This window comes from Netta rufina, assembly GCF_964035555.1.
Source record: "Netta rufina genome assembly, chromosome: 3".
In the NCBI taxonomy this organism is placed as follows: Eukaryota; Metazoa; Chordata; class Aves; order Anseriformes; family Anatidae; genus Netta; species Netta rufina.
In genome coordinates, this window is record NC_140125.1 from 72194652 (window position 1) to 72479519 (window position 284868).

Genomic DNA, 284868 nt, shown 5'->3' on the forward strand with positions numbered 1-284868 from the left:
AATCCTTAATCTGTATCAAGATGGAAGATCTTCAGCGAGTTACACAAAGCCCAAAGCACACCTGGAGTAGTGTTTCCATGGTTTTGGTGCTTGCCTGTGTTTTAAATCCCTGAACACAGTCAGAGTCAAGTTCCTAACTGCTAGAGGCATAGTCTATACATAGGGGAACTCCGAGAAGAGTCATCAAACTGAGGATTTTCTGGTTTTGAATATTTCCTGGCTGTCTGCTTCAAGCTGGTTATTGGGGAAGTTGGGTTTTTGTGACTGTAGAGAGATAATAGGAAAAAAAAAAAAAAAAAAAAAAAAAAAAAGGAACTGTGATCAACTTAAATTAAAAGAAGGATGACAATGCTGAGAACATCTTGTTACCACTTTTCCTTGCGAACAGGTTGCTTTAGTTGTCACAGTTAACATGAAACCACAAATGGGAGAGAGAAAGTCACCTTTTCACCCTGCGGACATGGATACCACCACAAAAGGTGAAATTCCCTGTGGGAGAAGTCACGTGAACCACAGCAATAAGTGAGGGCTTAGACTATTCTATCACCAGATCCCTGTTCTGCCACTGGAGGAGCTGCCAAAGGAAAGCAACCCTGCCAGGGCTCTCCGATATTCTTCTCCACAATGAAGAATATTCTTGTGTAAAGTGGACTGAGACAGTTTCCATTATAACCTCTCCCACCTGGTATGGGATGAAAGGCAGTGTTGCATGATCCCCTTGGGACCATAGCTGGCTGTTCAGGTTACAGCAGCAGCTGAGACACCTTAAAATCAAAGCTGGGACGGCTGGGAATGATGGAATAACACCCAGACGCCTTTCCCATTCTCTCTACCCAGCGCACCTTGCCTGAGGTCTGGAACTATGTCTGCAAAAAGTGAGGCTGGTGCAAGGTTCTTGTAAGGTAACGTGAATCTATACAACATTATATTACTGCTAATTATTATACAGTATATCACACTTCTGCCATTTTAACAAATTACACTAAAAATGGGGGTGTCTTCTTGCTAAAAAAAATATTATAAAGTCTGTTCCTTTCTTTTAAATAAAGAAAAATGCAGATACTTTAAAATATTTGGAAGAAGTGATAAGTTACTAAAATAATGTAACTACATAAAGGTTACATTCTGAGGCCAAAAACCATACCTTTCTGAATTATTCCTGAAATACTAATGCAAATAAGGAAATTTATTAGCAGCAAGGAAGAAGCACTACAATATTTAAGTGCAAGATTTTTTATTTAAGTGCAATGATAAAAGTCCAAACTTTTGTTATTGGGAATGATAATGTCTACATCCCATTATATTTCTACAACCAACTCCTCCTATTCAGTAAAGCTGCAATATCCATGATTTCTCCTGAACCCACAAATCCTAAAATGATCTAGCATTCACCTAATCACACCTATGTCCAGAATCTTTACTTTTTTCATCTGAAGTCTCAAATGAATTCTGTTAGAGATATATCTGATAAAGACACTAGGACCCAACATATGGATATTTCTACAGAGGCAAGAAATACTGTAATTGAGATTAGAACTGCAAAAGTGAAGCACTGCTATCTGGTGGCCAATAGGCACTTCTGATTTTTATTTATTTTTTTTCCCTCAGAAAAGAAAATACACTCTCTCAGAACAATCACACATCCTTTGATAGCTGTGTATTTTCATGATGCTGACATATGTTGTTCAATACCATTGTTAAATCTCTCATTGTTCTGCTTCCTTTGTTTTTCTAGGTTGGAACAGCACTCAGCATCTCTACCAGTTAAATACATAACATACGATGAGAAAGCTTAACAAAGAGAAGGGCTAAAGCTACTTCAATCCTTTGGATTAAATATAAGTTAATTTGTATATCCCAATGGTGAGTTTTAAGTAGATTTAACTTTGCAAAAGACAATTCACAATCTAGTGAACAGAAGTAAAACTCATGCTGTTTTGTATAATACATTAGCAAACAGGATTGGCTGAAATGACAGGCAGGAAAAAAAAAAAAAGTCATCTATAAAAGCGAGCACAGAAGTAGTCTCTGAGACTAGTAATGTAAAAATACTTAAAGGTGATGTAAAAGTACTAGAAAGCAATGTAGTTAAATTTGGACAAGCTTTAGTTAAATAGGTGCAGTCAGAGCACTGAGTGGAAATCATGAGAACTGATTTTGACTTAACCATTAATTTGCTCTTGCCTTTATCTACCAGTCTCAATTCGTTTAAGCTTAAATATTTTAGGAGCATCAATTGCCAATGAGAATTGCTGGATCTTGAGCTGCCAACCAGCTCTTCACTTTCCTTGGCTGTGTATAGACTGAAACTTTCTACACACTGTGGCACATCCCAGGGTCTTCAACCATTTTAAGCTCATTCCAGGGTGCACTGCAGCTCTCAGTACTCACTCAGCTATATTATGAGCTATTTTAGTTAATCCCCGACTGTGAGCATGTTATGCATTTATGTTTTAGGTTCTGATCTTTTTACAAAGGAGATCTTTGAAGAGGGAAATCCAGCCTGTACTGTCTAGCCTACATATGCTGATCTATGCTGACATCCTCTGGCGATAAGTTTCTTTGATGTCCATTTTTGCCATAAGGGTTGTGCCTTGAGAAACTCACAGGTCCATATTCTCTAATCTATAGAAACACTGTCTTTTCATAAGCTAGGCTGGCTCTTCTTTTGCTACTTGTTAGTGGGAAGGACTCACCTTGAGGGAGCATCAAGGCTCCAGCCACAAAATCAAAACTCACCAGCTTTTTTGAAGCATCCTTCATTACAGCTGGACCTTTCTTACAATTGCACCTTCACTGGCATTGCAGAACAAGACTGAAACGCTGATGGGAGGTGGCTGGCTGAAACTCATTTTAGACATCTGGACAATATAGTTTGGCACAAATCTTGGTTAAGCACTCGGAAAATATTTTGAGGATTATGTTCCTTCTTCTAGTGGAGACTTTATATTCATTTTTTGGTTAGTAGAGCTTTTAATGGAAGGCAAGGTTGGTGGAATTGTAAATCTCCACTTGGTATTAAATGATGATTGGACTCCGCTACACACGTCTTCAGACGTGAGCCTTGTTGCCATGATTCAGACCATCACTATACCAGGATTCCAGCATGGTTTCTGTTGTATGGCAATCTGAGGCAAAAAAAAACATCAGGCTGCTTAATTAGAGATAAGTAGTTGTGGAGGTAAGCTAAACAATGATTTCCAGACCCAGAATCGTAAGACTGAAAGTTTGACCAGAATTGACATTGTGATTCTGGGAATACTCTCAACGAGAAATGCTGAGGATAAGAATTGCTGTCTGTCCTGGTTTTGGCTGGGATATTCCTGTGAATATAGCAATGGGTTGTTTGATTTCCCAGTCAACTTCAAGGGACGGTGTCGGCTTGTATGGCACAGTGTGGCTTCAGATCTGTCCAAAAGCACACCTTTCTCTCGAAGTCAAATAAGCTCTTGGTTGACATCAATACAAACAGATTAGAAGTAACAGAGCCTGTTCTTTGGCCTTCAGGCCAACTCGCATGTCTAGCCACAACCATACTCTTAAACTCTCCTAGCCTCCAGAAAAGGGTGGCTGAATCTAAATTGCCTGTTGGAAGGCAGCTGTCCCCAGCCTGGGCCAACCCCTAAATCATGCTCAGGAATTATTTGGTCTCACGTTACTAGGTAATGGGACAAAACCAAACCAGGGCTTTCCTTTAGCTCATGAGGCTTAATGTCAGATTAGAAATCTATAGACATGAAGACGTAAAAAGGATCAAAAGTCAATTTCTCCATCTTCTGATCTGAGGCAAGTTTAAACATTATTCTCAGACAACTTCAGTGAAAGGTATTCCACAGTCCATAGGTCCCCTGTTTCTTCGTTAAACTGTCTGTACAGAAAGTGTCTCGTCATAGATGTCTTTGTTGAAAATTTAAAGTAGCAATCTGTTATGTCACCGTAGTAAAGCTCACAGATAGTAATGACAGTCAAATTTATAACAAACTGTTTTAGCAATTGAAAACCTATCAACCACCTCGCATTGGAAGGAAGGAAGGCTCACCTTAGAGCAACCATCTACATCAAGTGGATCTCCCTGGAAACTTTTGATGGTGAAGAGAAGCGATGTAATTTATCTCATTCCGACATAGACATCTGAAACAGATGAATCACATCCTGGAGGCGCCTACATCACTCTCAAAACTGACTGGATGGTTAGTTCAGACATTTGTCATGGAGTTTTTTCCTTATTTTGAGGAACAGGTCCAGTTCCTTCAACCTTTTTTTAACAGAATTTCTAAACCTCATGCATTTTTGTTGCTTTCCTTTGCACTCTCAGGTCCATCAGGTGCAGAGAAAGTTGGAGCCCTTTGTTTATTTATTTATTTATTATTATTTATTTTATTTATTAATGCACACGCACAAATATGACTCAAAAATGCATAGATGAACAAGATCTAGAAGCTACTCCTCCCATTTCATCTTAGAAAAAGGGACCAGTTGGGGATTCAAAAGTTCCTACTGTGTGATTTACACAATCTTTTATACCTCTGGACCTGGACACTGTGAAAGGACAAGATGTCCTTGACTCCAAATGATATGATTATCCATCCCTATTGCACCTTTATTGATATTATTTGCTTTTTTATATATCAAAAGTGTATTGCAGCCTACAGATACATTTCTATTTCCTGATGCAATAATGTTTACAAATGCTAATCAAAATAATGTTGTCTCTGAGTCACAATGGAAGCTGAAGTACTTTGAACATCCTTTTTTCTGCTTTTAAAAGGAAACCCAACACAAAAGATAATGAAAGAAAGAAAGAAAGAAAGAAAGAAAGAAAGAAAGAAAGAAAGAAAGAAAGAAAGAAAGAAAGAAAGAAAGAAAGAAAGAAAGAAAGAAAGAAAGAGAAAAAGTAATAGAGAATAACAAATCTTCAATTGTACACAGATGGAGGAACAATCTAAAATCCCTCATTGGAAATTAATTATGTTAGACTCATACATGCATATATCTCAAATTAGTTGCTATTAATTAGAGAAGAGAACATTATATTCTAAGTAGTAAAGCCATTATTCTGGGGAGAATACAGGGGAAACAGAGGTAAACAAATAATTCAAACTAATTAACATTTGCTCATGGAATATGTAGTTGTTAAGGCTAATAAGTAAGTTTCGAATAACAAATGCTTAATTGATTACTTTTTCTTTTTATTACATTTGCCACCTGCTGTTAGTGGGAGCTAGGCAAATCCTAGAGCAGCAACAAAAGCCAGCAGGACCCGAACATGTTCGCTGCAGAATGAATGAAAGTCTGAAAGCTGGTGTTAAAAAATAGAACATTAACTTGTACTTCAAAACCAAAGACATTGTTTTTTATATAATTAGCAAACAAGGAAGTGAAAGAAAAAAAAAAAAAAAAAAAGGAAAAAACAAAACAAAACAACCCACAATTTTTATTGCAAAACTCTCACCAAACTGGGGAGATTTAATTAGCAGTGGAATTATGGAGCCTTTAACCTCTGGGTAGCTGAATTGAATACCAGGCTGGCTGATGGAAGTTTTCCTCTCATATACTTAACCACTGGTGTAACACTGATTTTCACTGTCAAGGAGACTATTAATTTCTGGTTTAGGTGTGTCACTATGGTCAGATTTATTAGGGTGGCCTCTATCAGCTTCTTTAGTCTGCGCTGCCCACCTCTATTTTCTTTCTGATTATAGCTCAGTGTGGTGTTATATTGTAAGAGAGACAATTGGTTGGCTGAAAAAAGCCAAATTAGTGAAAAGGACGAATAAAAAAAGGAATGCTACTTTAGCAAGTGGCTATATCTCCACCACTTAAAGAAATGTAAAATCCATCTATGATGTATAAGTTGAGTTTTCAATGAACAGGTAAACTGCAAGGAAAAAAGGTCTGTGAGACCTTGTTCACCTCCAGAAAGGGATTCTGTGTGCAGGATGCCAAAGTGGCTGCAGGAAAAAGTGACAGAAATTTGTAATACCATTGTTATTGGAAGAGCTTAAGTGGTAACACAAAGGGTCAGTAAGAATTTCTGCTGCATGCCAGATTAGTTTTCAGAGATGTACTTTAGAGAAAGAAATGGTAGGATTATATGGACATGGATTGGATGCAAGCAACAAGCTAGAGAAATTGTCTCCAGACTATGGACTAAGAAAAGAAAGCATCTAAGCAGTTACAGAAGGTATGTAGTACAGGAAGAGGTGAGTTAGTGGTCAGGGCGATTATTATTATTAGTTCATTATTTAAATGAATATGGGCAAAGTTAAAGGCAGTGCTCAAACGGGGACACTGTTTTTCTAGGCCATGCACAGAACTGTCCAGTCACCTTCTCGCTGCACCTTGAGATAAGCAGCGTCCTTTAAAGGTTGAGTGTGGTTCCAGAAAAGTATTGCTGAAGATAAATCCGCAGTGACAAGTAATCTGGTGAGATGGGCACTGTGTGGAGAGTTATAGCAGTGGAGTTCATGGCTGCTAACAGGGCTGGAACAACTATACAGTGATCTTGATGTTATTTCAAGATGCAATGAGTATCAGCAGATCTACTGCTGTCACTTGCCTGACCTTGCAGAAAAATAAAGGTAACAAAAATCCCTAGGCAGTGGAGTAGGAGTTCTTGGCTACTGATTCCAATACACAGGTCAAATGTTACTAAGAATTTTCTCTCTGAGCTATCAAAACAAGATGACCAGACTCCTTATGACTGAATGTCATAGAGTGTATATTGCAGTGTACAAAACAAAAACGATAAAGAAGAGAGGAACTCCATCGAAAAAATGAAGCAATTGTATGAGAAAACCATGGAAAGGTAATACATCTTGGTCTGGCCAATTTCTCACTTGATCTTCAAAAGGTTACATAGATTACTATTAATCTGCCTGAGCTGAACGATCAGTTTCTTACCAAAGCCGAAATTTTTAATTGTATGTTGCTGAGGTGTCATGTGATATTTAAAATAAAAAACTTAGAATCACTTGAAGGCAGTTTAAATGACATATATGTCTGATGTGTTTATGACTAGCATGTTTTTGAGAAAAAACTTTTGAGCTCGTGAGCCTTTTACAGGGAGCTATTCACTGCCATCTAATGGTAAACTGGAAAATGACATAAATTACACTACGGGCTTTACCCTGTGAGAACATTTTGGTTACAATTACGGTTTGATATAATGAAAGTAGGAATAGTGAATATTACCTTCATTTTTGTCTTCGTGGTCATTAAAAATTCACTTTTTAAAAAAAAACACACCAAGCTGGGTGTTGCCAAGATGGCACGTGGCTGGAGTACAAATCTTGAATGAGGGCTTTGATGTCTCCTCATACTCTGTGGCATGGAGAGAAGCAGATGGCAAGGAGACCCGTGTGACATGTTCCTCTGCGAACCAGGGCTGAATAAATCCTGACAAACCCCCTGGTAAGGCCAGAGAGAAAATATGAACGTGGTGTACCTTCTAACTAGAACAGCTAGAGCTGGACCATGTAGCAGGCCTGGGAAATGAAGCAAGTGTGACAGAGGTGATGTCTGTGTTTGGAGTTGTGCAATGAGGAGATAAATCAGAGGCATGATGCCTGCTCATGACAACCAAGTTACATTTTCTGTCTGACTGCAGAGGGACCTGTCTGAGGGCAATGCAATTAACCTTCTGCAAACTCGAAGGCCTGCAGGAGAGGCTACTGAACAGGGAATTGATTGCTTTCTGTTTGTTAAAGGGACCATTATATCACGGCGTCTGAGAAATACAAAAGAGAGAAACACTTGAAGCAAGTTCTTTACATTGCCTTTCGGTACGAGGATGCAATAAAAATGTGCAATGCCAGATTAGCCTAGAAAGGTTAATTTTAATTAACAAAGATATCTTCACTCTTAGCAAAGTTAGAGCGTGACTTTAATCCTATGGGAGGTAAATCACATTCTAAGAGCTCTGAAAAGAGTGGGTTGTATGGAAAAGTAGTTTTTCTGTTTGTTTTGTTTGTCTTGTTTTTGGTTTTTCCCTGATAAGGATGTGTATATATTTTAAGACGTATCAATGGAAAGTATGAAAAAGCAAGCAGCTATGTTCCCAACTGAGATTGGTCAGAATCTCACAGAACTGGGCACATTTAAAGAACCGGGATATTTATGCTTATTCCAAAAAAAAAATGGGATATTTAAAATACAAAAGGACATAAAGATGTTTGCAGTGTCCTCTCCAGCGAGGTTTCCAAGGAGGGGAGACAGCTTTGCAGAGGGATTGCTCCACGACAACACATCCCTGACATAAAAAAATCCTCCTTCGAGTGTTTTATGACAGAACATGCTGGTGTAAAACTAAGCGATCAATTACAACCCCCGTGTTAATTGCACGGCCCCACAGCCTCGCCAAGGCGGTGCGCCAGGGGGCGCCGGCCATGGGCTGAGCCTGGGCCTGCGGCCTGCCGGCGGCGGCGAGGGGACGGCGGCGGGCCCGGGCCTGAGGCTCGGCGGGGACCCAGGTAACCGAGCCCGGGGCCTCCCGGGGAGGGCTCCGGGAGGGAGCCGGGGCCCCGGGGCCGGGGATGGGGCCGCAGGGGGGCCGCGGGCTGGAGGGAGCCGGCAGCGGGGCCGCGGCCCTTGGCGCCCGCGGGGGCCCCTTGGAGCCGGCCGGGGAGGCGGGGGGAGGCGGCCGCCGTGTTGTGGGGCGGCTCGGCAGCCCCTGGGAGCGGCTGGGAGGGGATTTGGATAAAATAAAGTAAAAATAAAAATAAAACAAATGTAAATAAGGACTAATAAGTGTTGGAGTGGTCACACAGCCCCGCCGGGCAGCTGGCCCCGCGCTGAGGAGAGGGGTGGGTCTTCCGCGAGCGCTGCGCCCGCCTAAATTTCCAGCTTCATCCCAGATACTTCATAATAACATATATAAAAAAATAAATAAGTAAAAGGCGTGGGGTTGTGGTCCTGGAGGCCGATACTCGAGGCCTTTTCCCTCCCATAGCTGAAGGCACACGGCAAGGAACTCCTTCAGGATTCACTTGTGGAGAGGGAAGGGAGACTCGTGAAGTCTTGTGAAGCAAACAGGTGTCAGGCTGCACACACACACACATAAAAGTCATTAAAAACCATCTCACAGCCCAGCTGCTGGGAACATGGGGTGCTGTGGGTGTTCCTGCCTGCTATACCCCTCAGAGAGGCTCCCTCTAGGGCTCCTCTCCCCAGGCACTGCTTGTTTTTGCTAAGGGTGTTTGTTTTATTTCAGGGTATGCTATGACTGGCTTCAGGCTCCCCATCACTGCTCTCAGAAAGCTGAACGTCTGGTTTGGACTGTGGGAGAGATTCCCCTCTAACAAACTGTTTCCCTCGTGGAGAAGAAGCATATTCTGCAGCTGCCAAGCAAGCACAGCAGCCTACAGAAGGTATTTCAGCTTTTCCCCAGTAAAACGATGTGCGTTAAGACTTTCCCCGGAGTATATCTCAGTACTGTCTCTGCGTAACAAAAGCAGCAAAAGCTCCAAAAGGAATAGACAAACTGTACAAAAAGAGGAAGAGGAGGAAGAGGAAGGTGAAGAAGAAAGCGATTTGGAGGATGCATTTGAAAATGACCCCAATGTAGTAAAAGATTATAAAGACCTTGAAAAAGTAGTGCAGTCCCTTCGATATGATGTGATCATGAAAGCTGGCCTAGACATTGCAAGAAAGTAAGTATGGAAGAAGACCTGCTAATGAGAAAGATGTCATGTATCTAAACGCTGAGTTTTGATACCCTTTTTTGCTGGGATAACTCAGCATTTTGTCAGCTTAGCTGTTTTGACTACCTAAAAACAGTTTTTGGATGTATGAGGTGTTCTTGTTTGTTTCAGGCATTTTCTATCACTTATCACTTATAATGAAGAAAACACAAAATGGTATGCTAAGTAATACAAAAAGATCTGGTTTGAGAGAGAGGGAACAAAATGATATGCTTTTTAACGGGTGCCAGAATAGATGAGGGTAAGTATAAACCTAGTGCACCAAGTCAGCCAGGTATATGTACACTCTAAAAATAATATCACAAAATATGATCTGATGCAACCTACTTACATTAGCCTTATAAGGCTTATATAGCCTTATATTGCAGTGTTGTTAGTAGCTGAATATTATTATAATTTGATCACTTAAAATGATGACACTGGCTGGTGTAGGACAGGGGACGTTATTTGTTGGATATTCAGCAGGCAGGTCTTTGTAAACAGCTTTTGGTTGCTTGCACATGTGGCACAGAGCACCTATAGTCTACTATTGCGTTTAATATCTGTGAGAGACTTCTTTACCTCCAGCTCAAGTCTGTTCTGTCCCAAAATAAATCTGTCCTTTATGCGCATATTAGAGTTGTGGAAATTAGCCTTGCATGTGAATGGTTTTCTTGTGTATCTGCAAAGAAATAATTGCATTTGTTCTGCTGCGTTACTGTAAATGCAATAAAACCTTGTTTTTCTTCAGTAAAGTAGAAGATGCATTCTACAATAATGAACTCAGGCTGAATGGAGAAAAACTATGGAAGAAAAGTAGAACTGTAAGACTTTTTCAAATTTAATTATTTTAATGCAGTACAAGCAAATAACTAAGGCCTGACCTCTTCTTCTCCCTCCTTTTGCTTGGGTCAGAAGAGGTAACCACTAAATTGCTCTGGGAATGTGAATGGCATTGCTAACAGCACTTCCAGCTTCGTGTGTGTGTGTGTGACTGTGATTCCAGGGGTAAAACACTGTTCCCTGAGGCAGACAGGAGAGTCGTGGTATTAAAAAGTAAAAATTAGGGCTGAAAGTAAGGAGAAAGCCGGTGGCAGCAATGACAGAACTTTGCAAGCTGCTGAAGGAAGCAATGATGCTTATGAGGTTGATGGAGTAGGAATGAGTAATGTGATATATTGGTGGAGCAGGCATAGGATTAAAGAAAAAGTTTGATGATAGAAAGGAATTGAAACTGGGGTAGCTGAGGAAAGGTTATTTTACCTGTAACAGAGCACGCAACACGTATAGAAGAGGTGAAAGGGTTGCAGGCCCAGCTGGTCATGCTCTTTCACACCAGAGCTCACTCAAATGGTGACAAAGATGCCTCTGTACACCTTTTATGTGAGGGTGACCTAGGTGGCAGTTATTGTGGTCGAAAGGCAACAAGAAGTTTTTAATTCCTGATCCCCTAAAGTTAGGGCTAGTTTTTGAGAGGCATGCTACTTTTGTGGAATTTGAAAAGACCACAGTGAAAAGACCACCAGCACTCTGTTCTTTATATCAGTTTAAGATGTTTTGAAGGAGGGAGAATTCTGCATTTTGCTGTTTTGAGTCTATGTCGATAGAAAAAGATTGGCAGGGAACATCATCCAGTAAAAATTAATAAAAAAATGCTACCTTACACCTTTTTCACAGTTGGGTGTCAGCTGTAAAACAGGAAAGGCAAAGCTTTTGGCAGAGAACCTCATGAGGAGACGCTTAATTGCTAATTGCTAGGGCTTTCCTAGAAGGAGCTACAGTGGGTCTAGATAGCCTGCCTTCCTCCTCACCTATAAGAATAAGACTGTTACGTGGAAAGAAAGGAACACAATTAAAATTGCACGCAAAGGGAGTGTTTTATGATCACTCATGTTCTCTTTCTGTTTCCAGGTGAAAATTGGTGACACGCTGGATCTCTTAGTAGGGGAAGATAAGGAAACAGGAACCGCTGTAGTTATGCGAGTAGTCTTAAAAAAAGTATCTGACAAGACTGAAAGTGAAAAATACAAAGTAATTTTGAGGCGTTGGAAAAACTTAAAGGTGCCCAAACAGGATGTACTTAAGTAACAGGGAGTTGCATGTGGCAGCGTGGGCTTTTTTTGCAGAAAACCATATCATTTGTTGTTAAATACGAATTTTGGTTAAACAAAATGACAGTGCCCTTTTTTAAGGGCTTGCTTTAGAATGTTATCTCCTTACGCTGTGTGCATCAATATTGCTGCAATAAAAACCTGTCACTTTTCACTGTTAGTCGTGTTTCATTATATTGGGGAATAAAACACCCAGCCCTTTTATTTCCAGGCAGTTTCCTTGCAGATATTATAAATAATGAATCAATAAAGGCTAATTTGATCACTGTTTAATTGCTGTCTAGTTTTATTAATCAGGTTATATTAAAGCTGGTACCACAACAAGCAGAGCTGCTCTCTTAGCCATGTCTCTAGAGCCATTAAATATTTTGGATTAAAAAAAATATGTAAAATTACTTCCTTTCTTAATTATTGGTTTGATCCTGGTTAACAATACCAACTCCCCTTGCTTCTGTACCAAGAATACAAAAATTATTTATTGCAGCTGCATGTTTTTAAGCAGGAAACGTGACAGTGCCAGCATTAATCAAGGCAGATACTCTCTTATGGAGAAGGCAGCTCAGTGAGGAGACATGCGGGGTGCTCGTTTTCACCATTCAAGTAACCATGCAGAGGAAAAGGGAATCTCAGGTTCTGTCACATACTTATTTCAGCCATGGACCTAAAGTATTTATTATTCAGGTGGCTGCAGAGATCCAAGCAAAAAAAAGGTAATACTGTGATTAAAAGCTTCCGTCTGTATTACTACAGGAAAATACTGTCTCTTATGGCAGGCATCTCGAGTAATCGCCCACACTTGTAAGGCTGAACATATGCTTCTTCCAACAGAAACAGTTTATTTGACGAGTGGTGGTGCAGAATTTTACTCTGTTTATATGTGCTTAACTTCCACACGCAGGCGTGTGTGTAGAGGGAGCTGGCCTGTGGGAGCAGGCAGCCACTTCTCCAGTCCACAATCTGCTCCCAGCGTCACCTGAAGAACCCAGAGGGAGGGAGATAGCTTGGAACAGGAGGAGCAGCATACACCGGGCCACTTTTTGGTGGATATTCCTGAAATTTGTGTGCAGACAGAAAAAATCAAACATAGTGCACTGGAATATCAGGTACACGAGTAAACAACTGGATTGCTGCTGCATAAAACATCAGTGACATGGAGAGGCAGCAACGGTGCTCACCTTGCCAGGAGCACACGGGACCTGTCGGGTTCAACCACCAGCTGCAGGGCTGGGACCGTGCGCGAGCAGGTTGTGCCTGCCCATAGCCTCAGATGTGGTGGCTGCGGATTGCATTATTAAAACACATTTCTAGTTTCCTTCAGACGGAACTACAAACCCGTGCTGTTGTGGTGAGCTTTTTATGCGTGTGTAGGTGTTTAAAGAGGCAGCCAGATGCCTGGTTAACGTTTCAAAGCCACAGCGACCTTTTAAAAGCTTGGTTCTTAGGAGGACACGATCCTGGAAAGCTTTCCTTGAGGGTTTTGGTGATCCTCAAGCTGCAGAAGTGAAAGGAAGCAGTCACAGTCAGCATTACAAGCACCCAGAGGTGAGCAGGGCATAATGAAAACATTAGGGCAAAACCTTAAATCTGAACTTCTGGCCAAGCCTAGTAGGAATTAAAGATGTGTCCTAGTGATGACTGCCACCAAAACTGGGTCTTCAGTGACAAAGGTGGGGCTTTCCTCATTTTGAGTGCTGAGCCACTTGTAGTATCAGCAAGGCAGAAAGAAAGGAAGGCTTCCTAACGGGTCTTGTGATGGTAGGAGTGCCCTCTTCGGCTTCGGGACCGAGATAGCTGAAGGGAGAACTGTAGCAGCTTGCTTCAGGAAAGAAAGCTTCGCTCACAGGCAGGGTGATCTCAGCACAGAGCTATGAGAGCAGGAAGGTGAGTTGTTGTTCCGCTCGGCTACACTGACCTGTCCTGGATAAGGGTCCCCATTGATCAGATTGTTTCTGGGGGCTGGTACTGCTGAGCAGGTTGCCCTCGTTCCTACAACCTTCAGGCATTTAGCCTGTGAGTTAAAGGAAGGCAAGGCTTGGTTAATGACCGACCTGAGCACCAGGGGGGCAGATCCAGCGTGAGTTCTGGGAGAGGAAGGAGGAGGCACACCACAGCCACCCTGCTGGCCCTTCGGGGTGTTTTTAAACAAGGGAGGCTCAGAGGTAAATCACACATTCGGCTCCTGTGAAAAAATTCATGTTCAGCGTGACGATCACTCTACAATGCAACACACGCCTGAGCACTGCTGAAGCTAAAAAAAGAGAATCATTTCCAATGCTAGAGCATTCAATGCACACATGGCCAAGTCCTTCCAGGAGACCTTGGAATTTTAAATTCCTGGAACAAGGAAGAAGGAGGAAAAACAAGGAACAGCATTGCATGATATCAGACAGACTCCTAGATTTTATACAAGGGATCAAATCTCAAGGGTAGGATGTGATCCCATGGAGTGTCTCAGTCCTGCTGCTGATGCGCCTTGGGATCATCATCCCACAAGAAACATTTGCAGACCTTACCAACACGCCTCCTTCCGTCGTACACTTTCAGGGGTGTATCGCTGCAGCTAACTCCTAAGGCAGGGTTTGCCTTGCAGGGAAGCGAGCTTCGTCTCCAAAGCACTAACACATGATGCTACAAAATGCCTCTGGAAACAAAGACAAACTATTGTTTCACCATAATGAAATTTGGGAAGGAAATTGGGAATGATTAGCTGACATTTGTGTGTGGGGGGAGAAATATTAATTAGCTGATCTTCCTCCAGTCTTTGGCAATCACCATTCGTTCTGTTTACGTCTATTAACACAAATATCAGTGTGACTGGACACATGATGAGTTTGCCTGTTTCTTAACCGAGGGGTTATGCTGGTTTGTTTTTAAGGAAAACCTGGTTATAAAAACAATCAATCAAAATCAACCACCACAACCCCACGTTTGTTTATCTTTCTGGGTGAGGAGGTGGGAGGGAGACAGAACACATCATTCTCCAAAGCAGCTTTATCTCACTTCTGTTACAGCTCTTCCCGTCCCAGAAGAATTAAAGTCCTTTCAGATTGCCGTTAATGAAAGCAAAGTGCTCAGTGGGGACCACGGCCACATCATGAAACAGAGCAGGAAATGGAGTAAGCGGTGGCCTGTCCACGTCCCAGGTACAAGGACAATGTTCAGACTATGATGGGATGTTGATTTTGGTAGGTGGGACAGCCTGCTGCTGCAGGAGACCACCCCTGACAGCTGTGACAAAGATAACCACGAGAATTGTGCAGCCTGTAAGAAATGTCTGTAAGAAATTAAGACTGGTGGGAAGTTTATGCGAGTGACTTCTATAATGGAGAAGATAAGGATGAAAGTTTGAAAAGTGCTGTAAACATTAAGAGTGTATCTTGACATTTACTGGGACAAGCAATTAGGTAAGATATACAGATGGGGGGTTCTTCTCAGCCCTTCTTGCCAAAGACCATCCTGAGACAGAATTAAGAGAGGGCACTAAAGCTATTCATTTAAACAACTTCAAGCACATTTAATTTATTTTTTTTCAGAATGTTAATGAGGTAGAAAACATACCTGCATTCCTGCGTTAGTGCCAATGGCTAAAAACATCCACCATCACCACCCCCAAAACAAAGTCAAACAGAAGAAATGAAGAAATTCTGGCAATGACAGCAATTGATGCATTAAGCGTAACGAAGTGGCTGACTTCAAGTAGAGCTCTTCCTCATCTGAAAGCTCGTTAACAGCTGAACACAATTAATGGGCAATAAATTACCGTGTACCTGATCTCCCTTTCGACGTTTTGTTTTACATCTTCTACAGAGCTTCCAAACAAGGTTTAAATTCGTGTGGGATGGGAAAGACAAAAATAGACAACTGGGAGGTATTTCACTTTTTCTTTCAGAAGGCTGTTAGAGGCGAGACGGAGACAATATTCACCTTAGCAGCATCTTCTGACCCAAGAGGCAAAAAATAACGTCCATCTAGAGGGAGTTTAGTGCGTGTTCTTCCAGACATTCAAATATCTAGCAATATTCCTACTATTCCCAAATGACAACTTTGCTCTTTTAAACAAAACAACTCCAAAAGACAGAAAAAAATGGCTGCAGCAAAGCAGGGTGTTTTCATGTACGCAGTCAGTCTGACTAGCCAAGTTTATCTCAGATCTTAATAACAGACTTTACAGAGAAAAAATCCTGCTCGTGTCAATCACCAGACAACATTCCTCTTGTATGAAAATAATATAACTTTAATTTATTTACAGGACAGACCAACTGGATGAAGTGGCTGTACTTCAAGAGTGAACTGCAAGGGTGCGCTTTAGTGAGCTGCGTCACTACCCATATGTCTGTATTTTCTTGATATCAGTCATAAAGCATACAATCAAACAAACCATGGAAGGTGGTGAACAGCGAGACGGGAGGAATGTACACAGCAATGAGACAGAAGTTAAGAGAATAAACAGTGAGGATCTTTCCGTACCCACTTTTGAAAACGCCATTTCAAAAGGTGAAAATCGCTTTTTTTTCACTAATTAGTCTATAAGATAAATGGACTGATTGTGCCTTATCAGGAGGGGGTGATTCCAATTATTCTAAAATAGCCACACCTAGAGTAAAAGCCAGTATGTCTCAAATTTGCATGCTAGCTAGTGACATCTGTCAGTTGTACAAAAGTTTAACATCTACCGACTTCTTTTGGGAGCTTCAGCATCACTTAGTGGTAAAACATGCATGACATTAAGATAAGAAAGTTACAAAGGAAACCTGCACGTCATATTTCTTACCTTCTGGTCAGGCATTAACAACGCAAAATTAAGAGGCTGTTGATTATTTTCTGTCAGTTTATGTCTCCCATAAAAGTGCATGTAAAAAAAATTCACAGAGGTGCTAGGTAGCATACAAGTACAGGAGAAAGTCTTGGTTTCTGATACATTCAATTTGCTAAATTTATGCACTAAAATGAAAGATGCAGACGTTGTGGTATCAGTTCTTTATCTTTGGTAAAATGTTTTCATTTTATTATAGCCATATTTGCTCTGATATCCATTTTGTGCATGGTCTGCTATTATTTAAACCAACAGGAAACATTTAAATGGATATAAACAGTATCAGTGTATTATTTAGTACATTCATGACTTTCTTCATACATTCTTTGAGAATGTTGCTAGCACATGGGGAAAACGAGCAAATGCTACTATCTATCATGATTTATTCCTGGTTTAACATGATATATTTTTACTAATATTTGCCATTAGGAAAAAATGTTTTGTCTTGCTTTTTAAAGGGAAGGATCAATATGACTCTAAGAACGATAAATTCTAAAAATCCGAAGTAAAAATATCAATTATTTTGTACTTTCTTACAAATGCTAAAATAGAAAATTACACTGGAACAGACTTAAAATTTGATACTATGACCCACCTAAGTAAACAACAAAAAAGGACCACAGAGAACGTCAACAATTGCTCCAAGGTGTTCCAGTGATGGTCAGTAAGCAATCACCGTCCCTACTGACTTAAAAATGCACGTCTATTTCATTTATTTCAGTTTTTAGGGAAAAAGAAAAAAAAAAAAAAAGGAAAACTGGTTTTGAAGCAGTGCTCTCCAGTGACAAATCATACAGCAGAGTCACACTGGGTTCTGGGTGGTCTCTGTTACACTTGAGCTTATTAATGATGCAAACTTGACTGTATGAACCTAAGTTATACATACACAATTATGTCTCCAAATAGCTACTAATTACACCAAATCAATTTGGTGAAGTGAGGGAGCTCAGTATCCCCACACCTGAAAAATCCAGATGGTGCTGCACTGATGCAAACAATGAGTTACGTTACCACAGCTCACACGTGGGGACCCTGTAGCATTCAATTCCATCACAGAACCAATCTTTGCATGTGATCTTAGCAATTTTTATATATTCGATTCATTATTAACACTGGAAGCCTTTGGAATCATGATTTTGACAGAGAGTAAGGTCTAAAATTTTTCTAAGTTCTTGTTGCTTATTATGTTGTTGTTGTCGTTGGCATTTTGCAAAGAGTGGCAAGCAGGCAATGGCAATACATTCCGTGGGGACAGGTTGGGTCTGTGCTGCTGGCTCTGCTCACACAAGCCATCCTTAGGCATGCCAGCACTGACACTGAGCAAAAAATCAAACTCACAGGGGCAGGGTCAAGCTTGTGGTGTCAACATAAAGAAACGTAAAGAAACATTCACATTGTGTCCATGCTCACATCTTAATTCTTCACTAGTTCAACTCTCAGAATGTTTAGAAGCAAAACATGGGTAACAGGCAAAAATGGGAATCACATCACTCCGATCCATTCTTTGACACAGTGTTACTACTTTCAGCATCTCAGTATCGTCAAGAACAAAACAAACGTAAAGCTGCAATTGCTGCAGAAGCCAAGTCAGACATTCCAATGATTTTCAATGAATATGGCACTTTCAGAAACAATTAGACTTGTCAATTTAAATTAAAGTTCAAACTCCAAAAGAACTAGCATGACTGTTTATAAGGGTAAAATGAAAAACTGCCCCTGAAGAGCACAGTGATTTTTTTTTAAAAAAAATCTTTATTATTCGAAAGTGATAAAAAAGGAAGATGCAGAAATGGGGAGTGGAATAATACAGTTTCAATACATGTACTAGCACCAGTGAAAGCTCTTAACGAGTCATTAAGAGCTGTGTCACCGATGACTGGTGATCTTTGCCCATGTACAAGTGTAGTAAGCCACTTCCCACTGCTGCAGTGCCCACACGGATGCAACACGCATGTCAAAATGCAACAGACTTAGTGCCTAACTGTCCTAGACGCTGAGCAACCCCAGCCCCTGACAGGCCCCCTCAGGCTAAAACAAAGCATCCTCCTGACAATAATTTAGTGGTCACAGTCTTAGGAATTTCAAGAGCCTGTCACTTCTTTGCTTTCTTTGCTTTTTTCAGTATATCACACTTTTTTCTGTTAGGACGCCGGCATCGCTCATCAATGCTCGGTATACATTCATAATGCCACACTTCCTCCATTTTCTCCACGGGGTAAACCGCTTCCACGTAATGACGGATCAGTCTCAGTCTGATAGGATCCAGCTGTTTTTTGTTACAAGCACCTGAATGGTTGTATTGCAGTCTGAGATTCTCGGGAGTAAAGAGTTCGGGAAAGAGTCTTACAAGGAGCCTGGCAGCGAAGTTTCCAACGGAAAGGCTCTGCTGCACTATCTCTCTCACCTCCTTATCAGACAGCAAATACAGAGAAGGCACAGGGAAGTCTGGGTTAGGAATAACAAGTTCATCGAGTGGTATCTTGCAAAAATCCTTGCTGCTTCTCTCGGGTGGCAGCGGCGGCCCTTCGAACTCTTCTCGAAACCTTTCGGGGTTTATTGCATAGCTGAGAAATTCCCTCCTCTCGGGCCCCGGCACGTGGACCTTCCGCTGCTGCTGGTACGAGCGCCTTTGCTCCGTGTCTCGTCGCCGACACCTCTCGTCAAGCTTCCCAACAAATTCCAACGTCCACACTCTGTCATTCTTCGCCCTCGGGTACAGTATCTGCACGTAATGTCGAATTAATTTAATTCGAGTGGGATCGAGCTGTTTCTTGCCTAAAGACCCACTACAGTTGTATTGCTTCCGTAAGTTTTCGTGAGTAAACAGTTCGGGAAATAAGAGAACAAGCAATCGAGAGGCAAAATTGCCTATGGAAAGACTACTTTCATATATGTTTTTAATCTGTTCTTTGTTCAACAGATAATCTGGGACAGGGACATCGAAATCAGGAGGGGGAAAGTCAAGTTTCTCAAAGTCAATGGGCACAAGCCAAATTTTTTTTGAGCGTCTACCAGGCTTTTCGTATTCAAAACTATCTTCCACTTTTATGATTGAAACATCGTCTGGTAAACTAGAAGAATCGTAACAGTCATCTCTCAACTGATCACATTCACTTCCATCCATATACGTATTTTCCAGCTCCTCGTTTATTCGCTGAACGCACTGCTGCAACCAGGCTTCTTCTTCTTGCACGTCTGGAAAGTAAATTTCAGTGTACCTACGGATTATTTGAAGCCGATGAGGATCCAGCAGTTGCTTCCCAGAGTCTCCATAGCAGCTGTACCTTTCGGCTAATTTTCTGTGGTCAAAGAGTTCTGGGAACAACCTATGTAACAAAAAAACAGAAAATTCCCCCGGAGAGGAAGCTTCATCTAAAAATTCATTGAGATCCTGAGCATCCAGAATGTAATCTGAGGCAATGATGCTACTCCTGTCCAAGGACAAAGCTTCTTCCTGCTCTTTATCGTCAATAAAATGGGAGGATTCTACCTGCTCAGTATCATAAAAACTAGACGATTGCACACTCTGCTGACTGTTTTCCATTTCCCTTTGAGCCCAAAACCTATTGAAAAAGTCATTGACTTGAGGCAAACACTCCACCTGCCACACAGCTGTATTCTTCACAGAAGGATAACAAACTTCCACATAGTTACGGATAAGCTGCAGATGAAGAGATTCAAGTTTCCTTTTGTTAAGAAAGCCACACGCGCTGCAGTTTCTGTTGAACTCGTCGTCGCTGAAGAGCTCTGGGAAGAGCTGCACTAGTAACCGGCAAGCCAGGTCTCCCCCTGACGTGCTTTGATCCATGATCTGTTTGAGCTCTGCAGAAGTCAGCGTGTACTCGGGGGGAGGCTTGAAATCTGCAACGGACTCCACCGGACTGACTTGCTTTTTAATTCTGCTCACCTCCAGAGACAGCAGGTCAACTTTACTGTGAAGCTGAGTCATGTTGGAATTGAGGGTGTTCAGCGTGTAGAACATTTTCTGGATCAAAGAATATATATTTGGGTCAGACTCTACAGCGGCGATGGCTGCAGCAGAGTCCCTCTTGCGCTGGTCATTCAGAGTCCGAAGATGCGAGGGACTGCTGGGATTGAGTTTCTCATACAGGTCGTAGGAGGCAAACTGCTCCGCTCCTGCTGGGTTCTTCTTCTCTGTAATTTTGTGTGAGATGCCATAGAGAGGTTTCTTGTAAGACAAAGTGGTTATGTCGCTGAAGGGTTCTTCTTCACAGAGCCACGTTATGTTAGGATTCTTGTTCTTGCTTGGCTGCTCTGTATTTACCTGAGTGGGCGAGCCAGTGTCTCTGTTCTTCATGTTTGAATTGCAGCCCTTTGAACAGATAAATATTGTATTAGTAAGACTGCCTTAAAAATATTACCTATAGACATGTGCCCCTTAAGCAGGCATTGTTACATAAAAATTATTTGTGTGTTACACACATCAAATTAATAAACTCACTAGAAAAATACATCAACAAAAATAAGGTGAAGTCTTATTTGTTTGTCTTTCTCATCTTCTCTTGTCTCATGGTTTTCACCATAAGATATAAATTAAATTATAATCCTTAGCTCTTTACCCACAGAGCTCTAAATACTCTCCCAAATTAAGTATCATTATGCTCCACCTTGAGCTGTAGAGGACTTGGGCGGCAACAAGTCAGCAGGAGAGCCAAGAATAGAATCTAGATTTTCTGACTCCTCGTCCTGTGACCTTGCCACTGCCTCCACCACCTACATTTAATGTTTCTAGCACTCTCTTTAGGTTAGCTTTTGAAAACAACATGAAGGCTACACCACAAAGACACCAAAATTATTATTATTCTCTTCTTTCTGATGTGAAAAGTTTATACTGTGTTTGTTTTTTTTTTGTTGTTTGTCTTTATATTTATAATGGTGTACAACTCTAAGAATGTAATTTTTAAAAATATTTTATCGAAATAATATATTTTTTTTAAAAAGTTAGGATTATCTTGATACTGACTTTTTAAAAAGGGAAGCTTAATTAAGATTTCTTTACTTCTGAAAGGCAGAGAAGTTTAGATTCATGGCTTCACAATTTTCAAAATAGTTTATATAAAAACAGGAGTCAGCTCTTAAGAAGTTCATGTTCTCGATCATTTCTAACTCTACTTCATTGTTTGAAATCTGAAGCAAGCATTTTCATCAACTCGCAGTAAATATGCAGGGCTCAGGGATTATTATTTTTTTTCAAACACATGGATATTGCAAATAATTCTTATGAAGTTAAGTAGATACAACATAATCAAAATTCACCATACAGAATCCAAACATGAGAAAACATTCACAGATTTTAGAAAAGACTGTACTAAAACATTTTGGCTTGGCTTGTTCCACAGAGCACTAATTAGATTTTAAAAATACAGAATTTGCATTCAAGTATTAAAACAAATGGAACGCAGACTCGAGGTCTGAGCTGAGAGCCATGAACAATTTGAAATGCTAGCAAAGACCCCCTACATCCTACAATGAGGAACTCGAATTAATGTTCCCTTCTGAAAAACAGAGCCGTGACACCCACAAAATTAGCCCGGTCCCTATGTGTCCTCATACTTGGCATCTGCTTACTCCAGTGACAAACTGAATCTAATTACTTTTCAATTCCTAAAGCAGTGCATGCTCAAACAGAACAAGCTGTTTTTCACTCCAAGATTAGGAACCAGCAAACCCAATGAAACTGGAGTTGCGTTTCCCAAATTCTGCTCTCGTTCACATCGTACAGCCCTGCACATGAAAATTTGTGTGTGCACTCAGAGCTGTGTGGATGGGCAGATGGCGAATGAAAGCGTAACATAAAGGCAATGTACTTCTCGGTGCACACAGCCCTTAGCAGCGATGGTGCTTAGGACACCTGACTTTCAGGTCTCATTTAGAAGGCTGTAGATCACATTTGTTATGGGGACAGCAAGAAGCCAAAGCTGGGGTACACCACCGCCAGCACCTGAAGTGTGGCTTTTACCCCAGCAAGAGGTATGATAAACCTCGCTGAAATCAGCTCGCTGCGGCTTATACCAAAACACAAGAGGCTGACTGCGATCCTAATTGCTCCCAGCTAATTGTCGGCTCCTGCTCTGGCCCTGCAGTCGGCACAGATGCCCTGTGCTTGTCAGTGGAGAAACAGAGGCATTTCCAGATGGTAAGTCAGCTCCCCCAAGCAGGCATCACCTGAAAGCAGGTCATGACAATCTCCTCGGACAACAGGGACCCGTGGGCTGTTCTGCTGCCTAGTCAGACATGCAGGCTGAGCTAACAAACTTCTTTCACCATTTTGGATGAAAAGAACAAAACAGCATTCCAATTCTGGAGAATATACTTCTTTGATACCAAGTGAACTCTGTTACCCAAGCAGCTAGCTTTTTCTGCTAGCATTCCTGTTTACAGAGAATATTCCAAATATTCACTCACAGACAGAGCATGATTCATTCAGATCCTTCTTTACTAAATAGCTCGCCAAGGTCACCAACGGCCTGTTAGCTCTCTTCAGAACTCTTGCTGCCTTTTTTTTTTTTTTTTTCTTATTTAATTATACAATAAATCTAGGCAATGTGAGGGTACCTTCGATTACTGCACACCCCACACACAGAGCCAGGATATAGTGGTATCAGAATGTGTATTAACCAGCACACATTTGTTGACTGCAGTATCTTATGGCACTTTGACAGTGAATATTCTGAAAAAGGCTGCGTTCTCGGATCTGGATGTGGTGCTCTGGGGCAAAAGCAGCATTCGTGCCAAGAACCACGGCCAACCTCTGCTGCGACGGCTGCAGAACTCCTGCCCTTGCACTACGGCAGCTCACAATGTTTGGATCTGGCTGAGGGAAGGATTTGGGTATCTGCATTTCAGAAGCACGCAGCCAACGTTCGGCTAACCGATGACAACACATTTGGGCCTACGTGTAAGCATTCTCTATTTCAGAAGCAGTCTCATCGTCTTTCCCTTTTGCTTTCAATTACTGTGTCTTTATACAGTTTCTATCTGGGAACAGCACTATTTGCAGCATATATATGGGGCTTTTCTTCAGCTCTCCAACTACCCTAGTATTTAGTATTTTAAATTTACTGCCTGTAATTTTTGAAGACACCAATCTTTAGTGCCTGCACTGTCATTACTGCATTTCAGATAATACTACTTCCATTTAAGATGATCAGTTTTAATGTACTGTCAAAAAACACAGAGATTTTTTTATAAGATTCAATATAGATAATATAGTGCTGTTTTATATATTACATTTGCATAGCAAATTTTTGTTTTAAATACTTTCTTTGAAAATGTCCACAATGCAGCATTTTGGTAAACACTGACCAATATAATTCATTATGAAATAATCTCTCACATTATCTCTTGGAGTCCTAAGCCAAGTTTTAAAAGTTGTTTAGCTATTGCTCTCCTCACTGTTAAAGTCCAGGTAATTTATGAGCTTTATCACACTTTATACACAAAGTCCCAGTATCTGTAAAAACAGAGAACATAATACTCTAGCATACAAATAAAGAAGAATAAATATATCTAAGCAAGAAAAATATTTTTAAGATCTATCAAATACATAAGAACTTGGAAATGTCTTCTGCATTTTTTTTTAAATTTATATTCTCCCACATGGGATTTTTAAAAATTATTTTTAACGAATTTGGGGAAAAATATTTTCTGATTTTGAAATGACAATCAGAATAATTAAAAAAAAAAAAAAGTTTAATGTCTTCTCATAGGAAGTCATTTGATATTATAATCACCAACCCAAAAGAATAATTATGTAATATAAAAAGTACAGCTCTAATTATATCCTACACAGATGCCTATGTGATATGTAGTAAGAATACACTACAAGCACAATATTCTCCAGAATATCTTGTTATCTGTTTAAACAGAAATAGTTAATGAAGTCATCAACTGAAACAAAATATTGGTACTAGAAAAGCAGTGCACTTTAAAAACGTTGTTAGGACTATTTCTGGTTGGTAGTTTAACTAAATAAACATGCTGATTCACTGAGGTCACTCAAGAATGATTTTTCATCATTGTTACTGGGTCACTTTGTGATATAATAAATCCAAGGTTATAATTCATTTCAAACAATTTTTTTTAAATGTATGAAAGGCAAACAATGAAATACAAAGAAAGCAGAGTTCAGAGACCATTATGCAGCTCTTTAAAGATTTCTATCGTAAGTAAAATAATTGCAAAAAGTAAAAGAGAAAGGAAAAAAGAAAGAAACAATGTTATAAGATTAAAACCTACCTACCACAGGCACTCAGGAATAAAAACAGAGCCCCAAGAAGTTACAGAGATGACAGTCAAGAAAAACAAATATGAAGAGCTATGGCTATAAAGGAGAAATGAAATGCACAAACACAACACAGAGTAACTGGCTAAGTGGCAGAACAGCAGAAAAGGATATGTGCATTAGAGTAGGTCATAAACTAAATATAACCCGGGGCTTGAAGTTATTCAAAAGAGGATGAATTTGAATCTAGGTTATTTTAATAAAGTGCTGAGTGTGAAAAACAGGAGGTCATTATACTGTTCCAGAGGGTGTTAGGAGAGATTTGACTATCCAACACTGACCACTACCCTTCTGGGAATCTCAAAGAGAACAACAACAATATAAGGTGACTCCTGAAGAAGAGCTGAAGAGACAGAAATTTAGTCTAGAAAAGGAAGGGCCAAGGGTGGACGGCATCACACCAGTTTTCCCACGTACAGAAGACTTTTTTTTAGGAACAGATGGTCACTGCTCTCCCTACCGGAAAGAACAAGGACAAAGAGAAACCTGCTCAGTTTCAACAAAGATTAATGAAAACATCCCCAATCGCTAGGGAGGTGAAACACTAGAAGGGGATAACTGAAGAGATTTGGAATCTCCTTCACCGGCTGGACAAACGTCTGGATTGTCACAACTGGGATGCTGAAGAAGTTGTAATACATTCCATTCTCGGTGTGCTGAAGTCTTCTGCATCCCTGCACTTTATTGTTCAAGTAATATGTAAATTTATGCTTGTCTCACTGACATCTGTGTCACGGAAGGAAGAGAGTTACAGCCCTGATGCTACCACTGAGGATCCAGCTGAAGGACTGTGTGACATGAGAGGGACTGTACTCAGTCATACTCAGTTAATCCAAATCCCTAGCTGCTCCTACGTTCTCTGAAAAACAACAAAAATATACTTCAAATGAATGAATTAACCTGTAAATGTGTTTCATAGATACGATTGCTCCCACGTTAAAGAAATGCCCAGACAAGTATTGTTTGTGAACTGGGTCAAGATCAGCCATATTTGACTCAAACTCATTGTTAATGCAAATCTAGTTAAATGACTTGCATTTTGCTAATAACAGCAATGAATTTAGCCTACAAAATATGAACAGAAAAATCACACAGTCATGTATAGAGAAGTCACCTCTTGTGTAAAGCGTCTTTTCTTCACACTGGGTAAGACATCTTGCTGGCTCCCTGAACCATCACAACCAAGTGAGGTCTGTTTCCGTTTGTTGGAATCCTGTAGGCAAGTAACTGCGCCATCCAGTGAGTGTTTCTCAGAAGATCTGGATGTTACCGAGCAGTCTAGAGCTTCATCTTCATTTTCTGTTTCTACTTTCACAATATTTTTTTTAGGAATTTTTACTGGAAAAAGAGAAGGTTTAGAAAGATAAAGCACTCTCTCCAGAAAACCATGACAGCCTTAATACAATCTTTTGTGTTTTGTTTCTTTTTATGAAAATGTGTTTTGAAGAACATCATTATTTTTTTTTATGACTTGCACAATAAGTGTATGCTGAGGCCACCCCAAAGTCAAGCTTTCATTATGCTAGGAACCAAACAGTCATCCAGTAAATGACAGTTTCTTCCCCGAAGAAGAGTCTAAAGTATAAACAAATAAAGTTACAGTAGGAAGATATTTTGGAGGGGGAGGAAGGATGTAGAGCAGAAAATATAATGAGTAAAAAAGATAATGGTGTATTTTAAATAGCTTTTCAAAAACCATTAAATTAACTCGTCCTGATCCAAGTGCATTCGTTATCAGGTTACAAGGTTTCCATTCAACAATTATTTTTGCCTGATCATAAGTTACACGGTGGTATAGTATTTTACCTTCGTCATCATCAGTGACTTCAGCTGAATTCATCTTCTATCTCACTAAAAAACAAAACAAAAATACAAAACGAGATATCAGCATCCTTGGCATCGGGACACACCTACAGCTATTTCGGTAATTACTTTTATTCCACAGCCACTGGGTGTTACCAGCCCATGGACACGGCCTTTTGCAGTCACTAGCGATGTTCAATACATTTCATGGCCAGCCATAGACCTGTCAACGTGTGCACTCTGCTGCACACAATATACGACAGCCAGGAAGTCATTTAAAACAATGTGTGATTTTCTGGTATTGAGAAAGTTGTTTTAACCGTCTTTACAAAGTATCTTGGCAGTATACAAATGAAAGTTCTCTGTTTTTTAATTCTCCATCCTGTACTAAGCTACCACTTCTTATTACAGTCACATGTTTTCACAAGGCCATTGTGGGTGACCCAATGTCATTGCAAAAGTAAAACTCATCATAAAGTGGAATATGCATATGCCGGAATAAATTTTCACTTTAAAGTCTTTGATCTTTTGATACAGATTGCATTAATTGGAACTGAGCAATCTGTAGATCTGCAGTAACTACCTTTTTTCTTACTGCAAGCCAAGAGCCTCTAAATAACGTAAGAATGTCTTTTTTTTTGTAAGGAAAAGCAAATCATCTGCATTATCCTAGCACGATTTCAGCATTACTTTTCCTATGCAAGACTCAGTTGTATTTCTGTTTCCTTGAAAACTAATTTGGATAATTACTCGGGATAAACATCAGTCTGTGGACATGTTCCCAAACGATATTCTAAGTCTTCTGGAGATCTGCAAAGCAAACAACCTCATGAGAGCTCCCTGGCCCTCGGGAGGTACGCACACCGCTGCAACCTGACACTCCCAACTGGGACACTGGTGACTGGAAAACTGTCACACACCACTCACGCTCTTCTGCGCCCAGCCTTATGTTTACTTGGCCGGATTATTATTACTTTACAATTTCCACAGTCAGATTCCTTCTTCGTACAGTTTTATTTCAACTGGTTGTGTCTGTCCTTTAACCAAGGCCTGAAATTTGTCAATATTGCTAGGAAGAGAGGCTTGTTTCTACTTGAAGCCAGTGAATAAAAGCAAACAACCCATCAAAAGTGTACAAAGAGCCTATGAGTGGGAATTACAATGAAATCTAAAACAGAGATTGGAGAGAGGAGGGGGAAGAGGGTGTGTTTTAGGAAAACAAATCTTTACCTTATTTTCAAGTAGTGTCAAATACTTTTTTTTTTTTTTTAATAACCTCACAATATTGTTAAAAAATGCAAACATTTGAATATTGAGTAGTTGTGAATTTATTTTTACTTTGTCACCCACTGATGGCTGTTAATGATAAGCATGAGGTCACATTCAGGGTAAAGTTTTGTACAATTGCACCACAACAAGTAGCACACATCCAAACAAAAGATGGAGTTACAGTCTGCTCATCCTGGGCCACTCCGGAAGCCCAAATATCCTCTGACACACTCATTTTCAACATGGCCCTTACATACAGCCTTGTAAAGAGCATCCTCAGGATAACCTGAGATTGTTTTCATCTCATCACCAGAAAAAGTATCCCTCAGCTGTACATGGAGCTACCACAAACCCCTCAGATACCTCCTCCTCCCCACCATAATCCCCTCTTTTGGGACTTGCATTCACGGACTGAGCCACACCTGAATTACACCAGCTTAACAGTACCAAAATCGCCTTGCTTAAATTTCTACAAGCTCTGTAGAGGCGTAACAGCGTGACACAGAAATGGCCCACACCAACTGCTGAACCACCTGCTAAGAACGGGTGAGGACTACTACCCAGTCTTACTAGCTCAGTAGTATTTATGGAACTAGATGCAGCCACTGCAGTCCTGTGTGAAAAATCCATTGTATTTTGTACAGCACCATCAAAAAGCTATGTCAGACTTCAAGAAAAGCACATTACACTAACAGTACTAATATTTTGCCCTGATCTCCGAGACACACTGACATCCAATTTCCAGACCTTCCTTCCACGGCACCAGGCTTAGCTCCCAGCGCCGCGGTACAGACCCGCAATGCGGGAGCGCTCCAGAACTGTGACACGCAATCTTTTGATGAGGGCCTAAGGTAAAAGCAAGCAAAGCGGCTGCTGCTACTGCCGAGTGCTCTGCGAGAGAAATCCAAATGCTCAGGTTTTCCAGGCAAGTCCTGGACAGCTCTATCAGAGCTGATCACTGGTGTACTGGTAAACACAGAGCCAGAGGAACAGAACAGAAAAGTGGGGGTGGGGGGAACAACACCAGATATTTAGGAGAGGATAGATGGAATTACCTTTTTCTTGTAACTATTACTACTGCTGCTATCCAAAAAGGAAGGATGCTTTAGGAGAACACTTCTAAGAAAAAAAGAAGCAAATTGGAGCAAGAAGATAAATGAGGCTCTGGACAATCACTGTTTAAAACTGCAAAAAAAAAGTGAAAACTGAAGCAAAGCGCGTACCCTGGTTAACTGTTAACTTTCTAAAGGACACAACGCCGGGCAGGCCGGGCTATCCCCAACTCAGGTCAAATAATATGAAGTCAGAACGTTTTGTTCCATGTACTGGAAACGTGGTGCTATCACTTGAAGCTATTTTTTTTTTTAATTTGAAAACTGCCAGAATGAAATTAAAAGCAGATAGTAAAAAAAGTGTCAGATTGGATGAATCCTGGTAATTCTGCACTTCATATTTCAGCTCTTGGGTGTCAAACAAAGCATGAACTCCAACCTCTTCCTTTTTGGGATCCCTAGTATCCTCTCTCCTATCTGTTTTCCCGTCTTCTGGGGTATTTGTAAGAACTTAGGTGTTAAGGGAAAATGAAGCACACATGCAGCAACTTGTGTTGAGAGTCAGGAGTCAGCTGCCCCCGTAGTTTCCTGCCACGCGGTCCCATCTGCTCCCCCTGCCAGGCATGGCTGCTCACCCCACCTCCACCGAGCTGTTTCAGCTCGATAAACTGACAGCAAATAATTCACTTCTTTTTCTGACGGGTCACTTGTCTCCTAATTCAGAGAAGAAACAGGGCAGGCGAGCAGTCAGGGCCAGCTCCGAGCAGCACGCTCTTGCTGGGACACCGCCGGCGCGGCAGCACAGTTTCATGTCTTGTGAAACGGGGGCCTAACAGAAGTGAATACTGTATAAACAGTGCCATTCTTCTTAACCTAACGTATGATGAGCTTATTTGCAGGGGACTGATCTGATAGATGAACCTGAAGGTGTTTACAGCTTCTAGATACCAAGTTTCTGCCGAGACTGCTGCCCGAGGAGCTACTCTGCGCCGGGCCTACTGACTGAGACCCAGCAGCCACCTTCAGAATGCGCTTGGTACTTCAGGACTCTCGCAGAGGGCGGTCATACAACACACAGCTCCATGCTGCATGTTCCAGAGCTTGGCATAATGCCTTATAAAAAAGAGGCTTGGGAATGTTTAGGCTCCCCCATGCATTTAGTGCTAACTACTACCTTGCTGCTGCTGTTGCAAGTAGAGCAAAAAATGCGATCCGTGTGTCAAAAATGTGCCTCCTGAAATATGCATAGAAGCCTTAAGGATTTAAAACACTTACGTAGAAAAGATTTATGAATAAGGGAGCAAACTGCAACTCAGGCTCCAAATGTATTTCAGACTCGGGTCACCTAGCATGCTACAATGCACAATGTATAACACTACTTAAAAAGTAGCAAAAAAGCTTACTTAGTTACTGATAGTGACTTAGTTCACTTAGATATTGATAATTGATATAAAAGCAAATTGAATCCTAAACCTATAATCCCATGACGGACATTCTCCTCCTCCTATTTATACTTAACAATTACTAATTAGTTGGCCATGGAATATGTTTTTCCTACTTGTCTTGTGAACAAAATGCAAAGGGAAAAGATCTCGCTGATAGTACAAGATCAAGGCAGTTCTCTGCCCTTGCAGTCATTCCTGCAGAAAGCCTAATTGATCACTTTTAAGCTCTGACTTAAAAAACAAAACCAGAATGAAACAAGTACAGGAAAAATCTTGTTCTTCTACTGTTTGCAACTAAAAGGCAACTCGTTACTTTACAAACACCCACATCTAATGTAGTAATTTTTGACAACTGGGGAAAAAAACGTAGTGTAAAAAACGTAGGAAAGGATAAAAGTGCACAGATGCAGTATGCAATTTTGATTTCATAACAAAATTAAAATGAATCTTAATTATCTTAGCTAATATGTACTCTAATGTAATAAGAATTTCTGTTATCGGTTTTATAGAAGTTTTCTATTTCTAATTTTAAATGCTTGCAAAACACTGTTTGGTTCATAAGTGCATGGTAAATACGTAGATGCTGCTTCTTGATCCCACTGACTATTTTAGTATCCTGTGTGGGTTGGAAGGAACGTCTCTCTTTCTTCATTATATGTTATTATTAATGACAATTAACAACATAACAGGTTTTTTTAGACATTCTGTATTGTGGGCCGTTCATTCCTTTTATTGCCTCACGGTGGTACATTGCTTCACACATAAAACTCACAGGCGTTCGTGAGAAGTGTTCTACTTGAGTTTTGTTTGCATCTGAAGATGTGAATTGTTGTTTACACTTTGGCCAAAAGATCTGACACAGTGTTTGCTGGCAACATTAGGAATGTGTTTAAAGCCCAAGTGGAATACCCTGCTCAATTTCTTTGCTTTCGGCATGCAGTGAAAGGCAGAGCACGCCTCTTAACAGGCAGGTAGCCTGGTAAAGTTAAATAAAGGATGTGAATGCCAAAAAGGCTGATAGTCTAAGGAGATAACACAGGCTACATTTACAAGATCAGTACGCTGAAATGCTGGTAATTTGCTTTGTTATTTAACAGAAAAGAAAGAAAATAAAAGTAGCTCCTTCTCTTGCACATGCCTCCCTCTAACACAACTTTATCACCAGATAACAACGCTCCGTAATTACGTTGTGGTTTACCTAAAGCCACCCAGCACTGCTGTGTGCATGCTCATCTTCTGCAAGGGACAGCGATTACTCATGAGACAGCAAAGAGCCTGAGGTCCCGCTCCCTGTCTCTGGGTTTCTGCCCGCACTTCACGTGAAGCACGTGTAGGGGAAAACAGTTCAAAACCTCACAACCCCAAAACAAAGACGCAGACAGACTGGAGAGCAGCCAAAGGCAGGCCACAAAGCTGATCAAAGGGCTGAACACCCTGCCCCACGAGGAGGGGCTGAGGGAGTTTTAGTTTTATCCACCCTGCAGGAGGCTCGAGGGGGACTCATCACAGCTTTCTAGTAAAGGGTGGCTACAAAGAGGCTGGAGCACTGTCCCTCACAACGTCTCAGAAGAACGACCCCAGCCCACCTCTCTGAAATAACAAGACCAAGCACCTCCAGCCCTTCCAGTCCCAGCCGTCCAAACTGCTTTTTCCTTCTGCTGCATCGTGGGACCAAACCTGAACAACCAAAAATTCTGGGGCTGGCCTGGGAGCCCAGTCAGTCAGAGCTCCTACTTCCTACCTGCAGCACTGGGTTCGGTAACGTCAGCATTACGATTATTCTTTGGGTACGTTTGATTCCTTCAATTTCTAGAAAAACAATGCCATCCAAATTCAATCTAACAGAATCACACATGAATGCAACTCCAAAAACTGAGCCCTCAAGTGTACTTATTAGAGGCAATGTCTGCTTCCTGCTCAGAGGGTCACTGACTTGACTGGAAATCTTGCAGAATATTGACAAGGCCTTCTCAAACACAACAAAACTTTTCATTTTTTTTTCTGGGCTTTCTGGTATTTTCATTAATGTTTTTATTTCCTTTCTGAATATCCTCCTGTTGCTGAAAACCTCACCAGCACCCTCATTTTCCTGAAGAAGTTTGGAATAAGTAACTACAAAAAGGTCCCTGTCAGCACACTACTACCTGAAACACTTGCTGATGTTCACTTACTGATGTTAGGTTACACCTAAAGCTACTGCAACAAACAGATTAGAAAAAAAAAAAAAAGAAAGAAATCTGTATTGTTCACTCTGAACGTCTGACTGTGCTTTGGATGCATTCAGTCAGGTCTCCTTATAAATTATGACTTTTTTCTGAAAAGGAATTTTGAAAAAGCATGGGAAGTCACTTGAACATACAGCAGGTTGAAGATGCAACTCTGACACCTGAAACTGAGTCAACTAAAAAACAACATATACCATTTGATTTCAAGTAGTCCACTCATCTTAAAGAAAGTATGAAATAATAATGCTGCTTCAGTTACCTGATCAAAGGGCAAAATGCACACAGAGAATATAAAGAATACTTAGAGCAGATGGTTTCTGTTCTGTCAATTTTGCGATAGTAAGGGTGCTGATAGTGATCCCAAAATGAGTATTTTCAGTAAAATTTGTTCTTGATATCCTATGCTTACAGGAGAAACACTAAGTACCTTAGAAAACAATATTCCAGCATTACAATCATATTCCAACTAAAAATGCACCCACAACAAGTTTTAAAACCATTTTAAAATATCTGTACAAGAAGCAGCAGCTGCTGCTGGAAGCTTTACCCTTACAGACAATAAAATCCCTATACTTAACATAGTTTGAGAACCTCCTTTGCTGCCCAGTGGAGGAGGACGGGAAGCCTCAGGTCTCCACTGAAGCCCATCTGCAACGACAGCACTTTGCCAACAGGGCAACGTTGCGCTGTTACAGGGCATGCTCGCAGATTGGGGAATTTTTTGTGTTTCATTTTAAACTGTGTGTTCAGACGCAGTTTAAAATGATAACAACAGAAGCAGCGCACAGTTTTCCTATGTGGTGCCTGAAGATGGTATTTTCTCCTTGTCTCCCCTATACTTTTTGTAATGCCAACCTCAGTGGTCGGCATGGCACTAACCCAGGTTATTTCCAGCATTAACACACAGTTTGGTTAAAGATTCTCTTTTAGATCTGCGCGAAGCAGCCCGTTTTCCTCAGCACCTCTTATCCTCATGTTTTACTTCAGAATACCGCTCTATCCAACCCCCAGATGCTTCAACCCCCCTCTTAAGACGATAATAAAGTTAGTAAGCCGTTTTTATGCACTGGCTTGACCCAAGCCATGAAAACACCTGGTAAAATAAATAGATAGATAGATAGACAGATAGACAGATAGATAGATAGATAGATAGATAGATAGATAGATAAAATAAATAATCACACTGCGTGGCTGTCTGATGCCAGAGAGGTGTTTAAAGGAGGAGGGGGGGGTTAATGAGGGGATGTTTAATGAGGGGGGAGCGTTGTTTTGTGAGGGGGTGATTGATTTATAAGGGGGTTGTTTTGTGAGGGGGCGATTTGTGAGAGGGTGATTGGTGAGGGGATGATTTGTGAGGGGGCGATTTGTGAAGGGGTGATTTGTGAGGGGACGTTTGGTGAGGGGGTGCTTAATGACGGGGTATTTGAGGGGGGAGACGTTTAACGAGGGGATATTTAATGAGGGATCTCTAATGAGGGGATATTTGAGGAGGGGGTGCTTAACGGCGGGGCGTTGCTTTGTGAGGGGGGTGCTTAATGACGGGGGGGGGGAGGCTCCCTGAGGGGGGCCGTTTGCCGGGGGCCGTTTAACGGCCGAGCCGCGGCTGCCACGTGGTCGCGCGCGAGGCGCGGTGAGGCGCGGCCCCGCCCCGAGGCGGGGGCTGCGGCCGGGGCCGCCCCGCACGCGGCGGCCGGGGCCGCTTCCGCGGTCGGAGCCGCGCTCCGCGGGTGGCGGCGCTTCCGGTCCGAGCGCCCCGCGCGGGGCGGGCGCGTCCATGCGGCCGGTGCGGTGGGGGGGGGGCGGGGGGGGGGCGCCGCCGCGGCCGCCCCGCGCTGTCTCTTTGTATCTCCCCCCCACCCCCCCCCCCCGCAGATGGAGGCGCCCCGCGGCCTCGCGGCGCTATGGCAACGGTGCGGGCGGCGAACAAAGGGCCCGCACCGGGAGGGGGGGGGGGGGGGGGGTGGAAGGGGAGGGGGTGCGCGCGCGCGGCCGTGCGGTGCGGTGAGGTGCGGGGTGTGGGGGGGCTGTGCGCGCTCCCGCTGCCTCCCGCTCATCCTCCCCCCGGGGCCGTGCGGGACTTACCTCAGCGCGGCGCGGCGTGGCGTGGGGGCGGCTGGAGCAGGTCCCGCTGCTGGAGCGCCCGCCTCGCTCCCCGGCTCCCCCCCCCCCACGCCCCCCTCACACACTCGCCCCCCCCCCCCTCACCCGCTCACCCTCACTCACCCCCACACACACCCCCACGCCCACCCCCACACACGCACCCCAGCCCCCCGCCCGGCTCCCCCTTTGTGTGTGCGAGGGTCCGCGCGCTGCGCTCTCGCGTGACGTGACGGGACCGTGTGTCATTTCCGCACAAGGACACCGGGCCCCGAGCCGCCGCGGCCAGCGCCACCCGCCGCCCCGGGGCAGGGGCCGAGGGGGAGGGGCGCGACGATATCACCCCCCCCCCCCCCCCCCCGCACACCTTCCCCAGCACCCCCCCCACACCCCCCCACGGCTCCCCTCAGGCGGGGACGCGCAGGGAGACCCCGCGTGCGCGCCCCCGCCGCCGTGGAGGGGGGGGGGGGGCTCGCCCACGCGCGAGCACGTGGCCCCCGCGCGGCCGTTGGGCGGCCGTTGGGCGGCCGTTAGCCCGCGCTGCCGCCGCCGCCGCCTCACGGCGTGACGGGACCGCCCCAACCGTGTGTTTTCCACGCGCTCCCGGTTTAAAAAGATAAAATAATAAAAATGCACGGTTCAGAATAAGTAGATAAATGAAAACCCGCGCGTTTCTGTGAAGCCCTGTTGTGCGCTTCGCGTGTAAGGACGTGGGTCAGCGACGTGTCAGCGCTGACAGCTCCTTGTGACAGAGCTCCCCGCACAACCATTAAAATACCTCATTTTTTTGTGTTTTTTGGTAAAATCACGCAGCTTGCCTTGTAATCGCCTCACCTTCTCCACAGCCCAGGCTAAAGGTGGTACTTTACTAACAATAAATAGCCGAGGGTGGGTCCTGCCGTGAAGGGCGAAGGATTCCAGCATAAAAACCACTCAATGGGTTCACAAGGCAAGCAAACGTGTAGGCAAAACACCTTTGCTATAAACTTCACAGATAAAGCTTTTGTTACTTGTGACACCACATTTCACTCTAACAAACCAACTTTTTATTTTTTTTATTCTTCTAGTAAGGGCACATATAAAACACGCAAGTCAAGCAGCTGAGAAATAACTTTCCAGGAAAAAAAAAAATAAAATCTCAGATAAATCTGCTGCCACCGTTCAGCACTAGGTATTTCCAATTTCCTTCAGACTGAGCAATACAAGGAGTGGCTCTTTAAAAAACGTTTCAGGTTTTAGGTGTTCCCGTCAGAAACGGCTCTCTAAAACTTCATTCTCCCATTTATGCAGTTCTTCTTCTAAATTTGGAATTTCGGGCTCTTGGCATATTCGCAGTGTCATACTCCGTGAATAATCCCACCAGACAATAGTTTGTTGATCTTAACTTTGGCTGCTCTTTTTATTATTGTTATTAATAGACAACTGCTTTGAAGGAGCCCTTACAAGCGGGAACTACCAGCTTTAAAACTACTCTGATGGATCGCTTGGACGAAGGATACATTTTGGTACCAGGATGAGCAATTCTTTAGAGATACAGAGCACTTCCCAGGAACTTTTCCGAGTCTGTTAGCACTACGAAGTTTACGGTACGATTTGCCCTCTGCCTTTATTGTAAAGCTAACCGAAGGTTTACTTAAAGGGTATAATGTTCTAACACCTGGCCCAGCTGCTAAGTAGCGCTGCATCCCAGTTGGATTTTACTCAAATCCTTTACTTAGTGGGATTAAGCAAAGGCAACCATAAGGCCAGAGCATGCCGACCGAATCCCAAACTCAATTTCAGAGCCCTTGAGAAAATACGTGCCAGTTTGAACTCTGCCTCATTTCTGCTCTATAGTGCTGGCCCCAGGCATTGCAGCTACTAGGGACCCAAGCCCAGGAGGAGACCTGAAGGGCCTCAGCTAAGCATAAAGAAACACGAGCATATTGTTGCGATAACAGCATTCACTGAAAAGGGAGCGAGCCAAGTTGTCTCCAGGCAATGCAGGTAGCGAGCTTAGATTGTCTTCCCAGCCAGACAACTCCCATTTTCTTCGCCATTTGAACTCGTGCTGCACAGCTCGTTCACTCAAATGTTCATTTTCCTCCCTTCGTGCCTTTGGCTCAAAAGCCACTCCGTGACACTGCGGCAATCTCTGGAAAATTCCAGGTCACCGAGGCGAGCAGCTCCAACAGGAGGACTTGCTGGGAGGAAATCACCACTGCTCTGAGTGCAAACAATGGGACAGTTCTCGCCCCACCAAACTGCAACCATCAACACCACCACCAATGTGAAAGCAGTGCCTGCAGCACTGAGTAGGCAGGGATGCAGCATGCGATGTTGAAAGCACTTCCAACCCCGGTTTTGGCAGTCTGTACGTAATGCTACGGCACCAGGATGCCGTCTGTCACTTTTCTCTGCCACACACCTTGAAACCAAGCCAGCCTGCAGCCAGACCCCAGAGCCGTGGAGTCGGCGAGGAGAGAGGAAGAGAAGCAGCCCTCCTGTGTGCAGAGCCAGCGCTCCGCAAGCCATCGTACGCATCTCACACCAAGCCCCTCATGGGAAAACAAGTCCCTTGCGCAGCGGGACGAGCCCCCACCGGCAACCAGGCATCTCTCTGCCTGACTCGTGGTGCTCCCTGCGTTGCCAGCCCCCCTGCTGCGTGCAGCAGGTGCAGGGGGAGCCCCCTCCCGCAAGGTTTGCAACTCGAAGTTATAAAAACATTAAATATTTAATGGCAAATGTGCCAACAGTGCGTATCACTGGATCAATGTCACATACCTCAGTCCTTTTCACTACCTGTCAGGCCGAAAGGACGTGTCTGGGCGCATTGCGCAGTCAAATTCAGAGCCTTCGCTGGCCCACGGGCAGCAACAGCGAGCAGGTAATGCGCTGCGGGCAGCACCCACACGCTGCTGGAACCCGGGCAGAGGAGAGCAGCACCGGGCACCTGAGCTTCGTTTTGTGGTTTCAACCTTCCCGAAGCAGCGCTGGAGGGCCGTGCCAGCAACACGCTGCACTGCTTGGGAAACGCTGGTTTGGAGTGCCAGGTAATCACATTGCAGGGGATTTCTTCTCAGAAACAAAGTTGTGACATGAGATTTTTTATCTATTTATTTATTTATTTAATAACGACACTGCGCCTTGTTCTTAGGCACAATGGTAACTGCTGTGGGAAACTTTTCAAAACTGCTGTTTAGTAAAGACTTTAAAAAGACAGGCAAGGAACATCGTAATTGCATCGCTTGCTGAACCAAAGGTATCAAAAATAGAGGATCCACGCGGCATCTCTGGATTTGAAAAATAAGCCAGTTCGTTTCAAAGCACATGTGGGCTGGAAACCTTACGCATGGAGATTAGCTGACAGAAAAAAAAAAAAAAGTTTTGATGGAATGAACACTCATTATAAGGGAAAAAAAAAAAAAAGACTTTCTAGCCTGAAGAGCACACTGGCAAGATGGTAAACATGTAACAGTTGAGCACCAGAGGAAAGAGAATTTGAGATAAAAGCTTAAAATAAAAATCATATCAAAGCTGCAATGGAAGATGGAGTAGGACAGGAATGTAACGGAGCTACAAGAATGGAGTAGCTGACCCAGTGAGCAATCTAAAATCTCCTCCTGCGCTGCAGCAGTTTACTTATACATCAGCTGCATCCATAGCTGTTAAAAAACTGACAAGTCTGAGCAATTTCACTCTTGGAAACATAAGCCTCTTTTAATCTCTTGGCAATGAAATCGGAGTTCTCTTTAGGTTAGTTCAGCCAAGAGCTGTGTGCCATTGCATGCTATCTCACAGCTCTGCGTTTAAAAAGAAGTAACGCTGACTTTCAGTCAAAAAATTGCACAGTCATTGTGTTACCTACGCCATGACCAACCCCGAAGGATCAAACATTTATCCCACGAAGGTCTGCTCTTCTAAACTCTGTGTTAATTACAAAACAGCTCAGTGCAGCCTGAGAAAACCTTTCTCTCAAAGATGTTCGCATCAAGTAAGTTCTCTCAGAGATGGCCACATCTCCCAAGCAAGTGTGAACCATACGTTCTTGTGAACTTAGCCCTCAGATCCACATCCTGCCCATTGCTTAGAGAAACGTGTTAGCCCTGTTGCATAGTCTCCTGCTTCACTGAGATAGCTAAATTCAAATATTTGCGACAATATTTAAAAAAATAATTATAACTTGCTAAGCAGTGCAGAAAACTGGGTTTCTTTAGGAATCAGCTGGCTGATTTGCTATTTTTTCCCCCCGTTATTAAAGACTTCTCTTTTTAAATGGAAGTAGCAGTGGTCAGGTTGTAGAAATCTCTGTGGAAGGAATCCTCTTTGTCTCTTTTCTCTTTTCCTTCTTTACCCTCACTACTACCGGAGAGCTACTCCTGAACCTCGCTCTTCAGGTGGACAGGAATGTTTTCTTCTGAATTTGCATTAATGTGCATTTCTGGTTCCTGGCTACTAGATGTGTTAACCCAAATTACCGTACTGCCTTGGAGAACAGTCGTGTATTTACGAAGTGAGTGCATTTTATACAACAATAAAGACATTTGCCTTTTAAATTGGAAAATTTAATCTGAACTGCTTTTTTTTTTTTTTTTTTTTTTTCTAAAAATTGTAGGTGTGGGGACCTGCATTTACAAGAACTGAAAAACATGCCACGTGCTTAATGGCTATTACTACAATGAAACGAGATCAAAAGCGATTGCTTTTCATTAAAAAATTATGTAAGAAATATTTCCAGCCATTGCTAACGTGACTTTTAGCAGCACCAGCCTTTAAGAAACACTAGACATTTAGACCTCATTTATTTTCCTGCAAAGAGAGCTTATCTTAGCATAAGTACATCTAAAAGCCATTTCCAGCACCTGAGCAGAGAGAGGGATATTCATAGTTACTGCAAATTGGGATGAAATTTTAACAAATTAACTTCCATGGGTTGACAAAAGCAAGAAAATTGTTTTATTAAGAATAAGTCTTACTAACGCAGACATTTTTCCTTTACTGTTCTCCTGCTAAACCCGTGGGTTTTTTGCTTTTTTATTTTTATTTTATTATTATGTTGGTGCCGAAAATAATGATGCAAGCAACTAAGTGTAATTGTACAAAATTATTGCCAGTGATTTGCATATGAAACACACACCTTTTACTGCCTCTAGTTAGCATTGTTCAACGAGGTTATAAATAGTACAGCTCCAATGCTGCGAACAGAAAACAGTTTTCAGTGGGCGCATGCTATGAATGAAGAAGTGTTCAGACACAATGTGCGAGTTGGAGAGCTTTCATCCAAAGTAGCCAAGAGGGAAAAATGCTTTATTTCCTCATCATGCCCTGCTTCGGAGAAGCCGGTCACATCGCACTCATATGCAGAGAGTGAAGCTTTTTAAAACGAGGGTTTACGTTCTCGGGAAGGGGGAAAAAAATTAATCTGTTGGCAGTTGCTTCAGATTTTACTGGTTGCTTCCAGATAACACTTCCTTTTTATAATCTGACCTTTAATAACTGCTAAAATATGACCACTGCAGTTGATGCGAGTCATTTGGTGTAAAGGTCAAAAGCATTAAAAAAAAAAATACTGGTTTTGGTGCAAGTAAAATACTCATTTTTGTGTACAATTTTAAAGCTAACCAATTTGCCCAATGTTTCAACATAAAGCAGAGAATTTCCAGCCCTTGCTGTTTGGGGGAAGGGTGAAGGGAGGGAGACGAAGCGAGACAGGCTACAGGAGAACGTTTTGAAGCAAGATTTTTATTTTTATTTTTTGCTGCAGCATTGTGCTTGTCCTGTATAATCACAGATAGGACAACATAGCTCCCGAGTGGGTTCTACAGAAACGCTGCAGAGGGGCAGGCTCCCACACACGGGGGAGCCAGAGCACGCCTCTGGCTGGCCGTGCGCTGCGCACGGAGGGGTGGGCAGGGGGCGCGGGCTGCAGGAAAGCGGGCTTACCCTAAAAGAGAAGCGTGCGAATGCTAATTGCGTACTTAATTAATGCGTTTCTAGAGATTGGTTTTTGAAAGGAAGGAAAACGAGGATTTAATGCAGCGGCCACCAAAATGCATGGCTTTGGGAAGTGGAAATATTCTTTCCTTTGAACTGCTTTGAGACTGTAAAGCTTTAGTACTTCATCATTAAGACAATATCCAGGTAAAAGGACTTTGAAGACTATGAAGAATAAAAAAAAAGCTAGGACAGGCTGCGTGGGGGACCTGTGGGAGCAAAATCCCTGAAAGTTTCCAAGGCTGGACTTGGTGTTGGCAGCAAACTCGCTCTGAATAGATTTGACTAGCTGACCTTTTGCAGCCCGTTGCAGCCAAAATTTCTATGCTCCCGTGGAGCTGGAAAAACTAGGCTGGCAGCTGAGCAGCTTTCCCCGAGACACCTATGAGCCAGCCTTCCCAGCCTGCAGCTGTGCTCTGCGCAGATGAATTCAGCTTGGTTTCATGGCCTGGGACCTCGCATGCCCGTGACGGTCCAGCAACACAATACCTCGGATGAAGTTCAGAGGAGCAGCTGACGGGTACTTCTGGGTGAGCTGCCTGCGTTTTGGCTTGGCCTACTGGTGGCAGTGAGGAAAAGCAGACATGAAAATTCGGTGCAATTTCCCGTGCCAAAGGCCTTCTGAAATGCAGGGGCATGGAAAAGAAATGGCTTACGTCCGTAACTCTGCTAAAAAACAACCACCCCGCTCCCCAAAGCCCTTAATCAACGTACACTCTGACAGCTCCTGGTGATTAGAGAACAAAAAAGGCGTAAGACATTCAAATAGGTATGGATTTTTGGCAATTCAAGCATGTGGATGATAATTTTATCATATATTACACAGTGTCTGTATTAAAATGGGTGTGCTTCAGATGAGGTGCTCTGGCAGGTCAGCATTTGGAACAGAAAAGCCAGGTCTTAAACAAGGAGCCTGGGTTTCCTAAGAAAGGGCATCTTCATTGGTGCTGGTACAGAGCACCTGAGACAGGCTCCTGCTCTCCATCCTCTTCTACTTTCCCAGGACAGCTGACAAGAACACAGCTTCTGCCACTGAGATGACTGAAACAAGCAACTTCTTTCTTCAACCAGACCCCAGACCCCGGTTTGACAATACCACGCTTGTATTTTACCTGGAGGTAACAACGCAACTAAAATTTCTCAGTGATTACAGATAAATTTCTTGACTATACAATCACTTAATAGTATTGGTATGGTACAACTCAGTTTGGTTTCTTTTTAAGTTAATGTTAAGGAATAGTTTAAGTGCAATCAGAACTTTCTGATGATATAAATACAAAACAAGCTGTCATTATTTTTGCTCATTCGTCTTTATTAGTAAAAAGTACAAATAAAAAAAGTGTACTTTCATGAAAAAATAAACCAGGTGTACAGAGTTTTTTGCATATGTTTGATATTCCTGTCACATAACTGAGGAGAGATGGCTCAGAATATCTCCAGCCAGACCCGAGCCCCTTGCAGCCGTAAATCATGATGAAGCATTTAGTGTAGGTATGAGATAAAGATAACGTATGGCTCATTCTATCCGTAATGAGTGAAAATCAGATCCAAAAAAGCTGCCTGAAATACGACTGGGGTTGGATTTAAATATTTCCTTGCAAGCCCACGGACGATGTAAGCTAACCACTTACATTTTCACCTGTGAAGTTCCCTGAAGTTTTGCTCAGGCAGATGCCCGCGACTACCATCGCCTGGGTGCTTCTCTGCCGCCTCCACCTTCCTGCTGCGGCACCAGGCAGAGGTGAGAGGAGAGGCAAGAAGAAGAAAATGCAAGCAAGAAGGGGTCTGGTGCTGAAGACATTCTCCAAAATAAAGCAAGTCCTGAGTTTTGGACACTGCTGCCATACAATGACTGCCTCGAGTGCCCTTATTATACATGTAATGCTACAGTATAATATAGACATCATTTACACAGAACATTATGTACATCATGCAGGAGGGGTGCTCAGTACATCTTTAGAGGCTACAGTTTGTATTTCTATTGTGCATTCGGTGGAATGCAACGCGCCGGCCTGTGATAAATAAGCTGTGTGACAGAGGGGGGAGGAGTGCAGGGGGAGAAGGAGGGAGGAGAGAATTCAACAGAAATAACTCCACTTAGTGTTTGAGTGAGCGATGTAATGAAATCTGTTTGCTGTGCTAGCTGTCTCCAGATCGGGCTGTAATTACACCACAGAAGGAAGAAAGGTAGCTGAGTCTCAATCTAGATCATTTATGTAAACTCAGCCTTCTTGTCAACGCCGTTCTCGGATTGCATGCATGCAAACCACAAAAATCATCTCCGATGAACAAAACAGAGACAGTCTCGCGTTGCAGGCTCCTGATACACCTTATAAGCTTTCTGCAGCTGGACTCGAGAATTGAACACACCGAGGTTCAGAGCTTCTCCAGCGTTTTCTCCATTTTATTCAGAGTGGTGAAAGACTGAACATCCCTCGCCCCTTTCTGCCAAAAGCTGACACTTAGCCCAAGGAATTAGCATTTATTTGGCTTAAATCAACGAAAGTGTGGCAAATCCAGGAAACTGCTTTGTGTAAGATTGTGCTGCAACAAACTCCTTGATGCCAGGGAAGGATATCCCTTCCCCTAGAAGGGTGGGAAGACCTCAGCTCTTTGACCCAGCGCAGCGCATTTTGTATGCACGGTCTAAAAACCAGGCGGTCGCTTCCCTTGACAGAGCCAAATTAATATTTGATTAAATATTTTAAAGCTCCTACTTACCATGCTGGACACATTTTCTCAGCCAGTTTCTCCAACGGGGACAGCGTTAAGCACGGGGTCATTTTACACACGAATACATAAAAAACAGCGTGGGGAGACACGGCCGGCCGCACGCAGGCAGATAAAGGATCTTCCCCCCGATAATTCCCCTTCCTGGTGACAAACCGGGGGCACGCCGGCTCCCGGCGGCACCTGCCTCCTCCCTCCCCGCCTCCACCCCGGCCTCCCCGGGCAGGAAAACCGCCGGCCTCCGCCCTGGCGCCGTCCCCGCCGGTGCCCAATCAATAGGCACTGATTTCCTGTCCATTTGCCGAGGTCACGCGAACGGGCCTCATTAATTATTGCTGCCTCCAGTGCGCTTCTGGCACGACGAGCGAAAAAAAAAAAAAAAAAAAAAGTTGACTTTTTTTTTTTTTTTCTTTCTTTCACTTCCATCCCTTTTTTTTTTTTTTCTTTTTTCTTTCTCTCTCCAATCCCGCACCCCCCAAATGTTGTTCGGTGCGGAGGCTGGGGCTGGGTGCCCCCAGCAGCGGCGGCAGCGGCATCAGGAGAACCTGGTGACGGCGTAGACGATGTTGGCCAAGGCCGCCCGGGCCTCCGAGGGAGGGAAGCTCTCGAGGGCCGCCAGCGCTCGGTTTCCGTGGCGACGGCACAGGTCGATGGCAGAAGTCACACCTTTGCCAGCCTTGATGGCTTCTTGCAGCTGTGGGGAGACACAGGCAGGGCGGGGTGGGATTTGGCAGCACCGGCGCTGCTCCTGCCACCCTTCCAAGGGGTTGGGGCTGTTGGGAGGGCTCCCAAACCCCTCTGGGGTGTGCGGCTGCTCTGCTTTGGCTCCCAGCTCCGGCAGAGCCGCAGGTGATTTAAAACACATCACGCCTGCACGGCGCTAGCTCTCCAACCGGCACACAGCACAACAAAGCCAAAAAATAAAAATAAATGTGGCTATCTGGGCATTTCGAGAGCTCCCGTGCAGTACCGGCACCCCAGCCACTCACTCTCTCGTTTTCTGCAGTCAAAAGCTGGATTTTTTTTCCCGACACCCTGCTTTTGGAAACATGCACTGAGCTCCTGCCTTTTGTGCTACGGATTTCTATTTATACACCACGCGGCTGCACTGGTGACAGTGGACAAAAGCGAATTCTGTCGGTAAAATGGGATCTGTTAAAGTTCATTGTGCGCAGCTACAGCCACGCGAACCCAATCTTCCCACTAAGGGCAGGGGATTGGAGAAAGGTGCGGTGATAACGCCAGCTGAGAAAGTAAACGCTTCCCTGGAGGAACACGTTCACCGCAAGCTGCTGGAAGGGTTTGGCACCTAAAAAGCTGGGGTAAATGACAGGTTAAATTTCCTACGAAATACTACGAATGCTTCTCCCTAAAGCACGAGACCGTTTCACAAGCTGCGTCCCAGGTGGCTTTTGTAGTTCAGTTTCATCATGGCATCAGCTTTTTTATAAAAATTAAAAAAAAAAAAAGGGGGGGTTCTTGAACACAGGTACCTACAGTAACTAATTATACGGGGTTTTATAAATTATGTTTTCCTCCAATGTCCAGCACAGTGCTCCAATTCACTTGCAAATACATCAGGATAACCTTAACACTCTAGTTTAAGTCATGTCAAAAATACCTAAGACTCACCCAAACCGTAAAAGCCATTCATTGTACAGATACTTGCTCTTCTATGCAATGAATGATGTTTCCTATCTCAGCACAGAGGTGGACTCATTATCTGTATTTAGGGATGAAATGAGTTGAAAGCATATTACAGCACTTAAGCGTTCAGGTCCCAGACCATCAAATTTTTATTCCCCCTTTCAGTCAGGATCTTCCCGTGCCGTGCTTCGGAGAAGAACAAACCCAGAGGCACGACTCTGTTAATTCAACACGATCCCAGTGAATGGGAATCTGCCGCACACCACGGCTCTGCAGCAACAGGGAGTGGGGAAGAGGAGGTATGTGAATGGCAAGAAAAGGTGTTTCTCCCCCTTCCTTCAGTCACAGTTTTTGAGATGGGAGAAGCCACACATCGTGATGTAAACTCTGCTGTAAACTCATTAAAAATGTTTGGTGTGGCTGCTAACACTCGTATGAAGACATATTGTTGATGATGACCTACGATCATCTTCCCTTCTCTGGAAGCTGGTTCCTTCCCTGCCTACCTCATAGTCCCCAAAAACTTCCCATTTCACACTCTGCTTGCAGAATCAGCTGCTCAACCCAAGCAAGCACGCGCTGAGGCAAACCCGTGCGGATTGAGCTGACTGCACGTTACCTCTATCTCAGCCGGGGTTGTAAAAAGGAAGACAAAAAAAATTAGAGGAGTACAAACTCGGCTGCTTGTAGCGAGGCGGTCATTAAGGAAATTCAGGATGTAACTCCACGGGAAGCCAGGTTTCAGTGGCCCTTCTGTATGCAAAACAACCAATTTAAGCCTTCAGCTGCACCACCAGTTGTGTTGCAGCTACGCTTCCACTCTCTCTGGCTTTGGGCTTCAGTGATTTCATGTAATGAACTTCACAAATTAAGTATTTCCAAAAAAAAAAAATAAATAAATAAATCCACGTACCCAGTTTAGATGTATTATTTCTTAATTTCACTCAGATAGAAGCAGCTGATTTTTGAGGGAAACAGACAGAAAAGGAAACAAACTCCTTCAATTTGTTACTTTATAAACTTCAATTACGCTCCCTCACTGTTTTCTTCTAAATAGAGGAATCTGATCTTCTGGTCTCCACCTACACGGCATCATTTTGTGCAAGCAGATTTCCACTTGTAGGAACAGCTTCATCCATCACCAAAACACAACCTCCTTCAGAGCAGCAAGCAATAATTAAAACAGAATGCAAGTCAAAATACAGGTCACTTAGACATTTTTCTCCAGTTGAACTGCTAGATATGCTAGAACAGCGCATCTTAGCTTTTTAGCTTTTGTTCAGACCATGGCAATGAAGCCTGACTTCCTTCTGAAGGTGCCCAGAACCTGAAAGCTCACAGAAGGGATCTCGTTGCTTAAATTCAGCTTTAAGAGTGGCCTTATAGTAGTGCAGCCAAGTTAAGACTCAGGAGAGAAGCAATGCTCCCTCCCAAGGCACCATTTTTCCTCAGTCTATTCAGATGTTGACCAGGCTTAACACACTGAAGCTGAAAACCCTAAAGCTTTATGTCTGAAGGTTGTTCTATGAATTTAAGGAAAAGCAACACGACAACAAAATTGCCACAGGCTGGGAAGAAAGATACCTGGCTGGGCACTGGAAGCAGCAGGTTAAGAGCCACGCAGCCTGCTCTGCTGTCTGCACTCGCCCAGCCTCATCCACTTGGCCTGCCGTGAATTTATTTTCATTTCTTCCGTTCCCGAGTCTGTGGCTGGAAGGAGGGATGGCTCTAATCGCGAGTTAGAGAAAGAGCAAAGGAGAACAGGAGGGGAGCACCGAGGGTCCCTCGTTCTGAATGCTCTGAGCACGCACAGGAAGACAAAGTGCTGAGAGGCTGGGCTCCACTTCTCCAGCTTCCTCCTTCCCTTCCCTTCCCTTCTGTATCAGCTCCTACTTCAGCCATTCTATATCAGCAGATTAAGAGGAGGGGAAAAGGATGATTTCTGACCCCTTCCACCTTTAAGGTTGCTTCCCATTATCTCCCTCTGCACACATCTCTAGGCACGTCCTGCAAATAAAAGGTAAGATGACACCGACTGTTCCTTGAAGATTGCCTCTTGCCATCCCCTGACCCACTGGAAAGGGGAGTTTAACACCAGCACCTTGGTCTCAGCCCCCATTTCGTATCCTGCCAGTGACAACCATGAGCACCGACCAGCTGGAGCAGGGGAATTTCCACTCAGCCCTGTGAGGTTTGCTGGGCCAGGACTGACCCGGAGAAGCAGACCAGCAGTTGGGTGGTCCTGCTGCCCCAACCACCTCACGGGCACGTGCAGGGGACTCAGAACAGGGCACACAGAAGGGATGGGAGGCAATGGGCACGGGTAGCAGCATGGGAAATGCTGATTAGACCCAAAGAATTTCTTTTCCACCAGGAAGGAAATCACCACAACAGGTCTGCCCTTGCAGGTACCCAAAACTCAAGCGGAGAAGGCCCTGAGCTGATCCATCCACATTGGCTGTGATTTGAGCAGGAGGTGGGAGCAGACATGCCCCAGAGGCCCCTGCCAACCTCAGTTACTGCATCATTCTGTGAATAAAGCAGAGTTCAACGTACTATGTCTTGCAGTCCTCTTGTTTCAAGAAGAGAAAGAGAAATTTAGCACAGAAATTGAGCATTTGCCTTCCAGACCAACTCTTCTGGGCTCTCCTGTTGGAGAAGATGGCAAGAGGACTAAGGGGCAGCCTAGGGACTTCTGGATTTTGGAGACTGAAGAATCAATGAAGACAAAAAACCAGCAGGTATTCAAGCACAAAGGAACAACTTTAAATCTCCTCTGTTGATATATTTTTACCTTATTTCCCAGCAAAAGGAACAATAAGATTCCTTTTAGACAGTTCTATGTACAGGGAACATCGAATTCGGGGGTGGGTGGGGAGTTGAAGGAAGACTCTGTGAATACATGGTAAATATTTTGGCTGTACTAGATTTTCTGTGCAAAGGGAGAATAAGAACATTCTCTTTTTTTTTTTTTTTAATGATCAAACTTTGCATTAATTATTTCAGTGACAAGGTATCAGCAGGCAACTTCAGAAAAATGTATTTTTTGCCTCACAAGAATGACCCTAAACAGCTTAATTTCCTGTATATCTTCAAACATCACGTGTTCCCTCTGATCTTGAAGTGAGCTAAACTATTCTAAATTTCTGAAATGTACAGTACCCACCAAAATAAAGAAAACCCCTATAATACAGAATTTAAATTGGTCTGTCTCTGAGTGATTGACTTGTGTTAAGTGTTTACAGTCCTCTGCACTAGTTTTTCTAATTTTTTCTCCTTTGTGGGAACACCGTGCTCAAAAAAAAACCCTGGAATAGACTGCTGAAATGTTACCTTGAAGCAGCACCGGCGCATTTTATAGTTGGCAGATGAACCTTTTCAGGTTTTTCCTTTGTTTCTGCAGTACCTTGGAATGTCTCAGCATTCACTTGCAGTTCTTGTGGCTGGACACGGGTTTATGCTCTTCCTTCTCAGTGTGGGCTTGGCAATCATTTAAGTGCATCACTTCAGAATGTCATATAATACTTTCTTTTTTTAATCTTGGTTATATGCAGAATAATATGCCACTTGAAATTGGGGCAGTAAATGCATTTATCCAATATTTTCTTAGATTTTTTTTTTTGAACATAAAAGGTAAAGAAATGCATCTTTTATGGGCACACCAGCCTACAGAAACTTCTATTAATAGAATATGATTTATTTTCCTCACTCAACTGACAAACAGCTGAATTACCTTTTTACTTCAAACTAAAAAAATCCCCTTCTAGAAAAAGAGACCAAATCTGGAACAAGCCACCCCCAACAGTACAGGAGAGATGGCCTACTTACAGGGAGCGCTGCCACCCCAGCTGTTACGCAGTCCTGGTAATGCATTTTGCCAAAAAATTACAAGGCATCCTGAGCTGCACAGACCTTTCAACTTTTTAGAAAGGACTCCTCCTCCTTATGCCTTTCCAGGCCTTTCACAATGAACTTGACGAGGCCTATTAGCTTCCAAATCTAAACGCTAGGTATATGATGAGCCAAAAAGCATGACTTTCTCCCATCTCAGTAACACAAGTAGCCACTATTAATTGTCATCTTAGCACACACAAGCAATTGATTTGTTATTTATGCTAAAAAACATAATAGTTGTTTGCTTTAATGAAACAAAAGTTGGGTTGTGTTCTTACCCCAAAGAAGCCCTAGAAAATTCCCACTGATTAAAAACAACAATGCAAATGATTTTTGGTAGCGGCTGTACACCTCAGGGATTTGGCTAACTCTTACCTTTCTCTACAGTTTAGCCAAGGCCTATTTTTTTTCCCATTTTTCTTCTCTAGCTCTTTCCTGCCGTATGTGAAGCCAAGGCCTTCGTGCCATGCAGCGTACGGATGGCTGGATCTACTGCTCCTTGACTCATCTACTGCCAGTACAGCACAAAACCTGCTCCGTGTTAGCATCGTGCCTGGTGCTCCATGGACAAACCAACAAAGCATGCTACAGCACTGCTGATGTACCCTACTTCCCATGCCAGTCTGGATGAAAGGACTTCACAGCAAAGCAAGTGAGCAGGGATACATTAAAAAATAGTTTTGCTATGTCCCCTTTCACTTGACTTCATTTATCTTTTATGACTCCTGCATTAAGAAAAACAAGAAATTCTTCCTGCAGTGAAGCTAACTGGCTGCAAAATAGAGGACTTCGCATACCTCATCCTTACCTTGTAATTATTCTAGAGCCTTGGCCAGAAAATAAGAATTATTCATTCCTGGCACTGGTTGTGCTTGTGTTACTGTCACTTAACAAGTCTGTACAATGCCTTCAGGCCACCATTAAGGCCTTGATTTCAGTGGAGGGCTTTTAATCAATATTATAAAATAGTAAGTAATTCATTCAGGATCTCCATTTGTTGTTGCAGGGTTACACAGCTTATCTGGCATGGCAAAGAAATTGTAAAATGTATAAAAGCTTTTTGTTTTTAAGTCTGAGATTTTTGCTAAAATATGACATACAAATTTGGATGACAGGCAAGTCGCTGCTGCTTTCAGTGACATTCATGAGCTCTGTCTCTGCCATATGTTGGTACTTTCCCTTTTGTTATCTGAGAAACACCACTAAAACAGATCTGCACCTACTTCTTCATCTCTGTAAGAGACTTTCAAACAACACAATGATGGATCAATAATTTGTCTGGATGTGCTGTGATGGGGTAGCAAAAAAATCAGAGTGCAACATTCAGATACTGACGTGAGAAAATAAGTGCCTTTGTGATATCAAAGTCCTTCTGATAAAAAGATTGATATGCTGGGGAAAAAAAAGTACTAGCAATTTTGCAGAATATACTGACCTTATTGACATGACAGTCTCGGGTCCAATTAAATTAATGAAAAGTATTTCACATCTATATTTATCTCAGAGCCCTCACTAAATTTACTAGCACCATCTAGATTTTATTTTTGCCTCTGGAAAAACTCAGGGATGCCATTTTAATATAACAGGCATCAAACACACATTTCCAAAGTTCCTGAGCAGTCTCAAAATGGAAATAAAATAAGACCTTTGCCTTTCAAGCAGTCACTTTGGGTAAATCTCCATTTCTAATTTTTACCTTCATTCATTATTTTAATTGAAAGCTGCGGTGAATAAGGTGAAATATTCTTAAGCAGACAAACCAGCTGGCAGTTTTTATATACATATATTTATGAATTCTAATAAAGGAACAGCATTTTGCTCTTATGCAAGCGGCATGCTGAATAATAAGTTCATAATAAAAATAAAGAGAACAGAAATAATATAGTTTTTCAGAAGCTTTGCAACTAGTTTGGTTGGCCTTTGGTTTCACACAATTAAAGAGATGTTTCGAAGACTCAAAGAGAAGCAAGCCCCCAGATTTGATTAGGTATGTTCAAGTAGTTCTAGCAACTAAATAGGAAGATGAGAGCGGTCCTCGGTGCTTGAAAAGACAGAGCAAATGTGCAAAACACTGACACTGGTGGTATAAAGACATCACAGCAAAGGGCAGAAAAGAAATACTCATTTGTCCTGCACAGTACGCCTTCTAATTGGCCGTGTGCATGCACTGGCCGAGCTGCTATGCTGGGGTGAGCCACAGGTTACTGGGCTCATTGAGCATGGATGCAACTAATGACCACTTTGACTTTAAATGAAGAAACCCAGAAGAGAGGGATGTGACACCACAGTTTTGAAACAGACTTCTACCAAAAAAAAACAAAGTTGATTACTGATTGAGCTCAAAAAAGGATGGAGAATTTTTCACTATCATTACTAAACTCCTAATATCTGTGGCTTATGTAAAAGATCATCACCCTGAGTACTGAAATCATGTGCTTCCTGGCTGAAGTCATTTACATGAAATAAAAAACTTGAGGAAGGTTTTTTTTTTTTCCCTCCCTTTCCTTTTATTGAAGTGTCCAAGTAGCCTAGTCACACTGTAGGTTTTTCAATTTCATCTGAACAATCCAAAATACGAAATCGTTCAAGTCAAAATGCAGAATACAATGACATAAATAATTCAGTACAGCAATTTTAGAAGCAGTTCCACCCCCCTCCCTCCCCTTTTTTTTAAGCTACGGAAATGACATTGAGCATGTCACAACTGTAACAATTAAAAGGCACAAATCCATTCTAGATTTACAAAAGCAAGGAGCCTAGCCTGAACATTCACAGAAGTATCTCATATACTCAGACAAATTTGAGGAAAAAGAAATTTGGGGCTCTCAATGGTCATTTAGAAAGTGACAGTTTTATAAGTTTTTCTGTTGTCAAAAAAGAAAAAAAAAATACCAAACCAAAAGGACAATGTTTTTAAATAGCAAACTAATGCTGAGATCCTTTTCATGTTCAAACAGGAACGAAAGATGATAATCCAAATTTTCAAAATACAGAATAATTACAATAGAATTCTGACTTGTGTGTGTGTTAGCTTTCTACTTCAGCAGCACAGTTTGTAATGTTCTTTCGGCTCCACTTCAAGAAGCAATTCTCAATCCTCTGTGCACAATAGTTTGTCTATTATTTCTCATTGATGCTGGAGATAAATAACTGGACCCTCACAATCTACTTAAGACTTCAAACAACTCAGCCTCATGCTCAGCGAGTGACTTGGGGACACAACCTCATCTTCTGCTTCTACCACAGGTAAGTTGTTCTCTAGCACTGAACCAGGGGAACCTTCTCAGCCACCTCCTGCACTTCTCTAATAGGGGCTTTATGGTGCCCCTAGTACTTTTTTCAGCTGACAAGCTAGTTAGTTCAGGCCTGCCTTTACTATAGGGCTGTCCCAGGAGCAAATACAGTGGTGACCGAGCTAAAAGCTGCAATGGGCACTGACAGAAACACAAATTACTATAAAATGCATGTAGGCGTGTGTATTTTTTAATATATAGCATAATTTTAGGGTGAGATAAAGTAACACACACTATCAATAAGTAGAAATCACTGATGGAAACTAACTTGCAAATGACTGCAGAAAAAGACAGCAAAAGCCACGACAAACCTCATTTCAAAACTAAATTTGGGGAATGGAATAAATATTATTAAATGACTGTGTTTGATACTTACAGGGTAGCTGACTATTACTTGCTTCTTAAATCAAGAAATAGCAGAAGCCATTCTCACTCCCTCCACATACACAAATTGTAACTTGACTTGAAAAAGGAAGTTTCTCTTGACTGTCAAAAATAATCTTGAAATTTTTACAGAAAACATTAAAAATAAAAAAGTAGAATTAAATGCAATTCACTGACCTTTTTGTAGTCCATTATATTTCCTTTTCCTTGTGCCTTAAAGAGAAAGAGAATACATGTATATGTTATTACCTATTGCAAACTAGAGCTATGAGAATAAAGGATGCTATCAAAAACCTACTACTTAAAACATAACTGACTTTCTCTAGGAATCTGATGCAGAAAAAAAAAAAACCAAAATTCAAGCAAAGGTGTTATCAGCTTGTCCAACATAGTTCTGTTTCAGATGAGAGCTGCAAACGCTCACTGTAATTTTTTATGACATGTTGTTGTTAAACATTTTTTGAATCCAAAATGTTACAGTCTTAAGAAATCTTGCTGCTTGCACTAATTAATCTCTCCCATGAATTTCTGAAATAAACTATAATTTATATCACCAATAACAAGATTGAACTTCTTAAAAGAGAACACTTCTATATTCATAGCAATTTGCACGCAGTTAATAACAAGTCTAAAGTTGATCCTCTCAGAGGATGTCAGGACCGTGTCAGCACTATTAGACTGATGTTAGATATACTAATTCTGCTTTTGGTTTACAATTGTATTTATCTCCTAATACATTCAGAAAGGAGCATGAACACATTTCAAGTCCTTCTTGCCCAGATGCAGAAAGGCACCTAGTCCAAATTCCTTAGTTTTGTCACTGAGTGACATGGAAAAAAGGATGTCTCTGCCTTTCTCACTTAGTGATTCTTAATGTTGGAGCCAGAGTGTTCCTGCTTGGCCAAACTGAAGCCCTTCCCTTTGGTCAAATCCAGCTGTACCATTATCACCTTGTTCAACTCCAGTTCTTCTCTTCTCAGGCGCATTGAGAAATAAATCATGACTTTCTTTCCCTCTAGCCCCCATGAAAGAAGCCCACAAACCTCACTTCTCTTGGAAGGATGCAGATGAGGACCTGGAGAGGTAGCGGTCCTTTCTGAGGACCTAGGAGAACAGCCAAGAAGAGCTGGCCAACTGGCCGAAGGAGAAGAGCTAAGGCCTGCTGGAGAGGAACACTGTGTGGCAAGCACAGCTTTGAGGAGATGTTGCCAAGATGGCACAGATTTGGAAAATGAATTAATTTTTGTAGGGAGGAAAAACAAAATAGAGAAGAAGAACTGATAAGAAACCAAGCAACCAGAACAGGAAGGAAAACAGTGGGAAACAGAAGGGATTTCACTGGAGGAGAAAGGCGACTGGCCCACAAAAACTCTTTACTGCTCTTCTTATGGTTCTCCTTATTAAGAATTCAGCTTTTCTGGAGCGTGCATTAAGAGAACAGCCTGATACCATTCAGGACTAGTAAAACCACTGCCAATAACCACTTCCTTGTTTGTGTATTCCCATCCCCCCATGACTCAAAATGCATCAAATAAGCAGATGGTTTAAGACAATGCTTTTGGAGCAGGTTTTTAGGACTAATGCTTTCCAGGATTTTTTCTTTCTCAGATGAGATGGCCCCTGTAACACATGTTCTTACAACCTGTCCTTCAGGAATGCTTGACAAACCACTTCATAAATGTTTTTTCTTCCAGTCCTGCTTCTTCTGAAAAGGCTCAGAAAAATATGTGGAAAGGTTCAAGGATTATAGAGGCCTGGATGAGACAGTTCTAGCTTCTGACTTATTCCCTTTTTCAGATTCAAATGCTGTGGGCTAAGGCAATCCCTATATCTGAGGGGTTTTGCTGAATTTCTTCACTCAAACTTTGATCTTTTATACCTCATTGCTTAGATGTTGGGTGCCTATTGAAGGTGGAGAATTTTTGTACCTGTCTAGTGAGAGATATCCATACGTGGCTATAAGTGGCCAACTCTTCTGTCTTCTGACCTCTAGGATATCTTCCTTCACGTAGCCCTGGGTTATCCACTAAATTTTAAGATTACAAGGCTATCCAAAAGTTCAGTGGGAGTGCATTCAGTGACTATTTTATTAGTTTATCTGAAGATGAGCATTTCTTTGTCTACAGCAGTATTTCCTAGGAACCATTTAAGATTGGATTATTACTTTTTTTTTTTTTTTTAATATTCATTTCAGGACATTACTCCAACCTACATTCCTTTTAAAATAGATACCTGACCAAACAGTTCATTAGGCTTTTGAGTTTAAATGCAAAAAGGGGAAGGATTTTGGTGGTGAGCTCAGTGAGAACAGGAGAGATTCTGGCCTTTATGGATGATCATTCATTCATGCAGGTATCTTTGTGCATGTGCACACATACATGCATGCCCACACTTTTCTTTCCCCTCCTATGACAAGGCTTCCCTCTGCATACATCCTAGATCCCTTTTAAGGCAGTCTCTGAATTCCACCCAAATCAGAAGCTAATCTTCTCAAAACACAAATATTCCGTGTTGATGCAGCCTTCCACACCTGGATATCTGGCGTGTTCTGCTCTTTCCAAATCAAGTGACAAGGGGGCTTCTTAAAGGTCTCCAGCTCAGCAGCAGGAAGGTGCATACAGCTGCCTGTGTTCAAAAGCTACCGTGGCAGCAGCGCCTGTGTCTGGACCTCGGGTAAGGGAACTGTGGTGAAACAACCACACAAGTCCTGGGCACTCCACAGCAGTTCAGGCATCCTTGATGAAGACGTTTATGAAGGCACTGAGTCCTGGAGACAAGCTTTCTGAGCAGTATAGACTGCAGAGGCTACCAGGTACAATACAGCTCTCTGTCCTCTTTCCTGAACTCTAAGACCTTCCTGCTGGAGGAGGAAGCTGCCATGAGAAGGTGCTACCTCGAACCCATCACATGAATGCTCATACGGACAAGCAGTTCAAAGGAGAAAGCCAGATTACTTAACAGGTTCATAACGTGATTTCCATATGCCTAGTCACAACTCAGCTACTAGAAAAAACTGACAAGGACAGAGTATATTGTGCACGCTTCGCCTATTTATACCACACAAATGACACTGCAGAAGAGGGTGGCTTATGAGCACGGCGTTATCTGCCAACGCGACAAAGCCTCTGGTTTGAGTGCTTGGCCTGCCTTGAATGTCACATAGTGAATGTGACTGCGGATGATATCTCAAAGAGCTTGTAGTTAATGAAAAGTAATTTTCCCTTCTAAATCATTAAAGCCAAGAAAGGCTCCTGGACTAGACGTTCCACTTTGTATTTAGCTAAAGTAGCAGTTAGCAGATACTTCTGTGTAGAGCATGTCATTTCTTTTATTTTTTTTTTTTTTCCTTCAGCAAGAACTGCTTCATTGTTTCTACAATGCCCATTTTTGGTATGAGAATTAGCGAGCAGACAGACGGCACTCCTGGAATCCGGCAACCTCCTCTAGATCCTGCAGATGGGAAATGGTTTCAAAGCTTTTATGAAGTGTGCTGTGGTAATACCATTATTCTCCAACTGCAATCATCCAAATCCATTTACATTCAACTCACACATGAGCCTTGTGTTGAGACGGTAGAATTCCAAAATTTCTCTTCATATGCTATAAACTATCAACCCTTAATTCCCCTAATTTCAAAATGACAAAAAGTTCATTTTGGTTCGTGACTCATACACACTCACACTGCACCCCTGCAAGGCTGTGGATGCTGCACGTAAGTCCCAAAATTTCACTGCACCTCTTGCTTGTGGTATGTGAAGGCAGGCTGCAACCTGGCCATCATAAAGGCAGAACTAGCAGAAGCTCAAACTTCACACCCTGTGATGCAGAGCTCTGCTTTCAAACCAGGAAGGGAAGGAGCCATCATCAGCAAGCACATCTTGAAAGAATATGTTTGATAATAAGCTAGTTCTGTGCAAAGACAGCAAACTTTCTACTGAAGAATCTGTATAACAACAGCAGGAATTTCCACAGTATGCATCACAGATGTTTAGACAGGCAAAACATGTTTCATTGATGCAGGAACACGACAGCATGCTTAATTTTGGCCATTTTTTGGCATTCCCCCCCCCTTTCTCTCCCTGCCATCTTGTAGAGTTATCAAGTTGTATTTCAACACCCAGGAAGCTATTCATAGATCTGAACCCACAGTGCTACATGGTTATGTAAAACAGATACACGCCTATGCCCTTCCTCTTTTAAGTATTAGAGGAAAAAAATACGGCAGAAGGAAATGTGTACCTACCTTATGGCCACCGTAGGACAAAGTTCTTTGCATCACACTGACAGTGAAAGTAGCTTTAAGCTAAGACATGGGACTTTGCAGAAGTAGTGAGCAACAGACATATGCTCTATGCAAATGAACGTGCTTGTTACGCTGACACACAGAAGTTTAACGGAGCTCATTTATCAGCTCCTTTGATTTTACCCTCACAAAAGCATGAGAGAGTGGTGTTAGAGAGCAGAATTAACCTTTGTGTCTTGTCTGTTGTCAGTTTCTAGGTTTCTCTGCAGATTGAGGCAAGGAAGAGAGATACAAATGGCAGAACTATGAAATGCTAAACAATGCTTTAATTTACCTCTCTGATTTGTTTAATCCACGCATCCCTTCCAAGGAATTCCTGATGAAAGACTGCAGGAGCACAATTCAAACTGAAGGCCATGATGTCACTAGAACTTTCTTTAACAAATGGCTGAAGGTCCGAGTGTAGCTGAAAGAGAAGAACATCTTTCTTGTGTTTCCAGAAACAGCCTGCACATTTACCTCCCGCCAGCACCGATTCAAAGTCCATATCCTGATTCTATACCTCCTTGCCATTTTCTGCTTTGACACTTGTATTTTAGTTGCACTTCAAGTCTGGGGGAGGGAGAGGAAGAGAGAGAAGCACTGCAGTGGCAGAAAGCTGTGGGGAAGATAAGTATGTAGAGTACCTCCAAAGAAATATGTGAAGGAGAGCTTGCAGAGCTGGGCAAGCGGTGGGACAGCCAGGTAGGGAACTGTTGAGTAGGAGGAAGTGGAAAAAACATAAAGGGAAGAATGATCTAGTCTTTGCTGGAAGGAAGATCGATTTTTCATCTGTGAAGGTAACACACTCTACTTTTCAGTACCTGAGGAAGTTGATGCAGTATGATCTGCTTTCTGACAAAGGAAATGTTGCATAGCTAGTAGCTTTCTATGAAAATCATATAATCCTTTATATACAACTATATTAGTCAATAGTGAAAGTATTAATATTAAAGCATACGCAAAATATTACAGCTACAGTCTGCACTACAAGCAGTTTATTCATAGAGTTGTACCTCGTAATAGCACATAGTGGTATTTCTGCGGCAGCAAAGTTATGCTTTAGAAAACCACTTCCTTTTCCTGGAGGAACTAGAAACTGTCTAAATCAACTGAGCAGAAGTGGATGGGAGGTCTGCTTGCCCATCTCAGCCTACATCTGTATTTGCAAGTAGTGCAATACGGGAGGAGTGGATCTGTAGGGCAAAACACGAGTGCTGAGGACCTGAGTTTCCACACTGCGTTTTGCTTTAGACTAGCTCCAGCTGTGGACTGAAAGACTTCCAACTGCTGGAGAACAACTTTCAGTCCAGTCTCCAGTGAAGAAAACCCAGCTTACGGACACTGAGATACTCTAACAGAAGTGCACTAAGTGGGGCACTCCCGACCTGAGCTGAAATGCCAACACAGATACACCTCTGTGCAAGGCCTGTGCATGGCCACTGCCCTGGGCAGCCTGTCCCAGTGCCCGAGCACCCTCTGGGTGCAGACCCTTTCCCTAACCCCCAGCCTGACCCTCCCCTGTCCCAGCTCCATGCCGTCCCCTCGGGTCCTGTCGCTGTCCCCAGAGAGCAGAGCTCAGCGCCTGCCCCTCCGCTCCCCTCGTGAGGGAGCTGCAGGCCGCCATGAGGCCTCCCCTCAGCCTCCTCCTCTCTAGGTTTTGGCTGCTGCTGTCCTCATCTGATTGCCTCCCTCCTTGTCCACCATCTACCCCCTCTCGAAGTTGCCTCCACAGCAGTTTAGTCAGAAGGGAACACATGCAGATACTTCAGCCACAGGTACAAACCCCTGCATGGTGGCAGCTGAAACCCAACACCTGCATCCTTCTGCGGCTCCTGCTGGGACTTTCCCCCAGACTTTAACAGGGGGATTTTCACAGAGTCTTGAATGAAACAAGCCACATGGCTAGAAGTATAACTGTGCCAGTTCATAAGCACTGTTCCTACCAGCAGTTTCTGCAATCATTTTCATACCAGGCAGCAGCCACAACTTTCCACACCTCTGACCTACTGGCAAAGGTCTCCAGCATAGTGCTATTACAGAACAGAGCTCAGGAGCAACACATCTTCCCAGTCTTTCCATTTTTAAGATCCCAGAATGAAAGAGAAAGGTGTACCTTATGACTCATAGACATGTGCTTTCCGTACTGAAACGCCATGTCCTGAATCTCAGCGCTGTGCTTTGCTAGCTCCATTGCAGCCTGGCAGCTCTTTGCCAGCAAGGCACTATGTGACAGGAAAACCTGCTCCTTCCACGTAGATATCCCGATGTCATCTGTAAGACAGTTCTCCTGCAAATGAAAAGAAGGTGAAAATCAAAACACCAAAACTGCAACTGTGTCAGCTTGTGGAAGTCAACAGCGTGGCACAGGGTAACGCCACGCACGGGGAGTAACAAAACTCTGGGTGTCAAGGTGCCAACGAGAAGGACACTCGTTTGGGGGATGGGGAGAGAAAAAAAAATATAAAATGAAAGAATAAACGTGCCAGCAAACAAATTCTTAATTTTCTGCTCAAAAAGAACAACCCACAGAATATGTGGGGCTGTCAATATATTCCACATAAATCCTTTTCTTAATGACTGTATCAATACCTCGAACATTAACAATCAATTAGATTGCTCTGGAGGTAATGGGTGGAAAAAAAAGAAGGAAAAAAAAAGAAAAAAAAGAAAAGAAAAAAGCAAAGTAGATCTGCATTTCAGCCCCTTGCCAGTAAACAAGAACCAGCAACCCCAAACAAACAGAGGATGCCATTTGAGAAGTCACTGTAATTTCCTCCTTGCAGTTAAGAAAAAAGATGAATTGCAAAAGGAATAAAAAATGTTTAAATAATTTAATTGGAAAGATGAATGGCAGTGACGGAGGATTCATATCTCTTCCCTCCCATATTAAGGATGAGGAAAGACTGAAAGTATTAAAAATAAATAAATATAGCCCTGCTTTAGCAATGTCAGGTATTAATTTTCCCAAGGGACTGACAGAGATCTCAGTGATGCCTCCAGTGAACTTTATCACCTTGACTGTCATGTCAAAGATGTTTAACACTTCTTAAAACCCTCCGTATCCAAAAAAATAATTTGAATTGCTTTCCACAAAATGGAAGCATGTGTTAGTTAACATGAACCCAGGTTTCTTCCCCCAAATCCTAATCCGATTGTACCAACATTTTACTATTTTACTAAAGGGTCTTTAAAGCTAGACATGACTTGAAATCTTTCCCACATACCCACGTTACTGTCACACCTGTAGGTATTCTCTAAAGAAAGGAGGTGGAAAAAAAAGAGAGAAAAAAAATTCCAGACTGGTTTGTTTAGAAAAAACTAAAATCCGTAATGAGAAACTACAGAAAAAATTTCAAGCATATATATCTTAAAAAAATTGTAATTTCTCAGTACAGTCAGATTTATAGCATACACTTAGCCAAAACATTTTCTTAAAGAGTGATTTAAAATCTTCCAATATAACAAGTCTGTTCGTTCAACGTGATGTCAATTAAATTACTTCGAAATGAGTAAGTAGTAATTCTGTGTGACCCTATAATTTTCTCACAAGGTATTATCTGTCGTGAAATTGGTAACCAATGAAAGAGAATCCATTCGCACAGGTCTAATTTTCCTCCCTTATGGCTATCACCCAGAAGTGCTGCGTTACGCGGGAGAGGATAATCTGAGACTAATGGAAAAAAGTAGGAGGATTCTGCAGTGCCAAGTAACACAGGGCTGTATCAAAACCCCGTTGCTTTCAGACACACTATTCACTTCTACAAGGAACGGGAAGAGCAGAGAAACCACATGTTTGCTATTATGCATGTGATAACTTACAAAGTCGAGCCCGAACTTTCCTCGTGTTTCGTTTTACTGTAGTATTTTTGTTTTAATATCTTAACTCAGCCCAGAGCATGTGCAAATTCCCATGACTGGCAAAATGTCAAAATGAGCATTTAATTCAAGTAGTTTCCTATGTATTGAGCTGCTTTTTTTTTTTTTTTTTTTTTTTTTTCCACTCAGATATAGATCAATTTATTTTAAATTTAAAATCAGGAGCTCTTGGAAGACGCAACATAATCTTTTCCTTAACAACCAATCTGCTCTTAAAAAAAAAACAGAATTTACTAAAATTTGCTGGATGATACTAGAAATTGGCAGTGATTTTTATAATTACTTGCTTTAAATCCAACCAAGACAAAAATGCTCTAGAAAGGTATCCTGACATAATGTATTAAGTTGAAAGATACAGTATTAGTCTTAAAAACATAGGTATTGTGAATCCGTGGGTACAGAAAGAAACGAGGTCTAAAAATGAATTGTGTCCATATGGATCTGCTTTAACATATGAGCTTGCACACCAAAATATAGCTGATTTTAATCACAGAAAGTCTTATGACCACATAACTCTAAAGCTTCTGCTTGTTGAGAGGGCAGGAACAGACACAACCTGTCTTTAGCAAAAATTTCCAACAAACCAAATGCCATTTTTTCCCAAAGATAACTCTCCTGTTATACCACTGTTCAAAAAAGGACACTGTATTCTTACAAGTTAGGTAAAGAAATAGCTAAACATTATTTTAAAACTTTAAGGGAAAAAAGAAACTAGTTCTGGATTCTGAGAAAACTGACGTACTGGTGATGCTTATTATTTTTACACAATTTTTTACTCATTATTATTATTATTATTATTATTATTATTATTATTATTATTATTATTATTATTATTATTATTATTATTATTATTATTATTATTATTATAGTCAGCAGGGGATATTTCCAAGGATAAAGATGACATTAGATATCAGCTAGCCCAAAAGATTCCTAGTGAGTCTTTCACTCCAAGTAAAAACCTTTTAAACATTTAAACTCACCAAAATCAATTCTGGCTGTAGCTGACAGTGCTCAGATATTTGATTAACTAATGCCTACAGACTGACCCCATTAAAAAGTTCTGCCCCCAAGAAATGGGTCTAGATCCCAACCAACTCTCCTGCTGGGGTAGCAGAAGCTGGGTGAAGAGACAAATTCCTCAGCATCTCCCAAAGAGAGCAACCAATTCCAGGTCCAGATACAGTTTGGGGAATGCTGGCATGGGAGCATGGTGAAAATACTTGAACCCACCTTGGTCAATCACTGCTTCCGTGTGAGTTATGCTCAGCTGAAATGGTCCTCAAGGGTCTAATAGCAGCTTTGCTTTTCTTGCGTACACGTTTTGACAAATCACTCACAATTTGAAAACTTCAAGAATCAGTGTTTTAAAAATGAATTTTCCAAAGCAGTAACTGCGAATGGGAAATTAGGAACAGCTGAGGGTGCTCCCACTTTTATTAATGTCAAGGTCAGTTACTGCTTTGTGAGAAAGAAATTGGCTAGTTGAGGTTTTTCTGTTAAGCTATTACTATAATTTAAATCCGGTCTGAAACAATCATCCCAAGCAACAGGAAACAGCAAGAACTCTCAGAAAATGAAATCACGGGGCAAAATACGTGATCATAACCATCAGGAAGGGCAGCTTTTAGTAGTTACAGCAGTAGTTAAAGCATCCCCAGTGCAGGAGTGGCACTTACAATAACTCAGTTTGATTTGTTACACCAGAGAAGATGCTTACACACAGTTCAGCTGAAAACTTAATTCAGGAAAACATGAATGAAAACTCTATCTAAGAAGCACACAAAATCATTTGCAAAAACAGGAAGGAGTAGAAGTCAAAGGACTTTTCACTTCAGATATAGTTTGTATGAAGGGAAGCTTTATTTTAATATGATGGCAGCTCTGTCTTAGCCATCTGCTGTTGCACGAAATGATGAAAATGTCTGAACCACTTACATATCAAACTTCAGTTCAATTTTCCGTGGGCAAAGAATCTACATAAATACAGAGAAATACTCTGGAATAGTTCTAGCATTTAAAGGTTTTAAATTAGATAGTTCAAGAATTGTCATTTTACAGAAATAAACCCAATACAGATACGAGTCTCTCTACAGCAAGGCTCTGCAAAACATCTTGCACGTGTTTCTTGTAAGCTTTAAACAGATGTATTCCTGCTTGCTGAACATCACAGGACGTGTTTTATTGGTCTGTTAATACATCTTTTCAGTGGTTTTGGAGGAAGAAGGGAGACTGCAAATTGGTCAATAAAGCACGCCACTGACTACCTAATCCTTTTACTGTCAAGTAAAAAGAAAAAAATGAAAAATCATAATAAATTAAAATATCCACATCTGTTAGTTTTAAATCACTCTGGAAAAGCTTAGCACTTAAAGAACAAAAGCAGCAAACAAATAGCATTGGCCTTGTTTCTAGCTATGATTTCTACCCACCCTCTTCCCCAACACATTTACCTACTCTTTGCAGGTACTCTTTACTCAGATTCTGTATTTTATCATTCCCTTTTGTCTTGCAAAAGAGATCTTTTTTAAAGAAGAGCTCTGACTGCTGCCCTGCTACCAGGTCATTTACATTACTCAAAATTAAATTGATTAACCTTCTATGGTAAAATTTATAACAAGTAATGAATTTGTTAAGCCAGACTCCTAGCAGCCCAGCTGATGAACATATGCAGTATCCCAAAACATTATTCCTCAGAGCAGGACTGGTGACCAAACATCGAAGAATGGCTTTTCAGGAAAGTAAATTTATTTTCAATTTAAAATTCTATTAGTTGAAAACAAATACCTGTTAATTCTCTATTTGGTACAATGAGTACTTGCCACTAATATGTCTTTTCCTTAATTGATCTACATATGAATTGTACCCAATTTTCAAACAATTACACTGAAAATTTCCAAAATACCTAGCAGCTCCTCCAGCCATCCGAAGAACACGTTAGAAATAGCATTACATAACAGTCTCATTCTGATACTAAAAATGAGTTTTGGTAACGCACATCTAGCATCAGCCAGAATGCTCTGGAGGTGAGAAAAAAAGGAACGCTGCCGATTGCCGTGAAAACCCGTAATGCTTCGAGACGGCGAGAATGGTCTGCCAGGTGACAACCAAGAGCCAACACACAAGTTCTGCTCTCCATCCTGCTGCTTTGAGCTTCCACATACTGCTCTTCCCCTTTATGTGAAGGGATAGAGACTTCAAAGTGCTCTTCATTGGTATTTGTTAAGTGATCTGGGATATTAAGAGAGAAGGTGAGCTAGCAAACATTTTAGAAGCCTACAGTCTTCTAAAAGTAGGAAACAGAGACACAGTGGCAATGTTTTTTTTCTGTTAAAATAGATATTGTGATCACAACTGAGGGCCAGATAAGACAGCTTTGCACTCACTAAAGGCATATATTTTTATTTCCAAATCAGACCTAGACGTAGGAGAGGCAGATGGGAACCAGAATTGTCCTTTACTCACAGAATTTTGGGTTCTGAGGTGGGACTTGGCTCACAAAGCTGCAAAGATTTATCACGTCGCCCCTTTCTGCTCCAGGTTACATGCCAGAATATTAGCTTAAGCCACTAATGCAGTGTCTTAAACCACAACAGCTCTTTGCTACTTTGAACACGAGTGGTGGCCCTAACCTTCAGGCTCTCTTCGCAACCCAAGCCGACACTTTATAGCTTGGATTCTCACGGCAAATACAGACGAAAAGCTAAATATTTCATCTTCATTCTCCCCCACTTTCCACAGATCTAATGACTCATTATGCAGACACGATGAAGAATGACCGAACTGAACACACTACAAGGAGATGGCTGTAGGACTGCGTGTAGTTTTATGGGGAGAGAAGTGGTAATGAGAGCTGTCAAATGATTATACCCGTCACACATCTTCAGGAGTAAATAAGGTCAGGCCTGTCAGGTCAAAGGATCCTTTCAGTTTTCTTACAGAGTCATCAAAATGAATCAAACTGAAAATAAGCTATCAGGTAAACATGAACTTAGGGTCTCGTAAAAGAAATGTGAAATAAAAGAAATAAAATAATAAAAGAAAATAGAAGAAAGAATAAAAGAAAAGAAAGGTGAATTTTGCTGAGTTATTTTTGTCTAATGTAAAAGATAAAATCATCTAGGTACACATCCAGCAAACCTCAAACAACCCAGTGCTAAACAAGAAATTAAGAAATTATACTATTTTATGCTACTCAGAACCTTGATAACAACTGTATTAATGGCATATTTAACATATGAAGCACAACTTTCCTGCCTAAAAAAAGGGGGAAAAAAAAAAGGTGAGAAGATATCCTTCTGCTTTTCTAAATTTAAGAATTCCCAGCAAAGAAAATGCCATTATAACATCCCTATGCCCTGCTGCTAAAAGGAAAGCAAGCTTGACATTTGAGACTTAGTTGCAGAGTAAATTAAAGCATTTGTCTTACCTCCAGGAAACGTAGTTCAGATTTTGGTTTTGGTCAAATTGCAGTTAGTGATGGAAGGAAGAGGCACAGAAGATACAAATAAGACTAATAGCTGACTTAGTCCATTTTGCAATCTTTGCTAAAGAGATATTCAGCACATGAAAGGGACGCTGCCTCAGCAAAACAGTGTGGGGAAAGCAGCAGGGATACGTCTAATATGCAACATGGAACTACATTTCTCAAAGGACAAGATCAAAATAAAATGAAATAGACACCACAGTTGTTTGTTCTGGGTCTCATCAGGCCACACATAACCTATTATAAAGACTAAACTTCAGACACTGTCAATGTAATTTTCAGTACCTACTATGCCATCACACTAATTGTGTTTTGAATTAACTGGGCTCCTCTTAGGAAGGGTGTACTGTACTTTCATCTTTTGTTAGACGGAAAAAGTCACTGAAACAAAATAAGCCTTTTGTATTTGTAAGCGGGCCAGGGTAGGGCAAACATCACGCAGCTGTGCTTAACGTATCTCACACTTTCCCTACAATCTACGCACGGAGTGGTTCAGTAATGCAATAGAAAATAATTATTTTCTAGCTACTCTAAGATGATATAATTATTCCCTGTCAGGACCGTCAGCTCAGCACTTTGCCAAATGAAGAAAAAGAAGACTAAAACCTTCAGCAATGGCAAGAGCCCAAAAGAGTCTCCACCATTTCTCATTTATACAGGGCCTGTTGTTAAAATAAAATACAGTCTCATTGCTGAGGTGAACTACTAGAGTTTTACTTCTACCCAGAGACAAGCAGTTGCTATTTCCTAAATCAGATGTATCTGGAGTTCAGCTGCATTTAGAAGCCTGTTTGAATACAGAAAATACAATTTTAAACATCCTTTGCAAAAATTTCAAAGATATTTTACCATTTAGCCACAAGCACAGTCCTGTGAGCACCACCAAAGACTGAAGTTCTGCTTATATTCTTGGATTAAACACGGGAGGTGCAGGAGCACTGCAAAGTGCTCAAGAGCATCCCCTGCCTGTAGCCCACTTGCCTGGCCAGCCCACGGCCCCATCTATCTCCCAAAAGTGCCATCGCTGCTCTCCTGCTACAAGTCTTCACCTCATCAGAGAAAACAGCTCAGCTGACCAACGTGACTGCTCCCTACCTAACTGATTCCAACCAAAAAAAGATGGATACGCTGAAGCAAGGTTGGCTGAAGTAATATGCCTTTGTTTTCAATAACACTCTTCATGGCCCAGACGTGGCTAAGCTGGTGGTACATCCACGGCCTGATGCTCTTCTTGCCCACTGTGGTTCTGGCAGGTGTACAGCCATCAATGCAGGTATCTACTGTGGCTCTAACGCGTGTGATGAGAGCTTCGACTTAGTTCTTAATTTATCTTGCTGCATATGTGTAAGACATATGCATGTAAGACGTATGAGGAGCGGCTGAGATCACTTGGCCTGTCCAGCCTGGAGAAGAGGAGGCTGAGGGGAGACCTCATCATGGTCTACAGCTCCCTCACGAGGGGGAGTGGAGGGGCAGGCACTGATCTCTTCTCTTTAGTGACCAGTGACAGGACCTGAGGGAATGGTGTCAAACTGTGGCAGGGGAGGTTCAGGCTGGACATCAGGAAGAGGTTCTTCGCTGAGAAGGTTGTCGCACACTGGAGCAGTCCCCAGGGACGTAGACATGGCACCAAGCCTGCTGTAGTTTAAGAAGCGTTTGGACTGTGCTCTTAGTCACATGGCCTGAATTTTTGGACATGTTTTTGAATTTTTAGACCTGTTGGTCTAGCCAGGAGTTGGACTTGATGATCCTTGTGAGTCCCTTCCAACTCAGGATATTCTATGATTCTGATTCATACTGCAACACGGCAATAGTAAAACAGAGCTGCAAGCTACATACACAGCAAATACAAGTGTATTCATAACTTTTGCACTCTTCAAGCCATCTCACACACTGAACATTAAGATACACGTCTCTGAGGCAAAGTAGGCACATGAGGAAGCATCTCTAGAAATAAAACCCACCTCAGTGTATTTTAAGATACATATTCACATACACTGCTGATCATTGCTACACTGTGAAAACTTGCTATTTTAAGACCTGCAGAGGTTATGAGAACTCTAAACTGTCAATTTTTTGGACACATTAAGATACAGTCATAAAAAATGAAACTCAGTTTTGCTTCAACATCCTGCCCAAGCAATATTACTTCAAAAAGTAACTCTAAAGATTTCCTTAAACATTCTACTAAAAAATACCTGCATACAATTTGATCAATATCTATTACAGCTTTTGCCACACCAAAAATTAAATCAATAACACAGTACATCCATTAATTGCTCTTGAAGAAATACATAATTCTTCATTGTGAAACACTGACAGCCACTGTCTTTGCCCACCCTGACTCTGTAGTACATGCACATGATTTTCAGTGGAGTACGTTCCTACATCCTCAGAGCAAAACTGATGTTTAAGCTATCAAAAGGTAAAGACTAAAGAAGAAGGGACCTCATGTAAACATGGGATGAAGCATTTTGTACAAATCTTTGGGCAATTATAGCTTGGAAATGAGAGATTTAACGTTCACATATTAATGATGTTGACATCATAATACATTCCTCTAACTGAACCCTGACTAGAAGTCTCTGCAAGTGTTTAGAAAACCCACAGTAAGACATATTTACAGCTTCTGGTAATGACACCTGACACTAATTTATTAAGCACTCATGGAAACAAACTAGTCCCTCTTTGAGCATTTCTAGAAATGTCCAGAGTTCACAGGTGTCGTAATAGCATTACTGCTACAACTCACTAGGACTACAATTAATTCTCTTCCTCTAAAAAGGGATGAGAAAATCACCACATTTTCTACAGTCACACATTAATATAACCAAACTTGCTGGGTATGTAAAACTACTGAAATTCTTACCTCAGATGATTTTGAGTTTTCATAGTATATACCTTGAACTAAGTCACCAATAGCACTTGATATGAGTTCCACAACCTGTAAAAGGAAACAAAGAAGAAAAGACAATTTACATCTTTATTAGTAAATTTGATGATTATTAAAGAAAGCTACTGCCAGATTTCCAGAGAGGCAAATAGTTCACAACTTGCCTTGCAGAAAGCTAGATATGAAGGACTGTAGGATTTATGAGGATATATTCTGCACAAGTGTGATCCTGTCCCCCTACTAAAATCTCTGCTACAGTAATTCTTCTATCAAACTTTTAAGGTTAAAAACAAAATTTTAATTTATATTACGTGTGAACTATGGAGTGTATTCTCACAAGGACATTCACAGAACTAATAAATCCCAGCTCATGAATAAGAGACAGTACCTCATCTGGGCTTTCTTTTGTTTTGTTTTTTTCCCCTGCCAAGTAAATACTTCACAATACCTCTCATTGGGAGCTGTTAAAATTCTAATCTTCATGGCTAATACAGAAAAGTCAGAATCCATAGAAAGGTAACCTTTCAAATGTGATCATTTGGTATTCGGGTGTCCTGGGAATGCTCTGTGGATGTATTTAGTACATGGCCCGAGGCTCAGCTGTACCACATACACTGGAAGCCTGCAACACGGGAATGTTTAAATCAGATTTATCAATCTGTATTATCTTCAGGGTTCAGACTTTTTATTTTATTCAAGTGAAGCCTAAAAATCTGAACTTGATCCAGAATGTAAAACAAGCATTCCCTGGTCTCCCTGGAACTACTGTACAATTTAGAGTCATGCACATGAACTGTCTTAATTGGAACAAAATACACAGATTTACTGTAAAATTAAATGCAGGCATTTCAAATAAGCACACCTTAAGGCTACCCCCGTAGTTGCTCGCAAAGTTTTAATTTCTTGAATGCTTGATTTCCCATGCATATGATTCTATATCTGATTCCCCTTTTTGTTTCCTAAATTCAGCCCAGTTCTTATTGAATTAAAAGATTTAATTTCAATTTTTATCATTCTTGTAACTGAAGACAAGAAGCCAAATGATAAAACCCCTAACAGAAAGATGTTTTAACATTTAGGCAGACTTTATTTGATAATAAAAGCACATTTGTATGCTAGTTTTGAGTACTACCAGAAAGACTGTGTTGTGTTGTGTTTTTTTTCGAACACTAGTTCATATACATATTCATACACACAGAGCAAGCGCTAACTTTAGAAATGCTGCTGATTAAAAGTCATGTTTTTTCTTGCAATGCATATGGGTTAATTTGCAAGACCTATAAAAACAGCCTAAAAAAAATCACATTGCCCTTTAGGAAACTAGATACCTAAGAAATATTGTAGCAATATGATCTGCAGAGGAACTGAAAGGACAATGATCCTACAGTGTTACCAGATGTGTTGAGTTATTTAAGTGGGTAACAGAGAAAATTAGGTTTGTTTTTTTCTTTTCCTTTCTTTCTTTCTTTTTTTTTTTAAAGGTATCAGATAAGCCCTATTCCCAAATCCAGGAGGATTGAGTATCGCCAATAGGTCTATGAAAGTCTGTAACTAAATGCCCAGGATCAGATTGTATTACAGTTTATACAAGCAACATCCCAAGATTCTTCTGATGGCTAGGACACATAATACAGATCAATCACTCACTAAAAAATGTTATGGTTTGTGAAACAGTCTGAGCTCAGAGACCTACACTGGTAATACGAAGAGGAATTTACAAAGACACTGAGTCCTACTCTAAATGTCAAAGTGATAGTATGAACTTTTAACAATGCATCTGGCTCTGGATAACTAGACCTTTTCCTCTCTCTCCTGAAACTCTAGACTGAGCAGGACCCTGTTTTGGGGTTTCTTTTTTCCATCTCTCCTCTCTCTTTTTAGTGCAACCCTACTCTCAAAGGCAATCTTAACTGACTTTAAAACAATCTCAGTGAAAACATTTGTGAACAATTGTACCTTTTCCTCTCATAGTTTATAAAACATCTTCAGAGAATTACACATCCACTACTTTGAAGAATCCATATAATAAACACCATTAGGCCTTCAGCAACGTATTGAGCACTAAATGTTAGCGTAAATTTAATATTAGCATTACCTCTCTTCTTTCCAAATCTTTCTTTCTCTCTCTCTCTCCAAAATTATTTTTCTAAGGTAAATGCAAGGCCATACAGATCATTAACAGGACTGAAATTCCAGTTTCACGAGCACTGTGGGATGCTTGCATGAGGCTCTGGTACTTCATCACCCCTTAATTTGATGTATTATCTGATCTAGCATCTGCTACATGACATCAGTGGCCTGGGGTCCTGGGTGCTGAGGACAGCTATGAAAAATGAGGAAACCAGGTATTTTTCCTCTGTGTCCCAAACTGACACAGAGGAAGAAAGAATATTACCATTTCAGCAGTAACCATGCAGTCAATGATACACTGACTAGCTCTTCTGCAACACTTTTCATCACAAAATTTGAAAGCAATCAACATCCACTGTAAAATTTATTTCCTCCTGTTTTCTGTAAGGGAAAACAAGCAACAGGGAATTGATTTTTCCCAAATCCAAGCAGCATGACAACGGAAGAGAAGAAAACAGACATGTCCAGGACATTTCTCTTCTCATCATGCCTTTGTCTGACCAGTGCTCTGCTCCACTCACTGACATTTCTGAGAAGCAAGTCTGAAGATCAGTAAAGACAGATGAAAATTACATGCTCCAAACTGCTTTCCCTCTGATCTCATTTGAAGGTTGAGCTCCATTTTGAACAAGTTCAAAGACTGGGAAAGAGAAGAAGGAACTGCCAAAGCTAGTGCTTCAAAGCAGCAGGATCTCAGGAGACCAGAGGCAGCCTACTCAATCTCTCACCCCACAATTTTTCACTCCTCTACACATTTTTGATTTTGGTCCCTTTTAGGTACTAGGGACGACCAGGAGTAGCTTTGTATTGATAGAAAACAGATTTCCACTCTATTTTTTTGTTTTCCACTCTGCATCAGCATCTTCCCCTGGCACCAGAAGTGCCAGGAGGCCTAGGAGCAGCCCAGGGGTTGGCCTGGGCCTTGCTGGCGGCAAGGTGAAGCCCATGCAGATCATTCCACACCCTTTAAACACATCTTCTGTCAGGGCTTTTTTCTTCTAAGCGGGTATTACTTCAACACATTTTGCAGAGATGTGATCTCCCTTGTTTTCAAAAGGTCAACAGGAAGGCCACCAATTCACCATGAACACAGGGAAAAGAGACGTACTGCTAAAGTTGATATATTCCCTACTATCTAGACAGATGAAGTATATGACATTAGGTAAATTCTGGACACAAGCATGTGATGCCTGATTACACAGCAAGGTAGAGCTCATGTTTTAACCTCTTTGGCTGATGCAAATACGAAATAGGCTCAAAATCTGCACTATGTTTCCATGACAGAAGAGCTCTGCAGGTTTGATGAGCATAGGTTCAGTGAAACTTATTTTGCCCTTTTCTGGCATGGTGATTTACTTATCAAAAATGGGCAGCTGTAGCCTTTCAAAGTTCTTTAAACCTACCTTGAGTCCAGTTTCTCAATCTCGGAATTTTGAAATGTTAATTGAAAAAATATAAAGTGGTTGTTATTTTCTTAGTGGTTCAGAAAAATACTTGGGACAGTCGAACAGCTACACATTGAATTTTCTCCCTCCCTTTCCTGAACTAAGAATAAACCTTTTAGATTGGTCACTCAAGTTCAAACCTATAAAGTAGTTCAGGATTCACAATTCTCAAATTATTCTGTATACAAAATAGGCTAGAAAAGCGCAAAGCATTCATTGCCACATGTGAAGCAGCCTGGCTCTTGCTTGCAGTTTACCAACCAGGGAAATCCAGCTCCGTCTATAAAAAACAGCCATGTATTGTAATTCAAGTGAAATTAAAAAAACTAGTATGACTGCAGGGAAATCAAAGAATATAAGACATTTTGGTAGGACAAGAACACTTTCTTCAGAAGTTAGAAGATGAGACTCAAAATCCTTCAAGCATAATAAAAAAAAAAAAAAAAAGGCATCCTGGGCCACAATCATCCTTCACTGGAGTTCTGAACACACTGGATATAGGAAAGGCATCACTGAGAAATTCAGGCAGTTCTCTTCGCAATTTTTTAATTATAATTATTTTTAAGTTCGCTGCAACATAACACTGAAAATATATTTTTCATTCTAGTTTAGAAAAGGAATTAGAGTTCCATTCAATGCGTGCTTTGTTTTTGTTTTTATTCTTTTTAAAATTCAGCAGCTGAACTGGAATCGATTACACAGACCACTCTACTTAGGAGAAGTAGTATGGTGTCTCTTGAGACTCAAGTGGATATTTTCAAGGGGAATGTCAGGGAAAGGATTAAGCTTTTGTGGGGAGACAGGAAACGCAATAGGAAGAGCACAACAATAGATGTGTCTTTGCTCCTCATTATTCCTGCTTTCTATTTAACAAACTTCCTTGGCTTTGCTAAATTCCTTTCAAGATGAGCCACAAGTAATTCTCTTCTTTCTTAGTCTGTCTCTGCACTGCTGATCTTGAAATGATTTCTTGCCTCAGACATCTGCTGTGACAGACCCTATCCCTTGCTGCTGGTGCACAGACCTGAAAACGTAGCAAGATTTCATCATACTAGTAAATAAGAAAATTAGACAGTTAAGAAACATTAAATATAAACATAAAAGTTCCTTCACCTTACATTTGACAGTGTTTTTTCCTCTCCAAACTGTTAGTTTTTAGAAATATTCCACACAGGAAAATTCAATTAAAAGTTCTTAAAATCAAATCCTGAACTTGTCATAGACACATTGTAACTCTAAGAAGCTACAAATGAAACTCAGTAAACAGCTGAAATTGGATTTTGATTGTTTAATAGTATCTATAAAAGAGAACAAAAACTAAGGAATGCCAAGAATACTGGAATTTAATTTTCTTTCCTGGTAATCTCCTGAAATATTGTTAGTCATACACATAAATAAGTGTGCCAGCTAACAGAATCTTTATTTCACGTTATTGTAGCCTATTGGATTTAATATTTAAAACAACCCTGAGGTGGTTTTGTGTGGTTTTTGTTTGTTTTTGTTTTTTTGTTATTTGCTTTTTTTTTTGGGGGGGGGGGGGGGGGGACCGATTTTTGTTTTCTAAATCTGTCCCTCTCTTAGTTGATGTACACAAAAAACCTCCTCACGGTGATTAACTTTCTAGCAAGTTTTAAATGCTCTTGGAAAACAAATTTGTAGTTTTTTTCACTCTATGAAATGATGAAGGCTGCCAAACACAAGTAATGTAAACAACGTAAACATTCCCCGAGCCCACAACTTGATAAAAAGGTACTTCCCTGGCCATAACAAAAAAACAGCAAACCAACCAACCAACCAAAAAAAAACCTCATTAATTTCATGATTTTGAATATCAATTTGAACAGTGTTAGTATTTTTATATGTACTGGCTTAAGGCTAGCCTTTCTCAAGGATTTAGAGTCCTTGGAAGAGGTTCACACTACTACAAAGACTTTTAGTGCATAATTCAGTCATTTTCCTTAATGATAACAAATCCAACAGAAGAAATATTGTTATTCCTTCCCTACCTCCACATGGTTTCTTAGACAGTATATTAATATCTTTGCAAATCCAACGCAGCAGGTCTTTGCACTGAAACACTCAGCCAGCTATTGATGAGTGATGCATGTTAGAGAGCGTGTGATTTCTTCAACTTGACCTTTTTGGAGGGGGTAACTATTTCATTGCATGTCTTATGTATGAAACAGTGAACAAAGAAGGTACTGTGACTACAGGGCGCTGTAGCTATAAAACCCTCCTCATCAATAAGTGATGCAAGAGAGCATGGCTGTAAAATGCTTTCCAGTCATGCTGGTGCAGACAACCATTAAACTGGGCTGTGTTCACAAATGAATTGTGGATTAAACTGAGTAAAGAAAAAAAAAATCTGATCGGCTTTGAGTTGACAGAAATGATTAGCTGCAAGTGGCATCAACTATTTTGCATAGACTGTGTCTGAATAAACGTGAATCAGAAGTAATATCGTTTAGCATCTGACAGATGGGATCAACTAAAGCAAGCTGCAGATGTTTGTTAAACTAGCAAATCAACAGCCTGTTCTGATGTAGCAGGAGCAGCAATCTAGACCCAAAATGAAATGGTGCTGAATTTCAAAATGCTATTATTAACCAGCAGTCCCAGTCAATCCATATTGCTAGCCAACAGAGGCATTTCATGTAAAAATACAATTCATCTACAAAATTGCAATCATATTATGTACATTACTACGTTATTGCAATGAAGCCACTACAGATGTAAAGACACTATAACTGAAAATTTGACCCTGGAAAAATTTGTTTTACACTAACTTTATTGCAGAGCAAAAAGAGGGGAGGATACATAATCTATCACACTATTTAAAGGACACAAATTTTAATCTTTCCTAGTAGCATGCTGTATAAAAACACCTGCTGGAAGGGAACTACGAAGAGGGAGCCAAATTCTTCTCAGCAGTGCCCACTGACAGGATGAGGCAATGGGCACAACCTAAAACACGTGAAATTCCATCTGGACACGTGGAAACACTTTACTGTGAGGGCAGTCAAACGCTGGAAGAGATTGCCCAAAGGGGCTGTGAAGTCTCCATCTGGAGACATCCAAAACCCACCTGGACGTGGTTCTGGGCAGCATGCTCTAGGTAACTCTGCCTGAACAGGGGGTTTGGTCTGGATGACCTCCAGAGGGTCCCTTCCAACCTCAACCACCCTGTGGTGGCAGCAGCTGTCTGAGGAGGACCACAGTGGCTTTTGCATACATACAACAATGGTAACAGTAAGACTTTTCTCCTTAAAAACAGAAAATCAACTCTACAAAGCAGATGCCAAATACTCTCTTAGGGAAGGGTTAATTTTAGTGTATGCCACAGGAAGAGATTTTTCTTCTATGGGTAGCTAAGTTCTTGGGAGACTAAGAAAGGGCATCCAAATTTTAGATTATTATCTGCATGGCAAACAGTTTTTAACTGCAACTGAATCATCACAAAAAAATATTTTCACTTCATAAGAGCGTATTATTTACAGAAGTTGCACTTCAGGTGGAAAGACTACTCCATACCGTCACTTTCAGTTCTGCAAAAGCATTTACTAACTATCTTGTCAAAAAAAACCATGAAAGTTCACCGCTAGAACCAAAGATGCCCTAAGATCCCATCCAACCAAGGACGAGTGTCAGTAAGTATTAAGTCCTCACTCAAAAAAGGCCATTTGAGGTAAGATTGGCAAGACAGTTTTCACTACAAACAGATTTGATTGCTTTGTATCCTACCACGTACTCTCCTATTATGTTTAAGAAACAGTCTTTAAATAAAGCCAAGAAAACAGAAGTTGTGATCTTCCTCTGCTGGAGGTACAAAACGAATGAAGTTGGTATGCAAATATCACTCACTGAGGATACCACCTTCCGCAATGTTATGAAAATCTACTTTCATTTCTTTATTTGTACAAGAGCTGAAGCTTTTTAGCAATGAACTCCCCCACGATGATCATTCATTGCTGAGGAAAAAAAAGAGCTGTAGTGAACACCCATGCTTTGAGAAACCTGAACAGTGATAATACTATTTTGGTGCCAGTTCTCTTCAACATTTTTATAAACGATTTGGATACAAGACTTGAATGCATACTAAGTAAGTTTGCAGATGATACTAAATTAGGGGGAGCTGTTGAATCCCTTGAGGGCAGAGAGGCCTTGCAGAGAGATTTTGACAAACTAGAAGGCTGGGCAATCACCAACCACATGAAGTTTAACAAGAGCAAGTGCCAGATTCTGCACCTGGGAGGAGGGAACCCTTGCAGTGTATTTTTAGGAAAGAGCTTCAATCTTAGACTTGATGATTCACAGTGGTATCTACTGACTACGTACTTTGATACTGGTCTCAATCTCAGCCATACGGCGGTCATTCTGCTGTAAGACACTGGTTATAAGTCATACCTGACAATAAGGAAAACAGTAGAAATCTCTCTCTCTCTCTCTTTTTTTTTTTAAATATACATTTTCACGCAGAAGTGGGAGGACAGAAAACAGACTGAAGTCCAAACATAACGTTTTCCAGCAGTGCTGTGGCCAAAAACTACAGAAAAATAAACTTCCAATTCAGGTGTATTTTATTGGACCAATACTAACTCCAACGGAGTCTAGCTCCGGGAAAGTTTAACGTATATATTAGTTTTAAAAATCAGTTCAGGTACAAAACATTACTAAGGTTAAAAAAATAAAAATTAAAGAACAAACAGACCAATGTGTGGAATGCACTGATTAGGAACCAAAACCAAGCCATGCAGTTGTAATCCCCAAGCCAGCGTTCGCTGCAACACAACAGAACTCTTTTACAGATCATTAAAAAGGAGACGGTTTCTAACCTATTACTGCAATTACAGATTAATTCTCATTTAAATGAAATTCTAAAAATTAATAAATTAATAAGCTGTGTCACGTAATCCTCTAACTTCTCCAAAAGATTACTTTTCAAACATATAAATACAGCCATTAAGGTAATGAAATTCTACAAGTATTTAGTTATATTACCAGCTCCAGATAGCAAAAATGAAACAAAAAGGAATGTAAAAGATTCAGAAAATGGTATGCTTCATTTACTCACAGGTTATTTTAGGAGCTATAAATTTACTTCTTGAAAACAAAGGCAAATGATGCACTTGCTAAGGAACTGTTCCACTGAAACGGGCACACAACGGGGCCACGGGGACTGCACAAAGAACTAATCAGGAGATTCACTAGCATCACTCTACAATTTTATCATCATCATCATGAGAGCTGTTACATCTAATGATAGTAGAAATCCTAGACAAAAGTTTTGAGGCAGTAGCATGGGATAAAGTAGACTACCGAGTACCAATTCTAATCAATATTGATCTTTTGTCTGTTAACATACTTTTTTTTTTCCGTAAGTGCTGAAATACTTTCATCAGCTACTATAAGAGTGCCTTTTCACTACCAAAAGAACTTCACACCACTGTCAACAAAACTTTCCTATGGAAATATTATTAAAAAACTAGTCTTCGGGTATATTGGGCAGAAAGAAAGAATATATGCCCAGTGAATGGACACAAAGTTTGTATGACAATCTATTTTTGTTTTACTTCAACTTAAACTCCAAATTTGCCTCTCAGAAATGGAGGAAAATTGGTAGATTTTGGTGCACTCTAAGAATGTTAAAACAACTAACAGTTTCGTAGTTGACTTACAATAACAATGCATTTCTTGGTACTGAAAACGTCTTTGCATTCTCCAATGAAACACATGCTAAGCTGGATGCTAATATTGAGATGTTTTAAGACACGGAACTGCTTTCTTAGGGTTGTAAATCTGTAATTTTGTAATTTTCTGTAGTGTCTGCCTTTGAGACAAGCCTCTTTGGATCTCCAAAATACTACATTGAATAAAAACACTCAGCAATAGAGAAGCTGGCTTACTCCCTATCCAACCAAGTATGTTGCCATCAAACAGTGCCTCAGAAGAAGGTACAATAAGACAGACACAATACCTTACTTCAGGAAAGCTCTTTACCCTATTCTCAAATTTTGAAGCTTGTTTTCCTTTTTCTTCCTCTCAAGAACTCATCTTTTTTATCAGACTTTACAACCTGGGTCTCTTAATGCAATCTGATCTACATTTCTTACCAAATCCCTGCTTTGGTGTCACCTAGCTGCTTTGTGAGCTGGTAATTCTGAAGGTACCCATCTCCAGTGGCATGTTGTATTGGGAAGAAAAAGGAGTAGATCAAGTGAGCAGACAAGGAGAGTTTAAAAAAAAAAATATATATATATATGTATATATATATATATATATGTATATATGTGACGTTTTATCACAAACTTCAGTCTTCTGTATTAACGCTAACTGGGGGCAAATGCACTACTTTTGGTTCTCACCCCTTCTCCTCGATTTTCTCCATTCTGCTCTGATCAATACAGCTGCTGAATTTCAGAAGGGAAATTCAGATTATGGATGCTTGTGGGCTTTATTATTTTAAAATATCACATAAACATACTCAGCAAAAATTTACGGACAACACTTTCCAGTAGAGAAATTCATGAAGAATGAAACGTTGAAACTTTCATTGCTCTGGGAATAACTCCACAGGACCACAACTGATGCTACATAAGCAGAAGCCACAGTTCAAGACAAGCAGATCTCTTCTGAGGCAAAGAGTACGTTCAGACTGCTGCAATAGGAAGATTTCCATGAATAACTTGCTAACATTTATGCTAACACGAGGCCTATTTTGTAAACAACACATTTATGCCTTTAGGAACACAAAAACTTAACATAAGGAAATGCATCCACTCTATAAGTACTACATCTGTGCTACTGTTTATTTATAAACAAATAATGCTTAATAAAACAATGCTTTATAATGCGGTCTTCTGGCGGAGCTCTGCACTGACAGACAAGATTCTTGAATTCAATTCCAAGCTTTCAGGCTGCAGACTTGAAGTGCCTCAGTGCAGTTCAATCATTCCAACAAGAGCTCATTGAATTATGGCAGGAAGAAGAGCAGCATTCCAAAAATTTCAGGAGGAACTACGGAGAACACTACTGGCAGTATTCCGATGTGTTTTGAGATAGGCTTGTTTTTACCCAACTCCTCTTTGGGGTTTACTTTCTCTTTTGGACAAATTGTTTTTAATTTCATTGCATTTTATTTTTACTACTAAGAGACACACCTCGCTATCGGTTTATGGAGTTGAAAGCAAGCAATGCATTTAACAGGGTCTGTGGTCAACACATTGCACTAAAATGCATCATTTTATCCTTCTCAAGTTTTATGTACCATTGCCTTCAGACAGTAGGAGCACCAAAACTGGTCACAATTACACCGTTAATACTCTTTAGTTTCATATGATACAGATGAAACCAATGATACAGATGGTCTAGGAAGCTCCAGCTTTAACACTGCAACAAGTTTCTTCCAACTCATCTGTAATATACACTGAAAAAGCACATTATTTGATAATATCCTGGTCAGTAATCACACATCACTTGTGTTAAAATGTCCATATCACATATCTGGTTGACAGATGACGAAAATGACAAATTAATGCTTGCTACTTTTGCTGCATTCACATTTGAACGCCACAAAATTGTTACAAGAAGTGAAGGTAACATAAGCAGAAATCAGAGACAGAACTAATACTTCTTGCTATCAGAGTCCAAGAAGCACCTTCGTGCAACAAAATCTTGCTAGCAGTTTCAACCCCACATCCTTGGCTCCAACTCAGGTCCTCGTTGGGCTCAGTTCTGTCCTAAAATCCATGTATTAGCAACATCCTATCTACTACAGGATGAAGCCTTGAAATCAGGTTATATCCGTCTTATCTTCAAGTAATAATGTAATTTACCATCGTAATTAGCAGGCCAAGAAAAGCCAACATCAAAAATACAAAGTAGAGAAGAAAAGAGAAAGTTTAAATAAGGTGATTGAGAAGTTAACACAAACGTACAAAAGAATTGGAGATACATGTGAACTGATTAATGTAAGACTTTCCAGTTGTAAAAGTTTCTGAAGGAATTACTGTTAATTTAAAACAGATTTTATCATCTGAATTAAACGGGAGAACTTAGCCATACTCACAAAAATACAGTATTGTCGTGGTTTAACCCGACCGGCAGCTAAACACCACGCAGCCGTTCGCTCACCCTCCCCCCTCCCTCTCTGGGACGGGGGAGAGAAATGGAAAGTGAAGCCCGTGAGTTGAGATAAAGACAGTTTAATAAGACAGGAAAAAAAAATAACAAAAATAATAATAACAATAATAATAATGATGATACAATGGGGATAATACGAAAGTAATAATAGTATGTACAAACAAGTGATGCACAATGCAATTGCTCACCACCCGTTGACCGATGCCCAGCCTAACCCCGAGCAGTCCGGCCCCCTCCCCCCGGCTAGCCACCCCTATATATTGTTTAGCATGACGTCAGATGGTATGGAATACCCCTTTGGCTAGTTTGGGTCACCTGTCCTGGGTCTGTCCCCTCCCAGCTCTTACTGCACCCCCCAGCCTGCCCGTTGGCAGGACAGAGCAAAGGCTGAGATGTCCTTGGCTTAGTATAAGCACTGCTCTGCAACAATTAAAGCATCGGGGTGTTATCAGCACTCTTCTCATTCTAAGCCAAAACACAGCATTCCACCAGCTACTAGGAAGAAAATTAATTCTGTGCTAACTGAAACCAGGACATCTATCCACCCCTTATTCCATACCATTTATGTCATGCTCAGGTTACACTCTTTTCCATACATTCTAATTAGTCACCTATAGTAATCATGGTAGTGATAACATACAGTATAATATACTATTTAACATGGTGCAATTCAGTTCATGGGCTATTCTCACCCAGTATTAAATCTCCTTGAGGTACACACCGGACCTCTCCGTTCTTTTGCATCACCCACCAAGTATATCCAGGTCCCTGAGCGAAAACAATTCCACGAATAGGTTTGCCTTTTCCTGAGGCAGGAGTAGCCCAGACTGTTTTACCCAGCATATTTTTTACATGCACTACAGGAACTTTATCCCCATCTACAGTACGTAACAGGTTTGATTGGGCAGGTCCAGCTCGGTTGGTAGATCCCCTAGTATTGACTAACCAGGTGGCCTTTGCCAAATGCGTATCCCAGTTTTTGAACGTCCCAGCGCCCATTGCTTTCAAGGTAGTCTTTAACAGGCCATTGTATCGTTCAACTTTCCCGGAGGCTGGTGCATGATAGGGGATGTGATACACCCATTCAATACCATGTCCTTTGGCCCAAGTGTCTATAAGGTTGTTTCGGAAGTGAGTCCCATTGTCTGATTCTATTCTTTCTGGGGTGCCATGTCGCCATAGGACTTGCTTTTCAAGGCCCAGGATGGTGTTCCGGGCGGTAGCATGAGGCACAGGATATGTTTCCAGCCATCCGGTGGTTGCTTCCACCATTGTAAGTACGTGGCGCTTGCCATTGCGAGTTTGAGGGAGTGTGATGTAATCAATCTGCCAGGCCTCTCCATATTTATATTTCAGCCATCGTCCTCCATACCAAAGAGGCTTTGACCGTTTGGCTTGCTTGATTGCAGCACATGTTTCACAGTCATGAATAACCTGTGCTATAGCGTCCATGGTCAAGTCCACCCCTCGATCACGAGCCCATCTGTATGTTGCATCTCTACCTTGATGGCCTGAGGTGTCATGGGCCCATCGGGCTATAAATAATTCACCTTTATGCTGCCAATCCAGGTCCACCTGAGCTACTTCAATCTTAGCAGCCTGATCCACCTGCTGGTTGTTTTGATGTTCTTCAGTAGCCCGATTCTTGGGCACATGAGCATCTACGTGGCGTACTTTCACAGCCAGGTTCTCTACCCGAGCAGCAATATCTTGCCACAATGCAGCAGCCCAGATAGGTTTGCCCCTACGCTGCCAGTTGTTTTGCTTCCATTGCTGTAACCATCCCCACAGGGCATTTGCTACCATCCATGAATCGGTGTAGAGATAGAGAACTGGCCATTTTTCTCGTTCAGCAATGTCTAAAGCCAGCTGAATGGCTTTCACTTCTGCAAACTGACTCGATTCACCTTCTCCCTCAGCAGCTTCTGCAACTCGTCGCGTAGGACTCCATACAGCAGCCTTCCATCTCCGATGCTTCCCCACAATACGACAGGACCCATCAGTGAACAGGGCATATTTCTTTTCATTCTCTGGCAACTGGTTGTACAGTGGGGCTTCTTCAGCACGACCCACCTCCTCCTCTGATGATATCCCAAAGTATTTGCCTTCTGGCCAGTCCATGATCACTTCCAATATTCCTGGGCGACTGGGGTTTCCTATTCGAGCCCGCTGAGTAATCAGTGCAACCCACTTGCTCCATGTAGCATCAGTTGCATGATGCGTAGAGGGGACCCTTCCCTTGAACATCCAGCCTAGTACCGGTAATCGGGGTGCTAGGAGGAGCTGCGCTTCAGTACCGACCACCTCCGAAGCAGATCGAACTCCTTCATATGCTGCCAATATCTCCTTTTCAGTTGGAGTATAGCGGGCCTCAGATCCTCTGTATCCCCGACTCCAAAACCCCAGAGGCCGACCTCGAGTTTCCCCAGGTTCTTTCTGCCAGAGGCTCCAGGTGGGGCCGTTCTCCCCGGCTGCAGTGTAGAGCACATTCTTTACATCTGGTCCTGTTCGAACTGGCCCAAGGGCTACTGCATGGACTATTTCCTGCTTGATTTGTTCAAAGGCTTGTCGTTGTTCAGGGCCCCATTCAAACTCATTCTTCTTGCGAGTTACTTGGTAGAGTGGGTTTACAATCAGACTGTAATTTGGGATGTGCATTCTCCAAAACCCCACAACACCTAGGAAAGTCTGTGTTTCTTTTTTGTTAGTTGGTGGAGACATAGCTGTTATTTTGTTGATCACATCCATTGGGATTTGACGACGTCCATCTTGCCATTTTATTCCTAAAAACTGGATCTCCCGTGCAGGTCCTTTGACTTTATTTTGTTTTATGGCAAAACCGGCTTTCAGAAGGATTTGGACTATTTTCTTCCCTTTCTCGAAAACTTCCTCTGCTGTGTCACCCCACACAATAATGTCATCGATGTACTGCAGGTGTTCAGGAGCTTCCCCCTGCTCTAGTGCAGACTGGATCAGCCCATGGCAAATGGTAGGGCTGTGTTTCCACCCCTGGGGCAGCCTATTCCAAGTATATTGGACTCCCCTCCAAGTGAAGGCAAATTGTGGCCTGCACTCTGCTGCTAGAGGGATGGAGAAAAATGCATTAGCGATATCAATTGTGGCGTACCACTTGGCTGCCTTCGATTCAAGTTCATACTGAAGTTCCAGCATGTTCGGCACTGCAGCACTCAGTGGTGGCGTGACTTCGTTCAAGCCGCGATAGTCCACTGTTAGTCTCCACTCGCCATTAGACTTTCGCACTGGCCATATGGGACTATTGAAAGGTGAATGAGTCTTGCTGATCACTCCTTGGCTCTCCAATTGACGAATTAGCTTATGGATGGGAATCAGGGAGTCTCGGTTGGTGCGATATTGCCGCCGGTGCACAGTTGTGGTAGCAATTGGCACTTGCTGTTCTTCGACCCTCAGCAACCCCACAACAGAGGGGTCCTCTGAGAGACCAGGCAAGGTAGATAATTGTTTAATGCCCTCTGTCTCTAAGGCAGCAATACCAAAAGCCCACCGGAACCCTTTTGGGTCCTTGCAGTATCCTCTTCTAAGATAGTCTATGCCAAGGATACATGGAGCATCCGGACCAGTCACAATGCGGTGCTTTTCCCACTCATTCCCAGTCAGACTCACTTCAGCCTCCAATACAGTCAACTGCTGAGATCCCCCTGTCACTCCACAAATATAGATGGGCTCTGGTCCTTTATAGCTCGATGGCATTATAGTACATTGTGCACCGGTGTCTACTAAAGCCTTATACTTCTGTGCGCGTGATGTGCCAGGCCATCGAATCCACACAGTCCAATAAACTCGATTGTCCCTTTCCTCCCCCTGGCTGGAGGCAGGGCCCCCCTAATCCTGGTCAGAATCTTCCTCGTTTCTGGCTGCATCTGCCCTTCAGTAGTTCGTTTTAAGCCTCAGTCAATACCAACTTTGTAATCATAATTAAAGTCTCATAATTTCACAAAGTAGAAAATGAGAAGGCTTTCTTCCAAATTATCATGTGTGTTCAAACAACAAATTTTATATGACTTAACGAGAGCACAACAACAGCATTCATCTCACAGGAGGCTGTCCTGTTTCTGGCTTCCTCATTGACATTTCAAGAAATCCTGAGTCCTTACGCCACACACATTCAAAACAAACTAACCAAAAAAAAAACAACCTCCCAAAAAATCAACCCTCCCCCCCAAAAAAATTTCTTTTGCTTCGCATGAATGAGAACTAAGAGCATCATTTAAACAACAACAACAAAAACCAACACAAACCCTGAGCCTTGGATGTTGCTAACATCATTACAGTTATACTCTACAGCACTAGCAAGAAGAGGAAAATTACTACGAATTAACAACAACAATTCCTATATTTAATGTTATTTAAAAATCAAAGTGTTACCTAAGGCAATTACCTTGCAGCCTTTTAATATCTACAGGGAAAAGCCTAAGGGAAAATAATTGACTTTGCTAATTTTACCCTTGGCAATTATAAAATAGCTCTGCATTTCATTACGACTACAGAATTTCACATCTAATTGTCAGCCCCGAGAGAAGCACAGAGATAAATGCATCATACACAAGTTAGACAAGAGTTTAGCAGCACAATAAAATTATCTTGCTAGCAATGGTTTCAGTTAATGTTAAAAAAAAAAAAAAGCAACTTTAAATTCTAATCTATACAACGCATGCCTATCTAGAGGTTATCGTCTGCCGTGGTCAGTACCATGCACAGTGCAACACTGCTCATTTCATTAGCCGATTTGTTGAGCTACCAAATAAGCGCCAGCAAAAAAGCAGTACTGTGATTTTTACTTTTTTACATCAAAGAAAACAAAACATTATGAAGGAAAAAAGTCACAGTTATTTCACACTGCTGAAAAACAGATGCCAGATTTGAAAATTCATCATTTACAAAAGAATAAATACAGTATGTTTAAATCATTGCACCTGTCAAGAGATTTCTATAGCTTGTACTTCAATTTTTCTAACTTTGCTAGTAGGGTTAGACATCTGAAAAAGAATAATTCACCAAGTCAATCAGTTCCCATAATGGCATCCCACTTATCGTATGTAGAAGCTATGAAAGTATTTAGATGTCAGAAAAATGAAAAAAAAGTGCTAAAATGTTTTGGCAGAATTTCCCAACATGCAGTATAACGATTGCTTAAAAAAAAAAAAAATGTTTCTTTGCACTTGTGTTTCATTTCACTGTGGGCTTGTTTCCTGGCAAAGGGATTTTACATTGCTGCTGCAATACTTAATGATGTACTAAATGCAAAGTAATAAGTGCTACATTTTATACAAACTTTTCTCTTCAGTGGAGACAAAACAAAACAAAATATATGTAGGGTTAAATCCTTTGCCTTGTCTTGAGTCTTTCTTATGTACCAAAAAAAAAAAGGATACAAATCAATAATTATTAAAATCAATTACAACCCATTCTGACTATGGCACAACTCAAATTTTGCACTCCTTAAAACTTTTTTTTTTCTTTTTTAATACCTACTACCAGTTCTCCTGTCTTAACCAAATATTCCAGCAGATTGACACCTAATTTTCCATTTCTTCTGAATCTCAGCTCTGTGCTACAAAAAATGACACCACTTTTGAGAGCAACTGTCACACTGATGACAGAAAGCAGCATAGAAATACTCAGCTACCATCATGAGGGGCTTTAGCAGGAGAATCTAAAAACTCATTAAGCTCAGGATTAAAAAACTATGTTGATTATTGACAATAATGCACATGAATAATGTTTATTTTACATTAAGATATGGCCATCAATTTCCAAATGTGTGAAGGCACCCCTGCAAAGAACTGTTCTTGGTGCACAAAGCTCTCCAGCCCTACACAGGTATGCTGTGCTACACTAGCCTGCACTGGGATGCCCAGGAATCTCTCGCCACTACGGCAGGTTTTAAGAACAAATCAGGCAAACACACATCAAGAATTTGATGTCTCACTTTCTAAGATCATACACAAACACGTTTTGTTCATCATGGAAAACGTTGCCTGTTAAGTTTTGCAGAGCAGCTGGGTTATAGTTGCCCTTTGGAAGCTGGTACATCCGTGTTAATTGGGCAATCCCACACTCACAGATGCCCAAACGCCTAGCAAAATTATTTTATTACAGGTAAAAAGTCACCAGAGTGATGTACAGACAAAGAAAAGAAACCTTTTCCCTCAGAAATTCTCTACGATATAGCCAAGCCTTTCACAAAACACAAGGTAGAACAAAATAAACCAAATGTGTTTTCAGCTGGCAGTCTGCCAGAGGGGTTGTACTCCAACCTGTCGTAAGGACGCCACAGCACGTAGCTTAAATTCACCCAGCTAAGCACTCAGCCAGCACTGTCTATGGCTACACTGCTTCAGGACATGCACTGAAGTCCCCGGCACAGTAATCCTCCAGGACAGTGGTCAACGTTCACAACAGCAGCATCCCATCAATCCATCTACAGCTGTAACACAGGCACGCTGATTTTTGAAGGATGCTCCATATACACATACACACCATAACTAAGCTGATGTTTAAAGGACCTCTGTTTTGGAAGATTTACTAATAGTTACTTGCTTTGGCAGTAAAAGATGTTATTTTATTTTTTTTACCTTGGTATTCTGCAACTGAGCAAGGCTTGTGCAAGCATTTGCTAGAAGAAAATCTCCACTCAAAACAGCCATTTTATTCCCAAACTGCATATCCTTCAGCGGGCCATCGCAGGACTTGAGCTCGCCGATATTTACTATGCCACGATGCACCAGGAAGGCAGTGTGGATCAGCTCCGTAATCTCTGCCAGACTTCTTTGACTGAAAGCAAAGAAAACGTACAATTATTTTTGAAGTTACGAATAGAATACAGACTCTTAGGTTAATAATAATAATAATAACAATAATAATAAACAAAGGCACAGGACATGCTATATGCTAAGCGGATAATTTATGAATTATTGTGTAGCTCTTCTATTTACTTCCAGAAGCTGCAATTTGGATGCGTTAAGCACTGGGAAGAAGCTCATCATGCCACTAAGCATTTCCAGGTAAGCTGCTGGCACCCCTGGTTCCCTTTGGAAGAAAGCTGCCTTTTGTTTGAATTCTTTGGCAAAATAAAGCTAAGCAATCAATGTGTTTGATTCACACAGTGTTTTCCTTTTTGTTTTGTCTTTTAGAAGCTTGAGGGACACTGACACGAAGAAAATGCCAGGCAGAAAACACCGATGGGAACGAACAAAGGACGTATCAGCAGGGGATTCACCAGCAAGCTGATGCGAACACCGTAAGAATGCTGCAGTAAATGACTGCTCAAATTAGAGCTAAACTAATAACAGGACACCTTGCAGTTCAATAATATCAAGGGGGGAGGGTGCAGGGACAGAGGAGAAACAGCTGAGCATTTTAAAACAGTGTGGTAGTGGCATTTCACTAGTTGTTTCAGCCAGAAGACACAATGGTGATCGTCCAGCACAAGGGTAGATTTAATTTGTTGTGGGTAGCTTTGCAGATCATTTGGAAAAGGGTGAGTTCAGCCCTGTACCCCAGACAGGGACCGTCCTGGGCGGCCCAGCCATCGCTGCTCCTCTCCCACCCGTTGCAGGGTGAGGGCCTGACAGAGCACCCGAGCGGACAGCGAGGGAGCAGAGCACCACAGCGCCCTGCTCGATGCCCGCAGGCCCTGCTCTCACGAAGCCTTCAGCACACTCACGATTCCTCTGATCCCAGCAGATCCCTTCGTGTCCCGGAGGCCTCACGTACGAGCAAGGCCTCAAAGTTCGAGTTGAGTGGCAACCCAGTAGCGCACAGGCACGCTGTGCTCGCTGTGCTTATTCCAAAATGGCCCAGTACCGATGTACCGAGTAATGACTGAAAACCCAACGTTGCTTTAGAAGCTGCCCTTGCAGCTCACCAGTTTTGGTTCACCATAGCCATCCCTGGCACAGATCTACCAAAGGGTTAACACAATCTCGAGCTGGGGAAGAAAACACTAACAAGACATCCCCATGCTCCTGCTGTCGCCGTCAGGGCAGCCCTGGGAGGAAATGTCCCTATCAATTGGGTTTATCAGATGGACGGCTGATCAACATGAAACAGGCTTGCTCCGGGCGGGCTGAGCCCAGCTACCTGCTCTGAATAGCAATGAGCGCCCCGCTGCCGCGGCTCCCAGGACATCTGGGGATCCCTGGTGACGAGCACGTAAAGCTGCAGCCAGCTCCGGCGACGGCTCATTTCCCCCAGCCGAAAGCAGACATTAATATCCATCCCGAGGAGATCGGGCCCGCCTCTGTGACCCCCGAGGACGGGAGCAGAACAGCCACTGTCCCCTTTCTTCATGTAATAAGCTTTTAATGAAGGAAATCTAAATCCTCTCTTTGACTTCAGCACTACTTCTAGTGAAAAGGTTACACGAATGCAGCGGTGCCATGCGTTGCGAATGCTCGGGATCTGCATGTTTTCGTTTCATTTTTTATAATCCATTTGTTCTCCAAACGATACTCACATTATTTCTGCTAACGAGAGCAAATAACCTGTGTCTAATTCCGATCCTGCACACTGCTCTTCCACCCTCTCTCTAGAGCTAACTGGAAACAGAGGAACCAAAGCCACCGCAGAGATCCCAGGCAGGGTATTTCCTCAGTCTCCTCTTTTTCCCCTTCCAAAAATCAACCCACGTGCAGCAGTGTCATCCCAAAAGGGTTGGTATAGAGGCCTGGATAGACACTCAGATCTGTTCTTGGCTCTTTTTTCACTCTTTATTTCATGAAAATCTCTAATCACAGACTTTTTTTCGCCTATGGTGTGTAAAAGGGAGCAGCACCAACATTGCCTCATTTTTCAGCTCGACTCCTTGTTCATGCAAGCTTAGTACACACCTAACTAACAAAAATTTCTGTAAAACACTCGCTAGAAAGTACCCATTAGCTTATAAGCACCTCCAAATTGGAAATGTAAGCCTGGAAAATACAAAGGAAACACTGATGTTAAGAGTAAATTATTTATTTATTTTTATTTATGTTAAACAAACACCCCTTTAGTGAGGTCATTTGGAACTAGGCTGACTCCGGGACTGTGAAACACCAGTTTGCAGGAAAATATGAGGAAAATACAAATTTTAATTCCATAGATTATTGCCTCTCACCAGAAAAAAATGCAGAAATTTCATAAATATGCTTCTATTTCAAAAACTGCATTTAATGATTTTGGTTTGCATTAAAATTTCCTATCTGTACTCCTGAGAGTCTGCCTCATCGCAGGATTATTGCTGCAGTCGCTATTATTACAAAGATGAGTATCTCTTGCAAACTTCAACACAAAATTTGGAGCCTACATAAAACTAAACGAAGTGGCGAGGGGGACTGGCAAAATATTGAAAGAAAATTTTGTAGAAACAAAATAGATTTTTACAGCAAATTTCCTATGCAACTTGTAATAATTCATTCTGCAAAGTTCCTTCCTCCCATCCTGAATATTGTTTTTGTTGTCTGCGTTATCTTTAAACACTTGCAGCTAGGAAACATTAGCCAGTACAGTCTCTTTAGCAGTTCTCATGAGTGACTTCCATCCATCATTTCACAGAATCACAGAATTTCTAGGTTGGAAGAGACCTCAAGATCATCGAGTCCAACCTCTGACCTAATGCTAACAGTCCCCACTAAACCATATCCCTAAGCTCTACATCTAAACGTCTTTTAAAGACTTCCAGGGATGGTGACTCCACCACTTCCCTGGGCAGCCTGTTCCAATGCCTCACAACCCTTTCGGTAAAGAAGTTCTTCCTAATATCCAACCTAAAACTTCCCTGGTGCAACTTTAGCCCATTCCCCCTCGTCCTGTCACCAGGCACGTGGGAGAACAGACCAACCCCCACCTCACTACAGCCTCCTTTAAGGTACCTAAATTTCATCTCCTACTCTGAAAAGAAAATAGCGTTTTGCAAAACCTGTGATAAAACAGAACCATCAGGCAGCTCAATTGTACTGCTGGGAGCAGAAGAGTATTTCAGCTTAAATACTCTGCAATATTTGTGCTGAAGTTCTCAGCAATGAAAACAACTGCTTTGAATGAAGTCAATTCAATGGATAGATTAAAAATTCTTTAAGAACTCTTCCAACTGAAACTTTTAATGAAAGTGACTAACACTATACACCCAAGATTTGAATATTTTGCCTGCAATGGTCTACCCAACAGCTTCCCTTCAATACATGTAAGATGCATGTGGATGAACAGCCTTTAATTATGATTTTTTAAAATAAATATAATAAACTGGGATAGATAATAGTACATTTTAATGACAACTATAATGGTCTATATATAAACCTACGAATCTGGAAACTAAAATAGTTCTTTTGGGGAAAATTACATACTAAAAAGCATTAAAGGAAGAATTAAAATTATGATCTTAACATTGACAATGTACTTTGGAAATGGTAGTTGACTTAATTTTTTGTGACCAATGAACAGAAAGAACAAGGTTTGTACAGGCAAAAAAATGTGCACACAAAATTTAAATTGATTCTGTATGCCTTGGTCTTTAGGCTGCACCAACATAACACACCTACTTACGTAGGAAAACAAAGGGTAGGAATTTTTACAGTTCTTTTTTTCCATTCACCTGTCAAAGTCAACACCACGGTTAAAATCCATGATTAAATGAGCAATGTATAATGAGTAATGAGCAGCATCACGGTGATGTAAAGTGTCATTCTCATCTTCTGTGTGCAGTCTCCTTAAAAGCAGTTTAAAAGGCATGGGGAAAGGCGTTTGAATTAGTCGACACGTACGGCAGGTGCTGTGGTTTCCCTAGCAGGAAAAAAGTTCAGGATGAAATACAAGACTCAAGCACAGCACCAAATATTCTTTGCGCGACCATGACTCACGTATCTATCATCCAGCAGAAAATATCTACCTACTTTTATCCTTCAACAAGGTCAGATACTAAGACTTCTGTGATTCCTCCTATCTCGGTCACTAAGCTACTGGAGGAGTCAACTTCCACCTGAGGGATAAATGAAGGTGAAAGCCATCAGTTCTACAAAGTTTATTGAGTATGCTGTTCAATTGCACTCCTGTGATTGATTCGTTTTCCAACTTGCTGCCTATTTTACCTCTTTCGTCTCCTTCTTGAATTCAGCACGCCAGTTTCCCTAGGCATTGTGTGTGGGGAGCAGGGGAGGAGAGGGACACCTGAGTCAGGCTCCTGTTCCTTTTTTTGGTGCAAGAATTAGGAAGATATGTGGCAGTCTGTTAATTCGCTGATGATTAACTTGGGTCCACTGTAGGACAACCAAATCTTCTTTTGTACTATGAAAAGCAATGGGAAACTTGACCATTTTGCATCAGTTTCCAACCTACTGCCAGCAATGGGCCCCGGCCACCACTGCTTTCACAGCAACATAGCTCGGAGCCACCCAGCCTTGGAGCTAGCTGCCTGTGATGAATTACAAGCAGCCTGCATTATCACCTGCCAGCAAAATGAAGCCCAAAACTGGTGGATTTGAGAGTCTGAAGGCTCCTTCTGTCTTACTTCTATACTTGGTGTCGGTGTCCAGCAAAGCACATTCAGTTTCAAAAATTAAAATAAAATAATTAAAAGCCAGAGAAGAATCCCACCAGAATCAATATGACAACCTGATGTCTTCTAGGACTTGGAGGCTGGGATGCACGAGGGCATCCAGCAAGGACCAGCAAGGAAGAGAACATCGGGAGGAAGCCAGCACAGGAGGAAACACCTAAGCACCGTGAGATCTAGAAACTAGAGAAAATCAATGACAGTGCAACTGGCTGAACAGATCAGGAGCAGGCAGGTGGGGCTGACAAGGTGAGAGTCCCAACACCCACCACGATGACAATTTTTGTCATGCACAGACTTTTAGATTGAGAAGGATGCAAAGGACACTCTGCAAGGGACAGGTATTAAAAGAACATGAGCACTGCTCAAACCAGATGTGAGGTGTGGTGGTGAGTCTAGCTATGTTTTCAAAGCCCCATAGCCAAAGATATGAGAAATCTAAATAACTTCTCATCCTATTCCAGTTATTAGAGATTTGACATGTACTAGAAAACAGTAAGAAGGGAGATATCAATTAATTTTCTTAGCAACCCTTTCTGCACAGCTAGTCAAGAAAAAGTAGGCTCTAGATCTGGAGAAAAGAATTTCTTGGATTACTCAAGCAACGACGCTAAGAAGTCGGGTAATAAAAATCAGAACTACTCATTTATAAGCAAATTGTCAAATTTATTACAATTTGGCAGTGTTAAAATCACATCCTATAATTCCCAGTTTAAAATCAATGTGGGAAGATTCATGCTTCCAAAATGAATTAAAGCTGTCAAATGCACTATTGTCTTTTTACAAGGCAATTATCAGGACTTAAACTTCTAATAAATAAAAGACAAGTTCAAATTCTCATTGGTGTCTACTGTACATCCAAGAGTTATGGAGATCATAACAAGTGCAATTATTAAGTCATATCAAGAGCTAAGATGTTTACTTCCTTGAACAGCTACTTCTCTCCCATGGTAAATAATGATGCAGATATTGCATGAGAATTTACTGATAATCATTCGTTTATACCAGCAATATAGTGTAATGTTAATATCTTGAATTTTTTTAATGCAAATTTCCTAGCACAAGAAACATTGCATTCAACTTGAATTCTTTATTAAAACTTTAATTTGCTACAAAGAGTTCATATCAGAACTAAAAATTTAGATACGAGTGAACACGATCTCAATTCATTTCTTATATGAAAATAATAAAATCAACGCCTTAGCAGTATAAAAACATTCTTTATAAATAGGATCTATACTATTCAGACATCTAATATAAGTAAGTGATATTTTCAAAGATAAAACAAGCTGAATCTGTTAGACAAATTAAACAGAAAAACACAAAGAGCTTTTGGAAACAATTCAAGAATATTTTGCTATATAACGAAAAGGCCACAATTCCCCAGTCTATGAAAAGCTAAGCTGATTAAAAACAAAATAAAAAGCCAAAAAATCATGGCTTAGACACAGCCAAACCAGCCATAATTCCCTTCCCTCTCTAGCTCAAACAAACTGAAAAATGGATGCAACAAATGCAAATCAGGGAAACGAGGCAAGGAAGGAAATTGATAGAGGAATGAGAAGATGTAAAGATGTACAGGAAGCTAAGCAAAGGCAATTTAAAAAGGATATACTAAAACCCCCCTCAAAGATAAAAGTAATTTTAAGAACTGCATTGCTCCATTAAGTAGGGTTGGGCAGAAACATAACACAAAGGCACGGGAGTTTAGGAAGTCTACTATATTCCTAGTCAATATATTTACACAGCCAGATATAAATATCGCCTAGAGCAGCAGTGAATAATAACGCTCATAAACAGCAGTGGTTACGATTTTATAGTCAGTAGGTCCAGAGAAATTGCACTCCGGAGGGAAGGCAAAAAGGAAACGAATGACATCGCTGATAAACAGCAAGGAGAATGAATCACCCTCAACACAGAGACAGCTGAGCCGGTTCAATATGCTTTTCTCAAGTGAAAATATGCATTGGAAAAATAAAAAGAATGACAGAAAGCAGACTATACACTTGTAGGACTCAGGGATTGTTTTGGAATAACACACTCAAGGTTTGGAAAGTGTGGGAAGGGGCTGGAAAATAAAATCATCCTAGATAGTCAGCTGGATCTAACCAGATCCCAGGACACCACTCTAGTCAGAAAAGGCTAATATTAATAAATTAATAGAAAAATACTAGCAAAAGTAGTGTTTCTGTCAACCCTTGGTTTCCAATGCCAGTCAAATCACTACTGGGAAACTGCACTTCATTCAGGTGGAATTTGGGAAAGCCAAGAAAGGTGTTAGGCACACTAACAATCAGAGTTCTTGTAAGAAGACTCACATTCAGAGTAAGAAACTTGATCGTTTGACATAAAGAGAAGGCTGATATTGAATCTGTAGATTGACCTGGTCGCAGCTATTTAAAGAAGGTTCAAGTACCCAGACTACAGAAACAAATTAAAGAGAAGAAAATAGCCAGATTACCAGGCAAAAATAAAACATGATCCAGTAGCTTAAACCTGAGTAAAGTCAGGGAAGAATAAGGTGAAGGCACTTTCCAAAAATCTGTTGAAAGGAGTAACGATGGGCTCTCCAGTGTTGGCAAAATTGAAGACAACACCTCATGCAATGTCACTTAACGGCAAGTATTGGAGCTGATTAAAGTTGGGGAAATCCTATGGTCTTTTTTTGTATCGCAAGATAAACTATCAAAATGATGTCTCAGTTATTCACGTGTTTATGAACTGTAAAGCCAAGGGAAGGAAACTTCCGAAAATAAAAGACAACTTTGGTTTGGCACCGCTTAGTGTTGGTCCTGGTATCTGAAAACACACTGTTGGCAAGCAGCCCGCTTTCTCTTAAGAAGGTGTAGATATTTTCAGCATTGGGATTTCTGAATGCATGTATTTCAGCCCCCTTATTCAGTCCAGACAGCAAAACCAGCACTACTTTGCCTGTTGGAGCTTCCTCGCATTCACAGCGTGAGGGCATCCAAAGCCACCCGCGGGCTGGGAGCCTGTGCTGCTACCACAGTTTAATTCTATCCTACCACACGCAGAGCATAAGCATTTCAAAAGTCCTTTTAAAGCATGCTCTGCGAAAGGAAACCACCTTCATCCAGAATTCATGTCCATCTTACACGTTGAGACATCCACACTGGTAACGAGATGTGGTTGGTATCGTACTAACCTAGGAATGCACGCAAGTATTCCCACAAAGACGAGAGATAAAGAAAAACAAAGCCCATCCACGACATCGTTTTATGTATATCAGGGTGTGTGTTTTACCTAAGTATACATGTTTTCTTTAATTACAGTTTTCCATATAACCATTAGGGGGTTCTAGCCATGCAAGTCACATTTATTAAAGGCAGCATGTCAAATAAGAGTTGACAATTACAGGCTATATCAATACACATTATGCCAGATGGTAATGAGCCATACACAAAGGGCCAGCCATCCAAAATAATCACACCATTTTCCTCAGAAATGTTGAAGAGGTTATGGTTTATTACACAGTGCTCATTAGATATACAGTGGCAACATTAGCAATTTTTCCTTCATTTGTGTCTCATTTAAGACTCTACCCCCACAAGCCCATTCAAATTAATACACAAGGTTAAAATCATTATGGTCAGAGGGAAAAAAAAAAAGTTTTATTTTTATTTTACAGTAATGGTAGATCAAAGGTCCCTGGAATCTATTATTCTCTTGGCTATTCTCTAACAAGATCCTAAAAAAGAGTGAAATTCACTGTAAATGGAGATTTGACACGAAGACGGACTATTTTTAAATGAGCAAGCTCTGTATTACTTAATAAAACTAAGCGAAAACAACGGTTACGTCGTGACACAAAGTGACAAAAGCCATAAAGCTAAAAGCTGAAACTGAACTTTCGGCCTTGGCTTTGAACTTTCTCACCTGTGTTTCAATTTGCTGCTTTAACAGCACGGAAATATTTAAGTGCCCAAAAGGCAACCCATCTCTCACAGTAGGTTAAAAGCACAGTTGCCTGAAATAACTTCAGTGCCTTTTCTGGGATTAAACTTCCAAGGCACGATTTAAAGCACCTTTCCACCCAGCTGCATATGTTGATTTGCAGCTAAGAATGACTGCTGGAGAAATGTTCCTACCTTTCCGTGTTTAGAGGAAGTATGTGGGTGAAAAGATGTATTGGGGCAAACGTGAGTATCTGCCAGCACAAAAAAGGAGGAGTCTTATTGATAAAAAAACACGCGGATGTTTCCCAAACTCTGAGTGACGTCCAACATCCAGAAATAAAAAAATAATAATAATAAAAAGAAAGCAGCCATGAGACATGGAGGATGCACTGCACACATACCAAATGACAAAGAGACCCTGAAGAGAATGGGATTTTCTGTCCAGGCTCCTCTTCTGAAGCACACAGAGCATCACCATCTCCAGGAGATGCCAGGAGAGCAAGGTGGGACACCAGTTCCTGTTCTGGGAGGTTACTGGGAGTGAAGCATTGCTTCCTTGGCCATTCCCCACCACGGCACTGTCTGTCCCTCTGCGTAGAGGATGCTACCAAAAACTCAGGAGGACTGAGGATTTGGATCCTTTCAAATTCAAGGAAGCCACACCTGGACTTGCTGCATCTTGAGTGAATGCTCTGGTCCCTGGCGAGAGAACCCAGAGAACCAGTAACAGAATTATTTCCAGTTTGGGAATCCCACCGAAGTAATTTCTTAGTAATTTTACCCAACAAATACCATCTGTGTTTTGCAATTTTTTGAAAGATTTTAAATATCTAATAGGGTTTTCCAAATAAATAAATAAATAAATAAATATTTTTTTAAAAAGAGAAAAATCCATCTAAAACTGTTTTAAAACTTTCCTCTCCTTCTTGCCCACGTCTGCCTTCCAATCCTGCCTGCCTGCCTGCCAGCCAGTCCCCGTGCCAGCAGGCAGATTACCTCTTCAGACAGCCAGGGCACCCGAGCACAAAAGCCAGCCAGCTCTGACATTCTCTGGGCTCAGGGAACCGATGCCCTATTTCGTATTCCAACCCTCAACTTTTACAGCGAGGACTTCTCCTCTGCTGCCAATTAATCCAATTCTTCATTGCCAAGGGGAAGCTAGCTTCTGCTGCCGAGATCGCTCTAGACCATGACTTTAGTGAAGCCAACAACTAAATTTCACCACCAGAAGGACAACTTGCCCACTGACTGCAGAGGGAACGTCCCTGTCTGTTCACAAGTCCCAGCCTATGCATGCTGTGCGAATGCACTAGATATCACTGCACATTCCCCAGTGCTCCCAGCGATCTTTTATTTTTTTTATATTTTATTATTATTTTTCACTCATTTGACAGAAACACACCTCTAATACGAAGCAGTTATTTTACAAAACCCACCAGGCACAGAAGAGGTGATGATGTTTCTGAAGCAGAAGGTAGCACATCACGAGACCTCTGCACAGCTCTGGCTAGTCTTGAAGCAGCTCCCACTGTGCCCTTAAAACAGGCATACAAAATGCTGAAAAACTCTGCAGGTAAAAATACGATGTCTGAACTTGATAGGGTGGAAGAAGATCAAGCCAAAAGAATTTAAAGGGGAGCTAAAGGTTTTCCTTCTGACATACTGATGTGAGTCGCAGGTATTGTAAACAGGAGGCCAAAAAAATGTAAGACAGGAGGTGAGCAAAAAGCTTCAGGAACAGTTGCAGTAGGGTGACCTTGGAAAAAATCAGATGTTAGGATATGTGATGCAAGAAAGACAGTAAGACGTCGACCTGAAACAAATTTGTTGATGAAAAAAACTCAAAAAGTGAGGCACAAAGTAAAGAATTCATTCGTGCGTTGTATGATGGTGCTAACACCAAAGCAGAAGTCAAAAGGAACATGGCGATGAAGAAAATCGGGAATTTTGTTTTGGAAATTTTATTATAAAGACTTCTTCCCTTAAAACAGCAGTGTGTGTCGGCCAGACTGCCTGTGGAACGACTGCGCACCACCCAGCCAGGAATAACTCAGATTTGCTCTACAGTCCCTCCACGAGGATCATCCAGGTACGCCTCACACAACATCTACTCTGTAACAAATTTCACGTCTTTGTTTAAAAGTCATTTTTGTCTGTTCTGTATTCTATTTAACTGAAGCATATAAATACACTAAATCAATCGCAAGGATACAAACAAAGGGAAATAGCTCTTAGTGGCAGGTAAGTGGAAGAAATAGGTTACTAACAACAGGAGCCAGCAGTGTGCCCTGACACACCCTGATGTATTATAATTTTATGACCATATTTTCTCTTACCATATATTAGTTGTTTCTCAGCCCCCAAGACTTCGAAGCACAGCTATCGTTTTATTCTCAGTGAGTACAGCAGGCAGTTTGAAGCAACCTAACAGAAACACCCCGAATTACCACGTACTGTCAGCTGTGCAGGTACCCCAGCAGAAGCCAGCGTGACTTATCACTTCGAGTGTTCCTCTGAAATCTCGCTGAAGAGTTTGTCTGTAATTGCATTCAATGTAGCTGAAAGTTAAGGTGCACTAACCTTGACATGAAAGCTCTGCTACTAATGACACTTGAAGTACACTGAACCTTTTTATGCAAGGGAAAAGAAGCGAACCTTTTTTATGCAGTGAAGAAAACCTGATAAATGAGCGGTCCTGTTAAGAGAATAGATGGTTTGTATGTCTAACTGCACAAGAAAAAGGCATTCAGGAAAAAAAAAAAATATATATATATGTGGCTTACCGGAATGGAGTATACCAGGTAGTTACAATTTTTATGATGCTTATATAAAAACATAATGTATATTCTGAAATACCAACAAATATCCAACTCCCACGGGGGAGAAAAAATGAAAACATACACACAGATACCTGGAACAATCAAGGAAACCTGTCCTATTCCGAGCATTTGTATTTCTCAGCAATTAAAAGCTGTGCTTCCCGCACCTGCTCTCCTCTCCCTCCCTGAACTTTCAATATGCAGAACTGGATAGGGACAGCAATCCCATAGATTTAAGCGGTTTACTAGAGGAATGTTTTTGCTTTTCACAGGACAGAAGTACGCAGCAGATGGGTATTGCCTGCGACGTGCAAGGAATGAGACGGAGAGCTGAAGGGAGGCAGCAGACTTCTCGGAGGCTTTGCCTCTTGCACCAGGTGCGCTGACAGAATCACCAGCAGGGAAACGATGACAAACCTTTTGGAGCAAAGCAACGACTGCTGCTGCTGCTGGGACCGTATCAGCACGGTAACAAGCATTTGGGGCTACTGATGTCTGCGAAGTTTTGTCAGTAGTAGTACTATGTGTTTTATGCAAATGAAGCAGCATGTAAAATTATGAATTTGTGTCTTTTCAACAAACAAAACTACTTAGTATGATACCATTGGTATGTCTTCCATCTCTTTTTTACCTTATTTACGTCACTTCTGTATTATATTTGAAAATCTCATGCATTCATCCTTTGGTCCTTTCATCCCCAAATGATTCAATCTATACATTTTCATAAAGGGTAAAATGACAGCAGCCAATTCAAGAAACATTAAGCCCTAAGTCATGGTGGGGAGACACAGAAGAGACAAAACCAAACTTGATTTCCTACCTTTGTCCACTAAACAGGGCCAGTTATTGGTTGCAACCACTACTACGTTTCTGATAAAATTCAATTTGCTGACTAGAACTGCACATGAATTTAGTTGAACTTTTTGAATTGGTTTTGGTGCACAGATATCAAAAGCCAGAATGAAATTTCAGCTATAAAAGTCTGAAGTAAGCTTTCCACGGAACACTGTTTTGGTGAAACACAGTAATTATGAGAAAGAAATCAGAAATACTGTACAATATCTGAAACTTTACTATGTTTCCTCCCTTTCTGGAAATACTAGAAGCATAATTTCTTTGGCTACATCTTCTATTTCCACAAAAATTTACCAAAGTTTGGCCAAGTCTTCGGAAAAAATTAAATCAAAAAACTCCAATTGCAGATACTTTAATAAGACTTCAAGAGTTTGGCAATCACACTCCCCCAGAATCTCATGTGCACCGAATCCGCTCCGTAATCATGCTGTCAGTGCTGATCAGAACTTCTCAAGTGCTGCAAGCCTTAGGAAAAAACATCATCCATCTTTCTGATTTCTCTTTTGACTGCCTAACCGCCTTCTCAAATACAACACGGTTAAAATGCAGTCTTGAAATCTTTATCCCTGATTTTCTAACTCCTTATTTCTGTTCTCAAATCACTAATCACTGTCATCCCTTATATTTCTAGTAACTTAAACTCAGAATGCAACCATTATCTTCAAATCTGGATTTGCTAGCCTTGCAATCCACCCATTCCCAAAACCCTTTATTAAGTAACAATTTAACTTTCCTCTTATTCTAATAAAGAAGGTGCAACGTAACAAGGGCTTTTTTCCATTCCAATCTACTGAAATATCACCTCGTATCCGTTTGAAATGTTTCTGCAACGATGACTCGTTTTTATTAATTAGTCATTTTAATCAAGTTAATCCTTGTTATTGTTCCTTGGTAATTTCTCTTATACTACTGCATCAAATATAAACCACTTGGCTTGTGAAGATGAAGATCTACCAAATGAAGATGTCAGGATGCTTGAAATAATGCACTGAAATAAGCATGACTTATTTCACAGTCAACATCTACTTAAAAGAGAGTCAATCTGATGAGTTTTATCTCCCTACTCATTGTCACCCCTTGAGGATAATTCAGTTTCTGAATTAAGGAACATCTGATCTGACATTCTACCAGGATTCAGCTGAAAATTCTTCCTCTCCATCTTCAAAAAGTAAAAAAAAAAAAAAAAAACTCCACCAAAACGTAGTTTGGCACTTTGCTCTTGCCCCCTTTTTGTCATGCCAAAGAAAATCTCTCACAACCCTAAACAACCTGGGCTATAGCCCTACAACGACTGGGAACTTCTTTTTCTTTCCTTGTGTTTTTCCTTATGTTCCTACTACCTGTATATACTCACACACCTGCTTTTATGTTGGAACACAGTACAAACAGCCAAGCTTCTCTGTCAAGCAACGCAATATCCCGTCAACACCGGTCTTAGCAGTTGTTCGATAAAGTAACATACAGTGCACATAACCCTCTATTTTAAAAGTCCTCAGAAAATGAAAAAATATTTTAAAGGGTTTGTGAATTTCTAGTCAAAAGGTAGAACATTCAGACATATTTTCCCCTACAAAAGAAAAAAAATCCACATTAATATGCTTTTATTTAGAAGCATCTCAGAGCTGACAAATCCTACATGAAAATCTACTACAAGCTGAAGACCAGATGCCAGTGAAGGGATCAAAAAGATTCATCCACTTAACACATAACATGATCAGGCTCTAACACATCCCTTTATTTCAAGTGGAAGGGAACAGATACTGTACTGTCTTTACACAATCTTATGAGGTAGCAAAAGATACCTTCAGGGGTGGGAAGAGTATCATTCAGTAGTAGTCAGGCTCACTCATATTTAAACGGAGAACTCCATATTTAAACTCCAGAACAGAGTTGTGTTGCAAGGGAAGGCTGTGTTAGCTCTTCTTTCCAACAGACCACCAGGGCTTTCTTTGAAAAGTTTCATTTAGGGTGAGGGGCAGGACTCATTGCTCCCTTAGGTGCTACTGACCTGTTGCAAAATTTCACCAGCGCTGCTCTAGTGCTGTGCTGCAAACCCTTGCAGTCCAGTACTCGCTTCACAAGCAGTAGGAGGAGTCCTCCAGATAAAGGATGGGCTGGACAGATAGCAGGTAGCAGGATGGTTTCTCCAAAGCAAGCTTTCTCTACTGTGAATTCTAAGATACTGAAAACTACTTCTTTTATTAAAAAGCAAAAAACATTTGTAATATACACACTGAGTTTATCTTGCTCCCTTACCCGGTGACTTATTTTGAAGAAGATTGGAGTCCACATCTTCCAAAATCTTTGATGAATAGCTTTACTCCAGTGCCTTCTGATTTATTCTACACTGTGCAGAGAGGACCCTTTCTTATTCACCACTTAATTGCTGTATTTGCACATGCTGTGTACGCTGACAACAATAAAAAGTTAATGAAGAAAAGAACTGATTGTAATGAATTAGTAATATTGTTAAATTTGTATCTGGAGTTGATTCTTATTGTTGTGGGTGGAAGATGATCAATAGGAATATGTAATCAAGCTGTATGTGCTTTTCATCTCCTGAGACTCGTCTTGTAAACGAGATGAAGAATCTCACAGGGTTTATCCTGCAAAGCTTAAAACTAAGCAGAATAATTTAAAATAATCGCTTAGATTTCCTCTTACTAAAAGCTAAGGGAAAGCCACCAAGGCTCGGGAACAAAATTGTACATTTCCTAGATTATAAAAGACAGCACAGAACGGAATCATAAAACAGCTTGGGTTGGAAGGGACCTCACAGATCATCTACTTCTAACCGCCCTGCCATGGGTAGGGATGAATCAGTGCTTATATTTTCAGATACTTTTCCCCTTTATCTTTCAAACAAGCCATTTTGTCAAGAGCATCATACTGCTTATTATACTTAGATATTGAATATTTTAGGACCCTGCATTTTCTCTACCGTTTAATTAGCTAAGCTCCAAAAGCACATGGTAGCTCAGATAGTGCATCTCCACTGAAAGCCAGCCCTCCAGAAGATAGGAATAAGACCAGGAAGTCCCCAAGGAAATCATTTTTATGATGAAGAGACCTAATGTGCCCCAGTAAAGGTGAGGATTGATTGTTATGGCCTATTGTTACTATAATTAGAAGTCAAACACCAATTAGCAATTCCATTAATAAGATTAATCTCTGCAATATCTGCAGCTGAGACCCAGGGCTTGCGTGCAATAAGGCAGTGTGAATTTAAAGCGCAACAGCTCTTCTGCACTAAAACTCCCAGGTTGCACACTTACACCATACAAAAGACAAAAAGCCCTGCTCTTGTAGGATTTTGAGTTCCTACTTGGGCTATTGCTCTTACTGCATCTTTCTCATTTCTCGCTTTTTGTTTTGTTTGAACTCGTTCTATCGTGATTTACACCGCTGATCGGGACAGGTGTAACGCAGCCTGACGTCTCCCAAACTCTGGTTCCCAGCCACTCCCTCTGGACTGCACCAGGGTAAATCTAATCTTGTTTTCCATTACTGATAGACTCAGACAAATAGCAATGAAAAAAAAAAAAAAGCAAACAAACTTGAAATTCTGGATGCACTCTTCTTGTGACAGAAATCCACAGTTCGGCATCATTTATTACTTCCAAAGACGGAGGTAAGAAACACTCAAATCCAATCTTCCAAGTTAATATACCTGAGTTCAGAGTACAGAAAAACTGAGAGAAGGGCAAGGGATGAAGATGAGGTGAGAAGTCACACTCTTACGCGCTTTGTATTTTTGTAGGTACCAAACTCATCATTTGTATGGAGGTTCTTTGATTTTATTTCATCCAAGTTTTGTCTTTGACAATAAAACTTAAACAGAATTTGTTCACAGATAAATTGGTTCTAATAGGAAACTAAAAGCTCATCTGTGCAAGGTAAAAAGAAGGCTTCTTAACAATTTATTAGTGAACAGGTCAAGCAAACCTCTCAGTATCACTTATATTGTAACAATACAACTCATCTCACCTTCACCAAATTTGCTAATGCTGGCCACAGCTTATTAACCAAGAGGCTTTGTAATGGACTTGCATTCCCTTTCCCTCCTTTGAAAGGAAGGCCATCTGGTTTCTTTGTATAGGGCTATTGCTTAATAGGATATTGATTTATGTTATCCTCCTTTTGCCAGAGTAACTGTTACCTCTTCCTAAAGCAGCAGGTATCCTTCACTCTCGTAGTCATCTACTTCAACTGGAGCCTAACAGCCCGAGTTAAGAGCAGCAGCAGCAGCCCTCAGCTGCTCATCTGCACTCACAAGGGCAGGACAGAGGCTGCCTGCCAGTAACTGGGGCTCTCAGGGAAGGCAGGGCCCAGGGAGCACATCCACATGAAGCATTTGTTCTGTTTATCACTCTAAGTGGAACACTCTTTATATTCTCCTCAATCTTCATAGAAGGTGTGCTCATACCTCATGTGCTGTTACACTCATTATTCAAACCAGGTTATTGTCATTTTGGTTTCCCCTCAGCCATAAAAATCCCAGTTCAGCAGCCCAGGACAGATTGAGAAGTCAAGAACCCAATGTCCATCTGGGTAAATCTGTGCAGAACATGGATCTCAAACACATACTGTAATAAGCACATAACCTCTACGCCTTGGGCTGCACTAGTCCTTATTTACCTTTATAGTCTGCAAGAGCCCAAGCAGCACCATTCGCACAGCTTCAGTTCCCCGGAGGCAGCCTGATTGCCTTTCATGCAGGCAGCAATTAAAGACTGCTCTAACAAGCACAGCATCACCTCTTATGCGTGCCCTGGCACAGGTTTTGGAGAAAGGACAGAGCTGCAGATGGTGAGCTGTCATCTATGAGAAACAGAAGAGATTCCCAGTGTCCCTGTGAATACACAGGGATAGCCCACCCGAAGTTACTAAGTTTTTGTTTCCATATCTAGCAAATAAAAGCTGGGAGTAAGCTACATGGAACTGCAAAGGGACAAAGCAGTAGATCTCCTGACCTTCCTGCAACCAGAGAAACTTCCAGGGGAAAAGCAACCACTGGATGAATGAACACTCTGGACAAGACCTGGTCATTCTCAGAGACCTGTAAGTTTCAAATCAATGTTCCTTTAGAGGAGGTGACAACAAGACTTGGATATATCCACAACAACAAAGGTGTATGTGCATGAGCACACGTGTCCATAAAAAGGTACCTAGGGCACATTGTAAGGATTGTTACTGGAACCTGATGAGCAAAGGACCCAGTCACCATAAAAAGGATTAGTATCTGCTGCTGACTCCCACTTCAAATGGGCTCTTTTGTTGGAAGCATCAGTGCTGGTTCCAAAATCATTGTTGTGTCCCAAGGAATCAGCAGAGCTGAAGCCATGAGGCAATGGGTGTCAGTGCTGGAGGGTGCTTCTGAAACTGGCACTCATGGAAGAAGAAAAGAAAAAGCTGAAAAACAGAGAAGAAAAGAGAAGAAAATAACTTGCTGTATTAGAGCCAAGGAAATTGAGGCCTGAAGAAATGGCATAAGTTCGTTCCTTGGCATCACTTGCACTTCTAGCTGCAATACAGAGGCTACGTGAGGAATCTGCTACTCAATATAAAGCCAAGGAGATTCCTCAGTCCCCAGCCAATCGTGTCTGGCAGTGCCAGACGTGAGCAGCATAAGATACCCCTTTGGGTATTTAGTGAGAGAGAACAAGCCCATCTTGGTATCTTCAGTTGTAAGAATCTAGCTCAGCTATGAAGCGTAAAGCTGTTAAGTGTTCAGAAACCGTACGATCCTGGTTAATTAAAAACCTCCAGCAGCACAGCAGAAGCCCAGCAAGCTGCATCCTTGACCATCCAAGTAAGATTTGCTCTGAAAGAAGGCAACAGAGAGCAGTGTTCAGCTCTAGCAGAATCACAAGTTCGGAAATGGGTCTCAAAGCTCCTTCACAGCTCTAGGCTCCAACATTACATCTGAGGTGTTCTCTGATACTATTAGCATGATAAACTACATGTTGAGTTCAGGCAATGACCCCGACCCTTACATGACACTGCTTGCATGCCCTGCAGCGAGCACAGCTTCACTGCATTTGCCATGGCTCTGTAGCCAAGGAAATACTCACCTAAACGGTAAGAGACCAGCAGAAAGTTTGGATTTCAGGAAATCTGTCCAGCAGCTGAAATAAGGCTGTTTATCATGATGCTACTTCCCTTTCGCATCCTCTTTTGGGAGCACTGGTGCAGAGCTGGAGGTAATGTCGTGTTCCTTTCCCCGCCAATAGGAATAAAATCAGGCTGCTGGCATCCTGACAGCGAGGTGGCAGTACCGAGGAAAGCAAGCCAAGCAGACATCTATAACGCTTCCCTCCTTATCTTCAGCGTGATTCATAAGGTAACCAGCAGTTACTATGATGTCCTTCTGCAAAATGAACCGCAATTCCCACCCAGCTTAATGTGAGCAGACCACATCTGCAAACTGGGAAGTGCCAAGCAAACCTGGAGGCAGTGCTGGCCATGGGCAGCATCACATCACTATAGTAGCTCTGCTCCTGTGACTACCCAAATTGCAATCCTCGTTGTTCTAGAAAAAGCTCGCTCTCTGGTCGCAGGCATCAGTTTTGTTCCATTGTGTACCAGTAAGAAAAAACAGGTGCCAGCTACGCAGCCAGCTAATCTATTTTTATAGATTTAGGTCAACAGTCCTGTAAAGTGACATATTTAGAGTTTTGGAGAATAAGATAAAGAAAATTTTATTTATTCCCAAGTCAATTCCTTATGTTTTAATTATGGTTATGGTATTGCTCATTTATATTGTGATTCAAGATATCAAATAGGGAAAAAAGGTTATGCAGAATGTCTCATCCCAAGATAAAAAGTCCTTTTGTGTGTGTGGTTTTCTGTGTTAAATAACTGTGGTACTACTGCATCTTGCTGTTCACAGGCTGTACATTTAGTGTAGTACCACATATAAAGGACTGATGTAACCTGGCTGTCCACCATGGGATGGAAGATTTCAGGAGAGCACAAGAGCCCATTCCAACACAAACAGAGGGAAAAGAAAGACTGGGCTGGTGCAATCACTGGAACAACTTAGTTCATGCTCAGGTTTCAGGAATGCAATTAATTAATCACTACTAAGTACTTTAAAATCAAGTGAGCCATATCCCAGCTAATAGTCCACAATATAACGTTCACAGCACATAAGTATCAGGCAATGAAGATGCTCGTTACAGCGCCAGAAATAATATTTCCAGCAAAATATTATATTTAAAGATGAAGTAATTATATGGCACGGCAACAAAAAAAAAAGAGCTGTATAGTTTACAGCTGCTGAAAATCTGTAAGAGTATATTTCCAAAAACTACTCCCGATGCTGGAGAAGTGCATAAACAATAAAGGATTAAGCACATTTCTTCACTGGGTATCACTGAGGGGTAGACTTTGCTATACAGGTTTAATACATGCATCATGTGTAATTAGACTGGAACCACGATAGGAAATAAGAACATACTAAGGGAAAAGAAACTCCTTTGGTTCTTACTCAGGAGCAAGCAGTTTGTAAAACGTTATTTGTAATATATAAAACAACTGCAAAGGCCCTTTAAGATCATTGTTTTACAAGCTGTCGGTTCTCTTAGCTAAAGCTAGGAAAAAAAAAAAAAAAGAAAAACTAAAACCAGAGAGAAATCATAATCAGAAACAAGACAGATATTTAAGAGTGCATTTGGAGAAGTACCCAGTCACAAGCTCATTATAAAAAGAGAAGAGTTCCAAGTCAAATGCAAGGCCCACGGTGACTTCAGCAGAAGGCAAGACCTGGCTCACCACGGCACGAAATGAAACAAAGCGCTGGCACTTTGCTAGCATGCATCAGTTTGCCCGTATTTACATCACACTACAGATCTAAAGTGCCATTGAAAATTCATTTAAATTAATGACTCCACAGTCATCACTTTCACAGGCAGTAATGAACCTTAAGTGAACCTGTGTGGGCATATTCAGAACCGCTTCGTTTCTGGAGTACCTTGGTAACTCTAAACTAGATATTATAATGGCTATTGACTTGCTCAAACTTAGATTATTAGGCTAGATTTTCAGCTGGTTGGACTGGCACAGCTCCAGTGATGTCCATTTACACCAACTGGCTCATTATTAATTCAAGGTCTTATTTGCTCCTTAATGAACGCTTCCACCAGTCACCTTCCCAGTGGCAGCTTTAACCGCTCACAAGTTACCTCCACGGTGAGAATCATCATACTCAGAAACTTGGTTATCAAAACATAATGCTTTTTCTCTCCTTTTATGAGACATGCTTAAGGTAAACTTTTTTAATCATTTACAAAATCAACTACAATACCTCCTGTACCATAATTAACTAACTAGAATTACTCTCTCTTACAGCATCATTTGCATATAAATACGAAAATGTTACAACCCTGAGGGGACATTAAGGACAAAACCAAACAAGAATGGAATTAAATGGCTAAGGGGACAACACAGCCCCTCCTTAACGAGCCTCTTATATCTTTGTCTTTTTTTTTCTCGCTTATTGTCATTTCTGTCCTTTATATTCATATATATTTTCCTCTCTATTCTGTTGCTTTACGATACTACATACATATTTTTAAGGCCTTTATTTGTTTTGGTCTTGTCAATTTTAAGACGCTATCCCTGCATTTCTAAAACAAATCAGGCTACAAACGTGTCACTAAGTTTGTGCATCCTCATTTAACACACTACAGTGGTCAGAAACACGGTTAACTGCAAGTGTGACAGCCTGTTCCCTCAACCTAGCAGCATGCACAATTTGTCACAAGGCCTTCACAAATTGAAATTATGCAATTTTTCAACCAGAACTCATTAAATTCACTTATTTTTCAGTGGAGGAGACAACTGTCAAACACACAAATGAGAGCAACCACTATTTCTGATTACTGTTGTTACTAGCATTAAGTAACTGACTTCAAATACATAAAAAATATTTAGGAACTTGATGAAACTAGATTATCTCAGCAAGAGCCTGAGGAACCTTAATGGCAGGCTCAGTAATTCAGCTGTGACATGTGGTAGGTAAAAAAATTTTATTCTACACTGCCCTTTTGGGGGAAAATATCCTTCAAAGTGGTGACAGCGAAAATTATTTTCTCAGGGAAACAAACTGGTAGTCCACAAGACTGGCAATCTGACTCTGGAAATTCCAGTATGTAGGTATACATAAATAACTCCTGAGTAACTCAAAACAGAAACACTCAAGTTTATGATAACCCAGAGGAACAAAGATTTGTAATCAGCTAAGTACTGATTTTCCTTAACAACTGAGCAGGCCACTGAGATGCTCTGGTGTCACCATGATGTTGCCTATCGAATGCATCTTTGTGTATCTTGCTAAGGAAATTTACTGCTTACCTGGAATAAATCCCACTGACCATGTTGTGCTGGAAAGAGAGTTCTGCTGTGCTGGGTCCAGCAGCTTTGGAAATGAGCAATACGACCAAACCTCGCATCTGTAAGTTGTTTCGGCTGTCGTACACAAAACCCCTGCATAAAAGGGAAAGAAAAAAAAGCACATTTTTTACAACCTATTTTCACTGGTTATACAGAAGTGGAAAAGAAAGACTCAGACCTCCGGCTGCTATCAATTTCATCAAGTCTATAAGATTCACATTTGCATGAAAATACGCTGCAATTATTAATCATGATCTTTTGTCATCCTTCACCTATAACTTACAATGGAATACTAATATTGAAGAGCAATGTAAGCAATCAGGATTAAATCTTGTTTATTTCCAAGCAGCAGCGTATGTCCTGCATTTCATGTCCTGTCATGAAAGGAGCATTTCAAAATAATTCAATGATATATTGTATCAGAAACATAAGAGCCTTCAGTTTGTTTTTTGAAGTACAGGAAAACCAAAAGAAGTCTCACACTTCAAGAGAAGAAAGGGAAAATTGGAAAAGTACAACCAAAGTCTATAACCTGTTGAAATAAAAGTGTTTAGATCAGAGTGGTTATGACCAGACGACACAATACATACAACATGTCTAAGTACTTCAGGAATAGACTTTGCAGAAACTGATGAAAACAGTGAAATAAAAGCTAAAATTGCAAAAGATAAATGAACCAGAGAGAGGCTGTTTTAAACAAAGGAGCTGTTTCAAATGATGCACCTTCAGATTTGGGGTCAGAAGGAAGCCTGTTCTCTCTGCCCGCAAAAACATCTGCTGAAAGCGATTCTAAGTGACCACTTAGATGCACCAGCTCAGAAGTTAGTTTATTTTAAAGTAAGCTTTGCTTTCCTTTTGACAGCAGCGTCTCAAATTGTATTCTTCCTGTCCTTGTCGAAGTTGCTTTCTACTTCCTACGATCATCAATAAGGCTAAATAGCTACAAGAGAGGATAATATATTCCAGATGCTATTAAATCTGCAAACTCATTTCTAATAAGAGCTCTTACCTCCAATATTTAAACATTTGCTAAGCAAATGAGAACTACATCGCAGATTACGAAGCACTTCAACCCATTTTGTTCCAGTATATAATTTTAACCCTAATCACCGAAGGAGATCAAAACAAACCTGTCTTTAAGTCAACTACCTGAAAGGATCGGTGATCTACCTTGGAAGTACATTTGAGTAACATGGAAAAACAGTGGATGCAACCTACAGTTTCATTTGGATGTTTTTTTCCATTATGTTTATACCACTTTGCAATGCAAGAATATCTTCTATTTCATTTATGCAGACATAAAAACATTTTTTAAAGTCATAATTTAAATACTATTTAAATACTACTACAAATAACCGGTCGAGTTCTTCTGTTGAGCCTTCACAACTACTCCCACAGCCCTGGGGAAAGGACCAAAGCAACCCAGGTGCCTGCAGAAGCTCTCAGAGGAGAACAAGAGGGTCCACCCGTGCTGGGCAGTGCTGCACAGCTTGGCATTGTCTTAGCTCCAGACCAGCACCGCTCCCTTGGAGAAGCGTCGGGCTCACGAAGGCATTCTCCATGCAGCCACATCCTACAAAGGATGATCAATGAAATGATCAATGAAAGAGGAGGACAGTATGCCTTCCTACCACAACCCACAACATTTCTAGCCCTGGTTGGGTCTAGCTAGCCAAGCCAGGGCATGGCTTTTCGTTCTGTGTCCTTCTAACCTGCCCACACCTTACAGCTGGCTGAAGGAGCCCGGCCAGCTCCATGCCACCATGCTCACTGCAACACGCACCAGGATGGTGTGAGGGAAGGCGTCGACTTCAGCCACATTTCCAACAGAGAAAGCAGGTGTTTATGGCTTAAGGTGGCCAGAGTTTGGTTCAGCTAAGTCTTAGGAACCAACCGGACAGCAAACATTTATGGGCAAAGCTGAAACTTAGCCAGAAGCACGCGCTAGCCACCGGTCTTAATCTGCAATAAATTACATATTAGCCTCTTAACAGAGCAGTGAAATGAAAATAGCAATTAACCCACTGCCTTGCTTGCTATCATGAAATAAACTAATCATAATGTTTCAGAAAACTGGGAGAACATGGGTAATCAATAGTTCAGTGCCAGACAAAATTCAGCAGGGGCTTTAGTGTTTAGCATGAGAGACTCCACAACACCTCCCGAGGAGCAGCCACGTTGCAAAGTCATCGGCTCCGGTCCTTCCCTCCCCAAAGATCATTAAAAAAAAAAAAAAAAAAAAAAAATGTGACTGCAGCAGCAGAACAGCTGGTGAAAGGCAGATGCTGTACAACTTCCCGGAGCAGACAATGATTTCGTTTTTGTACACCACTCACGCAGAGCTTCCCAACCATTCAAAGCCAGGAGAGCTCACGCGGCTCAGCGCGGCTCCCGAGAACAGGCAGCACGGTGCTGCAGTGTGCAGCTCTGCCCTGCTCACCGGGTCCGTGCAGCGAGGGGTTTAGCATCCTGGATGCCTTTAGCATCCTGGGAATTCACACCTTACGTACCTTAACTCTTGCCAAGCACATGGACAAATTGCTTTTCTTACCATATTCCAATAGATAGTTAACAGAACACACCCAAGACAGTCAAACATCTAAAATTCTGCACATTTCCAAAACTGGAGCCACAACAAACATTAAACTATGCAAGAAAAGAAAAAAACAGAAAATACACATAATGTAATGTATACACATGTATATCCTGTAGTTAGAATTCGGGATAGTTTGTGGTGGTGTAAGTACTTCTCCAGTCTGAACTCCAGCTGACCACATTACTCACAGGCAAACAAGTTACACGGATGATGCAACTGAATACAAATAGAGTCCTCATATTTCCTCAATTTTTTTTTTTATTTTTTTTTATTATTTTTTTTTTTTTACAATTCTATCATTTTTCAAAGAAAAATGGCTTTAGGAAAAAGAAAAAGTCTACATACATCCCCTGGTAAAACTGGAGTGCCTTACTTACTAAGTGCAGGATTGCATGAGAAGTGAGTGGCACTTTTAAAATATATACGTGTATATATATAAAACAAATTATGCTGATACTTTTATAAAGCTGGAATGCTTCATTTATTCATGCTCAGTGCTCTACAGCTTTCCAACAGACGTGTTATTACAGAAAGCAGGGAAGAAAGCTGTCCCCTGCAAGATTTTTAAGTGCTGACCTTTAAATAAGCCGCTGCCCAAATAGCTACTGGTGGAAACGAAGCACTGCAGTGCTTTCACCTGAACCAAGCCTCGGTAAGGAAGAGCAGAAAGTGACCTGTGCTGAAAACACGTGAAGAGATTCATAGCAATAAGGAACCCGGTTGTTTCAGAGCTGCAGCCCCGTTTGTCAGGACACCTCGCATTATTAGCGGGACATCACTAACGAGAAGTGCAGATGTGGTGGGGAAGAACAGAACAGAAAAAGTAAATGGTATAATAATAAGGTGCAATGCGTCTATCATTTATACACCTAGTCACATAGCTTATATCCAAACCATATAGGTTTGGATATATATCCAAACCCATATTCAAAGTCTAATTCCCTTCAAAACGGGACTGAAGTTGTGTTCCTGCCATGTAACGTACCCATACTAAAGCAAACCGCGTTAGACTTGAAACAAATAAAGCCTACGGTGATCATCCTTTAGAGGCTGGAAACTACTGCAGCTACTTGACATGGCTCCAGGGGTCACATTCACATTCAGAATTAAGCTCCCAAGAGATGTTCTGCACAAGTAGCAGCTACGCAAAAGTCTTCCAGATGGTGCAATTAGTCTTGATGGGTATGTGGCAGGAGACAGGTGCCTCTAGGGAAAAAAAGTGAACTAAAAGCAACTCGAGTGAAATTGTGCACACAAAAAAAAAGATGCATCAAGCTGAGACTCTCCTGGAAAACCTCTGCTGATCACCGCAAGTACATGCACAGGGTACCCTCGAAGAAACATGAGGGTAATTTTCTTACAGGCTGGGTACCTTGCAAATACCATACTTCATCCTCAGGAGACCGGATGCCAAAAAAAGGCAGGTAAGTCCAACACTGTGACTACCTGGTTTTGCTAAACATGAAGCATTTCAGGGGGAGGAGAGGGGAAAGCATTTACTCTAGATGGTACCCGTGTGACAGAATAACCCATCTGAAAACTGACAGATTCACAGTTTTAAATACAGAACACCGCTCCCAAAAAATTAATCTCACAGCACAGGGGAGAAGAGCCCAGCCCCGAAACATGCGCAGTGTGCCACTGTGCAGACACAAGAGGCTCACACCACCCACTCAAGCAATGACACTGGCTAATAGCTAATGTGCTGCAAATTACACCTCCTACTACCAGGGTCCGTCTGCCGCAGAGAATAAATCAAGCAAACATGAGCATTTCACTTAATGCTTTGTGTATTTTTCCACATGTGCAGCCATTTCAGTAGACTTTGCCATTAAAATATCAGCCTCAAATAATTGTCAGGTTTAACTCTAGTAGTAATTCACACTTCCATCAATAAATAAACAAATAGAGCATTTATTGCATGCACCGTTCCTATTTTTGAGCAATCAAATACTGTGAGGATTTAAAATTTTTTGCACTAATAGCAGTTCTAGTAAGAACAGCTAATGTTCTTATTTTTTCATTAAACTCAGGATTCAAGCAATAGAGAAGAAACATGGCAAATACAACAATTACTGTAAAGAAGAGATGGACACAGGTGAAAGATGGGAAGCGAAAAACCCAACAACACAGCAACTAGAAAGTCAACTGACTGTGAAGGTGGGTGTAGCAGAAGAAAGCATATCTATGTGGAGTAGAGCTAGCTCCAATTTAACCACTAGGGCTATTAAAAAAAAAAAAATCAATCAAAACAGACATAAGGAATTTTATGGGGGTCAAAAGGAAGGTTGTTAAATGCTTAGTCATGTGTTTTTGCTGTTTCCCAAATTTCTGCCCGTTACCAACAAAGGCACGGGATGCTCGGTTTGTAGCCCTACTGTCAGCTGTCCCAGCAGGCCACCAGGATGTCCCTCTCCCATTGCATAGGTACTCCAACCACTGGCCAGCTTGGCTTGAGGCTGAAGTGAGCAAAGTGCTGTGCTCTCACCTTGCCCTTCCTCTCCAGACATTTTCTTGGTAGTGCCCCACGGACAGAATCAATCAGTTTGGTTTGGGTCACACGCGAGCTCTGCGTAGTGAAAAACAGGGAAAGATACCAGGTGCTGAGCCTCCCCCACTTCCAACGTTGAACAAAAGCAAAATTCTTCTGTTGAAGAAAGCATCACCTGTTCACGCGGTCCTAATAAAAAGCACCTGGGAAAAGTCTGTAACGCAACCAAAATAAACGATGCTGCTGATTCATAAGCCTAGGATAATGCTTTTGAAAACACAGGGTAGTTTTAGGCTGAAATAAATACTGCTCTGAAAAAGAAACATCTGAATCCTACCTGACAATCCCAGGTGTGACACTATAAACACAGTTTTAAATCTGTAGCATCTAAGGAAAGTAACACCTATTTTGTTCAACGTGGAGAGGTTATGGGGATGTACTCATGGTTACAGGTGCAAGTAGATTTGAAAAAAACATTTTTTCAAAATTAATTATAACTGCTGATGCTGTATCTAGTGCTAGAGGTAAGCCACAGAGCTGTTTGGTGAGACTGCTGGCTGCTTTATTAGAAATGCACGAGTTCTACCGGCCTCGGGGCTTTTATCCGATTTGCTTTATTAATGACTTGTCAGAAGTAAATAAGAGAAAACTCTCTTGACATACTCATTTTTTAAACAGATGTTAAACCGCTGTGTTATAGATGCACTTATCTGAGTCATATGATTCACTATGACCATAAGATCACACACAAACACGCATACATTATTCAGAACATTATATACTCCGTGTATGTTAACAGCAGCCTATCGTGACTTATTGTCACCAGCTACTGAAGTTTCACGTATGGATTAAACACCCCTCTGCACAACGATCTTCAGACATTAAAAATACTCATTTATTGCAACATCTAAGGCTAGAAGGGGATCAGCCTTGTCATGCTACTTGCTTTGAGCACAGCTGACCCACTGGAGGCTGCAGATGAAGACACACGAGCTTCAGAAGCTTGCTCCTGGGCTTGGACAACTGAACATCTCTTCAGGTATCAGCCATGGAAAGAGACTAAAGATCACTCAATATATATATTTAAGGTATGACTTTTATTAAATTTAGGCATTTAAGTGTCTCAGATGTCAGGATCTACCCCAAAATCCAGACACGTTGTGTTTTAAAAATATTAATGACGTTCTTCGCAAAGCAAATACAGAAGGGAGAAGGTTGCAGAAGTATACATGAACGTGAATTCAAAATCTAGATGTTAAGAACCTTAGAGACCTAAGTACCCTTCTTAAATTTAACAAGGATGAATGCAGTCCTGCAGCTGGGACGGACTCCAGCCCCGTGCATTGCTGACTGAACGTGAGGCAGCTCTGCTGAGAAGGTCCCAGCAGATCATCATGAGCCAGCAGCGTGCTCAGGGCTGCACCAACAGAAACGTAGCCACCAGGTGAAGGGAGGCAATTATTCGCCTTTGTTCAGCCCTCATTAGGCCGTGCCTGTAATTCTGCAGCCAGTACAGGAGAAACAGTGACAAGCTGGAAGGAATTCAGCACAGGGCAAGCCAGGCAGGGGCTAGGGCCCTTGCCCTGTGAGGAATGGCGCAGCCCTGGGCCTGCGCGGCCTGGAGAAAAGCTCCCAAAGTCCCTCCTGACCTGAGAGACTCCCTGAGAGTAGGAAACAGCTAGTAGGAAAAAGCACGGAACTTGGGGTGAACCGCATCTTTCCTGAACTAATTCATCTCGAGAGAAAATCTGGAGACATTAATTATGAAGGACTTCTAGAAAAAAATCAGAGTACCCTTCAAGATCAGGAGACCAATCCCTTTCCGGATTTGCTTCATATAGCTCTTTCTCCTAGCTTCGATACATATCCCAAATACCACAGTTCTCTCAAAAAGAAAATTCCAACAACCTTTTAAACATAGCAATGATCACAGAAGATAGATCCTTCTAAAAAGAACTAAGAGAATCAGAAAGACTAAATACATTTGTGGAGATTCAGATTGCGTAAGACCTCACAAAAATAAACTACCATCATAAAGATCAAGTTTTAAAAACAACAGGTTTGGGGGCAAGTGCAAAGCAAATACTTGGCCCTGGCCACTTGGCAGCGTACTGCACTTCACCATTTATGGCTCCTAGAACCTAACACTGCCTTTGAAATCTTAAAAGAAATTTTCTCCCTGGAGCCTGAAGAACCTCACTTAGACATCAGGATCAGCCTACCATCCCCTGCAACTACACTAACCAGGCTTCCCAAAGGCGGTGGTTATATGAATCATATATACTTGCATACTTTTTTTAATTTTCGAGGTATTTTTACAATAGATTATCCCCTAAGATCAATGGGAGGAGTTGTTAATTAACTTTTTAAAAAGGGGCAAAAACAAAAAAGCTGCTCTGGACTCCCAGTTTTCTGCAAAATTTATGAGCAGCTGAGAAACAGGAGGAAAGAGGTTCACTGGGTAAGAAGAGGACAACCAGCTTGTTATTTATTTATTTTACATGAGTGAAAACACTCGACAACAAATTAACTGAAGTTTCAACAGAGCTGGCTTTAGGTTGCATGGTCATTTAAGGTCTGTAAACAGCCTCCTATAGAACAAGTCTTATGAGGAACAGCTGAGGGAGCTGGGGTTGTTTAGCCTGGGGAAGAGGAGGTTCAGGGGAGACCTTACTGTACTTTACAATCATCTTAGAGGTGGACTTTAATACTGCGTTAAAGGTTGGACTGGATGATCTTAGAGGGACCTTAGAGGTCTTTTCTAGCTGGAACAGTTCCATGAAAGACACTGGGAAAAAAAAATAACCACTATAAAATGAATAGGCAGCTATAATCATACTTTATCTCAAAGACATGGTTTATTCAGAGAAGAGTTTTATTCAGCTTTTTGATAATACTATCCTTACCCCATCAGATATTAGTTAGAGGCAGGGCAGAAGGACTACCTTAAGGATGACACTGAAGACGCCACAGAAGAATGCATATTTTTAAACCTACTGCCAATCTCTGCTGCTTTTCCTAGTCGGTGTTTGACTTGATCTTGGAATGTGACGTGGATAACAGGCAAGCTAATACCTACAAATGCAGTCAGTGTCTGAGTGCAATTACTCTGACCAGCAGTAGCTTGCAGATCTGGCGCCCTTATTTTTCTAACCACAAATACTTAGACAGAAGCCTAATTTTTGTGTGTCTGATTTCTCCATCAATATTTACTTTATTTAAACTTTGTGGGAGGTCTAGCACACCGCCGTCAACCAATATCAACAGGTCTACACAAGCACAAGGTTACCTCTTTGAAAAGAGGCTCGCAGATGCAAGAATATTCTGCTCAGTGAAAGGAATGACAAATATTTTGGAAGAGTGCTGTGAGTGACAGAGATGTGATTAGCTTCACAAGGCTAATGAATTCAGACACCTCTACAGGTCCAGTGTCATTTCAGCAATATTGCAATTGTAAAGCCTGTCAGAAAAGTGTATTTTGCATTAAATAAACTCTACTAGGAAAATGCGACAATGAAATAGGTCAACTCCTGGCCATTACCTCATGATGAAAATGCTTACAGTATGTTTTACAAATGTATTGAAATATAAAAAGGCAAAAATGTTAGGATATGCCTTGTCATTATAGAATGATTCAAAAAGCTCTATTAACCTTTTGTGCTCAACAGTATTTCTAAATAACAGCTTAACTCATCTTCAGCATATTCAGGTGGTTGCAAATAGGTATTCCCTACAAACACTGACAGCTCTTTACGTGAGGCTCAAGTTCTCTGCTTCAATGCGTTTTTTTCACCTAATCCAAGTAGCTTAATCCAAACACAGCAAGAATCCTGTAAATTCAGATCTTCCTTTTAAATAAAAAGAGAAAAAAAAAAAGTTGTTTTAAGTGGTTGAAAACCAACCAGCACCAATAACCCAACTGCAGTACGAATTCTAAGGAGTTCACATTTGTCACAACCTACTGAAGTTAAATGGTCACACACAGCAGAAGCCCTTCATGAACTGGGTGGGTGGGTGTATGACAAAAACAGCAGCACAAATGACTTAAAACACTGTGGATAATTATGACAGAATGCAGGGCAGCAATATGCACACACAGTTACAAGTAAGAGTAAATATAAACACTATTTTTATAAATATAAGTAAATATAAATACTTTTGTCCATAAACACAGATACTATAACAAATGTGTATTATTTCCAAATAACACACATCAAGGGCTTCTCAATGGCTTATTTTAACTAAAAATCAATTTTAAGCCAACAGTGAAGAATACAGACAAGTCTAGACCATACCTCTTACCAGTATTATCTTAATTTTATGTTTTTCTCTAGGTTCCTGATACCAGAGAGTCACTTGTCAGTGAGACTGAGGTGGATGATTGCGATAACTGATTAATATGTTTTTGTTGTTGCTGTTGTCTTTAACCTAGTCAAGATTTTTTTTCAAATTTGACTCAACCCAAATGCCATAGGTTTCACTCCAGTATGTCAACATCACCATCAGGCTAGTTTGCCTGAATAGGAAAACCTCCCTTTACAAAGATAAGCACAACAAATATCTGCCTCCTTTTCCTGGATCATAGCAAAGCATCAAATAAGCTCATTAAGTTACAAACGCATGCTTTACATTTATGAAGTAATGAAACAAGATACAGTGCAAAAATGCTGAAAGCATTTTACAGTGAAGGAAATGTTAGGAAAAAAAAACACACTGGAAAACTTTAGAGAGATTTTCTATTCTTTCTCCTTCAGAAAAAGACAAGACTTTAGAAGGCTTGAGAATTTAAGCAAACACTTGTGGTTTTGGAAATGCTGGTTTCCGTGGCAACCAGTAAGGTCTTCTTTATATAGCATTATAAACAGATGGTAAAGACCGGTCATGTTTGCTTCTTTGCCAGCATATCAATAGAAGTGCTGTACTGCTCTATCTAATGCATTAGAGTTATTAAGTAGCTTGGGTATTTGAGCAACAAAATCTACAAGTCAGACATGCTTAACTAGTGCTCTTTTTTCCATAAACACAGGAAGATCCACAACAGTAAAGTCACTGTAGTCTATACAGTCAGACTTCTTTGGCAATGCTTTTTATAAATGTTTTCTCAGCACTTGCCATGCAGGGTACATTACTACCACAAATATGAATCTGACAGGGATTAAAATAATGAATTTGAACAGGAAATAACAGCGTGACGGTATTTACACCCACTGGTATTAAAGTGTGCTTTAGAATTATGTTCTTGTTTTTATTACACTTGGAATTGTTCAGAGAAAACACAGCAAACTGTAAACTCACCTTCATTATGTCACAATAGGAGGTTGCTCTTGCAGATGATTTTGTATTTGTGAAATAAAAAAAAAAAAAAACAACTTTACACTTTAATCTTTCAGTTGTAGCTCTGGTATGCAACATACAAGTGTTCTTGTTTTATAGATGGCTGCAACTATCGAGAGAATTCAATTTGGCATTGCATTTGATTTGGTACCTCTCTGGAGAAGCCTGAAGCAGGAGCTACCAGCACTGCATGCTCACAGATCCTCGCCATTGCATTCCTCCTGTGTTTTAGCTGGGTAGTATGGCTCATGCCATAACTCAAAAAATATATAAATAAATAAAAGGAAAAAAGGAAGAAAGGCAGATGCAGAACCCCATTAGGTTTACTGACCATTTCAGGAGCCCAACTTATTTTGATCTGAAATGGATAAGAATGGATATTACCTGTATTGTAACCAGATTACAAATTACTTTATCAACACATTACTAAAAAAAAAAAAAAAAAACAACTTTGATCCAACTCCCACTGAAATTAATCAGAAATTTCAATCAGCATTTGCATGGGAAATTCCCGTAAAACAGTTAAGTAAATAAATAGAATTTGTGAAGTCTAATGGTTTTTGTTTTGTTTTATTAAGCAGTAGCATCTCAAGGACCTCAATGCAGTACCTGAAGAGTTGTCTCGTCTTTACTCTGATTTAAAATTTCTAGATCCACTCTCGTCTAATCTGCTACCAGCAGTTATCACTAATAAGCTTGAGAGTCAACAAAAATCCCTATAGAACTCCAACCCCTTGAATTCATAGAACAACCAATAACACAATTTTAAAAAGTATAGAACTACTGAAGGTGTGAATACATTTGGCACAGAGAGCTGGGGTTGCTTAGCTTCAAGAAGGCTTAGGGGAAAATCAATGTGCCTAAGTGGTGGGAAGGAATAAAAAAAGACAAGCTCGTAGCTGTGAGAAGTGAAAGGACACGAAGCAATGGGCACAGATTAAAAAAGAGGACCATGCCATTTAGTTAAAAGAATTTATTTGTTAATTGTAGAGGCCTACAGGAAAGCTGGGGAGGGACTCTTCCTCATGGAGTGCGGCGATAGGACAAGGGGGAATGGCTTTAAACTAAGAGCTGAGATTTAGATTAGATATTTGGAAGAAATTCTTCACTCAGAGGGCGGTGAGGCCCTGGCACAGGCTGCCCAGAGAAGCTGTGGATGCTCCATCCCTGGAGGTGCTCAAGGCCAGGCTGGATGGGGCTTTGGGCAACCTGGGCTGGTGGGGTGGGACTGGGTGGGCTTTAAGGCCCCTTCCAACCCTAACTGTTCTGCAATTCCAAGCGTGGCCTCGTCTTGCAGAAGAAAAAAATGTATTTAAGTAGAATATGAAAATGCAACTAAAGCTACAGAGCACTCCAAATTAATAAGATTTCAATTTCACAAACAATTTCACAAAGCCCTTTTAAATGGGGTAGCAAACCAGAACAATCATTTTGTGAAGGGCTTAAACCTTCACTTTGCTGAGTGTACAAAAACATCAAATTGGAAGCAGCAAAGGGAGTGAAGGGCAAAAATGTGTTTTGTGTCATTCAAAAGGATTCTAGGCTTCTCGTGGAAGAGACAAGACAACCTAGCCTTCACACTGGTTGTTTTATTTACGTAAGACATGACACGAGAAGATGGACCACAATTTCAAAGCAGTATACCAACACAAATAAAGAAGAGATGGAGCTTCTGCACTGAAGTTCTGTAGTTATTCAGGAAAGGCATCAGTGGGACTGAGCACCTCAAATTTTCCTGGACTGCCTGGTGCCAGAGTCTGGAGGAATTACTGGAGTCCATGAGAGAAAAGCTGGCAAGAAGGAACAAGACAGGAATGCAAAGCAGGAACCTCATTTCTCTCTGCTGGAGTGACCTCGACTGCATGGCAAACATGCAGAAAGCAGCACTGCTAACAGAGTGGAAAAAGAGCCACTCCACAACTGCCAAAAAGGAGGGCACCTCACTAAATAATTATTCTTGGAGTAGAATCAAGAATGAAAAGAAAAATGAAAAAATGAATGACATGCCAGACTTGTCACTTCGCTTTAAAGAAGCCTATTTACCACTTCAGGTGCCTGCAGTACAAGGAAAACCTATTCACCACAGAGTCAGGCAGCCTTGGAAAAACTTTCAAGACAAATATCCTAAGAGGAACGGTGAAATAGAAGAATCTTCTTCAGGCAACCTGAAAAATCAAGATTTTTCCAAGGTCCATCACCTAGGGAAAACTTTAGCTCTACAGAGCTAAAGGTGAAGCTGCCAGAAGCAAAATTACCCTATAATTACAAGTCACAGAGAACGAAATTTGAAGTCGCTGATTTGATCCTGCCTCCAAGGGATACAGAAGCAAATAAAAAAGAAAGGCTCGGCTCTGACAATGGGACACGGCCCTGATCTTAAACCTTCGCTGAGGCAAAAGGTGGAGTGAGAACGAAGACAAATTTCTGGCTGTGATTTGCAGGAAGATAACTGACATTTTTACATGATTTATAAAAAAAAATATGTAGTTTACCTAATCATACCCGGAATTTTCTTAAAACCTGACACACATTTTGCTATGTAGCTCTAAACAACACAAAGTTCCCATTGACATCAATGCAGAACAGAATTGGGATTTTCAGCAGGAGCTTATCTTCAGCAAGTGATAGAATTTGTCTTGCATAAAAAGCGTGGACTCAAATTGCTATAAGAAAGAGCTGCTTATTTTGAAGAATATCCTCTTCTTCTTTAAAGATCTGAAAGAATGTTTCTGCTTAATACTACAACCCAACTGTGATAAAAATATCTGAATTCTTATCTTAGGAAAAAAAATCTAATTGGCTCGGAAGGAAGAGCCACAAGATGTATCTTTCATACACGCCATGTGATATTATCCAAACCAACAACACCTTACCAACAAAAGATACTAAATGCTTCTGAAAGTTATTCTAAATTTACTTCCAATATTCTTTAGTTATATTAAAAGTAAGCTACTACTACAATGGTGAAAGAGATCCATGTAAAGATACAACTCACGGAAAAAAGTTGACTACTCCCAGGCTTCTTGTCCACACAAGTGTACTGACATTGCAAAAGAATAAAAATCAAACACAATTATGACAAGACTACATTTATTTCCAGTATTCCATTATTTTATCTTAAAGGGGTTACAAATGCTCCAGAAAACCTGCCACAACTCTTGCACGGAACTGGCAGCGCTACATCTCATCTGTAGAAAGAGTTACATGAAAATCAAATCCCAGATTTCAGGATCTTTGTTAAACTTTCAGCCCATGTATAGCAGTTTCTATGGAAGTTTTTCACAAATTATGCTTTGTTAACATTATTAGAGTGCTGACTTGCAGAAAATAAGGCCCTACCTACCTGTTAACACTGGTTTGCACCACACTAGTTGTTTTCCAGCTGTTACTTTAGCTCAACACCAACTAAGCCTGACCTCACTTAGTTGACATGAGACAGTGGGGGGGGGGGGGGAGAGGTGACAAACAAACAAAAAAAACAAAAACCATGTATATATACATTTCTTGATGTGGCATAACATAACATTGATTAACCACCACAATTATGCTAAACTACATTCTGCTTATGACCTGCAACTACAAATTTTTCTGTAAGTAAATATGAGTAAGTATCAGGAGAAAGCAGATCCTCAGTATAGTTAAACAACCAGCTTGAGTTTGGTATCATGAATGAAAAGCTCTCTGAACAATTTCAGTCCAGGGAGGAAAAAAAAACCTTACGATTGCATGCTCAAGGTTTTAAATTCAAAATCAGCACTAGCCTGATTTATTCTTCTATTCTGCTGCCTTTGGTTCAAACAAAACCACACATTCAAATTATGTTTCCTTACCACTACACTGCATGTAGCAGTGCTTTTATTACTTCTAACGTATAGCTATGTAAGCATTGGTCTTCTAAAATAAAACTTTAAGACAAACGTTTCAGCAGAAAATGCCTTCAAGATACCTCACGAAAATAAAACTAGATATTTAATAAAAATTAACAGAGAGAGCATGACAGAGACACAGCATAAGGAACTACTTTTCCTCCTCCTATACTATCCTACATTTGAAGGATGGAGCTTAAGTTTGGATCATAACTTTGGATCACAGCCAAAGGACTTTGGCAAACTTGCTAAACTTTCACCAAAAAACCAATAGTCCAGTTATATTTTTACAGTAGCGTGCTGGCAAGTTCTCGAGTATAACAAAACGCGTTCCCTACCATGCCAAAAGCGGGATACATTTTAATACTTGGAGGAACCATATGCACTTTCCTTGGGATTTGTTAGCACAAGAAAAAAAGGAAAAGGTCGTTCTCATAAGTGAGCCTAATTTGCACATACAAGTTTGCAGCCAAGGAATATGTTTGTATGCTACATTTTTTTCCCTATCCCACTAAACATTTTTCCTTCCTTACTCGAGTTAAGTGCACTTCATCTGTGATTTCCATTTGCCATTGAAAAAAAGCCTCTGTAAGATGAGCTGTAAAATTACAGGATCATGAAATGATGTAAATTTAAATGTCAAAATGTAAATGAAAAATGTACAGATATCTTAAAAGCATGTCATTGGAATTATATATTAGAGCTGCTTTTAAAAAAAAAAAACGGTACCACTACGATTATAATGCAGTGTTTTCAACAATTTTTCTTTACCTATCAACTTTGCTCTTGCCAGTTGGCAAATACTGTTTTAGCATTGTTAGATGCCATTCCAAACAAATTTCAGAGATTTCGTTTTCTCTCTTCACCAGACTACGAAGCAGTCGGGTAGAATGCTAGAACTTTTTGGTGCCTCTGTGTTTGTGCTCAAATGTCTCCGTTCTGCCCACGAGGTCAGCCACAGCGGATCTTGAGGTTTCTAAAATGAAACACGATTAGTGTTTTGTGGTGAAATGTCAGCAATCTGAAATAAAGAAAAGGCAGAAAATAAAGAAATTGGGTTCTCCCTGAAAAAGAAAAAAAAAAAAAAAGCAGTATCTGTTTCTTTTTTTTTTTTCCATCCCCCTCTATTCTGGCTACTCGCTCCCCAATAATAATAATAAATAATCACAAAAGTCTTCCTTCTCATCACAACTTTGAGCAGAGGCATGCAACCCTGCTTGCGATCAGGAAACTGAAAACACTTGCTCTATTGGAAAAAATAAAGTAGAAATCATACAAAAATCTCCAGACGTAACACAGTCTAACCCAGAGGCAAGACATAATGCTGAAAAATGGTCTGTATACGCATTCCTGCCCATCTAAGCTTCTCCTTAATAGCCAAACCTCAGAAGAGGTCTCTACGTAGAGATGAAAGTATGGATCCACTACAAATATTACTCAATCTCTCCAAAGAAAAATAAAACAAAATGAACAAACAAACAAAACACCAAGTGCACACATACTGTAGTTTATAACCTGGATAATCTTTAATGTGGATAGCCTTTCAGATAAACCTGCAATAGCCAGGGATGAAAAAAGGCCATTAATATTTAGTGAGGCTTAGCCCAACTCTTCTGTCCAATCTGAGAGGTAAGCTTTCAGTTCAGCCAGCACAATATTAAAAAGTATTGAAGTACAACTTTAATTACAGGCCACTAACACTATAAAACCAGCAACCTGCTAACAGGACTCTCGGCTGCGTTAGGCAAAGGCCTCCAGAGGTCCCTGCCCACCTCAGCCACACTGTGATGCTGTGAAACTTCCTTCCAGATTTTATGCTTACTATCACAACTTCTCAAAATTTTAGCAAAATATGTTCTTCACACACGTGCTCACTTCAAACGGGCTCCACTTCAAAAGCAAACGTAGAGGAGCTTCACTGTGTCAGCAGGCCAGGCACTGTCCTGCCGCGCACCCTCAGCAGGCAACCCAACACACTTTCTTTGACAGAAACTCCAAATTTCGGACAGCCTGTATAGGCAAGACCATAAGGTTTCAACAAGTTACACAGAGCAAAAATACAACGCATGATGTCCGTAAGCAAAAGTATTCCACATCCTCAACCACTGTAAATACGTACAGTAGGATCCATTCATGAGAACTCCTCCATCTTCACGTACTGAAACGACTGCTTGGAAAAGCAAATCCTGCAGGCAATCTTACTCCTTCCCTATGGCAAGGTCTGGAAGGACGCAATGCTGAGTTGAAAGACACCAGTAACTACTAGTTCTGTTCACGAAGCAGAACTTGAGATCAAACCGAAGTCTGTAGTCAAGTAATCAGATCCTCGTCCTCTAGATTTAATGATTGAAAATGATAATTCAACTGTCAAGGGTGCACCTGAAAGTTATAGATAAGTCAGAAATCTAAAAATAAGAACTTGTAAATGTTAATAGACTGTATATAGAAAATGTCAACCCTGGTGCAAATTCTCCACAAGTGAAGTTTAATTAGCTCCCCTTATTGACCTTTTTAGAATTGACTCCGCAGAGCCTATTCCGATAAAAGAACAAAAACAGTGTACTCAGTCTTCTGACTGGTGACTGTTTATCTGAGAACACTGTTAATGCCATCTAGAGACTTGACTGACAATGTCATGATTTAATGGAAATGCGTCTTCCAGGCTATAAAAGTGAGGACAGACGTTTTAATTCTTGGCTTGTTTCATCTACTGACTTTACTACTAAAATGTAGTAGAATATACTGTCCTTGATAAGGGTTCCAGTGTGCAGTCATCTATTAGGATAAACCCTCTTTCTTTTAAATGCTATGTATGAAGATAATCCCAATATCCTAGTGTTTTTAACTTAAATTCGCCATTTCTTAATAAGATGTGACAGTGATTTTGTAGCACTGGTGTTCTCATCCAACCAACCTATTATGCTGGTGTTCTCATCTCATCCAACCTATTATGCTTACAGGAGGAGTAAGATACAAAACGTCAATGAATACTTCCTATAAAATAATACCAAAATGGTATAGCAGCATTTACATAAGGTAACACCTAACCACACAACACTGAATTATTTTTTTGTTAGTCAACAGTGCCACTTCAAATTCACCAAACATCTTCAAAATCTACAAAAAAAAAAAAAAACACAAAACCTAGGACTTAGGAATTCTCCTTCAGAGCTAAATTGAAGTGTGGTGAAGAGCATTTTAGACAGTGAGTCAAGCAGAGGAATTCAAGTTAGCTGTATAAATGACAACTAAGATACATAACTTATAATTCCAAGTATATCCAAAGTTATTAAAATGTCAGATTCTGATGACTTAAATTACTTCAAGCCAACAATCCATAACCCAGCACAAAGCCTTTCATTTTTTCATCATATAGTAACTGGAGTACTTCTATGCCTACAGGATTATGTTCATTATATTCCAATATAATACCAGCTATGAACATATACAGAAGAGTTTGACCCCTGCACTATATTGTGTTATTAAAACCACTGTAGTAAACATACAATGTACTAATGCAAGAAGAACTTGTCTTGAGACAATTTTCCCTTTTAATCATGATCTTCCATCCATTTCATGTAAAGAAAAAAAAAAAAAAAAGGTTTGTGTAACTGAAGTTCTTCTGTCAATCTCCCAGAATTATCTTCTCTTTTTAGGGAAGCTTTCAATGTAACTGATAAGATGAACAAACAGAAACAAATATTCCCTTGTTAACCTTGTATTTTCTTCCATTTTTGCAGAAGGAATATCTGCATCCTGTGCTTCTTTGCAGGACTGATTCAACTAAACGAAAAGTATCATTTACCAAAAATAAGCTCTCATCTCGAATAGTGTGGACATGGTGCTTCTGCTGTACTATCATCCTACTAGTAGGTTGCAAGCTAAAAGGAAAGGAACAAACGTCTTTTGCTTTTTATTCTTTTACCTAATAGCATGCCATGGCTTCTCAAAGCAATCTACAATCTACATCTAATAAAAATCTTTTTTTTTTTTTTTAAAAAAGAAGCATATCCAATGCAACAGCACATACATAATACGGCATGACTGAAAAGTGGTTATGAGATGTGTATGGCTGCTGTGTAATCCAGAGTAGTATTGCCATCACCACCACGGAGATCCTGTTCTCAGGAATGCAAATCAGCGTTTAACCGAGGTGTGGCTTTTCCCCACACACTCTTCTAGAAGTTATAACTGTTTTCCATCACCACTGTCCTCCAAAAGCCCACGAGGTTGGCTGCTGGAGCAGCACTGAAGAAGCCATCTCTTCCCTCATGTAGGAGAAGGTGGCACCAGGTTGCACCAACCTGCATTAATCCAGTGAAATTTTATGGTCCGTGTGCTTCTTTCAAGCATATATGGAAGGGAAAAGCATTGCATGTGGCAAAAAGTGAAGGAAAAATGTTAATTAACTCTTAAAATCACACCCTTCTCTTTTAATAACACTGGGCGTAAGTGACCGAGGTCCGTCACTACTTCTTTTCTGTCACACGAAACCAACAAAATTTCACATGGGAGCATTCAGTCTGTCATGTGTTACACTTCAGGGTAAAACCCAGCTAGAGAAAAACTTTTCCTTTTTCAGTTATTGTAACTTCAGCTGATTTAGAGGCAAAATTTCCTCACAGGCTGTTAAGGTTAATGAAAGATGGTTACTAATATTCTTTTAGTTGAAGCATCTATCTTAGATTTTCAGTGTTGTCTAGGACCAACAAAAATTTGCCTAAATCTCTTCTGGACTTGAAGTCCCAGAAGAGTCTCAGCAAGAGCACTTGGGCTAACAATCCTTGGTTTCTATTTTCACAGTTCTCTCCAAGACCTACATCATCACTCCACTGGAGTGCCCAACGCAGGGGAGTAACAGCGATTATTTTGTTGTGCTAAAGGAGGAGAATTGGAGCCATGACAGTCCTGGGTTCACTCACTCCTGTCATACCCCACAAACAAGCTGAATAATCACTTATAAAGTTATAGAGAGATATAAGCACTATCAGCACTGAGCTCTTGCACGATTTCATAGCCATTTAATCCTTCTGAATGCCTCTAGACGTGCGTCCTCATCTAAACTGAGGGTGTTGAAGTATCCAACAAGGTTGGCTCATGTTGCCTGGTACTGCAGGTCAGTAATCAGCAATCCCATTTTTGTGCAAAATAATTAAAATTTTAGGGACTGGGCTGCAGTTAAACATGTCCTTAAGCTCCAGGAGTGACACGTGGGAGGAGGTGATCTATTGAATTGCTCGAGTCGGGTAAATGGATTTCTTTCTGGGGGAGACTGAAACATCCATTACCAGAGGGTGCAGCCGATGCTCAATAGCTTGCGGTGCTTCCTTCCTCGAGAAGAAGCCAGAACACATTTCACAGACTCCACCATTCATCTTCCTATACGTGAGCATATGCAGTGAGGATAAACTCAGTTAAGGGTAGAGATCTGTTCACCGTCAGAGCATCATCAGGCATCAGCTGAAAAGATGACAACTGTTTTCTCCCATACAAGAAAACAAAGCACATTTAAGAGTGAAGCATATCAGCAATAGCTAGGGCAGAGTGATACAAACCATTTGCTAACGCAGGGAAAATGCTCAGCAAGCTGGCCTGCAGTGTTATCACAGGGACTTGCTCTCCATGTCGACACAGCAGTGCCAGCACCAGTTCTGACTCCTTCTTTCCTAGAGCCACGCAGAGTCACACACACAAGATGTTCATGAGATACCGCTTGGGGACCACTGTTATGGGTCTTTAAGTTGTTCCTGTCAGTGTAACTATGGGCAAACATCATTTCGTAAAGCAATTTTAAGCAATTACACCGTTCAGAAAAGGCCAGCATTGTTCTGCAGTCAAGTCACTTCTACTCTCTGAGGCTCTACGTGGGGAGCTGTTCCAGAAGAGCTTCTTGCTCTATAGCTGTGCCAGCCAACGTAGGTTCCTATCAAAAACAAAACCAAAATCCACCATCATCAAAACCTGCGCATCGTCTAGCATTAACTTTTTGGCCTAAGAAGAATATTTACTCTGTTATTCAACCTAAAGATACAAGTTTTTCACAGAAGTGTTGGGGTGGGGGTTGTGGATAGGTTACTTTGTAATTTATGAGACCAACAGGCTGATACTTCTTTTCCCTGGATCAACAGCAAAATATTGTGTATTTGTAGACCTACAGTTCATTGGTACACCAGTTGCAAAGTACGAGATACATTTCTCCCAATATCAAAAGCAGAAGAATTCGGCTCACAAATGAAGTTTTTTCTTCAAATATTGACCCGATACAAGTCCAAAGAAACTCTGAAAACAGTTTCAAGTAAACTGCTTCAGATGAAAACCAAAACTGGTTTTTGAGTTAAAAGGAAAAAAATGCAACAAAACTGCAAGCGTACCGTAATTCAGACTTCATCCTTCTTACTAGTTTTACAGAAATATTTTTCTACAGGGTAAAACTGGTCATTTTCCAGACCAAAACTATTTTTTCAAAGCAAAGTCAAGAAACAGGATAACATGGATGAAAGCCATGATCTTAACCAGAAAAAAAAAAAAAAAAAGACCACTGTTTCTTCAAAATAAAGCTAGAATGTTTTTCTGAATTTTCGCAACGATTCACCAGGGGACGGCGTAGCTGCTGCATGGATGGCAAGCGTAGCAAGAAATTGTCCACATCATGCCATGAAATGTCTCCTATGGCCAGAAAAACACGAGACTTTCAAATAGTTCGTGGGAAGCCTGCTAATGTAGTTCTGAAGCCCAGTTCATCAGTCAAGACTTCCCTACCTCGCTTTCCATTTTGCTATGGCTATGGTAAGAGCTATGGCATAAATCCATCCCCATTTGGAAGCTGCTTCTTTGGTGTGTTTATCCCTAGCTACAAAAACTAGACTGAAGTGTTTGAGATTCTCAGCTACACTCAAAATAAAGGCATAAACACACTGAGAATACCTGGCACACACCATCACACACTCCGCTTATTTCTAAGCGTGGGTTTTTAAAGCTTAACACAGTGATTTATTATTTTTTTTTTTATCTTGTGAAATACAATTTCAGGCTGAGCTCTATGATGGCACCTCACAAATTTAGAATGTAGCTGTACACTTCTCAGCTTCATGAACTTACACATTAATTGCAACGAGGTAGTAAAATTTCTGTGGTTTTGTTTGCTTTTTCTTTTTTGTTATACTGGCACAAACCTGAACTTCACAAATTTGTACAAACTTCAGGAGTGACTTGATGGTAAAAGCTATAAGTTTTTCAACTGTTATTTCAAGCTGCAATGACCAAGGTCTTTCTGTAGAGCACGCAGCAATGGAAGCACTTGCCATTCAAGAGAATAAGATAAAATAAATTCTCCTACTGGCATTTTGAAAGGTGAAGTTCTGAGAGCTGTGCTGGCAATGCAACAGCTCAGCACATACGTGGCCAATAGCTTACCCCATTAATATCAGGGTACGTTCACAGCAAGGCAGAAAACCGATGGATTTACCAGCACACAGGAGATGAGTGGCTGTCCCTAATTCCCTGCCCGTGGCAGGGGGTTGGAACTAGATGATCTTTAAGGTCCCTTCCAACCCAAGCCATTCTGTGGTTCCAATTCGAAGGCTACATTTGGAGAGACAGATGAAAATACAATTATGATATTAAATCACCTCCATAATTGTTACTAGAAATGACAAGTTTAACGATATAAACGTGCTACTTACAATGCAGCTCCCCTATTACTGCAAGACCCCAGAAGTTAAAATTTTAAGAATTTTTCTTCAGACATTTGTATCAGTTTCAACACTGCACATTTAAAATTCAGCTTCATTTTATGTACAATATCAAAAAGGGAAAAAAAACTGTAAGAGTAACAGCTCCACCAATCCATTTTTAATTTGAGGGTTGGTCCTAACACTATTTGGAGTGTAAGCCACCGAAACATCCATCACAACACACTCACCAGGCAGGGACCTGAACTTCAGCTGGCTTCCAGCAGGCTCCTAGAACTGCTGCTACAAGCATTTTTGGTTTGTCCCTCTTTGTCCTACCCCCAATTCCTTACCCTCTCACTCCTGGCCCAGGATGTAAACACAAAAGCAAGTGATGAAGAGTCAAAAGTTACTAAATCAGCCAAGCTGTGATTCCTGTCCACTCCTAGCCTGAGGCAAATCCCAGATAATTAGACTCGGGTTAACCTGCCACAAGAAAAGGTCAAGACACATTGCATTATTTTGCATTTGCTCTGGGCTAGGTGAATGCGCATTATTCAGCGTTCACAGGTTATTTTACAAGCAGCAATCTGACTGCATACCCATTGTAAGCAAGCATCTTTTAAAGATCGTGTGTTGAGATACAGCTGTACCATTACAGCATGCAACTGCTAGAAACACAAAAGACAGATCCTGAAAATTTAGCACGTTGTTTTGGACCAAAAAAAGTCACTACTATCCTGCTAAATGCTCCATAAAACCTTGAAAGGAATTGACAGAATTTTTCCTCTAAGGGCCACCACAAGTCTGTGTTTAATATCTACCTACCTCCTCTCGTGTAAGACTTTCAACTCTTTTTTATTTATTTATTTTTTTAATAAGTGGGATACAAACATGACACCACTTTTGTTAGTGTAGATTATAACTTCAAGTGAGATATTCTTCCAACTCACATTCAAATGAACACCAAAATTAATTTCATGAAAGCTTGGAAAGTTCCAGTTACTTACAATTACTTTTTCCCCAAAAAAGCATCCTTCAACTTTACAAGATCCAAATATTTATTTTATAAACGTTTTAATCTCCATGGATCCACACATCTTCAGCGTTCCTAAGATGAGCACAGTAGTCCACAATCAGGAAAATCTCCTCTGTTCTTGGTTGAAGCTCTTCCCTTTTTCCTTTTGCCTGTTGGAAGGCTGTTCACAAACCTTTAGAACAATATGTAATTGCTGAGTGGTGGACAAATTCAATAAAAACAAAAATAAAAGTGTTAAGGGGAGAGTAAAAGGTCTCCCAAGGGAGTCAATTCCTCCTCTCCAGAAGGCACCTGACTTCAGATGGAAGCCCTCTTTTCCCAACACTGCGGAAGTCATCCTGCCATCAGGTCACAGCTCTAAGGTACAGGCAGTGGGAGTGCCTTAATTTACATTTTAATTGGAAATCCACACAATGAAAACTCCCCGTTCCCTCTGGCTCCAGGGCTCTTCTTGACTTGGTGACCCAGCAATCTTCCACTTCGGGTCTGCTGGGGCTTCCCTCAGCTTCGTGTGAGCTCAGGAGGCAGGAGAGCGGCCCTGTGTTAGGGAAACACATTCACTTCCAGGACTTTCACTACCAGCAGGATTCCTGCAGCCATCAATCAAGTTAACATAACCAAAATAAAAGCCTCGGCTGGCTAGTTCTTTAAGAAGAAAAGACAAAGAGGAAAGAAAAGCCTCCAAGAAGCTAGGAGGTGAAGCCAAAACTCTGAATCCAGAGCTTCCATGGTCCAGGCAGGCTCCTTCACTACCATGAAAGGAAAAATAATTGTTTGTTATCTTACAAGGGTTAAAGAGAATTATCCATCTCCCTCTGTGCTCTTCCTCTTGAACAGAAATATCAAAATGTTGACTACTCAAGCTGCAAGGACACAAGCACCCTACTGCATGGCTTTTTAATTGTTTCTTTATTCACTGCAACCCAAGCACAGTGCAGAATGAATTATTACGAATGTACAGCCAAATGGCAAAACTAATTATTGGTCCAAATGACCTGGACAGCGACCTTCTGAAGTTCTCCTCTATAAAGGGGCACAGAAAAACATTCACACAAATAGTTCAACATAAATGTGGAGCCCTGTTCATGAATAGAAAAGTTCCTAACAGCTGGAAAAATACTGTCCTGAGAAGTGTTTTCAGTTTTGCTCTTTGGTTTGCCCAGTAGGTTCCTACCTTACCAACTGCCATGATGTGACAGCCATTCGGCAGGATGCGTGAGGATTTAACCACAAAATTCCCACTGTTAATGGGACCCCATCGTTACCCTCCTGCACACTGGGAAAGACTGACCATGGCACTTAAAACCAAGGGGAAATCTCTTCTAATCGAGGATCAACTCTGGCATCTGCTTTTACTCTTTCAAGCCAATGGCAACCTTTGCTTTTCCGCACGTGCATTCATAGGCAAATTCTTTTTGAAGAAAATCATTCAAATCCTAAATTTGGAAGGCCTTGGGCCAGAAATACACACATTTTCACTACAAGAACTTACCTAGTGGAATTACTCTTAGCCACAGCTCCTTAGAAATCAATTATTGAGAGGAAGCTTATATCCATGGAAGTTCAGTTAAACAAGAGCACACAGCACTTCTGTTAACATCCACTCTTAAATAATGAAACATCCTCTGTTCTGCCCAAACAGCTCCGCTGATCTCAAACTGCTTACAATTCCTACTTATAAGCGACAGCAAATAAGTACTGATTTAAGACTTTAAAAAGATACTAACAGACTTTCTTTAAATGAAGGGCTGACGTTACATACTGCAATTTTTTTTTTCTTTATCCCTGAAGGCTTTCTAGACACCTATAATATTCTAACCCAAGATGCAATCAAATAACAATGGAAAACAGCATCCTACAGATTAAAATACTGTCAAAAGAAATCAACTTGATGCTTCTGTATTGAAGTACCTCCTTCCAGATGCTCTCTTATGTGCAGATACTTGCCTTTCATATCTGCAGACCGATGCCCAATAACAACTTCCCCTAATTTGTTCATTTACCATCAGCATCATTTCCATACACCCTTGCTTTTTGATGTCTGATCTACATCTGAGGTTCACTTTCATATTTTATTTTATTTTTTAATCAACAAAAGGACACAGTAAAGCCAACTCCCAGAACTCGAGGCCTGAAGCCTACTTGTTTAATGTGCACCTTGACAAACGCTGCACACTTAAAATTGGAACTAAGGTTTGCTATTTGTTTTCTTTCCTCTGAGGGCTTGTAGGAGCAACAATTTGCTTCAAAACTGTTTTTTTGTCAAGTCTGAGAGAAGAACTGATTCAGAAATTGCAAACTTCTTATGTTCTGGAACATAATGCTAGGTTAACCTGGCCAGAGAGGCACAGTCTTTCAGTCACATGTACAAATAGTTTTATTACTTTTTTTTTTATTTATTTTGGTGGTGATTTTTTTTTTTTTTTTTTTAAACAAGCAAGTTCTTACTTAGGAATCAAGTTGTTACAAGTAGGGGCTTTGCCTCTTCCTATTCCTGGTCCTATGACATGGAGGAATTAGACTGTTTCCTTCTTGCTTTCAGAAGATCACCAGAACAGCAGCATGAGTAAAGATACTCTTCGGTACTGACGCTGCTTCACGAATCCACCTTCTGATGCAAGTGTTGATGCCCCTTCTGCGGAAGTGTATGCATCTGGGAAAAATCCACTCTTCTGGGATTAAAAGAATCTTTTGATTCAGGATTTAACAAGATGAAAGTACAGGATCAACCCTGACTTGCCATCATTATACATCTAATCTCCACTTCTGCAGCAGCAAAGTCCTCGATGGATCTCTGATCTCACTCAAATCTTTTCTTCACACATCCACTTTCCTACATTGGTCCAAGGACTCCTTCAAATAAAATGACTAGGGAATTTTAGATATTCACACAGTTTTAGCTGAAACAGGGACGTCTATAAACCTGACACACTGTTAGCATGCATCGTTCACCTCCCTTCTGCATAGCTCCTCAAAAAAGACATCCATCAAACTTCAGTAACACAGTGCAGGATGCCACAGATTGTGCTTTTTCAAACATTTGTTTTCTGATGCACATTATAAAAACTGTCCACAGCAACGATCTCGGATAGACATTGACATAAAAAAATCAGCTCCTGCTAAAGATGTCAACAGACAGGCTGAAATACAGATCCCAAGTCAAGATGCTGCAGTGACCCTCATCGTTAACTCGCCGTAGGCAGACACCTGGCAGAAAACTGCCCAACGCGGGCTGAAGATGCCCTTAGTCCCAAAGGCTGCTACTTCTCCAGCAACAGGCCAGTGGCAGAAAACATTCTGCCACATCCAACTTTCACCCCAAAGGGCTTCAGCAAGCCAGAAAGAAGAGCAAGCAGCCACAGCTTCCCCCGTGAACTTCACGCAGCTTTTCATGCATCCTGAGCCCCATCTCTGTAGGTTAAGGCCCCATACCTTGTCTTGCTGGTCTGCAAGAAGTCAGAATCCCACTTGTAGCCAGTGCTGCTGAGATGGCACACAACAACACCCTAAACCAGCTGGAGCTCCTGAAGACGTGCAGGCTTGGCTTATTCTTCTCTATCCTTGGCTTATTCATCTCTAGTAGAACAATAAACAGACCTAGCAGGGCGGCTGCAGATTTCCATCATTATTTCCAAGATTTGCCTTTACAAGAACGATGATAGGAGGAATATTAAGAAAATATTTAGGATTCATTACTTCTGTCAGAGAAGACAGCTTTCAAGAAGGAAGCAGAGCCAAAGGGCCAGTCATCCCAAATACAGCTCATGGTGGAAGTCTGATTTTAAGTAATTGGTATTTCTTTCAAGAAGTCTGAAGAAAGATGTCTGCAGAAACCTCATGAGGTGTTATGTTCCCTACCTAACAAATCTGATGCTGCCCAGAAGCTGAAAATTAATATACATCTTGTTATGAAGCTCAGCGTGACAGAAGTCCTGTTTCTTCTGTTTTTTTTGTTGGAGGTAACACTGTTTTCTTATCAGATACTGCAAACTGCCATCCAAATTTCTGTTCCCCTTTACTCCCTGTCTGTTCCCACGATGTCCTGCAGATGGCAACAGCAGATAAGATATTTCTTTCACACTTTTCTTGTCGGAGGCCTTTTAAACTCCAAGAAGATTAAAAGGCAATTCCGTGAACATGAGATAATTTATTATTTCAAATCTATAAAATTTACTCCATCTTCCTGCCACACGTTTCATATCTCTTCAGAGGTTTCATAAATCTTTATTCACCAAATTCAAGGCATTAGTACTACCTAATATGAAATAAAGGGTAGGTAGTATTGTTAACTTTGATGGAATGATATTTTACACACGAAAAATATCTTTTACCTACCAGCAAAGTTGAGGAACAATAAATTCACACAGTGGACAAAAATATTACTTTAAACTTAGGATGTTACGACATTGCTCCTTTGAGATTCCCAGAAGCTGAATTCATCTAAACTTCATCTTTCTATGTCTTTTATGAAGCTATTGCTGCAAAATTTAAAATTCACTGTTCCCATAATCATCTGTGACTTGATTATCTCACAGGATGCAGTAGACTCATCTGAATTGGAAACGTGCTTTTCTCCTTGCTCGTTGCACCTTTTTTAGCTAGACAGATGGTACAGCAGTTTCAGAGCAGAGCTAAGGAGCTGACAAACAGCTGGAAGATTTTAAGCATCCCACTTCCCCTGTCTGGGAGGGCAGCCATTCTCAGCACAGCTTATCTGAGATTTCTTCAGACAAGGTATTTAAAAAAAAAAAATAGCACTGAAACGCAGTAAGTTACTGCAAAATAAATTTCAGAAAACACGGGTGAGTGACTGGGCATGACGTTGGCTATCATTAACTGGGAAACAGATCTCCTTCCATGGCCCAGGCAAAACCAGTTGTTAAAGTATTCAAGGCGCATTTAACACCTATTCACCTCAGAAGCCTGTGAAAGATAAACATCCTTTCCTACGCTGAGCTCTGTATTAAAATGAAATTATCATGAAAGGATTATCATGAAGGATTGCTCCTGCCAGATGTGCACGAGGGATGCCAGCAGCTGTGCTCCCCTGTTAACTTCATCCTGAAGCGAAGGGGTGAATGGAGAAAAGCTAGGCACCTGCCTGCGTTCTTGGCGTGACGCTACTCTTCGTTGCCAGTCCGTAGAACTGAACTAGTTAACGAAACCAAGCTGTAGCAGCAGCAAGGGACACCTACAGTATTCAAGGCCATTCATCCAAATTTTGGAATCTAGGAGAGAAAAGAACTGTTATGGCTTTTTTTTTCATCTCAACTAAAGGAGAGGCTGGTATAGAACCAGAGGAACATGAGGTGCCACCGAGTTTAGAAGCTCATCTGCTACTTCCAACACCCCTGACAAGAGCACCCGTAAAGATTCAAGACACAGAAAGGGAAGCTTAACTTTTCCACAACAGCAAAGCCTCCCTAAGGAGCCTAAGCATCACGCACTGCAAGACAGTTATGCTGCTTCCATCACTGAACCAGATCAGCCCAACAGAAAACAAACCCAAAATTACAAAAAAAAAAAAATCCTACTGTTTTCTTTTTCCCTGAATTAACAAATTAAAGCAGTTTACAGAAAGGCCAGACAAGCACCCAAGCCAATGCATGGGGGAGGTAGGCCAGCGCAGGCCAGAGAAGAGCGTGCTAGCTCCTTCCAGCAGCAAGAGCCCTCAGACCAGACCAGCTGCTTGTGAAACCACAGTCCAAGACCTCTCCAGCCAATTTTGATTCCTTTCAAGCACTTCTCCCATTCAACACGATTGCCTTAAGCCACTTCAAGTTCTCCTGACTGCATCGCTTAGCGGCCAACCAAAACAAAAAGATTTCTTGCATGCTTTAGAAACTAAACTGTTTAGTAAATCCAGAAAGATGGTTTTCAGTTACACTAATAAAACCTGTTTATCTGCAAACAGTTTTCTCTGAACGGTTAAAAATTCAAGTATTTAAAGAAGCTCACAAAATATTACTTGTTTTCTTGCAAGTATAAGGGGTTGGGGTTTGCTTTTTTTTTTTTTTTTCTCCACCCCAACAAACTTTCTTCCCAAAACATGCAATAAAAATTCAAATAGCAATAATATAGCGAAACTAAATATATAATAGGTACTAATCCTATATAGAACAAATGTTCATGACGCCAAATTGGGAAAAGGGAAAAAAGATTTGGTTTACTTCTGAACTCGGTGACTGTTTACTACTCGGATATAAGCAAACCTCATTTTCCACAATAGTCATCAATTTCATTACAGCTTTTACTTGTCCTCTAGGAAAAAGGAATTCCCATTTCTTAGGGATTTTTTTTTCCCCCTCTTCAGTTTTCCTACAGATTTTTTTATTATTATTTTTTCCTATAGAGGTCTTTCAAACCAAAAGATTGAGAAGCAAGAAGGCAATGACCAAGGCAATAGGAATAAACACTCCGGGGTCCGATGTACGTGAACAAAGGAGAAGCTTCACAGAGCTGTAACACCTTTACCCAGGACTGGTGCACAGATTCAAATTACAAGGCTGCTACAACAGCCAATACAGGATTTCAGATGCACTACTAAATCCTTCAGCAAATTATGAAACTAAAGCTGAAGTTGCTTCACTACATAACTCAAAGCCCCTATACCTAATATTTGCAAGTCCCACCAGAACAGGAAAGCACTTCCTATTCTTCGGTGTCCAAATACATTTGAACAAACCAATGCTTTGCCACTTGCACACTCAAACATCACCATCACTTCTGCATTATGTCAAAAATTTAATTAATAAAAGTTCTCCTTCCCTATAGCTCTTCTAGTATATTACTCACATACCTCTTCAATTAAGTAAAGTCACTTTACAATCCCCTGCTTATCATACCAAAGATTGTTATGAAAAATGCTAAATATTTCCTATTCTACTTGGCAAGCGTACAGCCAGGCAGAAAAAAGGCTGTCAGACCGCATATGAACAATATAAACACACAAGACAAATAAAGTTCATGAACTGGTGTCTGTACGGGGAGCTGTTAGCCTGCTGAAATACATCTTCCCATTGTTTTTGGTTCAAAGTGATGAAAAGGGCATACACGGTAGCTCGCTTTTAGAAGCCCAAAACATCCTGAAACCACTGGCATGCTCTGGATGCAGACTGGAATTGTTTCATTCGTGTCTGACAGCCTCCCCGTGATCAGCCCTCAGCACACCCCCCCACCTGCCTCCTCTTTAATCTCACTTCTGTGATGTGCCCCTATTACTTTTGCTTCTTGAGACCGGATTTCTTCGCCTTCTCCCTCTCTCATTAGGTATTTCTCTAGTAATTTACTGGTCACTCTCCTCTTCCTCACTTGCTAGCAAGTCTGTCAGGGCCCTCGTCCTTTACCTGAAAAGCTACCTTGCCTCTGGCTTGCTGCATTTCATCCCAACTGCCTGGCCTTCTTCTTGTCATTATCAGGCAACCAGCTGAACCTTTTTTTTTTTTTTTTTTTGCCAAAATTAACCTTCAAACTTCTTTCCTGGAAGTCCTTATCCTTTTCTTATTGTTTAAAAGATTTCAGCTGTTAATTGAATGCAGTATAATTAAAAGCAAATAAAAAAAAAGACAACTGTCACCAAAAAAAAAAAAAAGAAGCAATGATACCCAGCTCCTTTTCAACACTTTCATCAGCAAACAGCCGTCTGCACCTACTGCATGCAGACCACTAGCCTCAGGCAAGCGAGACCTCTGCACGGTATGTCATCATTATTTTGTGCTTTAAAAACCATCAGTGGGGCACACACACTTAAAATAGCATAGAATATTGTTATCTGGAGATTACTTTCCACCTCAGTCTAAAAAAATGTGTTAAAACTATTTGTGCACAAAGAAAAAAATAAATCAGGTTTTGGGTAACCTTCTTTACACATGAAATAACCAAAGATTTTTTTTTTTAAATATATGATACCAATAAGCAGTTTCCATTTACTTGGCATCATGAATTTCAACGTTTTCTGTAAGTACTGTTTTAGCTATTTGACACATCAAATTAGTGCTGCCTCTCAGTTGTAATAACTTAGTTACAATACATTTGTAACGACCAAATCAGTCTTACATCATTTGCAGTAAAAAAAATAAGCATTTTCCAAATTAGCTGCAAGCATTGTTTGAATGGAAGACTTCGTAACTTACAGGGGAAAAAAAAGGAAAAAACTGGAAGGCCTTACAGCGGCCTTCCAGTGCCTAAAGGGGGCCTACAGGACAGCTGGGGAGGGACTCTGTGTCAGGGAGTGTAGGATAGGACAAGGGGAATGGTTTTAAACTAACAGAGGGTAGATTTAGATTGAATATTTGGAATAAATTCTTCCCTCAGAGGGTGGTGAGGCCCTGGCACGGGCTGCCCAGAGGAGCTGTGGGTGCCCCATCCCTGGAGGTGCTCAAGGCCAGGCTGGATGGGGCTTTGGGCAGCCTGGGCTGGGGGGAGGTGTCCCTGCCCATGGCAGGGGGTTGAAGCCAGGTGATCTTTAAGGCCCCTTCCAACCCAAACCATTCCGTGATGCTACCATTCTCCCCACACTTGTATTTTCCACAAGCTTTTCTGTTTATAGTCCAGCTCTTGCGTGCTGGGAAGCCACAGGCCCAGCACAGAGCGCTTTTTGTTTTGTCTCCTCAGGAAGACCTCCACCTCACAGCAGTGACTGGCACACCTACCTTCATCCAGCTCAGAATCTTCTCCTCAGCACGCACCGAAAATGAAAATACATGAGAAAGTTGCAATTACAGGGCAGGCACTTTGCTCTCTACCACTAGCTGCAGGCATTGGAGTATGCTTATTCTCCAATTATTACGAAACCAAAAATATTATGATCTTTAAAAAGAGGTGTGAAGCAGAAGGATTTTAAAAGCGGCTGCTGTAGCGATGCCTATCCTGCAAGTTATTGTAAGAATGTTCTCATAAAAAGGTTTGCTGAAGGCTATTTCCCCTCCTCTTTGATTCTGCTCTTCAAGTAGCCCCTCAGACGGTTCCTTGAAGTAATTAACACAATTAAAGGTGCAATGATGAAAGCTAACCAAAAAAATGTTCCATGACTGAACTCTTTACCCTACTTTATTTTATGAACGTCTCTTTTATTGTAACTTAACACAGTACGAAATAAATTGCAGCCTGGCTGCAATAGCCACACAAGGGAAAACAATTTAGGTTTGTTACCTCTTTATGTATCAGTCCCAGGCTAAATTTAAATGCATGCCAAATATGACCTAAATTTGTCACATCTTCAACAAGTAATCATACTCCAGGCTAGGAAAATAAGCAGTGGTTCAGTCCCCACAGCCCATAAGTAACTGATAAGGTTACCATTTTATGATTGCATATAGTTATACACATAGAAGAGAAATGTTTTTAAAAGCCAGGGGAATACTTTCTGAAATAAGGATATGAAATTAACACCAAATAAATCTGTTTCTCTATTTTGTCTATCTTCTACTAAGATTTCACATGTTTGGTTATCAGTACCTCATTTAGTTTTACATCAACTTTCTGCAATCCTCAACAACTTCCCGAAGCAACAGATATCAGTAGGTCTTGATCTTCTCTTCTACAGCTAAAAGGAAGATGTGTTTCTGGTGATACCTTCTGACCATCCAAGCTGTTCCCCGAAATGCTGGACACAGACCAGAAATCCGAAGGAAAGCAGCAGTCTCGTTCAACGGAGCAGGATACAACAGCCCATTAGAGAATCACGCAGCAAATATTACCCTTCTCCACTGCTAACGTAGTAAAAGCTCCACAGGGAAGAGCTGAGCTCACCTGTAACTTAAAGATTTAAACCCCCAAGTAATTAATTAAAATAACCGAGATCTCTCATGAAAGAGCCATTCGACATTCACAGGGGAGGGAAGAATACAACTACACCCTTCCAGTAATTAGCAACACTATTCACAAGTTTCACACATTCGCATTACAGCCTACAGCACGTCAGCATTCATTCCACGTAGGTTTCAATTATTAGCGTCCTCACCTTTTTCAATGCATTTTCTTGCTTTCCTAATAATTACATTCATAAGAACAACACGTGTTTGTTTCCAGATTCAACACACGAAGAACAAATCTGGAAAGTACAAAGTTTTATATAACAGAGATCTTTGTTTTCAAGTTCCTTTGAAAAACAGATTTAGGAACGTTTCGTGAAGCCTAGTGACAGCAGTTGGTAGACATTTAAGTTTTGTTAGTTCACACAATTTCTTTTCTTCACAATCTCGGCACAATACTTCTTCCTCTCAATAACTCAGTAACGTGGTTCTTTATCTAGCACTCCTTTTATCATGGCCAGAGAAAAATCAGTACCATGAAGGCTTAAATGGCAAATTTCTTAAGGCATACCAGGGAGCATATGTTTCCCAAACTGTTTGGTAAATGAGACCTGTTTACAGAGCTTCACCATGTGAGAATATGAAAAAAAAACTTCAATATTTAATACCTATGTGCATGCCAAGGCAGTGCAAACCAGTGGTACCACCCAGAGACGATATATGAACCCAAACCTGGTATTTCTGGCAAGTCAGTCACCTGGCAATAGCAGCAGCAGAGGGATGGAGAAGGAACCAATTCTAGTTGTGAGGAACCCCCAACTTCTGGTTGGGATGCAAGTTTGGTTAGGACATAAGCTTCCTCTAGAAGTCCACGGGCAGCAATATGATCCCAAGGGATCCACAAACAAAAACTAAGCCTATGTTTCTGTTGCTATAACATAACGCAGAATGCTCTTTTTTCCTCTGATGTCATTTTTATAACATTATTTTGGAATTCGACTATTTTAAAACTTGGTTGCTATGACACATTATACTCATTACATGGATTCATTTCCTACTTTCCTACTGGCAAGATGATTCGTTTCTGGTTTACGAAGTTATATTATGGACAAAAGACACATAAAACATACTGTAAATTCTAATTGTAGAAACTTCTTTAATGTGTTCCATTCCTTGAATAAACACACACTGGAAGAAGGGCTTCCCCCACAATTACCTTCCAAGTCTCTGCATTTCCAGCTTCCTTGGGTCCTCTGAGCCTTATTTCTGAAAACAGGCTTTTCACATCATTACTCCAGCTGATAGATGAAATGTGATTTCTTGCAGAGCCTGTCAACAATGCCTCGTACTATCCAAACTTACAAAAATACTCAGAAAGTGGCAAAATCTTTCTGTGGACGATGGAACATGGAGTACACGCTCTCCATGGTATTTCTGGCTCCAGCATCCAGGAGTCAAGAACAGATGATGAGTTTGTTGTCCTCAAGAGATGATGATCTCTTCTTTTACATTTCAGCTTCACCTCCACAAGGCAGAGGCTTGGGGAAGATGTGCTTTCTCCTGTAAATTCATTTTTAATTACTGGAGTACGTAATACCAGAGAGATTCACAATCAGAAGTCTACTCCTAAAAGCACGATCCAAACATGAACTTCATAATGGAGCATTAACATTACTGAAGTTCTCTTAAAATATGCACACAGTGTGTCTTCATCTTCACAAGCCACATTAAATCAAAAGCAGCTGGGAATAAGAGACAGGAAGGTAACTGGGACAAAAACTTCCCCTTGTATAATATGCATGCAAGCTACACTGATATATCATAGGTACTTTTACTTTGTCTACAAAAATCTATGAATTTTCATAATATGAAAACATGATAGCTATGTCACGTTCAGCCTCAGAGCTCAACACTAATAAAAAAAGGAACACAATGCATCTTTGGACAAAAAAAATCACTGACAAACATCCTCTAGCACAATCATTTTTTCAAGTGTGTGAAACGCAGATGACTTTTCACCCGTGACCACAAAGCTTTGCCTTGTGTATTTGACCTAAGAAGTATTAGATCTGATTTAGCTTTTAAGAACGCGAACTTTCTGCTAAGTTTGATTAAAAGCAGTCTTACCAAATTAACTTATTAGGGTGCTTCTGCTGCCTAATCATTCAGATGACAGCCAGACGCAAAGCGTGTAGGCATCAACCATTAGCCTCAGATTGCCTTAATCAGGACTAGGCATTTGTAGGATGGCTCTACACCAGCACATGCTGCTAGAGACACAGACCTGCTTTATGATGGAAACAGACTTTTTTTTTTTAAATGTAACATAAGACAACTCAAAAAGACCTGTGACAGAATATAGATGTATTAATGCCTTGATTAAAATGTTGTGGTGTGTCCTCAACAGAGGGCTACTGAAAAAAATAGCTGTCCTTCCATCAAGTTTGCAGCATGAATGCAGAGACCTTGGAAAACATAACAAAAGTTGTTGGGGAGATTTGTTTTTCTCTTATAAGTTTGCAAATTCTATATAATGAGTGAATTTTCAGTATGCTTAATAGCAGGTACTACTATTAGCAGGTACCTAGTTCCCAGGTACTACTTCCTTGGCTGGGAAAGAGAAAAAGGGAAGAAAAATAACTCAATGCACTAATTCTTTTAAGAAACATAAGTTTACCTCTGGACCTTTTTTATTTTTCCACAAGAAAACCCACCTGAACAGGTCCTAGAGCTCCTCAGTTCAGTCAGGTTTTGAGTCACATTTCTAAGTCCTATGCATCATTGTAAGTAAAATCTAGCTAGGTCACAGTGTGTTTTTAACAGAAGTTCCTGTATTATGAGCCACACACCAGTTTCCATATATGATCAGTTTTCCTTTCCCTAGATGAATCTTTCACACAGCAAGAGGGGAGGAAAAAAAAAAAATTAAGCTGAAGTGATTGTCAATGCCAAAGAATTAGCAGGGACAATTCAAGGACAGTAAAACATATGCTACGGATTTTAAACAATTTCTTAAGCAGATCCAATTTTTAAATTCATGGTGTTCCTTTAGAGCCTGTCAGGTTTGTCTCCAGCAGTATTTCCTTTAGGGCAAGTGCTGTAGACAGTCTGCCTACCCTGAGGGAAACTAAGAGAGTCAGAAGTGGGGTAAAGCAAAGATATTAATAATTTAAGACAATGGTCTTCCACCCCCAGGAGAAAGCAATAGCCTAAGCACGGAAACATCTAGCTCCCTAGCTTATATTTGTGCTTTGTGAACTTTATAAATCTATTCAAGAAAACACAAAGCACCATAGAGGAGAGAGTGTCATGCATGGTTCTCAGCAGACGTCTGAAAACAATCACCACAATTTGTGAACAGGGCTTCCAATACTGTAAAGACCTCGAAAACAAGGAGAAAAGTCAAATTGGGAGCCAGCATCAAAAAATAAATGCACGCATAGATTTCAGAAAGAGTAGAAGAATCAAGACAAGTAGCTTTACCCTTAAAGACAAGAAAGTCAAGGTAAGCCTTCAAAAAAAAAAGTCATTAAGAGAAAATTGCTTCCAGTGACTTAAATATGAATTTTGCTTACTCTCTGACATCACTTCTCATTTGTGCTTTACACAGAGGAATATTTGGTAATGGTCTTCTGGCTTACAGAGAGAATTACCTTGAAACTATTCCCACTACTCCATACTCTTTCCCTGCACAGAACAAACACCAACATCACATCCATTCACTAGCACATTACACTTGTTATTCAGCATTCACACGTGTGAATGCTGATTTATTACTACCTAATAAATCAGCACAAGGCTGATAGCACTCCCCTAGAAACACATATTCCCTATAAAAAATTAGAAGTTACCAATATCGGGACAGGTTATTAGCTTTCCTTGTAAATAACTCTATCAGAGCATCCCAAGCAGCAACATCACCTACTGATTATGTTTTATTTACCAAAACCAACCTGCATGGTGAAATAACACGTGCCTCATAAGCACAGAAACCTGGATTCAATATTTAAATGAAGACCTCTGTAAAAAAAAATATATATATATTATTCAGAACGTAAAAGAATTTTAATTTGCAGCCCAGTTTTTACACACCCATGCTGCAGGCTTGCTCTCAATCATGCAAACAAAACCCCACAGAAGCTAAGGCCCCTTAAACATCAACTGTGAACCTCAAGCACGAGTGTACAAATTTGGATGCAACTCTCACCTTCCCGAGTCTACTGACAGCTCTTTGAAAGAACAGAAATAACTCCTGGGCATGACCATTTGTATATGAATGCAATGCTGCTGGTGGAACAAACTAGTATGAAATATACACTGGTGAAATATGCTGAAGAGAAACAACAGGATTCAGAAGAAAGAGCAAACAACACATGTCTATCCATCCCACTTGACCTTATTACAGTATAAGGGATGAGCACGACAGATAAAAATGCATTCCCTTTTCCCTTTAATTGTACAAGATAATATTAAATGAGTAACTAAAACCCCATACTGAAATCCACAGCTACAACAAAAATCAGAAGGAATCAGACACAGAAGGTAGCTTCTGTATGTATATGAACCCACAATTGGTTTAATTTTCTCCATGTCTTCTCACCTGCCAAAGCTGTTTGCCACGATAGCTCTTTGAGAGTTAATTCAGCCAAAATACAAAATAAACTCATTTTTGCTGCCTAAGAATTTTCTTTGACTGCGACTACGGTACCAGAAACACCTAGGGAGTACCAACATTTCTAAGACACGTGACGTGACCAAGTTTCTTTGAAGTTAAAGTCCACCAAAACAGACCGAAAGATATTCACGAGCATCAACTTAGCCAGGAAAGGCTGGCCTTTCCTGAAGGAGAGAAGCTTCTTGATGGGGCAAGCCAAAGCAAGAATTTCACTTCAGTGCATCAGCTGGAGCTCTCCTGCCAGCATCCCTGCTTCCATCAGCTACGTAGTACCCTTCAAAAAAGTCTTCCCAGGGTCAGGTTAACCTTGTTATCACCACCAGTATTACACTAATCCGACAATTAGTACCAAACTTATAGAGCACTTGTTTAGAGAACTTGTTTTAACCTCTTACCCTGCAACAGAAGGAGAGGGATGTCACTCTCCAAGGACCGTTAGAGATTCAGTACTTCAGTAAAACCTAGAAGATTGTAGCAAGTTTTGGCCTTTGAAGCATTCAGGCAGAAGCCCTAAGCTTCAGAAGATTCATTTCTCTAGCCCAGAAAATGAAAATAAACTAACATTTGAGAGAAGTTGCTAAAAAGCTCCTCATAGTCAATCACAGCACGTACAACAATAAAAAGTGATACTTTTAAGATCATGGTAAAATACAAACTAGCCACAATTCCACCCATACATGGTTGGGACAAAGCCCCAGCACTGCTGTCACTCCGTCATCCCCGCAGGAGGAAAAGAACACACACCACATCTTGTGACTTAGATAGGTGTTACCAAACTAAGCCATTTCGACTACCAGGAATCCAACATGATCAGACAATTTAACCCCAAATCACCTACCCTGCAAACTGCTCTGGATTGCACATTAGGCTCAGTGCTTACAATGACCAAAAATCTACACGGGGCAGGCTGCGACAGAACAAAACCCACTCCATCGATTTTTATTATTATTTCTGAAATAAGCCAGGAAAACTGTAACTACATTTACATACGGGTTCCTCACCAACAAACAGTTCTGACAGAGCTGAAATACAACCATTCCTCCCACATGCTAATGACACAACGACTAGTGCTAAACGGCACCCCGTAACAATTTTACGTGCATGAAGTGCTCCATTTCATTTACTGGTATTGTAAAAGCGATGCACTGGCCATAACGTTTACTGTTTACAATCTGCAGCAAGCTATACCCTTCTCGAGGGATATTAAATAATCAAGAAAATGTTATTTGCACTATGTATTTGGGAAAAGTAGATTGCTGTGCCAATTACAGATTCTTTCCTATATTAAAAACGATGTACGTCAGCCAGAGAGGAGAGAGGAGTGGAGATTTATTTCCTTCCCATCTGAAAAGAAGGTCACACATTTATTCATTGAAAAAAAAAAAAAAAAACTCCTTTAGTACAACAAAACCTAAAGAGTAAAAAAAAAAAAAAAAATTATACATTAGTTCTGAGTAGCTGCTGAAAACACTTCATTATAGGGAAAGAAAAATGAAAGCTCTGACAAACAGTTTGGTGATTCACAGGACTACAAAGAAAGATCCAGCAGTAGTCAGAAAGCAATTCTGCTTCCACAGCGTCCATTAGAGGAGAATATTTTAATGGTAGCATTTGTTTAAAGCGTTCTTTGTTAATATTGTTTATACACCGTTTTCCACTGAAAGATCACGGTGATCGATGAGGGCTGTAATAAATTAAGCGTAGCACCCCCCGAAAGCAGATGCTGTGTTATGCGTTTCACAGATAAGTACACGCAAGCATGAAAAATTAAGTGACTTGCCCTGGTCAGAGTGCCAGGAGCACAGCTGTGAATATAATCCAGACACCCCAACTCCCAATGACCTGTTAACCACTAAACGTTAGCCTTTCTGAAATGAATTTTTCCCCCTTCACATTTCAGCCTCTCTCTAAGAAGTCTGGCAAAGCCAGCACCGGGGACGTTCTCTTCATGGGGCTGACTTAAGAAACCAAAAGCCGAAGGGGAAGACAACCCCCGGCTGACCTTACCACGTGGTTTTCTGAATTCCCAAATCCCTCGCTGCTGGGGTCAGTTACCCTCCTCTACCCCCAGCAACTGCAGACTCAGCAATAGCTCGCAGATTTAGAGCTGCTGGCCAGGCGCAGGCTGGGTCGGAGCTCTCGGGGTCGCGCACCATCCCCGAGGAACACCTGCTGCCCTCCTGATTCATGGCAGGCGCTTCAACCCACGAGCTGCCGCATCCAAACCAGGGGAAGAAAGGGATGGGATCACCCGAGAAATGTATCCTGCCCCAACAGCTGCTCCTCCACACGCCGTGCCTCTCGCCGACTTATCTTTAAGCTGACTTCTTTAAGGCTCTCGGCACTGGCTACGCGCTGCAACAGCCTGCTGGCCCAAAACACAGCAAAAAGGTTAAAAAAAAATGCTCATTAGCACTCCTCAAACACTACAGGCTCTCAGTGTGGTAGCAGAGATGTCCTGTGCTGTCTCACTTCTGGACCTATGCCCCGCAAATCCAAGGTTTTTCTACTAATGCATAAGAAACCCATAACGGGGTAAGGAAGACTTCAAGGAGTAACGAAGCATTTGGACAGGAAGGGAGGACAGAAACAAAGGAAGGAGCACCGAGGACAAAATGCTCTTGGTCAAAGAGAATGAATACAGCTCAGAAATGACAGCAAGTAACCCTAATTTGATTGTCACTACTTATATAATATAGCTTCCAAAATAAATGAGTAGCAACTTGAGAAACAACACGTGCAATCAATCAGTTTTACAGCAGTTTTCACACACAGAGAAAAATCTCTTCAAGCGTTGGAGTACTTAATAGATGTATACAACACTCACAGTCTGAAAGATTAGAGTTGAGCAACGTATCCATCACTCAAAAGCTTTTCAGAAGTCACCAAAAACACGTTTTAGATACCCATACTTTTAAACGTCTGCCTAGAACACATAATAAGAAACCTATATTGGTTTATAAACACGGGTAAAAAAATAAAAGCCTGTTTCTTAAGTAACTGTGCTAAGGCAGAAAATAGATCTCAGACCCATAACTGACATGGATTATACTTATAGTCGAGCAAACAACAGCCACATTTCAGGGATGTATTAAGAAAGCACACAGTCAAAATTCACATTATTGCAAAACCAGGCCATAAAACGAGGTAACGTACAACTTGAACGTCGCTACAAGTGCAGTAAAATTTTACTGCAGGAAATTGGCTCTTCTTGTGATATAGAGGTCAAGACCGCTGGAAATGCATGTACAGCAGAGCCTTTGGAAGTATCAGTGAAGTAAATATAACAATACACAACATTCAGCTGTTTTTAAGTAAATACTGAATACTGTTTCCAGCGTAATGCATCAGGTTACTAGCGTGCACTGAAATATATATGAATTTCCCCTCGTACACAAAAAAAAAATAAATGAATGGAGTTGATCCAGCTGGCCCTGTGCATAATTATAATCCTGATGGTGTTCCACAAGCCACAGGCTTAGTAAGTGTTAAGCCCAGTGCAGCCTGTGAGCATCACTCCAAAAAAGCACAACGAAGCATCACAGCTCTTTCCTGAAATATCCATCCATACCCTAAAATAACGTTTTTTAGCTTAATTCACAAATAAACTAGTAACTACTGTGCCTTGAGCAGACTTTCAGGCTAGCGCTAAAGTCCAGCTTTAACACTCGGGGACTCTCTGATACTCCTGTGATTGTAATGGGAACTTAAGAACCTAAATATATTGTGTTTGGGTCCTCCTGCTAACTGCATTGCATCAACCCACCCTAAAAAATGCCACCAAAGGCAGAAAAAGAGCTGTGAGAAGGCAAAAAAAAAGCACTTGTTGTTCCTCCCTCTTAGAAAAGAGAAGAAAACTTTTCCACGCTTATCATAACGCTGCAATCTGTAGCTAGAAGTGATTCCAAAAAATCCAGAGAACACCCCCTCCAGCAGCATTTTCTGAAGTCGGGTGTTTTACACTTCCATTAACAAGTTGATTTGTTTCTCCTAGAGAAGTCTGCTTCGAGCAATATCTACACCAAACCCCCCAAATAAAAGATTTTTTGTTTAAAAAACTGTATTTGTCCCCTGTACTTAATTCAACTCAAGAAAAGCAGATTCACAGAGGCAGAGCTTGAAAAACAAATCTGATTTTTGGTATCGTTACACCGTAACTATAGTATTGCCAAGGACCACTACACAGCTATATTTTCTTATTCTTTAAGAAAAAGAAAAAATAAAAAGCACAACATTTGTTCTGAACAAATGCTAAGCTTTGTTTTACACCTGTTCAAAAACACTTTGCATGTGAAGCCTGGGTCCTACTTACTGTTTTCAGTTTTAACAAGCATGGTTCTAAGCACACAATAAAAAAAAAGACAAGAAAACACAACCCAGTGCATTTGGCAAAATCAGACTTTTGAAAAAAATCATTAAGTTTCTGGTGCTTTATTGTTAAAAAGTGCTGCCAGTTGGTTAGTGCTTTGCACAAGGACAACACTGCCTAACCATCCAACTTCTGCTTACGGGCAGGCACATAAATCCACCACCAGCTCGCCTTAAAAACCAAAGGGCGGACAAGCAGCTCGGCACCCTGAACCACCTCAGGCACGAACAAAAACCTCACAGCTCCCAGGGGATGGCCCAAAACAGGCGAATGCTTTTAGGGACAAACCCCACGGTGCAGCGCGGCGTCACTCCGAGCTTTGAAGTTGACGAGGTTCTCCGGCTTTTCACTGGCTTCCTCACGATATAAATGGGAAAACTAGTATATATAGAGAGAGATGGGGGTACGGGGGAGTAGAGGGTGAAGGGGCAGCGCTGCTTTTTGCATCCCCGAGGGGTTTCTCTGCTCCTCAGGGGGCTCAGCCTGCAGCCGCCCTCACACCTCGGGGGCAGGGGGGCCAACCACAAACCTGTTGCAGCAGGGAACCGGCGGTGCCAGGACTCCCTGTGTCGCCCCCAGACCCTTTTCATCCCCACTCCCTGACCCCAGACCCCTTGTTGGAGCCCGCCGGGGCAGCACAGCCCCTTTTATCCCCCCCCCCCCCCCTTCTCCCCGGTGGCTCACCGGGCGGTGTCGAGCAGCGGGTGCTTGGTGCCCACCAGCTTGCGGACCTGCATGGCGATGTTGCTGAGCTCGTCGCTCAGCAGGCAGCGCAGGCTCATGAAGGACGTCGGGTAGCCCACGATCTTCTCGGCCTCCGACACCACCTGGCTCCAGGGGGCGGCCGGCGGCGGGGCGGCCCCCGCCAGCCCCCGCCGCCCCCCCAGGCGCAGCAGGGCCCCCCACATCCCGCCTCAGCCCCGCGGCGCCCGATGGCGGCGGGCTGGGGGCGCCCTGGGGGCGGCCATTTTGAGCGTCGCACAGCGCCGGAAAGCGAGGGCGGCGCTGCCTCAGCCCGCCTTCCCCCTCTTCCCTTCCTTCCCCTTCCTTCCCCTTCTCTTTTTCTTTCCCTTTTCTCTTCCTCTTCCCCTTGTGTGTGCGGTGCGCACGGGGGAAGCGAGCGCCGGTCCCCACCAGAAGCCCGGTCCGTGTGGGAGATGGGTTCGGGGGCTTTTCCCCTTGTTGCTCCGTCACGCCACCGAGGGTTTTGTGAAGAGGCACCTTCAGCCGAATTTTGATGCTGAAAGCAACAACTAACTGCCCAGTTAAAGATATCTGGGTCCTGCAGTTCCGCAGCGTGGTCTGCTGTGTGTCATTTCATATCCTGTTACTCCCACAGCCATCACTGACCCCTCTCTGCAGCCACATGTGCCCAAACCTTATGTGAAGGCAGAAAATGTCCAAACCTTTTGTGAACGCAGAAAATGTATTTTCTGTACCCGCTATGGAAGGAAAATTCACTGGCCACCTTCAGAAACTTGAGTTGGGTGCCTTGCACAATCCTGTCTTAACCTTTGCATCAACCAACCACTGACCTGTGATGTCTGAGCTTTGTGGCAAAAAATGAGATGAGTTCTGATAAGAAAAGTCCCATTGACCACATTCATGTGAGAAGTGGAGCTGTTACATTTCTTACCTTTATAAACACAGGTTAGGTTACAGACAAGACTCAAAATGGATTCCAAAACTTTAAAAATTACTCTCCTAGGAAGCGGATTTGGCTGTGGAGTGGACAACAGCTGGGCACATCTGTATCAAGCGGCCTCTCCCAAATCAGGGGAAAAAAATAGAATGAAGGGAACCTGCAAAGACAGGAAAGATTATACGAATCTTTCAAATTCTTTCAAAATCTTTCAAAATCTTACAAATTACGGTTATGGTGCGAACTTTGCTCTCCGTGCTACCCTTCCGTGAGAGAACAAGGCTTAGCTTTGAAGGAGATGCCATTGAGTCAGCTTAGTTAGCTCCTGTCACAGAACAAGCTGTTGCTAAATAGTGAGTGTCAGCATATAAACAGTCTAAAAATGACAGGATGCAATGGCATGTTTCTGTGCAGAAGGACTAAACTAATGAAAATTGCCAGAGGGACGCACTTAAGAGGAGCTACTGAGGCACCTCAACCTGTAATGGTGACATGTTCCTTGATTCATTTCCTGAGCCACAGCCATTCTTGCACTTAATGTGGGAAGTGTTCTGTGAAAAACTAACATGATTATGCAATTAAAGTCTACTTAAAATAATACATATAGACAGAGTAAGGAGAATTATGGTTCCATGGGCAGTAAACCTACCGTCTCCTAATGTGTGAGACTTCAGCTTTTCAAAATCGCTGCTCATTATGTTATTCTAAGAAATTGAACATCTCTGCCCCCTTAATGCAGAATTCCCCCAAGTCCAAATGGTTTAGAAGTAGGGCAAGAAGCTTGGTACCCGTAACGTAGTCACTGCCACTACAGCTTACTCAGGACTCACAAACAGCAGCAGTAGGTTGGCATTCTTTAAGCTCAGCAACAGCCAGAGAAATAAAGCATGCATTTTGTCAGAGAGTTGCACAGCTTTATTTATTTATTTACTGAAACTCTTTGAAAGGATTATTCTGTAATATTCAAGGACCTCTCACTGTCAGCCCAATGCTTTGATCCCTTTCCCTCCTGTTAACAAAGTAACAGTCATGCTTGGACAGTCCATTTTTGACTCCCGGTCAAGGTTCATAGTTTCTGCCTCCTAACTTCTTTGCTCCAGTCCCACACACCATCCCTGCTAGCTGGTGTTTTCTCATTCTTGTCACAGCCTCCTCATCTTTTTCTCATTAAGTTCCAATCATCCTCTTGCCTGCACGATCTGCATCCTAATCATAGACTCTTCATTTACAGGTGGGAGCACCAGCAGAACCCTCTCAGTTCTTGTGGTGACCTCCAAAAGCCCCTATTGCTAAGGAAAGCCATGGCAGGAAAGCCTAGGTAAGCCTACCACAGATATCCATTACTGTTGGACTTTTCAGACAACAGAATGTGGAAAGACCGTTCTGGTGGGTATCTACATTTTTTTAATGTAAAGTCTGAGAAATTCCCTAGTCTTTAAACCCTTGGCAAATCCTGTGCCAAATTTCAGTTTCAGAATGCAAGATTAGATGGGAAACAAGAAAACAAAAGTTTCTGTTATGCAGCCCAACAGTATTTTTAACATGAGCAAAATAGCGTATTTTTCACTAACCACCTTTTGCAAACTGACTGAACTATTTTAAAAATCAACTTCAGGCTGACACACCAATCATGGAAAAAAACTCATTACAAATTAGTTAAAATTTAACAGTTACAAGCATCTAAAGCCAGGGTCTTATGATGGGTAATGAGGGACAGTCTTACCCAGAGGCATTGCTGCTTGTACTGACTATAATTTAGAGTTCCTTGGTTTTTCTCTCTCTCCCCCTCAAAGAAAAAAAAGTCAGAAGCAAAAGTACGATGTACCTCCTGTATTTTAAGTTGTGGACAAAACAGCATGCATTTTATTTTATTTTATTTTATTTTATTTTATTTTATTTTATTTTATTTTATTTTATTTTATTTTTATTTTTTCCCTTCTCCTTGGTTCATTTCCCCCGAGGATTCAAGAGAAAAGCCCACGCTGTTTCAATAGTGACTGTACAATAGATGTATCTATTTCTTTTTGAGTCTTAAGTAGAGAAGAAAACTGAGGGTTCTTTTTTCTCTCTCAATTGACTTTGTTAAGCCTCCCCAGGAGGAGAAAGAAGCCACTGCAGGGGGCCAGTATCAAAGTTGAAGAACAAAGATGGAAGGTGAAGAGACACTTCTGTTTACAGCAGCATTCTCTGGACTAACATACCAGAGAACACATCAAAGCCAGCGCTAATGCCAGCTCTTGATATCTGTTCTAACAAATGAAATGTGAAAACACTTTCCTGACTGCCATCTAAAGCAAAACTTTTGCAAAGCACTTTCATTTGCTTGAGGAAGAGTTGACCTTTCAGTCTTTCATAGTTACGCCAGCCTTATGCAAAATAAACAATGTCCATAGGAGAATGAGACTAGACATGTTAATACATTATACTAACTACACACTATGTAACCAGATCTTGTCCTAGATGTTGTTTAATTTTTTAATACATTGAAGCTCAGGATGCACTCCAGGACTATTTCCAAAAATGAAAGCTAACAGAAATATGTCTGTTCCTTCCAAATCACCCAAGCAGTCCCCCCGCCAACAACCAACACCTCACACACAGAGAATTGATTTACTTCCTAACGCCCTGGGGAGGTAGACAGTTATGATCATTTCCATTTTGGAAGTCAGGAGGTTTAAACTTAGAGGTTGTGTGATTTGTCCAAGGCTTCACAAAACCCCTAAGGCAAGCTGAGAAACGAATTCCCTTCTCTTGACCTCGTTGTCTGTGCCTTGTCTACAAGGCTGCCTATCTTCCTACCAGCCTAGAGACTACAGAGAAGGATGAATGCTTATTGATCCTGTAGTTAGACACTAAAAAAAAAAAAAAAAAAAAAAGAAAAAAACACAGAATAATTCAGTGTCAGTAGGAGTCAGATGCCTCAGATAGAATTTGGCACTAAGAGGTACTAATTTTTAAGCCTAAATATACCTACTGAGACACTAATATCAGGAAAAGATTTGTTGCTGGCTAATAAATGATAATTAATGCATAATTATTTTGATTTCGCTTAGCAAGTAAACAAATACAGCTGTGAGAGATGGGGACGCCTTGTGTGGGTAGGTGCACGTTACCATTTTCACCCTGCACACAAACCACAGTGGCAGGGAAGGCAGTCAGCACACACCACGCATCAGGAGCCGAAGCTGCCGGTGGCTCTGGGCAGCGCTGCGAAGAGGATGGGACGTGCCCCTCCGGTGCTGCACACTCACCGCATGCAGATCCATTCTCACCGGCTCGCCAGCTCATGCTGCGAAGAAAACAAAATCAATTGAAATCCCCTCCGTTTCAGCAAGCTGAGTGGGAACGGGAGCAGGGAGGTGTGTGGCTGATGACACCCCTCCTTCAGAGAGTCACCGGTTTTCTACCTCCCAACCCAACCTCAATCGTCAGACAGCCTCTTAGGTCGTCTCCTCTGCCTGGCAGTGCTCTCTGCTCAGGGGAATTTGGACAGAGACTCTTAAAACAGCAGTGTTTTGGAGCTGAGTAATCTACTGAAGAAGCAGGAGTGAGATAAGCACAATGTTAATTCTGGTTGTATGCAGTCGAAGCTGACAAAGCATCCATCACCCTGCACAATATTAGTCTTTAAGTATTCAGCTTTATCAGTTCCCCCATTCCTAATCCATCATTAACCACCCCATGAAGCCTCAGCTGATTAGCCCCGCCTCTGCAACTCGACAACCTATTAACTGTTTAGGATTTATATTTAGTTGCACTCTGGTAGCGGCGGAAAACTCCAATCAGACTCATTTTAAAACTACAACAAAGGAGATGGTCCCTTGCCTGAGGAGTTCATGGTCTGGGTGAAAGTGAAATGCAGCAGAGAGTAGATGACAGCCATACGGAACAAAGACTTACTCACACACCCGCTTTTCAACTCCAATCCCCACAAATCTGTACATTTCAGGTGGATTTTTTAATTTTTTTTTCTGTGATTTCCATCCCAGCATCCTTTAAAATCACAGGAGATGGTGCGATTTGGGAGGGTCCAGCAGAAAAAGCAGGAGTTTGTCTTTGAGATGAAAAATAGGTTGAAAAACTCCCTAAACCATTCCACAATTAGTGGGTAGTGTGATACAACCCGATGATTAAAGCCAGAGTAGAGCAGGAAACTGGCAAACATACACGATATGCAAATTTTCTATGGATTTAAATAAATAAATTGAAGCATTTCTCTGTTAAAATGCTTATTTCACAGGGACTAAATATGTGTAATTTATGAAGTGTTATGTATATTTTGCAGCTTGCTATTCACATGCATAATCAAAGCATAGATGGAATATTAGATGTTCTTTCTTCCTGCTGGTAATGCTCAGTTGGAGAGGAGAAGATCAGTACACCTTTTTCTGTCTTGGTCTATTTTTTGCTTGCGCAGGGAGCTATATATTATCCACCACAGCTGGCTGGACATTTCCTCTGAAGTAAACTTTGCAGAAGTCACCGGTGCCTTCGGTTTCTGTACCTTTCTATTTATGACGCCCCTTTGAAGTGTGCCTGAAAGATCCAGCTCCTGAAAAACCCACTACCTACTTGCTGAGCAGTGCGGCACAGCGTGAGGGCTCAGCACCAGAGGTTTGGCTCTAGCTTTCTGCTTGCTGATGAATTTTAAAGCCCAGAACACTCGAGGAAGTGGGCATGTACTAAGGGGCTCCTCTCACCCTGTGCCTATCCACTGCCTTACTAACATATAGGTTGTAATTTTTGTTCTGGAAGCCGGGTCCAGATAGCTGAAAGTCAACCTAGAGGATAAATAAAATGGTTTAAAAATTTTTATTTAGGTAAGCCAAGTTAAACAAAGCCATTGAAATCTGTCCGTGCAATTCTGTGTCTGAACGAAGCAATGGATTTTAAATAGCACTAACTAGATGACTTTGGGGAAATTAAAACAAGATAAACAAAGGTATTCATCCAGACTATATCATACTACCTATATGTTTCCCTTGGGTCTACTGATCAATATAGGTGTTTTTCAATATGCTTTCCTCTGCTTTTGAATTTGACAAGGAGTAGTGACCATCACGGTACAAGGGGACGTGCATTTATTTTTACCTAGCACTTGATTCACTGCATCTGCTCTCCTTTAACCCGCGTAATTAAAATGCCTGCCTGCCACTTCAATGCATGCTCTAACATGATTTAAATGTTAACAACATGGCAATCATAGTTATTGCTGCTGTACAGCAGGAAGAACAATTCATCTAGGCCAACGCAAATGAAAGCTATAGAAGGGAAACCATAAGCTGTTAATGCAAAATGCAATACGAGAGTGTCGTGCCTGTGGTAAGAGCCGGTGTGAGATGCTTAGTGGAGGAGAATGAGAAATCAGGCAAGTACAGAGAAGTGTTTCCTGTGGCACGTCCACCCAGATCCCACCTATCTGTATTTTAGAGACTTGATAGCCAGATGCTCCGTCAAGTCCCTCATGTTTAATAAACCAAAATGGATGCATTTCCCAAAGCTTCCAAGTCTGGTTCGTCTAAGCTCTTCTTTGAAGCTGTTTAGACTTTTGTTCCCCAGACCAGCCTGTGGACATGTGTTCCACAGTTACATTATGCATTATGTGGAACCCCCCCCCCCACCTCATTATGTTTATTTTAAGCTCCTAACTAACTGTTTGCATTCAGAGCCAATGAGGCGTGCCCAAGCTAGTCTAAAATAAGGCTTGAACAACATCCCCATCCCTTTCTGTTTATTAATTCACCCCATCTTGCTTTTCTTCTCTCGTTCCCTCTTTCTTTTATTCTCTTACGACCTCTAAAGGGTTTGCAAGCTATGCAGCCATATGTATTAAAAACATTTACCCATTTACTCCCAAAATTCAACTGACGCAAAGTGTGGCAGCCCTTCCACAACGACATCACTCACTTGTAAGTTTAGTCTCCAACTTTGGCATCTCAGTTCCTTCCTGAGCTCCCGAGTGACAGTGACCTGGATTTCGGAGGTGCTTAGCACCCAGCACCTCCCGCGGAGAGCTGCAGGCACTCAGAGCTCACAAGAGAAGACTTTTATGCAGAGTGCCTGCCTGACTCTGGGCACTCAAGTATTAAATTGGTATTCCGGATTCAGCTCCACAGCGTTGTCACGCAGGAAATAGTCAGCCTCGGAGCGAAATTAAGAACCTTGGGGCTGATGGTGCAGCCCCTATTCGCAGAGATTTAAGGTAAGCAGCCCTCTTGAATCAAATATTGCCAAATGTGAACTTTCTCATTTATTTTTTTTCGGGATCAGTGGCAAATGCTACAGAGGACAATCATCTTACAGACTTTGTGTAGGATAAATGTACAGAACATAGCTGCATCAGGGATCCTTCCTGGACATCTGATTTTCAGATTTATATCTGTTTCCATAGTAAAACACACCAAAACGTTAACTTACACATTCACCTGCCCAGTCATCCAATAGGGAAACTTTCCATCTGCCCTATAATTTTTCCTTCTTTCTCTGTTCCTCTCTCCCTTTTGGAATTTGCTCAGACCAATTCTCTAGCCAAATTTCTCTCTCTCTCCCCCCTTCAGTGTGCTCCTCTTTGCATTTCTTTTTGCTTTCTCGCCACCTTTCTATGTGTCAGCCTTCTTCCAGTTCCTCTCTCCAGTGGCATTCAGAACTCCTGCTACTTTCATACACTCTCACCATTTCAAGCCGCTTTCCCACATGCTCTCTTTCACGGAACACCTTCCTTCCACTGATTTCCGAGGCACAGATGCTTGTTCACTTTCCATGATGGCAACAACAGCTCTAAAAGAAACATATCATTTCCCCTCCTGCAATTCATGCACAAATGCCTGGCATGCGCTGCCTGGAGAAAGCCTTTCAACTTCAAATTTCCTTGCTTTTGTGGAATCTGTGAAAAAGTCTGATAAATTAGGCTTTGGCACTTATTTCAAATAACTTTATTTGCAGCTAACTGATGCAAAATCTGTCAATGGCGTCATCCCCGTGTTCCTTCAGAAGTCATTGGTGTTTCATGAGTGAGCTCAAAATCAAGGTGGTGCAAAGGGAGGCTCACTTTTTTTATTTTGTTTTGTTATGTTTTTATTTTTTCCCCAAAAAAGGTTAGATTGCGTGTTCTAATGGCGACAGGACTGTCCTGCAAGACATAAGAACTGGGTTCCAGTTCAGACCATGAGACTTCACCAACATGTGCTTTGCCACTTTGCCGCTCTCCCTATGATTTCTCATCTGTGAAACAGCCCTAATACCAAGCTGTAGCTGTAATACTAGTTAAGAGGCAAGAAGGCCCCAAATCATCTTACATGTGACTGCGTTTTGAAGCTGACCTTGGACAGCTTGGTGTCAGTTGGTGTCAGTTCAGGTAAAGCCAATAAACCTGCACGTATGGCTCCTCACACTGGGGCTTGAGAAGCGCTAGCTGTGGCACACGTGTGGTACACAAGAGGCAATTCCTCACGGTGTCCTGAGAGGTGAGAGGAAGCGAGCCAGAGCCTTGGCTCTGGAAGCCAACTGGCTGTGCCGATTAAGATTTGCATGGGATTCCTAGCCCTCAATTCCTAGGAGATACCCAAAGCTGAAATCCTAAACCAAGCCTTTCCCCTGTGAGCTGGGTAGGATGGGATTTGCTTGTAACCACCTCCCATTGGCATCCTCCAATGATCTGAAAAAGCATAGCATCAGTTCTGCTTTAAGTAGTAGCATCGTGAAAAGAAATTGATGGCCACGTGTGACTTCAAGAGTCTTGGTTGGAGATGGATACATAACATATATTGGCCTGTTCTAAGGGAAAAATCCTACCTGTGCTGAGAAGGATTCTCAGGACTGTGTGCAAAATCCATTTTTGGTTATGGCAGTCGTAGGCATAGATTATTATCATTAATGTTATATGAAAGATTTAATTAGAAAAAGCAACACAGTTCGGGAAAACAAAATCTTTCCAGATAATAGTTACACTAATTGCTTAAAAGATGATAAATCAAAGCAAATTGAATAAATTGCAGGAGAATCGGGCTGACAAGGATCCAACCAAGTTCAGCAAAGCAATGCAAAGTCATGCACCTGGAGAGGAATAACCTTACAGCGATACGGGCGGGGGACGGAGCAGAAAGCAGCTTTGCAGAGAAGGCCCCGGGGATCCTGGCATCCGACCAGCTGAACGCGAGCCAGCAGCGCGCCCTCGCAGCAAAGGTCTGGGCTGCCTTGGGAAGAGCACCGCCAGCAGGTCGCGGGAGGTGATCCTCTCTGCTCAGCTCTGGTGGGACGTGTCCGTCGTGCTGTGTCCGGGCCCGAGCTCCCCAGGATGAGAGGGATGTGGACACACTGGAACAAGCCCAGCAAAGCCCCGTGGAGATGATAGCAGGCTGGAGCACCTGATGGAGGAGGAAAGGCTGAGAGAGATGGGGCTGCTCAGGCTGGAGAAGAGGAGGCTCAAGGCGGATCTCATCAGTGTGTGTAAAAGAGGGAGAAAAGAAGACGGAGCCACACTTCTCAGTGAAAGGACAAGCAGCATTGAAATTGAAATGCGGTAATTCCACAGCGTGGTGTCCATCCGTGGAGTTAATCAAAATGGGACTGGACACAGCCGTGAGCAAGCTGCTCTCCTTCGAGCAGGGAGGTTGGGCTACATGGTCTCCAGAGGTGCCTTCCCATCTCAGCTCTTCTCTGATACTGTGAATAAAGAACATCTTCCTACGCTGAAGAGATGCAGCTCATCCCAGTCCTGAATATATTTGTTATGTACTCTCAAGATGTGTTTGGGTTTTTGACAGACTTTTCGCCACAGCGACGTGAGTGCATTGCCGTTATATATTAGGACGTGTAAAATTCATGTAAATATAACTGAGAAGATCAAGAGATTGAATCACTTGTCATGTAGGATTCTGGTGAGCTGCTGGCAGGAAAGCAAGCATTGCAGTAGAAGAGTAATTGTCAAATAATGACATGTCAAAGCCCAACTTTACCCAGGTCTAAATCATTTAGTACATGTCACTATAGATACCTTGACGTGTTCCTTTGGGTCCAGGAAAGAAATGAATAACCTCCTGTTATATATCGTGTATATGCAATGCAGGAGGTAATTTGGACAAAATGAGGTAATGTTTTCGAAAGCATGACAAGAAAATTAAGGATGAAGAAACTCCAGAATGACTTTTATGAATGAAAAGAACCTGTAATTGTTTTCCATCCCTTGACAGATGTTACTTAAACTGACATACTATATCATGCAACAAAGCTCACAGGGGAAATACAGGATTATGAGAAAATGTATAAACCACTATTTTTTATTGTAAAAAATTCTTTTATTCTTCACAGAAAGACAAAGAGAGGAGGAATTCCTTTTAGGAAGAATTTGATGTAGATTACTGTAATAACATTTTCAGGAGCGTACGAGCACAATTGTTCTATTAAAACAAAATGAAGTTAAAAAAGGGGAGAACTTTCCGCTGTATCCCAATCCCACACAACCTCTCCCCACCTCCTCCTATCACTGTAGTGTCTGGGAGACTTACCCGTTTATTAAAGTGAAATCAAGAAAACTCTCTCCTGCCTTCTTCTGCGTGGAGAAGTAAAAGAATGAGAAGGGGCGGAATTGGCTGTTGTCAAGAAATGACAGGTGAAGAAAGGAGTTTGCCTTGCCTTTAAGTATTCTGTTCACCTCAGGGGGAGCTCTTACAGCTATGGACCAGCTGCAGGGAGCCCACGTCTCCACCTCTCAGCAGTTTTGCTTCCGAGTTTGACAGTTCCCTGGTTTCAAGGTGTGTGAGGAACATGGAAGGGAGGCACAGAGAGCAGGGAAGTGTCTCAGGTACCCCAGACCTGGACGCAATGGAGGTAACCTTCCTGTGTTTCAGCCACAAGGAAATGACAAGCCCTAGGGAAAGCAGAGCTTGGTATAGGCTCTTATCAACCTGTGTTCCAGGGCAAGCAGACCAGATTTGGTATTGAACCAACTCAAACTTCTCCAAAGACTCACAAGTTTCATTTAGAGGGACAGTCCTTAAGAGCAATGAAGTCCAGAGGTCGCAAATGCCTAGTTTGTCACCACCAAGCTTAAGTCTGGTATGATGTGTGCCTGTACCCGATCCTTGGCGTCATATTAAATAGGGAACCATCACAGCAGAAATTACTGAATAACCATAGAGGATAGATAGGGCGTAGCAGCAGACATGATAACAAGTTTTCCCCAAACTCAATACTGGTGTCCAGGGCATGTTTTTCTAATTTGATTTTACATTTTAAAGCTTTTTAAAGGTTTAATCTCAACTGTTTTTTAATGATGTGGGTGTTCTCTGATGCTGAGGAAGGAAAAGATGTCCCCTTGCTTACTTTTGCTGTAGGAGACACTAGAAATTAAACAAAGAGAAAAGAAAGGCTTTTTAACAGAAGACTCAGAAGTATTTAATTTCCTTCTGTTTATCAATAATTTCTTTCCATTCATTGAATTACACAAAGTTTCAGGCAAGAAGAGGGATCATTAATAGCAGTAAGTTAAATATAGTTTTTCCGCATTTGCCAGAACTTTAAAAGACATTAGCAGGATTAGGGCTCTATCTTGCCATTAATCTGCACAGATTTGACACTGATACCCTGGAGCAAGAGAAAAATTCTGAAATATTCATCAATATTAAAATACCTCCAAACATTTCCAGACCCTCACATTTGGAAAGCCGCCACTACTCCCATTTCAACTGCTGTACCATGTCGGCTTCGGAGAGGCTACGGATCAACATTTTGCAGAACAGCCTTTAATCATCTAAGGAAACTCTGGATTGAGATTAGTATCCCTAGCAGACAGGGATCTACAGACACTACTGTGTGTGAGTAATGCTGTGGGCACTCGTCCCAGCTCAGAAATGAATGGAATGCGCCCTTCTGAAAGGTATGGGTGAAAAAACATCACTGAGGTGGGAGCGGGCTCCGATGGTGCTGGAGCCAGGGAGAAGTTCTAAAGGGTGTTTTCCATCTGCATGAAAAAGGCTGGCTGTACTGAAAAAGAGAAGAGGAAGAGAAGAGGAAGAGGAAGAGGAAGAGGAAGAGGAAGAGGAAGAGGAAGAGGAAGAGGAAGAGGAAGAGGAAGAGGAAGAGGAAGAGAAGAGAAAAGAGAAGAGAAGAGAAAAGAGAAGAGAAGAGAAGAGAAGAGAAGAGAAGAGAAGAGAAGAGAAGAGAAGAGAAGAGAAGAGAAGAGAAGAGAAGAGAAGAGAAGAGAAGAGAAGAGAAGAGAAGAGAAGAGAAGAGAAGAGAAGAGAAGAGAAGAGAAGAGAAGAGAAGGAGCAGGTATTTTAATTATTTAGTATATTTATATGCAATTTCTGATGGCATAAGCAATCTACCACCTTTGTGTGCCATACAAAAAGTCAGAAGAAAGTTTCCACTCCAGATCACATGAAAAAAATCAGTCCAGTAATACTTTTCTCTGGCCAGGTAGGGCAAATGCCTTTGTTTAATGAACACTTCAGCAAACCGAGCCCATCGATTTCAATTGCTCTTCCTTAGGGCTTCACCCCAGGCACAGGTGAGATGAGCACGGTTTGGGCTGTGCCTGGCCAGAGGACAGCACCCAGATGAGGTGACAACAACACCCCAAGTGGCAGTAGGGCTGTGGGGCTGGCCCTGGGTGATGCCATGGGCTCCCACAGGCTTTCCACCTCCAGCCACCGCCCTGCTTGCTGGGTACTGGCCAGAAAGTCAGGCCTGCTGGTTTGAGTCGTCTTCCCTGGTAGGTAGTAGTGGGACGAAACATCTCGGTAGGCCAAATGTCTTCTCCAAAAAGCCCTTTTCAAAGGGTGCCCTTGAAAGTGTGTAAGTACTAATACATAGGAACATAAATAATGCGATATAAGTTGAACCTGGGGCGAGTTATTTTAGGCAACTCGTTTGCACCTGTCGTTTTATGAACAGCGTTCGTTTTCCAGGAGTCCAAATTACTGTGCCTGCAAAATTTTAAGTGCAAATTTAGAGCTGGAAAGGCAAAGCCTCAATAGGACAAAACCATCAAGCCTGGCAAACCACCGTGTGTGTAAAACACTCACTCCAGTGACAGAAGAAAAACCTGGGGTTCTTGCTGGGACTCAGATGCAGCAGAGGCCTGAACCTCAGCCTTGCAGGTGACTTACTGACCACCAAAAGGCAGATCCCAAGGCTTTTTTATTGTTACCCAACTTCGAAGGTATCTGATGATCCAAGCAAAATAGTCCCCAAAGCCTTCAGCAGGACAGTGAGAAATTATTGCACTGTGATTAGCACTCAGCGTGGGAAGCCTGACGTGAAGTTCCCAGTCCCCTCCAAGAGGAGTTACAAAGAGGATTATTTACTTAGTCACCTTTTTTTTTTTTTTTTTTTTTTCCCTCAGATCGAACAATCTCAGTTATGCTTTGAATTAGAATGAAAATGTATTTGGAAACCTTGCATATTTTTTTAAGAAAATTGAATTCTTGCTTTACAATCCGCACTACGCAACAGACTTGATTTAAAATCCCCTTGAAAATGTCACCAGGAGGCTGGTCTCATCAAGTTCAGGGGCAAAACTTGTACTGATTTCCACAAGGCTGGGATTTCTTCTTTGGCTGATAACTGCTTACTGATACCATGTAGCCCTGTATCTCTGCCTGGCAGATCAAATGTGAGCTGTGGAACTGATCCAACCAGCCACCCTTATTCACCTCTTTAAGAGCTGTTTTCCAGAATCCATATTGAGCGGTGCCGAACCAGGTTTCTTTATCAAAAATACAGGTTTTCACAGGAGAAATATGTGCTGTCACAGTTCAGCAAATGTATTTAATGCTAGGGTCTCTGTAATGTAAATACCAGATTTATTTTCTCATAACTTTTCAGAGATGTTCAGATCAATGCCATTGTATGACTGACAAATTTATGGCTTCCCTAGACTGATATTCTGCTTCCTCCTAGAAGTTCACGAGCTACTATTAAAACCTGAAAGCGTTCCTTTTTGTTTGTCTTTCTCTCCTCATTAGCAAGTGGAATAATTAGACAGTTTCCAGAACTTATTTCAGTACCTACGGTGTGTGTCAGATAATGTCTGAGCGTTTGAAATGCACGAACGTCTGTCTTGACAGCTGATGGCCCTCCATATGCTGTCACTGGAGGAACAACTTCCCCAGAACTTGCAATATAACCAATACGCAATATGCAAAGGTAATAACAGCTCTAGAAAATTAGGAGTCGTGGCAGTTGCAGAAGTAATCTGCTGTCGGACGAAGAGATATTATTGTTTGGACCCAGAGAGGCAGAACTTTTGTATCCATCCAAAGCCTATAGTAGACACCAAGAAAAACAGGATGTGCTCAGAGACCGTGGCTCTCGGCCAGGGGTTGATGAGGTACTGGGGGACTGTGGGCTGTTCTTGAGGAGCCTGCCAAAAGTAGCTGAGAAAAGTGAGCCTATTGTCAGGAGGCATAAATTCACATCTCCACTCAAAAGCCTTTGGAGTGTGTGATCGGAAGAAAAATCTGGAAGCCCCTGGTTTTGGTGATTCAGAAGCGAGGATCAGAGTTCAGAATCGGCAGCAAGGGGTGTGAGAGGTGATCAGTTTGCAACTGTCAGTGTTTAGGAAAATGAATGATGGATTTGATCCTAAGGACATTCATTTTGGTCTTCTCACTGTAACCTGCTGAAGACCATTGGCACATTTGGGCTTGCAGTGACCAAGTCCCTTCCACCACTACAGGAAGATCTGTTTGCGCTGGGAGTTCAGGGTTAATCTTTTTGTCAGATTATCAACCCAGTCTGTTAAATTTATGCAGCGAAACAGCGCTTTATTGCAATATCTATAGCAAGTGTTGCGAAGAAGTAGTCTATTATGTGTTTTCAGATGTTTCATTTATGCATTTTCAGATGTTTCATTTATGTGTTTTCAGATGTTTCGCTAAACAATAACCATTTAAGGCAATATGGTTATTCTGTTTAGCAAGAGGTCCAAGATTTTCATTAAAACCGTGTTATCAGTTCTCTACAGAGAGACCAGTGATGTGTCCCTAGAACAAGAAATTGTTTTGCCTTCTTCATTAGAGCGGCTTTGTGTATCAGCAAGGCGGTGGTGATTCAAAGCAGAGGAGTTTTCTGAGGCTGGCTTTCTTGCCGAAGCTGGAGGTTTCACAAAGCTCCGATGCTGCATGGGGTTATGTTTATAAGCAACTTCCCCTCACGCTGCATGTCTCATCCCTGCCATGTGAGAGAACACACGGGGATCCTGGGCATATCTGTTGTGCTCAACGAGAGCTCAGCTGTACCGATTCAATTGCAATAGAATAATGCAGAAATAAATATAGAAAAAAGAAAAACAGAAGAATAAAGACGAGGTTCTGGCAGTGGTGGTGGTGATGGGGCGCAGCGGGAGGAAGCCTCCTGACTAATCACCATACACTGGAAGTTACCTATGGGGCCAGTCACAAGCGACTTTCCAAAAGTTTCAGGACTCCTTGTATTGAAAAATGTGGCAGGCAAGAGAAGACAGACCTCGGTCTCTTCTCGTGGCTGCTGCTGGTGGGTCTGAGGCCGGACCTCAGGCTCCTGGGGTGTGCAGCACTCCCTGCAGCGTGGCAGAGCCCTCTGAGGGCTCACTGGGGGCCTGGCTCTTCTGCAAAAACAAACTCTTGGACCTGTTTTTCCCAGCTCCTGCCTGATGCTTTTTGGGCTGTGAGGGGAGCAGCAGCACCTCTGCTTTGCAGCAGCTGGGGCCATACTGCTATGGATGCACACCAGGACGGCCCAGGTCTGCTTGATGCTGTGCAAAATCCCAGTTCCCTCCAGTTCCCAGTGCCTCTGGGGGAAACGCGCTCCCTGCCTCTCACCCCTCTGAGAGGCAAGCGGAGCGAGCCAGGCGCATCCCGCTCGCCACAGGCGCCAAGGCGTCCTGCCCAACTTCTGCCCCCCAAAAACCCTCCGGCGGTTTCGGCACAGGGCAGAGGAGACAGCGCTGCGTGCGGGGTGAATTCAGCTTTCAGAGGCGAAGCGAAGCGGGGATTTCGGGGCGAGCCCGCTCGTGCCCTGACAGACCTCATTTCCCCCCTCAGCTCCCCCTGAGCACCCCCAAACACACACAGACACACACTCACACACACACTCACACACACTCACTCACACATACACTCGCCCCTTCAGCACCACGGCGCTGCCTCAGCGCCTCTCCCTCGCCCCCTGCCCTCTCCCCCCTTCCCCTCGGGGGTCCTCCCCCTCTCCCCTTCCCCTCCCCAGCCCCCCGGCTCTCCCCTCTCCCATTCGGTGCACGCAAGCCCCGCCTGCCTCCGCCGTGCCGAGCCCAGCCTCCCTCCCTCCCCTCCCCTCCCCTCCTCCCCTCCCCTCCTCCTCTCCCCTCCTTCCTCCCCTCTCTCCCTCCCTCCCTCCTTCCCTTCCCTTCCCCTCCTTCCCCTCCCCTCCCCGCGGCCGCCACAGCCTGGCTGGGCGCTCCCGATGCAGGCCGGCGGCGAGGCAGAAGATGGCTGACTCGCCGGGCCACCCGCCCGCGACCCCCGCCCGCCCGCCGCGCTCCCCCCGGGCTTCCTCCTCCTCCTCCTCCTCCTCCTCCTCCTCTTCTTCCTCCACCTCCTCCTCCTCCTCCTCCTCCTCCTCTTGCTGCCGCCGCCACTGAGAGCCGCCCCCCCCCCCCCCCCTTCTTTTCCCTTTTACACCCCCCCCCCCCCCCCCCAAAGCCCCTCCCGGCCCCCCCAGAGCACCAGCAGCCATTTCATCTCCGGCACCAAGTAGGCGCAAAAAATGGCAGAAATGGAGAAAGAAGGGAGACCGCCCGAAAATAAAAGGAGCAGGAAGCCGGCGCACCCGGTCAAGCGGGAGATCAACGAGGAGATGAAGGTAAAGGTGACCGGGATGGGGAAGGGGGAAAAGGAAAAGGAAAAGGGGGGTGCCCGGCCCCCCCCACCTCTCTCTCTGCTCTCCGCCGTGCATGGAAATGGAATAAGAAAGGATCTCTTGTCATTTTTTTTTTATTTATTTTTTATTTTTTTTATTTTTTTTTTCCGTAGGATGCACTGAATGTGTCTCAACTCCGCCTCCTGGGCTGAAAACAGAGACGAATTCACAGGCTGCAAATCCTGTTCATTGACCAGCTTTGATTTATTTATTTAAAAAAAAACAAAAACAAAACAAAAAAAAAAACCAACAACTCTCCCTCATTGGGCTTTTAAGCTCCTTGGGTGCCAGTCATCACCCCCTTTTTTTTTTTTTTTTCTTTTCCCTCCCCCCCACACCCCATAACCATCCCCTCAGGTAGCGGGGGAAGCCCCTAAAGTTAGGAAAGAAGGGGCCCTCCTTGAAACCCCGCTTTTCTCCCCCTTTTTCAGTAGCCAGCTGCAACTGTGTAATTAAATTGTCAAAGTGAAACGCTGCGGGCTGAGCCGCGCATCTCCCGTGCACTTGGGCACGGAGACCCCCTTCCTCCCCTCCTGCCTCCTCCCCACCCGGCGGAGGGCAGCTGGAGGGTGGCAGCCCTAGGGTCTGGTTTTTGGCAGCCCGTTTGGGGGTCCCAGGGCTGTCCTGTTCACGAGGAAGCGCTGCCAACCCAGCTGTGCTCAGCGGCAGCGCTTGAGGCGGCCGCTCCAGATGTTAGGATGGCTGCGATTGCACTAAACCACATTTCGGGGTTTCTTTTATCAGGAGGTCGCTGCTCCAGGCTTAACCTGTCCTGTTATTATTTTATTTTATGTTATTTTGCGCCTGTTTTTCCATGCCTGTGCCACCTCCGTGTTTGTTTTGCGTCGCTGATTCCCCAAAGTTGGGAAAGGTGCATTGCGAGACTTGAGGCGAACTTGTTGTTCAATGCGCGTGTGAAGTGATTAAAGCTGCCTTAAGCCTGGCTCCGGGATGAGGCTGCTGTCATTTAATCCGAATATGTCATTTATTAAAAGACTGGTCGTAAGTGGAGGTCTGCCTGGAAAACACCACACGGTCGCGTAGTGTGTATACTATATGGGCGAGTGTATCGACATGCATGATGGCTAGTGAAAATATCGTTGCTTTCTGGAGCGCCCATCTCCCCCTGTAAAATGAAGCAGGAATGCACCATCCCCTCCCCTTCCCCTCCTCTGCACACCGCTGGTGTCGGAGCGGTGTCCTTTGCTGCTGGAGGCAGGCAGCCTTGCTCGTGCTGCCCGTGCGCCCAGGCTGGAGATGTGGACGGGAGTAGGAGCGGTGCTGCGAACAAAACAAGGCGCCGCTGCCCTGCGTGGCCGTGGCAGCTCTTTGGAAACAAACCGGGCGAGTTTCAAGCCCCGAGGAGCCTTGTTGTGCTTTGCGAGGTGTATGGCACAGCCTGTTTTTGGGGCTGGGTACGGGCGCCGGGGAGCGAGAGTCGGTGCTGTCGTGGTCGTGCGTGGTGGTGAGGGCTGCGGAGGGCTGCAGCACGGGGCACTGGCCCCTCGGAACATGGCTTAATGCGATCTATACGGATTGCAGCTTTTAAGTTTCATAGGTTCTAGGATTACAAATTAGCTAATTTTAATCAAAACATGTGAAATGTTATCCTGGCTGGATATAAAGGCTGACTGTGCTGGATCCTCTGGGTTTGTTTTGTTTACTTTGGCTGCAGGCACACTCAGCGGTTTGGGAGATAGTTGTTCTTCTACAGTATAACAGATGTTTGTCTGAAAGGGTGAGGAAGAAACAAAAACAACATTGTGTGAAGGAGAAAAATTACACAATTTTAAACTAATGCTTTGGTATTAAGCACTGGCGTTAGCCTTCGTGTAGAGAATTTCTCTTTTTTAATCATTGGTAGCTGCTTAAGGCTACAGACCTCAAGATTTCAACCGAGTTAGTAATTAAAGGCAGATAGAAACAGCCTTTTGAACCAGTCGGGTCTCTGGTGGAGGGTGAGACAGCCGATGGCAGACCCCCCTGCAAAACGCAGGCCACCTTACAGTGTAAACGCTGCTATTATGCTGGGAGACGGCATTTTTAGTAGGACACTTGGCTGCTCTAATCCTAGAAGGAAAGGGGGGTGAGGGGGACAGCCGTACAGATTTCTGGCTCGTCGAGAAAGTTAAAATCCTGCACTTTCTATTTCCTGATGAGTTAAGATGTCTGGTTGCTGTTGGTAAACCCGAGGAGTACAATAATGTAACAAATTGGTGGCATTGTGCAAAATGTGTGCAGCAAAATGACACAGGGAACACAATGTGCCCTTGTGTAGGTTCGTATCTGTAACGTTCAAACAGCCTGGCTGTTTCCCTTCATCTGAACTGCTTTCATCTGGACCAGTGTAAAATAAGCTCTGGTAAGTAATCACGGCAGAGCAGAAAGAAAGGAATGTATACAGCAATAGACAGCCTAAGCTGTAAAAACTGTAACCTGAGTATCAGCAGCAGATCAGATATCAAGGCTTTAAGGTAGGGGAAATGAAAGAGATGAAGGGGAGGAAAAGACGAGAGAGGGAATGGAAAAGTCAGCCTGGAAAGTGAAGGAGAAGTAGGAGGGCCCCCTCAGGGAAATTTGGCTCAGGGATTAGGGAATTTTATCATGGTGTACAGTGACCTACTCAGGTTTCAGCCCACGTTGGATCGAATTGCCTCCCTTTGCTAGCAGAAAGAAAAAGGGCTGGTGTAGATGTGATTTTTTTTTTTTTTTTTCCCTTCGGGTAATAAAAAGGCCATTGGTACAAGTGTCTATTTTAAGTACAGCAAATGCGAGGCGCTATGAATGAGCAATAAAATTACCTCATCACGGAGACTTCCCTCAAGATTTGCTGTTCGATATAGTCGGGTATTTACTCAAGAAGTATCGCACAGCCCAACTGCTCGCGCCTGGTCTATGCCAGCAGTGGTGCCACCGCTCGCTTGGGACGCGGCCGGGCGTTCGCGGTGCTCGCTGCTGCCTTGTGCCAGAGATTGAGTTACGTTTTTGTTATCACTACCCGAATGTACACGATGGTTATAAGAAATTTTAATTTGATACATTGTTGTGTGCGAAAAGTACATGACTCTGCACAGTTTTCTGATATTACGTTTCAATGAAAAATATATTCGGGGCAACTGGTTTTGTTTCTTTGTGACCTTCAGTCAAAGCCTTTCTTTTTTTTTCCTTATGTATTTTTTATTTAGTCCCCATTCCTTCTTGGGATTATGCTTTCCACTCCCCCTGCCCAGAGGCAGCCTTGCTCATCGCACACTTTGGAAGGAGAGCAGAGTAGCTCTGAAATTTGGTTGTGTCATTCCTCACGTGCTGGTGAATACCAGGACGCCCAATAGACCCAAAGCCAGCAGAATCGGGGAAGCTGGCCCTATTTCAAAACTAAGTTTTTTTTTTTTACGGTTTGATTGATGAAAGTGCTCGTGGAGACTTTCACATCCCTCCCTGAACCTATTCCCGTGCTTCACCCCGCTGCCAGGCAGCAGTGCTGCTCCAGGGCAGCGGCCGGGTGCGCCGAAATCCCATGAAAAGCGCTGGGGTCGATTGGAGATGTCGCAGCAAGTGGGTTGTACGGGAAGTTCCCCTGAACAAACAAGACAGTGCCTCCACATGTTCAGAGTCTCTTGTCAGCTGAAAAGCCGTCATTTCCCAGGGCTGCTCCGTGCGCCCAAGGAGTTTACCATCTATAAATATTCTCAATAACGAATCCGGATCTAAAATTGGGCTCCATTCCTGATGCCTAGAAGCTTAAGGCAGCCCCATCTGTTACAGTTTAATAGTAAACTCATCGGAAGATATTTCAGTTTAGCGGTCTAATATTCCCCGTTTGGCGTTGAGAAGCACTACCGTCAGGATTAGGAAAGCGGTGGGACAGGCACGGCCGCGCCGCGCTCGCCGTGAGCCAGAGAGCTGTGGACGCTAAAGAGATTTCAAGGAAACTCCTCCCTTCTCTCCTGAAAAGCAAAAAAACGCTCTCGTGAAAAGTGGAAAAGCAGACAGGGTGTATCAGCTGTGGTGTTTTGGGATCCCGGGGCGGGTTTTTCTGCAGAGCCTTCTGTGGGGCGGCTGTGGAGGGGAGATGCGCTGCCGGCCTACCTGTGAGGGCTTCCCCGCCCGCCTAGTAGGGCACAGGGAATTAAAACACCCCCAAAATAGTCTTGTTGTTAGCACAGGGGTCTAACCATGTTGTTCAACATGGCGACAGCATAAGCACGCAAAAAAAATACCACAGAGTGGAGGTTGCCCCGTGAGCGCGGGCACATTTTTATTCCCTCAGCGCGGTGAGGGCGGGGAGCGGATCTGTGGGGCTCCGCACCTGGCGGGGCTGTGCGTGCAGGGAAATGGAAGGGAGCCACCGCGCTTCCTCTGAAATCTGAAATAAACATTCGGCAGTAAAACCTAGAAGAAAATGAGTCTGACAGACTCGCTCCTCTGTGTGCTTCCTGCCTCTGCCTTTGCCAGGCCTGGGGCTGCGAGGCCAGGCCTTGCCCCCTGTGGATAGGGTTCGTGGAGAAGGAAAGGCAAGGGCTGCGGGGTGGAAAGAGAAGCAAGGGTTAGCTTCACAGCCTATTAATTAGTGAAAATTTGGGAAAATGATGCATTGCGACGTAAAAAAAAATCGAGCCGTAGGTGTACTGTTACGACGAAACGAATGGTAAAGCGGAAACGAGTGTGATTATATTTTTACTGCCTCACATATAAGTCAGCCTTGCGAAGGAGAGAAAGCACAGCCTGGCAAGTCAGTGCACTCTTCTTCGTCTTTCCCGTGAATAGGAAGCAAATTCAAGTCAAAATAAGGAGTATAATGGTTGGTTAGCTAGCCTGGCTCTTCCAAAGGGGAGGGCATTTCTGCACGTACAAGAATGGAGAGCTCATACAGCTAAAACATGCAAATTACACATTGTCCCGCGGGAGGGATAAGTGGTTTGGGACCTGGTAGGGGGCAGAAAGCGCTGTCGGTGAGGAAAGGGGCTTGGCGTGTGACCTCCTGGCAGGGTATTGTGAGGCTCAGTGCTGTCTTTTTCCTGGGAAACCTGTGAATCTGGGCTCCCGGGTTCCAGCCGAGCAGTGTGGTGGCTGAGCGGGCATTTGGGGATGATAGGTGAGGTTTTTCCTGGGATGCTGGTTGTTCGTGGCATTTCAGCCCTCTGGCAGGGATGTAGAGCTGTGTTGGCAGTCTCTGTCCTGCAAACCCTCCACGTCCTTTCGGGGAGTGGGTCTGTGTTTGGGCTAGCTTGGTGCCTTTGCTGTCCTGGTGCTGCAGAAGCTTGGAATCGCAGCTCCAGGCACATCCTGCATCCTGTCACCCATGCTTGTCTTCACGTCTCGTTCAGCCTGGGTTTGGCAAGTCCATCTCCATCGCCTCTCACTTGAGCTGGTTCCTCTCTAGCGTGCTTCATCACTGCTTCTTTCAACTCTCCTGCTCCAATGTCAGGTCCCACATTCTTGCTTTCCTCAAGCGTCGTGGTTACAATCATCACCTTTCCTTTCACCAAGCCTTTGAAGCTTGTCCATCTTTCAGTGAGCTTCAGCTCTGCAGGTGCAGGTTGTGTGTTGATCATCTTGCTCCCTTTCCTTCACTTTACCAACAACTGAGCCTCCCCCCCCCCCCCCGCATTCATACAGAGAAAAATTGTCTCGCCTCATTGTTTGTATTTTGATTATTGCCATCATACCACAATGGTCTTTACACATCCCCCTCGTTATCGTATCTTGAATCTGCTTAGGCTGGGCCTACCAGTGATAAGGAAAGAAGAGAGAAAGTACGGAAACAGTGAAATGATGGTGGTCAGCTTCAGGGCAGGAGCCTCAATGAGCACTTGACCTGTGCGACCATCATCTAGATGTCAGACATCACTGTGGATGGGTATTTTAATCCGGAGTCTGAAGGAAGGTGATACTGTAGCTCTGTGGATGCTCGTTTGTGGATGGGAGTCAGTGTAGAAAAAAAAAAATCCCACATTTCTCAGCTTTGACCATCGGCTTGTTAAGGATGCGATCATCTTCCTGGTTCTGTATGTACAGAGTGCTCTGTAATGGAGCCCCGGTGTTAGCCACCGAGAGAACAGTATTAAGAGTGATAACCATCATTGTAATAGGTAAGACAAACTATGAAGGAGAGTGGCTTAACTTTTTTTTTTTAATTCAAGCATCCTTGTGGAGAAATCACTGTGTGAGAAAGATACTTACTACTGTTACCGCTGATACGTGACCTCATTATACTCTCATTGAAGTTAATAGCAAAGACCCTGCTAATTTCTTTATTTTATACGAGTCAAGTCTCTATTATGACTAATTTCAAAATCAAATGTATTTCTTCTCATTATGACTGTTCATTTCTGTGCATCACTCAACATGAACAGTAAAATGAGCCTTGAAAGGTTCTAAAGCTTTGTGCCACCGCAAGCCCAACAATCCCTGTGACGAGGCTCTGAAGAGGGACAGCAGCTTGTTGCAGGAAAGAATAAACATACACAGCCTCGCTTACATATTCCTTGACAAGTAATTAAAAATTACTCATTGCCGGAGTTGATCAACAGTGCAAATAAAACACAAAGCATCCGCAGGAGGCAAATTTAGAGCTACTCAGTTAATTGGGCTGCATGGAGTCTAAGTCAGACTGCCTTTTGTCAATTGGCCTACACCTTGCTGGATTAATCTCCAGGGCCACGTCTCCACAGCTGAAACGTGGCAGAGCAAGGGAAGGTGGCGGAGCTTTCCTTTGGGACTTCGCAGATCCCCTCTGCTCATTTTGGGTGGGCTGCGCTGGCCAGCTTTCACTTGCTGTCTCCAGGTTGTTTCAGTGCTGGATTCCCATGGGGTTATTGCATTAGGATTTTCAGCACTGAGAGAGGAGAAGTCATCTCAAAAACAAAAATAAATAAACAAGAAACCCTTTAGAAAAAAAATCATGAATATTTCTGGTGTTCTTTAAAACGCTCACAGACCAGCAGCATTGACGTGAGAATTTAAATGTGTATTTTAGAAATGGGGATAGGTATTAGCCACGCTACACTGCAGTGTGCTCTTTGTTGCAAACTGCTGTGGTCTTAGAGTTCAGACGTAACAGGCTGGCATACCTGTAATGCTGAAACTGGGTGCAGGTGTGCAGCGGTGCGATGTCTGCTGGCAATTTGGGGCCGCACAAAGGAGCCACAGAATGGAGCCTTCCAGCAGGAGGTCAAGTGAAAGGGGAAAAACCGGGAAACTCGATGCTCTTTGGGGTTATTGTTTTGGAGTTCCTTTTCTTGGAAGGTGTATTTGTAGCACAGTGGCACAGGTGATACTCCTGGTAGAGTATAAATTGTCCGTGTGTATTGCTTGTAGCTGCTTTACCAGGGTGACAGCAACCCCTCTGCAATCCCGTGTGATCAACGAGCCGGCAGCAGCGTGGCTCGGATGGTCCAGGGCAGGGTGCCTGCTGCAGCTTGGGATTCGGAAGCAATTCGGATCTGATTAATTTTATTTCTTTATTTAAAGGACTCGAGGATCGCTGTGTTTCTATCATTAGGCTCGCTCCCACTCAAAACCTAAGCTGGTGCTGTTGGTAGAGAAGATGTAGCAACCTGTGGGTTTGGCACACGGCATGTGTTTTGGATGGGTGTCGTGTTCTGCTTTTTTCTCTGCCGATAGCTGGGCTCACAGGAAGATTGCTAGTCAGGATCGTTATTCGGATGTCAGGATTTTACGGTAAAATCAAGTTTGGAATTTGTTTTAAAGTAATAATAAAAACACAGAGAGACCGAACTGAAAGACTTCGTTTGTGGCTCTTTCGTTTCATTTTTCATTTGTCATGTTCCTTCAAACTGACCTTTGCAGTGACGATAATTCATTAGCCAGTTTCCCCCAGGAGTTTCCTAAACCCATAAGCCGTGCCTCCGTGGTACCATCCAGTTTCACAAAGCTTCATTGCCTGGCTGCAGGGCTCTTGACTTACTCCACTAAATCTCCTGGTCCGGTAATGAGCATTTTCCACAGAAATATTTTTGACACATGACCTGGAGGACATGTTTTTTAGTGAAGTTTGAGAGTTATGACAGTCGTGTTCCGTATTTTGCATTTCCACACAAACATAAAGCGCAAGCACGCTGCTGCTTGGAAATTGTTTTGAAAATAAAGATGGCAAAGCAGAAAAAGGGTTTTCTTAAACAAACGTAAGAGATTTTTATGTGAGACGCTGTGGTAAAATGCCTTCATGGTAAAGAGTTTTTAAGTGCCTTCAATATACAGAGGTTTATAACTCTGAGGAAAAATGTCTTCGCTGTGATTTTATTTCACTTGCTTCACGTGCATCTCTCCAGGAACTGTAATTGTGTCGGTGACCTACTCCAGCTGAAAAGGCTGTAGCGCAGTGAGATTGATTAACTGCTGCCTGAAAAAATCGTCGTTTTCTGTTACTCATATCTTACATTTCTGCTGCAGTCTTAAATATTTTATGGTAACACAGACACATTTTTGTGACGAATGTATGGTGAAGCATTTCTGACATTGAATGCCAGAGCAGGAAAGCATAAATAACTCTCCTTTTCATTTTCTTTAAATTACAGATGTATGAGTCTTTGTCATAATTACATGTGCCAGTCTGAGATTTAAACGCATTACACTTTATACACTTGACTTGTGAAATGCACATTAGTCTTTGAGGAGGTGGGACAAACCTGACACTTCCTCGTGTAGCAAAGATACCGTTCGATTTATGTAGTCCTCCCTTCATTCCAGATGGTTATTGATTACATAAATAAGTAGGTGATTTTTCTCTTTCAGAACTTCGCAGAAAACACTATGAATGAGCTCCTTGGCTGGTATGGTTATGATAAGGTTGAACTGAAAGATGGAGAAGACATTGAATTCAGGAACTACTCTGCAGATGGGGAAAGCCGCCAGCACATTTCTGTTCTCAAAGGTAATGAGATTTAATGTTTCTGTGTCCACGCAAAGAAGGATTAATACCTCAACCTGTCTGAGTTGGCGGGGACTAGGAAGCATGCTCCGCTGCTTGCTTTGTGGTTGATTTAAATAAAAATACCTGAGAGTGCCTCCTAGTAAGAGGAAGCCAATAGGGTACAGGGAAAATCACTTAACAAAATTCCTGTTGGTAGGCACTTAGTAACACATCTTCGCAAATAATGCCTTTTGTGAGTCAGCTGAAAGTCAAGTTCCTACGGTACCAATAAACTGCTCGCCACTGGAAAAAGAGAGAGCGTTTTCATAGCGGTGTGGATTTAAGGAAACCCTCTTGCTTTCAAAACAAAGGCTTTTGGCTCAAGGCTTTCTAAAATCCCAAAAGGTTTCGAGCTGGGATATTCACAACTCATGCAAGAAACATCCTGAACATTCATAAAAGGCTTCTCGGCGATGTTTGTATTATGCCGTGTTCTGCAAGTACTTTACAAGTTCTCAAGGGGTGGAGGTTTTTTTTTGGGATACTGCTGGATCTTCACACGATGTGATAGGAAATTACTCGCCGTGCAAATGATGGGATTCAGCCTGGTTTCTGAGCAGTTCACTTGCTGCCTTCTGACTGCTCAGCCCCAGCAGGTAGGTAGGGTCAGCAGGAAAAGGGGTATAGGACGTTGCTGGATCTTGGCTTTCCCAGCAAGGGTTTCTCAGAGGTGGGGTAGAGAGAGAAAACTGCAGAAGCATTTAGGCTGTGGTGGCAAGCAGCAGCATTGTACTCACTGAGTGTTGCAGTGAGGACTGATACCAGAGAGACCAGCTCTGAAGAAGAAATGGCTAGAAAAAAAGTGGAAAAACTAGAGGTAAGGTGAACCAATAACTGTGTTAAAAATGAACGTTTGCAGCTTGTTAGTTGTGTAGCAGTGACATTAGTGATCAATATTTATATTTCACTGAGAATGCAGTATCGTTAAGCCACCTTTGAAGAAACTTATTTCTGTGTAGTAATGGGATTCATTTATTTATGTTTTCCTAAACAGATCTTCTATTGAATGCTTTGTGGCTCCAGTCTATGCCTAATGAAATCTGTAACGTCCTTTTTTTTCTATAGGCACATGATACAAATCATATGTTTTATGTACCAAACAAAGATGTCGAATACCTGTGCCAGGTAGAGATTTTTGATGTATGCAGTCTGTGGGAGAGAAAAAAGTGTGTTTCTTTTTCTGAGTGATGGGAGGAGAGAGAATGATAACAGTTAAGTCCTGCCCCATAGCTACCTGAGGTGCATTAGAGAAATTCCTACAAATGCAAATCCAGAAGTGCTTTGGGATTAAAGAATTAGAATCGTGACTGTCATCATTGCATGCACACTTTGCTCTGATTTCAATATTTTGCTCCTCTATTTAAATCCTTTCCGCTACTTACTACTCATTGTATTATTGAGACAAGAAGTAGGAATTCTTTTATTTTTCAGTTTATGCTTCTTGCACTGGTGAAGCCCCAGCATGCTGAGTGTGATCAAGGTGAAAACAGTGCATGTAAAGGGCAGGAATATGGAATCATTGATTAAATAAGACAGGCTAGAGAGATATACAACAAAATAATCCCACTTTTTTAATATAGTTGTTTTTAGTTTGACTTTGATTTAAAGAAAGGGAAGATTTTTGAGGAATAGTTGAAAGTATTCACTTGTTAAAGGGGAAAGTAACTGTATTTTTTGTGCACCCTTCTTGTATTAGGGTAAGTAATGTAATGAACAGGTTGGTGAAAGTATCAAAGCATCTAAGAAATATATTTGTCATACTGTACAATGTGTTCTTTGTGTTTTGCAGAAAATTCTTTGCCAAAACCAAAATTACCCGAGGACAGTGTTATTTCACCGTACAATATAAACACAAGCTACCCAGGGCTTGCCACAGGAAATGGACTTTCAGACTCACCAGCAGGGTCAAAGGATCACGGGAATGTACCTATTATTGTCCCATTAATTCCGCCACCTTTCATAAAGCCACCAGCAGGTAAATCCTCACGAACGTTTAAAAATGATGCCTGTCATTGACACGTGTCCTGAGATTGCTAGGATGTGACTTATCTGTAAGAGTGCTTTAATAACCGCTCACAGGGAACTTTAAGACAGGGTGGGGGAGTGACTTTCTTTGTGAATATTCCTTAAAAACTTCTGCAAATTCAATGTCAACCGGCTCTTCTGCTGCTCGGGACACCCCGCAAGCTGGATTATACTCCCGCAGCACTTGAGCAACATTTGCTTTTTAAAAAAATGATATTGTTTTGATGAATAAAGCCTTTTAAGTAAATTAATGAAAGGTGATTAAATTAAAAATAGGCTCCAGGAGGGAAACAGTGAAAGAGACAAAGCCATCAAATCAATATTGTGTCTTTATATCAGGTTAACAAGCTCATCCTGGGAAAACTGTCTCCTGATTCTCATTGAAATCCCTGACCATCGTCTCCCGAGGGTTTAATGCGATCTTGACTCTACCCAGGAGACCACAGCGAAACGTTTTACATTTTCATTAGATTTGTATCAGGAGTGATTTCATAACATGCCATTCCTCGGAGTTTATGTGAAAAATGATTTATTCCACTCCGCGTGCTGCTTACCATAATCCGTGCGAGTAACTCGTAGAGCTCCGCTAGGGCGATGAATTGTGGTGTTATTGTTTGCTGTCCTACACGGTGCGCTAACGGGTGAGTGTAGGTAGCAGCAGGCTCGGGCCCGCTTCTGCAGAAGTCCCTGGGTGTCACCTGGGTGCTCGTGGGTGACCAAGGTGACGCGTGGTGCCTCCTGAAGATGCGAGCCTGCTGCACGCAGGGCAGCAGCCTGGTTACAGAGTCCCCACCAGCCTCGAGGATGCTCCTGCAGAGGTAGAGCAGCTCGTAGGGGCAGGTCCCACGGGTTGGTGGTCGCCTCTGCCCTTCACTGCACTTCCTGAAGGTAACCCTAAAATCCTGGTCGGTCCAACAGACGGTTTGCCCGTCGATAGCGGCGTGACAGATAGAGTGGCCCCTCCCAAATTATTTGTATGCCATTGAGTTTTTTCTCCAAAGAAGTATCCTAATATGCCATGAGTAATTTTCAGATGTTACCCAATATGCGCTCCGTGCCAAAGACTTTTCATCTATTTTATACGGTATTTGCTAATTACCAAAGCTATTTGGGCCCATTCCTGCAGCCCTTACGCAGCTAAAGATCTCGGGCCATATGGGCTGGATCCTCAGCTGTTGTTGATTTGGCCCTAAAGCTTTAATCAAGGGCTTGTGTCGTCCCAAGCTATTTTCTCCTCCAATCTGAGTCATGAATGAATCCAGAATGCTGAATTTGTGGGACATGAACACAAGGCTATAACATGCATTGTGCAAACTGCCACAGCGACTGGATTTTTATGACATCAAACAAGCAGGAGGAGATGGAACGATGAAGTAGAAAAACAAATTACTGCAACAGTAGTTAAGTGGGCACAGGGGAACCTTGGCCAACTCCACTGCCTTCTGTTCTTTGCCTGTCCACCTACTGCGTGTGGTCCTGCGTTCAGATGTCCCCGTAAAGGTAGTACACAGACAGGGCTTTTCATGAAGTATTTTCCATTTTTAGGTTTTTACTTCATTAGTTCATAATGAAAATCAATGTTGTACTCTCTTAAAGGATACGAAGTGCACGATCTCTGCCTCCTCTGACTTTTATCGCATGATCAGTAACGAGCACTAGATTACCACGACTTCTGAGCAGATGAACATATTTATCTCACCTTTGGCTCAGAGAGCAAAGTTTGGGAGGGCTGGAGAGGGAGGAGAACCACAACCTCCGTGGGATTTGCAATAGGCACACGTAGTAATTGCTGTGTTTTATCTTCGGGCGTAGGAGCCCTAGTCATGATCACCCCAAAGAGCCCGCAGTGAAGCGCAAGGCAAGAAGCAACGGGTCAACACAAGTAGAAAAGGGAGTACAAAGGAGCCACGAGAGCCAGCGTGCGAGGCAGTGGTCTTGGCGCCGCACTTTGACACCGTTTCGTGGGCACTGCATCAAAGCAGAGAACTTCAGAGTGATGCAAAGCCAGGCAAGGGTAACTGGGGGGATGTTTTCTCGGAGCCCCTCGCAAGCGTGGGGGCAACCTGGGGAGCAGCACAAAGGTACTTACTTGATAGACGGGCAGAACTTCTGGATGTTGAATAGGGAAAAAGTCAACAAAGTTTAATGCTAGCTCAAAAGAGTCTCCCTGCAAATGAAAGTGATGTCTAAATCATGAACCTGAAGGGCATGATGCTGTGGTCTACTGTTACCAAACAGAAAATACGGGGAAAAAAATATTAAGACTTTAATTCTTGCTATATTGATCTGGAACTGAAGGGTCAGAACCCATAACGAAGTGTCAGAGAGACAGGCTGAGGCACTCATTTGGACAGCAGAGCAATGGTCTGGAGAGGATATGCAGATCCAAGAAACAGCCACAAGGAGTTATTAGTTGAATAATTCTTGCAGGTAAGATTCTGTAGAGGTGAGAGGGAGAAAAGAAAGAACAGAGCATCGGGGATGCTCACAGGAGCCTGAAGGGAGCAATGAGACAGATACTCTGTAAGGTGCACACATGGAGCAATTGCAGAGGTAGAAAAAGCACAGGGTAAAGACATCTTTCCAAGGAGGCAGGTATAATTCCTAATATCAGAGAGCTGCCAGCTCAAGAAGGAGGAGGAAGGAGTACTGGTCATGAACTATGTCTAGGAAACAGTCACTGAAGATTTCAGTAGATTAGGTCTTACCTGAGTGTGTTGAAAAACTTCAACCAGTCTCCTATCTGCACTTGCATTTTAAAAGAAGAGGCTAAAACTGTGAATAGTTAACAAAATAACCCTTTTCCCTCTCATTCTTATTTTATGATTTTTGTTGTTGTTGTTGTTTTGAAAACCAGATCATTTTGAGCGGTGTGAATACAATTCATCTCCAAGCTGTTCTGCTTTCTGTGTTAGTCAAATGACAAATTAGGGAAAATTTGCTTATACAGTCCCAGAAAACATTAGACTCCCACCTGACCAAATACAAATGGCTCCGACAGAGGGGCTCTCTCCTTGCCATACCCTACGATGACACCCAAAAAAGGCTGAGGTAAACACCCGGGCCCTGTGTGGTGCACGGGCCATCTACAGGCCTGAGGGATCTTCAGGCTTCACCTCGAGTACAGCTGGGCAGGCTGTGTGATTGCAGTGTTCAGTACCAACCGTCCCAGCGTTTGTTCTGCAGCCATTAGCAGCAGAGAGGAAATTTGGGAGGGCGCCGGTGACTCTGCCCTTCCTCTCAGCCGAGCGTGGGCATCTGTTGCTGCATGGGATGCAGGATGGCTGAGATCTGGGCTTCTCGGTTTTAGAAGAATGCAGAAGAAGAATGCAAAAAGTTCTTTAAAGGCAGGCGAGAGCATGCTCCCTCCCTCCTTCCCCCGACACCTGCTGCAGGCTGCAGTGTCTCCGTTTCCCTGATCCTCTGGAACTGCTCTGGAGCAGCATGCTGTAAATTGCATCAATATTTAAATCGTGTTGGAGGGCTCTAAAAGCATAAAAGATTTTTAAATGGCAGTTAGCAGGGCAGTAAAGCTGGATCCCACAATTATCTGTCTGAATTCACCAAGGAATTGGTTCCACGACTGCATTACCAAGAAGGCTGATTCCAGGCAGAACCCAGTGGCAGTTTCCCTTAAATAAAGACCACATTATCAGGCCTAATTAAGCCTATATATTGAGGTGACTTTCATTTTACTGCACTCTGGGTCCCGCTTCAGTATTTTCCAAATCTTATTGCAGTTGCTGAACAGTTTTACAATTCCTTTAACTGTGGCTTTAGTGCTCTGATAAAGGCTGCCACAACAAACCTGAGTCACTGCCCTTCAAATACTTGCTTTGGTTTGGGTTTGAAAAATCATCTAATTTACGCCGCTCGTAGGGTTATTAGTGCTTGTGTTTTAAAATGCCAATGGTTGCCCATCAGCCTGCTTCTTCTAGCCCGTTGTTGATGTCTTTTGCTCTCTGTGGAGGGCTGAGTGTTTCCCTTGTGCTAAAGAGAAAATCACAAAGTCCACATATGCCCTTTAATAGCATATATTAGAAACGCACAGGGAGTTCCCCCTCCATTAGCTGAAATAGGTGCTTTTTTCTTTGCATGCTTAAAACCTGCCTAAACGCCAGCTTTTATTTGTGGTGGGCATTCAGCTCTTGCTGAGCTACGCTTGAGAATACGCCTCAACACGGGCATGGTAAACATAGGCAAGGCACAGCTCCCCCAAATGAGTTTTTGAAAAGAGCTGGGACACGACTTTCTTGGCAGAGCACTGAGCTTGAGGAGCCTGGTCTTTAAAAGGAAACGCACTATGGACCCCATGAGGTATTGCCGTGGCCGTGGCAGCAAGAGGCTTTCTGTTGTAAGCCCTCTTTTTAATCTTCCTCTCAGAATTACGTTTTCCAAGGTACTTTTTGTACCTTGAGTGTGTCACACGCCCCGTCTATATAGAGGAGCAGTGCTTAACAAAGGTTTCTGCAGAAACGTTGCACACATTTTGTTTGTTCGCTTTTTAAGTTTAATCAGATAAAGTTTTGGATATAGGAAGAAGTATGGAAGTGGTGCTTCTACTTTGCTTGGGCACATCTGCCTCAGGAAGTGCTTGGAGGTGACAAAATCTGAACACGTGCTGCTTGGTTGTCTTCAGTGGAAAGCCAGAGTGCCAACCAGGTAACTCAGGATTAACCAGTATGAAATCCTGACTGGTCCCAGTGGGAACCAGAAAGGCTTGCTGTTGATGCTGCAAATGTCAAGTTAAGATCTCATGTCTTTAGGTCTTTTTTCAGCTTTTCATTAGAAAGCATGAATGAAAAGAGCTATAAAATGTAAAGACGTGTGCTGGGGGATTGGGCGTAGTTCCCAGCACGGGGCTGAGGGGCTGTTCTGGTGGATTCCTTCAGCTTCCTCCCCCCCTAAAAAACTGGGATCCAAACTGCCAGCGTGAGGGGGTGGGATGCATGAAAGAGGAAACACGGGGTTAAAAATAAATAGATAAACAAAATAAGCAAGCAGTAGTGGTGAGGCCTGGCTGCTGATAGCTGTGGTGGCAGGAAACTCGCATGTCAGGAAGAGTCGGGCCGTGGGGAGACACGCAGGAGGATGGGCTGCCAGAATATCTTCTGGATCAGGTCACAGCCCCAGCCCCAGCCAAGGCACAGGTTCCTTTCCAAGGCATGGGCTCGCCTGGTCTGGAGGATGTACCCTTTGAGATCTCTGTCCCTGACCCTGCGTCCTCATCATCCTCCTCCTGCTCAACATCACCGTCGCAGTACTGCAGGTGGGCACCTCCAGGAGTAATTTTTTCTTCTTGCCAGAACAATCGAGCATTTCCTGCTGAATTTCTTGCAAGGAAATGTGGAAAGTAAGATTTTGGAGCACCTGTCCAGGGATCACCGTAATCTTCAGGATTAGAGCTGTGACTGCATTTAGCTTTGGATTCATGAAGCCAAAGTTGCAAATGCCTATCAGCGAGTTCAAAACTGCAGTAGCAGAATGTTGCAGCCTCAAAGTTAGTAAACTGATCGGGGTTTAACTCCAGAACTGTAGGGATTTTAGGATCATCCTGCTAAGCACTGTAGGCCACGCTGGTTTGCCTAGATAAAGGGGCAGAGCTATACGTGATGGATTTGCTCTATTGTGCTCACTGCCTTCCTTCCCTTCTCCCCACCTCTCCGAATTACGGTTCCGTATAAGATCGATTAGTCTAAAATGCTGCTCGTTGGTCTTAGAGGAACAATTTTCTGCAGCTCCCTCACACTGGTTTGAAAGGAGAAAAAAAAAAAACAAAACACCAACAAACCAAACATTCTGCTTAATTAAGACCTAAAGAGGCGGTGCAAACTTTTGATGATTAATTGGAGCATGCTTTAGAGTGATGCATATTTAGTTATTATAATGTGATAATTTTATCTTGTTATACAAACTGCTCCCTTTGGGAACATGATTTAACACTGCAAACGCACCGTGTTTATTGCATTGTTCATTATGAAAAATGCAGGAGCAAAAAGCCACAAGGAGATGTATCTGAACAGTATCTGTGCAGGGGGTGCAGGGAGTACTCCTTCCACCTGTAGTGACACAACCCGGGGGCAGAGAAAACACGGTACTGGAACTCCCACAATAGCTCTTCCTATGAGGAGTGGCTGCAAATTCAGGTCTTGTGCTACGTGTGGAAGGAACACGCCTTCCTATTGCCTGATGCAGCTGCAGGAAGCAGCCGTGGGGATGTTCTGCTGAAAACTCAACGTCATTATTCAGTGTTGCTGTGACAGCTCCCCTTGGTCTTGCCTGTAGGAGTACCCGTGCTGCCTCTCACAGGTGGGACAAAGCTGAGAACGTGCTCAGCTTCATCAGCAGAGGGGATCCAGCGAGAGCTCACGTGATGGACGTGGGCATGCTGTCAGGGTGAACTCATGTTACTCAAGGGGATATATTGGAGATATTCAAGAATAAATGAGTATCAGAACCGTACAGAACGGTTTGGTGGGAAGGGACCTTAAAGGCCACCCATTTCCAACCCCCTGCCATGGGCTGGGACACCTCCCACCAGCCCAGGTTGCCCAGGGCCTTGTCCAACCAGAAGGCTTCAGAAGAAAGATTCAGGACGCGGTCTTAGAAGTGGTTTTTAAAGATTTGGACTGAGGAAACCAAGGTCTGTGAAAAAGTGAGAGGAATCTTATCTTGAATGGAAATTTTGCATTACTGCTTTCGGATTATTCCAGTTTGTGTTTAGGAAGACTGCAATTAGAGCACCACCCTTTGGCTTTCCTTATTTCACACAATCTTAATGGATTTTCTGAAAGTTATTGCTTCCCACTGCTGTGGTTTGTAGTGGTAGAAATACATGGGCTATTAATTTTCTGTTAATGTCGCAGTCCTCTTTTTCAGTCACTGGGCTTAATACATTGTTTTGAAACATCCTGCAAGTATTTGCACAGCTTCTGCTCAGATATATGTAAATACTGTCAGGAAGGAAAGCACACTATCAGGTTTGGACCTTTATTGTCCCCAGCTGTCGTCCACATACCCTGCTGCTCAAGCCATGGTGCCTGGCTCTGCACCTATCCCTAGGTAGCTTCTCTTAAAGATGAAAGAAAGGAGTTGGTTTTAGAGCAAAGTCCCCTTCTCCCAGGGCTGCACGCAGCTCTTGCTGACGATCCATAGGGAACTAGATATTGGATATTCTCCTTTTTCACCTGCTGAATTCTGAATCGCATTACGAGGAGATGCGGTTGCATCAAAAATTTAGTTGGCCAAACCTACACCTGAGAGGGCAGATGTGACTTAGGTGTGATATATCAGCGTGCTCTTCCAGGGAAGGCATGCCGGGACCCCTCAGCGTGCAGGTAAATCTCTTGTAGCAGCGTTCCTGAGCCTTATAAATGGAAGAGGCATCTACTTTTATTATTACTGTTACTGTTAAAGGGACGATATTGCGTGTGACTATTTTTTAATGACTTGGGGAGAAGGGAGTGGAAGAGAGAAATAACTGAAGTTCTTCGTATTTAGGCAGACTCCCTCCCTTCTGCCCTTCGTCCTTTCAAAGGATTAATATAGATGATGCCTTCTGGATATCAGCTCTCTCTTCCTGGAGGTGCAGACAGTGGCTGGTGGTAATTTGTGGACCGTTTTCTGCTGGTGTATTGACTTGCGTGTCCATCTATGGACCACAAGTTAAGCGATGCTGAGCAAGGCATCATCCCTCCCCTCTCCTCTCCACGCTGGGGTCTGTCTGAAAGGAAGCCTTGGGCAGAAGGAGGTGGATGAGCCCTACCATCCTGCAAAACAGCATGCAGAGAAGCGTGTGACGTGGCTTTTCCGTGCGTGCAGTCGCTGCTGGGATGCTGTGCGACAGGAACGGGATGGTTGTGTGGTCTTGCTGATGGTCCATGGGAGGCAGAGTTAATCTGTGACCACGGGCAGGAGCTGAGTGGTGGCTGAGGGTTTTCCCCTCTTCAGTCCCGCATGAAAAGTCCTGAGAAATCCCAGTGGCAGAGCTCTGCTTCTCCTTAAAACTCCGCCCAAGCCAAGCCAAGCTGCTTCGAAAAGAGGTGCTCCGGCACCTGCTTTGCCAGTGAACTCTCTTTCAGCTCTGTAATTTTCCTTTTTCATTAATGACAGCTATTCTCACCGGTAATGAAGGCTGTTAGAAAGGTATCACTGCTAGATCTATTTTCCCGAGACAAAATCCTTCCTGTCAGTAGGAAATACAGGTTGCTGTTCCCTGAACCGGGAGGCAGCCAGCTCTTCCCCTTCGGCTCGCAGGCTCTCCTCTTGTCCCGATGCATTCAAAGGGGCAAGTTTGGTGTGTAAAGAATTGCATGGTTATGGTGCAAAACCAGCCAAATTGGGACAACTTTGTAAAAGCTTGGTACTACAAACGGCTCGGGATGAAAATGGTAAGAGCTGCTGGGCTGTGCCCCCCCCCCCCCCCCCCCCCCGAGTCCTGGCCAAATTGGTTTGATTTCCCTCGATATTCGGTGTATTAAAGCGTTTATAATATTGACAAATCCCACTAAAGAGTAAATGATGAAATGCGTTAAGCACAAACCTGTGCTACAACTTAGCCTTAAATACGGCTCTAAGGGTAGACGGTCTGATTAAAACTAAAAGGTCATTATTTTTTTTTTTAACATTGTACAGTTTTATTTGTGGCTGTAAATCATAACACAATTTGTGGAAGGAAAAAAGTTATTAAACGGGCAATATTTATTCCGTTAAGGTGAATAAAACGCGGCACGTAGTCCTGAGTTATGACAGCTGGGGAAAGGAGCCAAATCACTCTGCTAAAAATTAGTTTGCCAATAATTTTACAGAACGATGACAGTGTAGCTTCGAAAACAAATCCTTTATAGGGAAATGGGATGGCTGCATGACAGACTCTCTGAGCCATGAATTCTCCACAGCTCATGGACTAGGAACTGCTTTAACAATTAGTCTTCGGGGACTTTGTTTTTTCCCAGCAGTTAGACAATGGCTGCTGCCTGTAACCAAAAGGTCGTGCTGTACAATAGAGTGGACATCGGGACCGAAGAGTTTGGGGTTTTGAGTCAAAACGATTCCTGCTAACTCACTGCAGTCATCTGCCCAGGAGGCTTAACTATTCCCTGCCCCTGCCTGCGAAGCTGGCTGAGAATGCTGACTGCCCAAGGATGTCGCTGGGACTTCAGTAACAAGTCCAGCTGTGCATCTCGGGAGGCGTACACGTCCCATTCATAACGCACGTTTGAGAAGAGCTTGCTCGGGGGGGGGCTGAATTAAAACTGGGGTGATGAGCATGAAGGCTGGGAAGTAGCCCGGCAGTGCTGCGTCTCCCTTCTTGCTCAAGTCCGTGTTTTGGTGGCTGCTGTGTTCCAGTGCAAGCTCCCGTTTTACACACTTGTCATTGTTGCGAAACAGCGCTGGAGTGGGGCGCTTCATTTGCCTTCTCATTTGACAGAGGGCTCTTGTTAGAGACCTGCTTTGGTGCAGTGCTGTCCAGGCGCCTTTGGTCACCAGCTTGCTGAGCAGAATATCCAGAGGGCTGCAAGCAACAAGAGCAGAGCAGCAGGATTTACTAAGCCTCTGTTCCCGGTTGCTTGTTCAATAAAGACTTGTGCACTCGTACACATGCTGAAAAGCTCTCGAGACTTCCCGAGCTTTTCAGCAATGCACCGTTTTGAAGCTAATAATCTTTTCCAGCCCTCCTAGAAGCTCTGCCAGGCTGCTAAGCCTGCCTGGCACAGGTCACCTGTGGAAGGAGCTGGAAGTCGCAGGCAGGCACATTTCCACTCCCAAACACTGAGAGGTTAGAAATAAGATGAGCCGGCGCCGGTTGTATCTAAGAGTAAGTGTGCAGATGTCTGAGGAAGGTGTTTGCATCTCATGTAAACATTGTTCTTATATTTTTGTTGTAGAAGATGATGTGTCAAATGTACAAATAATGTGTGCCTGGTGCCAGAAAGTTGGAATCAAGCGCTATTCCCTGAGTATGGGAAGTGAAGTGAAATGCTTCTGCAGCGAGAAGTGCTTTGCAGCTTGCCGAAGAGCATATTTCAAGAGAAACAAGGTAAGAGAAATAAGGAAAGATGTAACCTGCATAGACATAGCTTTAATTGAGCCCAGCCTGGGTCTCATTTAGCATCTAATAGAAGCTCTTTTCTTTTGTTTTCTCTGTTTCACCCAGTCCCTCCACTTTCCATCCGTATTGTCTCTTGCACTGTCAGCCCTTTACTAACCTTGTTTCTTTCAGTTTCCTTCAGCTTGATGCTTGGGTTTTGTGAGAGGCAGTTGAGTTTAGATAATAATAAAAACCTAAGAGTCCCGATTTGGCCTCAGGATGCTTGCTGCACACACCCCACTAAGAGGAGGCACCGTGCAGTAGAGCAGAGGGTGGCTGCGTGTGACTGTGTCAGCTTTACCAAGTAGTGGAAGTTGTGTCACAAATTTCCATGGCAGTGGGATCATGGCCAGCAGGTAAATGCTTTTAAGGCCTAAGTCTGGATCCCATCATGACAGTGGACATCTTCCCACCGAGACTAGCGAGCTGTAGTTGCGTTCTTTTGAAGTGTACTGCAGCTAATACGTGATCATAGCTGCAAAATTCAGACCTTACACAGTTTTTGGTTTGGGGTAAGTGATGTTAGAACATCCAAAGTAGCACGAAAACCCCTCCTACTCCATTTAAATTTAACTTCGTCTAAAATTAGAATGTAATGCTAATATCGAATGCCTACAAAATTGCTGTAATCGCTGAAGTACAGTGCCTGAAAATGCCCTCTAGGCCACTTCAGCAGCTGTTTTTCTGCAGCAGTATGTGCGATATGTCATGTAAAGAAAAATAATGAAGGAGCACTCCAGCATTTTTTTTTTAGTTGTTGAAAAAGTAGCTGTGTCCTTCTGGTATTTACTAGTGCAAGAAGAGTCTTTGGATAGCTTTTGTTGTCTTAGAAATATTTTTTCTTCATAAAACCTTTTACATCTTGGTTTTCTGATTGATACTGTTTTCCCTCACGCTACAAAACATTCAAGGCCTTTCAAGTTGCAACAAAATTCAGGTCTCCAAGTCTGGTATTTTAAATATGTGCTGATAACAAACAAACACACGGAGATCCTAGACTCAAGATGCACTGTTAGAGCAAATTACCCTCCTTCATAAATTTGGGTCACATCCTCCTGCCAAAAAAAAAAAAAAAAAGTGCCTGAAGAATTAGGTTGCAAAGATCAGTAGAGTGGAATTTCGGTGGCAGTCTTGGAGAATCAAGCTCATAATGTCTACTGGAGCAGACAGGCAAGTCAGAGTCACGTGGAGGCCTCTGCCAGGAGTGGTGTTTACATCTTCTGCCTGGAAGTGTAGAGGAGGGAAGTACAGGCTCCTAGGATGCTCCTCACTGCAGAACGAGTTCCCATGTACTGTGTGTGTATGTGCACGCTTGCACACTTAGTAAACCTTGAGAAAGTACATCCAGCTGATGGTGGATGCTCCTTAATCTATAGCTTAGATCCTGGTATGGAAGGTTTAGATCCCCTGCTAAATAAATGGTTAACATAGTGCATAGGCATACTTCAATGTTGAAGTAGTATGATTCAGTCACAGTTTATGGCCATGAATTTAATCAGTCAGGTAATTTGAAAAAGTTCCCTTTTACCTAACTTAGGATTTATTACCCATGTGCTTTGTTGGATGTCTCCTTGCCCTTGTGTTATGAGAAAGGATGACTCAGATCATCTTATTTCCCCCGGTTCCCTTTTCTATACCTCTATTAACTTCTGGAAGCTAAACAGTTCTGGATATTTTGCTCATCTTTTCATCCAGAAAACTCTGTACCATTTATTATTTAGTATGTAGCTGAATAAAAATAGATGTTCCTAATCTTTTCATATAAAATTTTATCCCAGTGAAATGCCCTATCCTTCACTAAAGAGGTTGCAAATTAAGAAAATGTCATACGAGAGGGCTTGACAAAACACGACAAGATAACGTAAAGTCAGTATCATGTTGGTTGCTTCATTGGCTCTGCTTCAAAATAAGGCAGTGAGTCAGATTTTCTCCCTCTTTGCACCTGTGGGATCAGTAATTGCACAGAATCCAGCCCAGCCGGGGAAACCTGGAGCTGCCCGTTGCACGTGTATTCGTGGCATGAAATGATCAGTGGGCAGAATATTTAGGAAATGCTGTCCTTAAATTAGGACAGGTATGGGAGAGCTCAGCAGCCCCTCGTGCTTCTGATTTTGCGCTTCACCTGTTGGTAACAGAGCAGTGTGCTGAGGAACAGGATCGCAGGAGCAAGGCTGGGATAGTTTCGGGTTTACCCCCTGACCTTTAATCTGTGAGTACTGGTGCGGCAGCCTACCTGTCTTCTCCACGAGCCTAATGCTTATTTATGTGTTTGAGGAGTTCCCCTGCTCCACACTTTCTCGTTTTTCAAACAGAGGAGTACAACAGTCACGTTTCACCTGCCTTATGTGTGTTTTAAACAGCGGACCTCTGCAACAATACGGGCTTGTGTTACATTAAATATGGACAGCTGCTGCGTTTCAGGGAGCTGATAGGACTTTGTGGTCACTGGGTTTAAGGCTTGAATTTCCTAATGGATCAGGCTGAGCGGTCTTCCCTTTCTCCCTCAGATGAGAAGTGCTGCAATAAGCACTTGCTTAAAACAATGGGGCTGTTTAAACAGTAAAAATTAAGTCGTTTCTGATGTCTTGAAATGCCACTAAGTAACACTGCAAATTCCACAGCCCTGAATGCCAGTCGCTGGGCTCAGAATCGGGATTTTTGTCACCACCTTAATAACGAAATCCTCTCCCATAGGCAGGGCAAGTGTGCACCCCCAGAGATTCCCAGCTGGGAGCTGTGCATCCGTCCCTCCGTGCCACTCGAGCTCCAGGCACCGTCTGGGTGCGTGGTCAGGGCGGATGGGGGGCTTCGTGGCCCAGGCTGGGAGCTTCTAAGGAGAAAGATTTGGGCGATTGGAAGCTGCTTTTCTCGTAAGAAATGCAAATTTTGCCCCGAGTATCCTGCAGTCATGACCATTTAAAATTAGCCGTGTTAGCAACCGAGCCTCCCAAGAACGGAAATATATATATTTTGCAATTATAATGGCTCTCCCCACAGACCGTAATTTTATCTAAATTACTAGAAATAAATGAAGAAAAAATTGATTTTTCTTACCCCTTTAGGCAGAGAGTGAATTGTTTAGACTGTATCTGATTTAGAAGAAACTTCTGAGTACCACCTCCCTCCCCCCCTCAACAAAAGTAATCCAAACCTAACTTCTTGTTTCTGCTTGGTGTGGTGTGCGTAGTCAAATACAGATCCTGAACCAGTGCACGATGATAACCTGTTGTGGATAATAACACCAATTAAAAGGAAGAGTTGCAGGAGAGGGAACATTTCCTACCAATGTTTGTAAGTGAACAGATTTAAGACTGGGAGCCGTTCTGACGCTCTCTCCCTAAGAGATTTAGGTTTGTAGGCCAACTAATAGAAAGTTAAGCACCAAAGAGGCACACCAGGGCAAAAAGCATCAGACCACCAAGTTTCAGAGTATTAAATTTAAAGGGAACTATTGGATACGTAATTGGATCCAGTGAGTTTGAAGCCTGAAAAAATTAATTTTGAAATTAAGTTTATTGAATCAATGGGTCAGAAAACAAATTTATTGTGACCAAATGGCCAAACCTAGCACAAGGACTGAATTCGTAGAGGTTATAGGCTCTGTTCACAGATACAATAAAGAATAATTTACTTGATTTGACTAAGATCTCGGAGAAGAAGTGGCTGCGAGGTTGTCAGCCAGTATTTTATCTTTGACCTTGGCCCTGCTGTGCACTGCCTTACCACCAGGACAAAAAGGTGATAAATGTTTGTGCTTACAGCGCAATCAAGTTTCATTCCTACAAACAAACAGAAAGGCGTAAATCAACGAGGGAAAGCAAATTACTGTTTAGCAGCACGAAAACATAAACGGTGAGGGGTCCGTTCCCCTGTAGGGGATGGGGATTTGTGGCACCCAGCGTGGTGCCTGCTGAGCAGGCTTGGGAAAGGAGCCCTTAGTGCAGACCATCCGCCCAGGCAGCATCTGGCTTTGCCCTCCCTGCTTCCCAACGCAGCAAGAGGTGTTCCCATTGCAGGGATGAAGACCCGGGCAGGGTGTGCTTTCCCCTCTTCTGTCCCATCGGTGTGGCAGGGGTGCAGGTGAGCAATCAAATGGGGCTGTAGGGAGTCACAGGCATTTCTTTAGTCCTCTGCTCCTTACGTTTTCAAATTATATTTCAAGACAATAAACTGCACGCAGCGTCGTAAAGGCTTAGTACTCTTGCCTGAATAATTTTTTGGTTAATTAATATGTAACAACATGTGATTAGTATGGATATGAATATCCAAACACGTGCTGAAAACTGGGAGTAAACAGAAGCTCTCATTCCCCCAAATTATTGTTGAGGATCGTCAGAGAAAGTTCTCCTGATTTCAAGCTTAATTACGCAGCCTAACAGCGAAGAAGAAATATTTAACAATCTCCCTGCTCTGTCAGTGAGTAATGGCCAAAAGTGTTGCTCTCGTCTCTTTCTTAGGCACCTGCAAGATTTAATTTGTTAAATGATGATCATTCACGAAAATTTTGAAAATTGCTTAAAGCAACTTCATTCGAGTAATGCCCCTGACGAAAAAAAAGAAAAAAAAAGAAAGAAAAGCTTAGCTGTTACATCTTCCTTTAGACTCCTTTTCCATAATAAGCTCTGAAACACATGGGGCTCTGAACGGAAAACCCATTGCTCCTGGAGATTTACCCTGCATTAATTAGGCGTTCAGAAAGGTCAGCACAGAGCAGGTGTCCTACCTGGTTTGCATGCAGGTCTCTTTTGGTTTTACAGAGCAGCAGAGGAAGGAAACGTAACGAAGAGTTGACAAAGTTGCTCGCTCTGATGTGGGTTTCCGTAGGATGCGTGCGCGTGGCTTTCTTTTGCTCGTGTCTGGGTGTGCACGCCTGCAGGTGCCAATATGCAGAGCTGCCACAGAAGCCAGTTAATAAGGTTTCTTGCTAAGGCTTGAAGGTGGAAGGGGAAAAGGATGACAAGCATCTCCACGGCTGTGATTGCTGTGGTGGGATATAAATGAGTGCTGATGAATGAATGCAGATGAGACGCTGAGTCTGCAGAGGAAGTAGTGTAAGCGTGGGGCACGGTTGCAAACTTCTTTGAGGAACTATCCGGGGAAGGGGGGGAAAGGAAAACATCCTCCCTCGGAGGATGTTGTTAAAGTATGCGAAGGGGAGAAGGCCGCAGACGGTGGCCCAAAAATCTGGAGCAGGCCCTGAGATAAACAGCAAATCCCGAGCCCTGAAAGAGATGGGTGGCGTTAGGCAGGAGGAGGAGTGTGCAGCGTGCTCCAGCTGTTATCAGCTGGCCTTTTTGCTTAGTGGACACTGAAACCAGAAGGCTCGTAAAATTCCTTCCCTGAACCAGAGGAAGGTTTTTCCGTGGTTTGGAGAGGCGAGGAAGTCCCAAATTAACCTGCGGAGAACATCAGTCAGCGTATCTCACTGCTCCCCCACACCAAGGCAAAATGCACGAGCGCTGCTAACGACGAAATGCATCAGCACCTGCCTGATGCCACCAGTGCCTTAATGAAGGGATCTGGCAAACCAGCGTGCTTGTCAGTTTGCAAACTCGATGGACGTTTTACTGTCCATCTGCTGCCGTTTAATACCATAAATCTGAATCAAATTCCCATTGTCCGAATGGCTAGCAGGTATCCAACACAATTAAAAGGCGTGTTCCCTTTTAATGTCAACCACCACGTCCCATTACATCGCTCGTGTCGCAGGCTGGCTACTCGGGCTGTAACGAGATGAATGTGCTCATTAGGACCCGAGAACCTGCTGCCTCGTGGGCAGCCGGCGCTTGGCTCGGATGAATCGCCCGGCTGACGCGAGGGCTCCTCGCATCGATTCTGGACAGCTCCGGCGATTGCCTCTCTCCTCGGTGCCAGAAGCAGGCCCTGGTTACGTGCAGATGTTACAACAAAACGCCACTCATTGCGTTAGGGCTCGACTGGAAATGCTTTTAAGGTTTCCGTACGCAGTTCAGACTAATGGCGTGGGTTTACACAGGGAGATGTTGTGGCACAGGGACGCTGGAGACGTGAAGGAAGTTTCTCTCTACGGGATATGTCCTCAGAGTGGCTGAGGAAGAAAGATTGCTGGTAGCTATTTTTCTGGAGATTACCAACGTGTTTTCCTGGAGTCTTAAATCACTTGGATGAATTTTTGGAAGGGAAAGAGAGATGCTAGGGGAAAAACAGACATTTTGCTTTGTTAAAAAGTTTGGCAAGGTAGGCTTCGTGATTTGTGTCCAGAACATTTTTATATCACCCGGGGATTTTTGATTAAAGAGTTCAGATGCACAACAATGATGCATTCAGAAAATGAGCAGATCCGATACACTTGGGCTCTTACTTTACCTCTGAATCCCTTTGGCTCCAAAGTACGTGAGCGAGACAGTCATGCAATAAAACACCACTCTCCCCTGCACTCGGTCCACGCTGTGTTAGATTAGCCCAAGCTGCCTTGACCCCATATAAATTTCTGCACCTTCCAGCTTTGTTTTTACACAATCCATACAGAATGAGCATCGAAAACGGTTCTCGTTCTGGAGAAAACTTAGGGTAGGTCTCCAAAGTGAATCTAGTTTGCACAGATTATATTTGATGCCACTTTTCCCTTTTGCTGATGAACACATCAATCATTAATACTAATAAGAGCTGGGCAAATAATGAAATGCATGTTAAATAATGTGTTTGTTCAAAAATATCATGACATTTGAATAAATTATTGGCTTAATGCATCTGTTCACTTCCCAGTCAGCTCATTAACGTTGGGAAATATTGAAAAAGTAGCTCGAGTAATTTTTCACTCTCTCTATATTTTTATTTAAAAAGCAAAATTAAGCAAATACGGTTTTCCAAAAATATGTTTGGATTAGGAACGCTGTTGTGAATGACACCCCGCTGATCATACTCCCAAAAAGGATGCACGGAGTATTGCAATTAGCCACACGGTTTAACTAGGTGCAGTTCTGTTGTTCCTGGTCCTTTCTCAGGGGCACGTGTCGCTGTCGCAATTCTCTCCAGCATTAGCTAGTGGCTAATCCAGGGGAATGGTGATGTGTTGTAAGCTGCTGGTCTGTGTTTAGTTACTCTCGTGCTCTTCTGAAGCAGCGACTTCCCTCTCCATCACGCATAGGGTCACATTCAAGGATGAAACTGTGCCAGACCAAAGGAATAAATCACACCACACGTCTTTTGTCCCCTTCCAGGTAGGAAAGCTTCATCCCTGTAGCTTGGTTTGCAAACACTTGCTGGTTTATGGGAAGATGGAAGGAGCCCGTACACATGTTAACCTTGAATTTGGCCTCATGAATCTCCACGAGGCTAGGAGAGGCCAACTGGATATGATTTAGAAGCTGTCAGAGGAACAGGGAAATCTACTACCGGGAATTGTTAGTTAAAGTCAGCTTCTTGCCATATATCAGGTGGTGCTCGATGTGCAAGTGTTAAACTTGCTGGAGGAGCTAGGTGGTTTTTGCAGGGCAGAAGTCTGAAAATGTCAAATATCTTTCCTGTAGAAAATCATTTCTGCAATAGTAAGAGACTGTTTGCTGGCCAGCTAAGTGCAATTACAGGCTGCTCTCTGTCAAAAACCCAAGCATTTATAACTCACCCATTTGAATTTAAATTGGGCTGAAAGTAAACATATGTTGCAAGTTGCCAGCCTGGATGCAATTTTGTAGCTCGAGTAAATGTACTCATCTGTTTAATAATTTTTAGAAGCAGTCATAAAGTATCTGCTGGGTTTGGGGGTGGGAGGGTTTCGTGCCTCTATGCGGCTTCAGATGGTTTTGGTTTATTTCATCTCCTGCCTAAGGAGCCGACGGCCAGGCTCTGCCTTCGTTGTACGTAGGGGTGCTTGGGTCGGTGGTGCTGCTCAGGTGGTGGCCAGGTTTTGGAGTGTCCTGGGCAGGTGGGGACGTGGGGACGTGGCTCCGTCTCTGATGAGAGCTGCTGGAACTACGCACCATCAAAGGTTTGGGTGGGAAGGGACCTCACAGCCCATCCAGCCCATCCCCATCCCATGGGCAGTGACATCTCTTACCACGTCAGGTTCCTCAAAGCCCCGTCCAGCCTGACTTTGAAAGCTTCCAGTCTGATATTATAAGTATTAAAAGATTAATCTAGGGATTTAAAAAGAAAAATGACGTTTAGATTTTTGTGAGGAGATGGGTTTGAATAATTTCATGGCTTGGTGGGAATGGTCAGCTTCAACTGGCTGTCATCAGCTGGTTGATTTTTATGCCTGCATTTGTAGGAACAATTTGAAAATACCAGTGTTTTGGTAAGGCAACTCTTACTGAGTTTTGTCTAATGCATAGGCAGTAAAACAGCAGGTGACTGCACTCCTACCTGCAGTGCCACCGTACGGTGACTTCATCCTGAGGAAGAGAAGGAAGAGGAACTCCGGAGAAGGCCCTGAAATAACGAGGAAAAGGGTTAACCGAGAGAAAGTTTTTAAAAAAGGAAAAAGCAGCATTGAATCACTCAGGAGGCTATTTAAGAACACCATATTAGATGCACAGATGGTACGTATACCTCTGAGCAAGGAGAAAGTAGAAAGGGGAGAGTAAATCTGGCATAGTTCTGGGAAGAAGTGCAGAAGCTTAAAGGGACACTGTCAACTGAAAAAATCACACTTCGACGGGAAAATTTGTTACCTACTACTGTTGCAAACAACACCTATGATTACTGTAGCTGAGAGATGAGACAAAAAAACCCGCTCTGCTTTTCCGTGCGCTTACTTTGGGCTTGGGCCAAATTCCATCGGCGTCAGCGGGTGACTTCCCATCGATTTTCCTGAGCTTTGGATCAGGCCCTGTGCATATTTGACTGTACATTGTGTACAGGCCCTCTCGGTATTTAGCATGCGGTCTGCTTGCGCATTGTTTCTGTGGTTTTTCACACAGCAAGAGAGGAAAAAACATTTTATTCCACATTGGAAGCGTGGCTGTTAAACTATGGAAACGCCAGTGGGGTCCCAGGCACGCTTGCACCAGAAATACCAAATGTGTGACTTTTTTAAGGCAAAGCTCCTCCTTCAGAGAATCTAAAAACACGAGCGGGTCAGTTTTAACAGGGAAATTATTGGGAAGATGTATATACACATCTCTGTAGATGGGGTAGAAAAAATATCTCCATTAAAATAAAGCAAACAGCCCCTTCTAAGTCCCCAGCTCCCGTAGGCCACCCAGCAGTGACTGCGGCCCCTTCTGAAAGGGAGGAACAGCAGAAAAGTGAAATTAATTTTCTGTGTCCGCCTTCCCCACAGAGGATGATGGGGAAATTCCTGCTCCAAGGACACTTTTCGCAGGAAATCAGAGTGTGGCCTTAGAAGAGAAATTGAAGTCTCTTAGGAGGAAGTTACGGAGCAACTTCAGCAACTCGAGTGCAGTAAATCACCAGGACCAGATGGTACTCATCCGAGTGTTCCTAAGGAAATAAAAGTGTGAAGCAGCAGAGATATTGACAAGGATCTGCAATATATCATTAAAAGCAGCAACTGTTCCTGAAAATTTGGAAGTCATTTGTCTGGTGTTTAAAAAAAAAAAAAAAAAAAAAAAAAGAGAAAGAAAGAAAGAAAAAGAGAAGAAAGAGATAAGAAGGTTGCTTTATCCTGAGCATTGGAAATGAAGCCGAGAGTTCCTAAATAATTTTTATTTTAGTGGTGGAAAGGCAGAATAAGGTAACTTTCAGCTAGACATGACCTGGCAGGTTGTAACCCTGTAAAGAATACTGTCTGTTGTAAGTAGAGAAAGATATTTAGGTGAACATAGCTATTTGGCCTCCGGATCACGTTTGCTGGATAAGGTTGTTTATTTCCGATGCACGATTTGATATCGATGGGTAGCTTGATGCGAGCAATGAATGCGTTTTGGCACAGCAGCATACCTCGGTCCGCGTCTCCACACGAGGTTGGACATTTCAACACGAGGCTGATTGCATAAACCGAGTCGTGCCAACGCAAAAATTACTTTATACTGCCGAGGAATGCCTTTGTATGCGTGACAAAAGTTTTTAATTCACTTTGCCGCGGAAACATTAATCGTTTCTAGGAAAAAAAGTTGACTTTTTCAACAAAATGCAGATATTTCAACACGCGAAACCCGCTTAACCAAATCCCCACTGCCTGCAGTTAAACCATACGGGCAAGAAATGACGTGGGCGTGCAGAGGTTTTGCCAAACAAACACAGCGAGTGTGTACACACACGCACGCTAATCAGCCGAGGGAGGGAAATCAGAAGGTGAAATGGATTTGGAATTTAGTAAAGCCCTCGAAAGAGCATCTCATGAAATCTTACCCTCGGATTAATCCAGCTTGCTTCGGATGTGAATGCCGTCAAGCGGCCTGAGAACAGGCTCAAGGAGTAAAAAGGGTGGAGATGAAGAGCAGCGTACCAGGTTGTGTGGATGGAGAAGTACCGTGGGGGCGTGTGCTAGGTCGGTCTTGTTTCATGTTTCATTAATGATCTCCAGGACAGAAGGAGCAGCGTGTTCGCTAGCTCTGCAGTCGGTACAGAGCTCGGAGGAGCTGCAGATACCAAAATAATTCTCTGGAGGAATTAGAAATAATGAAAAAAAAGCAACTAAATTGCTTTTGCTTGGACAAAAGCAAGTTAATGTATCTAGGGAAAAGCCCCGAAACAAATATCTTGGTGGAATGAGTAAAGCTGGACAAGAGGCTGGAGCTGAGGCTAATTAAAGGTAATCAATTGGACCGTGCAGATGTAGAGGTAGTTAAGTGGCCATGGCCAGGGGCAGCAGTGTTAGGGCTGTGGGGCTAGCCACGGGGCTGGGACACGTGGATGGAGCCAGGAGCAGCAGGGCTCGGAGGGCAGAGTTAAGGAACGTGCTGTCCAAGATGGTTTGGGGAACGGGAAGGTGCTCAGCCTGCAGAGAAGGCTGGGAAGAGCTTCATCCATTGCAGTTTCATTGTATAATAATTTGATATGTCAGCACACGCAGCTGTGGCCTGAAATCAGCAGCTTTGCTGGGGATGGGCTGGCATGAGCAAACCCCAGCAAGCACCATGACTGGTGCCAGCAGAAAAAAGGGGTGCTCTGTCCTCGGTGTGCTTTCCATCTCCTGCTCCTGCAAAAACTAAAGGCTGACGCTCACATTTCATGGGCGGTATTAATTCCTCAAATCATAGTGCCAGTTTTTTAGGCTTAGCTAGGGCTGACATTAAATAGTTGCATAGTTTTGATAAAACTGATGATTATTAGCGAAATATATAGCTAGGCCAGGAAAGACAGGAACAAAAACCAAACCTCATCCACCAGAGACACTGCCTGCCAGGCCAAGCCTCAGATGCATCCTATAACTGCACAAATTATAGGATATTTTTCACTCCTTCCTTCAGGTGAGACCCCATCCTTGCACTGGCACAGCGAGCTCGAGGGACTTGGTGCCATAGTCCAGATCTAAATTGACGCGTCCCATTTGGTTGGCCAAACACGGAGCTGGTGTGAGCTGCATCGCTCTGTTAATATCGCTGGAGCTACAAGTACCAGTCGTGATTTTGGCCCAGGAACTGTAATAGCTCCATTTACCTTTTACTTGATCTGGAGAATCCGTGGATTTGCTGTAGTGTCGCCGGAAAAAATTTTTGTTATTCTCGTTAACATGAAAATATTTTGTCTCACTTGCAGTCATCCTCAAACCTCTCAATAATATTGGTAATGCAGTTATCTGTGCCACCACGCTGTTCTTCTGAGATAGTCTGAAAATTCCCGTGTTTCCTGATATTTACTGATGCAGATATAGAAAGTACGGGAGACTTTTTATAAACAGATGAAAGCAGCATGCGAGGTTGTGTTCAGGCTGTCACAGGAAGGGCTATTTTTAGAGGGGTCGCGTAGAACTGCCTTTAATTCACCGCATCTGTACGTTTCAGTGTAAAATGTGATGTGCAGCTACCTTTGTTATGCTAAGCTTTTCCAGCAGATAGTAGAACACGTTGCGTGGTTCGTGAGGTGCTTCCTAAAAGTGATTTCCTAAAGGCAGCTAATGGCAACGGTGGATCCAATGGGGTTATTTTGAGCTTGTTGTGCCTTCAGCCTTGAACTGAGGTTTGGCTATCTCAGTACAGATTGCGGAACTGAATGTGAGGCAGTGATCGCCAAAGTCCCAACAAAGGAGGTGCTTTGGGTGTGCTGATGTCAGGGGCAGTGATTCCACCGATGCCAGCGGGGTGATGACTGAATCCAAAGATACGAGGCAGCGGTGATGGTTCAACAGGAAAAATGAGGAATTAGGTATTTGTCTGTGTGCTTCGTGGCCTACAACTAGCACTTTTTGCTGATAAAGCTGGGTAAGATACTTTAAATTTAACCTAATTCATATTAAATAACATAAGGCCCAGGTGTGCCACACTTACTCAGGCTGGATACTTCATTCTCCAGTTGCCCAAGGCAGTGAGGTAATGCGCGTCTTTCCTCCTTCCCCATTCTGCCTTCTCCTTTCCTTGCTTTATTAAACTGAACCTTCTGAGCCTGTAGAGTGCAGCTGCCAAACTTTTTACCTCCCCCTGGCTATGTCTTGCTGTATTTCCTTACCTGTTTCTGCATTTTCACCGGCGCGGTTAGGGTAAGGTACGCGTTGGCTCTTCCACGTTGTGTTCCCTATTTGCTGCATGTCTTGTATTGTCTTATGGATGTTAATTTTTTTGTTGTAAGGTGCCATTGAGATTCTCTCTTTTTTTTTTGTGTCTGTATGCTTAACAGGGTTTAAGTTACCACCCCATTAAACAGTCATTTCTTACTTGTGATTGTGACTGCTGGAATGCAGGCTGCTCTTATTAATCAGCTTTCCATGCACGCTCTTCCATTAATCATGCGAGGAGATGAGAGTGTGTGAGTTTGGGTCCAGCAGGATGACAACTTCTTACTCGTGGTGGCACGAACCTCAACACAAGGGCTGAGGGAATGGCTTTTTACGAGCCATTTCCATGTTTGCCAGTTTTGAGCCCCTGCAGGGCTCCGCGCTGTCTGCGACCCGTGCGGACGCAGGGAGTTGGTGAATAAAACATGAGGGGCAGGAGCAGCCAGAGCAAGCAGGTTTGTGTGTCGTTTCTGCTGGGCTTCAGCACCGGATTTACCCTCAAACGCAGCCACTGGTTGACGGTTTTGCTTCCTGGGGCCTCGTGCCCTGCACGCAGGGCTCCAGAGCTGCTCCCCCTTTGTTCCCACACGGCGTGTGCCCTGCTGTGGCCGTGCGCCTCCACGTCGCCCCGCAGGAAACCTGCCTTCACGCACCAAGGGGCAGAAGGTCTCGCGTGTTCTCCGCACATCGGCGCGTCCCCAGGGGAAGCGTGCCCGCGGAGGAGCGGGGAGGACGGTACAGCTGTAAGCAGGCTGCTCGCAGCTAATCAGAGCCCCAGCAGGAGCACCCTCCGAGCACAGCTGCACAATTCCCCGTGCTCTCTAGAAGGCACTGCACCCTACGTGCAGTTTCCAAGCTACATTTAACACAATTGCCCATCAGCACTTAGGAAGCAGTTACCACAGAAACCCAGCAGAGACCAATTAGTCACATGATTAAATTAATTAAAATAACCCAGGGTATCTGCCATCTTGCTTCTTTCTGCTACACGTAGCGCATGACCCAGGCAGGGCTGTAATTGGGTGGCATTATTGTGCCTTTTAATCCCGGAATCGTCCTCGTACCGTGGTGGAGGTGGTCTTTGATTTCTCCTTTTCCTTCGCCCTGCCTAAATCCCTTCCCAGAGATCCGCGAAGATGCATTATGCCTCTTGTGTGGATCTGTGCCGTTGCACAAAAACATCCTCCAGCCCCCTCGATAAGCCAAGTAGTGTCGAATTTACCAAACATCAGAGTTAACAACAGCGAGATTTGTTATGTTTGGGCTAAGAGGATTTGGAAACATTTTCAATTGCGCAGTTAAGACTTTTGGAGGTCTTTAATGACAGCTCTGACAATACTTGCCAGAGAGAGCTCTGTAGTGTGCATTAGCACTTGACCTGAGGATTGTAAAGCGCTGCGGAGAGGCTGTGTGTTGTGTCTTCATTCCCTGAGTAATTCTGCTATTACAGGGGGGCGCGTTTAAGTGGAACAAGCTGTTGCTGTTGTAACGCTGCTTCCTGGGAAAGACAGGCAGCCCGCTTGTTTCCTCGGCTGTTCCTAAAGCCTAGAAGCTCAGAGCCGTGGTCTGACGGGGTAAATCACTCCTTTGTCCTTGGTCCTTTGGCTGGCCCGATAATGGCATCCCCCAGACATCCGTGTCATCTAGGGTTTCCTTCTCTTACAGCCGTGTCATACTTCTGCATGCACGCAAATCATCTTTACCTGAAGCCCCATAAAACACGGGACGTTGCAATTTCCATCTTTTCAGGGGTTTCCTGCTGACTGCTCCGAAGTTACCTCGGTCCACGGCACCGATGGGGGGAAAAAAAAAAAATAAAAAAAATAATACTATTTCTGGCCACAGAGTAGAGAGCAGCTTGCCTCTCCGGAGCAGATTCCATACAAACAGACTTGACAAAATAGCATGCATAAATTACATGCCTCTGATGCATTAATTCGTGCCTACCAGAGCAAGTGGCAACAACGCCACATTTACAACGGCTGAGGATAAGATGGAAGAAAGAAAGTCTGTGGGTCTTGTGTATAAATAATCAGCAGTTACAAAAATCGTGAGTATTAGGGAAAAAAGCGAGCAGGCTTTGTGTGTGCTGTGTTGCTAAAGAACCATGCACAAACACATTTGCTAGGCTCAGTTGGCTCTGACCAGCCCTTCGGGAAGGATGTGCGTGCCTGGCAGTGCTGAGGCACGGCTGCACCAACCTGAGGTAGGGGCTCGTCGTGAAACGAGGCCACCAGAGTCACGGTGACCAACAAACATCACATCCACACATAAATTGCCAGGTGTACATGAAAGTAGTGCTCTGAGTGCTTCCATTTTCCCTGTGCTTGATGTGTAAATTGTCATACGCTGCTGCAGCGTGTGCAGTACCTGCTGAAAATAGCCCCTCACGTAAGGTTTGGTAACGCTATTTTTGCAGGAAGTGACAATAAGGGCACCGAAAAAGAAATTCTCCGTGGGATCACCCGGTTTTACAAAGCAGTAGTCCCATGGCAATTGGCTGAATGATGCTTTTATGGAACTGAAGTAAACTATTGGGAAATCTGCTCTGAAGATTTTCGATGCAGCAGCTTCCAGAATTAAAAAATGTCCCATAAATGCACCCATAAAAAGGAGCACGGGAAGGATGCTTTCTGTTTCATATTTAAAGTACTTCATCAACAAACCTGCCTACTAAGTCCTGAAAGCTTTTCTTCCTTTATAACTCAGAAGAAAAGCTTCCTTTTTTTTTTCAGACTAGAGAAATGAAAAGTTTTGACTGCTGTTTCTCCTCATGGTACATAAAATAAAGGTGTCTGAGAGCAAAGGACAGACCCTTTGGTAACAGGCAAAGTGATGGCAAAATTTTAGGTAGATGTTGGAAGTTTCCAGTGGAAATAGGAGGGGAAGGGGGTTGCTTTGGTGTGTCCTCGGCATGGGTTTTTGGGTACGGGTGTCTAGTTTTTCCAAAGGACAGGTCCCTTCAGCTGAACAGTATGAAGAATGGTGATGGAAATAAAGGGTCCCTCGCCCAGTTGTCTTGAGTTTCGTAAAGGAGAGAACAGTGACTAAAAGAGGTCAGTACCTACCCCTGTGCCCTGTTTGCCTTGTGGGGAGCTGTGCCACCCTTCCCCAAGGACGGAGCTGGAGCAGTCCCATGCTCAGGGCTCTCCTGTAGGGGTGCTTGGGGTGTTCGCAGTGGCACTTGTGCAGTGCGGTCACCGAGGTGCAGATTGGAGGTGGGGATTACAGAGAAAGAGGAGTGCCGGGGAGTGAAGCACATCACGTTTCAATTGGGGAGGTCTCGGGCAGAGGGAGGTTCGCAAAGGACTTCAGCGGGATCCAGGCTTCCTTCCTGAGAAGGTGAATAAATTAGATCTGCCCTCCTTGGAATAAAAAAAGGGAGGATGTAAAAGGAAGCTTGATGAAGTGCAAGCAATTCTAAAATAGCTATTGTGAATGAAGGTTAGAAACGCACAGCGTATTACGTGCCAGAGCAAATGAAAGCAAATCAAGATAGCAGAAGAAATGCAGTGGAATCCTTGGTGCTAACGGCAGCGGCAGAAGCGACGCATAAGGAGCAAGGATTCGCAAGGATTTGATTTCTGTAGGTGTTGCGAGCACCTCGTCAGTCAGGATCTGTGATGGGGCTCAGCTTGACGGCCGTGCCTGGGGAAGGCAGGGCACCTCTGGCTCGCTCCTGGCCAGGCTGAAGGCAAGAGGGAGCCCAAGCCGAGTGGCAGGCAGGCAGGCGGTGTTTGGCTGACGTGATTTGAAGCGGTAGGAATGGATAAAGCATGTACTTCTGAATCATTTATGTGCAACATTTTTGAGCGGTGGAGGACACGTAGGAGAGTCTTCAGGCCTGGGTAAATAATCTGCTGCAAGACGTGCAGCACACGGGGAGGAGCGCAGTGCCCGTGGGAAGAAACACACGGAGTCAGGGAGGAGGCAACGCAGGTGAGAGAAGGACAAATTGGTGGGGTTCTGTTCTTCAAGAAGTCCCTCCTGCCAGTTCACAAAGCTGGGGGACCCACAGCAGCCATCAGTTGAGCTCAAGTGATGTTAACAGATTAACTATTTATTTTGGAGCAGCTGTACTCACAAGTGGGTCATTGCTGTAGGCATGGACCTGCTGGTATGAAGGATGTTGCTGGTATTCCTGATGAGAAAGGGTGTGTGTCTCTCTGCCAGACGCCCAACTCAGAGCGAGGGGAGCATTTCCCAGTGCGTGGGGATAAAAGAAGAGAGGTAGGGCTGATTCCAGATCAGGCAGATGCAGGTTGTCCTGACACCAAGGCCATTTGGACGGGACCCAGTTTCCAAAACCATATCCTATATGGCTTGGGTCATCATTCAGGATTTATGCGAGCCGGACGGGACTCATTTGGCTGTTGCTCGTTTCTCCAAAATTCCTTTGTCCGAAGGCTCAGCGCTTTCTCCTTTCTCAGCAACATTTCCATTAGTCTTGATTTCCTCTGCCTGTCCTCCGCCTCCTGCCACCAGCTTCTGCGTACTCACTGGGCTCTTCCCGTGTGTGGTACCTGCTCTTTGGGTCCTGCAGAACACGCCGCCAACTGGGAACTCTGCAAGAAATCAGAAGAAAAACCTTTATGAATTCCATATCCCTAAGGAGCTCTTTGGGGTCTAAATCCTGACCCTTTCAAAAGCAAACCTGGGTTGGTTTCCTCAGCAGCAGGATTTTAGCCCAGGCGTCCTCGTCGAGCAGATGCAGAGCCCCGGGTGCAGGTGGCTTTGCCTTGCCTTCTGTAGGGCCAGGCGGCGATGCAGCAGGCCTGGTCAAGGAGCAGTTTTGCAGCTAGTGCCAGAGAAGATGCCGAGGACAGTAAGGAAGGGTTGTCACGAGCTACCTGTGAGCTGGCTGCCTTCTCCGGAGAGCTCATTACCCTTCATCTTTCATTACCCCGGGTTATTTGCAGGTAGCACGTTCATTACCTTGGCCGTCCCCGCGTTGCTCGTGCGTGGGTGCTGAGTCGGGCTCCTCGGGGCGCAGAGCCAGGCTTTTCTTCGCCTGTTTTCGTTTCACTGCAGCGAGCCGTGGGGCTGCAGCACGGGCGGCTTAGGAGGAATTTACTCGGCACGGGAGACCGAGCGAAACGGGGAGTTTTGACTGGTCAAATGATGTGTCACGTTAAAGAGCCTTTTGTCCCCGTTCAGGCTTTCTGAAACAAGACAAATGATGATATTTTCCTGTTAATTTCTGTTAATTTCTTTCCTTAATGAGTTTCATTAAAATCAAAGCTTCCGGAAGACTGAGCCATGACAGCTGTCTAAAGACTGTTTCGTTTGCTATGGGCTGTTTGGGCTGAATGATTATTTCAGCTTTGTGAGGGTTATTTCTTCAAATAAGAACAATGATACTCTGTTTGCGAGGAGAAGCGAGTGCTGCGAGGGATTCGGTATTGCCGTCTTGTAGCACTCAGGAATACCTGGGCAAAACACATCTCCCTCGGTCTGACACGTTCCTTAATGGTTTCGCTGACGGGTACAAAGGCAGCTCTTTCAGCTGGCAGGAGAGAGAGGGCTGAGGTTTTATTGGAGTAAATCAATTCTTTGAAAGAGAGAAGGGCTTTTTCTTTGCCGTTGCCTTGCTGCGAATGCGACCCAAGAATGAAAAATCAAGTCTTTCCCTTCTGCCATTCATCAAATATTGCTACAAGCTGCATGCCCAATCCAGTGGTAGCATAATGGTGAATAACTCAATTCTTTTGCATTTCCCATACTGTAAAACCTGCATTTTGCAACTGCTGCAGTTAAAAAGACCCGGCTTTTACGGCGTGGTTCAGTCTTTTTGCTGTGCTGACACGGGAATTCGGAAGGCGAGGGGTGGGAAGATGGGACGCGTACAATAGCCCCCTGCATCCAAGTCCGAACTGGACACTCACCACCTGTTTTGGCGAGCTGTTGCACTGAATTCCTCACCAGACTTGCAGGAAACCCGGCTGGTTTGACAGAGCCCGTCTTCACGCCGTGGGGCTCAGATTTCAAGGCCCCAGTGGCAGATTTTTTGTTTTGGGAAAGGGAGCATTTTCTGAGATGAAGGGACCCTCTCCGCTTCCTAAATCCCCGCTCCCTGTTCCTAACCCTGTGCCCTTCTTGGGGCCGATTTTGTCACAGAGCCCCTGTGCGTTGGAGGACAGAGGCGAGCGACCTCTGCTTGAAATGAGGGTGCCGCAGAGATGGCACCTCCACGGCGGCTCTGCGTTGACCCAAAGACATCTTGGCCTTGTCAGACGACTGGGGAGCGACTTGATGACTTCCCACCTCGGTTATCATCCGCAGGGTAACAGCCAGGAAAGTCTGACACACAGGTTTTTATCGCCAGCGATAAAAGGGGCTTGGATGGGGTCAGGCGCTGCAGGTCTGCGAGCAGCGGGGAGCACCTGGAGGGAGCAGGAGGATGCCCCACGGCCCTGCAGGGCACCACGGTCATCAGCGCGGCTCTGGAAGGAGTGAAAATGTTTCCTTTTCGCTGGGATTTCCAAAAGCACGTGACGAAATGAAGCAACCAGTTTCCCCGAAGGAAAGCAAACAATGGGGTTTGTTTGCCTGACCTACGCCGCTTGCGCCGGGAGCCCGGGTGAGCTTGGGGGAGCGGGGTCGTGCTCGCCCTGGGCTCCAGCACTGGTTATAAATCCAGAACCCACATCGTAACTGCTCGCTGTAATGCCTTCATTACTGCTGGGACATGATGTTAATGGGAGATTTCTGCAAGAAATCATCCCCTCTTAAAACTTTCTGCTGGTGAAAAATGGATGTAAAAGACTTAATTCTGGCTGCTGTGATTTTCTCCTCATGTTCATGTTTATGTGATCTTCCTTTTACTTCCCTTTTTTTTTTTTTCCTTAAAAAACCAAACCAAAACAAGACGGCCACTTTTCAGTCTGCCCCTTTATAGGCATCCAGTGCTGAAAAAGCATGCGTTTATAAAAGTACACACACTGCTTGTTTGCTAGTTCAGCCTAAGAACCCTGGATTTAGTCTCTGCTTGATCTCAATGCTATCATTATAGAACCAGCCACATCCAAACACTTTCCCTAAGGGATGTGCTGTCCTTCCCATCAGCTGTTGGCTTGTTTTGCGCTGGGAGTTCAGGACCTGCCTCTCTGCCTTTGCTGTGTCACGAAGTTTCACGGCAGAGGCTCGCTCCCAAACCAGGAGAGCTGTCTTGAATTTGCTTAGAGCACCCAGATTTGCTTAGAAGACCCTGGGTTGCAGGCTCTGCTCAGTTCCACAGCTAAAAGGAGCAGAAAAATTCCCTGCCTTTATGTCGGGGGCAGCCCATCTCCTGCATATCAGGAGCCGTGTGCTTTGTTATCACCGGAGGATCCCCTCGGAGGGGTGCTGAGGGTTTAGCCTCCTGCCAGAAGCAGTGGGTGTGTTTGCACGTTGATCCGAAGTCCGTGCGTTCAGCCTGGGTGGGTGAACCCGAAACACAATTATTTTGAGTGTATGTTGTGCATGGATTTCTCGCTGTCTCTCCGTGATGTGAAAGCTCTTAATTGAATGTAATCCATGGAAGATTTACCCTCCTGATCAGCTTTCTCGCGGGAAGTGATTTTAACTCCTCAGATTCCAGCTGTTCCTTAAATCCACCCATCCATCGAGCCCGTCCATTTTATTGTGAGTGTTGCACTTCTGTTTCCTGCTGAGCCCAAGACCTCGGGCCCCCTATTCTTCTGTTTTCCATACGAGTCAATCCACTGAATAACACAGGTCTTCCCTGATGTGTGGGGAGATGAGCAAGGATGTGGAAAAAAAAATGGAAGCTGGTCTGATCTCGCTGATCCAACGAGTGTTGTTGAAAAAAAAAACCCTTTTCAGCTTTGTTCTTAAAATCCTTCTGCTTCCCGCAGTGACCCTTCTGCAGCAGCCAGCACTTAATGCCCAAGAGGGCTGAGAAAGGATTCAAAAAGAAAACAAAACCGCGTAGGCTTCTGTGAGCTCCCAGGGCGTTTGACCGGCCCCAGCTACATGTGGCAGCTCCACCCTCTCTCGAAGCAGCTCGGTTGTAGCTGTAGGACGTGGAGAGTTGCCTCGAGAGTTTCCAGTTGCTTCTCACAGACAGCGGAGCTGAAGCTAGAGGCTCACACCCAGCTACAGGTAGATGCTCACGGCAAGGCTTCGGTGTGTTTTCCTCCAAAACATCTGAAGGGAAATGCCATACCTTGGCACGGCCTCTAGGTTTTGCTTCTTTTCCATCACCACGCTCTCCTTTCCGTGGCTCTGTGCTTAATTACACCTGCTATCACAATGTGTGGCTGCCCCTAGCAAGAAACTGGGGACTGGGGGGGGTCTCCTGGAAACCAGTGGGGCTGCTGGTGGCTCTGAAGGACCTGGGTAGCAGAGCTATTCAAGCTGTAGCATCCAAGTTTGTTAACCACGTGTCCAAAGCTGGTATTTTCATTTTAAAATGCACCCTAGTTTTAATAAAGAAAATGTTAAGGGTCCCGCTGAGTGTCTAGACAAAATCATTTCCTCAGGTCTGTAATTTCCCTTCCCGCTCCTGTGTTACAGGGAAAGTGCCTGTGTAACTGGTAATGCTTCAGCAAGCTCCCACTCCAGTCGTGGTGTTTTCTAGGATGCTCTTTTGTCATTGTCTGAATTCCTCTGAGCAGCCCTGCATTCCTGAGCTGGGGAGGGAAAGTTTTAAACTTCTGCTGAAAGGCACCACGAGAGTGGTGACATTTCTGGCTAATTTGTGTGTCTCTATGAGTATTGCCCAAGTTGCATTCCTTGATAACCATGCAGTCGAACCCAGAAATGCAGGAAAGGTAGAAGAAAGGAAAAACTGGAATCAGAATGAAATTTATCTCTCATAAATTGTACTCCTCATTATATTTACAGGCTTATGTTCTGAGTTGTTGAGTTTCAACAACACCAAACTCTCTCACAACACAAGTCAATGCCTGGAAAAATTGTTGTGGTGTGAACAGACACCCAGAAGGCCAGAGAAGCTGTGATCTCTTAGCTATCCAAGAGCTGTTTAATGAAAATCTTTTCCTAGAGCACATCTAAGAAGCAAAGCTGCCCCATGTCCAGTGCCATCAGGAGGTTTGCAGGCGTGTGTTGCTCTTCCACCTCTTGGCCAACACGTAGTGTAACCAGGTGCACTGGCTGTGAGTGTGAAACTCAACCCCTGCCCCTAAAAGCCTGTCACCACTTTCAGAAACGATTTATCTACCAGTTTCTGAAAGCAGAAACAATAGCCCCAAAGGAAGCAGGAATGGCCCCAAACTCCAGCTGGAGTCAGCCTGGCAGCCCCTGCATCCCGCAGGCAAGGTTCGTGGCTCTGTCCGCCAAAGCCACCAGCTCTGCACCAGTTTCTTGAAACTATCCAAGTGTGGGAGCTTTCGTGCCGTTGCTGCTAACAGCTGGCGACCGTGTCCCCGGGGAACGGTTCGCCCTCCGTGTGGTTTCGTGTGGAGTTTTGGCCAGGGAACAGTGTGGGGACTTGTTCTTTTGTTTATGTTTCACAAATGTATTGAGCGTCTAGCGTCCTGCATTGTGAGAAACAATGCACAGTTAATGGGGAGTTAACAGCCACATTTTTGGTAACGTAAAAATATCTTTTTTTTTTTTTTGGTAACATAAAATATAGCAGCTTAAAAACGATCGTATGCACGACAGCCACGTCTCCTTGCCCCTTGGCCATGCAGCAGGCAGGGAGGAGGGCCGTGGATGGGGGTGATGGCAGAGCCACGCGGTGTGCTCCCGTGGGGTGAGGCAGAGAAGCTAAACTTAGCCAGGGCTTGGATTTCGTCCTCCCCGGCATGGAGGGGAAGCACACAGGTCAGCCCTGGCAGCTCATGGGTTCGTTCCTAGGGGATCAGGGAGGGAAAGCGATGTCTCCATTTATGGCTTTTGTGTCAAGGCAGCCCCTCTGCATCCTAAAAACACCGTCCCACCTTGTGTTTCCCTTCTCTCTTCTGCTTACTCACCACGTTTCCTCTCCTGACACCTACGCGCACATATGGAGTCCATCAGGAGGTAGGAAAGGAGGTTTGCTGTGGTCTCTCCTAGCTCAGTGCCATACAGCAAGACGTACAAAATGCAAAATCCAGTAGCCGTGGACATGCAGGCCAAGCTTGTGTATCAAACCTCTCGCACGCTGGTCCCGCTGCCCTCATGGCAGGTCTGTAGGGGCCTGGTGGCTCCTCAGGGCATGCTCGAGAGCTCGATGCTGGCCACTGCTGGAGACAAACCCGGCCCAGGGGTCCTTAGATCTGACCCAGCGTGGCTGCTCTTCCTCAGATTGAAATAAAGAGTCCCCGTTTCAAGGTTGTAGCAGGAAAAAAAAGCCTACACAGACATCTGGCCCAACCAGAGTTTCCTACCATATGTCTCCACCACCTTCAGCCCCGAGAGCTGGGGGAGTAGGAGGCACAGGACTGAGCACAGCTTGAAGGCCACCGCGCTGGGCAAGGAAGAGAGCTGCTTCTGCGTTTGGGCTCGTGCCCACAGCCTCCCCTCATCCCTCCCTAGCATCGGAGCTGCTGTCCTAGAGCATCAAAGGCCCCAGGGCAGCACCAGGCCGTGCCCCAAAGCTGGGGCTGACACCCCCTCCTCGACTGGAGCCGCTCAGCTTTTCACCACGCTGCCAGGAGTTGTCAGCTTTAACTCCGGCTTTTTTTTTTGGCTCGTGTCGCAACCTAATAAGTTAGAGGCCAGCTTCTCCTGTCGATGTTTTTGCTGCACAGAAGGCTCCACATTTTGTAAGCTTTTACAGCACAGCTGTGCGCGGAGATAAAACAGAATGTGTATACAGTACGGCATGCATTCAGCTGATGCACTAGATTCTTCCCACCATATGTATGGAGTGGTGTGCATTTCACTCCGATACCTCACTGCCAAAACTGCCAGAAGCAAATAAACAAATGGCGGAAGAGAGACACCATATGACGCAGTGCCAGGCACATGACCGAGGCTTTCAGAAAGAGACCCCGGCTGCTTTGAAAGGATGTGTTACAGGCCAGCTTTTTTTCAGCCTCGCCTCTGCTGCGTGAAGTTTTCCGCCGCTGTACACCGTGAAGCGTGCCGGTTGGTGGAGGACGTCGTAGATGGCCCCTTCCCGCGAGGCAGCTGATGTTTCAGCAGCTGATGTTTCAGCTCCTCGTTTCTTCGGGGCCAGTCATTCCCCGTCAGCTTTCACAAACAAGAGGAACAATGGGGGAGCACGAACGAGTCTAATTCGGGAAGGAACGCAACTGTAAAAAGACCCAACACATGCAATTAGGGTAATCAGATTAATATTAATAATAGCAACAATTCAGTGATTCAGATATAAACAATGCAAGTGAGGCAAATAGTTGTTCCATCTCATTCCCCACATTAAAAAAAAAAAAGTCACCAAGTTGCATTTCACAGAATAGATGGTGAAGATGCCTGGAATAAACTGACATGCATGCTAATTACATGGTTAGACGTAATTAATTTAAATTGTAATTCTGTTCCTGAGTACCAAAAGGCAGCTCCTTGGCTTCTCTCCTTTCTGACCAGCTGAAGAAAAGCCAACGGTGGCCACTGCTGCAGTGCTCCTCTGCCAGTGGTGCCGGGCAGCACGGCCCCGTGGTGCTGCCTGGTGGCCTGCAGGCTTCGTCTTCAACATCTGAGTCCGAACAGGGCTGAACATCTTTTGGGGAATATCTTGCTAGCCCTGGCCTTTGTCTAAGCTCGGCTTTGCCGGTGGGTGTGCTCAGGCACGCAGGTGCTGGCTTCGCTTCAAAGAAACTTGAGGCACAGACTGAAGCAAAGGTCAAGCCCTTTTTTGTGCTTTAACATACCCGATGGCTGGATGGAGGCAGGAGAATTGGGTCTTGGATTTTGATGGGGTCAGGTATGAAATAGAAAGTTATGTCTTTTTTTTTTTTTTTTTTTTTTTTTCAGCTAGCAGCAATATTCAGTAGAGTATCAACGTGCTTAAAGTGTTTATTTAGAGCTGTTTCTTCGCTTGATGCTTCTCTGCCTCCGCGCAGTGATGGGAACAAGAGCATTGGTTTCCCCCTAAACCTTGCTGTCTCCTGCTGTAAGATATACTGTGTCCAAGATAAATGCCTCTACATCTCGGTTAAACAACAGGGAATTAGTGGAGCTGTACGTGGAGGATGAGAGGCCAAAGGCCGTATTTCTACAAGTTTCTCCAGGCTTTGCTTAGACATACATGTCATTCCAACCCTGCCCTAAAATGAGATACATAATTCTCTGCGCTGGTGACAAAGGGTCGAGCTTTTGGCCTTACAGCCTGGGAGCAGAGGAACGCCAGGAGCACCTCACTCTCTGAGCATTGCAAACCCACCTGGCTGCCTCAAAGACAGCGTTTGGATGGAAGATCTGGGGGCTGCTGTGATTTTGGCAGCTCCCAGGTGCACACAGGAATGCCCTAGCCCCATCTCTTTTCTTTTAAGAGGTAGGATAGCGTATTTGTACATATATGTGTATTAACAATGCTCAGAGTTGCAAACAGAACTGCAGTCAGATAGGCACTAGGGCTTGAAGTAAACTTTTGGGAATGGAGAGCAGTGGATTCCTGTCAGCGCAGAAGCCTGGCCAAGGATCTACCCCCAGCTGTTCCCCGTGGAAGAAAGCAGCGAGGGGAACGGGGAAGGAAAAGGTATTTTTCAGCAGATTTCATCTTACTGTGACAGAAAGGAGAAAGCTCGGAATGGGACTTTGCAAATCCCAAGGCAAGCTGGGAAGATAAATTATAGTTGCTTGCCTGAAAAGGTCTGTGTGCTCTGAACTTATGGGCTTGAGCAGACAGTTTCCTGGTTTTAGGCATGATATATGTTACTGGAGTCCCTCCGGGTGATGGAGGGGTTGCAATAGAAAATGGAAAACACAGGCAAGTTATTTAGAAATAACTTTTTTTTTTTTTTGCCTGTATTTGGAGCAAGCTGAGAGGTGTTTGAGTTATGTCCTGTTTGTCAGTAGGAGTGTAGCATCCTCTGTGCCCCTAACTTTAAAGAAAAGTGGAAATCCTGGAAAAGGAGGGGGTTTCCTGATTTGTCCTACATCCACCTGTCTTTGAAAGTGAAGCTTTGAGTAAAGGCCTCAGAAATGGTGGCGGGGAGGTTTGGGGAGATGTGCTGGACGTGGTGCTAGAGCCAGAGCCAGCGGGGGTGTCTGGGAGCATAATGAATGCTGCTCACCACCAGCCAGGTTTTGCCTTTGTCCTGCTCCTGACTGTCACTATCCCGCCCTTTATTGCAGCCATTCATCACCGGGAGAAAGGCTGGGAGATGATATTAAGGTTGGAGGAGATGCCATTTGTATCACAGCTTCCCCTCCTTTCTTTTCACCCTCTCCTTGCCCGTTCTCCTGCACGTGCTCCATTCCTGTTGGGTTTTGCCCCCCTCAGCAGACTGCTCACCCCTTCACCCAGCTCGCAGCTGATTGCCTTAATAAATATTACAGCCCCTCCGTTTTCACATGGGAATGACCCAAGTGGCACGTCACTCGTAGCTGAGGCAAGGGGAGATTTCTGTGTTCACACTTCAAAAGGCCACAACAAATCCAGAAATAGGTTCCTGCCTGCCTGGCATCGATCACAGCGTCGCGTTTCTCGTCGTGGAGCAGCTTACAGATGCCGCCGATTCAAGGGGAAGCCTTTCCCACCAGATCCGGTCGTTGTTTTGCCTTCCCCGCCTTTATTCAAAGCGCAGCGCTGTTTTTACGCCACAAAGATGGGGATTAGGAAAAAGGGTTCATGCAGAATGTGCCAGCTGCTGAAGTCTTATTGTTATCTTCTGTATCGATCAAGCCCCTGGTCTCTTAATTGGATATTGACTGTTGGGAGGCAAATAAGGCAAGCTGTCGGAGAGGGGAGGGATGGGGCGCGGGGTTTATCTTAATGGTATGTTGATCATTGCTAGTCTATAAAAGCCAGTGGGAGAGGAGTTCATTAAACCAGCCTGCAATTGCTTTAAAAAAAAAAAATAATATGCTCGGAGTCAAGATGATTAATCATATCTGTGATACCACAATCAGAGAAAATCCGCATTGTTGCTCGGGTATTTACAACGCCGAGGCTCGAAATACGCAGATGCAATGAAACAAATTCATTAGGGCCAGCGATTTGTTTGGTCTCTGAGCCTTAGCTAACCGTCACCAACAGTCAAGGATTTTTAATTTTTATTTTTTTTTCCCCCCCTGTGTTGTGTTTGGTTTTTCTGCCTCCCCGCATGTCTGGCAGGCTGATTGGAAATGCGTGCCTGCCCCGCGCGGGAGCCTCTCCTCTCCCCTGCGCTGGGGAATCCTGGTAGGGACGGCAGCGGTGCAGAGCAATACTTGAGCTACCTGACAGGGAACCTCACAAAAGGCTCTGGAAAACGCTTTTACCCCATCAATTGTAATAAGGGAGGCACGCCAAGAGGGAGGGAAAGCTCGTCGGGAGCGATCGGCTACGCCGGCGTGAGCTGCCCATTACCAAAATGGAATCTGCTGGGAAGGCTGTAGTATATTTTAATTTCTTTCCCGGCTATATTTTAGGCTGTGTATTGAATAAGTTGCAATAACTGTCAGGCAGAGTCCATTAGTGTCTCCGAATCGGGCCTGCCATGAATCAGAGGGGAGATTAGCAGGGTAGGCTCACTTTTATGAAGGTCCCACGCAGCTGTGACTTGTCGAAGAAGCGTTCAGAGGGGCAATAAACAAAGTTTATTTCGAATTATCTCAGTGTGATGCGTTCGCTGTCATATTTACTCTTTGACAATTCGGAACGGGTTATTAAAAATTTACGAGGCGGGCAGAGGTTTGTGGGCTTTGAAAAACGAGCGCTGGCCGCCGCCACCTGAACACACCTCGTACATCACCGGGAGGGCGGCGCGGTCCCGGGGAAGCCAGGAAAAGCTGCAGAAGCTGCCTGCTTGGTGCTTATCCAGGAGAGAGGAAGGAAAAAGGTGCCTAAGTCTGGAATGTGAGGGGAAGAGGAGGCTTCACGGGGAGTTTGAGAGCGGAGGGGCAGCTCCCGGCTGGAGTCTGGGCCGCCTTCACCTGCTGGTGGGCCCCAGGCGCTGAGCTGCTCGCTCCTTCCACCCCTCGTGGAGCAGATTTTCCTTCCATTGCTCTTTCAGGATACACCGAAACTAAAATCCATCATCAGTTTTGGCCAAGTGTTTTCTAAATGATAGAAGAAGGGGCTATAAGCGTACAGCACTGCAAGCTGCATGAGAAGAAAATCCCAATATTTTCCCAGCAGGGTGAGGAGTCCAGCAGGAAATCAGGGTTCTGCTGCACAGGATACGAAAACAAAACTGGGGGAGAAAAAGGTGTACTGAATCCAGAAAGCTGAATCTTTCTTTTTCTTTTTTTTTTTTTTTTTTCTTTTTGGTGCAAGTTTTGAGTGTCTTTTAAACACAGTAGGATGAAAGTTATGAGTTTAGCAGGCACCGGGGTAGCGCTGTTATTAGTATTTCCTTTTGATTCCCTTATAATATTACCTACATTATAATAGAATTTGCAGCTTGCATTTTAAATACAAACTGTGGATAATTTTGTACCACAAAATTGAGTGAAAAATGTAATACGTAAAGCTGTACCATTCTGAGGCACAGCCCTTGGAGGAAAAGCATTATTTAAAGGAAGAAAAGATCCATAAATAACTGTTTATCAGATTTGCAGGCACATTTGTTCAGAGTTTTTGGTGTGCTTCAGTTATGCAAGAAAATGAACGTGACATTCTTCGGTTGCTTTGACAAGGATAATTTCAGAAACGCTGCCCTATCATTCCACAAATTGGCACCTTCTCCTTCTTTGTCGTAATGCATTTTTCTGGGGCAGCTTTCCTCAGCAAAACTGCCTGTTTCCCAGGAGTTTTCACACCTGTTCAGAAAGGGACAACGAGGAGGAGTGGGATGGATTTAGGTAGGAGAGCAGCTTCGACCTGGCGACCATTTATTTTTCAAGTCAGAGAGCATTTCTTGTGTCAGCACGGTGGAGGAGGCTGCAGGGTGTTCGGAGTGATGCAGTTTCTCCCGTTTTAATCACACGAGCCAGATCCCTGCCTCCCTCAGCCGTTTCCACACCGAACCTTTTCCTAGCTGTGTGGATGTAAAACGCCTTTCTAACCCAGTCTGCCGTCAGTGCTGTTGTGTCCAGACTTTGCGTTTGCTTTTGGTAGCCGTAGAAGTTCAGTGGCAACTAAAATTTGAGCAAAGGCTGGAGTCTGGGTCCAGGTTCAGCACCGTCCATCATGGACATACCACAGGAAAGCATCAGCAGCTCTTTCCAAGAGACAGGCAGACCAAAGGGTCCCATTTCTTGTTGAGGAAGCCTTCAGGGAGTTGAACCCCAGGCTCTGCTCTTGGACGGCCTCTTTGCAGGGCCATCTCCCTTCCTCCTCTGCGGTGATGCAGCTTTGCTTGCTCTGCAGGGGACTGCCTGCGGGCTCCCAGTCCTGATGCTGATGCTGCTCCTCTCGCCTCTGCTCGCTGGTGTCTCCCTCCAGGGTAGGCGAGACCTCGGCTCCCGGCTTAAATAGCGGCGCTGAGGCTGTGGGAGAGGAGCAGCGAAAGAAGCTGGCCAAAGCCCTCCTGGTTTCCTTCCGTGCACTTAATAAAGAAGTTACACGAGGGCACGTTCCCAATTTCTTTTTAACTTTGTAGATCACCTCCAGCAGACAGATTGTCTCGTGGACCACTTCCCCTCCCCTTGGCGATCAGATGACATTCCTGCGGTGGCTACAGCAGTTGCTTACATGGAAAAATAACATTAGGAAAGTATTTAATGTATTTTTAGCTGTCTTTAAATGCATTTTAGCAGCTGGAAACAAGGGGAGCTAGTACCACATGACCTGCAGGCTCTCCAGAGGCCACCCCCGAGTGCTCAGAGAGCAGGGAGCCCCCGGGCTGGGGAGCAGTGAGTAGCGTGGGCACCCCTTGCCTGGGCAAAGAAATCACAGCCGTGGGGGTTAGGGGGCAGAGAGCAAGCTAATGGTCTCTGCTCACTCCAAAGCTCTGCGATTCGGGAAAATCCCAAAGTCCTTGCAAGGAGCAAACCTCCCGTAGAATATTAGCAGGGGCTTCCCCAAGGGAAGGGCTCGCTCCCTGCGGTGTCCTCTCCACGGTGTGCTCCTGGCCAGGCTCCGCTCCTGACCCTGGGCTCCCACCAAGCCCCAGGCCAGGCCAGAGCGAGTACGTTAACATTTCTGGAAAGAAAATGCTCAACAGATGGAAGCTGAGTACTATTTTTACCGTTGCTGGTGCAGCGAATGCAGGGACCATGTCAATTGATTATGTGGGACAGCAGCAGCCCACGGGAACTAGAATTTCAAGGATTAGGGTCTCCCCGAGGATTGCTGCGGCTTGCAGCGAGATGTCTTTGGAGGAGGAGGAATTCCTCGCCCCTCTGGCCAGAGGGATAACCTTTATGGGGAGAACAAACCGGGCTTTCTGCCCCCATCTGAGGGGGCAGCCTCCCAGGACAAGTATTAGGGGCGATGTGAACTTCCTCCGCTCATCGCAACGGGCTGCAAGCCTTGCAGGAGCTGTCTGCACTTCGGTAGCAGCGGTGTTTTGACTTTCCCAGCTTTTTTTGTCCTCCCGGAGATGCTCAGCTAATACGTCTGGGGGTGACTGTCACATGATTCACCCGTTTTAAAGGACATTTCGGGAAATTAGGTGGCAATTTTATACTGAGTAAGCAGCCTAATATTCTGTCGCTCTGCATTACTCAATTGGCCGTCGCTCCAAGAAATTAGATGTTAGGTGGTTTCGGTTAAGTGGCATCGAACTTTTTGTGGACCGAGCAGTAGGATTTCATGGCAAAAGCATTGTCCCGTTTTAATGAAAGCTTCGCATTAACAAGTTCCATCTTGATAAATTATTCTGTTCAGCCTGCCTTGTGACTTACGCTCTCTGAAGATCCTGCCCTTAATATTAAAATGCAAGCACAGATTTCCTCTCCCAGTACTAAGGCTGCGTGAAAAGCCACTGAAGCTAAGAAATCCCCTCTCTGGATCAAGATAATTTTTCTCTGAGAAGGAGAAACAAATATCCGTGCTGAAATTGAAGCACTGTGGAGAGGAGGAAATTCTGCTGTAGATTGTTCTTCCTCCTTCTTGTTAAAAAAAGAAATCTCGACTTAATATATAGTCTGTTTCCAAACTACAGGCATCTTTCACAAATATAGGCTGCTTGGCTTAGGAACAGATAGCACAGTTTGTGTAGCCAAAGATAGTTGTCATGATGCACTTATTAATGAGTACACATATCTCTGAACATCAAATGCTGTGCTATTTTCAGAGAGGTCCTTTCAGATCGCTCTTTCTGTTCTTTTTCAAATTATTTTTCCTTACCCTTCCTGCCATCTTCCTTCAAAGCTCGGGGGCAGGAAACAGCAAGGGAAGGGACCTGGGAGAGGAGATGTGCTCATCCATCCTGTTTCCCCAAGTCAGGAGCTACGCCGTGCATGTCATTCCTGACAGATGTTCGCCTAATCTGCTCTTAAAAACCTCCCGTGATGGGCCTTTGACAGCCTCCTTAGGCAATCTACTCCGGAGCTTTGCTGTACCTATCATTAAGAAGGGTTTCCTGATATCTAACCTGCAATTAAAGGCCGTGATTTCCTGTGCTACCCGTCATCACGCTGACCCTGCAGTCAAGCCAGCTCCACCAAGGCAGCTGTAGATCTTCCCTGCCATCAGCACTCCCTGGGTAACGTGCTCTCCTCTGCCAGAAGTCCCTGGCGTGGTGGTGGCCAGGTTTCCCTCTTGGATCCTACCCAGCTGGCCAGCTCACGCTATCGAAGGGGGAGGCCTGAAGTCCCAGGAGAGGCGCTGCCACAGAAAAGTTGCAGCAGATGTCTGGTGATAAAACTTCCAGTGCTCACCGTGGGCTCCCAGGGCTCAGAATAAGTCCTAAAACCTTTTTTCTCCTGGAACGAAATGTGCCGTGAGAGCAGTCCTACCATACATTGCATACATGCAATCAATTGCAGGGAGCGCTTTGGGCGTGCAATTTTTGATGAGAGCATTTCTGTAACAATTGAGGAGTTGAAAAGCACTTAAAACATCACAGGGATGACAGGTTAGGCTTGCATTTTTTCCCCCCGGTTGCTTCCTTTTAAACCAACTACGTCCCACGGCGGTGGGGCCTGCTGGAGAAGCTGTAGGTGCCAGTGTGCAGGGGGGCTGAGGCAGGTGCTTGCTGGCGTGCAGCAGTGATTGAGGGCGAGCCAGTACAGATACAGGCATATCGCAATATTGCAATGACAAGATAAACTCTGAGCCACTCATAACACGCTTCCAACAGTGCTGAACGTTGTAAGAGTCTTTCCTCCTACAAATTATTTACAACGGGAAGATGGTGGTGATGAATTCCTGTAAGGCAACAGGGGAAATAATTCTGATGGCTGAGGACAGGTATTTTTTACCACGGAAAGGAGCTAGCTGAGTATACGTTTGCTGCCTGAGTAAATGATGATAGCAGTATGCAGCTAAACTGGTTTTAAGACGAAGAAATTTTGGTGGCATCCAGAGTTAAATGACACGAGGGTGGGTAAGCAGGGAGCGCGTTGCTGTCAGCAGACCTCAGCTAGCCTTTGTTTAACCAGCAATTTTGGCAAGCGGGTCAAGGTCAGCGGGGCTTTGTCTCTGTATTTTGACACGTGCACCGCAAACACCCCGATATCCATTTCACATTGTGAGGTGCCTGCCCCGACACCATGCCCCTGGGACAGGCTGCGACGTGCAGCCCGGCGCGTGCACGACATCTACCGCAGTGCCAAGGTAGGATTTCGGGAGCCTGGGGGCACTGACAGCATCCCTGCCCCACGTAGGGTCCTGCCTGTCCCCTGTCACCTGGCCACGTGCAGGTTTTTCTTCCTCCACGAGTATTTTTGCGGGGCTGGCAGCTGCCTTTCTGTCTGCACAAGGCATTGCTGAGCCGCTCGTCCCCCCGTTGAGTTGTAGGGTGCTTGGAAGGGCTTCAGTGAGCTGGCCGTGTTCCTTCACTCAGGAGAAAAAAGGACAAAATTTGTTTGCAAAATGAGCTTTTTAATTATTTTTTATTATCATTTTTCATGAAACAGTTTTGGATTGGGTGTTCCACGCAGTATGGGAGGTGGCCTTATCGTGTGGGAGAGGTCTCGGCAGACCTCTCCCCCTAGAAGAATACATTCCAGCCTTTGTCCATAGAAAAGGGATTTCAGGTGCTCGGGAACGCTCTGCCTCTTCTTTGTGGTTCGAAGGCAGAATATTTAAACATTTCCCACCCTGCAGCCACTGAGGCAGTGAAAGACAAAACCCACAAGCTGCTCTGATAGGCACATAACAAGCTGCCTGCTTCTTGTACGAACACACAGGTGTAGGTGCCACTTGAAATACACTTTCGGAGAAGCTTGGTGCTTTTAAAAATTGCATTATCTCTGGCGTGCAGAGTTTGGTAACTCCCCAGGATGGTCGAGCAGAGGCCCGAGGCACAGTTGGTGTTAGTCGATGAGGTCTAATGGCGTCGCGTCTTCCCCAACACCCCCCAGCGCCGCCAGCCCGCTGCTCCCCTTCCCCAGCCCTGCTCTAGAGGAGCCTCTCTGGAGGCAAACAAGCGCGAGGTGCAAAATATCTTCCACAAATGCCAACGCTAAAAACGTCCCCGCGCCGGGAGTGTGACACACGGCGAGAGGCGGCCGCGTGAGGCGGGGACGGGTCGGCAGCGCTGAGGCCTAGGTCCCCACACGTCACCCTCACCACAGGGCCCCCCGCCATGTCCCCTCCTTGTCACCCCTCTCCCAGCCCTCCGTCCTCCCCCCCCACAGCTCGTCGGGGCTTATTTAAATAAGCAGGCTGGCAGGGAGCCAGGATCTCATCATTTTAATGCAGTGTAAAAAAGGGAACGCGCATAATTATATGCGAGCCATATGCGAGGGAGACAGCTCAGCTGCGAAATTTCGGGGAGGCTGCGAGAGGGAGAGAGCGAGCAGGCAGGGATCAGATGAGACGGAGCGGAACAGAGTGCAAGTGTCACCCAAATGAACAGTGTAATGAGCGCGCTGCCGACACTCCTCCTCTCACCCACGGCTCCCTTTCGCTTCAGCCCGAAACCAGAGAGCGCCGCAGACGAGGAGGCAAATGCCGTCTGCAGGCAGTGGTGCTAATGGGCTCTGTTAATGTCTCCATTTAAACTTCGGCTTTCTTAATTAACGGTGCAGCTCCAAATAAGCAGGAACTTTTCATGCATCTTCGTAATTAAATATTTTTACCGCCTCTGATTGAAGGATCGCTGCTCTTGCTAGATGATTGCTCCTTTCAGGACTTCGCTTAAGCACGGAGGGGGAGTCCATTGATCTCCACTAGTGTTACATGTAAACCATGAAGTATGAAAACTTACTTTTTTTTTTTTTTTTTGGCCTTGATGTTAAACTGAAAAATACATTCTCTAGGGATTGCTTACGCATGTCAAAAAGTTTGAACGAGTACGTATGTAATGTAATCCTGAAAAATGCAATGGAGTATATTGAAACCCTGAAGTTACTCACGGTTTCCAGCTCACATATTTCATTTGGGGGTTGTCTTTTGTTGTTCTAATTATTACACTGCAATGCATTTGCATGTTCAACCTACGCTGGGTAAGAAAGCAGCACCCCAAGTTCTCGTATCTAAGAGGGGTACTGCGTATTTAAGCAAACTCTTTAATAATGTTGTATTTGGGGATTCCCGTCTGTTTTAATGATCTGAGCTGTTATGCTTTTAGCTATTTTTTTTTTCCTTCCATTATTTGTAAGTCCCTAAATAGGCCATTATATTTCCCTTCAGGCTAGAGATGAAGATGGACATGCTGAAAATTTTCCCCAGCAGCACTATGCTAAGGAAACTCCAAGACTTGCCTTCAAGAATAACTGCGAACTACTTGTAAGAATAACATACTTACAACAAGTCTAGATTGTTACTTTAGCACAGTGAAAACCGTTTTCTTTTTTTCTGAAAGGCTTTTGTTCATTATGACATACATTATGAAATATTACAGTTTTTTTTTCTTTTTTTTTCCTTTTTTTTCTTTTTTTTTTTTTTTTTCCTGTTTAGCATTGTCATGCTAGTTCTGGTATCCGTGAACAATAATTTTAAGATCTCAAATTGCTTGAAAATCTCGTGTGTTTGATGACAGAACGTGAGCGGCCTTGTGGCCCTGCCTGGCTGGGCACGGTGCATGGGGGCGAGCTGGGTCGGGGGTGGCTGGGAGAGCCTCCGAGGACCCCCAGACCCCTGGAAACCCTCCGAGATCCCTCAGACCCTCCAGCCCCCTCGCCCCCATCCACCTCCCGGCTCTGCATCGCCTCGGGCGCCTGTGGCTGTGCAGGGCTGGCAGGCAGCGCTCCCGTAGGGCTCAGCTCTTCCTCCACCTCCCAGCCCTCTCCTCGCCTCTCCTCTGCTGCGGGGAAAGAGCGAAAGCCAGGAAAGCACTGACAGGGAGCCTGGAGTGTTTACGAGCCGAAGGAGAGCCGATATCAGCTGCGAAAGGATCTCTGTTCCAAGGCAGGGTTAATTCGCTGTTCATTTTAGCATTTGCAGCTAGGCAAGATTAAAAGCAAGCAGGAATGCCTATTATATTTCTATTAAATGAATCTGTTGGGACCTAATGTTCTTGATTAGCTTGCGAAAATGAGTGCTCCACGATGAGTTTTTCTGTTTACCTAAAGTAAACAGAGAATGAATTGCAATATATTTAAAAGAGATTCACGCACTGCGCTTGAAAATGGAGTCTTAGATGAAGCGGTAGGTCTCTCCCTCACACTCGCCTTTCTTCTTGGCCGCACCTAAGTAAAATGTGTCACTTGGCTAACTGGAAACATTTGCAGAGAACTGTAACGCTGGGTTAGATTTTGGAACAACCCACAGCACCTTTTTTCTAATTTTAATGCTCGGGAGGGGGGTGGTGGTGGCAGAGCAAGCTGCACTCCCACCGCACCGAAACCCGCGCCCGCCTCCCCTGCAGCAAACATGGGACTAAACGCCAGCCTTGGCCCAGGGGGGATGTCCAGGGGAGCTGAGCCCCTGAGCTGGCGTGACCCAGCATGGGAACCAGCTCTGAGATTACTGAACTTTGTGAAGGATGTCCAGACTCTGCTGTCCCTTTGAGACAGGGTTGGCACTTGTACTGGGGGACCATAGGCTGGTGTACCCCCCAGAGCATCCCTAGTGCTGAGCCATCCCCCACCGGGTTGTGACAGAGTGTTTAGAGCCAGATGTGTCACTCGGAAGGGTCAAGAGGTTCCCCGTGTAGTTCCCCAGACCAAAAGGGATTTGAGCCTTACGACCCAATCTTGCTTCCTCTTGAATCCTTTGCGAAGTTCCTGTTGGTTTCAGGGGCAGCAGGGTTGCGTCCTAAGGCGAGGACACGAGGCAAACGCAAAAAGGGATTCCCCGCTGTAGTCACAATTACTGTGCCAAGCAAGTGGAGCGGTTTCTTCAAGGCCAGGCTTAATTACTGTGCCCCAGCTCAGGCCAGGTCTGAGGAACCATCGCAGCCCACCACATGCCCCTGAAGTCGGCAGGGCTGTCAGTGCTGCAGGAGTTCAGGGCTAGGGTCGTGAGACAACACAACGGCATGTATACAAAATAAGAAATGTATTATTTTGACTGAAAATCTGCTTTATCTTTAGTGCAAGCTATCAAAGAACCAATTAACCCCCCTTGTACTGTTAAAATCAAGCATTCTTTCGGTGCCCAGTTAATTATTCCTCCATCAGTATGCATGTAAGTTGCTGCATTGTTATAGCGCTTCTGTGCCTGGCAAAAGCTCAAATCATCCAAGTTAGTCTTTCATGTGCTTTTTTGGACAAGTTTCAGTTCTTGTTTAAGGAAGTAATAAAAGCAATTTGTCATAGCTCTATTTTTCCTATGCGATTGGAAACAAAATTGGCAGGGATGGAACCTGTGCTCAATTCGCATGCGGGGGGGGGAAAAAAATAGACAAATGATGAGTATATACCTCTGCTGTCTTTAAAGGTGTATTTTAGGAGTTTTCAGTGAATATCCAATGCTGGGCTGTGATGTGGCTTTGGTGGGGGGGGATCTGGTGTTATTATTTGTTGAAGATGCTCCATGTTTCACAGCGAGGTAGTGGTTTGCCTTCTGTATTTGCACTTTTTTGGAAACAATGCTATGTTAACATGTGCTTGAGAGTCAAATGAATTGCACAGGAACTGGTCAGTAAGACGGTATCTTTCTCCTGAAGGCTAGTTGGTATTCCTGTGTTCTCACTAGCAGCTATCTCCTCGGGTGGGGAGAGGGAAAAAATATGAGGGAAAGGAGTGGGGACAGCTGCTTCCTCTAGAAAACATTTTTCCAGTGCTAATACCTTACCCAGGCTCTACCAGTGCAAGGCAGATGCTGACTTCTTGCTGTTGGAGGAGCGGATAGCTGAGATTTTGGAAGGAAAGAGAAACTGAAACTCGTTTGTGCTTCGGAGAACCGGGAAATCCTTGGAGTTTTCTTAGCGCAGCCAAGAGCAAGTGCTGTGATAGCCTGTCAGGTGAGCTGGGAAGCCGAGGCTCAGAAGTGCTTTCTTTGCTTTAGGGTTGAGCTGCCATTTTCCAGCAGGGCTTGCTCCAGCGAGCGCGGGCTGGGGAGATGCTCGTGCTCCGGGGGCGCTGCCAGGAGGGATGCAGGGGCCGGGCGCTGCTGGCTCTGCACGCCAGGAGCCGAGCTACACGGGCTGCATGCTAATAGCCTGGGTCACGGGCAGCAGCGAGAGCTTTAACTCCTCACGACTTGGAGGGATTTGAAAGCGCAGCAGCCCACGGTATTGCAGGCTGTGTGCTCTCTTCCTTGCTCATACCTCGGAGGAGGAGGTGCTTTGGGCAGAGAGGTGCTGCTCAGCCATGTGCTTTGTTTTGAGACAGAGAGAGATGAAATGGGAAGAAGAACGAGTTACAGTTTGGGCAAAATAACCCCCTGAGTGCTTACGGTGGTTGTGCGCGTGAGGAGCAGCAGAGACAATTCAAGGTTTTGGTTGGCACAGAAAGCCATTGTGTGGTTATGGGATTAGGCGAGGATATTCACGCCCCGTGTTAAATCCAGATTTGTCCTGTGCCACGCTGGGTGTTGTAGAGCACGGAAGGCAAAAGCGGATGAGATGCTCCAGTCATTGAGGACATAAAATTTCCCCTGTGAGCTTTTCAGCGGCTTTGAGGATCCCGTTTTCTTAAGGTTAGCTACCCGTGATAAATACTGGGAACTGCATAATACAAAATTTCTTTTTAAAGAGCCGGGCCAGCGCGCTGTTCTGGCCAGCCAGCCACCCTACTGCCGTAGGCACTCCTTCAGGATTTTAATTTCTTATTCCACGAGTGGCTGGAAGCTTTCCTGTTAGGCTGGAAGCTTTCCTTTTAGGCCCATCTCTTCGCTTCCACGCGGCAGAGGCAGAATTTCGTCCTCTGGAAGCTGATTGTAAAAGAGCAGTGCAGGCCAGCGCACAGTGGATGTGGGCAGAGAGATGGGATTAGCTGCGGAGAAAGGGCAGGCTGGGATGAAAAGGCCGCTGAAAAGACCGCAGCCCCAGCCCCAGCCAGCTGAAATTCCTCAGCCATTGCCTAGAGAAAGGGAAAATCCATCTGGCACCTACCCAGGTTAGTCAGGGCAGGAAGAGCCATGCTTGGGTGCCTTTTAACAAAAGTGGGAAAGAAAAAAAAAAAAAAAACCAACAACCAGCGGCTCGTCCTTCCCCCCTCCTGGCTGCCCAGAATATGGAGTCAAGGTTTCGGAGCGGCGCGCTGCTGGGTGAGCGCAGGAGGGCCTGATGGGTTAAGGAAATGAAACGCCAGGTTGCTTTCCAGATCATTTGTTTATGGAGATGAGCCGAGCACCACCCACCACTCTGGGATTAGATGCAAAGCAAGCGAACAACAAAACAAAATATAAACACCCTGGAAAAAAAAGAAAAAAAAAATCATTTCCAGGCCCACACCCAGCCGCGAGCCGTGGTTTTGCTGCAGTAAAAGCGTGGCCTTTTTCTCTCTGAAATCAAAGTGTGCTCCTAGCAGTTCTGCTCGGGGAGGATAAATTTGGGACTCCAGTGCGCGATGAGCTAGGAGAGAGTCCTGGTGTTTGGAGGCTGTTCTGTAAAAGACACAAAATGAGACACGCTTATCCCCTCGCTTCCCCTTCCCCCCTTTTTGTTGCCCTAGCGGAGAGATGAGCAAAAGCAGAGCCCACCTGGGGTAGCTCTCCCTTCTGCTTTCAGGTTCAAGCCAGCAGAGGGAGAGGGAGAGCACCTCCTCGGCCTCAACTCCTCAGCCTCATCCAAGGCTGGGACACCGGGGCTTTCTGCCCGCAGCCCCACGGCTCACAGGGCCCTGGGGACACCTCCAGCCTTCAAGGCACGTCCCCACTTGGGACATTTTCCAGCCAGGTGGCGTCGTCACACGAGGATGTGACACTTGGCACTGGGTGAGCACGAGCTTGGCTGTCCTCAGCAGGAGGCAACCTGCTAGTTTTTGACATTAGCATTATTATTATTTCAAAAAAAACAAATAAGAAACACGCATTTGTTAAAAAGGCAAATAATTAAAACCCCATTACTGCTCCAGTTCTGTCATCTTCCTTCCCAGAACCAGCACTAGATATTTTACTAATAAATGTGCAATTATTGGTGACCTCGGAATCATTTCTCCACCCTTAATTTCTCCTCGCTGCAACGCTGTGTTTTATTGCTCTGTTTTTACTTTTCGCTTTACTCCTTGCTTTCCTCATTTGCTGTGTTCACTGAAGTTATAATTTTCATATTAAGCATGTTCTCATTGAAAAACTGCTTTCTCAAAAATGATTTTAAAGGAACACCAATCTTTTTATTGGCTGGGAATTTAGACAATTAAGAAGTTAAGAAACTGTTAGCTGAAAATGCATTTTAGTAGGCTAGGTTTTTTAATAATGATTGCAATAAATTTTAAGGTAAAAATGCTTGAAAAAAAAAAAAAAAGAAGTTAGCTCTCCCCCCACCCAAACCTCTATAAAACTGGAAAAAAAAAAAAAACATGGGTTTGTATCTCTTGGAAAGAAAACGAGCTGTGAATCGGAGCCTTGCTTTATGAAACTGGCATTCAGAGCCGATTTAAATAAAATTCAGACAGTTTTTATAGAACGCTAAAGAATAAAGATTTGCCTTGTTCCAAAAGGAAGGGAAGTGCGGTGAAATAAAATTCATCGCATTTCCTTCCACCTAAACTGGACATAAAGTTCCCACAGTCGCCCCCCGGAGCTGGATTGTTTTCCTTTTGGGGTGTGTGCGGAAGGGGCAGACGGCTCCGCAGAGGAGATGCCAGGGGGCAGCCTGGGAGCCCTGCACACCTGGAGCACCAGGGTCAGTCCCCAAAACCAGGTCCTGGTCCTGCTCCTTGCTGCCTCAATCACAGGGATTCAGTGAGAATGGGGTTTGTAAGGTCCGAGAAGATACCATATGGGTTGGGGGAGCGTCTGTCAGGCTGCAGTTGGCTTATACCTTGTGTTGCTGGCTACATTGCCCTCCACGTTAAAAAGGACAAGAGTTTGAAGTGTCACCACTTCGCCAGCCTTCAAGTGAAGGGAGCAAACGTGAGACAGCGGGGTTTTGACAATCAGGAGCCCTCCTGCTCTCAGAATTAAGGCCCAGCCCGTGGCAAGCCCCTGTCTTTATGAAACCTTTAGGACCGTGCAGGGCTTCCAGGAGCGATGCCCCAGCAGGGCAGAGCAACTTCACCCGAAGGCACTCCGAGGAGAGCCTGTCCGCAAGGAGTGTCCCTCCTGTCACTTTTACATCTGTGACGTGTTGTGGTGCACCAGTGACATGTCTTCACTGTGTCGCTTTCAGGATGGGGGGAAAAAAAATCCCCAAATATAAATCCTGCATTTTATTACAGAAGTTAATACCAATAATTACTTAAAATTTAATGAATTTCAGTTCGCACTTAATTGCTTTTGAGTAGTTCACTTAACTTATTAAAAAGAAGCAAGGACACACTCATTTAATGAGCAGCAGAAGCCTTGGCCTAGCATCTGCCTACATTCTCTTTTCAATTAATCAATTATAGTCCAATGGTGTGTAATTACACATTAAGAAAGTTATTGGATATCTCAGCATGGCTGTCCCAGGGGGCTCATGAATACACTAATATAACACACCTGTAATGACCTGTTCTCAGATCTGCAAATTGCTCCCATTTCTCTCTCTCTCTCTCTCTCTCATCGCTAAATGAAGATGAGAGCAATTACCATTAACTTTTTGAGTCACATCTAGTCAATGAGAGAGAGAAAAAAAAAATAAAAGAGCCCTACCAGCATTCGTAATAAATCTGCCTCTTGGTGCTGGGTGGGGGTGCCGTGGGTGGGAGGAAGAGGCAAAATGCGTCTGCTCACATCCAGGAATAATTCACCCGGCGTGCTCGGGCTCGGGGCAGGCTCCGGAGCTGATCCCTATGCAGAGGCTCCAAGCCCGAGCCTAGCAACTAAGCCGTGTTGCTGTTGTGCCCGGGGTTTTTTTGCGAGCGCTCGAAAGAACAAAATTGACTATGTAGTGGCACAAAGGCTGCGCCCGGGCGAGGGGCTGCGCTCGCCGCCGCTCCCTTATTAATGCATAACAAATGAAAGGCAGGAGAGGCTCCGCATCTGCATAATGAAGCCTGACAGATTCTCAATTGGCGGTGGAGTCAGCTGAAGGGCCCAAAAACACGCCGTGGAAGTGAGCCTGTGATGGCTCCATAAGTCAAACCGGGGGGTGATATCTGTCAGCGTTTTTTATCCATGTTGTCTCGCACAGCGTGATTTCGCTGCGCTGCTGTGGCTCGCTCCGAGAGGCGGTGTCTGCTTCCCTGCACGAAGCGTTCTTGTTCCTGCTTTCATTGCGAGCTGGGGATCTTTCAGGTGGGTGTAGATGCAGATTAACACACGGCAGTACCTCGAGCACAGCTGTTCCTGGCGCACGGGGTCCGTTTTGCTGGTAGCGATCTGAATTCAGATCATTTCGTTGCTGCACGCCTGGCACCACGCTGGTATCAGCGACTGCGGTGAAACCTTCATCGTGCTGGAGGCCACATCCCTTTTTAGGATGGTGGCCTTGCTGTAGGTGTCCCACAGGGTGTCACTGGTATTCAGGTGGTCAGACGTGGCTCCCAGGTGCACTGATAGCTGAGGCAGGGGGTGTTTCACTCTGGTTCCCACCCGTGAGCCGTGTCTTCCCAGTCCCACAGCACCCTCTGGCTTAGGACATGCTGTGCTTCACGTCCCTACCTGTAGCAGCATCTCAGGGTTTGACAGCGGGGCCGAGCTCTCTGTTCAGGTCCCGCTGACAGTAGATGGAAGAAGGCAAACACCTCCGGAGCGTGATTTACTCCGAGCAATCTGTCACGGATCTAGGATTGGTTACAGCACCTCTGGAGGTGCCTGCATCTGCCCATTACCCAGGTAAATACTTTCCACGTGACGCCGACATTTTCAGCAGCTGTAATCACCAGTTGAGCTGGGTATTTCTGCATCTGTACCACTCCGAGCTCGCGCACAGAGCCATGCAGTTCAAGCAGAGGACTCTCCGGTTAGGTGCCCGCTAACTTTAGGTTGAGGTGTCTCCAGCTCCGGAACAAGGATGCTGTTATTTAATTACTCGTACGTGCAATCGGAGCTGGAGATTAAAACGTTCGAAGTGCAAAGCGCTATCTATTATTTAAAGCTGTGTGGTACTCCGAGCAGCTAGCAGCAGCACCCTCGCTGTTTGCAGACAGGATCATTTATTACGGGCTGTTACCCGACATCACGGTGCAAAGCAGGCTCCCCGCTTTACCTCGAGGTGTCTAAAAACGATTTGGCGGCGCAGGCAGCGCACAGGAGCTGAAGCAGGCAGCGTAGATCCCACAAAGCGATCAAACCGTGCGTGCGTACAATGTTCTCAAATTCTGCTCGATGCACAGCTTTGTTTATACTCGGGACCCAAATTAAATTCTGTGCTTGGGTTGATTTTTCTTTCTTTTTTTTTTTGATCTGTGCATGAATGATCAATTAAAAATGTTTTAAACAGGGAAGGGAACCCAATGATGTTACAGAGCTTTAATACACAGTACAATATCCTGTTGCACATGGTAGTTAAATGTGGGTCCTAAAAAAGCTGTCAATTGGCTCTTAGGTTGTTGAGGTTGTGCGTGTGCTGGGGAGGAGGGTGGTATTTCATTCAGCAGCACAAATTCCTTGCTATTTGTATTCCCTGCAAGAGGCTGTAACTCTTTGCACGTCACGTTCCTAATTGAGCAATAAACTCTGCATTGTACTAATACTTTTTATTATGAGGAATAAACACGCTTCTCCGAGACAGGCAGAAAAATAATTGACCACCTGTGCCCAGTCCTGAAGGAGCGTTGCTGCACATGCCACTGAAATTAATGTCAAGACGGGGAAACTGTCGTTTCCTGAGAGGTTTCTGGTTTTTTTCTTTCCACTATGGATCTCGCACATGTCCACGATGTACCAGGGTGGATTCCCAACCCACAGGGGAGTCACTGCCCCTCTCTGTGCCCATTCCAGCAGCAGCTTCCCTTGTTAAATGCATTAAATAGGGGGGCCAGGTTCTGGTTTGAGCCTGGGATGCCTTTCCATCCAAGCCTTGCCATCCCACCAAGTCATAAAGGGTGAGGGCTGCATGAAGCTGAGATATTAGAGAGCTAACGGGCTAAGGACAGAGGAAAGGTAAATGCTTCTCTCGTCGGCTCTTCTCCACTTGCTGTTAATAAACCTCAGCTCAGTCAGCAGGTATTTGGGAGGCAGCAGGCAGGCAGCGCCCCAGATGTGCACGCACAGCTGGATGGCTCTGCCCGCCCGCTGTCGCAGGGACAGGCTTTGTGCAGGCTCTGGAAAACGTCCCCAGCTTCCTCATGTGCACATTTCGGTTCTTCTCCGAGCGACTGCAGGGGGCTGAGCTGCGCAAATGTTTTTTCTCCCCAGAGGGTTTGCGCGGTGCATTGCCACCGGGCGCTGCGCTGTCATCCTCCTCAGCCACCGTGCCCAGCTCATTTAATGAGGGATACGTCGCTGATGTGTTTGCACAGGCCAGCAGCCCAGCTTTTTGTCTCTTTTTTAAATTTTTTTCCTCCAGCCACAAACCGGGGCTGAAAGCTGAGGCCTGGGTGAGTGCCCGCTGCCCAAAGGTCGCCCCAGATCAGCAGAGAAGGGAGATAACCGGAGGGCCTGGCTGGCTGCACGGCCCCCACACAAAGGGAGACATTTTTCTGCCTTTGTTACCAAAATCCTTCCCTGGGACCTAGCCGAAACGAAGAGAGAGAGAAGAGAAACCCAGGGAGAGAGGGAAAAAAGGGCACGGGCTTGTGGTGAGGACAGGGAAGTGACTTCAGGTCGCTGCGACGCCGTGTGGGTGCTGGATGTCTCTCCGAGCGCAGCGTCCCCAGGAGGGGGAGGAAAACCCAACGGGGAGGGAGGGGAGGGGGAGCAAACACCTCCTGCAGATGTGGCATCCAAAAAGCTCCCCAGCCAGCGCAACTATTTTTAGCCAAAGTGCAAGCAGTGATAGATGCCACGGGGCTGCTGTCACTAAAATTTGTATTTAAACAAGTCGGCTTTGCAGATCAAAACGAGCAAGCGCTGTCTTTCTGCTCGCTTGCCTGTGTGGAAGCCATCAGCTTTGCTCCTTAGCTCCTGCAGCTTCTCTCCTGCTTGCCGGGGCCTTGTGTCACCTCTGGCTTACACCAGCATTGAATTTGGCCAATTATCTTACCTAGGTGTCTCGTAGCTATCGAGGTCTTGAAAAGGTCAGCGGCAGAACGCGGCTGGGCAGCAGCCTTTTTGAAGCCGTCGGCCTGGAAGCTTCGCTTCTAGCATCATTAGAAAATAATTGCCTGTGAACGTCCAGGGATTTGAATCTACATGTGGAAGCTCTGGAAAGGAGGGCAGGAGGGTTTCAAACGTTATTGAAGCAGCTGCTGCCAGCACCGCTGAGCACGGCTGCTGCCTCTCACCTGCCCCGCTGCCAGCATCTCGGCCCGTTTCTCCAGCCAAGTCCCCTCAGCTCTCTTTGTCTCTGCCCCGTGCTCGTACGAGGGAGATATTTGCCCTTCTGAGGCTGATATGGAATCGTGATGATAAATTCCTCCTGCTTGCTTTGCCCTCATCTCACCCCTTTTGCCCACGCCGCTGCCGGCCGGGGCCGGATGGCTGCAGGACACAGCCAGAGCAGGACACGGGGTACAGGCCCTGTGAGAGCGCCGTCCCTGCCGAGCCGTGCTAATAGCACTTTATTTCTCAGATACCCTCCTTCCGAACACCGGCGTCATTTAATTATTGTAATGTTGCAAATTGAGGTGCCCACACACCAATTCAATCTAGCTGTAATTATTCTGTGCGCGGTGCCAACGAGGCGCGCACCGAGGGCGAGCGGCGCGCTTGTGAGCCGGCGGCTGATGTATTACGGGTCGCCTCACGCCCCTCCGCCCGCACCGCCCGAGCCGGGGGCAGAGAAACCAGCCCTTTGTGTGTGTGCAGCCCACAGAAACATTTCTTCTTAAAATCCAGCGGGGAGGAGGCTCCAGGTTTTGCCTCCATCCCAGGGAGGGGAGACGGGCAAGGTGTGGCACGTGTTGGCCCAGACAGCCGAGATCTGCGGGCTTGCCTTTCAGCAGCTAGGGGCACGTTGTCTTCCCCACACATAATTACCACAGATTTTGATCTGTAGGTATCTCCTTTTCTCAATCCTGGTCAGTCAGCCTTGCTTTTTGGGACGGGAGGCACCGTGTCCTGCCTTGCTGTGCGGCTCGGCGCCCTCCTGCTCTCCCTGCCTGGGCAGGGCCCTTCCTCTAACACTGCGCTGCTCATTATCCCCGGCATTTCCAGGCTAATTTATAGGACATTTGGTTGATTTGCATAAGCCAGCAAGCACACAGAAGATGTCTCCACAATAAAGGAGGATGCCAAAATCGGGATTTATGTGAAAACATGAATTCTGGGGGCGGGGAGAGAGGCATTTTTAAGAAGCACCGATCTCTAAACCAACACCTCTGATAGAAGTCCCAGAACCCTGTCTACCTACTGCAATGAGGCTCCCATATAATTGTCCACAGTGGAGCTCGGGAGCAAACAGGAGAGTTGTCATTCTGGGACCTGGTGGCTGTCCTTGATTTATGCATTACTGTTTGTTTTTTTTTTTTAAATAATTACAAAATAAGAGCACTGGGAGGAGTGTTTTAGTGCACCCTGCGAGGTGCCGGTGTGGGATTGCCACGGAGCAGAATGGCGACTGGCTTTCCTTCGATGATTTCCAGCACCGGGCTGCTTCACCTCCAGGTGCAGATGGTTTTTCCCCCTTCGTTGCAAAGACCGCCAGGGATTTGAAAGCGAAGCAGGTTTCTTTACTCTATCCCTAATACGTCTTCTGCCATTACGAGGCCTCTGAAGAGCACATTAAGTCCATATTTACCCCTGTGCAATCTAATTAACTTCCAGAATAACTGTGCAGGTGTAACTGAGATCTCAGTTTGAAGGCAGCTTTGCTCCATTTATTATAATTGAAGGAACTGTTTGGCCAGCAGCATTTCTATTAGGCGTAATTCTGTTTGAGACGGAAATAACTCCGTTGTGCTTTCGGACCGAGTCTGCAGGAATGCCAGCTAGAATTGCCTAAGTGAATGCACATCTATCTGCTTACTTATAAATAGGAGCCAACACGAGCTGGAAATCACGTGCGCGATAAGCGTGTAAGCCTGATGCCGTTGCTGCAGAGCCATCTCCCAGGGCAGAGCTGGGGTTTCGGGAGCCCGTTTGCGGCACCTCGTTGTGCCAAAGGTCTGAGCAGAGCTGGCTGGGTGCATCGCGTGCAGCTCCAGCTAGGTGGGACCTGCAGGGTGTGTGACACCTTCTTGAGCTCGAGCCTGAGGTAAACAGAGGGAAATAACATAGGAAGAGAAGCACTCTAGGTAAAGGTTTATATATTAAGTGCCATTAGCCTGAATGTCATGCATATGTTCAATAGGAACAGCACATTATATATATTTTTTTTACTCTTTTCTAACTCAAATCACTTCTTGCTATTCTAAGGCGTTTGTTAGAAGCACATTTTGTCCTCTGGGGATTTGCAGCTTCTCTTGGTGTTGTGATTACTTGTGAATAACTGCTAGAAAGCCCCTTGCACGCGTGTCTGCGATGTGCAGCATCGAGCCGAATTGGATTATGACTGATCCCACGTATCCGCAGCTACTGTATAGAAGAGGAAACATTTGTGGTGCTGTCAGACAAGCAAATCTTCCTTCTGCAACTTGACGCAAATTTGTTATGTGTACAGCTTCATGAAGTTCAATAGATGTAAATACAGATTAATTATTTAACAAGGAATAGGAAGGAATGAGCTCCCAAACATGTCATGCTTAATTATTTAAAACCTATAATGGAATTTCAGCCCTCGTGCGTACCTCGGCTCTCTCGTTGTGCTTGGACAAGTGCCTGAGGTTAACTGGCATGTCCCCACCTCCCAGCCGTCTCCCTTCCTATATGGCAGGGTGATAAATGTGCAGGGTGAATGTGAACAGCAACCGAAATTCCCAGTCACGTCGACTGGTAAATACGCTGCACTAAACTCTGTCTTCCTTTCCCCAATTACTGTCTGGCGTCCTGCAACGAGCATTTCACATACAGCAAGGTGTATACGAGGGTGCGGGTGTGCACACGCACTGCAGAGGACCAAATCCTAAAGCCTGGGCTTGGGCAAAGCCCCTCGTGATTGCACTTTGTTCACGTGATAGTGGTGGTTTGAGGGCCACCCTGCGATGCCCTAAACACTTGCAGGAAAACCTGATCCCCGTTTCAAACACCTCATGCTCCGAGTAGGCGAGCTGGGTAAGGGGAAGCCTTCTCCCCATTTTAAGAGGAGGATTAAAGATACAGAGTGAAGGTAAAGAGCATACGAGCCTGTTAACTTGCTCCTTCTGTAATCAGTGGAGAGAAAGAGCCTGCCGGCACCAATTCAGAGGCTCCTCATTACGTGGCTGCCTTGATCCACCCTCCAGAGATGCCTACAGCCTGCCCCGGAGCTGGGTGACCAAAGGCAATGCCTAAAATTGGGCCATCCAGATGATTTCACCCCCTACCCTTCCTCCTGTGCAAAGTTACTTGGGGATTTTCTGTTTTCTGTCGGAGGGGCTGCCCCTCGACACGGCCAGCACGTGCTGTGACAGCAGGCCCGGCCGCACGGCAGGAATGGCCTTGGTGAAACACGAGGGGCAGCAGTGGAAGAGGGCTGGGAAGCTTTCACACACAGTACTTCACCGTGTGTTCGGCTCTAGGCTGCAGTTTCAGGCCTGCATAACTCCTCGTTTGTTAGTTTAAGACTAAAATCCTGGAAAACAGTGGTTTAAGATAGCTAGTGGCCATAATAGTCATGGTAAAACCCTCCTACCAGCAACAGAGTAAACATTTTATTTCTTTATCCTTTTTCTTTTTCTTTTTCTTTTTCTTTTTCTTTTTCTTTTTCTTTTTCTTTTTCTTTTTCTTTTTCTTTTTCATTCTTTCTTTTCTTTTTCTTTTTCTTTTTCTTTTTCTTTTTCTTTTTCTTTTTCTTTTTCTTTTTCTTTTTCTTTTTCTTTTTCTTTTTCTTTTTCTTTTTCTTTTTCCTTTTCTTTTTCTTTTTCCTTTTCCTTTTCTTTTTCTTTTTCTTTTTCTTTTTCTTTTTCTTTTTCTTTTTCTTTTTCTTTTTCTTTTTCTTTTTCTTTTTCTTTTTCTTTTTCTTTTTCTTTTTCTTTTTCTTTTTCTTTTTCTTTATTTTCCTTTCCCTTTCTCTTTCCCTTTTCATCTTTCTTCTTCTTCTTTTTCTTCTTTTTCTTCTTTTTCTGCTTCTTCTTTCTCTTTTTTCTTTCTTTTTTTTTCTCTTTTGCTTTTTCTTTTGCTTTTTTGCCCTTTTCTTTTGCTTTTTTTTCCCTTCTTCTCTGTTTTTTTTTCTTGTTTTTCTCCTCTCCTCTCCTCTCCTCTCCTCTCCTCTCCTCTCCTCTCCTCTCCTCTCCTCTCCTCTCCTCTCCTCTCCTCTCCTCTCCTCTCCTCTCCTCTCCTCTCCTCTCCTCTCCTCTCCTCTCCTCTCCTCTCCTCTCCTCTCCTCTCCTCTCCTCTCCTCTCCCAATCTGGAGGACATGCATGCTGTTGCTTTCCTCACCTTTTCTTTTCCCTGCCCCTAATTTCAGCCATACCTGCTCCACGTGGCAGTGCGTAGAGCGAGTCTAGCAGTCGCTCAGTGGGAGCCTCTCTGAGCCTGTGACTTCATGCTCAGAGAAGGGGAAGGGGTGCCGGGACCGCACCAGTGGGCTCTGGGTTTCAGCCAGAATCCGAGCTTTGGAGCAGGAGGAGCTGGAGGGATGCAGAATCTGTGTGCGAGGCAGAGTGGCTGCACGTGCTTGGCTTCATCTTCTCCAGACCCCAACCCCAGGGGAAGCAGGAAAATGAGTTCCACTCTCCATGCCCAATCTGCACGGATGGGACACGTCCCGGCCCCGCTCCGAAACCGATGTGAGAAACTTTCCCTTGATCCAGGCGCGTTTTGGATCTGGCCCAGGGTTGTTCTAATCAGATGTGGTTTCCAGAGAGGAGGCTGCTCTTCAAGCTGGGGTGCGGGCTGGTGCGTACCATCACCAACCAGTAATTCCCCACGTGTGAATCACAAGCAGTCAAATCTGGAACAGTTTTGACTCCCTTCAAAGCCTCGTAGACTGAAACCCGGCAAAGCTCCTCTTGGAAAGTTTTGATCTTTTTTTTTTTTCTCATCCATTTTTACTAACGCTCAAGTCAATCTTTCCCTAATCAAGTCAATATTTCCCTAACGCTATTTTTCCAAGTTGGCAGCTGATGTAGTCCCTCAAGGATTTTATATGGTTGGGAAAGGTGGGGAAAAGTGTGCAGGGGGCCTGCCCCAGGTAGGTGGCGAGAGTTCTGCTGCAGCCCACGCTGTGGTAATGTGAGTTTTACAGCAAGTGGTCCTGGCCTCTAGATGTTATTGCATGACAAAGATTACCATGTAATAATAAAGTCTGAAGATCCCCGACCTAGATAGACAGGTGGAAAATATATACATGTATACTCCACATACATATATTTGAAGGTATATATGTAGTGCAAAGCACCCAGAGACTTCTATTCTGCAAGCCTCTTGCTTGTCCAGGCATAAATCAGAAGAAACAACACTGTGAGGGTTACAGCACACTGAAATGGCAGAGGTGAGAGGAAGAATTAGACCTAAAACTCTTCATTGCAGGTAAATAAAGACTTCTCGAGGTTTCAGATTGCATTCCTACTTGCTATTCCTCAGACTAATGATATTTCAAATCTGGATTACAGTAATATTTTCTGGACCCAGTGGTGTTACATTTAAGTCTGAGTGATTTAATGGGCGTTCAGTGGTGATTTCAGTCCAGGTGAAGTGGTACTGGCCTCCAGCAAAGCCTTAGGCGAAAGCATCATGTGTTAGCAAAAAACATTAACCTGCCCCTCAAACCTCCTCATTATTACATTTATAGTCCTGTCAACCATCTTATGAGCCACTGGAAACATAATGGAGGGGGTTTTATTGTTATTTTTATATTCTCTTGAATATTAAAAGGAAAATATATTGGAGAAAAAATACATATAAGATATTACTAGATATAAATTCTAGACAGATGAGCCACATGGGTTATTTTCCGTCTCACAATGTTACTTTGCTATATGACCAGAATAAAGTTTTGTTCAGAAAAATAGGGTGAACATGTTTATTCGGGCACTGAATAAGAAAGTGAATTAATTAGAGAATATAAATCTTCATCTGGCTTCTGAAGATGTCTGCAGACGTGGTAGCGTGAGGTTGTTAAAAGTGAAGATTTTGGTCATTTTCTAAGGGAGACACTATTCAAGGTTAGCAAAGTGCTCCTCTCCTATTTTGCCTTCAAGTTTCCTGTGCTTAACAGCACCTGTGGTTCTCAAAGCAATTTGCTGGAAGCATTTGCAGTGTTCATGGCTCGCAGTTGCCCTTCCTTTCTGTGGTTGCTGGGGCTTCTTGCGGGGAGTGCTGGAAAGCGTGCAGGCTCCATTATTTCCTCCTCTTCTGCTGGCTGACATCTGCCCTGCAGAAAAAACCTGCAGTGGTGTTCGACCGTGTCCTGCAGCCCCTGGCTGGGAGCGTGGGGCTCCAGGGCTGGAGAGGAAAGGCATTTCCACTCTCTGAGAGAGAGGGAGATGGGGATGTCCTACTGCAGCCTTCCCCTGCTGCCCCAAAGAGGTGGCAGGCATGAGACGCTGTGAAGGAGCACTTACAGGCCCCTAAAGTGTTTTTTCCAGCCGCTGGCTTTGTTTTCTTTCTTTTGGTTTCCTGAGCATTCAGCGCTGACAGTCCTTGTCCTCTTCTCAAGGTGTTCACAGCACTTCTCACTGCTCCTGCTTTGCAGGGCTGTAGCGGCAGCAGTTCGAGGAGGCGCTTTCCTGTCACCTTTAGGAAGAAGCAAAGCTCTCACCGTGGCATGAGCAGCTCAAGGATCACAGAAAAGGAAAATCACCTTCTTTCCCTTCTTTCATCTTCTGCAGCCTGTTAATTGTATTCAGGGCTTATGGCACTGCTGGCATGATGGCCATAGCCATCAGTAGTGAAACAGCAGTGTGGATGTGCCCTGCAATCAGCTCCTCTGTAGCACGTGTGTAAAAACCCCGCATTACAGATTTTAAGCTTTAAACGCTGTTCTTGTCCCATTCTGTCTTATTTCAGACAGGAAGGCTTCTGGGGAGAAGAACTTCCCTCTTGGCAAATCCCCCGTCACACTACATCCATTTTCCCTGAAGTTTTGCCCACCAGGCTGTGGGCTTCACCACTGCTTTCAGATCCAGAGTTCTTCCGGCGGTTTCAAAGCCTCAGACTGAAGCTGGAAACACAGAGCTCAGCTGTTTATACGCAAAATCAAATATGTAGCCACTCTGATGAAACGAGAACCAACCTGGATTTCCACCGGGCATTAGCATAACTTAGACTCATTGCTTTTGGCCAGAAGCACTAAAAAGCCCTTCAAAACAAAGGAGCGCAAGTGAAAAGACTGTGTTTTAAATAACACAGGTGACAACCGCAATGATTCAAAGATGAAATCAGTTTATCATTAGCCATTAATTGCCAAATAGCTCTATTTTCTCCTTATGCTTCACGTAGCTTAGAGTTTTGCATAATTAGAGTGAAAAATGGAGACAGGGTAGGTCTTGCATTTAAATGACAGAAATTCAGTATTCGCTCCTCAAAAAGCTGCAGTAAAGGATTTCAGGTAGAAAAGTTGAGGGGGGTTACATCACCAAAAGGAAAAGCAAGCGAGCAGAAAAGGCTGAAAAAACTTGAAATTTGTTGCAGGACGGTTTTAAGTTGCAGGCGACTGCAGTGTTCTGTTTTGTAAACTGTTTTTGCACAAAGCTACAAACATTGTAAAAATCTGTTTCCATTCACACCTAGCATTGCTACGAGCTGTATTATAACCACATTCACAGTTAGAGCCTGCCTCGGGGTTCCTTCGCAGCAGGTTTCAGCTGGAATGACGTTTTTGTTATTTATTTCTTTATTTTTTATAATAATCATTCCATTCAAGTGGAACAATCGTAATGAAAAATTATCATGAGGCATCTTGGGCAGCAAAACCCCGACACAATAAACACGCCGAATGCTGTGCAATAAGCACGCTGCAAATGGTGATCCAGCCTGGATAACTGCTTAGAGCCACCGTGCTGGATGCCACCTATTATTTGTGATTTGGTGGTGAAAGAGCATTAATTCTCAGTAATGGTGGCTGAGGCATGAATTTTGGTTACAGCTGTCTTGAAAGTAGATGCTGTGAGCTGCTCCTGCCTCTTGGTGCAGTCTGCGTCCCTCCCTGTGGGCCAGCACATGGTGCTGGACATGCTGAGCTCTGCGTCCCCTCCCCAGACACTATGTTTTTCTCAGGAGGAAGCCCTCCTGAGGAAGCCCTGTGAAAAAAAAAAAAAAAAAAAAAAGCACAACAGCATTATGAAAAGAGAATAAAAAAAAGCCTTTTCCGTTATGAATCTGAATTCTGCTGTGCTGATTACTGCTAACCTCTCAAAGGAGTTTGTCTTTTGCTGTTGTCTCTGGGTGGAGCACACCCACCTCCTCCTCCTCACTCTGACCCTGCACATCTGAGCAGAGCGTGGCCGTGTCCTGCTGGAGGTCTCCACGTGCTCGGTTTCCCAGACGGCACAGCAGGGTGCCTAGCTTCTGCTTCTTAATATTCATCTTCTTTCTGAGTCAGAAAATGCTAAAAGGGAGCTCAGGCGCCTTGGAGCTGAGGCAAACACAGCTGAGGGTACCCTCCTGCCCTCCCTCTGAGGGATTATCTCCATGGGGCAGCCCCCAGGAGGTGAATGGGGTGGGGATGAAGTGCTGGGACAGACCTCTGGGTGGCTGCTGCTGCTTGCTGGAGTTGATCCAACCCAGAGTTTCTCCCTGCTCACAGGTGTTGAACGCATCAGTGCTTAAGATAAGGCTCTTGGCCCAAAGCTTCTCCATGCTTGGTCATGCAGCAGGCTGAGGAGATGGAGCTCTGCACAGGATTTAGCACCCCGGGTGGGATCTGTGAGGGGATTTGCATAGAGATGACTATTGCCTTTTGGGTGGCTTGCTCTGAAGAGAAGCTTTGGTGGTGGAGAAAGGGAGCAAGGCAGCAGGAAGCCATGCTGCCCAGCAAGCTGAGGGTGCTGGTGAGGGTAGCTGGGGGAGGTTTTATATTCCTTCACGCTTTAAAGACAGCTAGGCACTTGGTGCTTCAGGACATGCAGGTCTGCTTTCTTTCCTTTAAACACACTGAGATTTTCCCTGGTGTCTTGCTGGTGATGCTTTGCAGCCTTGCCCTGCTGAGACTGGGTGGCAAGGCACTGTGGTGTCTGTGCCACAGCCTGGGTGATCCGGGCACAGGGGAGTGAGGCTGAGTTGTGTGAGAGTGCTGGTGTGACCCAAGTGGATATTTGCTGGAAACCTCTCTGAGCATTTCAAGCCATTTCCTGCTATCTAGACTGCTGCCGCATCCAGCCTTTGGTAGGCGTCAAAAACCTGACAGCCTTTGCTGCAAATATCTTTTAGCACGCGTATTTCTTAATGAAATAGCATTGGATACGAGATTATCATTCAGAGGCTGTTGGTGGATGGCACTAATGGATGAACTTTGCACCTAAATTTGACAGCTGGTTACAGCATTAATTACCCCGCGCCTGAAGGCCTAGGCCCAGCCCCGTGCAGCGCCACAGGGCGTCCATGTTGTGCCCGCGGGGTCGCCTCACGGCCAAGTCTCTGACAAAATAAAGATACGGATGCCAACGGGAACGGCTTTCATCCCCTCTTTGTGCTGGAGCAGTGTGAGCGTCACAGGATCCCTCGGTGTTCCCGTATCGGGCGCGAGTCGGGTTTCTGCTGATGCGGTGTCTTCCGAGCAGCCCCGCGGTGTAGGTTTGCCGGGCGTTTCGCAGGCAAGCGGATGAATGGTATCAAGTCATTGAGCTTATAAGTAGCGCACTGGCAAGCCGCCACCAAAATATAAATACATTAAACGTACTGAAGGAAATGTTCATTCTGTTGTTTAGCGCTGGACATGCCCCAGTGTGGTGAATTCAATCTTCCTGAGGGTTGTTGTGTTACGGCTGAGTGAGATAGGCACTTATCTCGTTACCGATCTTCCTGTCACTCAGTTTTTGTGCTTTGGCGCTTGTGGTGAGCCGTGGGCTTGCCCCAGAGCAGTGCTGTGAGTATTTGCCAAGGGAGATGGAGGTGCTGTGGGGGTCTGGCACCACCTTGCAAGGCTGGAGCCTTCATCCCTGACAGCTTCACAGCCCTATGTCCCTTGTCGGTCACAGCACAAAGGGTCACACCTCCTTTGGGGTAGAAACGTACAATCGTTGCCTTTGTTTGGAAATGGCTGAAACTTGTCATTGCAGCACGTATTCTCTCAGTCCCTTCGGAAATGCCCCAGCCTTGTGCCTACTCCTACAGAGGCCGGTGGCCAAGCTCTAGCTGGCCGTAGTGTGAGCAGGATCCAGCGTTAAGCTCGAAGCTGGGTGACTGCAATAACAAGGGGTCTGGTCATCGCTTTCATGGGCACTGGGGCAGACCTGATGGTCATGATCCCGCGGCACCAACTCTCCTGGCCAACCTATGGCATCCGGGGGAGCTGCTCCCATGTGGAAGCAGAGCCAAATCCTATGTGGCATTTGCAGCCCCTCCACACTGGCTCAGCTCCCCTCTTATTGCACGGTGAAGGGGAAAGGTAAGGCAGGAAAAAGGAAGCGAAAGGAATAGATGAACAGAGAGGCTTTGAGCTGCTTATGAAGAGTAATGGTGCTCTGTACGGAATGCAAGTACCTAAAAAATAAGACATTTGCCGCGTATTTTATAGATAAAATGTTATTGTATTGAACTGAAGGATATATATGTTTCACCTATCACATCTGAACTAATCAGTGTAGGCTTTTAGAAGCAGCCTGTAATTACTCTGAGCACGTCATTAGTTAGATGTAAAATGAATGATATTACTCCATTTTATTACCTCTAGTGATATAGCCATTTGTATCATAAATTCATTGACCTCATCTTAAATGATCAATCCTGTAAGACAGACTTGATTCATTAATTCTTAAGTGATATTTTTTCTCCTCCAGTAATTTCCTCCTCGTGGCAGGGACTGTTTTTCTGTGTTTTAGTGTGGTATCCTAAGGTGTCCTAATGCCTGCATGAGACATGCACATTTTATACTCGTATCTTAAGTAATCTGCATAGACTGATGGCTCACATAACTAGACACAAAAGTAACGAAACACATAGATGCAGCAGATAGACATTTCTCACCAATGTTAACCCCAACACTTTGGGATGTTGCATAAAATCAATGAGATAATGATGAGATATTTGGCCCAGCCAGGATGTGCAGAGGATCAGAATTACTGCCTTTAATTTCTGTGGCTTTAATTAATTTTATCTAGTGATAAAATATACAGAAAGGTCTCTGATCAATACGTGAGGGAGGCAGGCAGACTTCAGGGCTTCTTGTACCGCAGTGAATTATTGAAAACAGGAGAAATCAGTAGAGAATTTCTAAGCAGGATTTCGAAATATTTTACCCAGGAAGAGAAAATATTTGTTTAGCTTCCAGTGACATAGGAGCCCACTTGAGATAAACAAATCAATACAGCAATAAAACATGAAAGTATTTCTGTGAATTTTTCAGCTGATAACTAATAAAATTAAATGATTAGAAAAGAATCCACAAGTGATTTTTTTATTTTTTTTTGCTTTTCCTTTTGTTTTATTTTTTTCTTTCAGGCTGCTTAATTAAAGTCACCAAGGGGCTCTTCCTAGAAAGATATGGGGGCTGTTTCTACTCTTTCCTATTTATTGGTGCTTCTTTAGCACCGGGCATACAAGTTCAGAGCTGGTTTGCTTCCTTTGCCTGTATGGAAGGGCAAGCCTTGGCCTCGCCGTCCCGTGACTGCCCCCGCCTCCGGGACCGCTCTCTTGGAGTCTCCCCTAAAAACAGGCACTGCTCTGATGGGTGCTGGGCTGGGCTGGGCTCCATCCTGCCACAGCCTGCCCATGGAGACCCCCTGCTTTTTTGCTCATCCCGTGCAGCAAGAGCCTGCCCTGCAGAAGCAGTGCAGTGGTTTACATCCCAATACTGTACGTGCAAAATAGATAGCATTTTGTTACTGCAGTAGTGAGCTTTGGAGCAAAAATTTCTTTAAGGTAAATGCAGCAGCATTACTGAGATGAACGGCACCTTATTAATTCACGGCATAGACTCACAAATTCCCCTTTTGTCTGCTTGGGAAGGCTGTGGCAAGCCAGAAAATTTCAGGAGGTCAATTATAAGGTGTTTCCATCAGCTCATCCAGGGATGGGGCGGTGTTGATTTGCCGGGCGGGTGGCAAAATCCATCGCCCTGCCAAATACCCGGGATGGTTCAGTGCCCACGGCCACGTCTTTGCGGCGAGGGGTTGCAAAGCCCCCGTGCTGGCTGCGCCAGCGCTGATCCCTGCTGCGGGAGCCGAGGGAGAGCTGGCGCCTCGCAAAACCCCCATAAAACCTGGGCAGACTTTTAGCAGGCTACGTTGTATGGAGCAGCCACCACACCGGGTAACCCAAAGGTTGCGCAGGCAAAATCAGCGGTCTAATAGCCTGTCGGGGGGTGTGCGTGCGTGCGTCCGTACGTATATATTAAAGATATATTGCTGAAAAGTCAAAAATGTCACCACTGTTTATATTAAAGGAAAGCTGAGAGTTAAATGAGATGGGTAATCAGATGCCCGACATATGTTGTTTTGAATTGTTTATATGGCCGATCATTATTAAAATTAATTATCCTTTTAATGCAGTCTTTTCACAATCGTATTCCTTTTTTTTTTTTTTTTTTTTTTTTCCCTACAAAAGATAGTCATTTCAACACAAGCTAATCTTGGCTGTTTGGAAAAGGCAGAGCAAACAATACCGTGATGTATTCTGACATGGTCATGGGCTCAGTGTGCTGATAGAGAGCACCACAAATCTCTGTCAGTGGAGTATTTTGAGAGCTAATGTAAATGACAAAAATGGTTTTCTGTGTGTGTGCGTAAAATTCTGTCAAAAAAGTAAGGCACTGAAAAATCTGACATCTGTTTATCTGTTTATAGCTATGGCAAGATTACTCATATTAATTCTTGTTTAAAATGCCATATGAAGGAAAGGCATTTGTGCAAACAAGAGTCATATTTGAATTGTAGATCATGTCTTCACCATCTGTGAGAGCTGTTGGTGTTGCAAAATTAATGTGTTAATGAAATCACAATAATTTCTCTGAAGTAATGGATTCTGAAGCCTAGAATGACTATTTTTTGAACTTTGGTGTCTAGTGGTTTACAACTGGGAAAACCTTTCACGGCTTAATTAGTTCTGCAGCCTTACTTTAAAAAATAAAATAAAATAAAATAAAATAAAATAAAATAAAATAAAATAAAATAAAATAAAATAAAATAAAATAAAATAAAATAAAATAAAATAAAATATTGGCTGTGCCTTTACCACACCAGTAGTGATACAGAAAAGGATTAAATGGAGAGGAGAGAAACATAAAAAAAAAATAAAAAATAAAGCCTGCAATGCAAACTTTTTGCTGTAGTATTTGAAAAGTTGCTAAATAGGCCCTTGCTTGCCAGCAAGTTTTACTCAAAGTGCCTGGTATACAAAAGTGGGCAAACAGCTCCGAAAATAATTCCAGCTTGCCGAAACATCACAAATTGGGGTTATTTGAACCTTACACAAATTTCCTGCCTGTTTCCAAGTTACTCTTGGAATAACGGGCAAGAAATGAACGGGTGACTGATACTTCTGCTTAGTGATGCCATTTTAAAACTCTGCACCTTTTCCAAGTCGCTGTTTAATTCTGTTAATACAGTACAACACAATACAAAATATCAGAGTGTGCGGAAATGATTTGCTTTCATTTCCAGCAACTTTCAGAGCCCTTTCCCAGTTATCGCACTCACCGTGTAATATTGCATCAGAGCAGGTAAAGGTGTGCTTAGATTACCCCCGAGGAGCAATCACAGACATATTCAGATGGATTTTGTGTACGTACATATGTATGCTATAACCGTTTATGCCAGCTGAGGCGTCTCCTCTGTGGTATAGCTATAATATATATAATGAACTGTATATGGTAGGATTGAGACCATGGTAGCATTCAATTCCCCAATATTTTTTGGGGGAAAAAAAATAGTTTTCGGAAATGTAACTATTATTTTTCTGCTAGAAAAACAATGTCGTTAGAAAACAACTGAAAAAATGACTTTAAAAATAACACTATGAAGAGAAGATTGCTTTTCTTGCCTGATCTGATTTTATTACTGTGTTGTAGGTATGTGACTGGTGTAAGCACATAAGACACACAAAAGAGTATCTGGATTTTGGGGACGGGGAAAGAAGGCTTCAGTTCTGCAGTGCAAAATGTCTCAATCAGTACAAAATGGACATTTTCTACAAAGAGACACAGGCCAACCTTCCAGCTGGACTGTGCAGTACATTACATCCTCCAGTCGAAAATAAAGCAGAAGGCACTGGGGTACAGCTGCTGACTCCAGATTCTTGGAATATACCGCTAGCAGATGCTCGGAGAAAAGCCCCATCCCCGGCGTCTGCAGCTGGCCAAATTCAAGGTCCTGGACCATCAGCGTCTACCACTGCCTCTCCGTCTGACACTGCCAACTGCTCTGTCACTAAAATCCCCACGCCAGTTCCCAAACCTATTCCCATCAGTGAGAACCCAAACCTTCCCCCGGTCTCTGTCCAGCCCCCTGCTAGCATTGTGCCTCCCATCGGCGTCCCGCCTCGCAGCCCTCCCATGGTGATGACAAACCGTGGGCCGGTCCCTCTGCCCATATTCATGGAGCAGCAGATCATGCAGCAAATCCGGCCGCCCTTCATCCGCGGGCCGCCTCACCACGCCTCAAATCCCAACAGCCCCCTGTCGAATCCCATGATCCCAGGCATCGGTCCGCCGCCGGGCGGGCCCCGAAATATGGGCCCCACCTCCAGCCCCATGCACAGGCCGATGCTCTCCCCTCACATCCACCCCCCTACGACCCCCACCATGCCCGGGAACCCGCCGGGCTTGCTGCCGCCCCCTCCTCCTGGAGCCCCCCTGCCCAGCCTCCCCTTTCCCCCCGTCAGCATGATGCCAAATGGTCCCATGCCCATGCCGCAGATGATGAACTTCGGGCTGCCATCCCTCGCCCCGCTGGTGCCACCCCCGACTCTACTAGTGCCATACCCCGTCATCGTCCCGTTGCCTGTCCCCATCCCCATCCCCATCCCCATCCCTCACATCAACGACTCCAAACCCCCCAATGGCTTCTCCAGCAACGGCGAGAGCTTCATCCCCAGCACCTCCAGCGAGACGCCGGGGGCGAAGCCGGCCAACAGCTCCTCGTCCCCCCGCGAGTCGAAGCAAGGATCGTCCAAATCCTCCGACTCCTCGCCGAGCTGCTCGGGCCAGTCCCTAAACCAAGCCCAAGTGCTGCAGGAGCACGGTAAAAACGAAGTCGTTGACTTGACGGTCAGACCGAGCAGCCCCGTGAACAGTAAATTCGGTTTCCCCAGCGTGCTGCAGGGCCCGCAGGACGGTGTGATAGACCTGACGGTCGGCCACCGCTCGCGGCTGCACAACGTGATCCACCGGGCCTTGCACGCCCAGGTGAAAGCCGAGCGCGAGCCCAGCAGCGTCGTCAACCTGGCTTTCGGGGGCTCGGACAAAAGGAACTGCAGCGACTGCAGGGACAACTGCAGCCCGGTGGACTCCAAGCCGCTGCCGTGCGGCGAGGCGGCTCACTGCTGCCCCGGCCCCTTGGCCTCTGGCACGCCGGGCCTGGAAGCCGGAGCGGCGGTGTGCAACGTCATCGTCAACGGCACCAAGAGCAGCGAGGGCTCCAAGAACACGGAGCCGCCCCCGGAGCCCAAAAAAACCCAGCCCCCGGAGGAGCTGGCGGTGAGCGAGCTGGAGTCGGTGAAGGAGAACAACTGCGCCTCGAACTGCCACCTCGATGGGGACGCCGGCAAGAAGAGCGGGGAGGAGCCCCTGGCCGGGGGAGACAAGCAGGACCCCAACCTCAACAACCCGGCGGACGAGGACCACGCGTACGCTTTGCGGATGCTGCCCAAGGCAGGCTGCGTGATCCAGCCTGTGCCAAAACCAGCAGAAAAGACTGCCATCGCGCCGTGCATTATGTCCGCGCCACTTCTCAGCACAGGGCCAGAGGAGCTGGAGCCACCGCTGAAAAGGAGGTGCCTCCGAATTCGAAATCAGAATAAGTAAAGGTTTGTGTGACCCGCTGCCGCCTGCTGTGTGAGTACAATGGGTGTTTCCAGGTTGGAGGCCGAGCCCGTGCGGATGTGGCCTTTGTGAAAGATGCAGGTTTATCAGCACTCTCAGAAAACCCTTGGTATTTATGCTTTGATCCTGTTCTTTGTGCATTTGTACTCCTTAGTGCTCCGTCCATCAGCAGCCTCCTGGCGTTGCTGCTCACAGGACGTTTTGTGGCGCTGCTGGCTGTGTGTGGCGTACGTCAAAGGCAGTGGTTTTCTGCCTAGGCTATGGCTTAGGTCCGGGCCATTAATCTGCTGACTTATTCCAGCTGAGTTGCGCAGCAGCTCAAGCCTTCATGATGATGATTGAAATTGCCCTGCGGCGCAGCGTAGAGCAGGACGCCCCAGCTGCTTAGCGCTAGCTCGGATCCAGTTGACTTACCAAATGGTCATCGCCAACCATCTCGCTTTGGTCTGCCTCCAGACCATGCCCTGGCTTCCAGCCGGGCTGTTCTCTCTCCGGGGGTGAGTCCCCTTCCCCGAGCTTCCCTGCTTTCGGTGTCAGAGCTTCAGGGCTGCCTGCTGCCCGACCTGCCCTATGTGGCTCTGCTCCCTTACCCGAGGTGCTTGTCTTCGGCAAGCCTGCCCCTTTAGAAAAGCAGTTGAGGTTTCCCTCAGCCCCTTGGAGGGGGACAAGTCCACCAACAAGTGTGGCTTGGCCAAGGGCGGTGCCCCAGAGGCAGACCCCTTCCTCCCCCCTCCTTCATTCCTCATTTCCAGCCCGCTGAGTCCCCCCGCTACACCAGCGCCTTTGTAAACCTGTGAGTTCAGCACGTGTCTGTTCCTTCAGACCTGTGAGCGAGAAACAAACGTGGCTGCGCTTGTTTCGATTCACGAGCACGGAGAGCTTCTTTCAGGGAAAGGGAAAATGGTGGGTGTTGCAAGAAATCTGTTCGGCAGCAAAATACTGACGTTGGGCCGGATGTGGCTTGGTGAGGCGCCAGATTTCATTACAATCCCTGCAATATCCTGCAGCCTCCAGCCGAGCCCTGTCCCTGGTAGCACAAACAGCGGCTGCAGCAGTGCAATGTGAACGCTGCCGTGAGCAGCGTGGCGTCTCCAGCCGTGGGCTGTGCGTGCGCTGGGAGCTGGGATGCTGCAGTATCTCCCCGCTCCATCGGCGCAGACTAATTGCAGCATCAAAGGTACTGCAGTGTGGCCGGGGCTCCCTTTTTATTTGTTACCGTCGCGTTCCCTGTGCTGGCTGCAGTGCCGGAAACGTTGCCCCTTTGATCAGGCGCAGCATTTATTTACTTTCTTCGGTGGAACAGAACCATTATTCTTTGCTGCAGGCATGTGCTGACACATTTAAAAGACACGTTTGTAAGAACAGAGGATGTCTGTAACTTTCTTGGACTAATAACCAACATATACAATAACTCAGACGTCGAATGAATATTTAAGGCCTTTACACTCGCTTAGGTGCTGATGGCAGGGATTTTCCTAAGCCCCTCCAGGTACAGACGGACTATATGCCCGTCTATTCTAGTATTTGGCTATTTCAGCAGCAAGACCTTTTTTGCAAACCCCAGCGTGCCACCTTTGGTGCTTGAAAAATTGTCTCTGCGTAAACGTACGTGCACTTTTACCTAGGAGTAGTGATTTGATCTGGTGAGAAGCCCACTGCTTGCCTGCATCCCTTTTATTTAATTTTAGGACAGCCATGGTTAACACGTCCTTTCCCTTGCTCGGGCTCCCCGTAGCTGTGTTTTGTTTCAAGCTGATGCTAACAGACCTGCACATTTGCGTGCTGCCTCTGTAGCTGAGGCCGGCTGCTTCTTAGCGTGCACTGCCTGCCATGTGCCCGCCGCTTGCCTGGACCACCCAGGCTGCAGTAATGCCACCTCGCTGAGGTCCTGGTCCTGGGAGGGCTTTATCGTCATCCAGAGCCAGAGTCTTTAAACCGAGAGCGAGCTCTGGCTTCACCGAGTTGTGTTTTTTTGCCTGTTGACACAATTATACATGACATCGGGGATGGCGTTTGACAGAGAGAGTGGGTAAACGGAGCAGACTGCAATGAAAAGACAAGAGGGATGCTTTATCACCGAGGTTATTGTCCTCGGCTCGCTGTAGTCTCTAAATGTCAATAACTGCCACTTTGGTTATCCTCAGGAATAACCATTTTCCCATTCACTGACTTTTACATATTCCTTTGTCTCGGTGTAAGGATCGTCTTACAGGAGACTCCTCAGTTTGCCAGGCAAGACTCATCTGACCCCATACAGACATCGGTGAGGAAGGCACAGCTGAGCTAATTGTCTGAGCCCCCTTTAAAACCAGCCTAGAGAAGCAGGCGCTTCAGAGACAGCTGAGCTCATCCTGAGTCGACAACGGAGACAGCCGAGATGAATTGTGCCCTAGGAGCACCTGTTCCTCTCTGCTGGGAAGGAAACTGGGGGCTGCTGGCACAGACCTCCATGCCCCCATAGACGCTGGAAGCTGAGAGAGCCAAGGCCCAGCCTAGGTGTCTGTCAGCGATACAGCTGCGGGCAACATCCCTCACCAGGCCCCCGACCTGACAGAAATGCTAATAAAACACACAGAGGGTAGGCTCTGCGCTACTCATTGTGCTGACTCGGGGCCCTGGAGTTGTGCTTTGTACTGGCCGTGCTGAGCCGGGAGAAGAAAATGTCCGGAGAGTTTTCTTCTCTCCCGCTCCCCATCCCCCAGCTGGAAAGTCTGAACACATTGCCATAACGCGCAGCTTTTCCTGGATTTTATTTCCTGTCAAATTGTATGAAATGAAGGAAATTAGCCAAATATTTTTACGCTAGAGTTCTGGACAGACAGATTGAATTCGTGTAATGGCAACATGGACTCTCTAAAAAGGAATCAATGCAAGCATGACCCTTTTGGGCGAGTCGCCAAACTCCAGATTATTTAATGTACCAATTACTTGATTATTGGAAGTGCTAATCAGCAACATAATCCTCGATGTTAAAGTTTAGTCTCTCCATCAGGATGTGGACTGTCAAGCTGTTGTAGTTTGATGCAATTCAAAGAACCAGCAAAAGATGTCCCGGTGCCAAAGTCCTACTATGATAAAGCAATGAAGCAAGGAAGGCTGATCTGTTGGGTGCAGTTTTTTCAAATTTGAGCACCAAGGGTTTCTCAAATTAGTGTTCGTGTCACCTACCCGTGTGCTCTGTGTCCAGGCTGGATCAGTTTTAACCCCATAGTTTTGGGGTAGGGCAAGGTTTCTTAAGTAAATAGTTGAAAATGCTAAGGACTGCTCGGCTTTAACATAATAGTTATGGTAAAATGGAAAATTAAATGGCACAGGCTAAACTCAAAACTAGCTTCTGTGTGTGTGTGTGTGTGTGTATTGACTAGTCCTGTGTTGGGGGCAGAGGGGTAAGGAAAGGAAGGAATTTTCCTGCTTGTGTAAGCACAATTTCTCCCCAAAGTAATAGAAATAGTAGGAGCATGGCCACCTACCGAGCCAACCCATATGTCCTGGGGTCAGCATCTGCTGAGTTATAGGCCCAAACTTCCAGCTGTCTAGTCCATACATTGTAGTCGTAAAAATGTACAATGAGCAGAATGCTCCAGTTTAGGGCAGAAGTAATATATATCCCACTGTGAACTCCCCTGCCCATAATGGTCCAGCACAAGATTTCCTGCTCTGGTCAGGATTCCTGAGGCAAGGGCCATAGCTATTAACCTCCCTTTCTGCCTTAAGAGTTTTTATAGCTCCCCAGTCACTGTAGCATCTATCTACCAGCATCACACCCTGCCCTCGTTGCTGACCAGAACAGAATTTGACCCTAAAGGTATGCTTGAAAACAGATTTTATATATTTACACACATTTTTGTGCCAGTCATCTTTGTTGACACACCACTATGGGCCAGAGCCTTAGCTAATTTTAACTGGATGTAGTTCCGCTGATGCTAAACTAATTAAAATCAACAGAGTAATCGGACTCATACGCTTAACACCTACTCTTCTGGTTCAGAAGTTTTCCTTCACCTGGCATCTTAGAAGCCTACAGAATTTTTCCATTTATTCTACAGGGGAAAGGAGAGACTGTTAATACCACAAAGCCTTAAACACATTTGCTTGGAACTGCAGCTTTGCCCTTGAGAGCTGCCTGGCTCTAGCAGGGTGAGCTTAGGTTTCAAAATTGCCTGGGTAGCTTCTCAGATATATTAAATCAGAAAAGGGTTTCCCAGAAAAAAAAAAAAAAAAAAAAAAAAAAAAAAGGAAAAAAGGCTTCTCAAAATGTTGAAGTATAAAATGACATGCTTGCAGAGCAGCTCTCAGCTCCCACATCTTGCTGACGGGGTGTGGGAGCGCTGACTTCCGTCTCAGTGGCAGTAAATAGCAGGCTTGTGGTACGGTGCTGTGGATCGCTGTGCATGCCTTGAAATCAAAGGAACAAGTGCTGATTTCTGATGGGTTTCTCCTGCTTTTCCATCAAACCTCCCAGGGTGAATATTTTAAATGTGAAATCCGATTCTTGATCCCGGTTTAGAAAATAGCCACACCTGGTCTGATTCACAAGGCGGTGAACGTTCAGGGCTCTTGGCAAATAAAACACAGGGCCAGATCTTCAGCCAGCAGAGAAATGCCATAGCTCAATTAACAGACCTGCAGGAGTGTAGAGGGCTCCTGGAGGCTGCAGCCGACCTGGTAGCTGCCAGGCTCTGGGGCCATTGACTTCAGAGGTCACTGCAGTGCTTGCTTATTAGCATTGTCTTGTGACATGACAGCTGTTTGAACTGAATTAAGCAACTCATCCATGCCATTCTCTAAGTTGGTAAACATTACTATTGAAACAAGGAGACACTCATAATTGTCTGTCAGGCTTTAAAGACTGCCCAGGCACTTTAATACATATAAACATAGAACAGAATCACAGAATATCCCCAGTTGGAAGGGACCCACAAGGATCACTGAGTCCAACTCCTGGCTCCACACAGGACCACCCAGTGCCCGACCACCCTCTGGGTGCAGACCCTTTCCCTAACCCCCAGCCTGACCCTCCCCTGTCCCAGCTCCATGCCGTCCTCTCGGGTCCTGTCGCTGTCCCCAGAGAGCAGAGCTCAGCGCCTGCCCCTCCGCTCCCCTCGTGAGGGAGCTGCAGGCCGCCATGAGGCCTCCCCTCAGCCTGCTCTGCTCGGGGCTCAACAAACCAAGGGACCTCAGCCGCTCTTCATAGGTCTTCCCCTCCAGGTTCTTCACCACTTTGTAGACCTCCTTTGGACACTCTCAGAGAGTTTTATGTCCTCCTTATACTGTAGTGCCCAAAACAGCACACACACTAGAGGTGAGGCTGCACCAGCACAGAGCAGAGCAAGACCATCCCCTCCCTCGACCCGGTAGCAGTGCTGTACCAGGGTATGGGTGGCCCTCCTGGCTTCTAGGGCACTCTGCTGGCTCATGTTCAAGTCCCGCTGACCAGAATCATCAGATCTCTTCTAAGGGCTAATGTTCCTCTCATTTAAGTCAACACAAAGCAAACTTGGCAGGATTCAAAAGTGTGAGGTGTAAAATGGGTGTAGGGGGAGGCTCAGGCTCGCCATCAGTGTGTTCTTGTGCCGTTAGCTATCAAAGTCAGTGGTGTATGGAAAGTTTATGAGGAAAAAAAGTACAATTCGTGGTTGAATATAGAGTATACAACAACAAAGATCACAGTAAAACAGACGACACCCTTGTAAAAATATAATAAGATTGCCTTTACATTAAGAGAACAAGATCCTGGACAGCATGTGTCTGATTGCCACTGAAATCTGGTGAGGAGCTAAGCACCCCACTGCCTTTGAGAAGCTCAACCTTAAGACAACAATGGCCAGCTTCAGAGCTGAAGAACCGTGAAGAGCTTGCAAACTGTTTCTCAGTATCATGAGCAATACCTGAAAGTGGATTAGAATGGAGCAAAACACTTTTGAGGATGGTGGTTGTGAAAGAGCTGGATGCAATCAAGCAGTGAGCAATAGAGTTTAAGAAAAAAATATGAATTTCTGTTCAAAAAGATACGGGAGAATCAAGAAAAGCAGAAGCACAGCTGCTTGAGCAAGAAATCAGGAGGAAATCAAGATCATGCCAAGCAAGATTTTCTTAATCATTATTTATTTTCAGATTACTTGCTGAGTCCCTCCTTGTCTATTTTTTAGGTCTCCTATGGCAAAACAGGGGAGTTCAGCACATTGCTGGGTGTCTCCATCAATTGAGGCCTCACAGCTGAGCCTTACCTGAGCTGTGACCTTAACATGTTTACACTGTCTTGATAAGGAGCTGCATTTCACTCTGGGGACCAGAGGTTGTGTTTGGAAGTGTGTGCGATCATCTCATGAGAGATGTGAATCAAAGCAAACTCCAGCATTTTACAAAACCCTCACATACTCAGCATTTGCTTCTGCCATGAAATTAACAGCTAATTAAATGCCTGGGCTTGATCCTGTGAAGTATTTGGTGCACTCAGCTCTTGGTGCCCCTAATGAAAGCTGAAGGCTCTCAGCACGCTACAGAATGAGGTTCTGTCTCTGACTCATTTGCATGGCTTTACTTCCCCAGACACGATTCTGGTATTTGAAAAGAATGGGATTCCTGTACAACATGTGTCTCAATTTGTAACGATATCCTCCCTGCAGCTGGCTTGCTTTTCCAAGTGTTTCTGAAGCATTACTGTCTTCAATTTGAGCCAGCCTCCAACAACAAATTATCTAGAGGCAAAGAGGCTGAGCTGCGCTCGTGGAGAGGACACCCCCAGCCTCTGCTGCACTCCCTCTTCCAGCCCTGGGTTTGGACTTCAGGCTGTGTAATGTAAAGTGTCTTCCCTCCACTTCTCTCCACCTCCTCCCCTCTGCCCCCCCAAAAAAATAAAAAATTTAAAAAAATAGGGATTGGGTAGTGCAGAATAAAACAACTATCGAGTTGCGACCTCTCTGGAAAGATCTGCATCCCATCATCGGCCGATTGATATTTAAACCTATGGTTAGAGCAATTTTTAGCGATTTATTTGGAGGCCACGTGGTAAAATGCAGGACTTGGTGTCATTATGATCCGCTGCCTGCTTATGCTCCAAATATTTATAAGCTTTCGTGAACCACTTGCGCTGCCACTTCTAAGTTTCTTATTCAAAGGGGGAGAAAAAAAATAAAAAAAATACACTTTTCCACAGGAATTCTCCAATTGAGAGATGCTGGAAGGCTCGTGTAAAAGAAAAGATGAGGTCACTGCAGATTTGAATTCTGACCCTAACTTTCAAAGTACAATTAAAATGTCACTTCTGTTTTATTTGAAGCAGCTTACCAATTATTGCTGGACGAGTTACCTCGGTGGCGGAAATGTTTCTGTTTCCCTGGGGTTGAGGAGGAGATGGGGAACAGGTAAAAATCTGAAACACCGGTTGGGTCTGATGCAGTTTGTTGGGTGGCCAGCAGTGCTGGGGACAGGAGATGCCCTGGGGTGCCTGGCACTGCACTGGGGTGGATGCCAGCTCTCTCCCACTTGCTCCTGCTGTGTTCTGGGCGAGTTTTTCCCCTTCCTTCCTCCACAGTATAATCTGCCTGGTGTTTTGGATACCTCAGCACTCCCCTCTTGCCCTTGGGTGAGTCTGCACCTGCTCTTGCTTAGGCTGAAAAGAGTCAGGATGGGGCCATGAATATCAGGGGGAAACTGCAGCATCCGTGCTGTGTGATACAGCTCCCCACCCGGCCTCTCCTACGCCCAGCAGCTCTGCCACCCCCAGGACAGGCTGATGTTCCTGCACCCAGGTCCTGCTGCTGGTTGGCGCTGAGCCCTTCTTGCTTTCTCTCCCATCACCACCTCCCTGGTCCTGCCCCAGCGTGGCAGCATGAGGGGCTGCAGCCCCTGACCCCACAGACATCCATGTCTTGGGTAGGGATGGTCAGAGGGGTCATTCCTGGGAAACACTGCTCGCTTCCCGGTAGGGGAGGCCAACACATTTCACTAAAATGATGCTTGAAGAAAATTGAGAAGCACCTTAGAATAGCCAAAAGCCTGGTGGTTTGGACCCACGCACGGGAGGCTGCTGAAATTCAAGTTTAAGTTTCTATTCTGAGTTGGGCAAACTCAGAGACTTAAAGAAGGGTTATCACATCACTGTGGTTGCTTGTTTTCAGGAAAGGAGAGGAGAAAGTGTCTGGATTTGGTTTTCCTTCTTTTTTTTTTTAATAGTTTTTTTTTTAAAACTTTATATGAAGAAAATATTTACAGAGGTTCTGGGGAAATTGCTGCTATGAGCAGTATAAAGTGGTGTAGGTGACTGGTATGGAAGGATGACGATGGCAAGGAAACCTGATGGCAGCACTGATGCTGAAACATGGGGAATCGAGCCCAAATGTTCAGTTTAACCCACCAAGACTGGTATCTCCCTCTACCCACCTTGGCTGGTGGATAGAGAGGCTCTCCCCAGGTGTGTTTTGGAGCATCTAAGGTAGCACCTGCTCTGGAGCACCTCTGGGTTTGGGAAGGAGGACAAGGACACCAGTGATGTGGAAACAGAAGGTGAAGATGCCGGAGGAGGAGCTCCTGGTGAGCTCTGTTTTACCTAGGAATACACAGACCTGATGGGGAGAGGATGTGCCATTTTAACCTGCTAAGTTTAAGGAATCCTAATTCCAGTGGCTATGAAAAAGAGCTGTGTGCTTGCCCAGACCAAGATTGTACTCCCGTTTTGGAGTAGGTTTGGAATGATTGTTACCAATGTGGCAGAGGGCCGGATTTCTGTCTCATCTCTCCTCAGTGCCACCAGCTGCCTCCTGAATTCAGGAGAGTGGAGCAGACATCTGCTTGGTCACTCTCAGGGTCTCTCCACAGTGATGATTCCTTTGCTTCCTCTTTTTAAGATTGTGTTTCATCTAGGCTGTGCAGTAGCATAAAAAAGTCCCTGGAACTGGATTTCCTACATTTCCTTGCTACTTCACGAGGGCATGCTGACATCCATCCCTGTTCCTAATGTCACAGGCTAGTTGGAAGGTTCAATTTAACATTCTTCGAATGAGTTCGGTGAGAGAAGATACTCGATGTGCCAGCAAGGGCCAAACGTAGACATGAGCCGGTGAAATTTCCCTGGAGGCTTTTCAAGGAGTAGGTGCAGGGAAGCAGGAGCCGGTACATAGCAGGCCTTCTGCTACCCCCAAAATCGAGGGATGGTGTCTAAGGAGTCGAGCTGTTCTTCCATTCGTGCTAGAGGCCTCCCCGGACTTCCCTGACTTTTGCAATGTGGCATCCCTTCAGTTAGTTCATGGAAAGATAAATCATCAAGTATTCAAAGGGGAAGGCTTTAATGAAGAAGCTTGAACTGCTTTAAGAATTGCTAAAAAAAAAAAAAAAAAAGAATAAAAAAAGAAAAAGAATAAATTATAGAACTATTACAAGTAACAGATGACTCCAGAGTGTTTCCAGGGCTGAGCTTGCTCCCATGCTGACTTTAGCTGCACTCTTGTGGTTTATTTCCAGAGCAGTTTCCCTGAGAAAATAATTGCAGTGCCTTTTCTCCAAGGCCATGCATGTCCCAGATGAACTAGGCCTCTTCTAGCACATCAACATTCATTGTCCGGGTGAATTAACTGCTGTGCTAAATGACGGAAACTCTGCCACGCCAGCCCACATCAACGGCTGCCTCACCCCTCCCCACCCAGCGTCTATTTCTTTCCTGAACAATATGATGCGGGTCCGGAGACAGAAATGTTCAATGGAGCGCAGAATGAGGGGGGGAGCACAAATGGAAAAAGACTCAGTGAGTGTACGTGTGTGTGTGTGCAAAGCCGTGTGAGTGGTATGGCCCTCTGAGGAGGTGGGACATGATGGAAGCAGCTCTCTGGCTGCTGTCGCTGCCTGAAGGAGCGTGCTGCCGGCGTGGCCTTCCTACTTGTTCTCCTTCTGTCCTCTTTTCCATAAGGCCTTGTGGGGTTAGGACTACACCTCTGACTTCTGGGTGGTTTTCCATCCCCAGGTCAACACCATCCTGCTTAGTGTGCAAAACCCAGTGTGTCCACCTCAGGGCAACTCACATAAGCTCGACTCCATGCCTTTATAATTACCAAAAAATTGTCTTTTGTAGCTGACACAATCTTTCTATCTGATCAGCACTCTCTGCTGTGTGTTGGGTGCAAGTTCAACTGGGGTGAAGAGCGTATGTTTTTCTCCTAAAAAGTAATTTGTTTGGGGGGGGGGGAGAGATATAAATAGCTGATTTTATTGTGCTGGTCATGCACTCTGGTGTTGGCACGAGGTGTAAAGCATCTGACTGTGAAGTGGTGATGACTAGTATGTTCTCGTTTCTTTATAAAACTCTGCATGCGATGCCTGATATGGATTTTTGTTCTGTCACTTGATTGCTATGAAGATGCATTCATCGAACACAATGACTGTCACGTGAACCAATCAATAGGGAAGATGCTGCTCCAAGCTGCACTCTGTCTGCAGGAGGGGAAGGCAGACAGGCCTTAAAAAGCCAGCTGACTGCTCCAAGCAGAAAGCATCGAGAACTCGGGAACATCTTCATGCCCTCCTTCCCAAACCGCTTATCACCCTGCACTATGCCTTGCCATTTGAGACTGATTAGTGCGGGATGGAAATCTGTTTTCACTGATGCATGTTAAGAAAGGAACAGGCAAAATACCTGAAGTGCAGAGTGAGGGTTCATAGAGAGGCTGCAAATTTTGTGTTCTCTGCTTCCCTTTTTAGTTAATCTCTGAGCACGATTTCAAGCCAAAAAGTGACAGAAAGCAGTAATGTGCTTTATGGGGAGTACTCAGGAAGTGGATACATCCCAACGCTCAGTCTAGTTCTTCCCCTTAGCACTCTCTGTGCACAGAGCTGCACATCCCTCTGGGCACAGTGCCCTAAAGCCCAAGTGTTATTCCTTAACCTAGATAGAGTGGTCTCCATGCTCTGGGCGTTTATGCTGGTCAACACAGTCAAAGTGCCTTCCAGCCTCTGCTTTGAGAAGGGAGGAGATTTGGCAGGGGAATACAGGCACAGTGATGAGAGGAGTCAGTGTGCAAGGGAGATCAGGGAGCAGACTGAGAAGGAAAATGTGACCCAGCACCAACATTAAGGCTGATAGTACTTGAGTTTCAGTCTGAGGCTTTAGGGAACAGCGGATCCCATCCAAGGTGACAGAGACCAAAGCAACCTTTGTAGAGAGAAGACAGTTCCTGCAAACAGTCTGCGTGGCCAAGTGACGAGGGAAGCAGGAGAAGAGGCCATGGCATGTTACTCAGTAGCCCCTAGATAAACCAAGCCATGAGGAATTTAAAACCACGGTGTTTTAGCTCCGTTAGACTGATAAGAAGATGAGTTTTTTAAAACATTATTCCAAAGATTTTCATGGTCTTGGCCTTCACCACTGGCAATGCTTACATTATTTTAGGGGAGCTATCAGGCAGCTTTCTGAAGGGCTCAAGTCCGTGAAGTAGTGTTTGCTCCACTGTTGTTCACCCAGTCAAAGCGCCAGCTGGCTTCACAAGGGGCTGTCTGAATAACTGCTGGGGGATGTGTCCCCTTCATGTCCTAAATAAATGAGGACCAAGGAGATCATGAGGGCTTCAGCCCGACCTCCCTCACCCCAGCTGGGTTTTGTTGTCTTGAGCATACAGCTTTCATCTGTATGAGTAGGGGAAAGGCCAAGAGGGACATCTTTGTTTAGAATGAGTAGCATGGACAGTACCTGTGGGGAATTAGCTCTCTTACTGGGAGATGGGTATTTGCATGAGAAGCACAGAACATCCTGGGTTGGAAGGGATCCACAAGGACCACTGAATCCTCCTCAGTGCCCTGACCACTGCCCTGGGGAGCCTGTCCCAGTGCCTGACTACCCTCTGGGTGCAGACCCTTTCCCTAACCCCCAGCCTGACCCTCCCCTGTCCCAGCTCCATGCCGTTCCCTCGGGTCCTGTCACTGTCCCCAGAGAGCAGAGCTCAGCGCCTGCCCCTCCGCTCCCCTCGTGAGGGAGCTGCAGGCTGCCATGAGGCCTCCCCTCGGCCTGCTCTGCGCAGGGCTGAGCACACCAAGAAGGCAGAAGGGAAACCCCACTTGTTATTTGGGGGGCCCTAGGTGAAATATCAGCCCAGCTCCCTGCCACTTGGACTGCACTACAGACAGCTTTAAAAGCACGGGAAGAATTGGAATAAGCTGCAGTTTTAATGTTAGAAGTGCTGTTTTCATCTGCCTTGAAAGCATTGGGGGAAGTTTGGATTTCTGGGAGCCATTCAGGTCTAATGGCAAAACAAGTGAGCTGCAAGGCAGGCTCTGTTCCCCGTCCCATCGCCATCCCTGGTCCAAATGTGCTTTCCTCCTCCAAGTCCACTTCCCTACCTGTGCAGAGCAGACAGTGATACCTCCAGGTTCTGTAAAGTACAATGAGATCTACTACATAACCGTGAGGTATTATTATTCACCCGTGGTCTTGTAGGATGAAACGAGCTCTACAAAACCCAGAGAATGGACTATTATTATATCAATTTACAGCTTTTTATCGCAGGGATTTCTGCATCCTCCCTTCCAGCCACCTCACTGCGAGGGCAGCATCACATACCGATGGCCCTTGCAGCGAGAGGCAGAGCAAAGGTGGAAGCGGTGGGGCTGTGTGAGCTCAGGCAATGCCCCCCCTGCCTGTGATGAATCCCATCCCATCCCACTGGCACTGACCCTCTCTCCTTTTCTGCTTCGCAGGAATGCTCACCGACAGGGTACCTTGCATGGAGAAAGGGAGCAGAGCAAACCACGTCACTCCACTGAATGACACCAGCTGGTCCGCTCACCATCCCCTCTGGCTAAAAGTCAAGCAAATAAAGCAGCTTCCCATCACGAAGTCCCTCCGAGGAAGCCTCAGTCCCACGGGTGCCTTTGACCCAGAAGACAGCACATCATGGACCCACACAGTGTGCTCAGCATTCCTGCGACCACCCCCTCTTCTCCTCCAAGGAACGCTTTCTCCTCTTGGTTTCTTGCTGCGGGGATTTTTCACCCTGGTTTCAAAAACCACATGGACCAACATAGGTACTTTTTCCCTCCCTGACTTCAAAGTTCAGATATTTGAGACTGGACAGTGATATGGATTTTTTTTTTTTTTTTTTTTCGAAAAACTGCTGTGGTTTTGCTGCTACACTAAGAATCGTGATTTGCATTGTATGGTTTTGGACCTATTCAAGTTTTGATGGGGGAAAGGGGTAATACTGGAGTAGCAACGCTTCAGAGTCATCTCTGTCCTACCCATGATGCACTTTTAAATGAAGAGTTAGAATATTTTATTGGCTAATATACTTTCCTTGTTATTTTTACAAAGGCCACCTTTATCCTTTCTAATGCCATATTTTCAGTGTTACACTTTTATGGCTTTTAATTTTTGATTTGACAGATGTAAGAAGCAGCATGAATAGTTTATACTGTGGTTTTTCAGAGACTGAATGCCAAGAGAACTCAGTAAATGTTTATTCTTCTCAGCTTTCTCTTTAAATTCCCCTAAATAGCGCCCCATTTGGGAACAGAGCAAGAGTGTTGAACTAAAGACCAAAATTCCCTCAAGGTGTAAAATAATCTGAGGGGAATATTTGCTGGGCGTCACGAAAGACTTGGATGAAATTTCAACCCTGATGGTTTTCAGTGATCCAGGAAGGCAGTGAGACAATCTCTCCATATGCATAGCCCTTTCATGATAATTAGAATGGTATGGACAAACCAATGAAAACAAGGGTAAAGTGAGAAAGATCCCCCATGATTCTGTTTCACTGTTTGCTTTCTCCTGTCATGGTTAAGAGAAATGTGCAATTCGATCCTCAATCAGTGGGTGGAGGATAACAGGGTAGAATTTACTTGTGTGCACTTGTACAGTTGTAGCCAAGAGTCCAAAAGTACACTAGAGCATGTTATACTGGCACTGAATTGGTAAGAGAGTCGTGGAGTATCCCATTCTGACAAATACAAAAAAACAAAAACAAAAACAAAACAAAACAAAAAAGAAACAAAACAAAACAAAAAAAGCAACAAAAAAACTAAAAAAATCCACACAAAAAAGTACAAAAAAATAAAAAACTAAAAAAAAAAATCAAAAAAAAAAAAATCAGATCACCTTGTGATTCAGTGTAACTGTTTACTAACTCGAATAAAGCAATTGTTCACTCTCGAGTGTTCAGAGCACACCTTTTCTATAAGGCTGCTGCGGGGAAGTGAGGAGCAATTTGCAGGAGCAGTGTCTCTGATGGTTTCAGCGGTGCTGGGAGCAGGGGATCCGAGTCAGTTGAACCAGAGCCTTGTAGCGATGGTGCACTATGAGCACTATGTATATACTGTATTTCTATATTTTCCTTTGTACAGATTCACTTAAGTCAAGCTACTGTTTTACAGGTGCTCCTTATTTATTAGAGCTGTGAAAGCTTGGAAAACACACCGGGCGAGCAAGCTCGCTTTTTAAAAAAAAAAAAAAAAAAAAAAAAAAAAAGGGGGCAGGGGGGGAATACAACAGCTCCTGAGTCTAGGGAGAGAGTTCAAAGAGGTACTGATGAAACATCTTCAAGAGAGCAAGAAACTGAAGCACCCTCAGTGTGCTCTGCTTTCCTTTTGGGCTTGCAACAATTTTCTCTCTCCCTGACTGGTGTCAGATTTATTAAAACAAAATAAATCTCCAAGAAAAAAAAAATGCACTTAAATGTGCTGTTGTTTTATTATTATTATTTTCTTTTTTTTTTTTTTTTTTCTTTTTTTTTGGTGCATGCAGTTATTCACTCCTCTACCTGCCCGGTCCCAGATCAAGCAAAATTCACTCTGAAGTCTCAGAAACATATGTGGAAGTGTTCCTGGGGTCTGTGTCTATGTCCCTTCCACTTTTGCTCCTCTCTCATCAGCTCTCAGCTTCTGCAATGTTCCAGGTGTAGGGAAAACAAACAAACAAACAAACAAAAAACAAACACCAATGCACTTAGCAGTGCAGGGTTAGGCCCTGATCTTACAGAAGAGCCCCATATGGGTGCTCTGGCTGCAGCTCTGCTCATTTCAAGGGGATTTGTGCTAATTTGCTGACACCCATGCATATGGGGCCGGTGTATGGTGTGCTCCATGTGCCTTTTGTAAGGAGAGAGGGGTTTTTAATGCATCAGCTCCCCCTGAAATCAAGCCTAGGCTCTTCCAAGCGCCGAACTCCTCCCAAATGCCCCCAAACTCTGCAACAGCAACGTATTTGCAGGCCCCGAGCTGCCTTGCAGAAGGCTGTTTGCTTCCCAGCTCTTGGCCGGCGCTGCTGATGGAGGAGGTTGAGATGTCCGGTGAGCTCCGTAACTTTCTGACTGATTTCATTACCCGCTCATGTAAGGAAAACAACAACAGCATAAGCACGCCTGCTTGGAAGGGCGTGCAGAGCAGAGCTTGTCTTCCTAGTAAACAGCTTGCTACATCTCTATTTATTCATCTGAACTTGGCTGTAAAATGAAGGCCGTGTGTATTGATTTTGCTTTTGTCAGTGGTCCAGAATTGTTAGCACACATTTTCACTCCTCTGAAAAACAACAGACTCTTTAGAGAAATCTTTCTCTCTCGTGAGCCGCTTTTTCCAGAAATGGAATCAGCTTGTCAAAAACCATAAAGAGGTAGAGAAAGCAACCTAGGCTGAAGCTGGCTGCGTGCATTTCATCTGATCGCAAACTTACCTGAGCTTTCCTGAAAATTTGCCTGCATTGTGCTTTTCGAACGACTTTCCCCAGAACCCAGAATCTGAACGCCTGACTCTGTTGAATCAGTTCATTGTTTGCTATTTTAAAAATATCTACAGCTGCGTATCTGTGGAGAAATCTCCAAGTACACATAAACCTTCAGCGAAATGCGGACCAAATGGTATGATACATTATGCAAAAGAAACCTGCTTTATTTTGTAGGCCAAATCCGTCCCTTGCATAATGCCAACAAAACGAGTGGAATTACACAAAGGATGTGAGAAGGTCCCTTGCAATTAACAGGAGCCCAGCAAAGGGATGCAGAACGCTGCTCGCTCGCTGCTGACATTATTTATTGTGGACTAAGATGTAATGATCGAGCCAAGCCTTTTCCTGGAGAACTCACCACCAAGGAGCCAAAGAAAATCCCAGTGCACGGGGAGATACACGGGAAGGTTCCTGCCTGCAGCAGAAACGGCTCCAGCTATTGCACACGTGCAGTTTGCAGGCGCAGAGGCCGTGCTCGTGAGCAGAGGAGGCAGCTTTGCCTCAGGCCCCCAGCAGCCAGCCTTGTGTGCCTCCCCTCCTGCTGCTGGGCAGAGGGGGAGCGTGCTGCAAGCAAGCCGCCCCGGTCCTTCTGCTGGCACTGAATTCTTGCTGTCAGCGGGAGTCTTGCCCTTGCGATAAGAGGGGGTCTGCATGCTGCAAACACTGCATTAATTACCCCTGGTGTTGTCTTAGATGGGTTTGAGGGCTTCATTTTTTTTTATTTTTTTTTTCCCGAGCTGCTACACACTTCAGTATGTGGTTAGCCCAATTCTGTGAATAAGAAGGTCCCATAAAAATGAAAGGATTTAATGCTTTTTCCGTGCTAAATGATGGAAATAAATTTGCTTTGTTCAAATAGGCACCCCATGCCAAATTCACGAGGATGCTTGTCCAAGTCCGATATCCCATTCTGAGGCCCTTATTTGGACACCCAAATCAACACTCAGCCAAACACATGCACGAGGCATTTCAGTGCCATTTGGAGTGTCCATATATAGAACTGGATGCCCTAACTTCATTGCCTTTGTTTTAAAAATAGGCCTGGAATATGTAAAGGCATCATTTAATAACAACTATGACAAACACGCGGTGCTCGAACTCGGAGCAGATTCGCCCGTGCCGGTCGGCACAGGTTGCTTCCCCTGGAGCAGCTCTGGATTTAGAGGTTGGATTCAGCAAAGAGGCAGCCCTTGGGCTGCTCTGCTTTCCCCTCCCACCCCAACCTGGCTCTGTTTGGGATCTGGGAGGCCAGGAATGAGGAACTGGGGCAGCCTCCACATGCCGAGAGTCATGAAGGAATCAGAAGTGGAGCTGAATCTGCTCCATACTGACTGCTCAGACGTCTTGAGCTTGATGTTTGCACCTCCGAGATGGGGGTCTCCAACACAGGGCTGCTCCTCAGCCTTTTTTTGGCCAAGTCAAGGCCTGTCAGGACTTCAACTTCAGTGATCCTGTGAGAAACTGGCCGAGCCACCAGGCAAAAAAGTACCTTAGGCCGCTGACTTTCTCTTTTCCTGAAGCCGTTCCCTGGTGTCTCTCCCTACCAGCTGGAGCAGGTGAGTGTCCCAGCCACTTCACCTGCTGCTCTCCTGAAACAGTTTTCCAAGAAAGGCGTTGAGAGAGTCCCTCACCCATCCCCATGTCCCAGGCCAGGACTGATGAGCTATAATCTCTCCCAGCCTGTCCACCGGGACATGGGATGTAGCGTTTTGGGGGCAGTCGGGAGCATCCCTCTGCCTAGTTTATGGGTATCTCTGTAGGAACGAGCATAAGCCCTGGATGCTGGGGATTGCTGGCGGCTGCGTGCCTGCTGGAAAGCTCCGAGGGGATGATTTACGGCAGGGTCAGGTAGAGGAGCTGACACAAAAGGGTCGGCGAGGCCGGGTGCCAGGCCGCAGGCTGCTCGTCGGGCGGCATCCAGGGAGAGAAGGGGGAGCGTGAGTCGAATTCCTTAATAACATGAATTAGAAAATCATTTCCTGTGTTAGGGGTTAGGAAAGAGAGTGAAGGACCCAGAGATCTTCCAAACAGAAAACAGCTTTTGTTAAGGCTTTTGGCCTAAGGAGTTTGGGGGGGGGTGGGGTGGGAAGGGAAAGTGCTGGCACATTTTTGGCTCGAAGCCTCAGACAACATATTTTTTATTCTAGTCTTTATTTTTCAAAATAAAACCATCGCAAGGCAGCGACAAAGAGGAGGGAAGAGGATGGAATTAGGGGAATCGTACCCGAGTATTGCCCCCTTCTTTCTGTTCCTGCCATTGTTGCACAGTGTCTCCTTTATCATATACAGTAGCTGGATTAACCCAAAAGGCTGGGAATGCAACACGATCCTTTTACACTTATTGATCCTTTCATAGAGATTGTTTTCCTCAAAGTTCACCTTTTTTTTTTTTTTTTTTTTTTTTTAGCTTTTTAGTCTAACTGCTACACATTTTACCCTGCTTCTTTGTGAAATGCTAAATCCATCGGTAGGTTTTAGTTTTCCTGGTGTAACTTTTCAGAAATTGTATATCTGCATAGCAACCCCACTGCAGGCAGCTCGTGTGGCGGTGTCACATGTCAGGAAGATGAAAAGAACTCCAAATCTGAGCTGCTCCACAAACTTACGGCCCCCATTCTCGGGCATATATCTTCTGTACTTAATATAAGTGTCAGGAAGGCAATTTCCAGGCCAGAGAGGTGCGAAGTTTTATCTGGTAGATGACACAAAAAGAAAAAAAAAAAAAAAAGGAAAATAATTAAAAAAAAAAGACACATGACCTCAGTTCAGCCTTGTGTGGACAATCAAATGAGAAACAAAGATTGTCTTTTTCCTCCCCTGCCCACTCCCCCTGGCCCCCACCTTCCCATGTCCCTGTTGTCTGCTTCCAAGTGCAACTTGAGCCTGGATCCCGAGCCCAGTGTCCAGATTAGAGATTGTTGACTCAGATTTAGTGGTGAAACTTGAGCCGGACCCTGCTGATGGCATAGCCTTGAAGGAGCAGGTTTACTCCAAGCCAAAAGAGAGATTACATGTCAGGCGAGAGCCTGCCTTTCCTTTATCACAAACTTCCTGATCTCCTTCTGTTTTAATAGCGCTCCCCCCTCGCCTCCCCCTGCCATGTGCCCACTTTCAATTTCTTCTATAGGGTGCCATAAATCAGGAAATTAACAAGTGTGTAGCTGCCCTTTGCCACAGGCAGAGACAATGAGCTTTCTGTGTTTTTAACCAGTGGGTAGCACTTAACATAATCAATGGAGAGCTACGTGCAGAAAGGATGAAAAATTGGGTCTTGGTCTGACCACTTACAGGGTATTTCTCATCACCCAGGCAAGCTGCTTTTATGAGAATATGACATGCCCTGGAAGCTTGCTCTCCATTTTGCAGGAGAGTCATTAAAAGAAATCATTACATGTTTTTTTTTGTTCCTTGGCACACACGCTGCTTTTCCTTGGCTTCTGATTTCATCCATCTTTCAGGCGCTTCGTGCCTTTAGTAATTTATGTGCAAGATTTTTCCAAACCTCCAAATGTTTTTCCATTTGGCAAACTGTGTCCCGAAGCCTCCACAGAATGTAACTGTAGAGTTTTCTTGTACTTCAAAACATGAGCCCTGTTAGCACAAAGATGCATCTAATACTTGTAATCCTGTGCGCAAAAGCCATAAATTCATAGAGGACAACAAAGATGTTGTTCCTTCTTCTCAGCCTTTACCTGCTTTGTTGCTGTAACCCTTTACTTCATACACAAAAGAAGAATTTGTCTACCAGCATTGTTGTTTTCTTTAACTATAGTTTTTGGAAGCTTTACGATACCATATGGAGAACTATTTTATTCTGCTGCTGGTGGCTTTCTCGATACTGGCTATAAATTAGATAATTTTCCTCGTGTCTGATAGCCTGCACTATCAGTCAGGCACATTTGCTCTCACAGGAAAATCCAGGAGAATTTGATAGAAGGTGATAACCTTTCCATCATACCCAACTTAATAGAAAATTTTATTCTCACTCTAAGACTCACAACGGTTGATTAAAAAAAATAATAACAACACATGATTTCCACCCTCCATTAAGTTCATGGGCTGGCAGGCTGTTTTTTTACAGAAGTCTCCTCACCTTGCTGCTGTCCAGCCCCCCCTGAGTGTTTCTGAGAGGGACACACACCAGCGGGTACACTGGCCGGGATCTTTGGGGGTCCCAGGGAGAGCAGGGGTCTGGGGAAGGCTGGCTGCATGGGTGCCCTTGAGGAGCTCTCCCAGCAGGATGGGCAGGGGCTCAGAAAGCTGTTTGGTCGATGTGAGTTGTGCTCCGGGCTGCTGCGGCTTTCTTCAGGAATGCAAACCCAAGGGGAGACTTCACTAAATGTTTTTTTACAATGCGGTCCAGTGAGTGACATCCCTGAAATGGCAGGGTTCATAACCACGAGAAAAGAGATCTGTCTTCTGCCGTCCACACACTCGAGAAAATACCAGGCGCTGAGGATCAGCCACAGGCCCTTTTCTTGTATTTGTTTATTTTTGAAATCCCTGAGTAGTTTACAAGGTTGCACTACAAAACACTTCCATTTGTCGAATAATCCCAACTGGACGAAGTTCCTGAACAAAGAGTCTGTTTTGCCAGCAGAAATGGGTCCAGATCAGGCCCAGCGTATTATTTTCACTGAGTTGTGCTCCATCACTCCTTCTCGGCATGTACTGCCCTACTTGCCCTGGAAATAAATGCTCAGTGAGACTATAGAATAACTGGAGGGATAAGTATCTTCTACAGTTCACCCAAACGACTGCATCTAAACTGAATTTATATGGCAAGAACTGTGCATGTTTCACCGAAGAAAGGCCAGATCTCCTCTCAGCTAGCACAAATCCGTCGACATTTTTGGAAAGAGTCTGATCTGGTATGGGAGGGAGGTGAATCAGAGCAGTGTCAGGGACTTTACTCTTAAAGGAACGAAGGTGAACACTGAGTGTTTGACAGCCCAGTCCTGCCTTCATTTACCTCTGTGTCAATCCACAGCTACGGGAGGGAAAGGTTAGTGGGATTGTTCTGCGATGAAGAACAGTCTTTTCTTGTACACATTTCCTTCCTCAGCCTGCCGAACTAGGGTGACATTTCTCCGAGATGCACATGACATCTGCATTAATAGCAGAAGGCGTCACTGTGATCAAGGCTATTATGGTGAATTAATTGCTATTATATCACTTTAAAATAAACTATTCCCTGACTAAATCAAATTAAGGGTACTTTATCAGTGCAGGCATGAGGCACATTTTCTTCTCATAATTTACTTCCTCTTAAGTGACTCTAGATTTTTGTTTATCTTATTGGGTTGATAAAGTACCCTACTCAATTGTCAACACACATTTAAAAATAATATCTAGCTGTCAAGGGAGAGTGTGCATGGGAAACACCAAGGACATTGCAATATCAAGCCGCAGCATTTTACTATTTCTACGGCTCTTTTTTCTTCTTCTTTTTTTTTTTTTCACCTAGTTTTTATTTTGGACTGGCTGAGAGCTTTCCCTGCTCTCCCAAACTCCTCCACATCACATCCAGTTTGCTCTTCCAGAACTGATCGACTCCGTACAGCAGGTCACCACCCCTGCTGAAACCCGCCAACAAGCCGACCATAACCCCAGCAGATGTTTGCGGTTTATAGGCCAAACGAGAGCCCTGCAGACCGGCGAAATACCAGCACCACAGATGTGGAACCTGGCCACTCGACACGAGCAGCACAAAGCCCCATCCTGCCCAGCAGGGCTGGGACTTCCAGAGGAGCAGAAGGTCTGAGAGACTAATTAGCCTGCGGAGCCAACACGCTGGCCTATGCTCCATCATTTTGATGTGTGCAAAGTCCTTTAATGAAACGCTGCATGAGCAAAATCTGATGAGGCCCCTCCACAGCTTCACCCCGCAGCCTGGCAGCCACCCGGCTTCATCGCGTCCCCTCCGCTGCCAGCCTGCTCCGCCAGGCTCTGCTGCTCGCTCCTGCGGTCTGCACAAAAAGCAGGGCGAAAGCCTGAAGCTGTAGATCTGGCCCCACCGAGATCTATTTTTATAATTTTTTTGGTAAAATCGTATCCCACTCCCGGGGCAGCCGCCGCCACATGCAGCCCGGCAGCCACAAGATGTCAGCCGCGGGCCGAGCCGGGCGGCGCCTCCCAGGGGTGCGAGGCCTCGGCCAGGCCGGCTCCGGGGGGCCAGCGGGTGGGACGCTGGATCTGTACAATTTAGGAGCAGAAATGCCACTACAAACCCCTAAGACCAGTGCTGCTACGTTGTTCTGAAATCGCACTGTGTCAGGTGGCCCCCTTCAGTGAAGCCCCACCACCACTGCGGGGCTGCAGAGCTTCCCACCCGCGGTGAGCAGGTGAATTTCTTGCTGGGCTGCTCAAACAGCACACACTATCTCCAAATAAATGATCTCACACCGAGGGCCCAGCCATCTAATCTCTCTCATTCCCGTGGGCAATCCTCTAGTCTTCTGTTCTCCAGGCTGTGACTCCCTGCTGGGAAGCCAGCACACAGGATCTGGCAGCTCCAGCAAGCCTGGAACCAGCGTGCTGGTGGACTTTGCTAAAACTACCCCAGTATTTTGTAAAAATGTAGCGGCTCTGTTGTAGAACAGCATGCATAATACTTAAAATAAGTCCCCTTTTATTGGTAGGAGACAGGAAACAACAGAATGATTTACTTATTCCTAAAGTATGTGCCTAACTCATGGAAATTTTTTTCCCCCTGCTATGTGTAGTTATTTATGATGTCTAGAGAGGAGCCAGGTCCCAAAGTAGTGTTCCTTGTTCCCTAGGTAAGGAGCAGGAAACAGATTTCTTAGCTGTTCTTTATGAACTCTAGGGTTCGTTTCAGATTGACATGCAGCTCTGCTGTGAGTAAACCTGTGGCTGCCCCTTTGCAGGATTACGACCGGCTGAGCAGTGCCTCAGAAAATGCTTTGTCTGCATTGGGAAACGTCAGCCCTGGAAAACAGTACATTTCCAAGGAAGCAGTTCCAATCCGAGCAATATTACCAGATCCAAAGAATCCTTTGCATATGATGAAGGGTTTTTATTATTATTATTATTATTATATCTGTTAGTCCCACATAATTTCAAGATGATTTCTCCATGGTTCTCCTTTCGTCTTAAGCTTGCAGACAAGAGGATGATAGCTGCTTCCCCTGTGTATGGCCTGTGACACCTAGAGAGCAGAGATGATGCTTTTGGCAGAGGAGGCCACATTGCAGTTAACAGTAAGGTTTCCAGGACTTTCCATGCATTCCCATTCATTTGACTCTGGGTCAGACTTCTGTGTCCATGCTTTTTACTGTGTTCTCTGAGGTATTTGTGCTTAAAGAAGGCCTCACTAATGAAGTTTCCTTGTCCCAAATAAAGAGCTACATGCAGATTTCCTGCAGAATATATACACCGTAGAAACCAAATAAATAACAACAAAAAAGATGTATAAATATGCCTTCTTGTAGCATGTCCCGTGTCAGGCAGGATGTACAAAACACCACTAACTTAAACAAATAGAATAAACTTCATTTTAGGATCAGAATTAACCTAAATTGAGTGTAGGAAACTTTCTTCTGGCTAAGGGGAGAAACCCATCTGATCTTGCTCTGGGCACAACCATAAGGAAAATAGCATCATGACCATTTGCATGGTCACACAGGCAAAGGTCTGTGCATCTTTATATTTCTAGGGCAGGCTCTGTCCTATATCGAACACACCCTTCCTCAGCAGCTGTGAAATAGCTTCAGACAGGGCCAAGCTAACGAATTGCCTGCTAATGCCCCATCTGTGCTGATGACAGTTAGTAAAGGCACGGGTGACAAGGTAATTTTTAATAGGATGAACGATATGTCAGAATACTAATAGGGCACTAAAAGGAGTGGTTTCCAGGGGAGTCACCTCATTGCTCAAGTGAGAGAAGGGGACTATTCCCTCTGGCCCTTTCCTCAGAACTCCCAAGAAGTGTCACGTATAATGATCCAAATCCCACAGCCTCTTTTGAACTGTGGCTTAATTGGGGAAAGTGCTTCAGAGCAAAAGAAGTCAATCCTACAAGCCACTGATCTTCCTGAACCTAGCTAAGTTTAACTTAAGCACTGCTGAGTTTGGTAAGACTTTACTTTGGCTTATTAATGGTTAATTACTTATTTTGCCTAAATAACCTCTACAGATGACAAAGCCCCTCAGGGTTGGTCACAGACTGTCCAAACAGTAAGGAAAGGCAATTCTAGCTCCAAAGAGCTCGTTGGCACAGTGTAAGATAAATGTCATCCACTACATGTGAACTGGCAAAGGAATACTAGGAAAAAGTATGACTGTGCTGTTTTTGAGCTAGAGCTGCTCACCTGACCATAAATGTGGGAGAAATAAGTGGATAACAAAATGAGTAACAAAAATGATTGGAAGCATGAGCAGGCTTCCATGCAAAGGGAGACATGAAGGGGTGTAACTACAAAGAAGCACAAAACAATGGCAGAAAGAAATTAAAAATCAGTACAAGGGGTTTTTTAGCCTTGCATCTAAACCTGAAAAATCTATTGCCACAGGACTTTGGTGCCAGAGGAATTTTTAAAAGGGTGACACGTGTCTCCACCGGGAAGAACATTCAGAGTTATGTTTTCCAGAGCACTAGCCAGCTGTTAGCTGGTTGTGACTGGCAAAGCATCTGGATATATTCGTGGTCTTTGCGCCTTCTGATGCTCCCAGTGAGTGACGGTCAGAAAGGTGTTATGGTTTGAAATGGGCTTGGAGGTTCTAGGCAATTCTTTGTGGGTAGGACAACCACTTGCATGAGACAAAACCAGAGCAATTCAATCCTGTACCTATGTGGTATTAAGCCCTGAAGGTACTTACACTCATTTTTTGGCATTTTCGTGAGAGTCATGGACCCTCAGTTTGGAGAAGTTAGCAATTTTACTGACAATATACCCGAAATACATTGGCAAAATGTGTCCTGGTCAGATTTCTTCCAAAGGAGAAACCTTAGCATCTTTTCTTTTGCAAGGGACCCCAACAAAATTAATGGAACTATTCACTGTTAAGGCTTGTTAATGTGAGAGCACATTTGCTTTACAGAAAGCAGCTGCAAGAGTCTTCTTTTACCAGCCAGAGATTTATCTACCTAACAAAGATTTATTGCTCTGAAGCGAAGGTTGAAATGTGCATATCTGTATATCGCAGTAATTACAGTATGTGTCCTTTCAATTGCTTCATATATCTAGGCCTGTGAGTGGCCTGATACCTGTGTGTCAGGGAGATGTTGTGAACTGAACCTCTAAGGGCCTTTGTGCTCAGATGTAGTGTTTTCCCAGGGACATGCCACCACTGATATACCTGTTTTCAATATTAGTGTCATCCAAATCATGGGTAGCTTTGCTAAACACTAACCAGTTATAATTTCACGAATGATAACTTTTATTATCGTTTTAAATTTCCCTCTAATCTCTGCCAGCAGCTGCAGTTGCTTATTCCTACCCCCTCCTGGAAGCTTCTAGCCATGAACGGGAGTAGCTCTGCAAAGGTTGCTCTTGCTATTTGGTTCATCCTGGGAGAGTCAGGAATTTGTAGGAGGGAGGCTGAAATGCTAAGGGAAGGGGACGAGGCAGAAGCCTTGTGTCAGGCAGCTTCTGACACAATAGAAACTTTCTCCACCGGTGGCAGATTTGCTGTTAGAAGATCCTTTACAGATTCCTTCCCATGCCTCAGTCACACTGGATGCAAAGTCAACTGCTTGTGTAGCAATACTCTAGGTGTGGGGCCAGAAACCTGCGTTTGAGAGGAGAGGAGGAGAAACTCAAAAATGATCATTTTTTATTGCTCTTTCCCAAATCAATGAACAACTGCATTTCCAGAGCAAAATTAACAACTGAAAATCTGACTCAATCTGACTCAATCCTGATGGATAGTTACCAAAAAAAATCTATGTATGTAGATATAGATCCATACTCATCCGTTTATGGAGATGCAAGAGTTATACAGCTGTACATACTGTACATGCAGACAGGATAATATGAGATGCCAAGCAAGCTCAGGTCTCACTGTTGCCCATGGGCAAAAGGACAGTTTTTCCTCCTGCTCTGCCTCTCATTGACAGGGTTTGGGACTGCGTGCATTGCTTCCAGGCCAGTGACAAGAGGGCATTTTGATAGCTACCAGACCTGCTTTTTCTTTGCCCTCGGTGGTTGCCCCAAGGCTGTGGTGTTTGTGCAGATTTTTCTTTGCCTGCCCTGCAGCCCTTTTGGCCCACAAAGCTGGAACAAAATTTGATGTTCTGAAGGTGCTGAGACCAGAACTATGGGGTCACAGCTGCTCAGCCCTCATTCAGCTCAGGGCCGTGCATACCTACCCCAGCTTTGTTTTACCCCTCAGGCATCTTAAGGCTTATTACTCTTAGTGCTAGGAAGTCCAAGCTCATGACTGAGCTTTACAGGAGGGCAGTGCAGTGTGGGACACCCTATGGGCAGCGGTATGTGAGCATCATCCTGTCACTAAACTAATCCAAACCCACGAGGCCATGTAGTCCAGCACTGGCCTTGAAATTATATGCCCTGCTCTATGGCTGCCTGGCTTTTGGCTGGCTCTGGATGCAGGCAGAGCAAAATCACCTTTGCTGCTCCATGTTTTGTGGTGGTACAGGCACAGAGCATGGCCAGATACTTTTGGAAAATAGGGCTTGGGGTAGACACAGGGCACCCACTTTAGCTGGGACGGCACTGACATGCCTACACCATGGTTTTCCTGCAGTGGTCTCTGAAGATTGGTAATGGGGCCCTGTGCAATGTGTAGGTAGAGGAGAGATCCCACAAGAGGGAAGGATGGTCAGCATGTTCATGGGGCAGCTGCCTAAACCCATCCCTTGAGTGCTGGCAACAGTCTTTCACCTCTCTGGCACCTTACGAGCAGGGAAGCCTGATAATTCTCTTCAGAACCACAGCCCTGAGGTCTCTCATGAAATATGCGCATTATGAGATAATTAGATACATTATAAGAAAGAAGATTTTAAAATCAAAGCAGATTTTGGCTCTTCATGTTGCAAACCATCTGACCCTGTAGATGAACCCTTTCCAGAAAGGGCTGTTGGTCATGTCAAGCAAACACAGAGCTTTTGGGGGCCAAGGGTGCACCAAGAGGCTCTGTCTCCTCAGTCGGGGTGGCTGTGTCTGTGGCAGAGCCATGACAGGCCTTCCTGGGGCCTTCCCCGCTTGGCTGGGGACCTGCGTTTGGGTTCATGCTCTTGACCCTGCTGGTGCTGCCCTGTGAGGGAGGACAACCTGACAGGGTGACGGAGCGGGACGGGGTTATTTGTCTGGGCCTCTGGCCCTGCCGGGAGTCCAACAGCTTAGCGCACGGCTTCTGTGTCTCCTGCCAGGCGAGGCTGAGTGTCCTTTCCATGGAAACTTGGCGGGTGATGGGGCAGCGGGTCCAGGGAAGCTGTCCAGAGCGGCGCTGCTGGTGCTCAGGGAACACCAGGCCAGGTCCTCTGCAAACCAGGAACACGGAGAGCTCTCATCTTGGGCAAATCTTCACAGACAGGCCGCTTCACCTCCTAGGCTAAGCTCTGGGGAGAAATAACCTTCTGATTTACACGTGTAGGCCCCATCCAACATGGTGCACGTAGGAGAAAGCTCAACCCAGGCAGATTAACGCTGTGTCCACGAAGCAGCTGGGTGGCTGCAAGGAGGTGGACGCTGCCTCCCACCAGCCTGGAGCCACCAGTGATGGAGCTGGAGGCTGACACAGGTATAGGAGGGTCACCAGTGTGCCCCATGTGCGGTCCTGGGGGGCTCAGTCCTCCGTTAAATAGTGGGGAGGATGAGAAAGGCCCTCTTTGGGTTAATGCGTCCACCCCAGCCTTGGTTCAGGAAAGTTTTCATTAGGGCTGGAGTGTTAGTGACAGCCACAGCTGAGGCTGCCAAAGTGTTTCCATTATGTTATATCTCCCGGTTTTCACTCGCTCCTGGCCATCCAAAAGTTTCACCTAGCAGGCTGAAATTTTCCAGGCCGCCTCTCTACCCAAAGGTGAAGGGTTGTTTTTGGAAGGTTGGAGCAAAAAAAAATGAGGGAGAAGAAAAAAAAAAAAAAAAGGATTCAGCTCTTTTTGAAATGGCAGCATACAGGCAGAGGTGATAATTTAAGAAAGCAAAATTTAATAAAAGCAAACAGAACTATTGCAACCTCAGAAATGAGTGACAATTTACAATTTGGATGAATATGCAGTATTTTATTTTTTATTCTTTATTTGAACAGGTCCAGCTGACTTTCACTTGGTCTTTTTTGCCGTGTCCTTTCCTTCAGCTCCAGGCATATTCGGCCTGTGCTGCCTGCCTGTGGCTTCCTCTGCCAACTCCCTCAGCTCCTTCTCCATGGCTTCAGGCTTGGCACTGGCTCTGTGACCTGAAACTCCTCACAGACACACAGCAGGCTTAGTGGTTCCTGTGACCAGCACCTTTGCGTTCAGCCTAGTGACCATTTTTGTCACCTGAGCATTGATCCCATGGGGTTTCAGGGACCTCTACTGTTATGGGCCCTGTGGGGATGGGGTTGGAAATTGCAGTATCCTCCTTGTGCCAGCATCTATTCAGAACCGTACATGGTTCACAGACAGTAGGATATTATTTATTATGTTGCATGGCCATGTAGCACGAAACTCTAGGTAATAAATTTACAATCTAAAAATCAATTAACGTTAATAGAGTTTTTATTAGCACCAAGTGTAGGTGCTTTGATTATTCTGATAAGTGTGCAAAGCAGAGAAGTCTGACGCTAAATAATCTGTAGCAATTCATCACGCTTTTTAATTCAGTTTACTTCTTAAACTGGGGAGTCTGTTCCCCGGATTGTTCATCTGAAGTTGCTCTGAGCTAAACAAGGGTCTCAGTTCTACGTCCATGCAGTTATATGGAGCGATACAGTTGGCTTACCATAAACCAGCTCAGATTTGAAATCCCACACTTCACAGTTCTCTGCAAAAGAAACAGCCAGTGATCTCATTAACATTTCCAGTAACCGCTAAAGGAAACCCGGAGTAATCCATTCACTCTAATGGATTTTTTTTTCTTATATAACACATTGGCTTGGATGTTTGCGTCCTGTTTCGGGTCGTTTTTCTTTGGAGGAGATAGAAGACCCCTGCTGCTCGTAGCTATTGGTGATGCTTCTTGCACTCGGGCAGTAACGGGATATGGTTTTGGCTGTGAAGGATCCATTCTCAGTCCCTGCTGATAATTGGTGGTGGAGCCAACAAAAACACCTAAGTCAATAAAATCAAGACCGAGTCAAAATGCTTCAAATTGGATAATTAAAACACAGGAGATAGACGGCTTCACATGTGGAAACGGAAAATTGGGATATGGAAATTTAGAAAAGAAAAAGACTACAGCAAAACTATCCCCTTCCTGCCTCCCCCACACCCCCAATCCACTGCGGTTTTGTTGTTTTCAGATGAGGACTTTCTCCCGGCTCACACCAGGCTTAGCTGACTACGTTAACTACTTAGGAGGAGATTTGTAAACGACCCATTTCATAACAGCACTGAAAATTTTAAGATCCGACTTTATGTTCCTGGTCACTGCACAAGGCCCCAGAGCCCCTTAATTTGTGGGTCTACGAAGGAAGAGATCACCTGGAGCTTGCTGATAGGAAATGTTATGGGCTCGTCTTAAATGTTATGCCCCTCCAGGGTGGATGAGCTCTATAAGCTGAAGGAGGTGCTCTATTTGAATTAAGATTCACAGCCCTAAGCCTCTCGAACCAAGAGCTAAAGCCTGCTTGTTCAAAACCTCAGAGGAGCTCAGTCCTTTCAAAAGACAACCTGGTGCCATGGTGGCGGGTCTTTTATTTGGCAGGTTGGTGGCTAGATCACTAGCTGAAGTGTGGAATGAACCAGAATAAATCTTAGCCCCCGTGATTCAAATCTACATCTGCCAAGAGAAAGTTTAAAAAATCCCTGCCAGACCAGGCCCTGCAGACAAGAGAGGCCAGAAGGATGCTTATTTTGTGGAGAAAGTTCTGAGGATCACAGTTCGGGACCTGTGTCCCTAATGCAGTAGTAGCTGTTCATGGCAATGGAGACATCAGTCATGACAAGGGCAAGGCTGAATCCCTCACAGAGGGGGGGTTGTGTCAGTATGAGGACTCTGTAGGTAAAACTGGAAGGATCTCAGCATCTGTTCATCTCTTAGGATAAGCAGGTAGCCTCACTTCTCAGGGACCAGTTGCAGTGGAGGTCACCAGCCTGCCCTGAGGCTACACGTACCCTTTCATGCTGTACAGCTGCGGCAGAAAAGGAGTTCTCGGCTTTCTAGACCTGGAACTTGACCTTCATGCCTGTCAGCATGTCCCGGTTTGAGGGAGAAGTCTCTCAGCTGAGATCCTGTTTCCTAGACACGGATTGTGAGAGAAAGATCCACTTTGAAGGGATTTTCTGGTGGAAAATACAAAGGTGTAAGAGAAGAACCAAGCTGTTTATCTAGCTAGGGGGAGTGAGGGAGAGTAAAGTTGTGATTTCAACAATGTTAATGGCTAAGTGAAGGAAGGATACAGAGGTGCTAGCAAAAGAGGGAAAATATGTGCAGAAAATGTAGAAAGTAGAGCACGGCCAAAAAACACACAGTTCCACCCAAAAGGAAACTGTACATAGCTCTAAGATGTACTAGAGAAAGCAGAAGATGTGTTAACAGAAAAGAAAGTGGAGAAGAAAACACCAGACATCACCAGCCGGCATCATCTTGACTGAGAAATTCACAGGCAAGCTCTTCAGTGCCAAGAAAACTCAGCACCGGGAATTCAGAAGGCGCTGTGGTAGCAGGCTCTGGCCCCCTGGTGCTGAGCCCTTCTCAACTTCTGACGGACGCCGCTTGCTGGCAAGGGCATGGCGGCACATGCAACGTGTTCGGTATTCTCCTGGGCCACATAAGCTTCTCCATCAAAATAACTGCTGTCTTTCAGCTTTTTCCCAGTGAGGGAATAAGCTTCCCTTGGACTGAAGCACGGTGTTTCCTGTCTGCTGCCTGCACGCCATTACACCATCTCTCCTTCCCCGGGGGACCGTGGCTCTGTCTGTGCTCCAGAAAGGGTCTGCCCCCAAGCCTTGGAGGCAAACGGGCTATCAGGTCCTGAGCACAACCTTGGTAGCACCAAGAAGGGAACCAACCATCAGCACCAACGCCAGGGGCTGCATGATTGCGCCCACCCATGCTCAGCGTGGAGGCTGAACTATTTGCTCCACAGCCAGGCCAACATGCACGGACATCGTGTTCATTCGTGGTTGCTGCTGCTGGCATGTGTCTGCCTGTATGTGTGCACTCATTTCTATGCAGGTCTAAGGCAGCAGGGCAAAATTCTGCTCTCTCTGACAGACAAATAAGTCTGGGGATGCTGCTGAAGGTAGTAGCAGGGTAGCAGGGCGCAAAGGCAGCAGGCTTTCATATGGAGAGGTGAGATGAGGCTGCTGGGTCCCCACAAAGACCGTTTGGCACGGGAGGGAGGAGCTTTGCCTGCAGCAGCTGACTTTTGTATAGATGTCTCTAGGAATGCAGATAAAGAACACTTCATACTGGGAAAAAAACAACAACTGTCTAGTTTGCTATTGGCACTTTTCACCTTCCATTTCTGAGCACCTGGCTGGACTCTGAATTCAGCTGTGTCTGGGATGAGGAAAGCAATTCCAAAGGGACTGGTAATCAAGGAGTCCCTGCAGCTTTCTAACCATAATAAAGCACATTCTTTTACTCTTCTTTGGACACTTACAGCAAAAATTCAGCTCTCTAGTCAGAGAGTTGAAATCTGGAATGTCTATTGCATCAGTGGAAGGAAGCCAGGCTTGCAGCAGTGTAAGCGAGTGAAAGATCTGGCAGACAATCAAGATGCAACATTATAATGAAACTTTGGGGTTGTTTCCTTTTTAATTTTGTCCTAAGCGGCTGGTCCATGTTCTGCTCTCACTTTTTTATCTGATGGCTGTCATGCAGCAGCAGTGTGCCTGAGATCAAGCTCAGCCCTCTAGGTTTCCGTTCCCCTCCTAAATATAAATTGCAAGATGGCAATAAATACTGGAATAAAAAAGATATGTAATTTCAGTGACAGAGAAGTAAATTGATGCTGAATGTATATGACACTTTTTCAATTTTCCTCTTGTTTTTCCTGATAGCGTTTTGTGCTAAACATTACATTTGCAGATGCAAAATTTAAAGAACTCTTTATCTTCAGCACTGAGAAACATAACATGTAATTTGTGGCTTCAGCCAAGAGTGATGGCCTTATTAGTAATGGGAATTTACTGATTAACTGCTGTTAGCAAAACATCATCTTCAAGCCCGTTAGTCTGAAACTGGCAGCCGCTCTGTCGGCAGGAGCTTTTTTATTTCATCTCGGGGGAGTTCTGTAGAAATATTTCTCATTTAAACAGCTTTAGCCTTGGCCTTTCAATAATTTTTATGGTCTCAACTAATAGGTTAACAATTAGTTAAGAGCAACTATCAGCTTAATGTCAAGTCATTCACAGGGAAAAGTTCAAGGAGAGAAGTAACGGTATTTCAAAAGATGGTTTATTTTCGAACAAAGAGCTCCAGTCTGTTGGAGGAGACAGGGATAAAAATGAACGCAGGAGAGAGGTTGAGAAATGGGGAAGAAAGGTGTGGGGCCCATGGAAAGCCAGGAGAGGGTCTGCTGAGGAGCAGGGTGTGCTGGAGTGGCACCAAGGTGCCGGGGGTTATCTGCACTCCTGGCCCCCAGCCCCGCTTGGGGAGGCTGTCGCCGGCACGGCGGCATGGGGGCGCGTGTTTGTCTGCAGCCTGGCAGGGCTTCGTGCCCTGCAGCATTTCCCAGCTTCTGATTTATCTCTGGGGTTTTGTCCCTGCCTCCCACCCACCCCGTCCCTCAGACCCAGCTCTCCATCCCTGCTGAGGATGCCTCTTTCTCCTTCACGCTCTTTCGGCACTAACAGGGCATTGAGCGAGTGCACGAGGGATACGTCTGTTCTTCCTCCGAGCTTCTGTGCCAGATGTCACCATGGTGTATAAACAGCTGGTAAGGAAAGTCCTGCTCAGCCGTCGGTGGCATGTGTGCCATCAAGATGGCATTGTCAGATAGATGTGTTCATTAGGACCAGTCTCATTGCCAGGGCATGAATGGGGGGTGCTTTTTTCTTCCCTCAACAGCTCTCACACAGATGGATCTTGGAATCATTTATGGGGTTGGGAAAGTGTGTATCGCTGCCTCCAAAGTAAATCCCTGCTAAATCTCTCTGATTCTTCTCATGGATGTGCAGAGTGAGTCAAGGGCATGGGAAGCCACTCCTGTCTCTCAACAGCTTTTTCCAGCTTAATCACTCACCTTGCCTGGGCATATTTCTGACCAGAAGTTTTCCTCAACACACAGGCAAATGAAGAGCCTTCCTGGACACGTTCAGTGTACGTGATGAGCGGAGAGGTGGGCAGGCTTTCCTTGCAGAGACCTGAACAGGCTGAGATGCCCCTGGTACAGAGCAGCTCAATTTTGTCCCATGGGGGCTACATAAAACCTGATCACCTCCCATATCTGTTTTTTTGGAGAGTAGGTTCCTGACAGAGGTGGGAGAGGTGGGCAGCTACATGAGCAAATGACTGACTGATCCTGTGCAGAGCATCCTCTCATACGGGGAAGGACAGTCAGGCTACTGCTGGCATCACACCGAGTGATTTGAGAGAGAAAAGAGCCTGCTATACATACATAGCAATAATAAAGTGCTTACAGATCTTTTGTTTCCTTTGGACTACAAGCGCAGGCACATGGTGTTTATATATATGTGTATATGTATATGCACGTATGTGTATGTTTTAATATATACGTGTAGATATGTATTTTTTCATCCATTGCCTGAAGGGTAACTCCTATCCTGTGAGCTGGGCAGGGCAGAAATGCTGATGTCTTATTTCCCTGTGTGATTTTTAATGGAGCTGGGACGTGAGCCCTGGCTGGGAGCTTCAGAGAGAAGAGCAAAGGAAACTGCTGCACAGCCCATCTTACTCAGTGATCTTCCTGAAGTCCAGTCTACTCCATAGGCTTCTTACAATCAAAGGAAGAAGCTTTTTCCCTCCAATATTTATTACAGACGGTGCCTGAGCTGCGAACCAAGAGGACCGAGCACTTTGCAGGCACATAAACCAACTCTGAAGTTGAATCACTTCACCTTAGAAGCCAGGCTCTGAGTGACTTCAGACAGCTCCTGCTTATATCCAGTCTGAAGGAAACCTTCCTTCTGGCTTTAAAGTCTGGAGATAAAAGAGCAGTCTGGTGAAAAAAAAGGCAAATTTCTCATAGCCAGAAGAGCCCAAGTGTTGTTTAGGGCCACGAGGGAGGTGTGTGACTGAGGCCAGGCCTGATGTACCAGCTGGGGCCTAGCGCAGCGATCCGCTGCCCATCCATGTGGCACCATGACAGGGGAGGGGACACTGTGGCCATGGGCAGGAGCTGGCCCAGGGCTTTGTGCTGACATCTTTAAGGCCTTTTGCTGCTCATCACTGGGACATGTTCTTTCCTGCTCTTTCTCTTGTGCCCTGAGTGGAGGCACAAGCGAGAAGCCCCAGCTGGGGATGAGCAGCAGCACCTACCTCACAAGGCTTCATCTTTGGTCTCAGCACAGAAAGGAATGGTGAAAGGAAAGACAACTTCAAAACATTTTTTGGAGTCTACCTTATATTCAGGGTTCATAAAGAGGGGCCAGAAATCAAGGGATGACCCGAACCCACTTTTCTTTGCTATCATTTCTTGGATACGTGCAGCTACCCTTTCAATAATGCTACTTTTTGCAGCTGATTTCTACCCGATTACGGAGAGCAATAAGAAGATAGGGCCCAAAGATTATTATCCAGTGGCCTATTCTCGCTTTCAGTGACATGGATGGCAAATTGACTTCAAGGGAAACTTCATCATGCTGTAGTGTTGATAGCATCATAGAGGAAAGTGTAATTAAAGGGCAAAAAAGAGGGGAATCATTCACTGCAATGTATTTCTTGGATAGCTAGAGCTGACTCTACATAACAGGGAAAACATTTCTTATTTTCTAGGGGAAGTTTTTTAATAGTAGTTGAGCTGAGATTTTTTTGGCTCTTTTTCAGGCTTTTTATTGAGACATTGCTAGAGTATTCCACTAGCTGCCAGTGTGTAAAGTGGGCAGATCAACCTTGAAATATTATGGTCTTGGGACAAAATTTGTTCTTGTTTTCTCCCCAGTGCAAATCCAGAATAACAGTAATGACTTCAGCTGAGCCACTTCAGTTTTATATCAGCATAAATGAGAGCAGGGTCTGCCCATGTAGATGCAGCCTGTGGGACTAAGCATCTGCCTGCGTGCTGCACCCTTGCTTCAAATTGACACCCTACCCTTAATTCAGCAGAGAACCAAAGGAACTGCTTGCCCTGCAAATGAGCACTAATGCTAATGTATCACAGTGGAGATTTATCAACAAGCTGACACCTCAGTAGCCATCTCTTATTTGCATAGCAGAGAAATGTGAATAAAAGATGTGAGATTAGCTCTGCACTGGCCAGGGTAGGAGGTAATTCTGGCATTAGCAGAGCTGCAGATTCAGCCACAGGGAATTTGGTAGGTAAAAATGCTTTGTGTGTCCATAAGCATGACACATGTGTAAAGACTGAGACCAGGCACTTATTTAAAAAATACAGTTTATTAGATAAAACATACATAGAACCAAGTAAATCCAAATCTTTATTAAAAATACAGAAATAATTTTGCAATACTAAAAGAAAGTACTGGCTTTTTCTATGAAACATAAGTCTGAAAGTATGGGACATCCTTGCTTTATCATAGCCGGTCCCCCTCTATTCTACATTCTTAAACATACTGCATCAAATTGTGAAACCCAAGCAAAAGTCTGTTGTACAAAATTAAGTATGTTAAGTCCAGTAATACTCAGTTTAATTAC

General features: G+C 44.0%; 4 protein-coding genes across 6 annotated transcripts; 2 read left to right on the top strand and 2 right to left on the bottom strand.

Annotated features, from left to right (window-relative positions):
* The first annotated feature begins 8370 nt into the window (after positions 1 to 8370).
* Positions 8371 to 11945, top strand: MTRES1 (mitochondrial transcription rescue factor 1). The gene is made up of 4 exons (XM_084284754.1): positions 8371 to 8471; positions 9212 to 9650; positions 10432 to 10504; positions 11592 to 11945. The coding sequence occupies exons 2-4, from the start codon at positions 9220 to 9222 to the stop codon at positions 11766 to 11768; spliced, it is 681 nt and encodes a 226-aa protein (XP_084140880.1). The 5' UTR covers positions 8371 to 8471; positions 9212 to 9219; the 3' UTR covers positions 11769 to 11945.
* A 4059-nt stretch (positions 11946 to 16004) lies between these two features.
* Positions 16005 to 34841, bottom strand: BEND3 (BEN domain containing 3). 2 transcript variants are annotated; one of them, XM_084284734.1, is made up of 4 exons: positions 34786 to 34841; positions 26716 to 26760; positions 26024 to 26247; positions 16005 to 20937 (listed from the first exon to the last, which is right to left on the bottom strand). In XM_084284734.1, exons 2-4 carry the CDS (start codon positions 26747 to 26749, stop codon positions 18697 to 18699), a joined length of 2499 nt encoding a protein of 832 aa, XP_084140860.1. In that variant the 5' UTR covers positions 26750 to 26760; positions 34786 to 34841; the 3' UTR covers positions 16005 to 18696. The 2 variants fall into 2 exon arrangements, with proteins under 2 accessions (XP_084140860.1, XP_084140861.1); XM_084284735.1 differs by lacking the exon at positions 26024 to 26247 and having other exon boundaries at positions 34786 to 34832.
* Positions 34842 to 41860: 7019 nt separating this feature from the next.
* PDSS2 (decaprenyl diphosphate synthase subunit 2) lies at positions 41861 to 151297 on the bottom strand. Of its 2 annotated transcripts, XR_014618331.1 has the most exons (9): positions 151002 to 151297; positions 108487 to 108618; positions 86587 to 86785; positions 68235 to 68309; positions 59120 to 59293; positions 57299 to 57430; positions 52899 to 52934; positions 43976 to 44197; positions 41862 to 43855 (listed from the first exon to the last, which is right to left on the bottom strand). XR_014618331.1 is itself a non-coding variant. In XM_084284964.1 (8 exons), the coding sequence occupies exons 1-8, from the start codon at positions 151223 to 151225 to the stop codon at positions 44039 to 44041; spliced, it is 1131 nt and encodes a 376-aa protein (XP_084141090.1). In that variant the 5' UTR covers positions 151226 to 151297; the 3' UTR covers positions 41861 to 44038. The 2 variants fall into 2 exon arrangements, 1 of the variants encoding a protein (XP_084141090.1); XM_084284964.1 differs by having other exon boundaries at positions 41861 to 44197.
* Positions 151298 to 167682: 16385 nt separating this feature from the next.
* On the top strand, positions 167683 to 263715 carry SOBP (sine oculis binding protein homolog; the record flags this gene model as incomplete). The annotated part of the gene is made up of 7 exons (XM_084285122.1): positions 167683 to 167778; positions 176593 to 176731; positions 178560 to 178745; positions 188683 to 188834; positions 223226 to 223321; positions 247294 to 249248; positions 261943 to 263715. 6 exons carry the CDS (start codon positions 167683 to 167685, stop codon positions 249244 to 249246), a joined length of 2622 nt encoding a protein of 873 aa, XP_084141248.1. The 3' UTR covers positions 249247 to 249248; positions 261943 to 263715.
* Positions 263716 to 284868: the final 21153 nt, after the last annotated feature.

Bases quoted from the DNA above. Each gene is read 5' to 3' on its own strand.
- BEND3 (XM_084284734.1), bottom strand. From the start codon at position 26,749: ATGAATTCAGCTGAAGTCACTGATGATGACGAAG. The intron at 26,248-26,715 runs GTAAAATACTAT...CTCTTTTTCCAG, and splicing joins AGTCACTGATGATGACGAAG to TAAAAATTCCTAAAAAAAAT. The intron at 20,938-26,023 runs GTGACTTCTCTA...ATCTGTTCAAAG, and splicing joins AAAGACGCTTTACACAAGAG to GGCTGCAATTCAAACATGAA.
- PDSS2 (XM_084284964.1), bottom strand. From the start codon at position 151,225: ATGTGGGGGGCCCTGCTGCGCCTGGGGGGGCGGCGGGGGCTGGCGGGG. The intron at 86,786-108,486 runs GTAAGCAGTAAA...CTTTGCTTTCAG, and splicing joins GTCAGTGGGATTTATTCCAG to TCAAAGAAGTCTGGCAGAGA. The intron at 52,935-57,298 runs GTAAATTAAAGC...TTTCTCTTTAAG, and splicing joins GGATTAAACAAATCAGAGAG to GCACAAGGAAAAGGAAATAT.
- MTRES1 (XM_084284754.1), top strand. From the start codon at position 9,220: ATGACTGGCTTCAGGCTCCCCATCACTGCTCTCAGAAAGCTGAACGTC. The intron at 9,651-10,431 runs GTAAGTATGGAA...GTTTTTCTTCAG, and splicing joins GGCCTAGACATTGCAAGAAA to TAAAGTAGAAGATGCATTCT. The intron at 10,505-11,591 runs GTAAGACTTTTT...TTCTGTTTCCAG, and splicing joins TATGGAAGAAAAGTAGAACT to GTGAAAATTGGTGACACGCT.